Genomic DNA, 288358 nt, shown 5'->3' on the forward strand with positions numbered 1-288358 from the left:
GAGCTGGGTGTTCTCCGAGGCAGCCTCAGGCCTTCTCTCCAAGACCATGCATTTCAAACACCGACCTAATGGTTTTGCTGCTGCCGCTGAGGCCTTGTGGAAATTGCATTTCTATTCCAAGAATCAGTTCCCATTCATCACCGTGAAGCACGATACCTGGGGGAAGCGGTAACTGAGACTTTGTGAGTCTCCAAAGACGGGAATGTGTCTGCACGAGCTGAGTAATTAGAGCGGTTTTCTGCACACATGCCTAATCTTTATTTAAGACATTTCACTTAGGTACACATCTAAGTTATTCAAAAGTCAGTTAGATTTGAGACATGTGTATCATTCAACAATCTCTCTTCTCTATTTTAGAATAGTTGAATACGCACCAATAACCATAATTGCAAATGTTTACTGAGCCTATGTGCTAAGCAACTGCACTCCACGCTTAACTTGGAATAACTCAGTTTTCATAATAACCCTCTGTTCTTTCTTGTACATGATCTTAGAAACTCACAGGACTCTCACTTGTTTCCATATGAAGCAATCTTTAGTAATCTTTAAGGGGAAAGTGGTGAATAAATGGAGAGTATTTTGTCTGTGAGACTAAGAAAATAATGGTAGCTAACATGTATGTGGAGCTTATTATGTGCCAGGCACTGTCCTAACTGCCTCCCATGTATTAAGTCATTAAACCTCTCAATAGCCCTGTGAGAATAGGTACTATTATCCCCATTTTACAGTTGAGGTAACTGAGGTATAGAGAGATTACATGACTCTCTCAACATAATCATAGCCAACAGGTGCTAGAATCAGCACTTGAAACCAAATAGTCAGGCTCTTCACCACTCTACCATACTGTCTCTTGGGGTCTAGCAATCTCGATGTCCTTAACTACTGTAGGGACTGGCATGTGGAAGAGGATGATAGGAAGGCTTTTTACTAACTCCTAGATCAATAGAACCAGGACCAATGATATAAGACACAAAGAGGCAGATTTGGACTCCACCTAAGAAAAAACTTCTCTCAGCTAATGTGGTTTAAAGATCAAAACAGAGTTCCTTGTAGGCAGTCAGCTCCCATCACCAGAACTCCTCAAGAATAGACTGGATGACCTCTCCCAGGGAGCCATGGGTACAATTCCTTCCTTGGGCTTGAGGTTGACTTAGATGGCCTCCGTGATCCTTTGATGTGACAATTTTATGAACACAACAAATATCATGGCATCTGAGTATGGTGAATAGTTTTTAAACTAATATATCCTCTCCCTACTTAAAATTAGGAGCAGATGACCAAGGCACATGAGTGGCTAATATGAAGGCCCAGGGTACCAGAGCTCAGTGGTATCATCAAGTTAAACTTACAGTGAAGGTACTCTGACACATGATAATGATGCAAATAATTGTTGTTACCTGGATGATCAATTAACCTAAGTTCACTTCATTGACTCTAACTAGGGTAATTTTCATTAGTCAAACCTGTATTTTTATGTTTTTCATTTCTAGCTTTATTAATTTACCTGACTTTCACAGCAATGCTGAACTTGGTAGTTTCTTTTGGTGCTCTGTAGGGTTTTTTTCTTCTTGGTGCAGCCACTAGAGGATGAGAAGTTGTTGGAGATGGTGGGGGGGGGGTCACTTGTTCGTTGGGCTGGGAGAGCCAGGCAAGGGCCAAGGACCCGGCTGGTAAGCAGGAGCTGTGGGCAGGGGAGACTGACAGGAACACAGGGCAGACAAGCTTGGGAGTCTCGAGGGAGGAGAGAAGCTGGCAGCAGAAAGTGCAGTGACCCCCACCCCCAAAAAAATAACCCACAACCAGACCCTTTGGGCTGAAGCCCAGGGCAAGGGGAAGGAATTGGTCACAGGCTATGAAACAGGGTAAATGCAGGAGGAACTGTGTGGATGAGATGTGACCCCCACTTCAACTTCTGGGCTTTTGTCTGGGTCCCCTGGTACAGGAGATAGTTCTAGGCAGGAGGGCATAGGTTCTGGATGTAAGGACAAGAAATCGGTGGTAACCGATGAATAAAAATGACCCAGCACAGGAGTCCCAGGAGATCCTGGTAGCAAATCCAGACCAGTGCTTGTACGCAAACCTCCTCCCTGCTCAGCTCTTACTCTCAGGGGGGTGGAGGGCACAGGGCCAGGATGCCAGTCCCAGCGATGCCCTGATTCAACGTGCAGCCTTGCCAACTGCACTTCCTTCTCTGGCCTCAGTTCCTCATCTCTACAGTGGGACAACTGGCCTAGATATTCCCTAAGGACCTCCCAGTTCTAAAGCATGGTGAGGGCTCTCAAACATCTTCTCCTTCAAATGGGCTGTCAGGGAGGTTAAACCAACTTTGAGTCTCTCTTTCTCTCCTCTGCATGAGAATCGAGGATTTCTGTGAGATGGAATTTTTGATTTACAGTCCCAAGAGCAACATGGTACAGGAGGGAATAATAAGCTCTTTAGACTCGGAAGCTCCTGCAAGAAATGATGGATGTCCCCAAGGGAAGGTACATCCAGGAAGATGCCCCCAGCCCCGCAGCAGGAATCAATCTCCCTGTCCCCTGAACGCCGAACACCTCCCTGATAGTGTTTTGTACTTGGTATTTCCAGCAGCTGCTTATGTGTCATATCCCCCAATGACGTCCCAAGCCCCCAACATCAGCAACTGTGCACCTAGTAGGCTCAGGCGAGATCCAAGGTATGGATGCTGTCTGGCTGGATGAGAGGACTTCTCTTATTTTCAACCAAGTGTCTCGCTTCATCTTGTTGGGAAGATCTACTAGGATTTGTGCTGCTTAAATGCACGGAAGCCCTACTACTTTGGAGTTCTTGCAAATAGAAAAAAGGCAATAAGGGTAGGGGTACGGTTCTAGGTGGAAGCTGCCCAGTCTTCTGGAATGCAGACCCTTCGAAGCTTTGTGTCTCCCACCTGTGGCCCTGACTCCACTGACACTTCAGAGCAGATGCTGGGGGGATGGGACCTGGACTGGCCTGCAGGCTTCTAAGAAACCTTCTTGCCACTTTCTTAGTGGTGGAGGCCCAAGAGCTGGGACCTGGTGGGGTCACTCTAAATAGTAAAAATCATCACTGATGGTGAGTTTACATTTTGGCAAAGTCTGTGCCAAGCCTTTACCCACTGAATCTTCATCACAACTCTATGGTGGTAGAACTATTATGACTCTCAAGTCACAGATAAGAAAACTGAGGCCCAAATGCACACAGCTAAGGATGCTTTTCCTCTGGGTCCTCACATGGATCCTCCTTATCCCTGTGGCCTGAGCCTTGAGCATCACTTCCACAGACCAGCCTCTTGACTGCCTTCGGTCAAGAGGCTCTTCTCTCACCCCATCATTCTATATCCATGTCTTCAAACTTGAGCATGGACCAGAGTCACCTGGAAGGCTTTAGACACAGATAGCTGGGCCCCACCCCAGAGGTTCTGAGTCAGTACGGCTGGGATGGAGCCTGAGATTTTGCATTTCTAACAAGTTCCCAGGTAACGCCTATGCTGTTGGTCCAGGAACCAGACTTTAAGGTCTATCAGTCATAAGTCTGTTTATTTACTTTGAAACACTAATCAGAGTCTGTAATTGCTAATTTATTTACCTGCCTAATTGCTTATTGTCTCCTCCACCAAATCATATAGTTCAGGAGAGCAAGGACAAAATCTGTTTGGTTCGCTGTTCTATCACCGGCTCCCAGGACAGTGCCTAGCACATGATAGGTGCTTAATACATATTTGTTGAATGAATGAGAGCGTGCGGAAGTTGAGACTAAACCCAATCCTGTCTGACTCGAATCCATGTTCTAAACACCACTCGGGACCGTGTGCCTTTGAATTCACACCCTCTGGCTGTGCTGGCCTGTTGTTGCTGGGTGAATGGGTACCAAACCTCTCATGTATCCACAGTGACTGTTCCGCACAGTCCAGTCTATACCCTGGAACATACCATGCATACCCTGGAAACTGCCCGAACCTAGAGAGGCCAAGAAGCTGGGCGAGCAGTGTGCGGGGTACTGTAAGAAGCAAGGCCCCCAGTGTCTGACTGTGCCCACACGTGACAGGGCAGCTGAGAGTCCAGGAGGAGCCCACCCCACCCCATCATCGGCCCTCTGGCTCTGCTGGGGTTGTGTGCAGCCAGCCCCGGAAGCCCTGGGACCCAGCCGGGTCTGACCACTGAGGCAGCTGGTGACACTGGCATCCTTGCTGCCGGTTGAAGCCCACAGCCTTGTCGATGCGTCCTCCTGAAGAAGGCAGAGGAAGAAGAAAAAGGAGTGGAAGGACAAAAAGAAGATAATATAAGCAAATTGTTGATGTGCTTCTCTTTGGCAAACTAAGTGCTTAATGAAATTAAGATAAGCTTGACAGACTTTTGTAAGCAGTTTGGGGGCCTATCTGAGAATATCTTGCCTTGAGAGACTTCTATTAGAACTCACCCCATAACTAACAGTGTGGTCTCTGTCACTTAATTCAAAAGTCCCTCCTGGACCCGCACAATGAAGCGTTAAGGAAATAAAATCTTTTTTTTTTTTTTTTAACATATACAGCAAAGTTTGATTTGTTGAGAACATTTCTTCAACTGACAAGTTACAAGCCATGTCTGAGAGGCCCACTGGGAACTTTCAAAATTTGAGCAGCAGTTTCTAATCACTGATGATCATTAGCATTTTAGTGAATAGATTTTTGATAAGAAAAATCTTTGCTCTGTGGGAAGAAAAAAAAAACCCTGACATTTCATAATGCAAATAGAGTAGCAATTTTAATTAGGCCTCCAGTCCTCCTTGGTGTGGCAAACATTGCACAAGATCCAGATGTTTTCCATCTTGCAGGACGTGGACTTAAGTCTGTGTCAAGCCACTGGTGCTGGGTACCATGCCACAGATTGGATCTCCAGGGCAAACAATAATAACCACTGTTTACTGAGCAGTTATTGTGTGCCAGATGCTGTGCTGTTTCACGTGTATCCTCTCAATTAGTCCTCACTCCAATCTGATGAGATAGCTACTATGATTATCAGTCCCACTTTACAGATCAGAAAACTAAAGCCCAGAAAGTTTCACCCACCCAGAGTCACCCAGCTTGTTAGTGGTGGAGACACCAACCCAGGTCTATGTGACCCCAGAGTCTCCACACTTACCCACTGGGTCATCCTGCATCCCAGATGCAACTCATTGGGGACAGACAGAGTGAGCAAGCAAGAACATTGGGCTCTTGCCCTGACTCTGTCATTGTGTTTGACGAGTCATGTGACCTCCCTCAGCCTCAGTCTCTCAGTCTGTGGAATGGGGATGCTATCAGCCGTCTCTCCTTCACTGAACTCTGGGGGGGCTCTGAGGAAAGAGTGGCTGTGCTAGAACATTTTTTTCCTCTTGTAGAACTAGACCCTGACATTCTGTCTTCTTCCCATTGATCTTAGCCTCACCCTTTGGGGCCACTCAGAGCTCTGATCCCCTTTCCCTGTGATCTTTAGGAATTTGTAATCAGCTCTTGGGTTTTCTTAATTTTATGTTCTCCGGACTGAACACCTCTGACTCCTTCATCCAGTCTCCATTTGCCGTGGCACTGAGTTTCAACACTCTCTGTAGCAGAGGCCTGTCATCAGCACAGTGGGGTTAATAATGGTCATTGTGAGGATTGAATGGGCTTATGTATGATGCTGTGAGAACAGGTCTGGCACATCATATGTAAGTCTGCGTGTGTGTGTGCGTGGGCATGCATGCACATGTGTGGTTCCTGCCCAATTTCCATTTTCCCCTTTACTTAGTGACAGAATCTTGATTTTATTTTGAGCATCAGGAGAACAACATTTTCTAGCCTTCCTTGCAGACCGGGGTTGACCCATGAGGTATAATTTGCACACAGTGCAAAGATCTTAAGTGAACCATGCCGTCAGTTTTCACGAATGCACATCAAGACAAAACATTTCTAGGCAATCCCCTCTCTCCCCCGAAAGCAAACACTAATCTGAGTTCTATTAACACAGGCCAGTTTTGCTTATTCTAGAATAAATGGATAAATGGAATCATATATTTTACACTTTCTGTGTTTGGCTCCTGTCCTTCATCGTAGTGTTTTTGAGATTCATCCATGTTCTTGTATGTATACATAGTTTGTTCCTTTGTCTTATTGAGTGGTATTCCACTGTATGACTATACCCCAGCTTACTAATTCATTCTGTTAATAGACATCTAGGTTGTTTCTAGTTTTTAACTATTATTATAAAATTCCTGTGACAATTCTTGACCTAGCCTTTTTGTAGATACATGTTTTAATTTCTCTTGGATGAATACCAAGGAAATTTTGGAGAAATTGCAAAGATAGTTTTCAAAAGTGATTGTACCGTATTACACTCCAAACTGTGGGAGTTACAGTTTTTCTGCATCTCCAACATCTGGTGTTGTCAACCTTTATCATTTTAGCCATTCTAGATAGTGTATAGTAATATCTCATTGTGATTTTGATTTGTATTTTCCTGGTGACTAATGATGTTAAATGACTTTTCAAGTATTCATTAGCCATTTGTATATCTTCTTTTGTGAAGTGTCCACTCAGATCTTGTCTATTTAAAAAAAAAACTGTGCTGCTTGTCTTTATTATTGGGTTGTAGGAGTTTATATCTTCTGGATATAGTCTTTTATCAGATAAATGTGTTGTGAATATCTTCTCTTCATTCTATGGCTTACCTATTTATTTTCTCTTTTTTTTGGCTGCATTGGGTCTTTGTTGCTGTGCGTGGGATTCTTCTAGTTGCGGCGAGCAGCAGCTACTCTTTGTTGCGGTGCACATTCTTCTCAGTGCAGTGGCTTCTCTTGTTGCAGAGCATGGGCTCTAGGCACACGGGCTTCAGTAGTTGTGGCACACGGACTCAGTAGTTATGACACACGGGCTCAGTAGTTGCAGCACACGGGCCCTAGAGCACAGGCTCAGTAGTTGTGGCGCATGGGCTTAGTTGCTCCACAGCATGTGGGATCTTCCTGGACCAGGGATCGAACCCATGTCCCCTGCATTGGCAGGCAGGTTCTTAACCACTGTGCTACCAGGGAAGTCCTTATTTCTTTTCTTGATGGCAGTTGTGGTTTTTTTTTAACATCTTTATTGGAGTATAATTACTTTACATTGGTGTATTAGTTTCCATTTTATAACAAAGTGAATCAGCTATACATATATCCCCATATCTCCTCCCTCTTGTGTCTCCCTCCCACCCTCCCTATCCCACCCCTCTAGGTGGTCACAAAGTACTGAGCTGATCTCCCTGTGCTATGCGGCTACTTCCCACTAGCTATCTATTTTACATTTGGTAGTATATATAAGTCCATGCCACTCTCTCACTTTGTCCCAGCTTACCCTTCCCCCTCCCCGTGTCCTCAAGTCCATTCTCTACGTCTTCATCATTATTCCTGTCCTGCTCCTAGGTTTTTCATAACCATTTTTTTCTTTTTAGATTCCATATATATGTGTTAGCATACGGTATTTGTTTTTCTCTTTCTGACTTACTTCACCCTGTATGACAGACCCTAGGTCCACCACCTCACTACAAATAACTCAATTTCATTTCTTTTATGGCTGAGTAATATTTCATTGTATATATGTGCCACATCTTCTTTATCCATTCATCTGTCGATGGACACTTAGGTTACTTCCATGTCCTGGCTATTGTAAATAGAGCTGCAATGAACATTGTGACACATGACTCTTTTTGAACTATGGTTTTCTCAGGGTATATGCCCAGTGGTGGGATTGTTGGGTCGTATGGTAGTTCTATTTTTAGTTTTTTAAGGAACCTCCATACTGTTCTCCATGGTGGCTGTATCAATTTACATTCCCACCAACAGTTCAGGAGTGTTCCCTTTTCTCCACACCCTCTCCAGCATTTATTGTTTGTAGATTTTCTGATGATGCCCATTCTAACTGGTGTGAGGTGATACCTCATTATAGTTTTGATTTTCATTTCTCTAATGATTAGTGATGTTGAGCATGCTTTCATGTGTTTGTTGGCAATCTGTATACCTTCTTTGGAGAAATGTCTATTTATGTCTTCTGCCCATTTTTGGATTGGGTTGTTTGTTTTTTTGATATTGAGCTGCATGAGCTGCTTGTAAATTTTGGAGATTAATCCTTTGTCAGCTGCTTCGTTTGCAAATATTTTCTCCCATTCTGAGGGCTGTCTTTTCGTCTTGTTTATGGTTTCATTTGCTGTGCCAAAGCTTTTAAGTTTCATTCGGTCCCATTTTTTAAATTGTTTTTTTTTTTTTTTTTTTTTTTTGCGGTATGCGGGCCTCTCACTGTTGTGGCCTCTCCCATCGCGGAGCACAGGCTCCGGACGCGCAGGCCCAGCGGCCATGGCTCACGGGCTCAGTCGCTCCGCGGCACGTGGGATCCTCCCGGACCAGGGCACGAACCCGTGTCTCCTGCATCAGCAGGCGGACTCTCAACCACTGCGCCACCAGGGAAGCCCTTAAATTGTTTTTTAAACAAGTTTATTTTCTTTTTTCTTTTAAAATTTTATTTATTTATTTTTGGCTGTGTTGGCTCTTCGTTTCTGTGCGAGGGCTTTCTCTAGTTGCAGCGAGCGGGGGCCACTCTTTATCGTGGTGCATGGGCCTCTCACTGTTGTGGCCTCTCGTGTTGTGGAGCACAAGCTCCAGATGTGCAGGCTCAGTAGTGTGGCTCACGGGCCTAGTTGCTCTGCGGCACGTGGGACCTTCCCAGACCAGGGCTCGAACCCGTGTCCCCTGCATTGGCAGGCAGATTCTCAACGACTGCGCCACCAGGGAATCCCCCATTTGTTTATTTTTGTTTTTATTTCCATTTCTCTAGGATGGGGGTCAAAAAGGATCTTCCTGTGATTTATGTCATAGAGTGTTCTGCCTATGTTTTCCTCTAAGAGTTTGATAGTGTCTGGCCTTACATTTAGGTCTTTAATCTATTTTGAGTTTATTTTTGTGTATGGTGTTAGGGAGTGTTCTAATTTCATCATTTTACATGTAGCTGTCCAGTTTTCCCAGCACCACTTATTGAAAAGGCTGTGTCTTCTCCATTGTATATTCTTCTTTTTTTTTTTTTTTTTTAGTATGTGGGCCTCTCACTGCCGTGGCCTCTCCCGTTGCGGAGCACAGGCTCTGGACGCACAGGCTCAGCGGCCATGGCTCATAGGCCCAGCCGCTCTGCGGCATGTGGGATCTTCCCAGACTGGGGCATGAACCCATATCCCCTGCATTAGCAGGCAGACTCTCAACCACTGTGCCACCAGGGAAGCTCTCCATTGTATATTCTTGCCTCCTTTTTCAAAAATAAGGTGACCATATGTGTGTGGGTTTTTCTCTGGGTTTTCTATCCTGTTGCATTGATCTGTATTTCTGTTTTTGTGCCAGTACCATACTGTCTTGATCACTGTAGCTTTGTAGTATAGTCTGAAGTCAGGGAGCCTGATTCCTCCAGCTCCGTTTTTCTTTCTCAAGATTGCTTTGGCTATTTGGAGTCTTTTGTGTTTCCATACAAATTGTGAAAATTGATGGCAGTTTTTTAATGAACACGAGTTTTAATTTTGATCAAGTTCATTTTCTTGTTTTTTTAGTCTTAAAATTTTTTTAACTTTTTATTTTATATTGGAGTATAGTTGATTAACAATGTTGTGATCGTTTCAGGTGTACAGCAAAGTGATTCAGTTATACATATACATGTATCTTCCTTTTCAAATTCTTTTCCCATTTAGGTTGTTACATAATATTGAGCACAGTTCCCTGTGCTATACAGTAGGTCCTTATGGTTATCCATTTTAAATATAGCAGTGTGTACATGTTAGTCCCAAACTTGATCAAGTTCATTTTCTCAGTTTTTTAAATGCTTTATGCTTTCTGTGTCCTTTCTAAGAAATCTTTGGTCATAAAGATATTCTTTTACGTTTTTCTGTTTTCACTTTTACTTTGAGTTTTCTAAGCCATTCAGAGTTTATTTTTAGGTATGGTGTGAGATGAGGGAAGGTTCTTTGTTTTTCATATGGATGTCCAGTTGCTCCAGCACCACTGGTCAAAGACATTTTCCTTTCCTCAGGTGACAATGTATGTGTTGACCTATGTCTGGACCCTCTATTCTGTTCCAAAAATTTATTTGTCTATCCTTTTACCAAAATCACGCTGTTTTGATTTTTATAGTTTTACAGTAAGTCTTAAAATCTTGTAGGAGTCTTTTCATTTTGTAACTCATTTTCAAGAGTGTTTGGCTACTGTTAGTCCTTTGCCTTTCCAAATAAAATTCAAAATCATCTTGATTGAGATTACATTGGATCTTTAGATCAACTGAAGAATATTGACATTGTAATAATATTCCTATTAGTATTCTCATCCATGATTTTTCATTCAAGTTTTAATTTACTCAATTTAGATCTTTTTACTTTATTTTAGCATTGTTTTACAGTTTATATAGTTTCAGTGTAGAAGACTTTCACATGTTTTGTTAAATATATCCTTAAGTGTTTGATTTTTTAAATGCTATTGTAAATTATATTCATTTTTAATATCTTTTTTTTTTTTTTTTTTTTTTTTTTTTTTTGCGGTATGCGGGCCTCTCACTGCTGTGGCCTCTCCCGTTGCGGAGCACAGGCTCTGGACGCGCAGGCCCAGCGGCCATGGCTCACGGGCTTAGTTGCTCCGCGGCATGTGGGATCTTCCCGGACCAGGGCACGAACCCGTGTCCCCTGCATCGGCAGGCGCACCCCCAACCACTGCGCCACCAGAGAAGCCCTTAATATCATTTTCTATTTGTTCACTTCTAATGTATAGAAGTACAATTGATTTTTTAATATATTGTGATATCCTAAGTTCTTTTATTAGTTCCAGCAATTTTTTTCTTTGTAGATTCTTTAGGATCACAGTCATGTCATCTGCAGATAGAGACAATTTTAGTTCTTCCTTTGCAATCTGTATGCCTTTTATTTATTTTTCTTGTCTTATTGCACTAGCTAGAGTTTTCCCTTCAATGCATCTTGATTTTGGTAAAAGTCAGTCTTTGCACAGGTCTCAAGTTTTTTTGGTTTTTGTTTGTGTGTGTGTGGGGGGGTTGTTTTTGTTTGTTTTTTGTCTTTCTTCATAACATGCACAAATAATCAGTTGTAAAAATCCCTTCTACCCACAGAGTTGGTATTTTTCCAGACCAAACTAAACAATTTGGCTTAACTCTTTTTTATTCTGGCATGGGATGAAATTTAACTTGCATAGTAGTTATTAGTGCTGTTTGCCATGTACTTTTGGTCCTCCAGCCTTCTGGGCACAAGGTGGCATTGCACTTCCTGGATACCTTATGGTTAGGTGGGGCCATGTGACTGGTTTCAGCCAATAAGTGAGTGATGAAATGATACGTATCACTTCTGTGCCAGGACATTGAACTACTACTGATGCAAGAGTCTCCAGAACTCTCTTTTTCCTCTAGCATTAACCAATTTCCTCATACGTTAACCAGTGATGTTTAAGATGAAAGTTACTCCATCTCCCTGTATCTCTGAATGTCTACAATGAGCAAAGCCCCCACTGCTGACCCACAATGGACATATGGCTTGAGGTAGAAATAAAATTTTGTTGTCTTAAGGCACTGAGGTTTGGGGATCATTTGTTACAGCATTATTTAGCCTATCCTGACTAATTCAACTGCATGAAGTTTTAAGAGAGATGGCTAAGCAAAATGATAGGTGGAGGCAATGTAAGAGAACATATTGCTCTTCTTCTCTAAGCGAGACAAAGGCTATATATCCCCAGAGAAGCCAGCAGTGAGCCAGAGCTCAGAATCTTACTCAAGTCTTGTGTATAACCAGATTCCCAGTGCCCGGCACATAGTAGACATTCAAACAAAGTGTTTGCTTGATTCAATTAAGCCAGAGTTCTCCTTTCAGATTGTGCTTTGTAAAGGGGAAGCACAGCATTTTTTGTCACTTTCCCCCACTACCTTCTCATTGCCTGCGAATGGGAGTGACAGAAACAACCTGTCCTCAAGACTTGTTGGGAGAAATTGTGCTGATTACAAAAAGCTTTGCAAAATGTAAAATCCTATCTAAGTAGCAATTTTCTCCATTGCTGTGCCAATTGTAATAAAAAGCTGACTCCTGGCTTGCTTTCCCTTGGCCATCCCATAAAACACTCCAGCACACTGGGGGTTATTGTCTGCTCTGGATTTGCATGTGTGTGCATGACGCTTGTGTAATGCTGTTTGTTTATCGAGGAGTTGAGTAATCCCATCTTGTAGCAATAAAACTTGAGAACGATGTCATACCCCATTGGAGAGGTGATGGGTCAGAACAACTCACTCAGGACAACTGTACTATATGTTCCCCAAGGGCAGGGGGACTTTTTTCAGTCATTTCTGCAGCCCTAGTGTACCTGGATTAGAGAATGTTCTCTGTGGGTATTAACATTTTTTAATTCTTGGCCCAGCTTATATTGAGAACCTAAGTTCCTGGCTCACGCATAGCTATGGGTAGAGTCCAGGAACTCCCATAAACTATGCATCTGCTGATTGTTAAATTCATGTTCACTGTCCACTGAGTGTTGACCACATGCTAGAAGCTATGAGGGATGCAAAGATTACTGACATACTTCCGGATTCCAGTGAGCTCCCAGTTAGTAGGGGACTAAAGGAGACATTCATCCATTCATTCATTCACCCATTCAGTCCCTGATTCTACTAATACTAATTCCACTAATGTCAATTGTTGTTCTAGGTACCATTCTAGCTACAAAACAAAGTCATGGCTCTCATAGGAGCATATGTTCTAATAGGGGGATACAGGCGTTAATCAAATCATTACAGTGGTAAATATTTTATTATAACTTATGATAAACACAGTTGAAGAAGGTTTTAAAGTTCTGTGAGCACAAAAAACCAAAGGAACAGAGTTTTTCAGCAGGATGCAGCCAAGGAAGTTTTCTCTGAGCAAGTGACCTCTGAGTTTAGGCCTAAAGGGTGAGTTAAGAGTTACTTGGTCTGGAGGTGGTATGGGGAAGGGGAACAAGTCAGGCAGGAAAAACAATATATTTAATGTGAGAAAGACTGTATGAGGTGCCACAAATGAGAGGCAGATAACATGCTAGAGGAGGTCCCAGAACAAGTTTCATTGTTACTAGGGGAATGAGGAAGGCTGCCTATAAGAGGTGGTGCTTGGGGGCTTCCCTGGTGGCTCAGTGGTTAAGAATCTGCCTGCCAATGCAGGGGGCACAGGTTCGAGCCCTGGTCCAGGAAGATCCCACATGCCGCAGAGAAACCAAGCGTGTGTGCCACAACTACTGAGCCTGTGCTCTAGAGCCTGCGAGCCACAATTACTGAAGCCCTTGCACCTAGAGCCCGTGCTCTGCAACAAGAGAAGCCAAGAAGGCAATGAGGAGCCTGTGCACCTCAACAAAGAGTAGCCCCTGCTCGCCGCAACTAGAGAAAGCCCACGAGCAGCAACAAAAACCCAACACAGGCAAAAATAAATTAAAAAAAAAAAAAGAGGTGGTGTCTGGGCTGGACCTAGTAGGGCAGGGAGGACTCGTACAGGTGGATTTTCTAGAGGAAGGAGGAAGAACAGTACAAACAAAGACCCAGAGGTAGAAAAGAGTAGAGGATGAGGAATCTACGGCAGACTGTGAAGAGCCTTGAATATCAGGCTAAGGAGTTTGGACTTCCCCCACTGGTGGTGGAGAGTCACTGAAGGTTTTGGAACAGGAGTGATGTGATGAGAAAACGGGTGAAAGGGGCTCCTTCATCCGCCCCTGGAGACAGCTCTGTATGTAACCCAGAAGGATCTCAGAGCTTCTAGCCTCCTAGAGCTCAGAGAGGGGTTTCAGGGGCTAGTTCTCCTCTGCCTACCAAGGAGAAACCACATATGCAAGAGAGGCAGGGAGTAAGGGACACAGGGTTCTGCAGCTGGCACTTTCTTCTTTAGTGGCAAGGAAATGTGTGTGAGCATTGTACCCAAAGTGGCCCAGAGCAGAGGTCTGTTTGTGTGTGTGCTATTGTATGAAACAGGCCGATATGAGAAAAGACCTTGTATTAGTTTTAGGACCCTTTAAGGTGCGAGGAAAAGAATTCCAACTCAATCTAAAATAAAGACTAAAGAGAATTAATTGAGCTATGAGACTGGGTACCCGTAGGAGATGACACTGACTTTAGGCATGGCTGAGTCCAGGGCTTAAACCAAGTCATCAGGATTCTCTTTCTCTCTCCATCTCTTGGGTTTGCTTCCATCTGTATATTGGACTCATTATCTCCCATTGCAGTTAGGCTTCATCTATGCAGGTGAGGAAAAGAACTGTTGAAAGTTCTAGACTTACACTGCAGCACAAAGAGGGAGTTTCTGTGTGTCAGTATATAAATCCCAGGGAAGCACTCTGATTGGTCCTGATAAGTCACATGTCCATCTCTTGGACCAATCACTGCTGCCAGAGGGAAGAGGTACTATGGTTGGTCAGGCCTGTCTGGAGACTGACTGCCAGCCCTAGCCAAATCACACACAGTGGAGGAGAGCAGAGCCCCAGTGGAAGCAAAGCTGAGTTGAAAAAATAACCCAGAGCCATTATGGTCCTTTTCTCAGGCTGTCCACTGTAAGGCAAGTGACCCATAGGAGTGTGTTTGTATTCATTCTGGCAATCTGGGAGGCTGGGTCATTTAAGGAGAGAAGAATAATAATAATGTTTTTAAATAGAATAATTATTATATATTTTTTAAAATGAGCTTTTTTAATATAGACATTCATTTTTAAATATTCTTTTCCATTATGGTTTATTACAGGATATTGAATATAGTTCCTTGTGCTATACAGTAGGACCTTGTTGTTTATCTGTCCTATACATAATAGTTTACATCTGCTAATCCCACACTCCCAGCCCTTCCCTTCCCCCCTCCCCCTCTGCCTTGGCAACCACAAGTCTGTTCTCTATGTCTGTGAGTCTGTTTCTGTTTTATAGATAGGTTCATTTGTGCGATATTTTATTTTATTTTATTTTTCTGTTTAAGAGAGGAAATTAAGTATTTTTGTGTGTGTGTGTGTGGTTCGCGGGCCTCTCACTGCTGTGGCCTCTCCCATTGCGGAGCACAGGCTCCGGACGCGCAGGCTCAGCGGCCATGGCTCACGGGCCCAGCCGCTCCGCGGCATGTGGGATCCTCCCGGACCGGGGCACGAACCCGCGTCCCCTGCGTTGGCAGGCGGATTCTCAACCACTGCGCCACCCGGGAAGCCCCTGTGTGATATTTTAGATTCCACATATAAGTGATATCATGTGGTATTTGTCTTTCTCTTTCTGATTTACTTCACTTAGTATGATAATCTCTAGTTGCATCTATGTTGTTGCAAATAGCATTTTTTCATTCTTTTTTATGGCTGAGTAGTATTCCATTGTATATATGTACTACATCTTCTTTATCCATTCATCTGTTGATGGACATTTAGGTTGTTTCCATGTTTGGCTATTAAATGAGCCTTTGAAGTCAGGCATGGTCAGTAATTTTGATATGACAAGATTAATTAAAGCTATGGAGTTCTGCTTTCAGTAGAGGTCTAGTTGCTCCTCTAAGGGGTTTTAATGCAGAGGGGTCGGTGGCTCTGTTATTTTGAGGGAAGAGCCTTGGAGGGAGGTCAGGTTGGGCTCTGGCTCTGGGCCTGCCCCCAGCTCACTCTGTAATCTTAGACAAGTCCTTTCCTCTCTCTGGGCCTCAGTATACCCATCTCTACAACGAGAGGGGTGATATCTGCTGTAGATCTCATGGAATTGGGCCCCTCCTGCAAGATCAGTTCTCTCTGAGTTAAATCACATTGCAGGAGACGCCCATTGCTCCCACAAGCACAGGATGCTCCACAGGGAGCATGTGAGTCCTTCCCCCACCAGCTTCTCTCTGAGAACTGGAGTCTGGAGCATGTGGCTAGTGCTGGGGTAAGGGATGAACTAAAGTTTAGTATTGCTGAAACGCCTGGTCCTGGCTCCACTCCCCTGACGGGGCTACAAAGAGGGCATTTGCCAGCTGTGGTTTCTAAGAAGCCAATTCACAGAGTCACAGAGACCTTGGGCTAGAAGGTCCTGAAAGGTCCTTGAGCCAAGAGACCCGTTCTCTGCTGGAGCTCCTCCCTAACAGCCAGGAGAGTGCTCCTGCAGCCTCTGTGCACACCTCCCGTGATGTGGGGCTCACTCTTATCCTTGGACCCCTCAAGAGTACAGTTTGCCTTTGACATGAACCTACAAGTCTCAGTGGTACAAAAGAATATTCTAGTCAGAGATATGGGGAAAGAAAAGGTCAGAATGGCTGGAGCACTGAGCAAGGGGCAGGCGCTGGAGATGAGGGGCAAAGACGTCAGGGCCTTGAAGACTGAAAAGGAGTCTGAATTCTGCCTCAAGGGCAAGGAGACAGGGGCCCTTTCCCCCCTCCTTGGTACTGGAAGTCCAGCCCAGTGGGGGTGAGGGGAGGCTCGGCGGCAGGCAGGGTTGGGAAGGTAGGACCCCCCTGGTGGGTGGCGGGAGCCCTGGACCCTGAGCCTGCTCAGCTCCTGGCTCTGGCCTTAGCCATCGCCTCTGGAAAATGGGGCGAGGCGCCTGCGGGGCGTCCAGCCTGGGGGCTGAGCTGCTGATGGGCATGAGGCAGGGGACGGAAGGAGCCGGCTGGAAGCTGGTAATTAATAAATGAAATGCCCTGGGACTACCGCCGAGCCGACTCAGATGACATATCTGTCGCGGGCTCGGCAAACCATTAAATGACCATTTTCTGACAGAACGACTTCCCCGCTGCCGCCGCAGAGCTGCCTGACTTGCCGGGATGTATTTCCTTCTCACCCTCTTTCCTTCCCGCCCCCCGCCCCTCCCCCACCTGGTACTCTGCCCTCCCTGGGGTGCCGCTGTCCTCGGTTTATCTCCCTTTCTGTCTCTGCATGTGTCTCTCCATCTCTCTGCCTCTCTGTGTGCATGTCTCTGTGTGTCTCTTTCTGCCCTCTTGGTCTCTCGGTGTCTCTATGTCGCTCCATCTCTGTGTGTCTCTGACTCTCTCCTCCCCTCTCACCCTGGCATCTCTTCTCTTTGTGGCCACCTCGCTCTTTCTCGGGTCTGTGGCCCTCTCGCCTCCCGGGCTGCGCGCTCTCTCCCCGACCCCCTTGCCCTCTCTCCCTCTCTCGGTTTCTCCCCGTCTGTATAAGGTTTAACTACCCCCACCAACCTCCCCCCACCCCGCGTCTGGCTCAGCCTCCCCCATCCCCCTCCCCTCCCTCCCCGGCTGCCTGACGGCTCCAGTTCATTTCTGCCTGTTTAATTGGGCCCCGGATGAGTTTGGTCGACAGGGCCATTCATCATGTGGCCGCGGCTGGCGGCGGAGCCCGGGGGAGCGGGGCTGACAGCTCCGCCAGGCTGGGATGCGGCCTGCGTCGGGAAGTTCACATATTTGGGCATTAGTGCAGCTATTAGTTTAACAAGCTTCGTTTATCCTTGTCACTACCACTTCAGCTTCCCATGTAATCATTTGAAATGTAGATTACAGCCAGACAAATGGGACAGCGCAAGATGCTCAGGGTGGAGGGAGTGACATGCTGCCGCTCGTTAGGGCTGCCTTCCCAGCCCCATCCCTTCCCAGGCACAGCTTTGATTAGCTTAATATTCACATGATTTCGGTGGGAAGCGCCAGTCACCTGTGCTGAGCCCCTAGCGCTGGGTGGAGGTGCCCGGGGTGCCCCCAGGTGAGGGTCTAGGTCCTGCCAGGGTAGGGCCCCTCTCATCCAAAGGCCATCCACCCCTAGGCAAGGACAGACGTGGGTGGCCAGGGCCTCAGAGCCTGCCCCCAAAACTCCTCCCAAAGGGATCTTCCCCCCGGGGTGAGGGGGCCTCTAGACCCCCTTCTCCCTCTAGCTCTGATTTCAGCAGCCTGGAGGCTGGGCCACTGTCTCCCTGTGACCTGAGTGAGGTCTGCCCTTCTCTGGGCCTCGCGTCCCCATCTGGACAGGGGGGTTTCGAATTAGACCACGTGGGCCCACTTGTCTCGCCTTGGTTCCTCTGATGGAATTACCCCAGCTTCTAGTCATTTCTGTTCTTCACCCGGTAGACTGAGGGCCCTTTTCAAAATGTGAACCTGGCTGTCAATGCCCTGCTCCAGAGGCCCTCGTGGCCCTCAGAATAAAGGCAGAGCCCCTTGGTAGGGCTTGGGGAGGGGTGGGGAGGGGGAGGTCGTCAGGCTCCACCGCTGCCCCCCTCCAGCTTTACCTGGAGCCCCCTCCTTTGCTGATGTGCAGCAGCTCCCTGCGCCCCTGGCAGTTGTCAAATGCCCGAGCTCTCTCTCACCTCTGGGGTTTTGTGCGTGCTGTTTTCTCTGCCAGGAACACCAGTCTCCCTGTGGCCCCTCCCCTTGCTCCTCTTCTCGGACATCTTTCTCATCCTCCAGATTCTCAGTTTAGAAATTCCTTCCTCCAGCAAAGCCTCCCTCCCCTGGTCCTTCTGCCCAGGGCCTCTCCTCCTGTGTGCGTCTCAGAGCCCTGAACCTCCCTACAGTAGCGCCTGACACACGGGATCAGTCTGTTTGTCTGCATCCCCACTGGACTGTAAGCTCCAGGAGGGCTGGGCCTGGCTAGCAGGGACGCTGCCCAACCCAGGTTTGCTGGAAGAGTAAATGGAGCGCCGTGCCTTCGGAGCCTCGGACCAAGAGTTCTGGCCTCAGTGTCCCTCATGGGACAATTGTGTTGTGTCAAAGCTCCTTTTTCCCGGCTCTTTCTTCCCCGTCCTGCTGACTCTCTCTGGAAGGGTCAGAGTCTGGTTCTCATTGGGGAGGCTCCTCTGAATCAGTCAGGTCCCAGGAGAAAATGCTCAGCCCACTCAGAGTTCAACCCAGAAGAGTTCAGTGATGAGATTGTGCAGAGGAGTGAGCAGGGCTGAGGAGACTGACGTGGATGGCGAGGCCTCGGTGGGGACCGTTATAACCCTGGGCTGGGGGCCAGGGGGAGGGAACATCATTGCCAGAACCTGGAGAAAGAGCAGGAGCTGTAGAAGAGGGGCTGCAGGAGGATGGAACTCTAGAAGGCAGCCACACAGAACTGGGGTGAGGCGAGGAGGGAGTGGGGGCTGAGTTCTCTGATGAATTTCTCTCCCTCCAGCCTCTGGCTGCTGGAGGAGCAGCGTTCTGTGTGATGTGGGCCACAGAGACCAACCTCCTGGGATACAGGGCACGGCAGAGGAAAGAGAAGGCCTGGTGGGGTAGGGGACAAACAGGGAGTATGGAGAACACCCCACATACTGTCCCCTCGCTCCCTTGGGCTGGCCCCTTTGCACGGAGGCCAGGACACCCCAGAAGGGCCACAAGAAAGCACATCTCAGGACCAAGTGGACTCCTCTACAGAGGGCTCCACAGGGTGTGGACACCATCAGCAGCTGCCTTTACCTCGTGCCTTCACTGCCACATCTCCCTGCCCAACCCAGCGGGCTGGGCAGTCCTAGACTCAGTTTCTTTTTCCACCTCTTCCCCTGCCAAGGTGCTTGTCTCCATTTTCTTCCTGACACCTTCTGAATAATGGCACCAGACCTTGAAGCCAACGAATCGTGAGTCAAAGTGGCTTCTCGATATCATAAAAGAGATGTTCTAAACCCCAAACATAAAGATCGTTTTATCTTTATTAATAGTTTAATGCATCTGAGAAAGCTATTTGACATGTCTTACACCTCCAACTCTTTCCTTCATGCATTACTGGTCAGATTACACCAGGGTTCAGCCACTTAAATCCACTTAATAACTGACTAAATTCTACACTGAATTTACATTGAGCTACTGATTCTAGGATACAGATGAATTTTCTAATGGGGGGAAGAAAAACCCCCACACCAACAGATTTCCAAAGTTGTAAATCTGCTTTAACAATGAAAAAGGAATTAGTTAAATTATTGGGATTGATGTCATGTTTAACGGCATTTCCTGATGAAGTCTGCAGCATAAAGTGAAGAAATAGACCTGGATTAATAATTGGGAGCATTTTCTTCACCTATTTAATTGAAGCACCACATTTGCAAACACATATGTGAAATTAATTGAAAACACATGGAATTTGAGACACAGAGAACACAGGGACTCTTTTCAACCTCTGGCAGACCCAGTACACATCAGTGCATGACACTGTAAGGAGAAACGTTTGGTCATTAATGACACTGACTTGGAATAACATCTAATTGGCTAATTGTTTCTATTGTAAATATACACACCCACCACTACCACCACCACCACCATCACAGAAACATATCCAAACACATATGACCACATTTAACATATAAATGCACACACAGTGGAGCCTAGCGCACCACATACCCGCATACATGCACATATTCTCTCAACAAGAGACATACATGTGTGGGTCAATAAATTGTACACACATACTCCCAAGCCAGGCTTAGTAGAGAAGGGGGGAAAACCTGCTCTCTGCCTCGCCCCAGCTTCCCAGAAAGAAAAAAAATGTCAGTGTCAGAAATGTGATAGGACTGTCAAAGACATATGGGAAAAACTCAAACAAACCATAGAAGTTGTGAAACATAAATCTCAGTTCTATTTGTTCTGTGACAGTGTACACACCACACATTTTTCAAACCACACATTTTCAGATAGAAAATTAAAACCCTCACCAGGTTCAGAATTGCTGGGGAGGTTGGATGGAAATTCTAGTATCCTGGCAAAAGAACTGTTGGCTGGCCTAGGACTGAAGGATGCTTCTGGACCACTGTCAGCAAGGCTTAGCTGGCCTCTTTTCCTCCACATTTTAGAGGGGCTGTGACCATGTCTGTGCAACCCAGGGCTGTGATGGGACAAACATTCCATAGATATGTTCTCCACTAAAAAACATTCCTTGGTTAAGCATAGGTTCTACTTCTGGGGAGTCTCCAAGCAGCCCTGATCTCCACATAGCTCCTGGGGCTCTCCTCTACTCCTCTAAATCCATAGCCAGGTCTGTTTCTCCACTGAAACTCACCTGATTCATTTCAAACCTCCAAGTGGTCTTGGAGTTTTTCCAGTGCTTTAGTTCCAAATGTCTTAACTTCTTCCTCTCAAGGAATTCTCCCTAATAACCATCAGATATTGACTAAACCAGTTAATCCCAGTCCCTGGAAAAGTAGATAATGTTACTATATGCCATTCAGAGTAGTGTCTGTTTATGCCCACATCTGGTTTTTCTTTCCCCTAAGCCAGTTTGTTAATCATGAAGAAATGTCCCAAGACTTCTTTAAAAAGCTCCATGTTTTGGGTGAGTTTGTTGTGCAATGTCCCTAAAACATTTGAAGACCAAATAATGACACCTTTTGGTACATTCTCATCCAAACATCATTCTTCCTCAAAAGAAGCTTCCTGGATCAGACAGGCGAGCTTCTCTTTGCGGAAGCCTCACTCCCCCCTCCCCACAGTTTGTCCATTATGGACCCTCACGCCACCATTTTTAATAGTTCTTGCTGGAAACCTTCAACAGACAAGGCAGTCTGTTGCCACTGGCAGCCTGACACTTCTTTGGCTTGCGGTTCATTTCCAATGCCAGGTGGCCAGAGTTCTGCAATTTTATTCTCTACTTTCTTCCTAGCCGTAGGGTGGACACCAGTGTTGACTGAGATCCAGATGGTTGGCTAAGCAGAATCCCGTGCCCAGGGGCTTTCAGAGGGCCCTTTGAGGGATGAAGATCACAACATGGAAGGCCAGATCCAAGGAGCCCTCCATATCTTTGATCTCTCATTTTTGACTCTGAGTCCCCCTGGTCAGCGCTTGGTCTCTTGCCCTTGATTCACTGAGAACTGCAGTCTCACTGAGCATTTGAGAGGGAAGGACTGGAGAACATGTGGTTCAGCTTTATGTCCCCTACCCTGTTGTGCGGACGGAGACACTGAACCCCATGTGAGGACCTTCTGACATGGATGTGAGAGGAATTAGGCAGGAAGATGCCTGTTCTCTCTAAGGGTGGGGTAGGGTTCTCAGATGATCCCTCCTGAGTTTCTGAAACAGGTCTGGGTCCTCTGTCATCCTCACCCAAGTCCACCCTATCTCCTGTCTCCCTTCAACTCAATTCAACAAACATTTTTTCAGTAACAGTCAGCTGAATAAATAATAAAGGAATGAGTCTCTCTGAACCAAGCAGTGTGCTGTAGGCAATAGAGACATGGTGGTATGGCAGAAACTGCTGCTCGTGTTCCAATAGCCACCCTCTCCTTTGCCCATAGTAACAGAAGTTGTAGCTGGACCAATAGGGCCGCTCAGAATAAAGATCACCTTCTCCAGTCTCCTTTGCAGCTAGATGTGGCCTCGTGACTCAGTTCTGGCCAGTGGGATATAAGCAGAAGTGTCAGGTGTCAGCTTCCAGGAGACAGCTGGTTCTCTTTTCTTCGTCTCCTCTGTCCTGCTGCTGCCATGTTGGACCTCAGGGCTGAAGGATGTAGTCCAGGGAGAGCTGAGGATGTCTGAGTCTGGTCCTTGTGGGCCTGCTGCAGCCAAGTTGCCATATCAACCCCAATTACCAACTCCCAAGCTCTTTATGTGAGAGAGAGAGTAAATCTTACATCTTGTATAAGCCACTGTTATTCTGGATTTTTCAGTCATTCATAGCCTATCTATTTTGTTATAGGCAGTAAAATAAGTACTTAACAAGGGTTTGAAAAAAAGATTGTATTCTTCCTAGCTTTGCCAAGAAAACATTGGACTTTTTCAAGGGGAAGTTTTATTAAGAAACTAGATCCTCTTGCTGAAAATATTTTAAATGAAGAGATATGTGTATATACACACATACAACTCACGTTGCCCCAAGCCCCCACCAAGCATGGAGCAGAGATCAAGGAGCATTTACTGGCTGAAGGGAGAAGAAAGCAATGGGCATTTCACTTTATTTTATTTATTTATTTATTTTTTTAAATTTATTTTTATTGGAGTATAATTGTTTTACAATAGTGTGTTAGTTTTCCCTCTACAACAAACTGAATCAGTTATACATACACACATGCTCCCACATCTCCTCCCTCTTGCATCACCCTCTCTCCCACCCTCCCTATCCCACCCCCCCAGGCGGTCACAAAGCACAGAGGTGATCTCCCTGTGCTATGCAGCAGCTTCCCACCAGCTATCTAATTTACATTTGATAGTGTATATATGTCCCTGCCACTCCCCCACTTCGTCACAGCCCACCCCTCCCCCTCTCCATATCCTCAAGTCCATGCTCGAGTAAGTCTGTGTTTTATTCCCGTCCTACCACTAATCTCTTCATGACATTTTTTTCCCTTAGAGTCCATATATATGTGTTAGCATACGGTATTTGTTTTTCTCCTTCTGACTTACTTCACTCTGTATGACAGACTCCAGGTCCATCCACCTCATTATAAATAACTCAGTTTCATTTCTTTTTATGGCTGAGTAATATTCCATTGTATATATGTGCCACATCTTCTTTATCCATTCATCTGTTGATGGACACTTAGGTTGCTTCCATGTCCTGGCTATTGTAAATAGAGCTGCAATGAACATTTTGGTACATGAGTCTTTCTGAATTATGGTTTTCTCAGGGTATATGCCCAGTAGTGGGATTGCTGGGTCGTATGGTAGTTCTATTTGTAGTTTTTTAAGGAACCTCCATACTGTTCTCCATAGCGGCTGTATCAATTTACATTCCCACCAGCAGTGCAAGAGGGTTCCCTTTTCTCCACACCCTCTCCAGCATTTATTGTTTCTAGAGTTTTTGATGATGGCCAATCTGACCGGTGTGAGATGATATCTCATTGTAGTTTTGATTTGCATTTCTCTAATGATTAATGAGGTTGAGCATTCTTTCATGTGTTTGTTAGCAATCTGTATATCTTCTTTGGAGAAATGTCTATTTAGTTCTTCTGCCCATTTTTGGATTGGGTTGTTTGTTTTTTTGTTATTGAGCTGCATGAGTTGCTTATAAATTTTGGAAATTAATCCTTTGTCAGTTGCTTCATTTGCAAATATTTTCTCCCATTCTGAGGGTTGTCTTTTGGTCTTGTTTATGGTATCCTTTGCTGTGCAAAAGCTTTTAAGTTTCATTAGGTCCCATTTGTTTATTTGTGTTTTTATTTCCATTTCTCTAGGAGATGGGTCAAAAAGGATCTTGCTGTGATTTATGTCGTATAGTATTCTGCCTATGTTTTCCTCTAAGAGTTTGATAGTGTCTGGCCTTACATTTAGGTCTTTAACCCATTTTGAGTTTATTTTTGTGTGTGGTGTTAGGGATTGTTCTAATTTCATTCTTTTACATGTAGCTGTCCAGTTTTCCCAGCACCACTTATTGAAGAGGCTGTCTTTTCTCCACTGTATATCCTTCCCTCCTTTATCAAAGATAAGGTGACCATATGTGTGTGGGTTTATCTCTGGGCTCTCTATCCTGTTCCATTGATCTATATTTCTGTTTTTGTGCCAGTACCATATTGTCTTGATTACTGTAGCCTTGTAGTAGAGTCTGAAGTCAGGGAGCCTAATTCCTCCAGCTCCATTTCTCGTTCTCAAGATTGCTTTGGCTATTCGGGGTCTTTTGTGTTTCCATACAAATTGTGAAATTTTTTGTTCTAGTTCTGTAAAAAATGCCAGTGGTAATTTGATAGGGATTGCATTGAATCGGTAGATTGCTTTCGGTAGTATAGTCATTTTCACAATGTTGATTCTTCCAATCCAAGAACATGGTATATTTCTCCACCTATTTGTATCATCTTTAATTTCTTTCATCAGTGTCTTATAGTTTTCTGCATACAAGTCTTTTGTCTCCTTAGGTAGGTTTATTCCTAGATATTTTATTCTTTTTGTTGCAGTGGTAAATGGGAGTGTTTTCTTAATTTCACTCTCAGATTTTTCATCATTAGTGTATAAGAATGCCAGAGATTTCTGTGCATTAATTTTGTATCCTGCAACTTTACCAAATTCATTGATTAGCTCTAGTAGTTTTCTGGTAGCATCCTTAGGATTCTCTATGTATAGTATCATGTCATCTGCAAACAGTGACAGCTTTACTTCTTCTTTTCCTATTTGGATTCCTTTTATTTCTTTTTCTTCTCTGATTGCTGTGGCTAGAACTTCCAAAACTATGTTGAATAAGAGTGGTGAGAGTGGGCAACCTTGTCTTGTTCCTGATCTTAGTGGAAATGGTTTCAGTTTTTCACCATTGAGAACGATGCTAGCTGTCGGTTTGTCATATATGGCCTTTATTATGTTGAGGAAAGTTCCCTGTATGCCTACTTTCTGCAAGGTTTTTATCATAAATGAGTGTTGAATTTTGTCAAAAGCTTTCTCTGCATCTATTGAGATGATCATATGGTTTTTCTCCTTCAGTTTGTTGATATGGTGTATCACGTTGATTGATTTGCGTATATTGAAGAATCCTTGCATTCCTGGGATAAACCCCACTTGATCATGGTGTATGATCCTTTTAATGTGCTGTTGGATTCTGTTTGCTAATATTTTGTTGAGGATGGGCATTTCACTTTAAAATGCAGGTCCTGACAGCAGTTCCTAGTCACCCCAGTTGATTTCATGCTTTTTCCTGGACCAGGAGCATAGATGCTGATGACAAGCCGTGAGACACCGTCAGTTCTTCAGGCCAGGAATATGCTTGTCCTCCAAGCCTGGTGTTAGTTTGAGTTCAACTGAGGGTAGGACAAAGGTGAGGAGCAGGGAGCTGGGCATGGCACAGCTGGGCATGGCTCAGCCATTCTTTTGCTTCAGCCTATCTATCCTTCACTGCCCCAGAGTTGGTAGAAAAGAACTGGGTGAAGCTGAGGTTGAAATTCTCTGGAATTCATGAGTGTCATAAAGATACAGCCTGGCTATCTGTCCCCAGGCCCATTTCCTCTTCATCAGCACCGCTAGACTGCATTTCTCAGCCTCCTTTGCAATTGGGTGTGGCCACAGGATAGGATTCTGGGCAATTGAATGTGAATGGAAAGGAAAACCTCCCAAGGCATGATCCTCCATGCTCTTTCCTTCTTTGCAAGCTTGATGTAGATAAACAGGATAACCTTGGAGGCCATACCTTAAAGATAGCAGAGCCAAAAGGTAAAAGGAACCTGGATCCCTTAGTCACCTTGTGGAAGGCTGCCTGTCTACCAGGAACGCCCACACTTAACCGTTGTGTAAGTGAAAAACAGACTTCTATTTTGTTAAGACACTGAAGTTATGGGTTATGTTTGCTATATCAGCAGGCATCGCCTTAACCAATACGCCAAGTTCACAGAGTAAATGAGGAAACGAGTCTGCACCCACATCCTCCATGCTTTAAGAACCTCTAGGCATTTCAGGAGTTTATCTGCCCTGCTCTATAAAGTATGCACAATGTTTTAATTCCACTTTCTAGAAAGGTTTTCTTTCCAAAACTTCTTCAGGGCCTTCTCTATTAAAAAGGCCCATTTATAGAAACTACTACTTAGCATTTTTGGAACTTGTTATCCTATTCAGCAGAGTCTAAGTCAGGAGGCTTTGAACTTGGACAATTACTGCTCTTGATTAACAACAAGAACTGATGAGTTGGCCTTTCCAGTGTGCTAAGCAAACTCAGCCAAGCAGAAAATATCACTGAAAGGGAAACAACAGGAAGTGAATTTCTTGGTTACATTATGAGCCGTCGCGATATTTACACGTTTGTGGATAATGTGGGAACCTCTGCTGTGCGTGCCCTTCCAGGTGACACCATTGGGCTTGAAACGCCATGTTCCCTACTTGACCTGGGCTGTAAACGTCATCCTGTGACTGCAGGCAGCCAGCCTAGTGGGAAAACCACAGACCTGGGAGTGGGAGTAGGCAGGCCTGGGTGCAAGACCCCCGCTGTGCTCTTTAGAGTCCCTGCTCCTCTGGGTGTCCCCAGAGCCAGCACCCAGGCCTGGCAATCAACAGGCAGCTGTGGCCTCGTACTGTCGGATGGCCCAGAGGCAGCCTGGAGGAGTGTCCATTTCCTTGCACACTCACCCAAACTGGGTATTTTAAAAAGATCTTTGTGAAGTTGAATCATGTTTTTTCTAATCTTGGATTGGACATTTACTAATATTTAGTATTACTTCATTTATGAGTGATCTATGCATGTCCGTTACCCATTCCTCTTTCTTCGAGATAGTAGTATTTTTCATATAATTGCATAGAGCATTTTCATATATTAAGGGCAATGCACCTCTTCACATTTCATAGGTTTATTTTCCCAGGTTATTTGTCTTTTGTTTCTGTTAAAAAAAGTTTTTTGGATATATAAAAAAAGAGAAACAGTCGAATATTTCTATTTTTTTCCCTTAAGACGTTTCTTTATAAGCTTATAAAGTCACATTCCATATGGAGATTTGAGATATATTTATCTATAAATCCCTAGTTTTATTTAAAAAAATTAAAAGTATTTGTTTAACCTACCAGGGATTTATCTGAACGTAAGATGTGAGGTAAGGATCTTCCTGAGGGCTACACTGGGAGTTGAGATCTGGGAAACAGAGCCTCTGGCTTGTGTGGAGGTTTGGACACACAGGGGCAGATGTCCCTGGACAGAGGTGGCACTGGACAGGCCAAGGAGGAGTTGATGTGTGAAGGGCACATCCAGGCTAGGCTTGGGTCTGGGGGGTCTCTTTTTTGTCAGGTGATTCTGTGGACTGAATTGTGTCCCCCCGCTGCACCCTCGAGCCCCCGGCCCCAAATTCATATGTTGAAGCCCTAACCCTAGTGCCTCAGAATGTGACTGTGTTTGGAGATAGGGTCTTTAAAGAGGTAAATAAATTAAAATGATCATTAGGGTGTTCCCTAGTCCAATATGACTATTGTCCTCATAAGAAGAGGTTAGACAAGTACAGAGAGAAGTCCATGTGAAGACCCAGGGAGAAGTCAGCTGTCCAGAAACCAAAGAGAGAGGCCTCAGAAGAGACCAACACTGCTGACACCTTGATCTTGGACTTCCCCACCTCCAGAATTGTGAGACAATACATTTCTACTGTTTAAGCCACCTGTTCTGTGGTACTTTGTTATGGCAGCCTAGCAGACTAATACAGGTCAGCCCTCTGCTAAATGCCCTCAGAGCTGGTCTGAAGTGGGGCTTGCAAAGGCTCCTATTACAGTCTGCTGGTGATACCGAGTCAAGATAGCAACGTGAATTTTTAAAAATTAGCTTTACATTGTATATAATGCATATTCACTAAGAAAAATCAGGATATACAGGTTAGCAAAAGAAATAAGATCACCTGAGGTGCTAATGCCCCCAGTGGTCCAAACTCACACTAGCTCTGTGTCCTGCAGGGGGCCCTCCTCCTGACTTGCTCCAAGTGGTGGCTACCGCCTTCTCCTTGGGCTATGTGGACCACGTATCTCTCCTAGAGACAGCTGTTGCATCGTGTATGGGCGAGGCCACTGCAGTGCTAAGGCTGCCAGAAGAGTCCCTTTACCCCATCACCACACAGCTGGCCAGGAGGTCCAGAGGCTGCTAGATTCTCAGGGCTGGAAGTCCGCCTGCTCCTACCCCCTCTGCAGCCTCCAAGGAGTCTTCACCCTTTGCTTGCACTTGCCACTGCCTCCTCCTCCTTGAGCAATCCTATCTGCTAGGAAATGACCTGAACCCAGTCTAGCCCTTACCTTTGACCCAGTGGCACCCACAGAACCCCTGAAGGCAACGTGGGGGAAAGGCCACAGTGCCTAGTTAACTCAGAGGTAAACTGTGTACTGTCTCTTTCAGACACACCCCTATTCTCACCCTGGGGCTTTGTGCACTGTCCCTGCTGCTTGGAACGCCTTTCTTTCCTACTTTCTCTAAAATTTCTTATTGGAATCCTGCCCACCCTTCACAGCTCTGCTCAAAAACCATCTCTTCCAGGAAGCTTTCCTGATCACCCTTCCCCCAAATGAATGGAATCCCTGCTCTGAGCCTACACCTCACTGTCTGCTCCACCCATAGGTGGCACTGGTCATGTTGCCTGGAATTAAAATATGCACATCACCTGCCCCAGATGGCAGGCTCCTTGTTGGTTCATTTCTGTACTCCACCCTTGTCTTGGCCTGTTGGGGCTGCTATAACAAAAACACTACAGATTGGGTGGCTTAAACCAGGGGTCCCCAACCCCCGGGCCATGGACAGGTACCAGTCTGAGGCCTGTTAGCAGCCGGGCCACACAGCAGGAGGCAAGCGAGCAACGCTTCATCTGCCACTTGCCATCACTCCCCATCGCTTGCATTACCCCCTGAACCGTCCCTCCCCGCCACCCCCCGTCCATCTGTGGAAAAATTGCCTTCTATGAAACCGTTGGTCCCTGGGGCCAAAAAGGTTGGGGACTGCTGGCTTAAACAACAAACATTTATGTCTCACAGTTCTGGAGGTTGAGAAGTTCAAGATCAAGGCCTTGGTAGATACAGTGTCAAGTGAGGATCTGTTTCCTATGTCCTCATATAGTAGAAGGGATAAGGAAGTTCTCTGGGGTCTCTTTTATGAGGGCACTAATGCCATTTATGAGAGCTCCACCCTCATGGCCTAAGCACCTCCCAGAGGTCCCACCTCCATACACCATCACGAAGTGGAGTACGTTTCAATATATGAATTTTAGGGGGGGACACAAACATTCAGTCTATAGCAATCCTCCTCCTGCATCTAGCACTAAGCCTGGCTCAGAGAATCTTCCAACTAGAGTTTGACCTTTGGATGTAAAATTTTGATTTCTTTGTGGCAGAGAAAATAGAAAATCTCACACAGTGCATAACGTGTTCCTCAGAACATGTTCCAAGTAAATGTTATAAGGTTTATACCCGTTGTACAGATGAAGAAACCAAGGTCCCTAGAATTTAAGAGAAGGCTCACATCAGCAAACTGACCATCAAGAACTGGAGCTGAGTCTCCCAGCCCCGGCTCTTAGGAGGCTTTATCCCTCCACCTTTTTCACAGCCCAGGTGTAATCTCATCCTCCCAATGGGTCACCTCTGTCCCGAGCACCCAGCATGGGGCTTGGCTGCAGTGAAAGTTTGAGGAACAAATGGGCCTGAGGCTTAAGCCTCACATGGCAGGCCTCAGGCATCTGCTCTGCCTCTCTTGGTGATGGTCATTGAGGGCAGAGGTGTTGCTGGAGACAGAACATGCCTGGGCTTGTTTAGGGTGGCATTTCCACCCTCCCTACCGGAGGCCTGGCCCAAGACCTCCATCCTGCGTCGTGAGGGGGTGGCACATGCCCTGGTTACTGCAGATACTGGTGCAGAGGGCAGAGGTGTCTCCTCTGTCTCAGGAGAGCCAGGGACAAGGTTCTGCAGCCTCAGGGATGAAAGCACAGCTCTGCCTCACCGGTTCCCCTAGGTCTGGAGCCCAACTTTCAGTTCCCAAATGCTGCTGCTTCGCTTTGAAGTTTGTGCCTCTCAGTCCTGAGCGTGGGGAGGAGAGGAGCTGGACCCGTTCTCTGCGCGGCATCTCTCTCTTTCTCTCTCTCCCTCAGGAATCACCTCCGTCACCATCCATTGCTAAAATGAATGGAGGCCGCTCAGCCGGCTTTATTAAATATGAATGAGTCGCAGCCCACGGCCCCACGCGGTCACTCGCCCACTCCATCTCTGGCAATTACTGCGTCGCACACACTGTGCCAACGGGCGCAGCGGTCCCTGCCTGCCCTTGCAGACTGACACCGCCCAGCAGGGGCAGGGCTCGGGCTGCAGCTGCCCTGCGCCCTGATGGAAAGCCACCCCAGGCTCCCGTGCAGCCAAAGTGCTCAGCTCTGAAGGCATAGGGACAGGGCACCTCCCACAGAAGAATCGTGGATTCTTGGGCTCTGGTCTCCTGGCATGAGTGGCTTCCAAGCGCTGCTGCACGTTAGAGGTGTGGGAAGTGCCCAGACTGCGTAGGTTCCAGGCAACTTAAAGAGTCACCCTAGAGCAAGGTTAAGAGCATATTTGCATGCACGCACCATTACTGAGCATATACTCGTGCATGTTAACCTTCATGAGAACCCCCTCGGAAATAAGCTTCACGTTAGCAGGGTCCTTGTTTGCCAAGTTCTCTACTGTGTCCCTAGTGCTGGGGACAGAATAGATACTCAACCACTCTTTGTTGAATGAATGAATGAGGTGGGTGTTACTGACCATTCTGGAGCTAATGAAATTGAGGTTAGAGAACTCAGCCAAGGATCCCCAGCCAGTGAATCAGAGCCAGAAGTCAACTCCAGCAGGGGGCTCAACCATCACTCCCCACTGCCACGGCTGCTGGCAACTTGCCTGGAACCTCTCAAGGGTGGGGAATCTGCCTCTCCTGCCCCTGCCCGGGCCACAGTCCAAAGCCACAACACACCATTCTAGCTGTGCAGACTTGTTCTGACCCTGATTTTATCAGGAGAGCCAATAAAATTCCCCACAAGCCCAATGGGCTTTGTCAAAGACCATCTCTGAAGTTGTAAAAACAAATGAGATCAAATTCTTTTTCTGAACTTAAAAAATTACTTTTATTTTAGGAACCAATAAAATTATGGCAAATATTTACAAATAATTATCTCACATAAAGGTTACATAAAATCAATTCTTCACAAGTAACAGTCACTCATGAAAAGACACACAGATATTGAAACTACGCCAATCTTATTGCAGGTTTCTCCAACTAACCTAAAATAAATGTGTTGCAGTCAACCATTTAACTTAGAATAAAACCACAAATTCCAGGTTTGACAAGAAAAAAAGTTAAAAATGAAACCAAAATCCCACCCCTCTTTTCTCCCAAGTCCCACCCCCAGCCCCTGCCCTCCTCCCAACAAAAGAAAAATATGTCCAACATCTTTGGCAAATTGGCACTGCTGTAATTACATTCAAATATTATTACACACAAAAGCAACACACATCACTAAGAAAAAAAAAACCACCAATATTTCAAGTCAATTATTTTCTACTAGAAAAAAAGAATACAAAACATACACATTTTTAAGAAGCATTTTTTTTTCAATCTGTTGGAGACAGATCATCTCCTACTTTCAAAGGCAATTCAATTGTGGGGGTTTTTTTTTTGTACTTTTTTTTTTTTTTTTTTTACAAGTAAGCGTCTATGCAGGCATCACAAACTTTGGCGGTAACAGTAGATATGTATTTCTTTGATGCTGGAAGGTCAGTCCCTAAGACAAAGTCAACTGTTTCAAAGAATGAAAAGCAAAATCCACGTGTCTTCCTGGCAAAGAGTTCCATTTGCAATGTAATCTGCATTTCTACAAATACTCCGCGTCCAAGGCCACTAGAGACTGAAAAACCAGGGCAGCATCTTCCAGCAAGAGTCAGGGCAAAACCCGAGTCAGATTTCCACTCGGCCCAAACTTGGAGGCCTGGAAGCTGGGGCCGAGAAGTGTGGCCTCACCGCCCGCTACGCCACACTGTGCTGGCGGCTTGGGACCAGGGCATGGGCCTGCCTCTTCCTGAGCCCCGGGATGGGCTGCTGCCAGGTCTGCTCATCTCCTCTGACCAAAGGTGAGAAGAGTGGGTAAGAAGTGGCATGAGGGAGACTCAGTGCTTTCTCTGAGTTTCAAGTACGTTTGAGGTGTCGGGGTGCGCATGCCTGTGTGTGCGTGTGTACACTCACCTGGGCACGTGTGGAGGGGGAGGCCAGATTTGGAGGCTCTGAGCTTTGCAGGGTGTTTAAAATAGACTCAGGACTTATTTATTTTCTTTTTAGCTTTATAGCAATTAATTGGCTATTGATTGGTTGGACTGTTCAACTCTCCATTTCCTCAAATACAATAAAATAGTTTCATTAAAATGTATTCATGCTTGAAAATAAGGGAGCCATTAAATGGTTTCCTTTCTGTTCCACTCCAAGGGAAATGCACCGTTTGTAAATCAAAAATCCATCATCCAAAATCACTTGTTCTTAACGGTGCTTTTGGAGAAGATGAGGGATGTGGTCATGAGCGTGGTAGTTGTGGGGGTGAGGGGCCCCTCTGGCTGCAGGAGTGGCTGGGCCCAGGTTGGGATGGGTGAGGCTGCAGCTGGGCCTCCTCCAGCCAGGCCTCAGAGTCAGGGAGGGAGGCACATAACTCCCAAGGGGTCCCTCCCCATGCTGTTCCACACACTTCTCTCTCCCTGCCAGGCTCAGAGCTGCCCGAAGCTGAAGGGCAGGATTCCCGCCCTCCCTCTCCCTCCTGCCCAGAGGCCAAATATACCACCTGAGACTGACTCCCTTTTACAATTCATCAAGATTCCCTCAAAAAATAGATAAACTGCTGCATTTTCTCCTCATGTGGCTCAGGGGTCTAAGATGTGGGAATAAGAATAGACTTACTGACTGGTAGTTATGTGTACCCTTAACTTGGAGATGAGCTAAACAGGACCCCTGGGAACATGGGGATAGAAACTCTGGAATGGCAGGGACGTGACCCTGAGGTCCCCTTTGATCCGGGGGGTCCAGGAATGGGACCCCAGTGTTGAGAAATTACAGTGAATGAAAGATAGGCTGGTGCCTGCCTGCTCCTGGCAAGCAGCCCGTGTCAGAGAAGCTGCAGGTCCCTGGTCAGGAGAGCGGGCAGGCAAGGGGCTCGCTCCCAGTCGGCCCCCTGGGACCTGGCAGCCATTCTGGAGGCACAGCCGCGCTGACAGTGGGGAAGGTGGATCGACACCTCGGCTCTGCCATGAATATGCAAGAGGAAATCCTGAGGTATGGGGACCAACAGGGGACAAGGGGCCAAAGGGGCTGCCAGGAGGTGGGGCAGAATGCAGGCTAGGAGTCATGGCCTGACTGTCCAACTTTCCAGTAATGTATTTTGTTACCTTTTAAGAAATGCACTTGCCTTGGACCTCTCCGAGGCCAAAAGAACTAAAGGAATGTATTCTCCAGGAGCACTGGTGTGCGTGCCTGGAAACCGTCAGAGGCGGGCTCCTGAATGGGTGAGAGGCCAAGGCCACAGAGCTGCCTTCTAGCGGGGCCGCCAGGGAGCTGGTCTAGCCCCCCGGTGCTGTGGATCCACCCACTCTGCCCTGGGCCTGGCCTATCCAGGGGCCTGGATTTTTCCTCTACCCTTGTGGCAGTTGTGTCTCAGACATATCTTGTTTCCAGGTATTTGTCAGGAGTGCTTGGCTTGTTTTTTAAGATTGCCTCTCCATGGCTTGGAGCTAAATTCTAACTGAAATGTCATCCAGAAAGGGGTGGCTGGAGTCAGAGGCTGCCAAGGCAGGGCTCTGGGATGTGATTTCTCATAAAGGGATTTCATCCCTCAGCGCCCTGTGGCCACATCTGGGGCTCTTCCCTGGGCATGTGAAAGATGCTGGCAGCACTGACCTCCCCTCGAAGCCAACAGTCCCCTATCCCTACCCACTCCGACGGTCTACCCATCCTGCGTGCAAAGCCCAAACAGCCTGCAAGAGCCCAGCGTGTGGGAGGGAGAGAGTAGATACTGGGGGTGCCTGTTCCTGACACTGACTTGCTGGACAACTTGAACCTCATCTCTTACCTCTCTGAGCTCCCATCTCCCCCGATGTCCTTCATCTGCAATGAAGGACAAGGAGGTGAAGAAGAAAGGAGGCATTGGACAAAGAATGGGGGTCACAAGCTGGTGACCCGTGGGTCAAATTTTACCCACAGATTTTTTTTTTTTTTTTTGGCTGACAGAGCATTTTAAAAGTTTTCACACTTGAATGCCACTGAGTAGGGCAAGCCCCCACTGCCCAGGCTGCCAGTGCCCTGCAGAAGTGCCAAGGTCACCCCACCTGCATGGCCTGGGAAGCAGCTGGTCCAGAGCCCTTGAGATAGTGATCTGTGCTTCCCAGGGCTCTGGGCACCCCTGATGGCCTGAATCTGGAGACTGCTGCATATTGTCACAGCCAGATTTGAAGTCTGTTCCACAGCAAGAAGGACAAAGACAAGAGGAGTGTGGGGACAGCTCATGAGGCTGGAGCCCTGGACCCTGGGAGTCAGAGCTGGGCCCACATCCAGGCCCTGTCAGGGCTTGTGCTGTGGCCTTGGATAAGCTCCAACTCCCTCTGAGTCTCAGGCACAGCAGGGAATGAGTCAGGATGAAACCTCAGAAGAGTTGGTGTGAATCTGGCAAAGACTCTGCAGTTTTCAGTGTTAATGGGAATCAAGTTGGACCAGCAAAGCTACCAACCCCCTGGCCCCTACGTCAGGCCAGCCTCTGAGTCTCTGTTTTTCTTTCCTCATTGCAGGTCTGGGGGTTTCTAGGGGACTGAAGGGTGTTTCTAAGCCACACATGCCCATGACAGGAGCATGAATCTGGAGAGAATGAGGCCTGGAAATCTGAGAATTCTCTTTACCTCTGTTTTGCCATGTGAGCCTTAAATCTCAGTTTTTCCATCTATAAAATGGGCATTGTGATCTTTGTGCCATGGGATGGTCAAGGATTGCAAAGCACCGTACAAGCATCAGTTATGAAAGGGCTAACCCTAACTAAGGCGCCTTGGGAAAGGGACGTTGGGTTTGATACGTCATCAGATTTTTCTTGGTTTCAGATAGACTAATGGTATGAAAAATTTTCGTAAAATCTACAATGTCCTCTTCAAAAAGAGCTGGAATACAGGGCTGTAGGCCCATGGAGGAATGCCCCAGGCCTCCTGCCACAATGCTGGTGAAAGCCCTGGCCTTGTGTTTTCTTTCAGAATTCTCTGGCATCTACTCAACGGCTTGTGTCCTTTGGAACCTTCCTCTCCAAGCTCCCAGGAAGCTCCTCGGGCAGCGTGGGGACCTCAGCTGGTGAAAGCAGGTACATGTGGGGCAACATGCATGTGCGTCCGTGTGCACTTGTGCTTCTGCCTGGCAGCCCAGGAATCAAGTGGTAGTAATCAATATAAGTGCAATCTGAGGACCTGCAGAGCCTCAGGGGAGAGAGGAAAGGCATGGAGGGAGCTCATCACAGGTCAGGAGGAGGAACAGGATGGGGAGAGTGGTGCACTTGGGGCCAGGTGGGCTTTGCCGAGGAAGGACGGTGTGTGCCTTAGGTAGCCGGTTCAGGGAAGGCTGACCTCCTCCCAACAGCCTGAGACCATAGGAGCATCAGGATCCAAGGATGTGGGTGCCAGAGGCCAAGAGGCCGATGCAGCAGACCCCAGACTCCACCACTTTCTCTGGAAGGGAGGGAAGGTGGGAGGGTCCAGGTAACATATCTGCTCCTACCTTGCCCGGCAGGTGGAGGCTGGAGCTGGTTCATCTGGGCTCCTGGAGGTGAGCTCTGGCCCCAGCTGCCTCCTTTCTTGGCACAGCAGGTTCCAGGGCGGTGGGTATGCCTGCAGTGAGCTCACTGGCTCCACTGCTGCCCTGGGTGACTGGGCTTCCTCGGCAGTTCTAGCAGCTCCAGGACACCTCGTCTGAAGTGGTGGCTCAGAACCATCTCCTGCTGCCCTCACTGTCAACTTCCCGCCCCAGGGATGAGAGCATCGCTACATGCCAGGGGTCAGGGGGCCGAGTCCCAGCCTCACCTCCACCAGTCACTGCCTGGGGACTCCACCTTGCTAAGCCTCGGTTTCTTCTTCTATCCCACCACCTTGTAGGGGCATTGTGGGGCGGGGGGATACTTGGTGGTGGCCAGAGGAGGTCCGCTCTGTCTTCCTGCATGGTCCTGGGCTTCCCCGAGCTGGGCCTCAGTTTCCCCTAAGGGGAGCTGACTTAGGTCTTCCTCAAAGCTGAGTTTCACCCCGCTAGGTGCTCTTGTTTTTCACTTGGTCCGAACATTAGCAGGACTCCGGTGCCCCACTATGCCTGCTCGGACGTGGAGGGCTTGCCCAGAGGCCTGTGTCACAGCCTCAGCACCCGGGGAGAAAGGAAGGAGAGAGCTGTCGGGTAATTCTGCAGGGGACCCTGTTCTACCAAGGTAGCTGAGGCTCAGAGAGGTGAACGGTCTTGCCTGAGGATGCACAGCAAGGCAGGCAGAGGTGCGGCCAGGACAAGACCTCTTAGGCCTGATAACCTCAAGTGCGGGCTCTCTCTGCCCCAGCTCTCTGCCAGCTTGGTGACATGCAGACATCAGGCACACTGTCACAGGAGAGGGTAAAGTCCACTGTCATTGTGGTAATTCAGTCCATGTTTGGATGGGGCCTCTACCTGTCTGTTCTGAGTTGGCAAGAGATACTGTGCAAGGAGTTGAGGCCCCAGGCAAAGAGATGGTGGCCCTGATACCTCCACTTCAAAACCATTCCCAGTTCACACACCAATTCCTCACTGCCTGTCCTGTTTCTCTCCAGGAAGCTTTGCTGTGTCCCCCAGATCCTCCCAGGTGGCTTTTTCTGACCACTCCAGCCCACAGTGAGTTATCCCAGCTCCCACTCCAGGCTCCCGAGGCCCTTGGCCATGGCCCTGACCATCACAGCCCCTTGCATCAACAGGTAGATACCCACTATGCAAGTCAGGCACCCGCCCCCACCAGAGCACCTCTGTTCCTAGCTGCATACTAGGCTCCATGAGGCCGGGGAGGGGCTGGTCAGGAAGTTCTGGCTGACTGCTGTAGGTGTTTGTGGTCCTTGGCCCAGGCAAAGTCCTTTTTGTTAGTCATTGTCTATGTGGCAGGGACAGGCTTGCCCAGAATCCACTCACTGGCATCCTGGAGGGTGGGAGAAGTGTCCATGGTAGGTGTCCAATGTGATTTGAGCCTGGGCACACCTCAGAAAACACATCCCAGTTCAGTTCAGTGGTTCCAGGGGCTGGGGGTCTGGAGAGCCTCAGGCCCGCCTTGGACCATCATCTCCTGGGTCCCGTCCAGCCCTAACATTCCAAGTCCACAATGCAATCAGCACCTTGGACGACATCTTACTTTAAAACAGTAGCTGAGGAATCTCCTAGACAGTTCTTTTTGAGTCCTTTGATATGGAAAAGAGCTGCTCTCACTGCACTGGGCCCAGGGAAATGGGGGCAGGAAGCCAGGGAGGGGTCTTGGGGTGGGGGGTGCTTAGAGCAAAGCCAACTCAATGAGACTCTTAGTCCAGATATTAAAGAAGTAGCAGGGAGCTGGGGCCTGGGGGTGGGCATCCTTAGTCTCAATGGCATCTCCAAACACACCTTCAGGGGGCACCCAGAGCAGAGGGGATGCTCTGTGCACGGGTCTAAGTCATCCTGTGACACGGCAGGAGTGCTGGATGCATAATGGCTGGGCAGTCTGCTCAGTTGGACCCTCGGGCCCACAAAAAAGCAGTAAGGTATTTACACTGGTGCTGTTGAAGCAACAAAAGCAAAAACTCCTTTCCAGGCCTGGCGCAGGAAGACGGGTGGGTGGTCAGACAGCTAGGGGGCTGGCAGGCTGGGCTGGGGCTGCAGTTGTCTGCAGAACAGTCTGTTGGTTTGTGGAGACCCAGTCACATCGGGAGAAGCTGATCAACGGACTCTTAGAAATGGACAGATGTCTAGAAGTCCAACAGCCCTACCATGGAAGCCCAGAGTCCCTGGAAGGAAAAGGGGGAGGGAGTTTCAGGCGAGTGGGGGGTTGCTGGGGGACGGTCTCATTGGGCCCCTCTGGCTGTGTTCGGAGGGGGCTGGGAGGCTGTGGCCTTCAGCAATATGTGTCATAAGTGCTTGGCGCCTGCCTGGCTCCTGGGGTCAGTGACGGTCGTAGGCCGTGGCAGCTGCGGGCGGGGCAGCTCCTCGGGCAGCGGCGCTGTAATAGTACGGGGAGCCTGGAAGAGACAGAAGAGGCCACAGAGGTTGGAGGGAGACCTTGTGCCCCCAGCTCCGTACCGGGGGTCCCCTTTCCACCAGTGTCCCCTGCCTCTGTCCCTTCCTCCCCCTCCCCCAGTCCAGGCCACTGTCCTCTCTCACCAAGATCTCAGTCCCTGATCAGGGCTGCTGCCTGGTCGTAGGTTTCAGGGCCTCCTCACCAGCTAGAGCTGGGGTGGGCAGACCGGGGCCAAATCCACCCGCCCCCCTCCCACCCCTGCGCCGCTGCCTGTTTCAGTAATTAATGTTTGACTGGGACCCAACCTTGCCCATTCATTTCTGTATCGTCTGTGACTGCTTTCATGCTGCTACTGCAGAGCTGAGTACTACAATAGCGACCACACAGCCTGCAAAGCCTAAAATATGTACTATTGGGCCCTTTACAGAAAAAGTTTGCCAGTTTCTGAGCAAGATGATGAAAAGTCATCACTTCGTAGTCTAGCCTGTGGAAGCTTTGTGACCTAGCCCTGCCGACCTCTGGATTTCCCTCTAGGACCACCACCCCTCCAGCTCACTCCCAGGCACCCCGCTCCTGCAAAATCACACTCTGCAGCCATCTCAAATATACCAGAGGCCTAATGGCAGGTACCACAGGCTGAGCACTTCCTGCCCCACCCTGCCATGTCCTTTATACACGTTGTCTGATGTAATCCTACGGGACAGGTAGAGCTAGCCCATTTTATCCAACTCTCACGCCTCCGCGCCTTTTCCACGCTCTGCCTCCTGCCTGGAACACGTTGGCTGCACCTTCACCCCCTTTCCTGTCTGCTGAATAGTGCCGCCTCCTTCAAGTCCGAGAGCCCCTGTCTCCTCCTCTGGGATGCCCCCTGACCTGAGCCCACATCGTGCTGCAGGCTGGACCACGGGCTCTGATCATCTCTGTCTGTGCTTCTTCCCCCTCGCCTGCACGGAGAGCCCCACACAGGCAGGGGCTGGGTTCTGCTCTGCTCGGTGTCCGTCGCCAGCCCCCAGCCTGGAGCCCGGCGCGTGGCACGTGCTTGGCTAGGTTTGCTGAGAAAATGAGCAACAGCACTGAGTGAACCAACAATAGTAAAGGCCCTGCCCATTCATTCATTCACTTTCCAACCCTACTGGGTGCAGCACTGGGCAGTAATGAACAAATGCAGGCCAATGTTCAGAGTCAGGAAGGGGATCAGAGCTCTGAGAAAAGAGCTCTGGGAATGCAAGATTATTCTGGCAGGGTCAGGCTTCCTGGAGGAAGCAGGCTGGGTTGAACTTGGAGGACATGAAGATTTGGATATGAGTACGTGGGCGAAGGACAGGGGGCAGCCCTGCTTCCTGTGACCTCCAGACAGAGCCAGTGTGGGGCATTTTGTACCAATGTTGGGTTCTTCCCACTGTCTCGGAGCTGCTCTCTTTAACTGCATGCTTTGGATGAGGCCTGCAGGAGCCCTGCTCTATGTTCAAACTCCTCTCCAGGGACAAAAGGGTCTGGGGGACTAAGGGGACGAGCAGATTCTCAGAACCACAGAAGTTAGAGACACTAGGCCGTCTCTTCCTTTTACAGGTGGGGCTGGGGGTGGTAGAACTGAGGCTCAACAGACCACTCATGTGCCCAAAGCCACAGAGCCTCTCAGGGTCAGAGTCTGGCGTGGAATTCTGGTTGTCGGCTGCTAGTTCAGGACTCTTTCTGCCATGACACAGTTCACAGCCTGTACAGCTATGTCAGAGGGCCGTGTTTATCCAAGTGGATAGCACCTGGGGTCCTGTCAGCCACTGTAGACCACGTGTCTGCTGGGGCAGGAATAGTAAGCTTCTTAATTCCCCAGGGGAGGTGACTCCTACTTATTCTGAAATCTCACCCAAATCCAAACCAATCCTGGCAATTCTCCCAGATGCCATAACTGGGCACCAAGGCCTGAAGATTGCCAGTCAGGCTCTATCACTCCTGGCTGAGTGAACTTGGACAAGTGGCTTCACTCCCCTGAGCCTCAGTTTTCTCATCTCTAAAAGGGGGGGGGGTCACAGTGGGGCTATACGAGGGCACCACGAGGTAAGGATGTGAAGGTGCTCTGGAAATGGACACTTTTCTAAGCCCTTTATATGCTTTAACTCTTAATTTCCACAACAATTCTATCAGGTAGGCACTAGTATTGCCCCCATTTAGCAGATGAGGAAACTGATGCACAGAGAGAATAAGTAGCTTGCCCAGGGTCACGCTGCTAGGAGGTAATCAAGAGGGCAGGATTAGCATGTGCCACCGCCCCTCCAAACCCAGCCCCATGTAGTGGGTATAATTCTCCCTCCCCAGCCCCCAGGAAGGCAGTAATGGCTCAAGCAGCAGTGACAATGGGGGAGCAAGCAGTGCCTTGCTGTGCTGTGCTGTTCCGGAAGGTACGGGCACCAGCGCCATGCTGAAGTATTCCCAGAGATGGAGCAGGAAAACCACAGGGGAGAGGGAAAGGAAATCCTGGCTCGGGCCTCAGAGTTTCCCAGGGGCCAGCTCTCACCCTGGGCTCCGACTCGCTTCCCTCTCAAAGCCTAATCTCTCGGCCAGGCTGTCCAGCGACCCCAGGGCGAGGGCCCCATGGCAAAAATCAAAAACGCTTGCATTTACCGTGAGAAATGAAAACATCACCTCACAAAGCGCTCTGTCTTCCTGGTGCCCATTAGACCTCCATCTAGAATAAACTTGTCCTTTCTTCTGTCATTTTTCCTCTCTAATTCACATTATCATCAATTTACTTCTTGACACAGTCATTCCGGGCTCCTACTTGCTCTCTAATCCCTTTACAGTGGCCACAGGCGCTCCGGTTCTAATCCTAATTGACCGCAGCGGCCTTTCTTCCTGCCGCCAGCCCGCCACCCCGCCTGCCCGGGGCCCCAAAGGGATGCCGGATCCCGGCCACCCTGGCTGGGCCCGGCCTGGGCAGACCGCAGGCAGCTCCTGTGGAGGAGGCTCAGCGGGAAGGGAGGCTCTCCTGCAGCTTCGTTAGGTGGCATTGCTCATCCAGGTGTAGGCAGGGTGTGTGAGGGTCCCACCTGTTTCCACAGCTCCCACTGATCTAGCAGAGCACAGAGGCACCTCAGAGCAGGTTTCCCCACTGGCACCCTCCCCAAGTAGCAGAAATACTCTACTTCTCCAGCCCAGTGGGATTCTTTCAGCTAAAGCCCTGAAGACACTGGGGGAAGGGCTGGCTGGTAGATGGGAGCGGGCCTGGAACTTATTTGCAAGACTGTGGCGGAACAAGCCTGGCATCTCACTCATCTTCAGGAAAGTGGGATCACTGCATTCCGGGCCTCAAGAGAGCATCATGTTCGGCTCCCGCTTGAATGAAGCTGCCAGTGGCCACTATCCTCATTTTACACCTGAGGCAACTGAGGCCCAGATTGGTTGATGACCTGACCGTGATTCCCCAGGTTACAGACTTGGGCAGAGCAGGGGCCATTTCTCATGTTTGTAACAGCCCAACATTGTTTAAACTTTTCTTAACGTTTGCAGAGTTTTCTGTGGTATGAGGCCTGCCTCTTTGAGTTAGAAGTCAGAACTCATTCTCCCAGTTGCCTTTGCTGCTAGGGCACAGGGGCGTCACCTGGGCCCTGCCAATTAGAATCTCTTGAGTTTGACCTCAGTTGGGAGGGGAGCAGCTTGAGGAAGTGGGCTGACATACTCTACCTGCTGGAGGTGGGTACAGAGGCAGGGCAGAGCTCTCAAGCACCCCAGCCCAAGCAGTAGCACAGAGCAGGCTGCTTGCGGGTACCAACAGTGGAGGTGTATATGCTAGGGCAGCCCTGGTGTTGTTCCTGGCTGTGTGTCCCATGCCTGTCTCTTTGGTCCTCCTGGAGATTCTGGGAGCCCCCAATATTCCTTAATAAATTCACTTTCTGCTTAAACCAGCCAGAGTGGAATCTGTTTTTTGCAACTGAAAGCCTGACAGATAAATACAATAACCTGGCATTCAAAAATAGATCAGCGCTGTTCTCATGGCATACGAGGTCTGAGTATTTGGGACTCCCAGGCTTGTTACTATGGAGAGATGAGGCTCTTTTCCTGGCTGTAGTACTGTTCAGACTGAATTGGTCAGGAAGAGTAAGAGTACCACATCACACACTGATTATGAATACAGGCTCTAGAGTCAGGGTGACGGGAGTTTGAGTTCTCATTCTGCTCCCTGTATGCTGTGTGACCTCAGGTAAGTTAATTAACCTTTCTGAGCCTCACTCTCTTCATCTGTAAAGATAATATTGATACCTTGTACCCCCTAGGACTGTTGATAGGATAAAATGAGGTAACCCACATGAAGGGTTTTGCCCAGTGCCTTCACAATTAGCAAGTGCTCATTTAGAGGAACAGAGTTTTGATTCTTTTTCCTCTTCTCCACACTGATTCTTGCCCCCCTCAAGTCACTGAGCACATCCCAGCACAGATACACTTGCCTGAGGCTCTCTCACCCCCAGCCTGTGAGCTCCCTGGGACGCTGGCCACAACTTTTCCACACCAGACACATAGTCCACGCATATAATTGGGGATAGGAACTGAATTTCACTCCAGCTTGAGCAGCAAAGGCCTCAGATGTGGTCTAGTCCCACCCTCCCCTTGACATCCCCTTGGGGTCCTAGCTGCCCATACAATCAGGTGCAGACTTCTCAGTGTGGCATTCAAGGTCCTCCACCTGTGGCCCTACCTCCTACTCCATCCCTTTGCTATGCTTGCCTGAGCAGATCCTTTCTCACTTCTCTGATTCTTGAACTCCCAGGCAAATAAGCCTATCAGATACCTCATAAAAATTAGAAAAAGCAGCCATACTCCTGTGCCAGGGCTTGGGGCTTTGTGCCATGCATTGGCTCGATTTCAGCCCCCACTTGTCCCCTTGGGCAGTACACGGCCATATGTGGAGGCCCTAGGTCAACATGGCCTCCTTGGGGTCATATCCCCATCACAAGGAACCCCTCCTGCAGCCTGGCCCAGGCCTCCTTTGTGCCACATCCCCTGTGGGTCTCACACCAGTGCTGGGACCAGGGCTCTGTATGAGGCCAATTTGCAGGGAGCGGCTCTCAGGCTCAGGCCTCCTGACCCATCGCTCCACCCCAACCCCTGCCAAAAGACTCTGGTTCAGGGTCAGCGTTTGCCTCCTGAAACTGACAACTGGGCCAACTCAGAACCCAGGGCCTCTCAGGGGGGCTGTTTAAGGAAAAGCATTAAGTAAGCAGAGACCTTACCTCATACTTAGAAGTAATTTTTACCAAAACCAAAAAAAGAAGCCTGAGCGATCAGTCCACAGATTCAGCCCCTCCAGGAGGCCACAGATGGCAAGAACCCAGTCTGCTATAAAACGAAATATTCAGACACAGGGCCTAGAGTGCTAGTTGGCATTGTTCCTTATTTCACCTGAAGTTTTGCATGCTACACCAAAATGCTCTGAGTGGCCCAAGGCTCAAACGCATGGAAGGATTGCAGCCAGGAAGGGATGGTGTCTACGTCATTGTCTGTCCTAATCACCAAAGCAGGTTGGGGAAGGGGCCAAGGCTGTGACTTCATGGCCTCCTTCGCAGACCCATGCCTAGCAACTTGAGCTTGAAGACACCAGGTTCTTGCTTTTTTGATAAAGTCTATGTTTCTCAGTCCCGAAATAATTCAGGATCCAGGGAAGTAACAGGTTCTTAATTAAGCAGGCCTTATTAAGCTGTACAGATAAACCTGGATGGTCTCAGAGGCCCTTCCATGCCTGACCTTAGTCGAAATTCCTCAGCTGACTGCTGTGGAGAGATCGGTGTTGCTGCCTACAGGCTGATTCACTGGCTCTGCCCCCAGGGTGTGTGACATCTGTGAGCCCTAAGCCCCTGCTTCATGCTCCAGAATCTTCAGCTCCAGCTGGCACTCACCAGCTGGTCTCATGTAAGTTCATTGCAACAAAACAAAGGGCTCTCCTTGGCCTTTTGAGGGCTGAGTTAGCCCTGCTTGGTCTTTGGGGTGGCCCAAATATCTTTGATGATGTATACAGATCAGGCTGGGCCCAGCCATGGACCATCTGCAGTCTGAGGCCTGGGCAGAGTCTGGGCACCAGCTGAGCTCGGAACGGCATGACTTGGCAGGCCTTCAGCCACAGGGCAACCCATTTCTAATGGAGTTGGCTCTAGGGGTGTCCATGGCAGACATCACTAATCAATATCCATGCCTCAGAGTCCTTACCAAGACAGATAGCCACTACCAATCAATCCAAGTTGGTCTCCTGGCTGCTCTTATTTAGAGATTTCTCATCAAAATATTCAATGATTCTTAAGAAATATGTTACTCTTGGGCAGGCACTTTTCCTACCTTTCTCTTTCTCCCTCAATGGCCTTTTTAAATCTGTTCCCCTTCTGTTCCATTTTCCCTTGTCCACTAAAACATCTGGGGGAGGGCTGAGGGCACAAGCAGGGCTGGAATGGTGTTTACTGTCCTGAAGCCCCATCACAACTCCCACGTTGCAAGCATCTGGGGAGAGCTACCCACCCCACCTCAGTGACTGGACCTGAGGATATTGAGGGACCCAGGCCCAATGAGGGGGCCCAATGGGGTAGCTGATGGCCCAGGGGCCCTGCAGGGCCTCCACCAGTACTCACCGAGCAGCCCCGGGTTGGGGAACCTCCAGGAGTCGTTGTACGAGGGATACTGAGGGTGGCTGTAGGGGCTCCCAGAAAACTCACTCCCTGCATGTGGTGGGTGGGGAGAGAAACAGGAACCAAATGTCAAGTCAGGTTCGGAAAAATGCCAATGGCATTTGTCTCTTTCATGAACCGCGGGTACTTTGTGTAACCAATAGAGGCAAGTCCGGTCCACCCCCCTTATCAAGTGGACAGCTGTCACTGGCATTGTCTACATTTTCCCCTATAACCTTTTTCTTATTAGTGGGATTGAATACCAACCACTCACATGTGTACCATTGGATTACCATGTGCCAGGTGTTCCCTGGGTTTATTGGTCCATTTTACAGATGGGAAGACTGATGCCCAGGGTCTCTCAAAAAACAGCCTGGATTCACCCAACCCAAGTCCAAAGGCCCAGACTGCTTGGTTCTCAGCAGTAGCCTAAAAAGCCACTCAACAGCCAGTTCCCTATACAACTGCTGAGAACCAAGCAGTCTGGGGCTTGGGACTTGGCTCTCAGCGCTGACAGAGGCCACTCCAGGACCCCAGTGTGGATGCAGTGCCACTTCCCATGTGTTTCCCGAGTGGCTCTGGACTGGGAAGCCAAAGATGACCCCAACTCTAGTCTAGACCTCTGTGCTGTGAATCCAGAGGTGACTGCTCCCCAGGCCTCAGTCCACTGGGGAAGATGAGACATAAACTCAGGCCCCCGGCACTTTGCTAAGATGAAGGGACAAGTGAAGGGCTGGGGGAGCACAGAAGAGCGACTGGGTGGGACCTTCTGGGCATGGGGAAAGGACCAAGAGCTGCAAGCTGCGCCAGGTGGAGAGAGCAGTGGGTGTGGGCGGGCAGAGTGGTAACTGAGGATGGTTCACTCTTGCCCAGCTGTTCGTGGAGCCATGATGCTTGCGTCTGGCACTTCCTCGTGCCCTCACTTCCAGCCACAGGAGAGCCTCTTTACCACTAGCCAGTGTCAGGAGAGGAGCTCAGAATCCCTGCCCTCAAACCTTGCTGCCCTGGTTCTGTAGCAGGACAGGCCCCTCCTGTCTCCTCCCTGTGGCTGGAGCTCCTGGGGTGTGGGAGCCCCAGTGCCTGGCAGCAGCTGTATAGGTAGCTGGCTGTTGAGTGGCTTTTTAGGCTACTGGTTACAGAGCATGTGGGCCCCACCCTGGCAGTGGTGACAGGAGTCACACAGCCCCATGAGACCACCCTTGGCACCATCCATGCTTCCATGGATTTTTTTTTTTTTTTTTTTTTTTTTTGTGGTACACGGGCCTCTCACTGTTGTGGCCTCTCCCTTTGCGGAGCGCAGGCTCTGGATGCACAGGCTCAGTGGCCACGGCTCACGGGCCCAGCCGCTCCACAGTATGTGGGATCTTCCCAGACCGGGGCACAAACCCGTGTCCCCTGCATCGGCAGGCGGATTCTCAACCACTGCGCCACCAGGGAAGCCCCATGGATTCTTGTTAGGGATGCCAAAGGGCCGAAGGGTAGGAGCCTCTAGAAGGACAGCCAGCCAGAAGTCAGGACCTGAAGCACTGCTCTTTCTCTGGGGGCCTCGGCCCAAATGTAGGGGCCCCAGGGCTCCACCAGGTGCAGCAGGAACAATAAAGCAGGACCGAGGGCCAGCCGCTCCCACCCCGTGGGCCCAGCCAGCCTCCTCCCCACTTCCACAGGCAACTGCAGGCAGGGCATGCGCGCACGCACACGCACACACACACACACGCACACACACACACACACGCACGCGCGCGCACGCACACATATGTTCCTCCTCTGGCCTCTCTGGGGGCCACTCCCAGCCTGACAGGCTGAGCCTTCCAATTCTCTGTTTTTTATGCCTCAGTGGTCAGGGTGTCAGGTTCCAGCGTGCAAGGGAGAGCATGGTGACAGTGCTGGGCCGCAGCAGCCCAGCATCTGCATTTCCATCAGCGCCTCGGCACCTCCTCCTCCTCCACCTCCTGGGGGTGGGGGATCGGATGGGGGAGCAGAGCCGCAAGCCTCCTGGAGAAGGGGGACCCTCTCCCCAGGGCTCTGGACACCCACGGAGCTGCCCCATCAGAGGCGCTTCCTGACAGCACTGCGCCTGGCCCGGGGCATCTGACTACACCAGCAAAGGCTGTCTCTGCATCTCCATCTAGCAGCATCGCGCCTGCCTGCCAGGCCCAGCTCCAAGGCCACCTCTTCCAGGAAGCCTCCTTGATCTCCAGCCCCCAAAAGTGCAAGTCTCGGGCCTGTTCTGCTGCAGTTAATTAATTAATTGTATCCTTGTTGTCCATCCCGCACCCTCCCCCCAACTCTGTCCCCAGATGGGCAAAGGGCCATAGACAGCGCCAACTCCTCGAGAGGATGTACCTGTCAGTGTTGCCCACCATCCGTGACCCCGTCCCCACCTGCCTGACTTTCTAGGATCCCACTCAGACACCTCTTCCTCTGGGAAGCCCCTCTCCTGCCCCTCCTGGGGCTCACCCTGTCTCCCGCTGTGCCCCACAGCGCCAGATTCGCCCTGACCTGCGCGGGAGTCTCCTGTGACACGGGAGCGTCTGTCTGCAGGTCAGTGTCTGATTCCTCTTAGCACCCACATGCCACCCACCCCCAGTGTAACACCCCGTCCACAGCAGACAGTCGTTGCTCCATGAACCGCTGGTAGCTCGCTGCCTCTACCTGTAACACGACGCTCTTGTCCACATGGCTCTCTCCCTCACCTCCTTCCAGGCTTTGCTCCAATGTCACCTCCGAACCACTGCATTTCCAATGGAAACTCCTTCCACTTTCCCTGCTTAACTTTTCTCCATAGAACTGATCACAATCTAACATATCTAACTTACTGTGCTTATCTTTCTTGTTAATTCTGCTTCCTCCACTAGGATGTAAGCTCCACGGGGGCAGGGAGTTCATGCCTCTATCTCAATGTCTAGCAGGCCCTGAAAACTATTTGTTAAATGAATGAAAGAATGGGAACTCCTCCCATTCTTTCACAGATGACGGCTCTCACTACTTCCATTATTAGTACCGATAGCCAGGGGTGTATTGTGCACCTGCTGTGTGCCAGGATTCAAAGCGGTTTATCCGATCCATTGCCCAGGTTCCATCCATCATGCCATCCTGCTCTTGGTGGAAGAAATGAACCCCCAGGGGACCCACCCTGCCTGGTGTGTTTAGAGCACTGGCATGGTGGTACCTTCGGCGGGGCCCCTGTCCTATGAGATGCCCTGTGAGAGTGTGCCCTCTGGTAAGTTTGATGGTCTCTGGGGCGTGAGGCTGACCTCAGGGCTGGTCCAGCCACATGCTGGGGACTCCGGGATGGTGTCATTATCTGAAGTGCCACACAGGCAGCTGGCTGGGTTTAGGGAGTCCTCACCCATGAGATGCGGGGAGACCAGGTCCTCAATTGCCAAGAAAGCTGCCTGTCTATGGACCCGGACTAGCTCGGCCACAGAGATGTCTGGGAAGCAGCAGACCACCCAGATTCAAGCCCACATGCTGCCACTGAACCCTTCAGAGCAAGGGCTCTGGAGCCAGACTGCCTGGGTCCAAATCCTGCGTCTGCCTCTTCCTAGCTCTGTGACCATCAGCGGGTTACTCAACCTCTCTGCACCTGTTTCCTCCTCAGTAGAGTCAGGACAATGACTAGATCCCACTGCACGTGGTCACTGTAAAGACTGAATGAATGATACACAGTGTCTGGCACGCAGTGACTGCTCAGCAAATGTCAGCCACGATGGCCCAGCACCAAGGACACCATGGGACACTTGCCTCATTCCACCAACTGATCTGTGCTTTGGGCATCTCTCAAAAATGCCAACCCTTTAAACTGGGAAACCTTTTTTTTTTTTTTTTTTTTTGTGGTACGCGGGAGGGCCTCTCACTGTTGTGGCCTCTCCCGTTGCGGAGCACAGGCTCTGGACGCGCAGGCTCAGCGGCCATGGCTCACGGGCCCAGCCGCCCCGCGGCATGTGGGATCCTCCCAGACCGGGGCACGAACCCGTGTCCCCTGCATCAGCAGGCGGATTCTCAACCACTGCGCCACCAGGGAAGCCCGGGAAACCTTTTCTTTATGCGTTAAAAGAAAAGCTTCTGTGAGGCCTGACTGCAGGGCCAGCTCATGCCCAGCAGCTCATGCCCAGTAGGCAGTGAGACCTCCATCTGGGAAGCACACAGCACAGGGACCCTCCTCAGAGACCGTGTCTGGAGGTGCTCCGGCAGAAGCCCCAAGAACTCTCAACAACGAAACATGGGTCATGATCTTCTCCATCTTCAGCCCCCCAGGAGCGAGCAGTCCTGAGAAGAAAGCAAGACTGGACCTTCTGAGACCAGGCCTGGAACTGTCGCCGTGAGCTACGCCCCAACACTATGCTGGGCCGCCAGAAAGTGGGGCGGGGCGGGGGGGAGCCTGCCCCCAGGGTGGGTGTGGGCTTCGCGTGGCAGTGCTGAGAGGGAGCCTGCCCCCATGGTCTGTAGTCAGCCTTCCACTTATTGGCTGTGTGGCCTTGGGAAAGTAATAGAATCTCTCTGAGCAGAGTCTTGTCATCTTGAATATGGGCCTAATAAAACACCTACATCATAGGATTGGTGACAGGTAAATGAGATAATATTATTGGAAGAACAAAACTACCTTCTCCTGTGCCAAGGAGACTGGGGAAGCTGGGGAGTGAGGGAAGACTGAATCAGTCCCTGAAAGGAATTTTACAGCTTTATTTATTTTTATTGCTGAGTTCTTGGATATGCAAAAGGAGGCCCAGAGCTGGGTTCAGGGGTGGGGGTGGTGACAGCTCACGTGCGGTGCGTGGAGGACTGAACGACCTGAACTGAGGGAGGTTCTGCTATCAAGAAGGAGAAAGCGGGAGACAAAAGGAGACGTCCGTGCCCCATGGGGTGGGGGGAAGCGAAGAACGTTCACAAGAAGTGGGTGTCTAATTCCCATCTTAAGTCACCCACATTGGGACGTAAAGCCTGCCACACACTCAAATGCCGATGTGACTGGGCTGGTGTTTTCTCCCCACGTGGAAATCGAAGGAAGCAGCTGCGTGCACGTTTGGGCAGCCAGTGGGGTTGAGGTGAAAGACAGTGGTCCCAGAACAGTGTAGATCACAGGGCCCAAGAATTCCGTGACGTCAGGAAGCCTGAGCCACAGGCGTGAGCGTGCGAAAGTTAACGGTCCCCCCCCAACACCCCGTCTGAGTGCAGTTAGGAAGCATCTAGAGGGCGTGGCACTCCATCTCCATCCAAGACTTTAGAGCAGAGACCTCAGGGGCTCGGGGCCGAGGGACTTGGCTTCTCACTAGGTGTCCGAGGGGCTAGCAATCAGTCCCCTCATTCCTACCCAACTCCAAGCAACTCACTCCTTCCCAGAATTAGTGGGAAGTAAGATAGGCCCGTTCCCACCACCACAAACTTATCTTACATGAAACCTCGCCAACCTCTGCTGGGACTCACAGTCCCAGGTTATTTGGACTGGACAAACTTGAGAGATAAGTTCCTTCAACCTCCCCTCCCCCAAGCCACACACCAGGCAGGGCGAGGGCAGGACCAGAACACCGGCCTATTCCCAAGTCCCCGGGCTTCCACCATCCTAAGGAAGACATCACTGGGCTGGGCCGGGCGGCGGGGAGAGAAAGTGTCCTCCCCTCCCCACCCTCCCCACCTCCGGTACGTCTGAGAATTTTCAAACACACAACAAAGTTGAAAGAATTTTACAGTGAACACTTGTGTACCCACTACCTAATTCCGCCATCCATATTTTCTTATACCTGCTTATCATCTATCTCTCCCTCCAGCCTTTCATTCATCTTATCTTTTATGTATTTCCAAGTAAATTGGAAACATCGATACATTTCCCCCTAAGTATTTCAGCCTGCCTATCATTAACTGAAATTCATTATTTGTTTAAAAGCTTTTTCTTTTGACGTAAAGTGTACACATAATGAAACGCACAGATCTTAAATGTAGTATTGCTGCGTTTTGACAAACGTATACACCTGTGTAGCCGAAACCTCTATGAAGATATAGAACATTATCTTCACCCCAGAAAAGGAAAGTACTCTTCTGCCGGAGAAGGGGGTCTTTTGACCATGACAACCCAGTTATCTGGGGATCTGACCAAGTCATTCCGCATGAACACGGAGCTCTGAGATTAGCACTGACATCGTCCCTTCTGTTAACTAGAAAAGGGCAGTGAGTCCGTTCATCTGCATTGCCTGTTAGAGCAGGGGACAGTTAAGTCCTTTGTGCTTGGCCGACATATCAAGCACATTAAAAGAAGTTATCAAGTGTGATGTCTTGGAGGGTATAACCCCGAACATTGAGGACTGGGTAACTGTGACTAAAACAAAACAAGGCGGGCTGACTAAATCTGTTGATGCCAGCTACATTGTCTTTTATCTCCTCACTAAGCAGCATCCGGAGGCTCAGTGGGCATGGACTAACATTCCAGCCTTTTTCTCCAGCCACCCTCCATACGGAGCACCGCCTAGCTTTGATCGCTCAGTGGAAGGATCTGCAGCCAGAGCCCTGTGGCCCTAGTAACACGGTACCTGTTATTCTTAACAGGACCACTCACAAATACAGCGAGGTTGTGGACTGGCTAGTCGAAAACAGAATAACTTCTGAGAGACAACGGCTGCTGGAAGACAAAGAATCCTTTCGCAGCTTTCAACCGAGCTCAACAGAGCAGCGCTGGAGAACGCGTGAGCCGAAGTGCTCCTGACGAAGTCGGCCGAAGACTGCCTGCTAGGCAAGCTTCCAGTCGGGGACATCACCAAGAACAAGGGGTTCCAACTTTTCCAGGTGAATCGGCACGACCCCGTCTTGGCAGCGAACATCCTAGTTCGCTGGGCCCAGTGGGAGTTCAACAAGTGCAATGCCATCTGGTTCTACAGACCTGCGACCACCAGCAAGACAAGCATCGTGGAGGCTATTGCCCATGCTGTGCCATTTTATGGCTGTGGAAACTGGACTAATGAGAACTTCCCTTTCAATGACTGGGTAGATGGCGATTTGGTGGGAGGAAGGAAAGACGACTAGTAAAATTGTAGAGTCTGCTAAAGGCGTTTTGGGTGGGTCGGCCGTGCGTGGTTGATCAAAAATGTAAAGGTCCTGTTTAAATTGAACCAACGCCTGTACTTATTACCAGTAATATATATATAAGTGTACTGTGGTTGATGGGAACAGCACTACCTTGGAACATAAGGAACCTTTGGAGGAAAGAATGTTCCTTTTTAGGTTCACAGTAAAACTCAGGCATGGTTTGGGGAAATAAGTAAATGGGAGATAAGAGAATTTTTCCAGTGGGGCCATGACAATGCTATACCAGTTGAACAGGTGTTCGAGGTTCCTACAGGCGCTAACAAACCCCATTTACCTGAGACCGCTATGAATAGACCAGTTGTCGTTTCGGGAGCAAGGGGATTTCCGTTGCCTTGGTGAGCAGCTCAGAGTTCCCCATGTCAGCTGGAACACGCCGAAGTTCCCCCAGCTCCTCCCCCGACCCCTGCCGCATCTGCTGAATCAGCAGCTGACACAGGGATATAAGGGCCCCCCAGGAGGCAAGGGAAAACACACAAGAGGAGTCTTTTGACCTGTTCACAGTGTGCGCTCTTGACACCACTGGTCTGACTGAAATAAAGGTGAGGTGTCCGGAGCGCAAGTTTAGCCGTGATAGAGCTGTCCTCGTGTGCGAGGAACGTAAGGGGTTGGCGAAGCTGCTGGCTTTGGATCTGTCTAATAAGCATACGCGGGAATATCACACGTGCGTGGCTCATCACGGTTTTGACTGTTAGGAATGTTATCCTTTCGACCCCACTGAGTTTGATTTGCCTGGTGATGGTGACTTGGAACAATAAATGAGTAAAACATAGATATGGCTGGCTTTCTAGGTGCTTCTGAAGAGTGGTACGAGCGGGCAGCGGCCACTTGGTGCAACTCAAAACCTGGACGCGCTGTTCCTAAACCAAACCAACAGCAGCCGTGGCTTCCAGCTTTTTCTGGATCTGGAGGACGACCTAAACACTCTGCAATGGGTCTTGTCCTCCCTGGCTATAAGTACCTTGGCCCTTTCAACGGCCTTGCTAAGGGCGCTTAGGTCAACAAGGCGGATGCAGCTATGTGAGTCCATGACCTACGACAAAATAATCGAGGAGGGAAAGAACCCTTATCTCACTTTTAATTCAGCAGACCGAGAGCTGATAGACTTTCCCAGGAGATACCTCCTTTGGTGGAAACCTTGCCTGAGGTGTCTTCCAGGCCAAGAAGCACCTGCTGACACCTATGGGCCTCACAGACACGCCCCCCTCCCCCCCAACCCCCTGCAGCCGCTAAATGTCCCAAGGTTGCAGACACCAGTCCTGGAGAGCCCCAGCCTCCCCGCGGGAGGACGAGGAGGAGAACATACCCCGTTGGCCCCCCGCGGATCCTCTGGAGTGGCTACCGCGAGAAGCACAGAAAGCAGTAATTCGGAGATGGCTATGCGAGATGCAGAAGTTTCGGATGCAGGCGGCGGCAACAGAGAGGCATTGGAGAGTCCTCAGGAAATTGGCATGTGATTCTCAATGGCAAGGGAATCTTGTCACCACTTGTTCCACCAGAACTTGGGTGCTCCCCTCCTATGACAACAATCTCTACAAGCAGATTAAAGGCCATGCCTCCGACATGTCCGCCTACTTGGGTTACAGCACCTCTGGGCCTACCTCGACTTCAACAGATTCCAGTGCCACTGGAGTCCCCGAGACTGTCAGTGGCTCATCAACAACTACTGGGGCATCTGACCAAAGGCTTGTAGAATCAAAATTTTCAACATACAAGTTAAGGAGGTCATGGAGGCAGCGGGCACAAAGACAATTGCCAATAACCTAACGTCAACCATCCAGATTTTTGCAGATGACACATACCAGCTGCCATATGTGATTGGAAATGCCACCGAGGGGTGCTCGCCCGCTCTTCCCGGTGATGTTTTTATGCTGCCTCAGTACTGGTGCTGCACTGCGCATGTGAAGAGCAGAGAGAAGGCATCCCCTACTCCCCGCTCAGCTTTTTATTGCTGAGAATACTTTTCCAGTCACATGCTTCGCACCGGCAATGATTTCAGTTTTCAATATGCCTTTGAAGACCTCCCTTTTCACTCTTGCCTTGTGCATAATCAAAGAGTGACTCATCTCTCCAGCCCCCTTGTTGACCAGTACCTATATGGGTTCTACCAAACTTCAGCAGATGGCACAATTCAAACCACAAAAATTAAGAAGAGTAACTATGGGCAAAAATACACCAACTATGAGCCGGGCAACGCATGCAGGGGTTCTCAACCAACAAAGAAAACAATCAACCTAACATTTCTGCAGAGGACCAAGCAGTGGAGAATTGGTTGGCAAATGCAGAGAGCTTTTGAAGGCCCAGACCAAATGGCATGAGCAACTGGAAGGACAATGCCGGGAAGGTGGTGTGGATAACAGCTTGATAATGCAGACCACCAACCAAGCACCTACCCCACTTTTCACCAAAGAAGATGAGACTGAAACAACAAATATCTATGTAGCTACTTCTGGCAGAAAAGTTCCATCGAGTCAAAACACCCCCAGCAATAAACCACATAAGGAAGTGCCCTTATATATGGGTGTACAGCCTGGTCAGGTATGTATGGATAAAGACATCTATCTCCAGGGCCCTATTTGGGCAAAAATCCTGACATTGATGGCAATTTTCAGCCTCATCCTAACATGGGAGGCTTTGGGTGCAAACATCCACTTCCGATGATTCTGCAGAAAAATACTCCAGTCCCTGCAGAACCTCCTGCGGCCTTCACTGAAACGCCTATAAAGTCTTTTATTAGTCAGTATTCCACTGGTCAGGTAACAGTGGAAATTGATTGGGAGCGAAAATCAGAATCCAGCAAACGCTGGAATCCAGAGATCCAATTCACAAATAATTATACCCCAACTGATTGGGCAGAGTTTACTCCTAATGAAAAGGGAGAATACAATTATTTTCCTCGCTTTATTGGGTCAAGATACCTTACTAAGAACCTGTAACCCTGATCCCTCTATAAACCGTGTAATTCCTGAACCAAATGTAAGTGTGTGTGTATTATTTTCGTCTTTTGATGTTTCCCTCTTATCTGGTTCATTCATTCATGGTCACGCCGGTGGCGGGGGGTGGGGGTGGGGGGCGCGGAATGGTAGCTGGTGCAACCGGAAATCAAGATTGCATCAGATGGAAGTGATGCAACTGGCAGCAAACACTAGACCAGAAACACATCATCAGAAGGCAACAGGGCTGGGCAAGGGTTAGGGTTAACCTCACCAATGGGATGTGCCAGGGCCCCCCTGGCTGAAAGGCCCCTGAGTGGCAAATGGAAAGCCCTTCCAAAGCTACTAAACAGAAGCAAGCTGAGGAATAGATGTTCTCTCCTCAAAGGCCCAAAAAGAAAGCAGAGGCTTAAGAGATTTAGGATAAATGGTGGATTTTCCCAAAACAGCACCATCTTTCAAACATAGAAGAGCTGGCTGTAAAAAAAAAAACAATAACTATTGTGAAAAACAATAACTAGGTAACTAGAAAGGAGTGATTGAAATTAAAAGTTTAAAGGGGGCCACAAGAAAAGGCACTGAATGCAGCTGTCCTGGAGATTCCAGGGCCAGGAAAATAGTCAGAATCAGAGATGTTTTCAGTTTCCCCTTTGCTAAAAGCTCAGAGATGGCAAGAAAGTAAAAAATTCTCACTCTCACTAAAATTCTCAGAAGTGACAGGTAAAGGGCTCAGTGTAGCTCTTAATTAACCCCAAACGACACCTGCCAGATGATGGGGATTTGCAGAGCGCGCTGGGGGCCGACCCCATCTGCAGACGGTGGGCTTCCGCCTCTGCTCAAGACCTTGGCCAGCTGTAATTAACATACAGAAAGTCTTTGAAAGTGACTTCGCAGCCAAGTTCTATTTCTGAAGGATTCAAACTGGGCTTTGAGAGAAAATCTCTGCAGAGGAAGAGGAGGAAGAAGGAATGATTTGAAAAGGACCATGAGACTTCTGCAGTCCTTCCCTGTGGTTTTATAGAACTGCATGATGCGCCGTGGCTCAGGGGTCAGCGGGTACCTGGGCATATACAACACTGTCTATGGCCAGAGTGATCCTGACCAGAGCACCCAACACAGGCACAGCCAGCCTTTCAAATGTATTACATATTATTTATATAATCACATTATATAATATACCACATATGTTATTGTAATATACACGTATATATACACTGGATATATACATACACATATACATGTGTACATAGAATATATATAACACACGTATCCACAGATATCCATGTGCACATGCACACACATGCAGGATTCTGGGGCCCTGTCAAGGCTCTCTGAGTGACCTTGATCAAGTCTTTTCTTCTCACCAAGACTCAGTTTTCTCATCTGTAAAGGCGGTGTGTACAGGAGAGATTGAAATAACTGACCTCAAAGGGCTTTCATGGCTCAGATCCCCCCTTTCCTATCTTCCCTGCACCCACCCCCCAATCTGGCCCCCTTGAAGGCCAAGGTTTCTCAACTGTCCTCTCTCCAGGGCAAGACCTTCCTGGGCTTCCAACGGAGAAAGGAAAACCCAAGCAAACTCGGTAAAGGTCAGCCCTGTCAGCCCAGACAGCCCAGCACACAGAGCATCGATCTGTTCCTGGGAAAAAACTCTTCTCCCACCAGCTAGGCCAGCCATGAAGGCCTTCAGAAAAACAGAGAGAGGAGAAAAACCAAGGGAGAGGGTGAGAGTGAGGGGGAGAATGCAGAATATCTCATTTCTGCTTCTCTGGAGAGCCGTGGACTTTGCAGTTAGATGGTGGTGCTGGCGGGGGCACAGCAAGATGGAGCTGAAGACTGGGGTTGAGTCCCGGCTCTTCCACCATGAGGCAGTGGAGTGACCATTCTGAGCCTTGACTTGGTCCCCAGTAGAGAGGAGGCTGTTGTGCCTTCAGCCCACTTCCTGTTGTCTGCAACTACAAAGCCCCGAATGCAGGGACCCTTCAGGGAACTTAGGGGAAACAAGGCCACAGTCACATTACAGTGCCTCCAACACAGACCACAGGACATGCGCAGACCCCACCTGCTGGCCACCCATCAGAGGCAAGATTGGGGCCCCCGAGCCACATGGGGCCAACAGAAACATATTGCTGGTCTGCTCAGTGTTGTTTGGTTTTTGTTTGTTTGTTTATTCCCCACACTGTGCATTTCTTTCCTGGCTGCCTAGTGTTTTAAAGGGGCAAGTGTGTCATCAGCTACAGAACAAGCAATATACAATTGTCTTGTTCCTGATGCTGATATCCCCTCTTTCTGTGACGTGCCTGGCCCCTGTAGGTATTTCAGTGTGAGACCCATGACTATGCTATGACTCACATTGTGCACTTCTGGTTGAATTTTAATCTGTTCTCTTGGTGTGGTATTATTCCAAAATTCTGTCTCAATGCTCTCATTTAAGCAAACAACGCACAAGACAATGTAATGTCTCACTAGGGTGCAAGACAACACCTGATTTGTGAGTATGTGTGCGGAACTGGGGAGTCCCTGGTTTCTAGCATGCCCTTACCTGGGAGTGCCCACAGGCAACACATGTGAGGACCAAGCCTGCAAGGTAATGCCCAGAAGCCTCATAGTGGCATTCAAGGCCCTGCAGGGTCTGTCCCAATGAGCTTCCCAGCCACACCTCCCACTGCCCCATTGCTCTTCATTTGAAATGCCACCTTCCTCTCCCTCCTCATGTCCAATCCCCCACCTTGTCAAAACCCAGCTGAAATACTGCCTCCTCCAGGAGGCCTGCCTGGATTGATCGTTCTCACTTTCCCATGAGCCCCCAACCCTGGGTCAATCCCTGGCTATGGCCCAGAGCACTTCCTGCCCAGACTCAGGGTGGTTGTGACCCTATCTTGCTTCCCCTGTTGGTGAGTCTGTGGCTCCTCCTTGAGGGCAGGAGCCAGGACTGATCATGTGTGACTGACAGATCCCAGTGGCCCCGGCTGCCCCCTGGTGCCTGGCTCCACCCATAGTACAAATGCTGGCTGAGTGAGCACTGCTTGTGTCCAACAGCTGTTCCTTGAGCCAGGTGCTTTCAACGTCAGACAGAAACAGATCGTGAAATTATGCTACAAAGCATTAGTGAAACACTCGTCTTTGCTCTTTGATAGAGGCGTGAAGCATGAGACAGAAAGACAGACAAAGGCAACAAAACACACAGAAAAGAGAGGTGGGCTATGTCTGCTTCAGGGGCCAGGGTGCAGGTCCCACAGGTGGAAACGGACCGTGGGTGGGTGCCATCCTGAAGGGCTAGGACCCCCATCAGGCCTCTCTGGGCCTCCCTGCCACATAATGACAGCACCAAGGTTGGCTCACCCCAAAAGAACAAAGAAGTTTAAAAAAAATGAAAGAGCAAAAACCACTGATAGTTAACAGCTCAGAAACCAGGACCAGATTGCATTCCAATGGGCTGAAGCTGGGTTGGGAAACTGGGCAGGTTTTTTCCTGAGTACTCATTTGGCCATCAGAAGATGCTGGGTCTGGAAACCTGAAGACTTTCTTTGAGTGACCAGGAGGTGGCCAAAAGCCCCCATTCCAAGCCTAAACTTCCAGTCTCCAGGTTCTACAGAATTCTGTGGGAATAACACTGAATTGCATTCCAGAGAAAATCCAGCTCACACATTTGTGATGGATGTCTAATAAATTCACAAGAATTCTGTTTATCCATTCAATTCAGCATACACAGGAGCTCTATTCAGAGCTCTCTGCTAGGCCGCCTTCCCCCCACTCGGAATGGTGCACAGGCCCCGTATTCAGGGCACACCCTGCATCTAAGAGGCCTCCTTAGATCCAGAACTAGGCATTTAGGCACCAGCAAAGGGTGAGGAGGACTTAGAAACAGAGCAGAAGTTATCATTTATTCTGGCTGGGGTATCCAGGAAGGCTTCTTGTAAGAAGTGACTGTGATCTGGGCTTTGAAGGATATTGAAGCAGCATCATTTAGTGGGTTACTGAAATCTGTTCCTATGCACCCCCCACCAGCCCCGGCTGCATTCTGAAGATCAAAGTGCATTGCCACTGTCGCCATGGAAGGGAGCCTGGGGGCGAGGAGGCAGTTCCGCAGGACACAATGTGTCCTGGTGTGGAATGGGCCACAGAGGCCTGACTCTTATCTCTTTCAGCTCCGTCAAGGCAACTGCCAATGGGGCACATTGACCGATAAACCCTGAAACCCTTGGGCAGCTCTGAACCACATCATGGCTTTTGTAAATTATGGTAAAAAGGTCGGCACTGATATTCTGCACAGGTAGTGAGAGCAGCCGTGGCTGCCACTCTGTGTTGATAATGGAGGCGAGATGGGGAAGACCATGGGCTTGGAGCCGGTCCGTCCCTGTCAAAACCCCTCGGCTACTCAGCTGAGTGGCCTTGGAGGAGTCACTTTACTTCTCTGAACCTGAGGTCGTTTGCAATGTGGCACTGCAGCATTCACAGGACTGAACTGTATCAACGCATTTCAAAGTCTTCTGTGAATCAAAAAGTGTTCTACCGACGTGAGGGGCTATTTGATGCTTAACCCGGGTCTTGGCACATAACACACGCTCTGTGTGACAGTTGAAAAAATGGATGCACTAGGACTTGTTTTTAATGAGAATTATATTTCCAGATGATTTTCTCATATTTCAACAAGTGCTCCAAATTCTTGATTGTAGGGGAAGCCTTGAACTAGGAGTCAGGGTCCCAATCTTGTTCTGCCCCTACCACTGTGTGACCTTGGATATATGCCTCGGAGGTTAACTTAGCCTCAGTTTCCCCAAGTGAACCACGCCAGGTGGGAAGCAGACAAGATTGGTTTCCAATCTCTCTGCACTAAGGAACTAAGGAACTAACAATCTCTCTGCACTAAGCCCCTGTTACCAGCTCCCAGACGCAAAAAATGGCCCCAGCCCCCTGCAACTCAGAGGCCCTCTCACCTCCTGGCACGTTCCCGGAGCCTCCCGGGATGCCTTCTCTCAGCTCACAGCCGCCCAAAGCTGAGTTACTTTCCTGTGGCCGAGACCTTGGCCTGTCCCTCAGAGCAGCCAGGGGTCCTCCTCTGAAGAATCGCCTCCCCCCTGGCTGGGCCTGGCTCGGCACGGAGGCCCGAGCGTCCTGCCGCTGACTAATGAGAGGGAGGTGACGGTGTCATACCTTGCTGGGAAGTCGCAGTGCAAGTGCCGACCCGCGCCGCCTGCCATCAAATTTTAATGTTGCTGCTGACAGATTTATGGAATGCCTCACCAAGTGTTTGCGAGGAGACCAGCCGAGATTTACCTCCACAATTACTACCACGATGTGCAGGCTTTGCTGTGTGCCGGGAACTTGCAGCAGAGCGGCCCGGAGTCACAGTGCACCCCAAGGATCGCACTCAATTCCGCACACCTTTCCCGCCCCCAGAGCCAAGGGTCCGGGGCCAGAGGCAGAGATGAATCAGACACGGTCCCTGCCCATCCAGAGAGCTCACGGTCCGCGGGAGGGGGCAGCACACACATCAATTACTCAGGTCCTGGGTGGCTGGGGACCAGCGCACAGATACAGGGAGAGAGGCAAGCTGGGCTGAAGAGGGGAAGGGGGTTATTTCTCTATCAGAGTCAGGGTCAAGGACGGAGCCAAAGATGGGGCGCTGCGGGGCCATCCAGCTGCTTCAGCTCTCCTGGTCCCTCCTCTGCCTGGAAGGGCTCCGGGGCTCTCCATCCCTCCCCACTGCTGGGCTCAGGGTGTCGGCACCCCTCTCCATCAACAGCTGTGCCCGCCATTCAATGCTTGGGGTGCCCTCTCCCGAGGCTGATGGAGTGGATGCAGCCTCCCAGCTCCTCACCCTTCCTCACCGTGTCAACGAATCCCTTGCTCTTTAAGTTGTAGGGCTCTCCCTGAGCAGAGATGCGCCAGAGGGCAGGGGTAATGTACAGTGATCCAGGCCCGGGTTCTCAAACCTTGCTACCTGTTAGAATCATCTGGGGAGCTTTAGGAAATCCAGACGGCCAGGCCACACCCCAAACTAGTTAAATCAGAATCTCTGGGGTGGGGCCAGGTAGGAGTATTGGTCTGAACTTCTGAGGTGATTCCACGTGCAGTGAGTTTGAGAAGTAGTGGACAGACACTTGCTACTCAGAGTGTAGCAGCATCAGTGGGGAGTTGGTTAGAACTGCAGAGACCTGGGCCCCAGTCGAGTTTTACTGAACCAAATCTGCTCTGGAAGATGATCCCTAGGTGGTTTGTGTGCAGTAAAGTTTGAGAAGCACTGACCCACGTTAAAGAGTTTCCCAGCATCCTCAGAGGCACACTGTGCCTAGTCCCCCGGACCCTCTGAATCCAGCCCCCTAAGAAGGCCGGCCTCCAACAGCTGACTGCTAAGAGGGGCCGGCTGGTGTGGGTGGACCGGCAGGTGGTTGGGCACCTGCCACAGGTACTCAGCAAGTTTGATGAGGCACTTGTTCTGCGGAGGGAGCTGAATCAGGACACCCCTCAGGCCAATTCTCACAACTGTCAAGGCTGGACTGGAGGCAGGAGCCCCAGTGAGGTCCCGTCTCTACCACAAACTCACTGGAGCAAGGGTCTTCCCCAGTCCAGGCCTCAGTTTCCCCATAGGTGAGAAAACCAGCCCTGAAGTTTGCTGTGCCAGTGGAGTCCTCTTCTTTCTTAAATTCAACTGACACTTTCATCTTTGTTCTCTGTGACCCACCCACAGACCTGGCTGAGACGAAGCTTTGTGGGGAGGGACCTGGGAGAGGGGAGGGGAGATGTCTTTGGGGGCCAAGGAAGGAAGAGTGAAGAAGCTTCCTAAGGGAATAAACGCAGGGCGAGGTAGGGGAGCCCCCAGGTGTGCCGGGGAGACCTGGTGTGTGTCTACCTTGATGCCAGGCACACAGCAGATGGTAAATGCTTCATCCACCTATTCATTCAGCAGATGGTGTCTGAGTGCCTACTGGATACCAGGCACTGCTCTGGACACTGAGAATACAGCCGTGAACAAAACAAATGTCCCTGTCCTTGGAGAGCTTATATTCTAGTGGTACAAACAGATAATAAACAGGAAAAAATAAACCATAGAGTGTGTGTTAAGGAGAAAACATAAAGAGGTGATAGAGTGGCTGGGGAGGCCTTCACCAAAAAGGTGACCTTCAAATAACGAGGCAAAGGAAGTGAGAGCCACCATGTGAATATCTATGGGAAGAGCACTCTGAGCAGAAGGAACAGCAAGTGCAAAGGCCCTGAGGCAGGAGAGTAGGTGGTGTGTTGGAGGATCAGTGAGGCTGGAGGGGAAAAGTGGGGGAGGGGGCAGTAGAAGATGAGGTCAAGGAAGGAAGTGGGAAGGGGAAGATCAGGTAGGAACTTTGGCCTCTACTCTGAGTGAGCAAAAGAGGGACATGACCCAACTCAGATTGTAACAGGCTCACTCTGGCTGCTATGGTGAGAATGGACTCAAGGGGGCAAGGGTGGCACTGGGGAGAACAGTAAGGAGGATTCTGCATATATTTACTGAAAGACTGACCTACCCACAGAGTGGGCACCTCCGGCCATTTGGAGCTTAATGCTATGGGGCTGGGAAGGGCCAGGCTGTGTGGCCATGCAAGCAGGTGGTCAGCTGGCCAAAGCCAAGGACACTCATAGGGTGAGGCCAGATATGGACTGCTGGGTAGAGGGGAGCACCTTGGATTCCAGCCCTGGCTCAGCATGGCCCTGGGCCAGCCCCCTCCTCTCACTGAGCCTATAACAAAAGTGATAACCAAGGGCACCCATGGGTTTGTGGTGAGGATTCTGTGAGAGTGTGGATGTACCAACTGCAGGTAAACTGAGGGGAGGTGTGGCGGCAGGGAGGTCCTGCTTGTCCTGCCCACACCAGAAACGCCACACGCAGGAGGGTGATGTGTCCCGATTCTCCACTAGGGGGAGCCTGGGCAATTCCTCCTCCAGCAGAAATGAAGTTTGCAAGCATTCATCCTGTCTCACCCCGGGAATTGCGGAAGTGCCCAGGTCCCGGGATGAGAATGTCCTGAGCTGTCCTTCTAGCCTGGGATTCTGTGTCTGGGGGGCTAGTCCTCTCCAAGAAATGTGCTGAACAGCCCAGCAGCAGCTACTGAGAGGTTGCTACCTGGAGACCTAAAGTTCCATCAGGCTCACACCATAGCCCCCAAATAACAAACCAAAGAGTAGGTGGAAAGGAAAAGCCATCCATGGCTGAAGGCATTTGGTCTGAGGTAAGCAGGATGGATGGCTTTTAGTTCACCCCTGCACGTGTTTGTGTGTTCACTTCCTCTCTTGGTCCACACATTATTAGATGTGGCTTCTCAAACCTTCACCGAGTGTCTGCCCTGTGCCAGGCTCTGTGCTGGGTGGTGCTGTGATGCAGCAGACACTCAGGCTCAGGAGCCTCCTTTGCCCCACAGACAGCCAGCAGCCAGCTGGGGTTTTGAGTTTCTCAGGGTCTCTCTCACCTCTCCATTTATCTGACGGCTAAAGAGTTCCAATAAGATTCCCTTAAAACAAAGGGCCAGGACAGCCCTGTAAGGATGAGTAGGTTGTTCACTGCACAAGAGCAACCAGCTAATTGGGCATGTGGGGACTGAAATCCAGCCCCCTCTCCACTTGCCATACCCTGAATCTTGGAGTGGGGCTGCATCCACCCACCGGGAGGAAGGAGCAAGGTCCTGAGAAACAGCCTGGGGAAAACTTCAAGATAAGCTCTGTGGCTTCCCCTCTCTCTCCTGCTATAGCTTCTTCACTCTGCTGTCACAGATCAGGAGGAGAACACAAAGATGAATACAGTGGATCCCAAAGACCGTCAAACCTGGGCCACCTGGGTTCTCTTCATTCAGCCCACATTTATTTAGTACTAAGGATGTGCCAAGCACCGTTAAGAGGCACAGGCTGCCTGCAAGGCGGCGTCATGATGCCTTTCACTGTCGAGGCAGAAGCATGATCTGGCTTTCAGGGTCCTGCCTTTTCTCTTGTTAAAAGGGCTCTGAGCAGTCAAGACTGGACTCTATCCTGGTCCCGCCACTTGGGCAAATTACTCTGTGTGAGCTGAGGCCTCAGCCTCCTCCTCTGGCAGGGAAATGGGATACCATCACCACCAACCTGGTGAGGTTATTGTGAAGGGCAAGCAGGCTGGGAGATGACCAGCCACAGACGTTCTCACTAGATGTCAGCTACTTCTAGAAAGCAGGGCCTTCTCCTCTCTCTCGTGCTCACGACAGCCCTTGGAGGAAGACCATACAGATGTCTCCGCCATAAAGATGCCAAGTGGGAAAGGTGACTGGAGGCAGGACTGAGGCCACGGGTGCCGAGTCCTGGTCTAGGGCGTCCGAGACACCTCACACACCTTCTCAGCCTCCCCCAAATCTCCTTCCCAGCTGGAGGAATTCCGCACATAGATTTGGACAGAGATGTTCCAGGTACTCAAAGGCTGAGAGGGATGTGTTAAGTCAGGCCTGGGAGACAAAGAAGGGAGAGAGAGGCAGGACTCGGACTTGCTCCTTACAGGTATGCAGGTGGGAGAGAGTGCCCCAGGGTCCCCACGGGGCCACTCGCGGAACCTACGCGCTGAGAGGCTCCCTGGGCCCTGGGTCAGGGGGCCCCACTCCACCCATGCGCTGCCCCGCGGCTCCATCCAGTCAAGGCTGGTGGAGCTGAGCACCGGCCGGCCTCCCCCAGCAGCCCGCCCGCTTCCTCGCTTCCTCCGGCTGGCCGGCGTGGTGGCAGGCCCTGCCTGCTCCCCGGGGAGCCTGCCGCCAGGCCTGATGGCGCTGACGGAGGGAGGGAGGCCGCCAAGCTGTCAGTCTGGAGGTGCCCCTCGGAGCCCCTCCTGGCTGGAGTGAGGAGGGCGGCCGGCGCCGGAGCCGGGCTGTCAGGGCCTTCACAGAGACGAGGCCGGAGAGGCGCTGCCTGACAGCTCGCCCACCGAATTAGGACCATTTGCATGCTAATTTCTAGCGCTCTAACGGGCTGGCAGGCTGGCTGGGGTGTGGAGAGTGTGCAGAGAGAGGCGCCACGGCCTCCCTGCCCGCGCTGGAACAATGCTTGACTGATCTAGCTGCGTTAACGAGCAAATTATGGTAATTTTGTTATTACAAATGCATAGAAATTTCCAAAGCGGGCAGCCATTCAGGGCAGCTCCCTGCTCCTCCCCGCTCTTAAATACTGAACCCCTGTTTGTACACATGGGCTTGGCACCCGCTTCAGGGACGGAGGTTCCGAGGGGCCAGGCTTCCATGGGAGCCTCTCGGGGAGTCCCAGGGTGAAACGGCCTTAGGCCACGGGATCCCTTCCTGTCTGCAGTCCAGCCTTGCATCCCCCAAACCCCACCCTCCTGTCCCCCAGGAGTCCCTGCCTAGTCCCTGGGCCTAGCGGTCCCACAAACCTGCCACATTCAAGCTGGTTTCTTTCCATTGTGAGCAGGTAACATGCGTGATTCTCCTCAAAGATGCTCTGAAGTCTTGAGAAATTCAGTGATTTCTGTATCCACTCTGTGAACTGGGCTCAGCACCCATGAAGAGGAGCTCAGGGATTGTCTGATGAATGAATGACTGAATGGGAGAGTAAGTGAAGGAAGCAGGAAGGGAGGAAGGAAAGAGAGGAGGGGATAAGGGAAGGGGGGAAGGTTAGGGAGGGAGGTAGTGAAGGAAGGAGGGAAGGAAGAGGCGGAGGGAGGGAGGAAGGAAGGAAGGAAGGAAGGAAGGAAGGAAGGAAGGAAGGAAGGAATGGAGGAAGGACAGAACTTATCCCACAAATGAGGACAGTTAAGAAAGACTCCCGTCAGCTCACTGGTGATATAATTAATCCAAGGCCTCACCAGAGAAGTTTATTTGCCAACTGGCAACCCCTCCTGGCATTTATAATTATCCACTGCTGGACAATCACAATTTGTCCCAGTTTTTCTGGTGATCTTCTTTTTGATTAAAACTATGTTTTTGGAAGCATGTTCTGGAATGTATCCAGATAGAAGCCTTTTCCAAGAAAGTGAGCTCCCTGCTCCCAGCAGCTCGGAGTGGGTAGCTCCAGCCACAGGGTGGGGCGGGCACAAAGCTGGATGCTGGGACCCTATTAAAAACCAGTGCTCTTGTGGGCGGGGCCCATCGCTTCCCTCCGGGGCCTCTGCCTGTGACCTACTGGCAGTCCTGATTCCATGACAGGGATTTCAGGTTCGGGCTGATGTTATTGAAAGGTCAAGAGGCTGCCTCAAATCCATTTTGGAAGTCACTGGGGAAAATATCATCAGTTAGGGAGGAGCGCAGCACTGAGGAAGGTCTGCTCCAAGTGGCCAAGGAAGCCTGAGCCCGCCCTGCTCTCGGCTCTCCGAGGGGCGTATGGGAGGCAGGGACCTAAACGTGAGCCGAGACTTGAGAACCGCAGCTGGGGTCATGGCCAGATTTTTCTATTTGTCTGATTTTCTAATTGGGTCACACCTTCCAGAGGGAAACTGAACCCAGGAAAGAAAACAGTCATTTCTTTTCGTCCAGCTGCCTGACTCCTTGGGGAAAGCCGAGAGCAGGGGGAGTCGGGGCCTCAGCATGGCCCCAGGCTGAAGCTCTGACCAGCCTGGGGACCGGCACGGCCTGCATCCCAGGAGATGCTCTTGCAGCTGACCAGGTAGGGCCTGGGGAAGATCTGGGCTCAGAAAGAACATGAGAAGGTTGGGGTGGGTGGAGCGGGAGTCGTGCTTTGAGTTGTTCTAGAAGCCAGGGACCATTCCAGGAATTCCAGGCCTGCGTGAAGTCAGGAGACACAGAGCTTCCTTTTTGTTGCTTTGGTGAAGAACTAGAGGGTGTGGTATTTCCCACCAGCCCGGGGTGGGGGTTGGGGGGACGACAAAAGGACGGGCTGCTGCCACAAAAAGAAAGCCAGCCTGGCTCTTCATCTGACTTGCTGTGTGACCTCGAACAAGTCCTTTCCTTGACCTCATGTGCACACTCCCCTGCTGATTTCTAAGGTCAGTCCAGCCCTGACCATCCCTGGCAAAGGGAGAAGTAGCTATAGAGTTTACAAGGGCCATCTCCAGCCCTCTTCAAGGCATGTGTTAGAACAGATCTGCACCCAACACCCCACAGATGCACCCCAACCTAGACCTGTGCTAGCTGCTTGCAGTGCCTTGCCCGCGGGCAGATTCCCCCAACGCCACGGGCAGGGCCTCTGCTGAACCAGTACCTTTGTTGCTGCCCCCAGGTACCTGCTCTACACTCCCCTCCTAGGGTCCTGGGTGGTGGTAGGTGATACACGGCTGCTGTCCAGATTCCAATTCCCCTGCAGCCATTTCTGCAAACGGCTCCTCCTCCTTCCTGGGGAGTTCTCTTTCCAGGAACCCCCCACCCAAAGTACTCTATGAAAGTCTGCATATTCACAAAGTTCTGGGGCTGTGGGGATCTGCTTCAATCCAACACTCCTCAGTGCAGACCAGGACCTCCCCTTATCTTAGAGCTGCCCATGCAGCACCCTTCTCTTGGGTCCCGCCAGAGAAAGCACTGTGTTTCTAAGAGTCAAACTCCAACTTGGCAAAGTCCTTCCCTTGTCATCTGGACCCGACTGCTCGCTAGCTGTGTGACCTTAGCCTCGGTTTTCATCTCTGTGAAATGGGGCTAAAAACTGTGCCCTCCTGATGCTATGGTGGGGACCTGCTGAGATCACACAAGAAAAAGGCTCGTACTTCGTAAAGATCTGTCCGGATGGTGGTTTATGTTCTTCTCATTGCTGTGAACAAGACCTCAAAATGGCCACAACTGTCACTGCATCCTGCTCTGGCAGGACAATGCCCAAGGCATGTGTGACCTGGGATTGAGCTTCAGACAGAAGGACATGATAACACAGCTGTCATCTTAAAATTTCCTTCCCCCCCTCTTTTATGTCTTTCTCTCATTCCCACTCCTTCCCTCTCTTTCTCTCTTTCTTTCAGCCCTGGATCTAAGTCTCCCTGATTCAGGCCCTTTATCTGTGCCGTTGCACATAGACTCCTTATAAAGAAAATTCATTTGTTCAGGGTCACCGCGTGGTTTTTCATTAAAAACAAATTACCCGCATTCAGGGAGGACATCTGGGCTTCTCGGTCCCATTAATGACTATATTTCCAGCCTCCCCGGCCCGGTTGGGCTTCCCTTGCCTGTCACCCTGCGCTCCCGGCCCCGGGAGGACAATGAGAGTGACAGTCAAGTGAAAGAGAAAACATGAGGGATGAGGGCGAGAGGCGAGTCCCCCGAGAGGGGAAGGAGGCAAAAGTGAAAAAAATAAATAACTCAAACAGAGGGTAACAAGGGCCATTGTCTCAGCGTCTTCCAGTGAGGAGCCAGAGCAAATATGGGAAGAGGGAGCCAGGGTGTGTAAGTCGAGCTGAAGCCCCGTTTAATTATACAGTCGGGCCCCAAGCCCCCGACTCTGGACCAGACAAGGTCGGGAGGGCATGTGCCTGATTCAGATACATCCCACCCATATCCATGGAGCGCCTGCTGTGTGCAGGGACTGGGTAGGTGGAGGATTCCAAGAGGGGCAACCAGGAGGTGGGAGAGAACGCTCACTCCAGCTCTGAGCGAGGCAGACCGTGGGCAGTGCCCTGACGGCGCTCAGGGGAGAGATGAGCCCCGGGGCCGGGTCGTAGGCTTCCTGTGAGAGAGAGCACTTGACCGGGGCCTAGGAGGATGGCTGAGGTGCGGACAGGTGAAGATGGGCAGTAGAGGGGGATGTACTGGAACCTGAAGTGTGGTTCCCTAGTGTCCCAGCTGGGAAGGATCTCTGGGTGGGCTTCCCTGGTGGCGCAGTGGTTGAGAGTCCACCTGCCGATGCAGGGGACACGGGTTCGTGCCCCGGTCCGGGAAGATCCCACCTACCGCGGAGCTGCTGGGCCCGTGAGCCACGGCCGCTGAGCCTGCGCGTCCAGAGCCTGTGCTCCGCAGCGGGAGAGGCCACAACAGTGAGAGGCCCGCGTACCACACACACACACAAAAAAAAGATCTCTGGGTCAGGAAGGCCATCCACAGCCCTGAGGGAGCACCAAGGAAACCAAGGTCTTTTCCTGGGCCCACAGCCCATTCCCTCTCACTCTCTATGGGCACCAGGGGCTGGGTGAACTTGGAACCAGAGTTCCAGGCACCAGGCCTAGCTGCTCCCCTGACTGTGCACCCTGGCGAGGCACGGCGCCTCTCTGAACTCAGCTCGCTTGCCTCTGAAATGGGGATAAACATTCCAACCTCAAAGGTGCTTTCAGGACTTCCCTGGTGGCGCAGTGGTTGAGAATCCGCCTGCCTGCCAATGCAAGGGACACGGGTTCGAGCCCTGGTCCGGGAAGATCCCACATGCCGCAGAGCAACTAAGCCCGTGCGCCACAACTACTGGCTTGCGCTCTAGAGCCGGTGAGCCACAACTACTGAAGCCCGTGTACCCTAGAGCCCGTGCTCCACAACAAGAGAAGCCACCGCAATGAGAAGCCCCTCGCCGCAACTAGAGAAAGCCCGCATGCAGCAACGAAGACCCAACACGGCCAAAAATAAATAAATATTTTTTTTTTAAAAAAGATCCTTTCAAATTGCCACTGGGGGTGACAGGCATGCCCCCCTTATAGACTGTAAAGCACCATGTGGGTTGAGGCCAGGCTTGTTGGTGGAATTAACTTACGGACGGAGGCGATTTGGCTTTATTCCAAAGCATTTTCCTTTTGGAGGGCAGGAGCCAAGCCCCACTACTCTCCCTGCCCCCGAAAACTCTGGGGGCTGCCAGAAGTTCTCAGGAGAGAAGCGTCCCAGGTGCAGTGACCCACAGGCTTAGTGGTGGCAGTCCATCCAGCTGCGGGCTGACAGCTGATGAAGTTTTAGAGACAAGGGCTGCAGATTCCAGTGGATCAAAGGTAGGAGAAGAAAGATGACCCCAGTAGATTCGGTTTGGTTTTCGGAAGGACTCCGGTATGTACAGAAGCTAAGCATGCCTCAGAGCCTTTACATTCACTATCCCTGCCCCAGACGGAGGCATTCATTTCCTGCTCCTCACTCCACCCCCCACCAGCTAACATGCTGCTCCATCAACATCAAGCCTGAGAATCACCTCTTCCTAGATTCCTCCCCTGACCCAGGGCAGCACCACTGGGGAGCTTTAGTTCTGCCCCTGGTCTCCCCATTCTGTGATGTGGACAAAGGTGTCCACATTTAGCAAATCTCTATGCAAAAACTGCTTCAGACGTGCCCACCGCCCCCCAGCAAACCCCTCTATAGGGAAATTCTGGAGCCTTCTATGCCTGACATCCCCATTCTAGGCTGGATCCCCCTCTTCTGTGCTCTGTGCTCCCAGAGTCCCTGGGGTTGCCTGTTGCCACCCCTGTCCCCATAGGCCCTACTGACTCGCTTGTGTGCACTACAGACTGAGAACTTTTCGTGTCCGTGTCCCATGGACAAGGGCATGGCTCTCCCCCTCACATCCCTAGGCTGTGCCTGGCACGTGTAGATGGTCAATAAATGTTGGAAGGAAGGAAGGGAGGGAGAGAAGAGGAAAGGAAGGATGGGGTGGGGGTGGATTGGATGGATGGATGGATGGACGGATGGATGAATGGATGGAGGAGACATGGGGAAACTAACAAGAGGGTGGGACCCAGAGTAGCCTAGAGGAGGTGAAGGTGTCCTCAGTGCCCGCTCCGAGCTCCCCCAGTTGTGGCCACTTCCTGGGCAGCCTGTCCTTGCCAGGGGCCTGACGTGTGTGAGAAAAGGCTAAGGTGCCCTGCCTCCCACCTCTGTGCTCCCCAAAGGGACGCTCTGTTTAGATGAGGGAACAAATCATGGTCATCTTTGCTGCCTCTCTTGCCCTGAGGTTCTAGACTCCAAAGTCTGTAAGAACCCATCCCAGGTGGGATGCCCTGAAGGCCGTCCTCGCCTGTCACAGCAGTGTTAGGGGACACAGCTATGGGGTATGGGATTAGCATATTCTGGGGCACCCTTCCTTCAGCTCCACTCCTTGGAAGTGATTACCCAATTACATATGATAACCCAGGGCCATTGCGTTAGCATGTCCCAGCCCCAGAGCTGAATGGAAATTGGAAGGGAAATTGCTGCCCACGTCAAACAGAGGTGGCAAGGCTCGGGAGCCCTCCAGTTCAGCTGAGGGGTGATACCAGCAGGCAGGGGCATCACAGATTTAGAAGCCCTTGTGTGGCAGGACCAGAAAGTTCTCTACGGAGCATCTAATTCAATCTTCTCACCCCCTGCCTCCTGTTTTAAGAGAAAGCAAGGGGCTTCCCTGGTGGCGCAGTGGTTGAGAGTCCGCCTGCCAATGCAGGGGACATGGGTTTGTGCCCCGGTCCGGGAAGATGCCACAACAGTGAGAGGCCCACGTACCGCAACAAAAAAAAAAAAAGAGAGAGAGAGAGAGAAAGCAAGAAGTTCCAAGACCACATCCCAAAGTCACACTGTGAGTGTCTGGCAGCTGGAATCAAAACCCAAGCCTCCTACGTTCCAGTAGGGCCTTCATTCCCCAGCGTGCTTTCCAGCTTTCAGCCTTTGCTTTTGCAGTTCTTTTCTTCCCCAATGCAGCAAAGCACTCATAAAGCCCACATGGAGTTTTTCCCCAGTCCCAGTGTCACTTCAATGCAGGGTTCACACGGGGCTTTAGTCACATGCACTGTCCAGATCAGGCCACTCCAAACCCCTCGCTCTCCATTCTACGAAGGCACAGCAGCCTTGCCTCTGACTCACATCCAGATCTTCCTGGGCCAGGCCTGCCATCTGTCAAGTGCTGCTGTTTGCAGCACTTCATGCCACAGAGGTTTCCAGGGGTTAAGGCTCTGGGTCTTCTTACACATAGTCCCTCACCCAGCAATGCCCCTCCAACTTCTCAGGCTGACAAACCCACCCTTCAATGGGCAGCTCAAATGACCTTCTCGGGGAAGCCTTCCCTGATTTCCCCCACTCTGCCCCATTGCTCCAGCAGACCTAGCAGTCTCTCTCCTTCATTTCCTCAGCACATTCCTAGATTTTAGCTCTAAACACAGCATGCAGGGATGATTTTTTTACATCTGTCTCCCCAGCTGGACTGTGAGCTCCCTGAGGGCAGGGGCTGTGTCTGTAACACCACACCTAGCCCAGAACGGGCACCCAGTGTCTCTCCGGAGCTGTCTGAGAAGGAATGAATGGACAAATGAATGGCCACCTGCCATTTCATCCTAGCTGTGCCTGTCATTCCTTGGGGTCTACGTTCCTGGTGTGGCAGAGTGACTGGAGGCCACTAGAGGGCAGCAAAGAGTCAGGAACGAGCAACAGGTGTACACCCCGAGACCAGGGCAGGCTTGGAAAGGTGTGGAGGGAGCTTAGAAAGTGCCCAGGCCACAGGACCAGCAGGAGCCCTGGTCAGGGGGAAGTAAGACCTAAAAACAAAGGCCATTCATCCCCTAAGCCAACACTCTGATGCTTGGGCCAGGGGAGGCGCTTGGGGACAAAGCACTGATGCAGTCTCCTACCTGATGCTCCAGCCCCTCTGCCAAGTCCTCACTGGATTCTGCTGGCCCCTCCCAAGCCTGTCCATTCGCATACCTTCAGTTCTAATTTTGGAGAAGGGTCTCTATACAAGGCTGAAGAAGGTGTCCTTCTGACTCCCATCCACGGGTCCTGGCCATGCCTATGGAACTATGCAGAGTGTACTGTACCCCTGCTCTACAGGCTGAGCAAGACCCAGAGAGTGGAAATGGCGTGTCAGACCACACCGTGAGGCCCTGGCTGAGCTCGGCCAGAATCCAAGCTTCTGCCTCCCCGCCTGGTGCTGGGCCCCCCACCCCTCAAGCCTGCAGGCCTTTCACAGAGCGAGCAATGCTCAGTCAGGGAGGGGCTTGCTACAGACAGACAAAAGAAGACCTCCTCGCCTCCCCTCCAGACCTCAATACCCTTCCTACCTCACACGGCTGGTGCCTCAGTAACTGCAAACCTTCATTTCAAATGATCCTCAAAAACAGCAGGCAGGGCAGCTCAGAGAGGTCACAGAGCTCATGCACAGTCCCACAGCTAACCAGTGCTGAAGCCACACTCCTTCCATGGTACCCCTACTTCTCTTGGGACAATTCCGCGTCTCTCTCTGGGCAGATTTTGCCCCTGTGCTCCTGATCTGCTTCACCACCTGTCTGCAGAGCACCTCACCGGGATGTCTGCTTGGTCTCCAAAGTTGACGAGCTCAGATCCTAACCTTGATGGCCCCCGGCCTCCTCCTCAACCATCTCCCCTTCCTGTCAACCCCACTTACCCAGCTGGGCTGGCTGGGCCATGCTCCCACCCACGTGAACCCCCTCCAGTCACCGGCGGGACCCACTCTCAGCCCCCTGCCCCACCCTCTTCTTCAGATGGCCAAGGATACTCTGGTTACAGCCCAGCTCGTGGCCCTCTTTACCAGGACACCTTTCTCAAGTGGACCAACCCCAGGGGCCTCTCCATTTTCTCCAGGCCTGGCACTCAGAGTCTGCCCTACTCCTGCTTGGCAATGCTCTTGTTTGTGACTGGATTCTCCTCTAACTGGATCTCCCATTGATCCATGGGTCCCATGGGCTGTGGGCGTGGCTGGAGCGCTCTTGACCTGATGCCGGATTTAGGCCTGCCTGCTAGGCTTCTCCCCTTACCACCGCACTCAGCTCAGACCCCTGAATAAATGACAGCAATCATGAATAATAATAATAATAATTAATACTTACATTGCACTTAATATGTGCCAGGCAAAGTTCTAAGAGTTTTTACATTTATTACAGCCATCCCTCAGTATCTGCCAGGGATTGGTTCCAGGACCCCCTCGGATACCAAAATCCACAGATGCTCAAGTTTGTTCTACAAAATTATGTAACATATGCATATAACCTACACACATCCTCCTGTATACTTTAAATCATCTCTTGATGACTTGTAACACCTAATCCAATACAAGTGCTATGTAGATAGTTGCTGACACTATTCAAGTTTTGCTTTGTGGAACTTTCTGGAATTTTTTTCCAAGTATTTTCTATCCATGGTTGGTTGAACCCATGGATGCAGAACCCACAGATACAGAGAGCCAACTGTACATCATCTACATGTACATCTCATTCTTATTATCATCATCATTCCCATTTTATAGATGAGGAGGAAACTAGGGTCTAGAGAAGTTATGTAACTTGCCCCAAGTCACACAGCTAGTAAAAAGAAGGACGGTGACTCAAAACCAGGCAGTCTGGCTCCAGAGCCCATGCTCTTAACCACTCAGTATTCCTGCTTCACCACGTGGCTGCCAGTGTGGGCCGTCGGGCAGCCCAGCCTCCTTGGCTGCATTGTTCCAGCACTGGGCTGAGCTCTCCCTGGCAGCCCAGCCCTCATCACCACCACCACCCCTCTCCACCACCTTTTGTATCTCATCTACTGTTGCCTGAGTGCTACTATGGGCCAGGCACTCTGCCAGGAACCAGGGACACAGCGGCGAACAAAACAGACAGAACCCTGTGTGCTGTATAACCCTTCTGTACTGTATAGACCTGAGAGGAAACTGGATGAGGAAGGAGTAAACCACTAATTAAATCCCTTCCATTGTGCTTAGTATCACAAATTTAAAGAACAGGATGCTTTGAGAGGGGTGTGATGGGGTTCTGGTTCAGATGGTGTGGTGGGCAGGGTAACACTGCCATCCCCCAGAGATGTCTAAGGCCTAATCCCTGGAACCCAGGACCGTGTCAGGTTATATGGCAAAGGAGGAATTCAGGTTGCTAAGTAGCTGACCTGAAGATATGGAGAGTATCCTGGATTAGGCAGGTGAGGCCAATAAAACAACAAGGGTCTTTCTAACGGGAAGAGGGGGCCAGGAGAGAGCAAACCTGGAATATGGAGGCACGATCAAGACTCAGGCCAACGTGGGGCCCCAAAGCAAGGGATGCAGAGTATCTACAGGCTGGGAAAGGCAAGGAAACAATTCTCGCCTGGGGCCTCCAGAAGGCACACCTGGGCTTCAGTCCAGGGAGACCCATTTTGGATTCCCGACCTCCAGAACCGTAAGATGAGAAATTATCATTGTTTTAAGTCACCAGCTTGTGGTAACTCATCGCAGAAGCGAGGGGAAACTAACACATATTTGGTGATGGGGAAGGTCCCTCTGAGGAGGTGAAACCGCAGGGGTGAGAGGGAGCCAGGCAGGCTGGGCCATGCGGCGGCGGCAGCAGCAGAGGGGGCTGAGCGCGCTAAGCAGAGGAAACTGCCCGTGTGAGGGGAGCAGGTGCCGTCATTCCTCCCGCTGGAATCCGGGGCCCTGTGCCTGCCCGGACGGCCTCACTGGCCTCGGGGGTCTGCTCCACCCTCACCCTCACCTCCCACTTCTTCAAGAAAGCCATCAGTTGATCGAGCAATTTAACTGAATGGCATCTAGAAGTGATGTGCACCAATCCACGGTAAGTAGGGCGCCCAGGGCAGAGGAGCCTGCCAGGCTCCTTCTAGGGCCTCCCATCCAACAGCTGCTTGTCTGCTGCAGTCCAGGGAAGGCAAACACAACAGGATGTCCTGGCACTCTGGCCTGAAGCCCCCAAAGAGGAGTCCAGTAAAGCATACATGGGGGCGCCCAGGTTCGTCTCAAAGACAGTTGGTTACTTTGCTTCTTAGACTCACCGAAGCCAAAGGGCAGTGAACGCCCCTTTCTTTCCCCCAGCCTAGAATTTTTAAGAGTTTCAAATGCCATGTCAATATCCGTTAGGTTGTGCAAATATCTTCAGACGGGAATCAACTACTTATACTGCTCAAGACACTATGGAATCTTTGGTGCAAAACTTTTGGCATTTGATGAAGATAAAACCTGAAAACTGTCTCCACTCTGAGCTGATGTGCTGGACCGCACTTGCTTTAATCGACGAAGCAAAGGGCTACGTGGGGTTGGCAGAGCCACAGGAACTGAATCTACCAACGCTAGAGAAAACCAAGTAGTCCTGTTTTGCGGGTGTGAAAACACCCTGGAATCAGAAAGGGCGGACAACCCCTGATGGCGGAGTCAAATTCGAAATAAACAAGAGTCCAAGCCACCAAGCTGGCAGTATGGAAAAATGTACTATTTTTCCAGGCCCCAAAGTTCAACTGCCCAAGTGTTCCCTGGACATGATCCCTCCTCAACTTGTCCTAAAAGCAGACCTTATCCACGGAAGCCTCCTTTCTAAATGGAAGCGGGGGCAGCCAAATGTTTCCCAAAACCTAGGGTAGGAAAAACAGCTCAGAAGATTTCAGTTTCCCTCGGGATTCACTGCCAGGCGAGGAGGGAAGACTGTTCCATATAGCGAAACAGACCGTCACTGTGTAACAGCCTCAGCGATACAAAAGCAGGATAAACGATTCTCCTAAAACCTTGCTCAGCGCTGCCAACGTGCCCTTGGGGGTCTAGAAATGGTAACGCCTGCGGTCACAATTGAATGAATGCCTCCCAGATCGAGAAGCCCCAGGGGTTATGAATCAGAAATCTGAACAACTACAAAGTTGAAACCCTGAAACAGGTTGTGGTATATCCACATTCTAATCCCTAGAACCAGGGCACATTACGTATATGACCAAAAAAAGTGGGGGGAGGGGTCCTTGTAGATGTGATTAAGTCAAGGATCTTGAAATGGGAAGATAATCCCACATTATCTGGGTGGGCCCTAAATACAGTCACATGTATCCTTACAAGAGAGAGCTTGAGGGAGACTTGATACACACACACACACACACACACACACACACACACACACACACACACACACACACACACACACACACACACACACAAGTGATGTGAAGACGGGGCAGAGAGCTACAGATTGGAATGATGTAGCCACAAGCCAAGGAACACCAGGACCCTCAAGAAGGTAGCAGAGGAAAGGAATGGGTCTTTCCCTGGGGCCTCCAGAGCGAGTACAGCCCTGCCCACACCTTGATTTTGGCCCAGTGATACCGATTTCAGCCTTCTGGGCTCCAGGACTGTGAGAGAAATTTCTCTATTGCTTTAAGCCACCGAGTTTGTGCTGATTTGTTAAAGCAGCCACAGGAAACTCATATGCAGGTCAATGTTAATTTTCCCTCCCTCCCGCCCTCAGCCAACACTCACAAAAAAGTACCTATTCCGTGTTATGGGCTATGAGGGGTGCAGAGGACGACTAAGGCAGAGGCCTGGCCTCAGTGAGCTCACCTCCTGGTGGCAAAGCTAATTGGTCCACGTGGCATAACAAACAAATGTAAAGCATTGTCCCCAGGGCGGGGCTTCACCAGAGGCGTCAGGGGTGGTGATGCTTATGCTCAGCCCTGGAGGGTGAAGCTGGATCCCAACAGGCTGAGGCAGGAGGTGGTCTAAGCCAGAGACAGAGAATAAGGAGGGACGCTGACAGGTCTGAGAGGTCTGCTGGGGACCAGCAAGCGGTCAGGGAGGGGGACGGGCTGGGAGAGTTGGCCAGAAAGGCAAGTTTGAGGCCAGACTATGGTGATGCCTGAGTGACAGGCCCGGGACCTGCTCTGCTGAAAGGTGGGCCGTCTCTGCCGTGGGCCGTCTCTGCCGTGGGCCAATTCTGGACAGTTCCAGCAAAGACCATGCATGCGGGCCAGCACTGCCCCCATGAAGCCTTCCAAGAATGAGTTTGGAAATCATTTTGGAGACAGAGTCCCAGAGATGTGAGGCTGGTTTGGACATTGAGGAACAGGAACTGAGGACCTGCCTGCTGAGCGTGGAGTCCCAGCCCTGACGCCGGGTCTGGCACTGAATGAGTGCTGAGCTGCACGAGAAGAGAAAGCAGAGAGAGAAGGAAAAAGGGGAGGAGGGAGACGTGGGGCTCCCCTGCCAAAATGCTTGTCTTCCTTCCTCACTGTGCGCCCTCCCTCTCTGCAGAGTCCCAGGGGAACACACCACCCGGCTGGCCCCGTGGCTGCCCCTGTCCAGCTGCTGCCGGCAGGTTTGGTTAGACTGTACCCTTGTGCAGGCCTGTGATTCCTGCTGCCACTGTTAATGGGCATCGGTTCCCGCTGGGGGCTCTGCCAGGCCCCCAGCCGTTTGTATCCTGAGCCTGGTAATTAGAGCTGGAAGAATCCCAGGGGCTGGAGGGCAGGCTCTGTCTGGATAATCTTGGGAAAGTTCAGCTGCTCCTCTGAACTCGGCCTCTTTGGGGTTGGCAGCAGGGAGCCAGCAGGGCCAGCCGGGTGGCGTCTGCTTCACCTGCCAATGTGCTCTCGGGACAGGGCCCGGGGCTGCCGCCTCCCCCTCTGCTATCACTGAAAGCGTGCACTGACAGACTGAATGTACACGATGGCAGAGGACAGGAGTGCTGAACTGGAGGGCAGAAGACCCAGATTCAAGATCTCCCACCACCAAGCTCTGCAGCCTTGGGCAGTTCCCTAACTTCTCTGAGTCTCAGTCTCCTTCTGACCCTCGGGACCCCGCCCACCTCACAAGGTTGTAACACCAAAGGGCTCCTGGGCAAGCACTCTGCACTTGACAAAGGGCCCCACAGATGGGAGGGGCCGTTACCGGATAGGCAGGATCCATCTCCTAAGGCTGCCCTAACTTGCTGAGGGCTGAGAGATGAGTGGGGGTGGAGTAGGGGGCAGGAGGGCTTGTGTCCCACCGCCTCCGGTTGCCCTGAGCATGGTGTCTCCCTGTGCTCTGCCACGGCCCATCCTGGCGGCAGGAAAGGCAAAAGCTTTGCAGGTGTGAACCCGGCAGGCCTCCCCAGCGTTGGCAAGGCCCAGGGCAAGAGTACACACGGAGGCCATTTTCCACATGTCTCATATTTAAAAGTCATAAATCAAGCTAACAAGCCGTTAAATGAAATATGCTCTGTCCTCCTACCTTGTTAAATACATCTTCCTAATAACCTGGAAGGCCAGGAGCGAATTCAGAATTCTGGGACTCCTTGGCACCTGTGCTGGGCTCTGGCTGCGTGAGGAAAGCCCACCTGAGCTCTGGTCTGCCTTCCTTTCCCATGTCCAGCCCACTCATTCTCACCCCGGCCTCGAACACAGGTGTGGACACCCAGCCTTCACGTCCAAGCTCTATCCACACTGTCCACGAAGAGTCTGTCCTCAGGCCCTGGGGTGCATGTGTCTGTGACGTGAGCGGGGAGGAGGCTGGAAGAGGCTTAGGGCTGTTTGGGCAGGACCCCTGGGTGGGCTAGAAGGAGGGGTATGGGCACCAGATGGGCACATCCCCTTGGCCTGCACACTCCCCAGTCCACGGGTGGGGGGACACTGCCCCTGCAGTGTGGAGGAGGCTCCAGAGCAGGGGCCCTCCTGCCTGGTCTAAGGGTGGTTCACACTGGGTCATGGCTTCTAGTCGTGGCTCTGCCTCCTGCTTGATGGGTGACTTAGGCACGTCCCAGCCCCTCTCTGACCTTCAGCCAGGTCCCGTCCCACTCCGTGTTCAGGCTCCCTGTGTAGCCTGTGAGGGGTTTTTGAGCGACAGTCAAGGGCCCCCCCCCCTTCTCTGATGTTCTCCCAAGGTGCTGCCGCTGGCTGGCCCAGCCCCACTGCCAACCCAGCTGCAGAGAAAGAGGCCGAGAGTGCAGACCTCTGCCTCATTTATTCAGGTCCACTTCTCGGAAGCAGAGAGGTCATCTGGGCTGTTTGCGGGGATGCCCCTCGGAACCCCGAACGTCGCCTGCTACAGAGACGCAGACAGTGTAAACTCACCAGGCACCATCCCTGTCAGTGTCGGCGCTGAGTAGCTGCCCTGTCCGGCGGGGGGGACATGCGGAGGGTACCCGGGGAGGGTCGTGCTCGCCAAGTCGCGGCCTGAGGAATCAAAGCAACAAATCACAGGGTGAGCATCTCCACGGCCAGCTGCTCATGTCCACAGCTCCCTGGACATCTGCACATTTGTCACGTCTGGATGCTTAACACCAATGTGCCCCCAGTTCACGTGCATGTGCATGCACACATGCACACACGCTTACCCACCCCTCCAGCCGCCCAGGCTCCACTCAGCAGGAAGCAGGGATGGCTCTGCCACATCCCTGGGAAACTGGAGCTCTGAGCAGCTCTCCTTGCCCTCTACTCCCCAAGCAGGGCTTGGACTTCTCCATCCCACACCTTTTCTTCTGCTGTGCTGTCTGCACACGTCCCAACGCCACCCGCCTTCAAAGACCAGCTCAACTGCCTCCCTCCTCCCCTTCCTCGACAGTGGGCGGGGCTCTGCCTGCCTCAGACCCGTATCTGGTCCTCACTGAACTTTTCCTCTTTGGGCCTAGAGCTTGTCATTCATTCAGTGATGGTGCAGGAAGCACCTCCTGACACCAGACACTGCTGTTCTATACTCTGGGACATGGAGGTTACGGCCTCAGCCCTTGGGGGCAGACATCCAGTGGGCACATGTCCACCTCGTTGCAGGCTGTCAGCTCCTGAGGGCAGGGCAACACCTCGTTCAGCACCCAGAACACCTGCCTCCACCACAGGGCTTAGCACCTATAGTAGGTCTTCATGAATAAATGTGTGAATGAATGCAGCAGCCAAGTGGTCTGGGTTCCAGGCCGTGTGGAAGAAAACCCCAAAGTGGTAGAACTCTGTAAGGGAAGTGCCACTGAGGTTTGCCGCTCAGGAAAAGAGCGGGGCTACAGCTCTTCAAACATTGCCAGTTCACATGTATGTACCAAGGGGCTCACGCACAAGACCAACAATCCAGACCCTGGGAGATGGGACTGTTCAGTGATTACCTGCTGAGCTCTGAGGACGAGACCCTACCCTGGTGGGCGGAATTGGCAGTTGCCCCTAAAAGAAAGGTTTGCCCCTGCTGTCAGCCAACCTGGGAAATGGGTGGGACATCACGTGGTCTTGGGATGAGGGAGGGAGAGAGGGCAGAACCTTGACCTCTTCTGGATGTGGACACTGAGGACCGGGAAGGCCAGAAGAGGTCCAGCGGTGTGGGGGACCAGCCCCTGACCCCGCAGAGCCAGGCTGGCGCCCAGGAGCCTCCCCTAGGGCCCAGGGGATGCTGCCAGCAGGACACAGGTAGACGACTTGGAGCTCCAGCACCGCTAGCAGGTGGCCCAAGAGGAGGGACCATCTCTGACCAATGCCCCCCAGAGAATCCAAGGCAGCGTGTGGTGTGAGCCTATAAATGGCCCCCCATATGAAAGAACAGCCCTTCTCGTGCCAGTCACTCAAAGACTGTCCAGCCAGCGCCCAGAGGCTGCCTCATCTCACAGGTTCTGCTTGTCTTCCAGACCCTTACAGAGCACAAGGCAGCTGCTCGACAGCAGGCCCCCTGCCCCCTCCCTCTGCACAGCACTTCCCTGGCTTCGGACTGGGCGTCTGGCTTGTGACAAGCATGGATCATGTCTCTTCACACGTGGCGTTGCTGCAGCGCAGCAGGTGCCCCAAGGTTTACCTACCAGAGTCCTGATCGCCCCCCCAAACTGCACGTGACTCCCCATGAGAGCTGAGATCAGACAGAAGAGTGGGGTTGACAGAACTGACCACACCTACATGGTGATTTCAAGAGGCCTGCCCCCACCCCGCCCCCCCACATCCCCTCCCTCTTCTGACACAGCCACCACAGCCCTCCTCCATGGCAGCTCCTTTCTGCACAGAATCTAAGCTCCAGGATCAAGTCTTTGTACCCCAAGGCTGGAATGGCAGGGGCCTACAAACGTTTAAGTGAATGAAAGGCGTGGCCCTGCTAGAGAAGCAGGAACTCTCTGGAGGCCGTAATACTCCCCTCCCTCTGGGGTCAAGGGCTCGCAGAGCTCTTCTTGACCAACTCCTGTGCCATTTTGCAGATGGAAAAACCGAGACCCACGGCAGGGAGAGGGGAGCAACTGGCCCAGGTACGTCTGTCCATGTTTCCTAACATCAGCCCAGGAGCCACCTCTATCTTAAGCAGCATCCTGTTGGGGGAGCACCCAGGTCCCACACAATCTTCTCCACACTTGCTACAGAGATTTGGTGACCCAAGGGCCACTGAAAAGATGTCTCAGGAAGCAGAGTGAGCACAAGTGTCAGAATACTCGGTGCAAGATCGTGGTGCCAGGGGCCAGACTGTGAAACGTGTAGAGAGGGCGCAGGCTGGGGCTGTTCTAATGGGTCGGCTTCCCTACCAACCCGTGGAGCACCCACTCGGCCCGGGCCCCAGACTCAAGCCACAAACACCCTGATGACAACAACAAACCACAAACGCTTACATAGAAATTGGAAACACCAGGCTCTGTTCTCAGTCTTTTTTTTTTTTCTTTTTTTTGTAGTACGTGGGCCTCTCACTGCTGTGGCCTCTCCCATTGCGGAGCACAGGCTCCGGACGCGCAGGCTCAGTGGCCATGGCTCACGGGCCCAGCCGCTCCGCGGCATGTGGGATCCTCCCGGACCGGGGCACGAACCCGTGTCCCCTGCATCGGCAGGTGGACTCCCAACCACTGCGCCACCAGGGAAGCCCTGTTCTCAGTCTTTTAAATCATTAAGTCATTTAACCCTCAACAACCCTATGAGGTAAGGTACCAGTACTTTCCCCACTTTATAGGATAATGAGATGGAGAAAGGTCAAGTAATTTGTCCAAGGTGCACAGTAAGGGCCAGGGTCTGAACCCAAGCAATCCAGTGGCAAAGACCATGTGTTTAGCCAGTCCACTCCACTGCCTTGCACAGGTACCTGGCTGTGCCTCTGTCCACCTGACTCTCAGCTGGGACAGCAGGCTGAGCCCTGCCTTCAGGCCACAGTGTCACCATGGTTTACTGGCTCCTTCATGCAGAAGGAAATTCAACTACACAGTTTTTGTGATTATATGTGTTGAGGTGGGAGCCAGGACCACATCAGCAGGAAGCCAGATCTGCCTTCTGAAAGATGCAGGCATTATCCTGATAGGAGGCTGCCTGGTGCAGGGGGCTCCTGGGGCCAAGCCCCACAAGGTCCACACCCCACCTGTCTGCCTGAGATGGATAAGAGGCTCCTGAGAAGGGAAGGGACTTGCCCACGACACTCTACTGATTTGAGGTAAGGCTGGGACTGGAATCCAGCTCTCCTGTCTCCTGGGATTTGGTTCTTTCTTCAACAGGGGCTGTTCTTTTGGTCACATCTGAACCTCAACGGTTTCTACCACTGTTACATATGCTTTAAAACCCTGATCCCAAAAGCAGAAATGCAGTGCCTCACCAAAGTACTCAACTCAGGAAGCTAGATAAAAGAGCAATAAAATGAACCTAAGGAAAGGAGGAGGAAGGAATCGATAAAGAAAAGCAGAAAACAATGAATTAGGAACCAGAAAAGCAGACACAATAATAAATATACACAATAATAAATACAACCAAGAGTTGTTTTTTGAAAAGACCAATAAGATAGACAAACCTAGGGCAAGATTCAAAAAAGAAGACACAAATATCAAGATAAGGAATGAGGGGAAGATGCAACCAGAGATATGGAAGAGATGCTATTTTAAAAACATAAGAAAATGCGTGGATGCTCTATGCTATTAAATGTGGAAATCTTGTCAAAAGGCACAACAGTCTAGGAAAACATGAATTAGCAAAACTAACTCAAGAAGAGGTAGAAAATATGAACAGCCCAATCGTCTTAGAAAAAATAGAAAAAATTGTTTAAAATTATTTTTAAAAATAAGGTGCCTCACCCATTTAGCTTCTTGGGCAAGTTTGTATTTGTTTTTGGCAAGTTCTTTTAAACCTTCAAGGAACACATACTTCTATTATTAAGCTGATCCGGGATACATAAAACTAAGAAAATCTTCATTTTGCCAAGCTAGCAAAATGATCCTGATTTAAAAATTGAACAAAGGTGCACAGAAATGAAAATTAATGGCTAGTCTCACAATTTATTAATATACATGCAAAAAACCCCTACTATCTCACTGATGAAGCAACATATAGAGACAATAGTACACCATGACCAAGTAAGGTTTATTCCAGGTATGCCAGGGTGCTTCAATATTAAAGCATTCACTGGGAATTCATATTAATATATCAAAAGAGGAAAACCATAAGATTATATCAAAGCTGTGGAAAAGGCATTGGCTAAAATTAAAGAACACTTACAGCTCGATAATAAAAAGACAAACAACTTAGTGTAAAAATGGGCAAAGGATCTGAATACACATTCATCTAAAGAAGATATACAGGGTTTCCCTGGTGGTGCAGTGGTTGCGAGTCCACCTGACGATGCAGGGGACACGGGTTCGTGCCCTGGTCCGGGAATATCCCACATGCTGCGGAGCGGCTGGGCCCGTGAGCCATGGCCGCTGAGCCTGTGCTCCGCAACAGGAGAGGCCACAACAGTGAGAGGCCCGCGTACCGCAAAAAAAATAAATAAAATTAAAAAAATAAAAAATAAAAAAATAAAGAAGATATACAAAAATGCCAATTCACTATCAGGGAAATGCAAATCAAAACCATAATGAAACACCACTTCATACCCATTAGAATGGCTATAATCAAAAAGACAGATTTTGACAGCATTGGGAAAGATGTGGAAAATTGGAACCCTTATACACTGCTGGTGGGAATATAAAATGGTGCAGCCACTTTAGAAAAGTCTGGAAGTTCCTCAAAAAGTTAAACATAGAGTTACCATGTGACCCAGTAATTCACTCCAAGAGAAACAAAAACATATATCCACACAAAACATTTACATGTATGCTTAAAGCAGCATTATTCATAGTAGGCAAAAAGTGGAAACAATTTGAATATCCATCAACTGATGAATGGATAAAGAAAATATGGTGTATCCATACAATGGAATATTTGGCAGTAAAAAGGAATGGAGTACTGATACATGCTACAACATGGATGAACTTGAAATCATTATGCTAAGTGAAAGAAGCCAGCCACAAAAGACTACATATTATATGATTCTATTAATATAAAATGTCCAGAATAGGCAAATCTATGGAGACAAAAAGTAGATTAGTGGTTGCCTTGGTCTGGGGGTGGAAAATAGGGGGAAGGGAGGAACTGCTAATGGATATGAGGTCTTTTTTTGCGGGGGATGCAATGTTCTAAAATTGGTCATGGTGATGGTTGCATGACTTTGTGAGTGCACTAAAAATCATTGAATTGTACACCTCATATGGGTGCATTGTATGGTATGTGAAGTATATCTCAATAGCACTGTTATTTTTTATTCCTGCTATCTATCATCCCATCATCTTGAAAAAGAAAAAGTCATTTGACACCAAAAATGTAGGAAGGACATAATATTAACTGTTTCTGAAACCAAATAAAATTACCTTTAAGGAAAAAATATACAATAAAAGAAAAGATTGATAAATTGGATTACCTAATAAAACAGACCACAAACCTCTTGCCTGGTAAAAACAAAGTAAGCAAAGTCAAATGATAAATGGCGGACTGGAAGAAATTATTTGCAGCATATACCATAGATAAACGGCTACTATCCCGATATATCAAGAGCACATGGAATCAAAGGGAAAACAACAAAAGTCCTGTAGAAAAATGGGCAAAATTTGTGAACATAAAACTCACTCCCCCCAAAAATATATATATATGTAAAATGACAAACAAATTGAAAAGATGTTCAGTTTACTCATAATACTAGAAATGCAAATTAAATGCAAGATTGTACAACCCCATGTGGAGGGGGATTTGGCAACATCTAACAAAACTGCACAAGCGTTTACCCTTCCAACAAGCAATCTCACTTCTAGGGATTTACCCTGAACATACATACGCCTTCAGCAATACCCAAATGCATACACACGGGTTAGTCACTGCAGCACTATTTGTAACTACAAAGTACTGGAAACAATCTAAAGGCCCAAGCCTAGAGAACCGGGTGAATAAACTGTGGTGTGCACACACACTGGGGTAAGTGCAGCTGTGCAAAAGAACGAGGAGCCGGAGGGCTGCGCCTGGCATGGGTGATGGAAGCCAGGAACTGAACCCTGGTCTCCCCACGCCTTTGCAGCAGGTTGCTGTCCTCCACACAATCCCAGGTCAGAACCCTTAGGGAACTTCAAGTTCAGGTTCCAAATGACTAACTTTGGAAAACCACGGAGGGACGATGGTAGGGAAAGGACAAAAGTAGACTCTTGGCCCTGGAGGTGCGTGAGTTTGGAATGCTCAAAATACAAACGAGTGAAGGGGAGAGGGCGCAGGGCTGGCTTAGCCACAGCTGACACTGGTGGAAGTGGCCTCTGGAGGCCAGACCCATCCCGAGGGAGGAGACGCTCAAGCCAGTGCAGAGGGTGTCAGGCTCCAGGGGGCACGAAGCCACCTGCTCAACTTTCATACAGGCCCCCAGTTGCCTCCAGAGCCAAATCTGGACTCCTGGGACTGGCAGGGGGCGTGGAATTTGGAATCACACAGGTCTGGGTGCACCACCACTTCCCAGCTGTGTGACCTTTGGCAAGTAATACAATCATCTGAGCTTCAGTCTTCCTTTTGTAATCGGAAAAAGAGTGTATTTATTGGGAGCAAAACAATGTGGTGCTTGCTGTGACAGTATTAAAACATGCCCACAAAACATGTCTTCTTTTTTTTTTTTTTTTTTTTTTTTGCGGTACGTGGGCCTCTCACTGTTGTGGCCTCTCCCGTTGCGGAGCACAGGCTCCATGGCCATGGATCACGGGCCCAGCCGCTCCGTGGTATGTGGGATCCTCCCGGACCGGGGCACGAACCTGTGTCCCCTGCATCAGCAGACGGATTCTCAACCACTGCGCCACCAGGGAAGCCCCCAAAACATGTCTTCTTTGCTAACCTTCTCATAGAGGGAAGGGGTCTATGTCCCCTTGCCTTGAATCTGGGCCACTTTGGTGACTAGTCAACCAACAGAGCAACAACTTCCTTAGAGGTTCCTCTGAGCCAGGCCCTGGGCCATTACTTCACATGCCTTATCTCAGTCAACACTCACAACAACCCCAGAACGTGGGTGCTATTATTTTCCCCACTCTACAGATGAGGAAATGAAGGCCTCAAGCAGTTGATGTGCCCAAGGTCGTACAGCTGATAATCCTGATCGCTAACTTTTTTGCAGCACTTACTATATGCCAGGCACTGTTCTAACACTAGGCAGCATTCCAAACACTGTTCACTGTGTTTTGTAGATATTAACCCATTAGATCCTCAGAAACTCTGTAAGGTAAGTCCTACTATTATCCCCATTTTACAGATGTGGAACTAAAACACAGAGAGGTTAGGTACCTGCCCAAGGTCTCACAGCTAGTAAGAAATGGAGCCATATCCAAATTTAGGCATTCTGGCACCAGATTCCTCACACTCCCCCAGTGTACTGGGCACTTGTCCTTTTCCTGCCCGTAAACTGGAGGTCCCCAGACAGCAAGAGCTGCTCACATCCCTCCCTTCCCTGCACTGGCTGGGCACACAGTAGGTGTCCAGAAAACATCTGCCAAGGAGAAATTAATCAAAAGACATTGGTTCTCCCGTCTGAAAGAAACTTTGGTTCCCATCTCATCAACATCTCAGAAAGCCCTTCATCATGAACTCCACAAGATAACTAGGCCTGATTTATCTGTTTTTTTGCTTGGATGCAACTTTTTCTTTTTCATACAGGCCATTTCTAGGTAGGCTCTCTCTATGTACACTAATGGGGGGAAATCTGAATCCAATTAACTTCAAATTTAGCTCATAATGAACTTATCTCATTTTGCTACCAGCTCCATTCTCATCGTGTGGCAGTAATTAACCACTGGGGGTTGTCACTCCCAGACACATGACATGGAGATCCTCCCATCCCCTCACTTCAAACCCTTACAGAATTCATTACCCTGACAGTGTGCAAACCCTTCATTTTGAATACCGCAGGACACCAACCAAACTCCCCCTCTATCTGCCTGACTGTGTGTGTGAGCGAGAGAAAGAAGAAAGCGAGCCACTGAGAAGGCATGAATTATTGTGAACAAGATGGGAGCAGGATGCTGGTGATGGTTCAATGGCCAGAGAGGGTCTGCCAGCCTTGGCAGCCCTGGGTTGGAGGTTCTGCCCAGAGGAGGGAGTCTCCACCCACAAAGCCCAAGCTCTAAGGGAATATGGCGGAGCTCGCTGGGGAAGGCTAAGTCCCTTCCAAACTGGCGATCATATCCACTGGGGACTCTTAATGCCCAGGAAGCCTGCACACCCGAGGCCGGGGCAATGGTGACTTGCTGTGTGACCTCAGGTAAGTTCTACCACCTCTCTGGGCCTTAGTTTTCCCATCAGAACACTCAAGCAGTGGGAACAGATGGCCTCTGAGGGTTTTTTCTGCTCCAACATTCTACAGGTCAGAGGCCTCATTTTACCCCTGTGTTGTTGGAAATGGAGGTAGGGCCAGCTACTATAGAGATGGAAGTTCCTTCCCACCTAGCCTCAGCACTCCTGCCTAAAGCATCATGTACCCTGGGGCCCCTGGATTAAAACCTAGTGAAAGGAGGGTGAGCATCAGTCTTGTTTCTGTCTTCAGGAAAGGAACTTATGGCAGTAGAGGGGGTCTGTCGACCTGCACTTTTCTGCCATGGCCCCCTCACCAAATGTCCACAAGGGCGACCAGGCACCTGGCCCGGAAAAAGCAGCTCCTACTCGGCTGTGGCTAGTTTTCAGAAGAAGCTGGTTTCATTTCATTTGGGAATCGCCTGTCTACGTGAATGTTGACTCAAATCCAGTTTCTAAAATGTACACTGAGGGCCAAAGAAAACTTATCCGAAGCCCATGTTTAGCCCTCAGACGGCCAATTCTCAACCTTTCCTATCCTCAAAGCTCTCAAATCCTGTCTGAACCTCCCCACACCATCACCTCCACCAGCTTCACCAGCTGTCAGGCCTTTTAAGGACATGAGCCCTGCCTGGGTGTCCAGGTAACTACGAAAGAGTAACCACCGTGCAGGGCAGAACAGGCCAGGCGATGGAGGAAAAGCACTGCAGGAGGCGACTGCTGAGAAACTGGGGCACGACCACAGCCAGCTCCCTGGCGCCATCCTAACCTCCTGCCATCTTCCTTGTTTCGGGGTGGGGACGGGGGACAGCCGCAGCCTCCCAGCCACGCCAGCTTCCAAGACACCCGTTCTCCCTCAAGCCCAGTCAGTCCCCAAGCCCCTCCTGACTCTCCATTGCCTCGGTGCCCTCTCCTCCCTGGCCCGACCTGCCAGGTCGGACTGTTCTTCCCTTCACTCTGTTTCCTGGCAACCTCCCCTCAGCCCCCTGCCCTGTCCCTGCCCTACCGTCTGTCTGGATGGCCTGTCAAGGCTGCTCTTCCAGAGCCCCGGCATCCGGCCACCAAACTGCTCGGCTCACCATGAAGGACAGCTTGGAATCGCGCAGGAACTCAGTGAGGGCTCCGAAGCCAACGCTTCTGATTCTATCTTGGTTCAATAATTTAACAAGAACTGCAGACACTTCTACTTCTACGACATTTTCTCAGAAAACACTTCCCCAGAGTCACAGAACCATGAGAAAGCCTTTTGCACGTTAAGAAACATTATGAAAACTTAAAAAGAAAAGGTCATAAAGGTGGGAAGTATAGCCTTTCAATGTCACGGGGCATTATTTAACGGGCACACCCAAGGATCATACTTCTAAGAGAATATACCTGTGTTTGATGGTTCTTTACGGTTTGATTAGAGCCTAGAAACAGGGAAGTTACACATTAATGTGTAGATTTCTATCAAGTAGAAAAGATAACCCCAAAGGTTTGGGTTTATTGCCCTGTAGGGCATTAACCAATTTTGTATCTAATCTAGCAATTTTATTCCAACATTTTAAAAAAATGCCTTTCTCCATGGACAATATAAACCCTGTTCCTCAAATGTTCTTGGAACGACTTTTATCTTTTTATAGGTTCGCTCATTAATACGAGTTGAGTAAAATCTTCATGTGTTCATTCTATATTTATACATGAACTATGTTCTTAATTTTTAAAAAATTATACTTTGACACTAGTTATAGGAAAAAGCCAACAAACCCTGAGTGAGATGAGTTGAAGATTTTCAACCAACACCAAAGCAGGTGACAGTAAACAATTGCCACCATAAGAGAGGGAGAGAGGAACAACCCAACACCCAGGATCTGGGAAGGGGATTAATCCTGCTGCACAAACCCCCGGCGTGTGTGTACACGAAGTGCGTATGCCACCAGGCTCGTTCTTTCCAGCTGGCGTTTGAAATGTGTGACAGTTCGAACAGGGGCTGCTCCGGAGTCTCCCTTTGTTCAGACCTGCCACAAGCAAAGGGTGTGTGAGCTGGGGAGTGCAGGGGGAGTGTTTCACCTAGCGGGGGGGGGGGGCTGGCAACGAGGGAGAAGCCCAATTGCTGCACACAATGGACGTGCTAATTGCAGACGGGCCTATCCAGTCATTAAAGCAGACCTGGCTGGCTCCTAATGACAGGTTTATCAGCCATTAGTTTAGGTGGTGTTATTTACTTAGAAAGAATAACCCTCAATTTCTTTACCCCAAATTACTTAATCCCCACTTTCAACGAATTCTGACTAGCCCTCCTCTAGTTGCCCTGGCTAAAGATCTAATCTGGATTTGTCCAGCAGGGAAGACAATTCTGAGAATTCATTCATCAGGGCTCTGTTTACTTTGCAGCCTCAAGCCTCCCCATTCCTTCATTCCAACCGAACTCATCTACTCCCCTGGAATCACTGGGAAACTTCCCGACTCCAACAACTGTGTTTCAATTTCAAGAAAATGTTTGAATTTCATCTGCCTGGCATTTTAGAGCAGATACTGGGGCTCAGTCAATATTTCTATGTACATTTATGACGTGATCTTCCTCAACTAGCAACTGTTGATCCAACGTAATAAACCAACAAAGGCGGGGTTCTAGTGAGCAAGACTGCCAAGTGGCTCTGCCATGCTCATGGTTCCGGGTATCCCTGCCAGGACAGGTGCTGCTCCAGGGAGAGACAGAAGCCAGTATTTACAGCAAGAGGACAGCAAGGGCCACTGTGGGCTAGCTCAGATCTTCACTCACTCATTCATTCATGCATTATCTGATCCCTACTGAGTTCTAGCACCAGAGGACCTGGAGATGATAGTAAGAGTAATAATAATAATAATAATATCCACAACAATAACAATGATTGTTTATTCAGCTCTTACCATGCGTCAGGCACCATTCGAAGTGCTTGTGTATATGATCTCATTTAAGTGTCACAGCCACCCTGGGAGATATAAACCTTTATAATCCCTAATTTGCAGATAAGATGGTGGCACTTGAAGGCAAACTGAGGCCAACTGATGCCAGAGTCCATACCTTTACCACGCCCCTCCCCTCATTATTCTTCTTCAATAGGTGAATTGCAAAAAACAAAACACACCTCCTTTTGACCTGCAATTCTACTTCTAGGACTTTACCTACTGAAACACACAGAAAAGTACACCAAGATTTACATTTAATGGGAAGGAAGGAGGGACGGTAGGGAGGAAGGGAGACAATCCAAGTGTCTATCATAATGGCTGGATTAAATAAATTATGATACTCCCCTGTGATGGAATATTGCACACTTCTGAAAAACAACGAGGCAGATTTGAGTGTGCGGACTGTGGAAGGAGCTCCAATATACATTATTGGGTGAATAAAGCAAAGTGTAGAAGATCACTGTGCACAGTGTGATTTTATTTGTGCCAGTAAAAAGTGGATAAATCTACCTGCTGATAGATGCATAAAAATGTTACTGAAAGTATACACAAGACACGGTTAACTTTGGGGTGAGGGATGGGAGGGCTGAGACTGGGGAAAGGAGAACTATTTTTCATTTTATATTTTTCTGTATGGTTTAAATATTTAACCACATGCATGTATTACTTCTTATTCAAAATTAACTTTCTGATTTAAAATTAACTTTTTCTTAAGAATCAGACACTGTCTGTGCCCCAAGGGGCTCACTGACAGTCTTGAAGGGGAGGTAATAATGAATCTAGGATGCACAAAGGGCACACTCCCCCACCTCCCCCCTGCTCCCACCTCAGCAGCTCCTGGGCCAGAGCTGTCATGGCGGGAACTCCTTGCTTTCAAGGACAGCATCATGATGCCAGGAGCATCTTGGCCAAGTCACACAGCCACAGTTTATGGTCCCACCAGGCCTCCCCCACGCCAACACCCAGCCCTGCAGGGATAGAAAATGCAGCGATGTCCCGCCCATCTGAAATGTGCCATCAGGGAACCTCAGTCCTGACAATCTGGCTGTGAGTAGCCAAAAGGTGGGGGCACAAAGTCTGTCCCTAGAGCCCCCCTGGGCACCAGCCCTGGCAGGCCAAGTCCTCATCTGTACACAGTTCCAACGAGCTCAGTGGCTTGGTTTCCCAGCTGCCAGCAGATTGAAAACAGCAAAATAAGAAGAGGGAGAGAGACATATAGAGCAAGGCAAACTGATGTTAGGAGAAGTGACAGGTGAGCAGCAAGGATGGAGATGGGAAAACAATATAATCCGACATAAGAAGCGCAAACCTCAGTAGTCTGGGGTGCTAGGCGGAGGGCAAGCTGCCTGCTTACAGACCTCCAGAGCCTTCGCCGCCGCAGCGGTCGAGGTTCAAGGATGCTGGTTCACGGAGATGAACCTGGGTGCTGTCATTGGAGGAGGGTGAACTTCTGTCTCTCCAGCATAATTATGTGCATCTCTTATCTGAGAAACTGATATGACAAACTAATGTTTTGAAAGTTGGCTTGGGACCTATATAATCATAAGTAGCAGATGGAGAAAAGCCCAATTGTCCATCTCAGTCCAGGATGGGTCCTTAGAGAACCCTTGTATGGTGCATGGCAATGGAAAAGACCACCAGGAGATTCGATTGCTGATGGAAACCCTCCTCACCTCCACTCCTGGTTATGGTATGCACCCACCCAAGCTGGCTGGAGGATATTGAAAATGTATTCTTGCCTCCCAATGTCTCGGAACCATGGAGTCCCATGGCTGGACTGAAACTTGGAGGTGTCCCAGTCCCCCCGCTTCCCTGACTCAGGGCTAACAATATTCTCATCATGTTTACCCACCCCAGGCTGCTAATGCAGAACACACTTCCCAAATCTAATGGTTGGGAGTCTCTTCCTTCCCAAGAATTGGTTTATACATAAACTAGATGATTACTAGATGGAAAGTGGAATGAATAAATGAATACACAGAAAGCAACGAGTTCCCCTGAGGTGACCTTCTCCAGATTGGGGGACCTTAAATCTTTGTAAAAGGGCACAGTGTGGCATGGTAATTAGGGACTAAGGCCACAGCCTGGCAGTCTCAATTCAGACCCTGGGTCCACCCTTGTTGGCTGTGTGATCTTGAGCAAGTTGCTTAGCCTCTCTGTGGCCGTTGTCTCATCTATACACGAAGCTCTGCCTCATCATGTTGTTGCGTGGATTAAGTTAACAAATGCATGTAAAGCCCCCAGCACAGGGCCCAGCACAGAGCAAACACTCAATAGTGCCACCATAGCTCCATAGCTCACCCGAGAGCACAGCCAGATCAGTCTTTGAAAGTGTGGCTCTGCTCTCCTCAAGCCATTGTCAGAACCTGCAATGGCTCCCCACTGCCAACCCAGCAAAGACCACACCATTAGCTAAAAACATGAGCCCACCCGGAGCCCAAATCCCAGTCCTGACTCCTACCTGCTGTGTGACCTTGGGCGAGTGATCCAGCCTCCCTTTCCTCACTTGTTTAAGGAAGCAGGAAGGCTCGGCAACAGTTCCTCCCTGGTTGGGTGACTGTGTGTGAGGCGAGTGCCTGGCTCAAGCCCCTCACTGCCCACTCCCTACTGCCCTTTCGGGCCGCCTGTCTTCCTTTGTGCCCCATAAATCATTTGAAGAACGAAATGTGGAAGACAGTAAGTGAAGAAGGAAGCCATACTCTACACGAAGGTGGAAAGTCTCAGAAAGCTCACCCACCCACTGCTGGATGTCCCCACTGTGCAGTTGAATTCACCTATGATGGCTGGAGCTCTGCTGAGCTCTATCTGCCAGGTACTCTTCTACGTGCTTTATGCGCCTTGTCTCATTTAATCATCAAAACAATCCTACAAGGTAGAAGTTATTATTGCTGTTGCTGATACTGAGAGGATGAGCCTAGCGGTTAAGCGCACCAGCTCTGGGAGCATACTACTGGATTCAAATCCCAGCTCTGCTCCTGACGAGTTGTTTTGTAATCTTGGGCAAGATTTCACCTCAGTTTCCTCATCTATAAAATGGGGCTGATAATAACACCACCTCCTTAGAGTGTTTAAAAGGATGAAAGAGGCGCTTCCCTGGTGGTGCAGTGGTTAAGAGTCTGTCTGTCAATGCAGGGGACATGGGTTTGAGCCCTGGTCCAGGAAGATCCCACATGCCACGGAGCAACTAAGCCCGTGCACCACAACTACTGAGCCTGCGCTCTAGAGCCCGTGAGCCACGACTACTGAGCCCGTGAGCCACGACTACTGAGCCCGTGCGCCACAACTACTGAAGCCCTCACACTTAGAGCCCATGCTCCACAACAAGAGAAGCCACCACAATGAGAAGCCTGTGCACCGCAACAAAGAGCAGCCCCTGCACACCGCAACTAGAGAAAGCCCAAGCGCAGCAACGAAGACCCAACGCAGCCAAAAGTAGCAAAAAAAAAGATGAAAGAGTTACTACAGGTGAGGCCCTTAGAAAGATGCCTGGCCCATGTAAGCGCTCCAAGCTATGCTCGTTATTCCCTCCAGTATTTAGAGGAGGCCACTGAAGCTGAGAGAGGTTCAGTAACTTGCCCGAGGTTGCACAGGCAGAATATGGGCCAGGCAGGGCTGTGGGGAAGGATTAGAAACCAGGCAGCCTGTGCTCTTAACCACGAAAAAGCTCCAAATCTAGGGTGGGTTTGAAATGAAGTCAAGCATGGTAGGAAGCACCTACTGGACCTTTCTAGCTAAAGGGTGAGGTCAGGGCTTGAGGACCGAGTGTAAAAGCCCTGGACTGGGAGTCGGAACGCCCTCCACTTCCTACTGGGCCTTCAAGCAGATCCTCCCCTCTCTGAACATTCTCATCTGTGAACCCAGAGTCTCGATCCCAGGCCACCCTCCTGGGAGGAGATCAGACAATGATAGAGACCTGAGGAATGTGTATTATCATGTTCTCAGCCTCCTTCCACGTCGGGCTGACAGCCCATTTATTTTAAGAAATAGTCAACAGGTACATGTCGAAGTCAGAAAAGCCTCAGATAGGCTTCTGATCTCTTGAAAAGGGACCAAGGCCTGTCACAAATCCTAAACCAGTGCCTTGGTCCATCCACTTCTGGTCTAGAGGGTAGCAGCCTGGTGGATGTCACGAGATATGGGCCCAGAACCAACAGAGCCAAACCAGATGACACCCTCTCCCCTCCAATTGTTTCCCCAAACCACACAGCAAGATTGGAAACCACCACCGAGGGGGCCCACACACGATGCAGGCTGGGCAGGTGTGCTGCTTGCCGAGGAAAACCAAGCCCACCCCGCAGAGGCACCTCCCAGGGGGCACAGCAAATTAATGTGCTGCAGAGAACACACATTAAATTGTGCTGCTGGCCTGCGCCGCAGGCTGCTGAAGCACCAGCCCATCCCTCCCCGGCCCTCCCCTCCCAGAGAGGCCAAGTCAGGTGCCGAGGCTTCTGAGAAGCCCAGCGTAGCTTGGGCTCTTCTTTGCAAGCCATTGCTAGTTCTGGGATTGCCCGTGCCCTGCCTCTCTCCTGGGCCATCAGGAGACCCAAATGGGATCACAGAAGTGAGAGTGCTTCCTGCAACACAGAACAGGCCCTACTGAGCAGGGGCATCACGTGGGGACAAGTGCACGGGTCCGTCGAGCCTGGGTTCAATTTGCCAGTTATTCACCATCTCAGTGCCCACCGCTGGGGAAACCGAGGCTCAGAGAGGCTCAGAGTAGCAAAGATCCCACATGCATCACAGAGCAGCCCTGAGATTCAGTTCCTGTAATCGGTCTGCAGGCTTCCTGGAGGCGGCAGGGCTGGAACTGGGTCTCAGTGGGTAAGGTTCCTCCAGGGGCATCGGGAGCAGGGCTCCGGCTCAGTCAGGGCCGGTGGGCAGTACCGGTGGGTCCCATCAGGCCAGTGAATGAGCCTCGAGGGGCAGCGTGCTTGGGACTGGTCTGAGTCTCCTCAGGCACAGGCAGAAGTTGTGGTGAGGTGGGTGGGCATCTGGGGTGTAAGGTAGGAGGCCCAGGTCCCAGAGGTGGGACCGAGAGCAAGGCTGAGACACACACGCTGTGTGAGTAGCCTTCATACTGTCTTGAAAGCCACTTTGGAACTGGAGAGCACCAGAGCCCAAAGGGCACGAAAGGTCGACCAGGCAGGGGTTCCAGCTGTGTCCCCTGGGGCTTCCTGGGGCACCTCGGGGGGCCTCTGGGATGGCTACCCTCTCAGCCACTGAACCTCAATTCTGTTTATATAAAGGCTTCCCAGGAAGATTTCATCTGAACAAAAGTTTTCTTGACAAAAACTAAAACAAAACAAAAGAGAAACAAAAAACTTAATTGTTGGAAAGTCACTAATTGCCTATATACTGCAGGTGAATGAAGAAGCCCCTTTGAGGGCAAGGCCTTGTCCAGAGTACCTCACACAGTAGGCCCAGGCCCTCCGGTTCCCACAGCCCCCGATCCAAACAGGTGTGGGCACTGGTGAACAAGCCAGGCTCCTGCCCATCTGTGTCTAAACCTGCCGTGCGATTTGTGTGTGTGCACGTGTGTGTGTGCATGTGCGTGTGTGTGTGATTTTTGTCACATCTTTGTATTTATTGAAGCTGCCGGACAGGAACAGGTAGGGGAACACACACAAGAACCAGACTTCCCAGAACGTGCTACTGGCTTCTTCCCTCTACTACCAACAAATGACTGCACTTCCGTGAGCCTCGCTTTCCAAATCCACAGAATGGGGATATACCCTTTGCCCTGCCTCCCAGGGGTCCTGGGCTTTGGAAATGGAGGAAGGAGAGATGGAGGAAATGTGAATGACAGGGAGGAAGAAGCCAGAACCTTCTGGTGAAAAAATGGAAACATTCAAACATACAACCCAATGTGGCACCAGCTTGAGTTTTTGTTTTTTGTTTTTTTGCGGTACGCGGGCCTCTCACTGTTGTGGCCTCTCCCGTTGCAGAGCACAGGCTCCGGATGCGCAGGCTCAGCGGCCATGGCTCACGGGCCCAGCCGCTCCGCGGCATGTGGGATCTTCCTGGACCGGGGCACGAACCCGTGTCCCCTGCATCGGCAGGCGGACTCTCAACCACTGCGCCACCAGAGAAGCCCTAGCTTGAGTTTTAAAGCCTGGAGGGCCGGTGTTTGCTAACCCCCCGCAACCAAGCACTATTTATGTGGTCTCGGCAGGTTCCCTAATTTCTGCCACTCAGTTTCCTTGTCTACAAAATGGGATATAATACCCATTTCACAGGGTTATTTGAGGTCTGAACCAGGTCATCGTGGAGCCTGGACTCACAGCCAGCACGCAATCAAAAGGCCTCTCTCATCCCCTCCTGCCCAGGCCCCAGGTCCCCAGCTTCCCCTCCCATCACGAGCTCCTTCTGGCCTGGCCGTCCCACCAAAGTGAAGCTCACCGGGCAGGAGGACTGGGAGAATTAAAACACGCAATCAAACAGCTTCTTGACGGGAAATGCTTTAGAAATTTTCGGCTCCATTTACTTCTCAATCTAATTTTGTCCTCGGATGCACATTAAGAGCGAGATGGGATCTCATGTGGTTTGCAAGCGCTCCACACACCGGCAGGAGGTGGCCCTCGTGTCTCCACTGCCTTGAGTGGCATAATGAGGGCGCCCCTGAGCAAGAAGTCCCATCCTGGACACCCTGGCACCCACGGCCCAGCCTCTCCCACCGGTGCCCCTGGGTGGGTGTTGGGGGAGGTATCACCAAGTCACAGCCCCTGCGCATCCACGGCCAGCTCAGGCCCCAGTGCAGACGCCTGTCACCACCCACCCACCCCTCAACTGTCTCCCTGCCCGGCTCCAGCCTCCTCCAGGACCCCAGCCCCTCTGCAGACGGACCCTGCACTCCTCACTCCCACCACCCCAGCATCAAGTCCAGACTCCTTGCTGCCCTCCGTTCCTGCTGGAGGAGCGAAGCCTCCAGCTCCCCACCGCCACTCCAGTCCCAAATGGCTTGCTTTCCACCAGCCGCCTCCAAACCTCAGCAATGTTGCTGCTCTGCCTTGGCAGCTCTGGGCAAACACCACCCACGTCACCGCCTGTGGAAAACCTTCTCAGACGCCCCGCCCTGCCCTGCCCACCCATTAGTCCTCTCAGAACCCCTGTGCGCGCTTCACGTCACAGCGCTCATCAGGCTGCCCAGGATGGCTGTCCGTAGAAGACACGAGACTGAACCCTTCCAGGACAGGGACTGTGTCCCACTCATTCATCTGTTTTCCCGTGGAGGCAGCGCGGTGCTCAGCTGGGGCCAAAGAAATGCTTACTGGTTCATTCATTCATTCATTCATTCATTCAGAAAACCTTCCCACGCCTTTCTTCTAGGCCAAGCCCTGTGTCAGGTACTGGGAGTCTGTGCCCTTAAGAACAGGAAGCTTTCTCTTTGAGACCAACAGGTGATAACTTTCCATCATCCCCACTGGAGAAAAGCTGCCAGGCAAAGCTCAGTTCTAGCAAAGGGAAGTGCCTCTAGCCACCCCTAGAACTCCCCGGGGCTGGGACTGGGCCACTGGGTCCTTGCCTCTTCCCTCTCCCTTACTCTTTAGTCCAGTTACTCAGCAAGAGTCATCAAATCCTGGAGAAACAGCCCAACCCCACCTCCGGGCTCCAGGGCCCACTGCAGCTTCTCTCTAGCGCTTTCCTGGTGACCACTACAGTCACTTCCCCCACTCTTTGGGTGCTTTCTGACCTGTGTGCAGACGTCCTTGGGTCTGAATTTAATGATGCCTCAAATCCTATGGAAGGGGTTGACTATAGTCGATAAATGACTCAAAGAACAAGACCCTCCTAACTGCCAAAGCCATGGTGCTTCTCAGTCCTGCTAGCTTGGATCTCTTTGCTTGCTCCCTAATTCTTCAAACATCTTTGGCCACCTCACACCATTGAACACCCTTCTTTTGTTTTTTGGGGAGTTTTTTTAATACATTTTATCACAGTCTTTTTTTTTTCCTATTAAATTATTTATTTTATTTATTTATTTTTGACTGCGTTGGGTCTTCATTGCCGTGCACAGGCTTTCTCTAGTTGGGTCAACTGGGGGCTGCTCTTAGTTGCGGTGCGCGTGCTTCTCATCGGGGTGGCTTCTCTTGTTGTGGCGCACAGGCTCTAGGCACGCGGGCTACAGTAGTTGTGGCTCGTGGGCTCTAGAGCACAGGCTCAGTAGCTGTGGCACACGGGATTAGTTGCTCTGTGGCATGTGGGATCTTTCCAGACCAGGGCTCAAATCCGTGTCCCCTGCATTGGCAGGCAGATTCTTAACCACTGTGCCACCAGGGAAGCCCCCTTCTTTTGTCTTGGGAATTTTCCACCTTAAGAGTTTAGGCTCCTCACAACAGAAGTCAGGAGCTTGACCTCCCAGCCTCCCTTGCAGCTGGAGCACAGGCACCATCCTGGCTCCATCAAGTAGACACACGTGTGTGAATCCTTAGTCTAGAGGCAAGTGACGCAGAGAAGTAGGTGCCCGAGGGATAGAGGTTCTACTGGTGATATCTGGTGTCCAGTGACACTGACGTGAGCTGAGGGCTCTGTGTCCACAGGCCAAGGTGTGGCGTTTCCACAAGATCAGTTCTGTGCTGTTTCAGGTGTGGTTCAGGTGTGGTTCCTGTGAGGAACCTGTGGTTCCTGTGAAGCCTTCAAGCCTGGTTCTGTGGGCCTCTTGAGAGTCTTAAGTTCTACTTAAGCAGCCAGAGAGAATTCTGTTGTTCCCACCTCAGAGCTGTGATTGCTCTAGGCTCCCAGGTGGAGAGCATTCATGGTCTGCTTTGTCCTTCACCAATCACCTCTTCCCAGACTTCTCCATGGCTTCTTCTCTCTAGCCATCCTTGTTTTCCAGTTTCTTCCTAGAGCTCCGCTGCTCTCAAGCCTTTCTATCTATGCATCTTCACTAGGTGACCCATCTCCTCCATGCCCATGACTTCCAAACTGGTATCACCAGCCCTAACCCCTCCTCCATCACCCTCTGGACGTTTCCACCTGGGCATCCCTGGGCCACCAGAAAATATCCAAACCAGCTCTTCTTCCTGTCATCTTTGTCTCAGCTGGTGGCTCCATTATCCACCCAGTCCCCCAAACTCCAACCAGGGGAGCCATCCTTGACTTCCATGTCTCACCTATCCCCTACATCTGACTATTGCAAATTCTACCCCTCAAAATTTTTCCTCCATACTCATCTCCACTGCCTGGGTCCAGGTCCTCATCCTTTCTCTCCTGGACTTTTACAACCATCTTCGATGAGTTCAGTCTTCTTGCTGGTCTCATCCACACAGCGTTCACCCTCTGTCAAGTCTCCAGAGAGAGTTCTTGGAAGATGCCACTCCCTACTTAAAACCCCTCAAGGCTCCCCAGAATCCAGAGGTTACGATCCCAGGTCCTTGGGAGCCTCTGTGGTCTGACCTTTTCTCATCTTCAGCTGCACAACTTGCCACTCCTGGGGCTGCTGGGGCTTCCTCACCCACCTGGTGCTGTTTCTGTCTCTCTCACTTGTTCCCGCTGCCTGGTATGTTCTTCCTCCTCCACCCTCCCCAGCCTGGCTAATTCCTACTCATTCCCATCAACTCCAATGTCACCTCCTGCAGGAAGCCTTCCTTGGCCACCTCCCCACACAACCTCAGGAAGGCATAGGTGGTCCTCCTCTGCTGCTGTGACATCTACCACATGCTTCTCTCATGGTAGTTCCATCTTTTAAAAACATTTATTGAGCACTTTTGATGGGGCAGAACCTTGCTAAGACTCTTCCATGCATTATCTCATTGAATCCTCATAACAGGTTTATGAGAAGAGTGTTACTCTCATTTCCAGGTGAGGAAACTGAGGGTTATAAAGTTGAAGTGACCATCCCATGACCAGCAGCTAGACAGTGGAGCCTAGGATTGGAACCCAGGGCTGTCTGACACCATTCCTAACAGTGATGCTCCACTGCTTCATCCAGGGAGTTGCCCTCTGCATCTGCCTGGTGTGGCATAACCTTGGCCAAGTTGCTTCACCTTGCTGAGCCTCAGTTTCCTCTTCTGCAAAATGGGGTTCAAGTCTCTCCCTGCCACCCCCCCACCCCCAAAGGATGGAAGGAAGATCTGAAAAATAACAGCTGTTAAAATCAATCCGTAAACTGTAAAGGGTGGTGCACAGGCAAGAAGTTATTAGCATACTTTTAGGAACTGGTTTCACTGAACAATTTCTTTGCTCACCTTAGAATCAAAGGCCTGCCATTTCCCCTTACTTTAGAGTGGGAAGGCCTCCCACTTTCTCCCCTGGACCAGATTGCCCCTGAGATTTTTTAAGTCACCATCCAGCTGTTCCCATCCCCCCTCCCAAAACACAATTGTGACAGTCAAGCAACGAAAGGCAAGAGGGAAAAAAATCCATAAAGGCTCAGCAAAGCGGCGGCCGGTGGAATTCTCCAGCTCCTGACCACCAGTTAGTGACGTCAGGATTTATAACTGTATTAAATGGTGTGACAGGCAGCCTTGATATATCAGTTCCCCCTTCTTCCCAAATCACAGACAATAAAAGCTTTGGCAGTGAAAGTCATTCATCATCATAAAGACCTGAGACATCCCAGTCATCAATTTCACTCACATCCTTAATACACTGGAGGGAGCGCAGGAGTTGAGCACCTTGAAAAGGGGAAGGAAAAAACACGAAGGAAGATTGAACAGGAATAATTACAAAGGTCAAAGAAGGGATTCCTCTGGGGGTGGGGACATGGGCAGGGCTGGTCCCTGCCGGAGGTGTGCTCAGCCCACAGAGAAGCTGCGCAGTCGCTGGGCAAGCTCCAGGCAGCCCAGAGGCCGGGCCCTTAGACCAGACCCTGGGAGCCTTGGGGTAGGAGCCAGCTGACCCAGGCTGCAGAACCAGAGGAGGAAGGACAGGGAGCCCTACTCTGGGCTCCGTGGCTCCAGGCTGAGCTCTGTGGGAATCTTTTACTCCATCAGCCTCATTATACAAAAGAGATTTAAAGATAATAATAAAACCACAGGTACCTTTGGTAATCTACCCCCATATTGGCACAGATGGCTATTCGTGACAACTAGGGTCTTCCTTTCGGCAACACCTTTTGAATAACTATCCAGGGCTGACACTACTTCTTTTGAAAGACACCGTAACACTGGCAGGCCAGCTGGGAAAGAGACACTGCTCAGAGCCCCTCAGGGCACCCTCTGCCACCCCTGCCCCTCCCCAAACCCAGCCACCTTGACCATGATGCTTCCATCCCGGGAATGCGAGAGGACATACACCCCAAGGCCCCGGGCCAGTTAGGCGAGCCCTCCCACCCCAGCCCGCTCTCAGCGTGAGGACCAGGACAGCCGAGTGGGGCCTGAGCACCCACCCCAGTGTCCTCCCTGCCACCCCGTGGTGGATCCCTGCCGGGCTGCCCAAGCACCTGGACCAAGGCTTCCCACCCCTGACCACCTGGACTGTTGCTTAATGTCTTTTTTTGCTCTCAGGCAGGCAGGGCAACAGAGGATGAGAAAGCAGGAAGCTGTGCTGGGTGTTATGTGAAGAGCTGTTGTGTTAGCTGACTTCTTCCTGAAGAGGACCTGGCTGAACTGGCTTGACCCTCCCCACAGGTGCTTGCCCAGGGGAAGAGGAAGAACGTCTGTTTAAGGAAAGCAGTGACCATTATTTTTCTTTTGCTTTCTTTCCTGAAAACAAAACAACAAAAGAGCAGCTGGGTCTAGGTGGGGAGTTGCTGGAAGTGCCACTGTCATCTGCCCATCCACTCAACAGAACTTCCCTGAGGGCCTACTGTGCTGCTGAGGCTGCTGAGGTCTGCCTGGGTGCAGGCTGACCTACACGGTGCTGGTTATTGGAGGGAGAGTCAGCCTGATGCCCTTCAACCAGATAGTGCCCGGGATCAAGACAAGCCACGTCACACGTGCCCCCCATGCATGGCCCTGATCTACTCAACAGCCTTGTTTGTGGTCTGTTCTCTAAATTGGGCTCTGCCCGACTCGGACCTCCTCTGGCCAGATTGCCTGCCCGCCCCAGACACAGCAGGTTGGTGAGGAGCAGTGTGGCACAATGGTCAGGTGTGTGGCCTCTGGAATCTGATAGTATGCATTTGAAACCTGGCTCCACTACTTAGGAGGTGGGTGACCTTGAGCAAGTTGCCTTGCTCTTCTGTGCCTCAGTTTTGGCATCAGTAAAATGGGTATAATAAAACTAACTTTCTCACAGTATTGTTTTGCAGATTAGACAAGTTAACACATGTAAAGTGCTTAGAACAATGTCTGTTGCCTGGTGAGTGAGAGGCAAGTAGTAGTTACCACTCCTGCTGGTGACTCTTGCCTTACCGGATCTTATTCAGGATTGAGATCGGCTCTGGGGAAAGAGCCCTTATCCGGGAAGATCCCACATACCGCGGAGCAACTAAGCCCATGCACCACAACTACTGAAGCCCGTGTGCCTAAAACCCGTGCTCCACAATGAAGAGAAGCCACCGTAATGAGAAGCCCGTGCACAGCAACAAAGACCCAACTCAGCCAAAAATAAATAAATAAATAAATAAATAAATTTTTTTTTAAAAGCTGAAAAAGGCAAGGAAATGGATTCTCCCCTAGAGCCTTCAGAAGGAATACAACCCTGCCGACAACTTGATTTTAGGACTTCTGACCTCTAGAACTGTAAGATAATAAATCTGTGTTGTTTTAAGCCACGAAGTTCGTCGTAATTTGTTACAGCAGCAACTGGAAACTAATACATGAGGTCAGTGGAACATCCAGAAGAGGGAGCCATCAGGCCTGCTCCACGCTGGATAGATCCCACCCCTGGCAAGCTCCTTCTCCAACCCCTTGCTGTGGAGGACCCCTAAACCTGGCTCTCTGGCTTAGGCTGCTTTCCTGAGCTCCAGATGCTTAAAACAACACTTATTTAGCACTTACCATGTTCCAGGCAGTTTTGAGTGCTTCTGAAATATTAACTCATTTAATCCATGTAACAAGTTTCTATTCCCATTTTATAGGTGGGCAAACTGATGCACATACACACAGTTGCAACTGAGGTCACCCATTCATAAGTGGGATAAGAGTTGAGATCCAAAGATAGGCAGTCTGGCTCCAGAGACTGTACAAGAGATTCTACAGTTTGATCAGCTTCCACAGACCCCAGGGGCCACCAGTCTAACTGTGCTGCAGGTGAATGTGAAAGAGCTCTGCTTGGATACCTCTGATGATGTGGAGCTTATTACCACCAGAGGCAGTACAGTACAGGGGTTAGGAGAAAACCAGCTCTGCTACTTACTGCTGTGTGAACTCAGGCAATTTCTTTTTAACTGTTAGTTGGGACAAAAATAGTACCTAGTTTCATAGAGTAAGGGGTGAAATGAACCAAAGTACATAATACATGCTCAATAAACATTAGCTATCACTGTTATTATCTCCAGAAGCAGCCTATTCCAGCTTCAGAGAGCTCAAACTGTTCAAAAAAATTCTTCTTTGCACTCAGCTACAGCTTGCCTCTCTGTGGCTTCCCCTGATGAGCTCAGAGCAGCTACATCTCCTCCTCCCATACCCCTGAGCACGTGGGAGGCAGCAGCCAGGCCCCCAGTCTGCTGTCTCTAAGCTGACAGTCCTGGGCTGCCCGTGGATGCCAAGATTCCCGTCCTGCTTCCTTTCCTGGACCCTGTCCTTCTCTGTCTGCAGCCCAGGTATCAAATACTGAGACAGATTCACCCCCCTAGCCCTGAGGTAGGAATTCCTTAGCCCATACTGCTAGAGAAGAGTTCATTATGGTTCATCCAGAACATTAGAAAGAATGGAGGTTCTGGACCTACTGACATGCTGGGTGTCCATAAAACATGAAATAAAATTTTTACAAAACTGACCAACAGTATGAAGAGCAAAAACCCCTTTGTAGGAAATGAACTATATGTGTGTAACCTGATATAATTTTTTATGCATAGAAAACGTTCTGGAAGGATATTTACCAAACCATCAACTCTGCTGACAGCAGAACAGGCTAGGAACGGGGTGAAGGGATACAGTCACATGTTTATATATACTTCCGTACCATTCGAATTTATTTTACAATGAGCACGTATTCCTTCCTGATTTAAAAGGGATTAGTAAAGCTGGGGGTATTGCAACAGACTAGACCAAGCTTCAGAGCAGAGAAACCAACAGTTCATGGCCCCCCAGGAGAAGCTTCCATATGGTCTCCCACAGAATGTTCCCAAACCCCACAGTCAAAGAGACGCAATAGTTCCCTCCTCCATGCCTTCAAAAGCACTTGGCTTCTCCCTGGTATTTCTCTTTCTTTTTCTTATTTGTTTTGTTTTGCCCTGTACATGTATCCACATTTACCTCCCTCATCAAATTATGGGTATGTTGAGGGCAGAGACCCTACAGCCACAAGACCCAGCCTAGGCTAAGGTCTGATGTGAAGGAGGAGCTGGGTTTTGATGGAGAGGTGAGTGAGTGAATGAGAGAATTAATGAATGATGAATGGCAACCGCTCTGCTAATTGCCAGGAGCTACAGTTTGGTGTGTTTTCTCCTGCAGATAATGGCAAGGCAGTGGAGATCTCTGACCAGGAGGACGAGCTAATGAAATCACTATTTTAAGAAGATGGATCACAGCAGGGTCAGCTGGGAAGCTGGAGGCCCAGAGACCTGCTCGAAGGCTATTTGGAAAGGTTGGCTTCCAAGCTGCCCGCAAGTGTAAAAATCTATGAGTGCATTACCAGGATGGCCATCCACCTTTGTTTATTTTTATCCTACAAAATACAAGGTCAGAAACAACTGGAGTACTTTCCCCTGAAATTACTTTTTTTAATTGACACTGCTCCTTACACAAACATTAATTCATTTATTCAACAAATAGTTCTTAGGAACACTGTGCTAACCTGAAAGCAAATCATATTTTCCTTTGATGTCCATTTTAATTACAGAGATGCTTGAATTTCATTTGGGTTTTAAAATGATCAGACCTCTGGCTTCTCTGAACCTCTGAGTATCCTTCCAAACATTTAGATGCCAAAATTCTAGGTTTCTCTAGAGTCTATAACTGTGAGTCTATTTAACAAATACTTTAATCCCCAACTGGATTCACCTTGAATCTTTCTGGAATGCAAATAGCCTTGTTTTTCTGGGGAATGTTCCGATCTTGGGTGCTGAGTTTTCTCTCTGGTTTGCGGTCCCCTGAAGCAGGTTCACAACATTTCGTTTGGACAGAGTGTGACATCACTGCACCGGGCTGAAATGCCTAAGTGTCACACATTCTGGAAAACCTTGCACTCGGCACTCCAGGCCCTCCCCACTGGATGGCTTATACACCGAGCTGATATTTGGCGAAAGCCATGCCAGGCAGGCAGAACAGTGTGAGCAAAAGTCTGGAGTCAGGGACAGGCAAGGCCAGTTGGACAGCCTGTGGTCAGCCCTTCCTGGCCTGGGTTTCTGTTGGGCAGGAGGAATAGGTGTCAGAGGAGACAGGAAGGAGGGGCTGGGGCAGGTCGAAGACTCACAGGGAGCAGCAGGCAAGGACGGTGAGTGAAGCTGGCCAGGTGGAGTCTGGGACAAACAGGAGAGTACGGCTGATGTAAAGGGATGGCCCCTTCTCAATGCTCCCCTAGTGTGGCCACGTGGGAATGTGGACCCTGGTGGACAGTCTTCCAATTTTTCAAAACAAGTTAGACACTTTAGCCTTTATGTGAAATCTCCTAGTTTTAAAGGAACTTTTAAATTTAACTTTTTGATAGTGATATATTAATATATATATATATACAACGTTTAAAAAATTTTAAATGTAGATGATATTAGGTTAGAAGTCCTCTTCCTACACCCACTTCATCGTCTATGCCCAAACATGGTTACTGAGTATCCTTCCAGAACTTCTGTATCTTGTGTGAACAAATACGCGTTCCCATGGCCCCTCCCTTCTTTACACAAAAGGTAGCATTCTGTATATATTATTCTTGCTTCTTTTCATGAATAATGTATCTCCAAGATCTTCCCAATCAGGACATAAAGCGCTTCCTCGTTCTTTCCTGCAGCTGCACAGTACTCCATCTTACAGGTGAGCTCTTCTTTATTGAACAGTCCCCTTCTCATGGACATCTGGGTTGTCTTCTTCTGATCTGTAAAATGTGGGCTCTGATTTTTTTTTTTCTTTAGGTTTAAAAAGCACTATTTGGGGGGCTTCCCTGGTGGCGCAGTGGTTGAGAGTCTGCCTGCCGATGCAGGGGACACGGGTTCGTGCCCCGGTCTGGGAAGATCCCATATGCCGCGGGGCGGCTGAGCCCGTGAGCCATGGCCGCTGAGCCTGCGCGTCTGGAGCCTGTGCTCCGCAACGGGAGAGGCCGCAGCAGTGAGAGGCCCGCGTACCGCAAAAAGAAAAAAAAAAAGCACTATTTGGGCTGGACCCTGAGGACCCAGAATGCCAGTGCCTGGGTCTGAGTTCATAGCACGGATGCCAGCCCAGACTTTGCCGACAGCTCAGCTCTGGCTTGCCAGTGGGAAAGGAAATCACTTCAATGGCGAGCAGCTTCAGGTAAGTCCTGTTTGAAGATTCTTTGCCTTTGAGCTAGTGAAATCCCCATCACTAGAGGTAACCAAGTCCTGATATAGAATAGATCCCAGGGTTGGGTGACGGGTCGGGCTACCCAACCTCGAAGTTTCTACTAACTTCCAGAGTCCCTGAGGCCTGATTGTGGGCTGGGTCCAACTGGCAGCAGAGAAAGAACTGAGAAATGGCTCCATCCTCTCAGCACCTCATTCACTCATTCATTTATACAGTTAAAAGGCATTTCCTGAACAGGAATAAAGACACAGATGTAGAGAATGGACTTGAGAATAAGGGGAAGGGGAAGGGCAAGCCGGGACGAAGAGAGAGAGTGGCATGGACATATAGACACTACCAAATGTAAAATAGATAGCTAGTGGGAAGCAGCTGCATAGCACAGGGAGATCAGCTTGGTGCTTTGTGACCACTTAGAGGGTTGGGATAGGGAGGGTGGGAGGGAGACGCAAGAGGGAGGAGATATGGGGATATATGTATATGTATAGCTGATTCACTTTGTTATACAACAGAAACTAACACACCATTGTAAAGCAATTATACTCCAATAAAGATGTTTTTTTAAAAAAAGCTATTTCCTGAGGCTGTATCTTCTGTCCAGATGCCTTTTCCCCAAATCTTCCCAAGGCTTCTCCTGGTTGGGATCTCAGATCAAATGCCACCTTTTCAGAGAGGTTCTACTTCACCCCCGACCCCTCTTGTCACTGCCCCCAACCCCAGTTTCTCTCTACTCTCTCTTCCAGTTTTCTTCAGATCACCTGCCAGTATGAAATTACATTGCACATTTTTTGTGTGTGTTTGCTGAGAATTGTCTGGCTCTCCCCAGCAGGTAAGCTCAGTGAAAGGAGGACTATCCACCAGCGCCACCATCATACTCCCAGCTAAGCCCCGAGTGACAGCCTGATACACAGTAACTATCGATATTATGCTCCCCTTCCAATGCACACAACTTTGACAGCCTAGCATCTTCCATGGGGCTCCTAGGAAAGCTCCACGGCTGAGCGCTTGGTTATGGGGTATCATGCTGTATTGTGTTGTAGCTTTTATTGTCATTTTTCCAGCACCTTTCAGCCTCCTGGATACATGAGGCATTCTTCGTATTTTTGCCTTTATTTTTCATTATTTCACTTTGAGTGAAGAGGTATTTACTTTGGTCTGATTAAGCCTCAAAAAGTCTCATAAAAAACAGGTCAAAGGAGGTGCTCCCCACGGAGAGATAAGCAAACGGTCGTTCAGAAAGGCCTGGAACATACTAATAGCTACCATTCATTAAGTGTTTACCATGTGCCAAGCACCGGGCCAAGACTACGTGGACCATGCATGAAATCCTTGCAGGAAGCCTGTGAAGGAGTGTTATCTTGGGGCCCATTTTACAGATGGGGACCTTGGGCATGGAGGCTAGTAACATGCCCAAGGTCATGCAGCTAGAATACGGAGAAGCTGGGCTTCAAGGCAAGGCAGTCTGGCTTTGCTGCTGACATTCTCAGTCATATGCTAAAAGAAATGCCTTCTGGGAATTTAAACTGGGATTTTTTTTTTTAGTCCATCCAACCACATACTGGCAGCAGGCTGTGGAAGCCAGGGCCCTGGATGAGCCCCAGATCCAGCTCTAACTCACTGGATGTGGCCTTGAGCAGGTCACCTCCCACCTCTGAACCAGGGTCTCTCTGACTGTGAAGTGAGCAGTTGCTCTGCAGGACCCTCCCACCCTGCCTGTCTGTGGTCGGATATTTGACCCAAAGGAGGCTGGGAAGAGCCAACACTGGATCCCAGACCCCCCAGATCTCTTTTCCAGCCCCCCCACCCCCCCGCACACAGATGTCCCCTTAGTGGCTCTCAAACTCTTCCCCGTCACTGTCTCATTATAGCCTCGAAACAGCCAAAGGAGGCAGGCAGGGCAGGAATTGTCATCCTCATTTCACATATAGGAAAACTGAGGCTCAGAGAAGACAAGCTATTTGCTGAATGATAGGACAGTTAGGTGGCAAAGACCAGGCTTAAACCTGTTCCTCTGACTCCTGGGTCTAGTGCTCTTTCCTTCAGCCCTCAGCTATCGCTCAGATGAGAAAGGCGGAAGAGGATGGACTTACTTGCTTTCAGGTACCAAGTTTGGGATACAGAGACTCCAAACATTGAGCCTGGGGGATACCAGCAAATCAGAGCTGGTGGTCTTGGGACGTGGGTGCTCATCCACTGGCCCATGTATGGTCTCTGTTGCTTAGAGGGGACAGTGCCCAGGGGATGCCTCAGACCCCAGGACCTGGGTCATGCACTAGGCAGGTGTTTCCCAAAGTTGTTTAACCAGAAGAAGCCTCCCTCTGTCTCCACCTACCATTCCAACTGGTGGTGCAAAGAGATGGTCCTCAGGGGAAGGGGCCAGAAAGGACACAGCCTGGCCCCGTTACTTTGTTTTCCCAGGCAAAGGGTCAGGTGGGCACAGCCAGGGGCAAGACTGCTGGGTCCTTTGCTGGTGTCCACCTGCTGTCCTCCCTGGCAGGTAGGCACAGTGGCTGCCCCATCAGCAGGCCTGTGGCCCAAGGACACACCTGCAGATAATCAGTCCCAATCAGGAGAGGCCCAAACTGCTGACGATGCAGGAATGGGTGGGTCATGTCACTGCTCTGCAAATGGTGATCAGTTTCTAAACCGTGGCCCTGGCTGGTAGAGCAGGAGTTTAACTTAAAATTTAACATGGCATATAAATGATGGAGAGACACAGACTCGTTCTCTAATGAGATCTCCCTGGGCAGCCGGGAGTGTGAGTGCTAGGGTGGAGCAGTACACAGACCAGCCGCCTTCTAGACCCCAGGCTGGCAGTGTAGCTGAGCACCCTGTGAGGAGGGGAGAAGGAGAGGGTGGGGCTGGAAGACTCAGCCCTTCCCTGAAGAGTTCAGAACTGTGTCAACACATCCACGAGCACAGGAGGAATTAAATTAATGCCACGTGGTGACACGAAGGCCCATCCTAACAGCCCTCAGGGGCATTCCTTCAAGGTGTTCTAACAGCTCTCATTGGGATCATCAACTGCCCCCAGAGGGTGTTTTGAAAATTTCTGGGGGCTTTTATATGATTGACAGGTGTTATTGGCTTGTGGTGGAACAGTCCCACACAACGAAGAATCTGCCTTTATCCTGCACTGTTTTCATGTCCTGCCCAACAGTCACGTAGGTGGTAGGTGAGAAATCTGCTTATAATTCTTTAAATCTAGAATGGAACTTCATTCCCACATTAATGTGAACTTGCAGTTTACATGGACTTAATAAACACTGAATTTTCTAGGAATGCAACTACTGTGTAAACTGAGCAAAGCTTGTACTTTGTTTTATTTGGAACTTTGCCAAGAGTTCCTCACCTATTCGTAAAATCCCACTCACAGTATGTGAAACACAGTAATTCTGTGTTCAGGATTGTTGCATTCGTGGTGATTCTGTGCATGGAGCGAGCCCTGGGCTACTCCATTACGTCTTGCAGTTTAGACAGGCCGAATATTTACTTATCAAAGTACATAGCAGTTAATTATAAACAATTTCACGTTCATTTCTCCTTTATCTTATAGTTAGGGTATTATTTTGATTTTATTTGAAATTACTTGTGAAGATAGGCTATATTTTTTATGAACTTAATTTCAGGAGAGTAAAGGGGCAATGTAAATATTTGTTATTCCCCAGGGGACACTGGGTGGGACTGAGCAGATAACCCCGGTGTCAGCACAGCACTACAGTGTCCCATTAAGCAGGGGAAGAGGCTGGGGATCTTCTCCTACTGAATCCTCATATGCACGCATCTGATCTACACATGTGTGTCCATGCCTCTGTGTGTATGTCCTTTATATTTTTTCATACTAATGGAATCATACTAAACATATTACTCTACAAATTGTTTATTTGCTTAAAAGTATATCTTGAACATTTATTCATGTCAGCACAGATAGCTCTACTTGTTTGTTTGTTTGTTTGTTTTTTTGAGGTGTGTGGTGTGGCCAAAAAAAAGAGTATCTCATGATTATTTTAATTTGTAGTTTTAAAACTATGAGTCAAGTGCATGTCTTTTCCTATGCCATTGGACATCTGTATTTTTTCCTGTTCATTTGCTTTAGCTGTTTTTTCTACTGATTTTTTTTCTTATTTGTTTTTAAAAACCTCTTTATATATTAAGGAAATTAGCTTTTTGTCATCTGTGTTCCACTTTTTTTTTTTTTTTTTTTTTTTTTGCGGTATGCGGGCCTCTCACTGTTGTGGCCTCTCCCGTTGCGGAGCACAGGCTCCGGACACGCAGGCCTAGCGGCCATGGCTCACGAGCTTAGTTGCTCCGCGGCATGTGGGATCTTCCCGGACCAGGGCACGAACCCGTGTCTCCTGCGTCGGCAGGCGGACTCTCAACCACTGCGCCACCAGGGAAGCCCTGTGTTCCACTTTTTAAAAGTTTTTTATTCTTTGTTTTTTTGGGTGTTTTTACATACATATATAAAACATTTCTGTTTTAAGCAGTCATTTATATCATTTTTATTTGCCTTTTGTATTTGGAACAGATTTTTTTTTTTGGTCACATGACACAGCTTGTGGGATCTTAGTTCCCCGACCAGGGATAGAACCCAGGCCCTCAGCAGTGAGAGCTCAAAGTCCTAACCACTGGACTGCCAGGGAATTCCCTGGAACAGATTTATAAATTTATTTATTTATTTTTGGCTGCATTGGGTATTCATTGCTGCACGCAGGCTTTCTCTAGTTGTAGTGAGCAGGGGCTACTCTTTGTTGTGGTACATGGGCTTCTCATTGTAGTAGCTTCTCTTGTTGTGGAGCACTGGCTCTAGGTGCATGGGCTTCAGTAGTTGCAGCATACGGGCTCAGTAGCTGTGGTGCATGGGCTTAGTTGCTCCGCAGCATGTGGGATCTTCCAAGACCAGAGCTCGAACCCGTGTGCCCTGCATTGGCAGGCAGATTCTTAATCACTGTGCCACCAGGGAAGTCCTTCCTGGAACAGATTTTAAAAGGCCTTTCCCATGCGAAGTTTATTAAAAAATTTCCCTTATGTTTTTTTCTTCCTAGTTTTATTATGATTTCATTCTTTAAATTTAAAGTTTTGATCAACCTGGAATTTATTTTGATATAGAGAATGAGGTATGGATCCAACAGGCCTAACTGTCCCTACACCATTAACTGAATGATTTATCTTTTCTCCATTGATTTGCAATGTTGTATCTGTAAACACCCACATATATTTGGATCTATTTCTGGATGCTCCATGCTGTTCCATTTGTCTATTTACTTCATTTCCAGTAACAGTTTTAATTGTTGTAGCTCTATCATAACATTTTAAAATATGCTATGTTTTACTCATTTATTTCAGAATTTTTCTAGCTACCTTGAGTGTTTATTTATCCAGTCTTTGTATCATTTTGACAAGTTTTAAAAAGTTGGCATTCTGATTGAAAATGCTTTGAATTAATATATTACTTGGGGGGGGCTTCCCTGGTGGCGCAGTGGTTGGGAGTCCGCCTGCCGATGCAGGGGACGTGGGTTCGTGCCCCAGTCCGGGAAGATCCCACATGCCGCGGAGCGGCTGGGCCCGTGGGCCATGGCCGCTGAGCCTGCACGTCCAGAGCCTGTGCTCCGCAATGGGAGAGGCCACGACAGTGAGAGGCCCGCGTACCGCAAAAAAAAAAAAAAAAAAAAAAAAAATATATATATATATATATATATATATATATATATATATATTTATATATATAACTTCAGGGGAACTGACATCTTCATGATACTGAGTCTTCCTACCTAAGAACAAGCTATATCTCTCCATTTATTCTTTTATGTTCCTTAGTGGAGTTTTAAAGTTAAGTTTATTCCTCAGCATTCTACCTTTTAAATTTTGATGCTATTGTTAATGATTTCCCCTATTATTTTTATAGCTAGTTATTGTTTACTTACAAGAAAGCTAATGGTTATATTTATAATATTATACTATTACATAAGTATTATATATTTATAATTAGAGTAATTTTAGTATTTCAACAATTAGGCATAATTCTGACTTTGAGATATTTATATTCTTTTTCTGCTCTGTGATGTGACTTTAAAATAGATTGATTATAATACAAACAAGCTTTTGGTCAAAGGTTTACCTGAAAACTCAGCCCACATCCAGACTTACCTTCTGCAGATCCTGGACAGCTAAACCACCCAACTGGCTTTTAGCACCAACTTTCTAAATCAGGAGTATTCAACTCAAATTCCTTTCCAGGTTAGGCTTGTAAGATGAGAAAGCAGGTGGGTGGGGGCCATGTCTCGAGGGGCTGCTGCCACTAAGGCCCCACTTACCACGACCATGTGGGAATACGGCTCTGTCTGGCCAGATCTTCTGATTTTTCAAGGGAAGCCAGAGATCCAGATTGACTCAAATTTATAAAAAGTCCTACATGGGGCCAACTAACCATATCTGTGGGCTAGATTAGCCCTTTGGGCAGCTGGCCACCAGTTTGCCAAGTCAGTAGACAAGAGTCTCAGAAATGCAACTATAACCTCAGCGTTTACTGGATTATTTTCCATCTAAATAGGCTTGTGCAGATGGTAGAATATGTCTTCCTGTGATTTGTCTAAACCCATGAACCCCAACCCTAATAACAAACCCTCCCTCTGCAGAGCAGTCCCCTCGGGGATCTCATGTGATCCTCACAAGGGCCCTGAAAGATCAGAGACACATCCAAAGTCACAGCAAGGAAGTGATGGAGCCAGGATTAGCCCCCAGATTATCTGTGTGGTAGAGTGGCAGACTGTACTGTCCTGCTGTTCAATTTTACCTCTGCTGCTCACTAGCTGCGATCTCTGGCAAGCTACTTAAGTGCCCTGGGCTTCCGTTTCCTTGTTTACAAAGTGGATGTGATATAACAATACCCACCTCCCAGGGCTCCTCCAAGCGTAAAACAAGTTCACCTACCAGAATTTTTGGTACTCCGTAACAACTCAGTAAAGTGACTTATTATTATTATTAACTAGTCCAGGCTTCTTTCTACCCTACCACACCCCCTTACCCAATTATTTGTGCTTCTTTGAAAAGAATAAGGACCCAGGAGACTGAAGAAGACCCTGGCTCCAGCTCTCCCCTTTACCCCTTATATTGGGCAAGTTACTGCCCCTCCCTGAGACTCGGTTTCTGCATCTGTAAAATGGGGATGCTGTCAGAGGTCTTGTCAAGGACTCTCATGACCCCAGGGGAGAGGATTCATGGGACACCTGTGATGTTAGGAAAAGTTCATTCTGACTGAGGTTCCCCTCCCCCATCCCTGCACCGTTACTGACACCCACCCGGCTCAGCAGCCCTCCAGGCTCTTGCCCCATCTCAGGTAGACAGGGGACCAAGTCACTCTTGCCTCTTAACTGATCTCCACGCGGTGCCCAGATCTACAACCAGAGTCCTGGCTGCTCCTGCCTGAGCCCCACAGCCCCAGTCTCAGAGCCGGGCCCTCCCTGCCCTGGGGCCTACATGAGGCTATGAGAGAGCCTGTCTCATCCGGCCCCCACCCCCACCTAAAGTTCTAAACCGAATCCAGCCCTGATGCAACTATAGCCCACTCACATTTCTCAGAACCCCTTGCCTCTGTCACTACTTCCTGTGTCTTGCCTACCAACCTACAGGGACATCTCGCTACCTTAGGCTGGACCTCAAGGCTCTGGCCAAACTGTGATCCCCAGCTCCTCACTGTCTGTTAATGTGAAGTATCCAAGACTGCCTTCTGCCTGCATGGTCGGACAGCCTCCAGGAGCCGGTGGCTGAGCCTGTCCGTCCAGAGTATCCAGGTGCTGCTGGAGCAGGGAGGGGTATCTGCCTGTCCCGCCCTCCTGACCCCGCCCCTTCACAGCAGTGAGCCTGACGTGACCAGCCACCATGAGAGGAGTAATAATCGCAACATGTATTGGGTGCTTGGGTGTGCTAGACCAGAGTCTAAGCACCTCATGTGTTTACAGCATTAATCCTCACAGCAACACTGTGGCCTGGGTGCTATCACCATATTACAGATTTAAAAACCACAGCCCAGAATTCTTATATAACTTACCCAAGAGTACACAGCTAGTCAATGGCAAGTTCAAACCCAGCAGTGTGCCTCCAGGACCCAAACTCTTCATCCTTACACGGACAGCGAAAGCAGCTGGTCCCGAGCCTTCCAGAAAGGAAGCCTAAACCTCCTGCCCTTCTTAACTCCACCTCTGCCTGGAAATCTAAAATTCCTGCCAGGAAATCTACAATCTGCCAGGAATCCCACTCATCCTCCAGGCTGATGCCAAACAGGGCTGCCTTTCTCCTGAGAGGGCTAAATCGCAGCGCTCTGAACGCTCAGCCCCACCTACAGGGGCCCCGAAATCACCCAGCCCCTCTGACACGAGGCTTCCCTGGCCCCCCTCCCAGCCCATCGTCCGTTTGCCATTTGCTCTCCTCTGGCTTTATCAGAGCGTCTACAGCCATGTCTCATCGAAGCCACAACTCCTGGCCCCCGCAGTCCCCTGCCTGCCCTGTTCCAGGACCTCATAACCTCATTAAGACAAAGATGGCCAATCCAGTCCCAAAGCACCAAGAAGCCACTTTCCTCATCACACACACGTCCTTTCTCTCTCTCTCTGCCACTCACCCCCCATGCCCCAGGTGCCCTCACCTGTCACAAGGGGGTAGGACTGCGGCCCCGGCACGCTGCTCCCGATGTCGGCAGGGGTAGGGCTGGTCAGGTTGGCCTTCATGTCGTCCAGCCCTCCAGCCAGCGAGGCCATGGTGGAATAATCGGCGGTCTGAAAGAGGAAACAAGACAGACACCTCAGCACTGAGACTCCAAAACACCCCAGCCAAATGCCGCCACCACCACATTCTGGGCTCAGCCAGCTAACCCATGCCAAGGCCCCCAGGGGGCTCACGGACCCCCGATAATGAGAGGCCAGATTCAGCTCGACAGAACAAGGCAGGTATCCAGAATCAGCAAGTCTCCCCAAGTGAAGAGGTGGACAAGATTCAGTGCAGCTGCACAAGAATTCAAACCTAGTTTCTTTATGGCCTGCAGGTTTCCCTTACCCAGCCCCAGCTAGCCAGAGACAACCATCCTCTTCAATGCAAGGAGGAGGAGAGAGACATCCGTAGCTAAAAGCAAGGCAGAAATAAGAGTCTTGTAGACAAGAGGACGGAAAGAAAGGTTTCTGATTTCTGTGCTCTTAAACCACAGATGCAGAATCACAGAAACAAGGCTTAAAAGGAATTTGGGCCATCACTCAATCCAAATCCTCATTTCACAGATGAGTAAACTGAGGCACAAGGGGAAGAAGGCTTTGTTCAGGGTCAACAGGGGATGGTTCACCATAAACTCTCACCCAAAAGCCAATATATCAAAGCATATGAGTCACAGTTGCCAAGTGTTTTTGAATTCCGGAAGCCTGTAAACACCTGTATGCTGAAAACTGTAGGGTGCTCACATCTGATTTACCAAGTCAACACTAACCATGTGCATTTGGCCCATGAGTCATGCTCCTTTCTTTAAGCCATTTCATGAAATCAGAGCTTGCGATGAGTCATTTCCCTGGCATCCAAACCACTGTCAGAATGGTCTCCAGGCAAGGTTGTGAAGATGCCAACCTGTCTTCCCACTCAAGGACAGACTACGGTATAGGCATGAGTGACAGATCTCTTCCGCCCCCACCCCCACTCCCCTGACCTATCTTCAGTAAAAGAAATATCTGCAAACACCTAAACCAAAGAGTCTAGTTGTGCCAAGCATTGGTGCAGGGAGTTTCCTCTACCATCCTGGCACTGCCAGTGGCGGACACATTCCTGTCTGTCCAGGGTTATGTCCTTGGCAGAGAGGGACAGGGAAGCTAGCAGTCTTCTGAAAGAAGTTTGCAGGCACCCTGGGTAGGATGATGAGGACTGAGCCACTGGGAGGGAAACCAGAGGAGCCACCAGGCAAGTGGCAGGCAGAGGGGTCTCAGGTTCAGGCACGTTCCTGGCACTCTTCTCTGCAAATGAATTAGAAAGTACTGCCAGGGCAGCTCAGATGCCAAGCGGGGTAGATGGCAGCCATGAGTCCAGGAGGTACTGCAGGCCCAGGCACCCTGAGATGGATTCTTGTCCAGAGCTCCCGGGGCTCTCCACCCGTCTCCAGCAGAGGATGATTCTGAAACACGCAGAGACGAACACAGGCCCAAAGCCAGCCCAGGTAGGACAAGATGGGGGACACGTCTCCCCGACATCAGGAATCACTATAAACCTGCAGTAATTAAGAGAGTATGGGACTGGCACAGGCACAGAGAAATAGGCCAATGAAACAGAATCAAGTCCAGAAATGGATCCATGCATATATGGAATCTTGATATATGAGAGAGGTGATGTACAAATCAGCAGGGAAGGATAAGACTCTAATAAAAAAAATGCAGGGTAACCAGTTATCCATTCAGAAACAAGGGGGAGAAAAGAAATTGGATCTTTACACCAGACACAAAAATCAATTCCAGGTGGATTAGAGACCTAAATGTGAAAGGCAAAGGTATCTAACTAACATGGTCAGCTCTAGGTCCAGCCAAAAATCCTTGGGAACAAGTCTGTCCTGCATGGAAAAGGAAACGAGTGGCCCTGGGATGCTCACACAGAGTTCCTGGTTGCTGTGAGGACAGCAGTGGGTCCTGGTCAACCTGCTGCCTTGATTCAATGCCTCCTCCTCCAGAAAGTCCTTCATGACTACCACTCCCGAGGAAGCAGGAGTCCCAAGTGGTACCAGGACAATAAAAACCATAATCTTCACGACCTTGTCAAAGCTCACATTTATCTATCACTCTGTGGCAGGAGCTTTACCTATATTATCCCATTTAATCCTCACAATTACCCCATGTAGTAGGTTCTGTGTTATTCCTATTTTACAGATGAAGAAATTGAGACTTTTATTATAGAGGGAAAGTGCTTGCCTAATATCACACGGCTTTCAGGTGCCAGAGCCAGGATACAAACCTGGGTACATCTGACTCCAAAATATCCACAATTACCCTAATGATTTTCCTACTGTGTTCTAACCCTTTAACAGGTATGAAATAACTTTGCTAGTGCCAACCTTTTAAAACAGAAAATAGAGTAGTCTAGAAGAGAAATTTTCTAAGAGTCTCACACATAGAAAGAGTAAGTCCTGTTTCATTAATCTTTGCTTCCATATAAGTGGATATGTGTGTACTAGGTGGAGATGACAATATATTTCTTGCTATAGGTCACAACCAGAAGAGTCTTCATTCCATAAAGCAGGGAGCTATTGGGAAAAGGTCACTATCTAGACCTTATCCTATTTAGAATGGGACGTGGTCATGACATTAGCCCCCTAATTTGCTTAAAAAATTAGGAAGTAAAGCTCAATGGAAGCTCCTCCTTCAGTGCATTGTCGTATGCAAAGACAGGAGGTCAAGATGCCTCTGTGAGGGTCTCTAGGGTTTCTGGGACCCCGGGGTGAGGACCGCACCTCCCATTTTCCTATGTTCCTGTGTCCTACTGGAGGCCTGAGCATGGTGGATGCTTAGTATTTATTGAGCTTTTCTTATGTGCATGATGGCACGTGAAGACCAGACATGCTCTCTGACCTTTATCCACAAACCTCAAGGGAAAAGACACGTGGCCCTGAAGCTCCATCCAACAGGGACAAGGGCACAGAGCCGTTCATTTACACGGGGCAGCAAGTGGTGAGGAAAGGTTTCTTGGGCAGGCTGTATTTATCCTGGGCCCAAGCAATCTCTGACCCCTCCAGGCTGAGAAGAGCTGAAGGAACGCTTAGAGGTGAGACAGGAGTGATCCGAAAACAAGGCACATGCCAATAGCTGCAGGAGGAAGAGGTGGAGGTGAAAAAGTAGACAGGCTGGGATTCGACTCTGAAGAGCTTGCGCAATGAACACTTGGGTGAGCGAATGAATGAATGACCCCTGATCCTCAGGAGAGCCAGGCAGCATCCTCGCCAAGAGTAGCATCCCTGCAGCTCTCCCCACCCCACTACCAGGACTGGTCCCTTCCTAGACTCCAGGCTAGGCAGCTGGGTCCACAAGGGAAAGGCTCTAATTCCCAAGAAAATATAGCCATCCTGGGTTTAAGAAAATGGGGAGAGGGTGGCCAATCCTGCCTCTTATTTAATGTCCAGATAGAGGGGATTTTTTTGTTATTTGATTTTGTTTTAGTCAATAAATTCAGCATCAAGGTTTGTCCAGTCACTTCAGAAGTTGGCTTTGAATCATCTTTTCAAGACACGAAAATCTTCACCTTGTGTAACACGTGCAGTGGGAGGTCCAAAAACCCAGTTTCCCAACCACCGATGGTTGCCAGAAGGTAAAGTGAACTTTCCTAAAGAGCTGGGGCTCAGGGGACAGCTGGATTCATAAACCAGCGCTCACCGTCCTTTGCCATTTGTGCCTCCCACCACCCCACCTAACAGGGCTGGCCTTGAGCCCAATCTTTCTTTGCTGGGATTCCACAGCTCTTGCTCTGCTCCCGCATGAATGAGGGGATGCTGTCATTTCATTTGCTGTGTAATTATTCCCTAATTTCTCACCACTGTCTGTCCCCCTGAGCTGCCTAGACTTTTAAAGGCAACTGCATTCTCCCCAGTCTCCTGGGATCCCTGGAACCTCGTTCCACTGGCTGCTCCTCGGCCACTCCAGGCACTGTCCTACCTCCGCCTGGGAGGCCCATCTCACTCAGCCACGTAAACTCCTACATTGTCCACGAGACCCAGCTCAAATGTCACCTCCTTGGTGCAGCCATTCCTGGGCCCCACATTCCTACCAATAAATCATGATTTCCTTGTCTATGTTTCCATAATTGGTGTCATTTTGCACAGACCTCTATTTTCATACTTCCCACCACATGTAATGGCTGTTCGTCTGTCTCCCTCCAGGTTGCCTTGAGAGCACAGAGCATGGAACAGCACCAGAGCCCCCTAATTGCTTGTTGAATGAATGAATGCATGGTCCAGCAGCATGACATTTTCCACAACATCCAAAAATTAGCTGGGGAGTGTTCAAACAAGAGCTCCAAATAACATGCTAACCTGTCACCTCTACCCTTCATCAAATCAGGTGATCAGAAAACAGCATCCTTGTCTACCATGAGGTGAAGTCCCTGAGCAAGTGACTTCACTGGCCTGTGACAGAATATCAGGCATTTAACACTGATTAGAGGCAATAAAAGGAAACAGCCATACAAAGAACTTTAAAAAAAAAACCAAACAAACTCTGGAGACGTGCCCATTAGAATATTCAAATTCCATGTGAATCTCTCCTATAATTCATTACCAGAAAAAAGTTTTTTCTCCTGACAAATGGTTAATTTGCCTCTGATTGAACAATAGGAACATTGGAAACCACTACATATCCCTCTTTGTCTTGGATGCCAGGAAGATCAGTCAAATTCAGTGCTCAATCACCACAACTACATCATTGCTGGCGCCTCCTGCAATGATCTTACTCTTTCCTCCGCACAATTTCCGAACTGTTTTCAGCCTTAACTAACTTAGATATATGTAATTGTTTATTTTGCAGGACAAGTCCTTTTTGAAAATGGAGGCTGGGGGAGGTAGAAAGAGTGACAGAAAAAGAAAACGGGAGGGAAGCTCAGGAGAGGGAAAGAGAAGAGAAGAGAATACATTATTGGTGTCTCTTTTCTTGGTAACAATGGTATCTATTTCCATATCTCATAGTTACTTGGGAAGCCAAGGGCTGAACAGTGGGGTTGTGTTGGTGCACCTATGTCCTTGGGAACATGGCCCCCCATCCTCCCTCCATCAGCCCCCAGCCACAGGCAACAGCTGCGTTCCACATTCCTACTTCTCCAAGCTTTTGGAGCGCTTTCTTTGGATGTCATTTTGGGCTTCTGCTCCCTTCCCATCAGGGCTTCCTGGTGCTGTCCTTGACTATGACCCAGGAAGGGAAATGAATGAGGTCAGCAATTCACAGAGCATCCACTCCAATGCAGCCAATTGGGATAAAACTTCACCTACTCACATGAAAAGATGTTCAATGTCGCTAACTATTAGAGAAATGCAAATCAAAACTACAATTAGATACCACCTCACACCAGTCAGAATGGCCATCATCAAAAAATCTACAAACAATAAATGCTGGAGAGGGTGTGGAGAGAAAGGAACCCTCTTGCACTGTTGGTGGGAACGTAAATTGGTACAGTCACTATGGAGAACAGTAGGGAGGTTCCTTAAAAAACTAAAACTAGAACTACCATATGACCCTGCAATTCCACTACTGGGCATATACCCTGAGAAAACCATGGTCCAAAAGGATACATACACCCCAATGTTCACTGCAGCACTGTTTACAATAGCCAGGACATGGAAGAAACCTAAATGTCCATTGACAGATGAATGAATAAAGAAGATGTGGTACATATATACAATGGAATATACTCAGCCATTAAAAAGAATGAAATAATGCCATTTGCAGCAACATGGATGGACCTAGAGATTGTCACACTCAGTATAGTGACTCAGACAGAGAAAGACAAATATCAGTGTATCATGGAATCTAAAAAAAAAAACTACACAAATGAACTTATTTACAAAACAGAAAAAGACTCACAGACTTACAGAATGAATTTATGGTTACCAGGAGAAAAGGGTGGGGGGCAGGGATAGATTGGGAGTTTGGGATTGACATGTACACACTGCTATATTTAATATGGATAACCAACAAGGACCTACTGTATAGCACAGGGAAGTGTGCTCAATATTATGTAACAACCTAAATGGGAAAAGAATTTGAAAAAGAATAGATATATGTATATGAATAACTGAATCACTTTGCTGTACACCCGAAACTAACACAACGTTGTTAATCAACTAGACTCCAATAGAAAACAAAAATTTTTTTTTAAAAAAAAGATAGGTGGGCTTCCCTGGTGGCGCAGGGGTTGGGGGTCCGCCTGCCGATGCAGGGGGCGCGGGTTCGTGCCCCGGTCCAGGAGGGTCCCACATGCCGCGGAGCGGCTGGGCCCGTGAGCCATGGCCGCTGGGCCTGCGCGTCCGGAGCCTGTGCTCCGCGACGGGAGAAGCCACAAACAGTGAGAAGCCCGTGTACCGCAAAAAAAAAAGAAAAAAAAGATAGGCAATCATCCATCAAGCATAGTTTAGATGGGTGGGCTCCACATTTTGTTTGCATCAATTAAAAATAAAAATAAAAACTTCTCTGCCTACTGCCACAAACTCCTGGCAGGCCTCAAGTTCAAGCACTGCCAGGCATGCACACCCTCCTCTCAGACACCATGCTCCAGATAACAAACCGTCTTGCACTCTCAAACATCTGAGCTAGAAGGATGCTCAGCGTCATCTTTCCCAACCTGGAAAAACTGATTCAGGGAGGGGAATGGACTTCCTTAGCTAATTTTTATCTGCATCATTTATAGCGGTTGATCCCGTGGTAGAAAGAACAGTGAACGAGGAGCAATAACACGGGGTTCCTGCCCCAGCTCTGCCTCTTTCTCACCTGTGTGACCTCAGGAAAGCAGGCCCAGCTCTCTGAGCCTCATTTTCCTTATTAATAAAGTGGGATTTAAGTCTAAGCCCTTGCTGCCTGCCTGCCGGGGCGATTGTGAAAATCTGAAAGATAAGGAGAGGGATCACACTTCGGAAACTACACAGCATGAAGGGTCAAGGAATCCTAGCAGGGACTCAAGGAGGCGCGTGCCCCAGGAGAGTGTGTGCTGGGTGTCATTTGGGTCCCTAGGAGATTACCTGGAAAAGGACTGCCTGGGGCTGCACCAAGTATTGTCTCATCAGCACGGGGCACCACTGCCATAGCATGGAGGAGAAAAGAAACACAGACACGTGAGAAGGAGGGCAGCACGAAGCAGGGCAGTGCAGGGGGACAGGCTGCAGGGCTGGCTGCCTCAGCTGGCCAGTTGGGGCCACAAGGCTTCCCCATCACCTGCTGAGCTCCTCCAGGGTCACCGTTGGGCCAGAGGTAGCCCTCGAGAGCTGGGCCAGAGGCCAACCACTCCCATCCTGAGGGACCAGACACCTGCCCACCTACACACCTACCCAGAGGAGGACAGAAGCTGGAGTAGGGGAGGCGTGTCCCCAGGGCCTGGACTGATGACAGGCAGGAGTGTGGTTGAGGAAGCCCATCAACCCTAGGGACAGGAGGATGGGGTTCAAGTCTGACAGCCAAGTTTGTGCTGTGTGGAACCAGGCCAGGCACCTCAGTTCTTGGCTCCTTTTCTCATTTGTAATGTGGGGATATATGACCTACCTCACAGGGTCGTGAGAAGGCACACAGGGAGTAATAAGGAAGTCAAGTCCTGAGGGCAAGCCTTTTTGTTCTCATTTTTTTAGTCCTCAGGGCCAATATACCAGTGAGTTTATCAACACCAATATCCCAGTGTGATTTTACAAGATGTTATCATTGGGGGAAACTAGATAAGGGTATATGGAATCCCTCTGTATTATTGCTTAGCACTGCCTGTGAATCTACATTTATCTCAAAATAAAAAGTTTAATTTAAAAAAAAGAGTTAGAAAACAAAAAACAATTAGGTTTTAGCATTTCATCTCCATTAAACCAAATAAAGATGAATCAAACTTGAAAAAAATGTTTGCTGAAAGGAGGGACTACAAATAACACCTGCAGAAAAGTACCTCATAATCTACAAAGTGCTACTGTCCAGCATTATCTGAGGGGAAGAACTGCCAAGAATTCTGAATGGCCTCCCTCTTCCAGGAAGCCCTCCTGGATTTCCCCTCCTCTGTGTTCATAGAACCCCATAGTGGGCACATCCCTACCACTGCACTTATCACTCTGCATTGTATACTTAATTGCTCAGCGTTCTCATTCCCCAACTACAGTGTGAACTTCCTAAGAATAGGGCTGTGTCTCCCTCATCTTTGTGACAGCAGCTCCTGGCCCAGTGCCCAGCTCTGAACAGATGTGACATAAATGTCTGTGGAACCAAATGAACAGGGACAGGTACTGTGGCCTGGCTCTGCCAACAGCATCATAGGTGCTTCCTAGGGTCACTGAGAGAGTAAGTAATGGCAAAGTGCTTTTATTCATCAGAAAGTACCCTAGGCATGAATGAGACATGCTTGTTATTCATTTGGTTTTCCAGAACTGTGCCCATGCCTGGGTCAACATGGTCTGCAGTGGAATCAAGGGGCTTCCAAGAAGAGATTTGCAAGGTTTAACTGACTCATCTCTCCCTATTCTGTTTACAGCCTGGCAGGCGCCCCTCCAGCCCACCCCCAGACACACTTCCAGGTGGTGTGGGACAGCAGGGGAAGCCCCAGAGAGGAGACTGAAATCAGGTTTTGTGGTTTCTGTCCGGGAGAAACTTTTCCAGAAATGACTAATCCGGAGGTCCCCTTCTCCAGACCTAGCCACTCAGAGAATCTTAGTGAGCCCCAGATCTCAGGGCCCAAAGGAGCTCAGGGGTTATGGAGGCTGATCATTAGCTGATGCTCGAAACTCACTGGTGACAGGAAACTTACTACTTCCTGAGGCAGCCGCTTGGTGCCCACACAGCCCTGGCTACAACAAAGTTCTAAGGCCTCCCCACGTTGGTCTTGAGTGTGCTCTCTGGGGCCCCAGTTCCAAAGAATGTCCTCTGGGGGCCTAAGAAGCCTGCTTCTGCTTTTTTTGTCACCTCATCACCTGGTTAACTCATGCTCTTCTCAGAGTCAATGCAGAGCTCACCACAAGCGCTTTTGAAATGGAAAGTGATTTTGTAGATGAGTTTTTAAAATATTCATTCTCCCCCACCCCTAAGCAGCATGCTAGTTGTAAGCAAATGTTCTGTGCTGGTAACCCCTCCCTGGCTCCTCACTGCCTCCAGGTAATGTTGACCCAAACCATACAGGCTCCAATCCAAATCCCAACCTACTTTTCCAGTTTCAGCTCAGATCTACCTACTTCCCAAACGGCACCCTCTACTCCAGTCACACCACACACACGAACTCCTGAGCGCCCCAGTCCCTCCACTCAATGCCTTTGCTCATGTTGTTTCCATCCTCACCCCAGTCCAAATCTTGTCCTCTAAGGCCCACTTCCAATGCCATCTCCTCCTGGATGCTTTCCGTAAATCTCTTCGGTTGAAACAAATCATTCCCTTCTCTGAATTCCCCTGGCATTTTCCCCGCACCTCATCTAGGACATTTGTCCCCTGCTACTTGATCCCAGTCATTTGGCAGCATGTCTGCTTTCCCTCTGAGATAAGGAGGCTCCTTCGGGCAGCCTGATCTGAACCTGGGTCCCACCAGTAGGCCTGGGCAGGACATATCCTGATGAAGCTGAGAAGGGAGAGAGGGAAGGAGCAAAGGAATCTGGGGCCCACCCTGAACCTCAAGAAATCTGTAAGAAAAGCAGGGAGAGAAGGCTCTGGGCTCGGAGCATTCCGGCTCTTGTCCTCCCCAAATGCAAGAGAAGAAATGACAAAGCTTGGAGCACAGAGTTCCACTTCTGGAGGACAGAGCTGGGACCCAGCAGCCAAGGCCCCCTGAATGATAAGAAGATGGGGGGGGCTCGTGTGGAGGAGGGAGGGGAGGAGCCCCTATTTGGGAAGCCCCAGGGTCTGCTCAGACTCTGCCATCCAGATCCTGATGTAGAGAAGAGGAAGAAGATTTCCAAAAATGAAGCTCCATCTTGGAGCAGCCAAATTCCACCAGCTTCTTCCAGGCAGTTCATGGTGGGGCCTGGCTGTTCTATCCTGCTACAGGGAAGGGAGAAGGGCAGGGAGACCCACTACCCCCAAAGGAATGCAGGCCTCTTGGCTACCTAGGGGCCTGAAAGGGGGCATGCAAAGGGAGGTCCCCCATCCTAAAGTACCTGGTACAGGAGTGGGGGAGATCCCAGGATGCTCATAGCTCATTTTCTTTTGGACTTATTTCCCCACTGTGGGAAGACAGAAAGGCCATCCTGGGGCCATAAAGAAATGAAAAGACTTCCCTCTGTACTGCAAGATCAATAGGATGGGGGCACAGAGGTGAGCCTGGATGCCCCTCCCCACCACCTCTGCCCTGCTACCGCTGAGTGGTGACACGCATGTGTGCACACACACACGTACACACTCACATATACACATTCCTCAGGCCAAAGGCCATCTCCCTGACCCTTCGGCTCCCCATCAGAAAGAACTTTCTAACAAGCAACATTCTGAAAAGGCAAACAGGCAGCCTCGGGAGGGTGTGCGCCCTCTTTGTCACCAAAGTTTGCTAGAGCCAAACAGACACCGTGCAAGAGAAATACCAGAATAAGAAGGCTGAGAGGACCAGGCCTCTCACGGCTATTTCAGACTCCAACTCAGACGTCTCTACAAGTTCTCATCTAAACCCTCAGACACAGAATAAGTCAGGAGTACTTGCATTTCTTGGATGTTTACTACACACCAGCTAGGTGTTCTAGGTGTTAAAACCTATTAATTTATTTAATCTTACAACGACCATATGGGATAAGTATTATTATTCCCGCTTTACAGAGGATGAAAATGAGGCACGAGGGGCCAAAATAATGTGTCTGAATCCCCCCCCGGCAGCGCAACTCCAAGTCTGAGATCCTGAACACCACCAGACACCACCGTCATCAACTCTATTCTGGTACGAATGAGAAAACTGAGAATACGGAGTGGAGTGAGCTGCTCAGCGGGTGTTAAGACTCAGGTCCTGTCTGATGCCAAAGTCTGTGTTCTTCGTCACGACTCCACAGTTCCTCACGTTGGCCCCAGGAGAGGGAGACCGACTGCTAGGCCAGGAGCATCTTCTTAGGCTTCACAACCTCCTCAGGCACCTACCTGCTCCCAACTCTCTACCTGTGACAAGGCCAGTCCTTCTCCCTGAGTGCCCTTTCCTTTCCTCTCCTTCAGTCTTGTCCCTCCACCCCTTCACGTCCCGGTTCTAGAATGACCTCCAGTATGAAATGTTTCCAGGTGGGTTCGGCCAGTGATGGTATGAACCTCATCATTTATTCTCCCCACTTAGTCACAGAGGGCAGCCTAAATGATAAACTCAGAGGACAGCTGTGCTCAGACTGATGTCGGTGTTAGCAAGTAATCTTAATATTAGTGGGAAACAACAGAGAAATAAAGGAAAACGTGACATTGTTAGCACTGTTAAGAGAAAAATCAGGCATCGGACTGTTTGCTTGGTTCAAGCGCTGTGTTCTCTATTGAAGGCAACATTCTGGTTTCAGAAAGATGAGAAACTAAAGTAAGGAGACACTAGGCTTAGGTTTGAGCTATTATGTGTAAGCCCAAATTCTAGCTAATGTAAATAATAGAGACAAAACTAGCACAATAACAATGGTGTTTCTGTCTATATGCCTCTTTATCAAGATTAACTTAAGAGCCTTTGTTTTTAATTACTTAAAATATGTTTGCATTTTGCAGTCGTGTTAATTTCATGAATCTTGCATTTCATACCTGGAAAGAAAGCATATTAACCATTTTTTGTGCTAATACCTATAATTTATTTAAACAAGCAAGCCATTGGCCTTGAGACTGGACATGTAAACAAATACACTTCGGAAGGCTTGGTTCGAGCTTGATTTTTAACAGTTCCTTTCCCTCTCTCTTTCTCTCTCTCTCTCTCTCACACACACACACATTCACACACACACACACACACACACACACACACACACACACACATATTAACTTTAGCCTCCTGCTTTTATTTCCTTCACCTCTCAACCACAAATCAAACCTCAAATAATATAAAACTGCTGGCTAGAAAGAGGTTTCCCACAAATAAACAAAAGCTTTCAAGCCAAAGGCAGAGACATTCACATCTCCCCATCCAACCATCTCCACTTCCTCTGCCTGCTCCAACATAACAGCCTCTCTCTGCCCAACTGCCCAGGAAAACCCTGAAATCTCTCATTTTCATTTCCAGGAGAGGAAGAGGTTTGATCCCTCACATAAAAAGAAAAGTTCAGTAATAACAGTAAGCTGGGAAAACCCAAGCAGACTTTTCCCTGCCACCCATGTCAAGCTCACAAAGAGAAAAAAAATCGCATCATCCGACATGGTTGGGAGACTTTAATCCAAAGCACTGCTAATTAATATCCCCGGCTTTCCAGAAGCCAGTGCCACATACAGCTGCGAGGGCAACAAGGCTGTTCTCCCTTCAATTTTATGGGAAGAACATTTTCATTACAAAGCCTCCTCCCAGACCCTCCTCTCTCACCAGATTAGCCGAGAAGGAAGCGGATGATCCATGTATCAGAACTCCTTCTCTCCCCATTAATTTTATTATTTATAACCCATTTTATAAGTTTATTGGTGCAAACTCACTGTACATCTGGCCAGAGCCCTCTGACAAAAAATGGTATCTTCCTGCATCTTCTACTCAGGGGGAGTTTATGAATTGGTCACCAGAATGTGCCAACTTTTTGAAATTTGCCTTGGAGAGGGAGCTGACTCTAGTGGCATTGCCTGCTACCCCGCACAAACATACCATTTTTAAAGACGAATGTTGAAGGTTCTGAACTCACTCATTTGTGAAATGTATGTGTACTTGATGGCTTAGCATGAGCTCTGGGTGCTCCCCCAAGGACCCCCTAAAACCCTGGGGGAAGTCCTACGTGGTCCCAACCAAACCAAGCATCCCCAGCTGTTCCAGCAGAGTTGACCCATTTTTTAACCCAAACTGCCAGGCCACGGACAGGCCTGGAGAGGTCACGTGTCTTACCATTTTACTCTGAAACCCCACGTGCTCAAAGCTGTCTCTTTCCAGACTCCTAAAGGGACTCCAAATCCAATCTAAATGTCTTGAATTTACCTGTTTGTCTTTTATACATATAAATAGCTGCATTTCCATTCTCTCTTTGTTTCTCATTTTCATTTGGTTCTAATATCTGCATGTAAATGTCGGAAAATAGCATCTGTAATTGGAGATTATGAAGTATGGCCAGCTCCTGACAGGCTGCTAAGGAAGATGGATTATCCTCATTTTTCTGTAAATTTTGTCAATTTTGGAATTCATAAGCTATCAACACTGATCAAAATGGGACTTCACAGCTGTGTCAAAAAAAGAAGAGAGAGAACAAGAGAGAGCGAGCGAGCTCTGGAAGGCAGGCGGGTGTGCTCAGGGGCCAGGCGGCAGGCAGCCGTGGTGTTGGCGCATCAGATTGGATGCCTGGTATCATCGGCAGCCACCCCCTCCCCGTGCCCTCCCCTCCACGGCGGCAGCTCACTGCGCAAGGGCCACCCTGGAAATCGGAGTGGGGCTGCCTGGTCCCCTGGCTAAATCAAATAGCTAAATCACACTACTGGAAGGCCACAAATCCTCCAAGGCACCCACTCAAACCCGAGGCTTAATTTATCGCCCAGCACAGCCTTTCTTATTTATCCGAGGAGTCTGCAGCCTCCCTCAGCACGGGCCTCCGAGATGTTCTACTCCTTCCAGACCATCACGGCCCACTTGAGGCAATTGTGTTGGCCTCTCTCTCTCAATTTTCCCATTACTGGGAGTAAGTACTGTTGGGACTCTGTAATAGCCCGACTGCAGCCCATATCAATAACAGATGAGGTTTAATCGTCCAACACAAAAATTATTTAGGCGCAGTAAGGACATTCAATGTCATTTGCATAATGGCATTTCTATCGCACGCACCTAACCCGTCTTGCATAAACAAGGCCTTGGGACCATAAATAATAATAAATCATGACGTCTGCAAGCCTCTTGCGGTAATAGGAGCCACTCTTTGTGGAAATTATTTCAGCAGGAAATGGGCACTGTAATTTTAAAGACATGTGGCGAGGACAGGTGCAGTAAATCACGCCTGCGCACAAGCCTCAGGAGCAGCCGGGGACCTGCCCCAAGCCCACAGCGACACCCCTGGGCAACTGGAAGAGCGGGCAAGTCTTGAGGGGGAAACATCCGGGAAACAAACATGCCACTGCTCCAGGAAACTGCAAGAAGGCAGGATGCTCGGAGCCCAGCACAGGGAGAATGGGTTTCGGACCTGAAGAAGCACCCAGGCCTCAGGTCAGAAACCGTCTTTGTTCCAGGAGAATGGAAGCTCCGTGAGAGCAGCGATTTTCGATTTTTGTCGGTTCTGTTCCCTGCTGTACCTAGAGTAATGCCTGGCGCCCATCGGGTGCTTGGGAAATACCCTAAAGACATGCAATGAGAGGAGAAGATCCTGGGCTCAGGTAGTGAGTGGATGAGAAGAGCCCTGAAAACAGGTTAAGGTGAGATAGACGGAGGCACAGCCCAGGGGAATTAAGACAGGATGAGGCACAGAAGCACAGGTACTGCTGATTTGTGAATGACAGAGTGAAAATGTCCAATAAACTCTAAGTCGTATTGCAAGGCAGCTGTAGGGTAAGAGAAAGGCACAGATGGGGGATGGCTAGCACAGCGGCAAAGGCTGCAGGTTCAGGAGGCAGACACAGCTGAGTGAGAATCCCAGCTCAACGCATCTCGACTGACTGCCCCTCCCCTCCGCACTCCAGCTTTCTCATCTGTCAAGCGAGCCTAATAACAGTACAGACGGTACTGTACAGTACTCGGTATCTGCGAGTTCTGCATCCGCGGATACAGAGGGCCGACTGCAAGGGGCTTGAGCATCCCAGGATTTGGGTATCTGCAGGCAACCTGGAACCAATCGCCCGAGGATACCGGACGATGACTATACTCAGCTCACAGAATTGTTCTGAGGGTTAAATGAGATAATGTGTGCAAAGTAACCAGCGCTTGATCAAGCTTTGCTGTCATTGTTATTGGTACAACTGCTGTTATCTATCCTTCAGGAAGCAACAGCAGAGAGTTCAAGTACAACTCTGCCTCTTGCTGGCTGTGGGCCTCAGCTACCTCTGGTCTGTCCAAGAAGAGCATATTAAGACAGTCGCTACCTCTCTCCCAGAGCTGCTATGACAGTCAAATGAGGTAGTGCCATGAAGCTCCTTGTTAGTATAACATGCTGTCTGCACGGGAAGGATGAACATTACCATTCCTCATGAGTGCGTGCAAAGAACATGGGGGAGAGTTCCCTACACCTGCCCCCTGTCATCTCCAGCCACCCCTGGCAGCACCCTCAAAAGTTTGTTCTTTCCAGAAAAGTCCTGACAGGTTACACACTAAGGCAACCACAGTGTTGCCTCTGGGAGGGAGAAGAGGGACTGAGATTGGAGCTGTTAGTTTAAGCCTTATCTGTAATGTGTTAATTTTACTGGAAGAGAAGTAGTACTTGTGTCATTGGGATTTTTTAAGCTGATGTAGTTTCATACCTCTATGCCCTGGCACACCCTATTTCCTCTACTGGAATACCAAAAGCAACAAACATGATGATGGAACGGCAAAAAGGCGGCAACCCAATGATTTAACAACAACACCCAAGTTTCTCATGCAAAGGAACTGAGGGAAACAGCATGACATCATTTCTCCATCAAGTCTGGCTTTCCAGCTCAGGAGGCCTAGGCTGTGGGCTGTACTGGCCCACAGAATGATGCAAATCACAGGCACCCACAATCTCTTGGGGGGTAGATGGCTCTGGCACCTGCAATGCCCCCTTCAGCTTACACATTGACCTCACCCTTGCCAAAATGAGAAAACTGCTCAGAGTCAAATAAGGTCTGGAGTTTAGTTATTAGTATTGTACCAGTGTTAGTTTCTTAGCTTTGACAAATGGACTGTGGTTATATGACGTTAACAATAGGGGAAACTGGGTGAGAAGTATGTGAGAACTTTCTGTACTATCTTTGCAACTTTTCTGTAAATTTAAAATTGCTCCAAAATAAAAAGTATATGTAAAAAAAGAAAAAAAAAAAAGCAGCCCGACTTCACTCACAATAAGAGAAAAGCCCAGTAAAACCACAGTTTATCCTTTTTGATCTGTCAGATTAGCAATGATACAAGGGGTTGACCCTACACTGGGTGGGCAGATGGAGAAAACAGGTCTTCTCACTTCAGGGAGGAACCTCATTTTAGAGCAAGGGCTCTATCTTTCTAAATTCACAATGCACACACACTGATCAAGCCATTCCACTTCTGGGAGTTTATCCTGCAGGTATAGTCTCATAGGGACAAGGATGCTCACTGCAGCCTTTTTTTAAAAAATTAATTTATTTATTTATTTTTATTTGGCTGCATCATGAGGCTTGCGGGATCTTAGTTCCCCAACCAGGGATCGAACCTGTTCCCCCTGCAGTGAAAGTGCAAAGTCCTAACCACTGGACCACCAGGGAATTCCCACTGCAGACTTTTTTTGAAAAAGAAAAAGGTTGGAAGCGACCAACAGGAGCCCTGTTAAATAAGTTATGATACTCCCCCCATATAATGGAATACTATGTAGTTGTTAAAAAGAATGAAGCAGCACTCTATCCATGTGGCACAATTGCCAATAAATATTTATGGACTATTATGGAAATATTATGGAAAAGAACAAAAATAGAACAATGGGAGGGGAGTTTTATGTATGTGTGTGTGTGTACATATATATATACACATACACATAAATATACACATATATATGTGTGCATATATATATATACACACATACACATAAATACACACATATACCTTATCCTCACCAAAGTATTGTATGTAGATCTCTAAAGAATACAGAAGAAACTGCTAAGAGTGGTTGCCTCCCAGGAGGGGAACTGGGTAGCAGGGAGAAAAGGAGTCAGGAGGAGACTTACTTTTCACTGCATACATTTGATATTGTCTGAAATTTTTACCATTTGCATGTACTACCTATTAACATTTTTTGAATAAAAAATAAAGAGTGTTGGTCAGGTAACTGGCAATGAGCACAGGCTGCCTGGACTTGACCAGGGCCATGGCTGTGCCCATGGGCCCCTCAGGACCCCATCTGTCTTAAAGGGTGCCCCGCACACCTCTACATCACCCAGCCTGTCTGACACAAGTCTCTGGGCAGTGAACTCAGCAGCTGGTGGCCAGATGCATGAATTCCTGTGCCCACCTGTGTGTCTAGAACCCTGCCCCACTCCTCAGCTCAGGGAAGGACTGAGGCCCTCCTGCAACAGACCCGCAGCTGCAGAAAGTATCTGAGCTGGAAGAGATGTGGGGTATCCCCATTCATCAATTTTCAGATGGAAATTTGAAGCCTGGTGTGGAGAAAAAAAACTTGCTCACTGCAGAGAAGTAAGTTGGTCCAAATCAGAGCTCAGGCTTCAGGAAAAGCAACACTTGCCTTTGGGAGCAGGAAAGAAACAGGAGCCATTTCTCTGGCTCTCAATTGCTTCATTGGCAAGATGGGAATAAGAATGTCTGTCTGCCCTTTGTATCCCAAAAGTGTGAACAGGGATCAAATAAGGTCACCGGTAGGAAAGCAGTCAGGAAACCTCTGAGCACCTTACATGGACAGAATCCCCCGCTGATGTGCTGGGTGGGCCCTGAAGAAGATCTAGGATGAGTACATTTACAAACCCCTGCTAGGTTACAAGTGTTGTGCTTAGATGCTGACACAGCTTTTTTAAAAAAATTATTTATTTAATTTATTTATTTTTATAAATAAAAAATATATTTATATTTTTTATAAATATATAAAATTCGGCTGTGTTGGGTCTTCATTACTGCATGTGGGCTTTCTCTAGTTGCGGCGAGTGGGAGCTACTCTTCGTTGCGGTGCCAGGGCTTCTCACTGCAGTGGCTTCTCTTGTTGTGGAGCACGGGCTCTAAGTGCATGGGCTTTAGTAGTTGTGGCACGTGGGCTCAGTAGTTGTGGTTCGCGGGCTCCAGAACGCAGGCTCAGTAGTTGTGGCGCATGGGCTTAGTTGCTCCACAGGATGTGGGATCTTCCCGGACCAGGGCTCGGACCCGTGTCCCCTGCATTGGCAGGCAGATTCTTAATCACTGCACCACCAGGCAAGCCCGGCACAGCTTTTATGTTGAGCTTTGCTCCAACTCAGTCAGAGACGTACTGTCATTTTTATTCTTCCTTTGTGCAGATGCAGAAACTGAGGCACAGGGAGATGAAGTGAATTTCCCATGATCACACAATTAATAGAACTGTAACCTAGATCATGCAGCCACAAATGCTGATGCTGGAGGCTGAGCTTTTCACAGAGATGCTGCTAGCAGTAGTGCAAACAGGCTTTTTTCCCAAGGTGCATGGGCACCGTAGCACCAGTTACCATGAAAGGCTATGGCCAATGGGCAGGGTCTCATGGCTGGTCAGCTACCTTCAGCACAACCGATTCTACCCCAGAAAGGCTAGAAAATGTGGACCACACACTGACCCTCCTCTCCCAGCCGCCTCCTCTGCACCCAGCCCTCGGTTCCCCCTACCCAGAGCCTCCTCTGTCTTAGCTTACTCTCCCCCGGTGCTTGCCCCATCTCAGCCAAATCCATGTATTTTCCAGCTCAGACCCACCATCCCCATCTCAACTGCTTCACACCCTTGTCTCCCCATTTCCTGTGACATGAACAGGATCATCTTGCCTGGTGGCTCTCTGGTCTGTCTGCAGGACGACTGAATGAATATACCTCCCAGGGACATCACCTGATGTGGGTGCAGTCTGAGGGGGGAGCTGCGGCAGAGAGAGGGGGTCTGAGGTGCCCAGATCCTCCCCAGTCTGCTGGCTGGCTCCTAGCATCCCACAGGCATTAGCTCCAATTCATTTCCCATCCTTTCCTATCTCTCATTTTAAATGGCTATGCCCAGCCTCCAGAACATGAGCCTGGAGTTTTACCACACAACATTTCTTTTGAAAAGCAGAACTTCATGGTGAGATAAAGCTGATCTTACTCGCTTAGTTCAACTCGACTGAAGACAATGCTGAGGATTTGTGAGTTAGTTCGACATTCACACAAGCACACAAGGGCCACATCTTTGCAAGCTATTTAATACCCAGAGAGAAGGCCTAGGGATCTCTGTGTCAGGAATCAGAGTAAAATAATACCGCAAGAGAATTTTCATATTAAAATCTGAAAAGATACATGAAAGACTTTGAGAAGAATAGATGAGAGTCCAAACAAGTGTGCCTATTAGCAATTGTTGTATTAACTTTATTTATTCATCCACTCATTCTTTCATACCTCATCACTTTCCAGAAAAGATTTATGGCAGCTCACAATGGGGCAAAAAAAAAAAAAAAAAATACGAGGAGGTGGGTAAAGGCAGAAAGGAAAGCAAGAGGAGAGCATAGAATGGAACCAACGATAGTCAACTGGAACCACCAGTGAGCACGTAAGACCTGCCCAAATGGGCCCTGCACTGCACAGGGACCCTCGCATAAACCATCACAAAGTCCTAGGAGGCAAGCCCTCATTACCCGCATTTTGTAGATCAAGGAACTGAGGCTCAGCAAGGCCAAGGAACCTGCCTGAGACCACGCAGCTGACAGACGACAGAACTGGGAATGAACCCAGGCAGTGTGGCTCCAGAGCCCACACTCTCAGACACCACACAATCCACACCATCAAAGCCAAGACTGGGGCTGGAGGCTTATGAGCTTGCTACAAGGAGGGACCACATCCAGCCCTCCTTGCTGCCACCTGGAGAAGAGGAACCTGGTGTGTTACTTCACAGAGTCCGTGAGATGCAAACTGTCCATTGCTCACAGGTTCTCACTGCTTTCAGACTAGGAAGGGGTTCTCCCCAGGTCCTCCCTAAAGAGCAGGCTGAGAAATTGTGAATTCCTCCGGACCCAGGGATGATGAACGCAGGTTGTTTCTTAGGGTGTCCCTCATGCAGGTTCAGGCATCACCCTCAACTCAGAAAAAGTAACTCTAAGGGGATCACACAGGTAGTTCAGTTACTCAATTGAATGGCCTGATCTAGGAATCATTTTAGAAGAGATGGAAGACTCATCGATTAAATGTTCTCCAAGCAAATCATCCCTATATATTTTTTCTCTGAACCAAACTGATAATAATGAGAAGTTTTTTATTCTAACAAGTGGCAGGAGGGAAGCTCCTCTGTGCGCACAGTTCAATGCTGACCCAGCTGGCAGCTGACCCCCTCTTAGGAACACCGAGGGGCCTGGTAGGAACCTGGGGCTGAAGTCTCAGAGGTAAGCAGAAAAGCTACCTGCCGCAAGGGCAGGAATCTCCTTAGGAAACTGTTTTGGATCCACTCCAACACAGAGATATCTCGATAATGGAGACCCCAGAGTTCTCCTCCACTTAGCACTGTCACAAGGGTTATGTCCCAGAAGATATTTGGGGCAGGTGTAGCCACTCCCATCTCTGTCATTAAAAAACAAAGGAAATAAAACTCTCTTTGGACAACTAGCTTTGATCAATGCCACTTCTATTACCTTCTAGGATGAAATCGATTCCAAGATAACCAAAGCAAGTAGCTTGTTAAAAGGGATTGCTGGGCTTCCCTGGTGGCGCAGTGGTTGAGAATCTGCCTGCCAATGCAGGGGACATGGGTTCGAGCCCTGGTCTGGGAAGATCCCACATGCCGCGGAGCAACTGGGCCCGCGAGCCACACTTACTGAGCCTGTGCGCCTGGAGCCTGTGCTCCGCAACAAGAGAGGCCAGAATAGTGAGAGGCCCGCGCACCGCGATGAAGAGTGGACCCCACTTGCCACAACTAGAGAAAGCCCTCGCACAGAAACGAAGACCCAACACAGCCATAAATAAAATGAATTTAAAAAAAAAAAAAGGGATTGCTATTTATAAAGCTGTTCAAACATGGGAAACAGGTCCTAAAAACGGTAACTTTCCTTTTAGAATACTTGGCCTACAGCCGTTCTTTCAGGCAAGTTGGATCAGCTGGTCCAATTGTTTGGGCAACTCTTGAAGACGGAAGAGCCTGTTTTCAAATCCCAGTACCACCACCCACCAGCTAGCTGCGTGGCCTTGCGAAAGTTACTTAGTCATTTTGTTCCTCAGTTTCCTCATCTGTAAAATTAAGATAATAGAAGTCCCAGGCTTCCCTGGTGGCACAGTGGTTGAGGGTCTGCCTGCCAATGCAGAGAGCACAGCCGGGTTCGTGCCCCGGTCCGGGAGGATCCCACATGCTGCGGGGCGGCTGGGCCCGTGGGCCATGGCCTCTGGGCCTGCGCGTCCGGAGCCTGTGCTCTCCGCAATGGGAGAGGCCACGGCAGTGAGAGGCCCGAGCGTACCACAAAAAAAAAAAAAAAAAAAGATAGTAGAAGTCCCTACCTCACAGGGCTGCTGAAGGGATTAAATGTGTTAACTGGATAACAGAAGCGGAAACCAGGTGTTGGTGATAGGTCACAGGGTCACCAGGCTCTTTGGGGTTAGAGTACATTTTAGGATATTAGGAAGTCACTGGTGAGCTGTGAGGCATCCCCAGGAGACACTTGAGACAACTTTTTACCAATAGGCAAGTCCCCAACAGAATCTGAAAGCCCCACAGCCCACTTTCTGTTTCTCAGCTCCTAACCTCCCAAACCACAAAGAATAAATGATGTCAGCCATGCCCAGAGCCAAAACAGGAGGGAAATGGTTACCTAAATGTCCCTTCCAAAGAGGATCAGAAGCCCAGAAAAAGATAAGTAGCAAGAGAATCTATAGTGCTGTCCACAGGGCAGAGACAGCCCAGGATTTCTCCAGATTTATTTCATATGCTATAATTTAACAGCCAAATGCTGTTCATAAATGAATTCGTTGAGAACTATCTGTATAAATTAATACACCTACTCCTGGGCTTCCCTGGTGGCGCAGTGGTTGAGAATCCGCCTGCCGATGCAGGAGACACGGGTTCGTGCCCTGGTCCAGGAAGATCCCACATGCCGCGGAGCAACTAAGCCCGTGAGCCATAGCCGCTGAGCCTGCGCGTCCGGAGCCTGTGCTCCGCAACGGGAGAGGCCACAACAGTGAGAGGCCCGCATACCGCAAAAAAAAAATAAATAAATAAATAAAATAAATAAATAAATTAATTAATTAATACACCTACTCCTAAAAGAGTGTCCCACAGGGGAGCAATACTCCCCTTCCCAGCAGCTCCAGACGCAGCCCTATCTGCCCCACTACCAATCCTCACACCACAACATCCGAAAGTGATGAGCGCTTAAGTTGAAAAGACAAAAATCACACTGTGTAAACAAACCTACTGCATGTGTCTTGCCAATCAAATGTAATGTAAAAATTTTAAACCTTGTTGTATATCAAGTAGCATCCCTTCAGTTTCCTTATCTTTTAAATGAGGAAAATAAACACCAAGCTAGAAGGGTTTGTTATGAGAATTAAATGAGATAATACAAAGTATTGAACCATATGCACCATCCAGATATTATAGTAATATTTACATGCCATATTATATTATATTATATTGTACTCTGTGTCTGTGTGTGTGTGTTTTAAAATGGGCTTTTCAAAGTCATCAAATCTAGCCCTCATTTTCTGGCCACCTAAAACTACTGCCCCTTCCCCAGACTATACATGCACAAGACTGTGCTTTCGCTCTTCCTCTTCTCCTTCCAGCACCCTCTTACTCATCCTCCTCCTCACCCGCTTCCTGTGCAGCCCCCTGACTATAAGCTCCGTAGGGGTAGGAGCCTTGTCTGTAACATTCAGGCATTCTCTGAGGATGTAAATAATAAGGATAAAACCTACTGAGTGTTCCCATGTGCCAAGAGCCATCCAAGATGTTGCACACATGAGCCTCCCGTTCTATCCTCACACCAACTCTGGGGCACACTAACATCCCCATCTTCCTCTTGTGGATGGGGAAACTGAGGCTCAGTGAGGTTGGGCAACGTGATCAAGATCACACAGCCAGTAGGTACAGGCGCCAGGTTACAGAACCAGGCGAACTCCAGAGCCCTCACTCTGAACCACCTTGCCTGTGGCCAGCATGGGTGACCAGTGCAGTGCTGCCTGAGTTCCCAGACAAGCTGAGCATGACAGGGAGGGGCAGGCGTCCCCGAGAGCCCGATCACAGGCACTGGCGGTCCCAGCTCCTCCTGCCAGAAGGGACATTCACAAGCTCAGAAGTACCAGAGTCTGGGTTGGAATACCCTGTTCTCCCTTCAAGACAGATCTAGGGGACTGGAGAATTCCTGTCCTCTGTTGTACCAAAAGGGAAATATTAATTTGCTTGTTTGTAGGGGAAGATTCTTATAACACAACCCAGAATTAATCATTTATTACTGAGGTTTCTGAGCTCCTCAGGCAGAAGTTCTAAAAGTGATACAAATTGCTGTTTTGATTACTTTAATAGGATTTCCCCCTCAAAGCCTAAACTCATTTGCCTGTGTAATCTGTAGCCAGGCAAACAGTGAAAACAGGAAAAGTCTGGGGAGGAGAAAGTTCTCAGCAACTCCTGCAAACGTTCTATCACTGCGTCTGGTCCGTCTCTCAACCCTTCCACCCGGCATTCCCGTCTCTCTGCCTGCTCTCAAACTCCCCTCCTGTACATCCAGCCCTGGTCCCTTTCCCACCATGACCCTGTCTCTCTGCCCTGTGGAACCTCAGCTGTGACAAAGGCTCCTTGATGATAATGATAATAAAAACAACAATAATAGAAGTAACATTGACCCAGTGTCTATTATGAGCTGGACCCTCTGCTAAGCCCTTTTGACATTCACCTCATTTAATGTGTACAACCAAAATGATACAAGAACTGTTATTATCCCATGATATGAGAAAACTGAGGTTAAAACAGTGGTAACGCCAAATAGGTTTAAAATAGTAACTTTGCACACAAAGGAAGAAAAGCTAATGTTTGTCTAAGTGATAGAGCCCAGCGTGCTCAAATCCAGGAATAAAGAAAGAATCACACAGATTCTGGAGGTAAACCTGCAATCACTTATTAGCAGATTCTCCCCAGGGTCAAAAAAAAAAAAAAGTAACCTAACAGGTTGTGAAGTCATGAGCAGCTGCTTCAGAAGCCTGTGCTCTTAACCACAACACTGTACCTCCCCCTGTGGTCCCGCAGATGTGGGTCCCTGACTTCCGCCCCAGTGGAAAGCACACCTCCCTCCTCTTGCAGCGACTTCCTAGGAAAGGCAGAGGGGTCTGCACACTCACTGTTCCCCAGCGCCAATCCCAGGCCACTGCTCCCCGACACCGTCCTGCCACACCGTCTCCTCCTCAGAACCCCACCAGTGGGCCCAAGCCAGTCCCTCCACACTGTTAGCAGACTGTCTGCATCCCTCCTGACAGATGCCCCCTTCCTGGGGCCCTCCCACCGTCATCTTCACCTTCCCTTGACCTCACTGAGCACACCTCTTTGACTCCATTGGTCTTGATCTCCAACCCCCTGCCCAGCCCCATGGATGGCCACAGGTAAGACCTTATCCTGTCATCTGGAGGTCCACCTCCAAGTCCTCACCCCCTAAGCTCCTTCCAAGTACAGCCTCTCATCATCTTCCTTTCACACCCTCCTCCTGATGAGCCGGCTCTTGCCAGGAACCCACAGAAATTACAACAGGTGGCTAAAGTTATCTGCCCTTTTGGTGGACTGAAATGGTAATGACCTCACCAATTCCCTTATCTCGACCCTGGAGTGGCCATATCCTCTTAAAAGCACTGACACTGAGTTGGTCGATGTGATGGTCTTCAATAAATTCATTCTGTTGTGCTTAACAGCCAAGACATCAGGAAAAGGTCAATAAATCCATCTTTTCTCCAACACAGAAGAGAGGAAAGACAACCCCATCTGCCACAGAATGCCCAAGGTCCGAGCTGGAGAGGAAACTACTGGTCATCTCTTCCAAGCCCCTGTCCGATGCTTGAAGACTTTCCTCAGCCTCCCTTCCAGGAGGCCACACTGCCCAGGCCAGACGCTCCCAGTGACAGGAAACCCACAGCCAATCCACATGTGTGCAATTCTGCCTGTTTGAAAAGCTTCCTTCGACTGAGTTGAAAGCTGCCTGTCCCTAATTTCCACTAGGTCCTGGGTCTGCCCCCTGGAGCCACAAATAAGTCTGCTCCTCCTCCATGGGAACCCCTCTGAGATAGGATTACACTCTTGTGTATCCAGTGAGTTTTCCCTTCTCCAGGCAAGTTCCACTTCCTCCACAAGTGCCTCACAAGACAGGTTTAAGGGATGGGGAAGCAGGGTGGTGTAAATGGGGGCAGGATAAATGGTGGTTCAAAGCACAGGCCCTGGACTCTGACTGCCTGGCTTCAGGATGTGGCTCCAAATGTTTCTACCTATGGGTCTTTGGACAAGTTGTCCTCTCTCCACTCAGTTTTCTCACCCGTAAAATGGGAATAATTCCACACCACCCACTTCATAAAGCATAGAGTAAGGAGCTACATAAAGAGTTCTGCACAGTTTCCTGGCACATACTAAGTGCTTAGTAAATGTTAGAGGTGTAGTCACTTCCCCAACCTGGTCACCTCCCCTGGTTATCTTCCAATTAGTCAACATAGTTCTTAAGGGGAGGCACTCACCTGGAATCCCATATCACAGGTGTGGCCTGACCAACACAGAAGAGTTCACATTCACTGGCAGCTATGTCTAAGTTCACAGACAGCTAAAACCCTTAGATTTTTCTCACTAGTGCTCTGTTAATCTTCATGTCCACTTGCTGTGGTTTTCTGAAATTTTACTATTATAACTAGGAGGTTATTATTTATGAAACCACTGAACCATTCTTATGCCAAGGTCTATTCACTCTTACTATAGCTAGAACTATTCACCCATACCCATACATACAAGTCTAGAAACTCTTCTATCATTAGTTAATGCTGGCTCCCTGAGACACAGATTAGGCAAGAAGTAGGAAGAAGGTCTTTCACTTCTACTTAGCATGATTCTGTAATGTTCGAATTTTTTTGTAACACATATGTGTTACTTCTGCTTTACCAAATTGGAATTTAATCTGCTGCTCTTTTTCTAACTTCTTGAGTTGAATGCTAACTCATTACTCTTTTATCCTCTATTTTAAATTAATGCATTTAAAGCTATGCATTTCCCTCTAAGTACCACTCTAGCTTTATTGCACACGTTTTTATAGGTAGTGCTGGTTTTTTGTTTTTGTTCTTGGTTGTTCAGTTCTAATATTTTGTAATTTCAATTAGGATTTCTTTTTTGACCTATGGATTTTTTCAGAAAATTGATTTTGTTTTTTAACTTTCAAACATAGAGAAGATTGGAAGCCATAATTTGCTTTAGACTATTAATTTGTAATTTTAATGCACTGCGATCAAGAACATGGTCTATGATGTGGATTTGGTGTATTGCTGAGATTCGCTTTCACAACCAGCACACAGTCCATCTCTGTTAAGTGTTCTTCCATGTATTTGAAAAGCACCTGTACTCTCGAATTGTTGGCTTTTGTTTGTCTATTTGATCAAGCTTGTTAATTTTGTTGTGCAAAACTTACAAATGTCCTTGCCAATTTTTTTGTCAGCTTCATAAATTAGTAAGAGGGGTGTGTTAAAGTCTCCAAAAAATATTATGGGATTTTTTTTTCCCTTTGTTCATTGACAATTTTTGCTTTAAATATTTTGAGATTCTGTTGCTTAGTATATACAGGTTCAAGATTGCTATATCATTTTCTTCTTATCGTTGAATAATGATCCTTTTTGTCTTTGAGGACACATTGGGCCTTAATTTCATCTGAGAGTGTTATTACTCTATCATATTTTATTTAGTTTTCCTGTCTCCTTACTTGCAACCTTTCAGTACCATTTTGTTTTAGGTCAATTCTTATAAACAGCATATTTCTAAGTTTTGGTTACTTTTCATAACCTCTGTATTATCTAACAAATTCAGTCTTACATTTATTGGGACTACTCAAATGTTTTTATTTCTACCATCTACTATCTAATTTTGTAATTTTAACTGACCATGTTTTTTCTTTGCTTCTTTCTTCCTCTCCCCTGTCTTCTCCTGGGCTCACTGAGTACTCTATATATCTCTTTGCCTCTTATGGTCCCGAAGTTATACATTCCACTACTATGCCTTTAATGATGACCCTTCATTTGCTCACCTGCATCCTTGACATACCCAAATTCACAGTTGATAAATATATCTATCCTCCACCTGAGTAAGACAAGGCTCTTAGAATTTTTAACTCAGAGCAGCCCACCCCCAATCTTATATATTATGTCTTTTTTTTAGTTTGCTTTTAAATCCCCCAAACTAGTCATTATGTTTATAGTCAAGTTATTTAAATTATCCTTTGTTTATCAGTTATTTGGTTACCATTGCTTCTTAAATCCCATTCTTTCCTTCTGTATTTCATATCCTTCTCATAGGCAACATACAGTTGGGTCTTGTGATTTTTTTTAATGCACCTTTTAATGGGTACACTTAGACCATTAACATTGAAAGCAATTATTAATATAGTTGGATTAATATCTACAATGTTTGTAAATGTTTTCTATTTATTGAACTTGTTCTTTATTTCTTTTTTCCCTGCTTTTTTTCTTCTTTCTCTGGATTTAATTAAATATGTCATATGATTCCATTTTATCTATTTAGCACTACTGAACCATACACTTAAATATGGTTAACAGGGTAATTTTTACATTATGTGTTTTTTATCACAATATTAAAAAGATTTTTAAGTCAAAAAAAATAGTTTTAGTGGTTGCCCTAGAGTTTTCAGTATACATTTATAACTAATCTAAATTCACCTTCAAATAACATCGTACTTCTTAAATTGTAGTACAGTTACCTTCTAACAGAGTATTCCCAATTCCTCCTTCCTGTCCCTTGTGACATTACTGTCATTCATTTCACTTATCCATATGTAATAACCATATGGATACATTGTTACATTTTTACTTTAAACAGTTTCCTTTTAGATCAATTAAAAATAAGAAAAATCAAAGAATTTTTATCTTCATTTATTCCTTCTCTGACTCTCCTCCTTTTTATTTTTTGTAGATCTGAATTTCTGACCTATATCATTTTCCTTCTCCCTAAAAAAAAATTTTTTTAACATTTCTTGCAAGACAGGTCTGCTGGTCATGAATTCACTCATTGTCTTCATTTTTCCTTCATTTTGGGGGTACAATTTTCCAAGATATAGAGTTCTAGGTTGGTGGGTTTTTCCTTTCAGTGTTTTAAATATTTCACTCCACTCTCTTCCTGTTTACATGCTTTCTGACATGAAATCCACTGTGACTCTAATCCTTGTTCTTCTTTAAGGAAGGTGTTTTTCCCCCTCCGGCTTCCTTCAAGGTTTTTCTGTCTTACCTTTTCTGATGTTTGAATACAATACGTGTAGGTTTAAATATTTTGATATTTACACCTACTGTTTGGCATTTTCTGAATTTCCCACATCTGTGGTTTGATTATCTGACTTAATTTTGGAAAATTCTTGGCCATTACTACTTCAAATATTTCTTCTTCATTCTCTCTTCTCCCTCTGATATTCCAATTATGCACGTTATTCTTCTCAAAATTATCCCATAATTCTTGGATTGTGTTCTGTTCTGGTTTTTGGTTTGTGCCTTTGCTTTTTCTTTTTTTCTTTTTATTGGGGTATAGTTGTTTTACAATGTTGTGTTAGTTTCTACTGTACAGTGAAGTGAATCAGCCATATGTATACATATATCTCCTCTTTTTTGGATTTCCTTCCCATTTAGGTCACCACATAGCACTACATAGAGTTCCCTGTGCTATACAGCAGGTTCTAATTAGTCATCTATTTTATACACATTAGTGTATATGTGTCAATCCCAATCTCCCAATTCATCCCACCCCTGCTTTTGCTTTTTCATTCTTTTCTTTTTTTCTTTTGCATTTCATTTTGGGAAGTTTCTCTTGACATGTCTTCAAGTTTACTGACTCCTTACTTGACTGTGTCCAATCTATGGATGAACCCATCAAAGGCCTTCTTTATTTTTGTCACTGTATTTTTTAAAATTTCTAGCATCTTTTTAATTCTTTCCTAGCATTTCCATCTCTCTGTTTACATTGCCAATCTGTTTTTCCATGCTGTCTACTTTTTCCAGTAGAGCCCTAAACATATCAATCGTAGTTATTTTAAATTCCCTGTCTAATAATTCTCAAATATCTGCCATAGCTGAGTCCAGTTCTGATGCTTACTTTGTCTCTTCAGACTGTGTTTTTTTCTTGTGTAACTTTTTTTGAAAGCTGGACACGATGTACAGACAGGGTACAGAAACTGAGGTAAATAGGCCTTTAGTATGAGGTTTTATGTTAATCTGGCAGATCTCATCTGTAACTCTCTGTATTCTCCTGTCTTTCCAGATTTTCCAGTAGCTGTTTGCCCTGCAACATTAATTCTCTGAAGGGTCGAGAACAGTTGTTCAGTTTGCTCAGCTTTATTTCTTGTTGCAAATATGGGAGTGATGACTCCCAAGCTCTTTATACATCAGAGCCCAAACTGGAAGTCTCTCATATCCTTCTTACTGAAGTACATTGTTTAGCAGCTCAGCAAGAGTGTGTATGTGGTAAACTCTCCTTTGTCTTAAAATGTTTTATTTTCCTTTGTTATTAAATGATCATTTATCTGAGGATATATCAATTGTTATTATCTCTTAACATTTGAAGATATTTTCTATTGTCTTCTGACTTCTACTGATGCTTTAAAAAGTGTCCTGTCAATCTAAAAGTTATACTTTCTCTCTGGTTGCTTTTAATTTTCTCTTTGTCTTTGATGGTCTTCAATTTTACTATAGCTTTGCCTAGATGTGCATTTATTGTTATTCAACTTGTGTGGGATTTAGTATGCTTCTTCAATCTAATGACACGTCTTGCAACAGTTCTGTTCTATAAATTCCTTAGCTGTTATTTTTTCAAATGTTGCCTCATCTCTGTTTTTTCTATTTACTTTTCCAGAGCAACTATTAGATGTATATTGGAGCTTCTCATGAAATAAGAGTGTTTTATCTCTTACCCTCTCTTTCATATTTCCCAACTCTTTAGATTTCTATACTGCATTCCTGACAAATTCCTCAGCTCCATTGCCCAAATCACTAATTTTCTATTCAGCTGTGTCTTACCCTGTTTTTTAACCCATCAATTGAATTTTTAACTTTGATGACTAAATTTTTTATTTTTAGAGAATTTATTTGGTTCTTTTCCTAATCTGCTTATTCTTTTTTCATGTTGTTTTGCTCTTTTTTAATGTTTCTCGTCCTTTTTTCATCTCTTTAGTCATTTTATTGTCTCTTTCAGATTGCCTGGTATTTTAGGTTCTTGGAGTACTAATTTTCCTAGTTATATCTCCTGGCTTGCCCTTCTGTGGTCTGCAATTTTTTAATTGTGAGATCATCTTCAGTAGTTAACATTTACTCTGTAGGCACGTTGTACATAATGGACTGTGAAAGTAGCCAGATGAGAACTTTTCATGTGCTTCTGCTCAGCATCTCAAGAATTTCACTGACATGAGCCCAGTTTTTATATTAATTTCTCTTCTTGGGTTTCTTGTGAGTAATATAAAGTGAGATACAACACCTGTATGTGCCATAGTTGTATTTCAACTTGTCATAGGAAACTTTGGTTCTCCCCTGAGTCCCATACAGAATCAAGTTTCCTAGGCTGCTTCCCTCAGCCTACTGTTCATTTCACAGAAAGTGTGGTCCTTCCAGGTTTCAAGTTTTTAGCAAGAGTTTCAGTTTCAACTCCCATATTACATAGGTCTAAGAGTGTATCTTCTATCTTAACACCAGCAGCAAAACTCCAGCCCCTGTTCACTAGGAACAATATCCAGGACTAGCACCCTGGGCCGCTGGGACATTAGCTCATGCATGTAGAATTCTGGCTCTGAGCTCCTTCTAAATTTCCAGCTCCAGAGGATTTCTCTCTCTTTATTTAAACCTCAGATATATAATATATATACATATATATATTTAGGCATTTAGATATATATTTTTTTCATTGTTATACTTGATCCAGTATTTCTATTGTTTAAGATGGGAGGGAGTCTACAAAAGGTCAGACCTTGTTATCGGAACCAGAAATTCTATGGAGGTGTTTTTGGTTTTTTTGGTTTTTGTAATTCACAAAATAATGTTTGCATTTTTTAAGAGCTTTGTGAATAGCCAAATTCCTTAAGCCAAACTTGTGGTGCACTCTCAAGACAAATAAGCTGGAGGACTGGAATTACCTATTCTGTTAGCTTTTTTGTCTTTCTTTATTGCAAGTATTGGTTAGCATTGTTTAGGGGGAAATATCTCTACCCAAAAGTCAGTTTTCACATAGTAACTTTGGCTACGTCTATTGCTGTTACTTAATGCCACACAGCACAGTGCAGGTGGTCAATGTCACTGACATGGCACATCTGTAAAAGTTTCTTGGGTGAATGAATGAATAAATGAATGAAAGAACAACCCAGCAAGGCGCAGGCAGCTCTTTGACAATTCACTTGTAATCTTTAAACCCCACATACACAGAATTTGCCTGTCATCTAAAAGAGTGAAGCAGACAGGAAGAAAAAAATGTAAACAAGTCAAAATAAAAATAAGAGATGAATTCCCAATTTGTTTTAGCTCTCACAGAATGTTAGAGCTAGAATGGATCTCAAGGATTACCCAGGCTAATCCCCCACCCCAAATGCAGAAACCATGACCCAGAGAGAAGTGACTAGCCCAAGAGCCATTATGAAAGCCCAGTGGTCCATCCCATGCTTTTACACTATGGCAACTTGCTCAGTGTTCCCTCAAACATTCCCCAGTCTTGCAAAACAGGCATGACTTTTCTTGGGCAGAAAATTGGGCATCCTCAGGCAAGATCCTCAGAGCAAAGCTGAGATCCCACATAGTCCATGTAATTTTCTCCCTTGGGTCACTTTGAGATGATGACAGTAGAAGGATAAGGGACAGTATGGCTGGTACAGAGGCATCCAGTACCTCTAGAAATCTAGGAAGCAAGAATTACAGCCTAAGACTTGTCATTATCTCATTTCAAAGGCAAGATGATATCCAAGTTAAATCTCGCTTAAGCATCTCAGTGTTCAGGATTCTAGCCCTTCTCATCCTGGGGAGAACTGGGTAGAGAATTCTTGCCCTTCTCCTGCCACTACCGCTCTCTCCACCCTCCTGTAGTTCCTCTCATAGGTGCTGCCATGGACTGGAGAGAAGGTCAGCCCCAGACAGGGCAGGCAACGATTTCCAGGGATGCAGTGACATTGTCTGCACCTTGGCAATAGCCTACCAACACTCCAAGTCTCCTCACAGCAGCCAGAATAATCTTCTAATTCATATTGGATTAGATCCTGCTAGTCTCTGGATTAAAATCTTGCAGAGGCTTCTCCTTACTTTCATGATAAAACCCAAGCCCCTGGCCCTGGTCCACAAGTCCCCTCACAGCCGTCCCCCACCACCTCCCTGACTGTACCACATACCACATACCATGCTTACCCACGGGACATCTTTTGGTTACTTTCCAGACTCAGGTCTTCATTCAGGCTGTTCCTTCTGCCTGGGACACTGTTCCCACCACCCTTCCCTATCTTGAGCTCAAAGGCATCATCCTCAGAGAGACATTCCTGACCTCCCATCTAAATGAGGTCCCACTCTTTACTCTCAGCACACCCTGATCTGTCTCTTCACAGCACCCATCATGTTCTGTAATTACTGGTAATGATATACTGTTTTTATTGGCACAATTCTTTTGCTAAAATCTGTCTCCAGGACTTCCCTGGTTGCGCAGTGGTTAAGAATCTGCCTGCCAATGCAGGGACACAGGTTTGAGCCCTGGTCCGGGAAGATCCCACATGCCACGGAGCAACTAAGCCCATGCACCACAACTACTGAGCAGGCACTCTAGAGCCCATGAGCCACAACTACTGAGCCCGAGTGCCACAACTACTGAAGCCTGTGTGCCTAGAGCTCATGCTCCGCAACAAGATAAGCCACTGCAATGAGAAGCCCATGCACCGCAAGGAAGAGTAGCCCCCGCTCGCCGCAACTAGAGAAAGCCCACACGCAGCAACGAAGATCCAATGCAGCCAATAAATAAATAAATAAGCTTATTTTTTTTAAAAAAAATCTGTCTCCATTGCTATTGGGTAAATTCTAGGAACCACATCTTTGTTCCTCCTGTGTCCCCAGCACTTAGCACAGTACTTGGCACAGAGTAGGTACTCCAAAAATATTTGCTGAATGAAATCAATCACTCAGATGTCTACACCTGCAGGGGTCAGGGAGCTGACTCCAGAGAACTGTCTACACCCACAAAAGGCAGGAAGCAGGGAATGTGGCAGTCTTACTAGCTACATCATTTGGGGCATGTTACTTTAATCTCTCTCTGCCTCAGTTTCCTCATCTGCCACATGAAGCTTATACTGCATATACCCTACCTCATAAAGTCGCTGGGAGCAAGAGCGCTAGGTGAAAGGTTATCGGGGTTTTTTAATTAGTAATTCCTCTACCTTCAATTATGCCTCACACTCTGCCCGCCCCCCTGTAGGCAGTGGCACCTGCTGGCAGGACACTGTCTGTTTAATCCTCCGCTCCACTCCCTACCCCCGAGGGGTCTGGCTGTGAACTCCTGGGCAGAGGATGCCCGTACTGTGTGTGGGCGGTGAGGCTGGCACCAGCCACTGGTATCCAGACTTCTGGCCCTGGTGTCTTCACCAGAAACCCCAGCCCTGCTCTGTGCACTGGAGGAGCTGGACTCATCATTGGCCTCCCAAGACCTTGCAGCCTCCAGCCTGTCACTGCTCAGAGCCATGGCCCCTGTGACCCAGGCCTCTCTGCCTACCCTAGTGAGGATCCCTGAGGGGAAACTGCCCTTCAGTGTCCCTGCCATGCTGCAGCATAAAAGGTCTTCTCCTTTTGTTGCCTCCCCTACCCCTTCTCCTCTTCCCAGTGGAACTTCTCACTTTCCTTACCTTAGAATCATTCTTTCAGGTTGGAAGGACCTTGACTTTTAGCTAATCAAGCCCTCCGTGGATTCTTTTTTTTTTTTATTGGCATATAGTTGATTTACAATGTTGTTTTAGTTTCATGTGTACAGCAAAGTGATTCAGTTATACATATACTTATACCCACTCTTTTTTTAGATTCTTTCCCATATAGTTCATTACAGAGTATTGAGTAGAGTTCCCTGTGCTATACAGTAGGTCCTTATTAGTTATCTATTTTACATATTGTAGTGTGTATACATCCCTCCCAATCTCCCATCTCGGTGGATTCTTTATGTGTGTGTGTGTGTGGTACGCGGGCCTCTCACTGTTGTGGCCTCTCCCGTTGCAGGGCACAGGCTCCGGACGCACAGGCTCAGCGGCCATGGCTCATGGGCCCAGCCGCTCTGCTGCATGTGGGATCTTCCCGGACCGGGGCACGAACCCATGTCCCCTGCATCCGCAGGCAGACTCTCAACCACTGCGTCACCAGGGAAGCCCCCTCCTAGGTAAGATTTTTAATCACCTCTTCTGAGCAAACTCTTTTGTCTGCAGTGGAGGAGCCTGGCCCTGAGCACAGCCCTACGAGGGGAGGGGCAGAGTGAGAGCAGCACAGCTAGCTCAGAGTGGAAGGGGACAGTCACTGCCCCGACTTCAGTTCATACCTCCAGATACCATGTTGGTTTACGTGCAGACCCAGCACTTCCTAATTCATGCATAGCTCCCAGGGTGAGCAGACTGGACCCTCAGGGTGTATCTCTAGGACACCGCCCACTCGGAAGAATCGGTGGACAGCCTGATTGTGCTGCAACTGGGGGTAACCCAGTGGCTGCCAGCCTGGACTCTGGACCTGGTTTCCGACTTGGCTCCACACTTACTGTGCCCTGTGGCTGAGTCATTGCACTGATCTCACCAAGCCTCAGCCGTCCTGTCTGCACAGTGGGGATAACAGGAGCTCTGTGACTTTGTAATGAGATGGGGCTAGAAGCATTCTCCTCAGAACAGAGCCAGGCCCATGGTAAGAAATGAATACACAGTCGCTACAACAATTACTACAGTAATGATTAGAACCCGGTGCATTTATGAACTCAGACAAGAGGTAAGTCAGTGCAGGCTAAGGGGGTCAATGAAGGCCTCCCAGGGCAGGCAGGACTCCTGCTGGGGCTGGACTGTATAGATTTAGAAACAGACTGAAAGAATGTTCCATTCGGAGAAATTGTGAGCAGGAGTTTGGAGTGAGAACAACAACATCAAGAAAGTAATAATAACTGCAGTCCCTGCCACCCTGCATGCTCAGAGCCGTCCCTGGGGTTCCCGTGCCCGTGCATACACACAGGCACGCACACACACACATGCACATGCCAGCCCATCGTCTGTGGCCCCCTCGGACAGGAGGAGCCCAGCCCATGTGCAGCAGTGAGGGGTCAGGCCCGGCTTCAGCCAGAGCATCTTGTAGACGAGCAGAGGGCTGTGGGAGTGGTGAAGGGTCATGTTGAAGATGCAGAGCTGGGATTGAGGTTTTGAGCGGTGGGAAACCACGATGGGCTAGTATGTGAGGATGAGCTTCAGGAAGAGAAAGCCAACAGTGCAGCAGGGACAGGACAAGAGGCAGGAGCCCCACTGGAGGTTGCTTCCAGGAGAGCAGTCTAGTCCAGGCTACAGACTCGGGGCCCTTCAGGGCACACTGCCCCCAAAGCAAAGCCAAACCTCCTCACCTCCACATTCCAGCCCTCTGGGGTTTAGGGCCCTCCTGCTTCTCCAGCCCCATTGTCTCTGACTTTCTCTCACTCAGTCCATATTCCAACCACCTAGACCGGCCTGCAGGTCCCTGCTGTACTTGCACTCCTCCATGCCTTCATCCGTGCCGTTCCTTCTGCCTAGAATGCCCTTTCCAACCAACCCTACCTTCTCCACAGAGCTGGATTCTGCCCATCCCGCAAGGCACAGCATGAATGACACCTCCTCCAGGAAGCCTTCCCCCATTCTTAGCCTGGCACACCTGTCTCCTCGCTCCCTTCTCTCCCTACCCTCTCTCCTGGAGCTCCCTGAAGAAAGAAAGCATGTCCACCACCTCATCTTTTTCCCCACAGTCCCCAGCCCTTTTTCTGACTCAGGGAGGGTTCAAGCCATCTCTGATGACCAAGCTCAATCATGCTCAGAAACACAAATCAGCCACTTCCCAGGAGGAGGACGCCCACAAGAGTAGGCAATGCTCAGCCCCAGGCCCACCAGCCTGGAGAAATGCCACCGTTCAGAGGGCAAAGCAGCTTATGAGAGCAGGAGGCATTTCTGGTGACTTCTCTGTTAGACAAGGGACAAGACTTCTCCCGGTTTAACCTTCCATGACCTTTGAACTTCCTGGGAGGTCAGCAGCACGTCCCCCTTCCCCAGCTGTCTTTCTGTCTCTGGCCCGATGGGAGGGAGGGCCCTGGGCCTGTTCCATTTTGCGTCCGTATTGATCTGTTGGCAGCAATGGGCTGGATAATTAGCCAGGAATTAGGGTTTCTATTACAGCCAGGAGGCTGCTCCAGCTGATTTATCACCTGAATAATTTACTGTGATTGAAAGGAAATTAAAATGAACTCCATTTGACAACTGTGAGCTTTTATGGGCTTTAGTGAAGGCTCAAAAGCCAGATTAATAGCCTAGTGTTGGTTAATAGTCTGCCGAGAGTAAATACGGCAGGCTGTGCTTGGTGGCGGCCTTCCTGGTGGCCAGAGGAGGGACCAGCTCCTGCCAGGAGCTCAGTACCCACCACCGCGTCAATTCGACTTTTACTGAAACAGATGCCACTGTTCGAAACACACACACGTACCACCCACCGTTGTTTCTTTTTTTTTTTTTTTTTTTTTTTCTCTTCTCCTCCAAGGTGATTCTTACTCACTCCACATGCAGGGAAAACAGAATTGCTTTTTCAATAACCATTTTGAAAAGGAAGTGTTTCATTGCCCCTGGAGTGTGTATATATTAACCCCTTCCACCCAGGGACAAGGGTTTATTAAGTTCCCACATAAAAGGGAGAAGCCTGGGACTTCCCTGGTGGCACAGTGGTTAAGAATCCGCCTGCCAATGCAGGGGACACGGGTTCAAGCCCTGGTCTGGGAAGATCCCACATGCCGCAGAGCAACTAAGCCCGTGCACCACAACTACTGAGCCTGTGCTCTAGAGCCTGCGAGCCACAACTACTGAGCCTGCGTGTCACAGTTACGGAAGCCCATGAGCCTAGAGCCCGTGCTCCGCAACAAGAGAAGCCGCCACAGTGAGAGAAGCCCACACACAGCAACGAAGAGTAGCCCCAGCTCGCCTCAACTAGAAAAAGCCCGAGCACAGCAATGAAGACCCAACATAGCCAATAAATAAATAAATTTATTTTAAAAAGGGAGAAGCCTGGGCCCACCCACAAAGGGCAGATCTTGGCAGGAAAAGCAGCCATGTGAGGGTGGGCTCTGAGCTCGTGGAAGTGACAGGCGGGACTCCAGCCTGGCCCTGAAGAGGAATGTTCTTCGCTTGGGCAGTTAGGATGGGTGATTAAGGAGGACTTGACCACCCAAGCCTATGGCAAGAATCTGAGGGTTCTATGATGACCACCGGATTCTAGCTGCAAAAGGCCAGTTCTGAAAACCAGCTAGTCAGAAAACTGGCCCCTAGAATTGTTTGGGGACATGGAGGCCCACGTAACCATCTTGCACAAGATGGACAAAAGATCTTGAGGTCAGATTCCAGCTCTGCATCCTCAACAAGTCCCCTTTGGGCCTGAAAATGGGGTGAACAGTCTGGAAAAAAAATGTTCCAATCTGTAAAATGGAGCTCACAAATCTTGCTTCACCTGTGTAGCAGGCATTTACATGGAGAGTCCGATGAGAGGATGGATGTGAAAGACCTTAGAAAACTGTAGAGGATCACACATAGGTGAGGAGGATCACTGCCTCTATTGTTAGGCTATTGCTGTGCTGTTGTCACCATCACAATTACTACTGTCCCAGATATGGCAACGGAGGTCCAGAGAAGAAGTGACTTCCCCGCCGGGCAGAAGCCGGTCTCAAGTCAAACTCCCCCACCTCCAAGGCCGGCACACGATCTTTCTTCCCCACAAACTGCCACTAGACCATGGAGACCAGATGTTCACAAGTGGAAAAGGGGTCAGTATCAGCAGACAGAGCTCTGGGCCCCTTCCTGGCACCGCTGCCATGCACTCTGGGCTCACAGGCAAGGCCGCCAGCGGGCACGAGGGGCTCAAGGAACCCGTACCCTTGATGCATCCCTTACCAGCCTGTGGCCCCTTGCTTGGCCGACATTTGTCCAAAGTGACTGGGAGTGGGGAGCAAGGGTATGTCATTCATAGTCCAGTGCCTGCGTGTATGCCCGGCAGCCCCGTGGCCTCACCTCCCATCTCTCCTCATTACGCCCCATTACGGGGAGGTGAAGCAGATTAACCAGAAAGCACCGAGTCAGTCATTATCCTATCGGCAGGCCCTGCCACAGAACCCACACGGTCAGACAGGCCCTCAGCGTGTCCGCCTCATTCTGAAGGACACTGCATGGCCAGACTGCTAGAAACAGAGTTTGTGATTCAGGTCTCCTCCCCTGAGGCCCATCTCTACAAGGGCCTAATGACCTGTCCCCTAATGTCGCTCCTCCATGACTTCCTCCCTGTGCTCCCAGCAGAGGCAACATCTCCATTCATCAGGGTCCACAGCACCTTCTCCCTCACCTTGCAGGTTCTGAATCCATGTGATACTGCCCCTGTGTGGCTGGAGGCTGAGCTGATGCCTGATTGATCCTGCCCTCCCTGCCCTGGGTGCCGGCACTGTGCCAGGCTCACAGTCAGCATGTAAGAAATACGTGGTATAAATGAGCATCTGAGCAAGTGATACCTGGATGGACTCCTGTCACATATGAAGCCCTATAGTCTGCCTAGGCTTCCAGGGCATTCCACGCTGGATGAACTATGATTAGACTCTGAGTTTCCATGAGAATCACATGAAACACAGGGAAACACAATCCCTAACACCTAATGACTGAATTAAGTAAATATGGGCTTAATAGAAATGCCAGAGGTTTTGTGCAGAGGTATGGCCCTCGCTTGCTGGGTGACCTCAGACAAACCCTATCCTTTCTCTGGGCCTCTAGAAAATGAGGGGGGTTGATAGCTTGCTTCTTTAGTCCCTGCTGGCTCTAAAATTCTGTAATATTGTCAAAGGTTTGCAGGTAACTTTTCTCCCAGATTCTGGAGGGAAATGTAGGCCTCATCCAAGGAAGGTTCCGGGTTGAGTTTCTTTTCTTTCTCCTCCTGGGTCAGATGGAATGTGGCTTCGGCCATCTCTCCGAAGGGCTCTGAGTGGGAGAGGCTGCCTGTGATGGAAACAGACTCCCTGAAGCCCAGGAACTAGAGCATGTGAGATCAGCTCTTACCAGCACACATGACTATGTCATTCCCAGAGGAGGTGTCACTCGACTTGCAGGAGAAAGACTGAAATCCTGAGCACAGTCTACAAGACCAGGCCCAGCTCCCCAGAATCTCCTCCCACCCTCCCCAGCCCATTCCCTGAAGCCCAGCCACACTTTCTTTCCATTCCTCACTCCTGCCACACGCCCCCTGACCTCAGAGTCTTTGCACTCGCTATTCCCTCTGCCAGGCACGTTCTCCCCACCACATCCCTTCGGGGCTCAGCATAAGACATTGTGGCCTCCAGGCTGGCTCAGCATCTGCTTTATACCTTTAGAGCACCTCAGACATCCCCTCCTCAGTGCCTAGTGCATCTGTAATCCGTGACCCTTTGTGTAATCCTTCTTTATTGTGATTCTTCTACACATCTGTAGGCTCCCTGAGGGCAGGTCCAAGCCTGTCTTGTTCACTCATGTACCTAGTGACTGGCTCCGTGCCTTGCACATAATAAACACTCATCAGTGTTTGTTAAATGAATACATGACTTGTTGGGTGGCCTTAGACAAGTCTCTTTGCCTCTCTGGGCCTCAGTTTCCCCATCTGAAAACAAAGTAGCTAGATGGTCTGTGAGAGTCCTCATAGGAACTGCACAGAGACAGCCAGACTATCATAGGATGGTGGTCCCTGAGGCCTTGCTCACTCCCTCCCCGTCCAAGGTCCCCTCCAGTACCTATTCTCTCCACAGGAGCCTGTGCTGCAGCCTATACTGTTTTGAGTGGCTCTTTGGGAAAACTTCAGAAGCATCATCTAATTAGCCTGTAGAGGAAGCTCAGCAGGCCAGTCCTCCCCACCCGGACCAGCCAGCAAGTGCTGGGGAAAGTTACTACTCACAGGCCTCTGTGACTCACCCACCAGGTGGGAGCTCTCGGCAGGCAAGAGCCAAGTCCGAGCCGCCCGAGCCTGCGAGGTATACAGCCCAAAGCCTGTCACAGACGGGGCACCAGGAAACAGTCTCCTGAATCGAATCTGGTACTGGGGGGACCTTATCCAGGTCCCAAGAGCCTCTCACTGGGCAGAGCCTTTCTGATGCCATCTCTGCAGCCACAGGCAGTGACGGCTTCTCGGCCCAGGTTAGAGCAGGGAGCTGCTCAGCAAGGGATCATCCTGCTTCCTTCTCTCTCTTGCAAATGACCCAGCTGCGAATTTGTCCAATGAGACACTTCCTTATTTCCAGACTCTTGGATTCAGTTCTAAAAGCATGACAGGACAACGTGACGAAAAGGCTGACAGTAGGGGACACACCAGTGTCATCATAACCTGGTTTATGGCCAGACGGTGCTTACATATTTCCACCTGCACCCTGACTGACAGGATAATGACCCAAGACCACCTCAAGTGGCTTAGAAGATCATTACACCACCCTGTGCAAAGAGCCCTGGGAAAAGACACCACCCCACAGCAATGGCAGAGGAGCCAGACACGGCACAACCCCCCGCCGGCCAGAGAGAGGAGGCACCAGGGCAAACAACTGCAGAAGCCCCAGACACATCCTCCAGACCTCGTGGGATGCTGCCACAGGCCAGGTTTGGCGGAGTACGAGAAGCCCGGCTCTGAGTAGAAGCTGGCACTCTCACCCACTCCCCGCTGAATGCCTTTGGGTGGGTCACCCAGGCCTGCGTGCGGGTGGCAGGTGTGGAGGCGGCGAGTCGGGGGCATACCTGCTCGGGCTTGATGGGCTCTGCGGTGGTGAAGATGTCCGAGTAGTGCTGCCTCTCAAACACGCGGTCCAGCACCTCCAGCTGCTGCTGCGTGAACAGGTCTCCCCGCATCTGCTTCCGGAGGAAATCTCTGCCCGTCAGTGAGTGACCGTTCGGCACAGGAGACTCCTGAATACCTTTGATGAGCATGAGAGAGGAGGGGTGAGTGCAGGTCACGCAAGCTGCTGGGGAAGACATGTCAGACCTTGGATTGGGAAGAGGGCCTGAAAGACCCATGAGCCCAGCTCCTCCCCTGATGACAGAGGAAACAGGGGCTCAGATGGGGGGGATGGTCTTTGGCCAAGGTTGCCCTGCTGGTTAGGCCAGAGCCAGCTTCCCACAGTCACAGGACGGGCCCTGCATGAAGCATGCGTCATCGTATCTAATCCTCACAATGAACCCTATGTAGATGGCATTATTTCCCCCATTTTGCAGACAAGAAAATTAAGGCCTAGAGAGATTAACTGATTTGCCTGAGGACTGGAGCTCAGGTTGACTCACAGGCTTAACCACCAGGTGCCACCACCTCTCCTGCTCTGAAGATTCCCTTGGAGGTATAGTTTTGTCCCAGAGCTGACGCCCTTCCCCGGGACAACTGCCACCATATCATGTGACCAACCAACAAAACACTGTGTAAGGAAACAGATGCTCTCACACAATTCTGATGGGAGTCTACTGGTCACACACCTGTGATGGACAATTTGATAAAATCTATCAAGATCACAAATGCAAGTTCTCTTTGACAGAGCAATTGTACCTCTGGGAAATTGTTTTACAGTTAGACTTACACATATGGGAAGTAATATATATGCAAGGTTCTAGCAGCAAAAGACTGGAAACAACCCAAGAGTTTATTTGTAGGAGCTGGTTAAATAAGTTATAGTATGCTCACACAGTAGAATACTGTATGGCAACAAAAAGGAAAGAGGATTCCATCTGTGGATTGATATGGAAAGATCTTCAAGATTCATCATTAAATGAAAAATAAATAAACAAGATGCAGCACAGCATGTATAATATACAATGTTTTGGGCTTCCCTGGTGGTGCAGTGGTTAAGAATCCGCCTGCCAATGCAGGAGACATGGGTTCGAGTCCTGGTCCCAGAAGATCCCACATGCCGTGGAGCAATTAAGCTCATGTGCCACAACTACTGAACCTGCGTTCTAGAGTCTGCGAGCGACAACTACTGAGCCCGTGTGCTGCAACTACTGAAGCCTGTGCGCCCTAGAGCCTGTGCTCCGCAACAAGAGAAGCCATGGCAATGAGAAGGCCATGCACCGCAACGAAGAGTAGCCCCCGCTCACCGCAACTAGAGAGAGACCGCACGCAGCAATGAAGATCCAACTCAGCCAAAAATAAGTAAATAAAATAAATAAATGTATCAAAAAATATATATACAAAGTTTTGTGTAAAAAAGGAAGAAAATAAGACTTTACACACATTGTGTGTGTATGTATGTGTATACACACACACACATATATGGCTCTGGAAGGCAGCATGAGAAACTAAATTTTAGAGTGGTTACCCATTCAGGGAGGTAGGAGCTAAATGGATGGAAGCAAAGGGGAGGGAGACTTTTCAAAGCATGCTTGTTTTGTTTTGTTTTGTTTTGTTTTGTTTCGTTACAGAACTTTAAATGTATTGCCTATTCAACAAAATGTAAATTACTAAGAAAGCACAGGATTAAGTACTCTATGGGTTCTGTATTGTTAGCTCTTCACCGTGATGATGCCTACATTTCAAAGAAAATACTACGAATTATCAATTAAAAATTAAATGGTTGAAATATCTTTCATGAGCTTTGGGCTTGAACCATTCAAAATGAGAGAAAACAAGGAGGATGAAAGATTCTTGTGAGGAAATGGCCTGCAGAGCCATCATTCCCCAGGGCCCTCTGGGACGAGTTGCTCGTGCGGGGCTGCCCAGAGATACTGCTGGAAGCCAGGCCCGGAGGTGAGGACTGCCTTTGCCATCGGGAAGCCCCCGTGGGAAACCAGCGTGTGTCAGAACTCTCCCGGGCAGGTGCCCTTACCCAAGGCCTTGCCCAATCCCCCTCCCACCCCCCACCCTGCCAGTCCACTGCCGCCCTAGGCTTCATCCATCATGTCAAAACCCCACCCATGAGAGGAAGGAAGCCGAACCAAGGAGCTTGAAGCAGTGGGATATTGTGTCCCTGAGACACTGCCCCAGGTTGGTGTTTCCCCAACTGTCCTACCCAGGGCAACTGCAATACAGGCTCTGACATTTGAACAAAGACACCAGCTTGGGGCTTCCCTGGTGGCGCAGTGGTTGAGAGTCCGCCTGCCGATGCAGGGGACACAGGTTCATGCCCCGGTCCGGGAAGATCCCACATGCCACGGAGCGGCTGAGCCAGTGAGCCATGGCCGCTGAGCCTGCGCGTCCGGAGCCTGTGCTCCGCAACAGGAGAGGCCGCGATGGTGGGAGGCCCGTGTACCGTAAAAATGAAAAAAAAAAAAGACACCAGCTTTGGGTGTTCACATGAGTGCTGGCCTTTCAGAGTCCCCCGTGGTGGCTGACAGCTCAGAGTACCCCAGCATCCTCAACAGGAAGGGTCTTTAGAGGTGGCTTTAGGACACCCCTGAGAAAATGGATCCCAGATCAATTTTGACCCAAGAGGATACCTAAGCTTGGCTGTAGACTGAATGACCAGACACCCCAACATGTGGGCCAAGGAGGGAGCAGGTCTCTCTGATTGATGTCCCCCAGTCTAAAGCCTGAGGCCCTCCTCTGGAAGTCTGTGACACTGGCCTTCCACGAGACAGGTCCCTGCTCCTGCCCACGGGACATCATCCTCAGAGACCCCTCTTTCGTCATGGCCTATGTCCATGGGGATCATTCCCACAAGGGCACCAACACTAGCAGGATGTGGGAGCTCACGGCCCTGCCTGTGTCTGCCCAGCAGTGTTCTCCCATTGGCTGGCATCCACCAAGTAGCCCATGTGTGCACAGGTATACACACACACACACTCATACTCACACACTCACACACGGGAAGGAGGCTCAGCTGGCTCCTCCTCAGCTATTACTTTGGCCAATCATCCTGCCCTAGTCACTCCTGCCAAAGCTTGACCTTGGCCTCGGTCCCCAGTGCTCCCACTGAGTCTCTCCCTGTCAGAGAGACCACGTCCACTTTTAGGAGACTTTTCCCTGTCCACCAACTTCACTTATAGTCCCCAGCCCCCATCGTACCAGCCAGACCCTATTAAAGGCTCCTTCCTATCTGCCAGCTCCTGACATCTCCTGCCAAGGCTTCTTCCTGCTGAGCCCCCTTGGGCAGTGCCCACCTCTTCCCTCCCACTCAGGCTGCCCCCTCAGACACTCCACATCTCTGCCCCTGGAGGAGGCCTCTCCCTGGCAGCCACCCGGTCCTCCCGCTGATGTCCTTTCCCATGGGCTTCACAGGCTGGGCTCTGTGCACAGCTCAGAGCTCTGAAAAGGCAGAGCTGCACCTCCACTGAGGAAGCTCTGAGGAGATGGCTTGGTTAAGGGCTCCTGTGGGCAAGATCACTGTCTGGTCACCAGGGAGACCCTGGCACAGAGTTAAGGCTCAGAGTACATGCTGACTCAAGTGCATGCACTGGGGGTCCTTGGAGGACCAGCGCCCCCCCAGGACACCACACACTCTTCAGCACAGGTGGCCGCGCTGGGGCCTGCTCTGAGTCTCCCAGAAGGAAGGCTCACCGCGTCCCACTCTGGCCTCTGACCGTCAGCTGCAGCACCATGGGCGGAGCGGAGAGTGTCCAGGCTGTCTTGGTGACCCAGAGACTCGGAATGGAGGGCTGTGAGCTGGGAAGAGGCACCTCTTCAGGCATTCGGCCCAATCCTGACCCCTCTGACTGCTCCCGCCTGCCAGCACCTGCACCTGCTTTCTCTCCTCGGGAAGGAGGTGAAGTCTACCTGCCACTTTGCACAGAAAGTCTGTCATTTCCTTAAGAAGGCCTGGGGCACTCCTAAATATACAATCATTTATTCATTCATTTAACAGATATTGATAAAGAGTTTACTCTGCACCAGGTGATGTTTTAAAAAAACAAAACAAAAGCCAGAGGATACACTGATGACCAAGACAGGCCCCTCTTTGCAAAATAGAAAGGGCAGCCCACTTTAGTCAAGTGCTCACACAAACAGATACGATTACAAACTGTGATAAGTGGGAAAAGTGCCTAGAAATATATTCAAATGGCCATGTGTAATGACCTCACGGGGAGGAATCAGAGAAGTCGCCCAAAGCGGAGTCATGCTCGAACTGAGAGCAGAGGACCAGATGTCAGCAGGGCAAAGTGGGGGATGAGATGGAGGGGGTGTGCCAGGCAGGGGAGACGAAAGGGACAGAGGGAGTGGGAGGAAGAGACCCCAGGAGACTCTGGAGAGGCAGGTGGGGGTCCGGTCAGGCAGCCACAGAGGTCACAATAGCCACGGAGGTCATCTGAGCCTCGCTGGGGGGGAGGGGGGGCCACGGAAGGGGGCTGGGGAGGCAATTGCCCTCCACATTTCTCAGTCCCAGGGCCTGTACTGCTAGTTCCTGTAGATCAGGCTGTGCTTTCTAAACCCTGCTCCCAAGGTCTGGAAACACTAAGAACTGGCAACATGAATTTTACATTTGTGCACATTTGAAGGTGATGCCTGGAGTCAGCCTGTCAGCCACAGGTGATCCACAGAGCCCATATGGAAGGTAAATCACTCTTCATTGGCGTGGGCCCTGTTGCCAGGACAAACACTAATCATGCACATGCATGCCGCCTCCTCCAGGGTGTCTTCCTTCATGCCTCAGTCACTGCTCCACCTGACCACTTTCTCCCTCATCTTAGGAGTCAAGCCCCTGGGCCCTTCACTCTCACATAGCACTATTAGCTACCTTGGGGAGAAACACCACAATTAATTCACCTCTGTCTCCTCCACAGAGAACATCTGTGGAATAAACAAACAAATTAGTAATACCACCTTCAGTCTGCAGGTCTGGCCTGTAAATGTCACAGTCCCTCCATTTGACCCATTCATTCATTCGTTTGTTCGTTCTTCTCTCAACCAACCTTAGAGAGCAGGTGCTGGGCTAATGCTGGGCATAGAGTGATGAGCAAAAGCTGGCCCAGCCCTGTCCTCATGGAGTTACATCCAGTGGAAGAGGCAAATGTTAACTGAAAAATAATCAGACCAGTAGAGGTGCAAGTGTCAACCAAGACAAATATTCTGACAAAAAGGCTCATGGTTCTCCAAGGCCAGGGACATGGCTGACCCATCTCTGGGTACCGCAGACAATGCGTGAGCATGAGCCAAACAGATTACATGCAAAGAGACGGCTACAAAAGTGAACACCAGAAAATCACACCCTGCACAAGCACAGGTCTGAACCTCCAGGCCTCCAATGGATGCTTCCATAGCGTTTCTCATCCACAAAGGTGCTGCCTCACTTCAATGGAGAATGTGATCTTGGAGACAGGCTTCAGAAGCACTCGGACCCATTGTATTCCAGGGAGAAAAATCTGAACTCACAATGTGAATGGTATGCTTAAATATATGGACAGACATGGGCGAAGTACAAAGGTATACAGGGGGCATGGTATCTTTAAATCTTTTTTTTCTACTCCAAATCAAATAATATGTAATAGAGCCAGTGCTGGGCTTAGTCAACCATGGCTCGTAGAATTAACATTCTGGAAGCTAGCTTCAGGGGAGCAAGGGGCAGGAAGCTCCATATCGGGGAGCAGAGAAATGCTGGCTTTAAATTTCAGGTTAAACCAATGTTATTCACAACCTGGCTTTGAAGCTAAAAGCTTTACACAATCGGGTCTGGTCACGCAAAGAGGGAGGAGGCAAAATAGCCTCAGATTCCCATCTGTCAAGAGAAAGCTGTCTCCTGTGTGTCTTAAAAGATCATAAACCCATTGCATTTTCTTCAGAGCACAGCAGATTCAGGGGTTTTGAATTTTTCTTGGAGGGTTCTGGTTTGTTTCTTTAAAAATCATCATGTACTTTATGTCTGCAGATGCTCCCTGGGAAGAAAGAAAATAGAAACAAACAGGAATCTCCATAATTCCTTCTGGCATCATGGCCTTTGGGAGGCAGCCCCAGCTGGAGGCTCCAGAGCCCAGGAAAGGAGGTTGGAGCTACTGGGTCAGTCTCTGGCCTTTCTCAGAGTCCCATTTCCCTGCAGAGCCCAGCCCAAGCCAGAGCCCTGACACAGCCTCCTTTATCCTCACAGTTGCTCCTCAGCATGGCAGGGCAGTGGCAGGGCCCAGTGGGAAAAGGGTTGGGAGCCAGCAGACCTGGGTTCTAGCCCCAGCTCTGCCCTTACTTGCTATGTGAGCCCAGACAGGTTCCTCTCCCTCTCTGGGCCTCACATGCCCCATCAATAAACTAAGGAGGCTGAGTCAGTAGTTTCTAACCATTTTCTCCTCCAAAAGCCACCGAGATTTTGTCTACTAAATAGTATTAAATGAGCATTAACCTATTTTTCCACTTTGGTTGTTTGTGCAGTCTTTGTAGGGGACACCCCCCAATATTCATTCTACCCCTAAATGATGGCCAGACCTACCCAGCAGATCCCATTCTCTTTGCTAATACTTACTTTAAGAATGGACATGTGAGGAGAGGGGGCCCTTGGAGGGGGCTTCTAGGAGAAAGTCAGAGACAGGAGAAATCTTTTTTTCTTCACTGGGCTGCATTTACCCTTAATCTTTTTGAAATTGTGAAAATAACTCCCGTGCCCCACCCTTACCCCAGGCTCTGAGGTCTTCTCCGGGTCTGGCTGGCAGTGCTCCAAGGAGGCTGACTTCCAGCCAGTTTGCTGCTTCTGGACTCTGGCACCCACCATGCTCACAGCCCTGCCTCCCCCACTGAAGACAGGGACAGAGCCAGGTCTTGGTGGATCATCTGCCACAGGAGTCTAGAGCCAGGGAGGTTGGGAACATTGAACTCGTGTGACCTGGGGCATTTCCAGCTAGGGTCAGGTGAGTCCAGGGAGCTTGGGGTTGGTCTTCCCAGATGGCTGCCATGGTTAATTCTTAAAGCAATCCATAAAGCAGAGACCAACCAAATTCAGACATGCTAACTTGCAGCTTTAAGAAATTGTTTCTGATGCAATGGAAGCTTGCTGAGGGCAGTAGTGGCTCCAGAATTTTCTCCATAGGAGGTGATAGGCATGACTATGGGTTACAAAAGGGGGGGTGAGGGTAGACAGGGTACTTGTTCTGGGGCTACATCAGCAAAATGCCCTTCATACCACTGAAAGTGAGAGAGCATCATCTGTCCCTAGCTAAGAATACAGGGGTAGTGACAGAGATGATGGGGAACACAGGCTCTCCAAGCCCCACGATCTCTGCTCCATGCCAGGGCTGAGCCAAGTTATTTTCGCATCCTTAAATTTCATTGATCCTCAGAACATCTGGGTGAGGTGTGTATTCTTACCCCATTTTACAGATGAGAAAACTGAGGCTCAGAGCAGATGAGTAACTGAGATCACTCAGGTGGGACTTAGACCTCAGTCTCTTGTCTGCAGATCCAGTGCTCTCTCCACTTCCCTTTACTCCTCAGGTCAGCTACTACGACTAAAGCCCTCTGTTTCCTCATCTGTAAACTGGGAACAATGGTAAGCAGGACCATCTTTAGGGCTTTTATAAGGATTAAATGAGATAATTCCTGTGACACACTTAGCACAAAGTTAGTGTCCAAACACCGTAAGCTATTGTCATCATCATTTACATCAGGAAAACCCTTCCAAGGCTTTCCTATCACAAAGCCCAAGCCTCCCAGGCCTCCATGACCTGCCCCTCCAGTCAAGGTCACCCCTCTTGTCACCCCCCCAACACCATCCCAGTAAGCTACTCCTCATTCCCCAAGTGTCCCTGATGCCACTGTTCATTCCGTTGCCTCTGCTGACTCATCTTTTACCCCTGCCCATCAAAGGCTCAGCCTCTCTGAAGCATAAGGCTCAATTAATCACCTTATCTTCTAGGTCTCCTCAGCAAGTTGCATGGGCCACCACTATTATCCTGGATTTCACTCCTCACAACCCACCCTGTGAGGCCCATCCTCTTGGAATCCCCATTTTATTGCTGAGGAAAATGGAAGAGATAATAAGTAACTTGTTCAAGGTCACAGCAAGGTCACATGGCAGAGCACTTGCACACCTTTTAACACGTCTTTAAGAGTCAAGCTGAGCACCACGATGGATGTGATACAGCATACTAGGGAGGTTCAAATCCTCCCTCTGTCTCTTACAAGCCTAAGATATTTGAGAAACTTCTTTAACCTCTCTAATCCTCAGTTTTCTCATCCATAAAATGGAACAATACATAATGATATGTGGGATCAATGAAAGAATTGAATGAGGATATATGTAAAATGCTTAGTATAGTACCTGGCACGTAGTCAGTACTCAATAAACCTGAGCTGTTTCTAGGATTATCCCAGTCATACCTCGTTTTATTGAGCTTTGCAGATAATTGCTTTTTTTACAAATTGAAGGTTATGGCAACCCTGCATCAACAAGTCTATTGGTGCCATTTTCCAACAGCATTTGTTCGCTTCATGTCTCTGTGTCACATTTTGGTCATCCTTGTGATAGTTCAAACCCTCTACCAGCAAAAAGATTATGACTCACTGAAGGCTTAGATGATGGTGAGCATTTTTAGCAATAAAGTATTTTTTAATTAAGGTACATGCATCATTTTTAGAAATAGTGCTATTGCAGACTTAATAGACTACAGTATAGGGTAAACATAACTTTTATATGCACTGGGAAGCCAAAAAATGTGTATGACTCCATTTATTGTGATAGTTGATTTACTGGGGTGGTATGGAACCAAATCTGAAATTTCTCCAAGGTATGCCTGTATTTCCTCCCTTCCCTGCTAAGAGTATAAGCTCTCTGAGGACAAAGCCCATGTCTGGCTCACCTCAAGCAAGGGAGATGCTAATCAATGTTTGTTGACTGAATGAGTGACCTGGGAAGACTTGAGGGGTTGCAGGTCCGAATGGTTGAGGGGAACTCAGTAATAGGATAGTGTCTGGCATCATCAGAGAACTCCAGAGAAAACCTTTGGAAGTGACCTCCATTATATCAGTGATCCCAGAGGAGAAAGAGTGAAACAACTAAGAGTTTATGTTCTACGTTCTAAGAAAGAGCTGAGGCAATTCACAAAATTTTAAACAAGAGGATGATAAACTACCAAAATTCAGTTGAGCTAAGCTTCCTGGTGACACACACCAAAAGGAAAACACAGCAAGTCTCATAGTGCTCAGAGTCCAACAACAACAACAAAATGCCATTAATTCTTCTACACAAACTAATTCACAGAGCTTCCCTTCTCTGCACGGTGTGTTGAATGATTAGGGTAACTCAGAGATGACTAACAACACAGAGGTGGGCCCTGGAGGAGGAGACATCAGAGCCAGACCTCAGATAAGGGGAAGGGACAAGGTGCTGGGATAAGGGGATAGGATTCCAGGCCCAGACAACTAACTTCAGTCGGCAACATTTCTAGAGCATCTATGTGAGCCAGGCCCTGCGCTGGGGATCAGGGTGGCAGGGCTGGAAAGGTCCCGCGGCAGCCCAGAACCAAACTCGATGTTCCGGGTGATTTTATAAATGCCATCCTAAACCGGGGGAGCACGCTGAGGAAAATCAGAGCGGCATGGAGGAAAATTCCATTGGAACGACCATTATTCAGCCATTAGTTTCACTCAATCTTTCTTCTCGGGAAGGAAAACGCAAAATTGTAAAATTGCCGAATACGTTCAGGTTCGACCAGAGTGAATCTGATTGTGCCGTGTGTTACCCGATGAGTCATAGGCTGTCAGTGAGGGCAAGACCCCAAAGGACTGATGATTCCACACTCAGAAACGGCAAAGGGATTTGTCTGGGGCCAGAAGGCAGCTCCAAGGTGAGCTGAGCCTAGGAACACATGAGGCCCCTGATTCCTGTTCCAAGCCTCATGGATCCATTCATTCCTGAGCAGCATGCACCAAACTCCTGCTGAGTGTTTGGCCCTGCACTTGGCACCTGAGCTAGAGAGGTAAGTTCTAACCCCTGTCTTCAAGTGGGGGACACAGACAAGTGAAAAGTTCCAACACAGTACGGTAAGCTGCCCCGAGAGCCAAAGGCAGAAGCAAGCCTGAGAAGCAGAGGCAGCCGTGGGAACAAAATGGTAGTAGCCACTCCTTATACAGAGCTTGCTCTGTGCCAGGCACTAGTCTAAGCAACTTATCTGTTTAATCCTCACAACAACCCAGTGATGTCAAGTCTGTTATTGCCCCGTCCCATTTTACAGATGAGGAAACTGAGGCACAGGGAGCACAGGGAGCATCTTGCCCAAGGTCACACAGCTAAGAGATGGACGAGCTGGGATCCAAACCCAAGCAGTCTGGCTTCAGAGTCTGCTCCCACCCCTAGACTAAACCACTCCACTTAATCCAGACTGGGAGCAGGGGTGATCCAGAAAAGCCCTCTGGAAAAGATGAAGCCCAAGTCTTAGGGATGAGTAGGAAGGAGTTAGCCAAAGAAAAGGGGCAGGCAAGAAGTGCATTCCAATCAGAGGGCACAGCACATGCAAAGGTCTGGAGGCACAAAAAAGCCTGGTGCACCAGGGAATGGCTATAAGTCCGTAGGTTTAGAGGGCAGGAACGGGGGGAAGGGGAGGGAGTAAAGTGTGCAAGGCTCTTTCCTCCCCATTTAGCGGCCTGGTACTATTTATTATCTATTATCCAGAGCCTAATATATACTCTGATGTACAAACACAGTATTGAAGCTCCCATGGTGTTGGTATGAAGAGATGGAACTTCTTTGTGCTTAAATGAATCAAGATGACCTCAAAGAATAGACAGGAAGGAAGTAATACCTTATGCATTTCCACAGGACAAGTCTGTTCTCTCTAATCCGTACTGTCCAAGTCCATTACCTTGTACAGTAGTACCTAATTACTCCACCTTACAGAGAGATATGCACACTAATTAGGAAGGATGTTAACCACCATAGTGAAAATATTCCAAAGCAAATGAAATATTACTAAGAGCAAAAGGGTGATTTGTTTCTGTGAATTGCGCTCTCAAATGAGATCAAAGAATGCTAAAGGCTTCGTTTTAATTATACCTAGAAGGACTTCTCAGGCATGCATCCCTTTTTCGGCTTTCATGCACACAGCAGTCTGTCCCCATCCCCCACTGTGCAGAAATAAATAAATAAAAGGGCTTAAAATCATATTTACTCTGATATCTTTGCATTACCCCCATTTGAGTTTTTAAATTACTGTCTTTATTTTTTTCCGAGGACAATATAACTAAAAAGAAGGTTCATATTTTGAAGTGTATCTATCTGATCACTGCACAAATGTTTTCGGGAGAAATCACTATATTTCTCCAAGATGGGTATGGGTTTTGTCATAGATCAAAGTGAGAGGGAGGAAAAAAAGATAAATCATCAGAGATCCAAAAATACTTTTCATTTGGAGAAGATATCAGGCCATTTCGATGGGGCTGATGGAGTCCCTGTTCTGTCTCCATTACCCAAGGCAGGCAGCCCCAGCCAGGAGCCAACTACCGAGATTATATTCCCCATAAGATGGTCCCCAATATATATATATATATATATGATCTTCAACCTCTATTGATTGACCAATTTCACAAGCAAAGACTGGTGAAATGAAGCTGAAATGAACATCATGCTTTAACTCATTGAACCTATCAGGCCTGAGTTAATCTCACTGTCCACTGTCTCTGATAGAATTCAATTGATCAATCATGTTTCGGTGATAGTACCATTTCACTGGCTTATTGCTTCTTCATTTCAGAGCTTGACCTGTTAGATATACTCGGACTGGCTTCACTCCTCTTGGATACACAGAGATCAGCCTCTGTCTGCCAATGTGTGTCATCTCCTGTCCCAGCTGAAAAGAACTCAAGAGGCTTTTGTGTAAATCTGTGGTGTGTTTTTCCACCAGACATACACACATGAGTGGTGGATTTATGATGGCATGGAATTGAAAAAGCACAACTTATAAGAGAGGCTCTTTATTCTGCACGGAAGCACCATCATTCCCTTTTATATAGCTAAACTGATGTGCTTGGGCTCTGTACTCAGCGGGGGCATGTTCTTATATTGGCAGCTGTATGCGCCCAGACAGAGTAAGGCACATGTGGAAATGGTAACAATAACAATTGCCACTCCTCAAGTATACATTCACGCTGACCTTTCACATTCATCAGCTTCTCTGATTCTCACCATAACCTCAGGAGATGGGCAAGAGATTATCATTCCCATTTACAGACAGGAAAATGGGCTCAGAGAAGGAGAAGCGGCTTGCCCAAGGTCACATAGCAGAGCTATCAGGCCAGTTGAGCCTGAGAGCCCTGGTATCTCAGGTCCTGAGTGCCTCTTACCCCGCTGAGGCTGACCTCCAGGCAATTTCAGAACTGTGGAGTCATTTTGGGTACACCACTCTGTCCCTGACTACCTGGACGAAGGAAACATCCTCAAAATTCAGTTCAGAGAATTTTAGAGCTTACGATGGATTCTAAGATCAGCTGCAGCATCTTCTATAGCTTAGAAACTGAGACCCAGAGGGTAGTAAACAGTTTTCCAAAGTCACCAAGACACTCAGCATCCCAGTCAGGACTCAAACCTGGATCCCAGGCCCTCAGCCCAGGATTCTTCATGCTTTCTCTCAACACCTCCCCTGATTCACGCCAAGCCAATGAGCTCCTATCAACAGAGAACCTCATTCTCTACTCTCAACATGGCCCAGTGTGCTGCTTTGGTTCCTTCATGGCAGTTAATTTAATTTTCCTAACTGCAAGCTAAGATGTTGTGCTTTGGGAAATCAGGGCACTGGGGCTCCACCCAGCTGTCTGCCTGGGGGAGGAGGTTCTTGGAACCACAAAGCTGAGGCCAGCATGCAGGTCTCTGGAGGAGGCCAGGGCAATGACAGTTTGCAAATAAGCCTTGCATCTGCTTAGAGCTGGCAGAGTCTGCAAACACACTAATGGACTTTCCTCTGCCCACAGGGAGCTGGGGAGAAGCAATAAATAAAGTAGGCGCCTCTGGGGGGAGCCATTGCTGAGGCTAGAGATGGGGCTGAGATGAAGGGCTTGTTGAGGGTGGGGGAAGGGCTTCTGGACTCACACTGCATCATGCTGCGCCCCCTCCCCGTACACCTTCCAGTAGCTCCCCTACCTCCCAGATCCCTCAGTCTGTATTCCAAATAGTCGGGCCCTTGTTTGATTATATCAATACACTTACAATTCAGTCCAGACATAGAACGGTTGTGGGGTAGAGGGGCTCATATGGCTGCTGTGGCCACAGAGTAGAGACCCTCTTGGAGGGGGATAAGACAAGACCCAGAGGCCAGATGGAGGCCCTCACCCAGAAAGAGCACATGGTGGGAATGGCTATCCAGGTTCAGGGGCAGGTCCAGGAGAGGATGAAGAGGGAAAGTCTGCCAGAGTTAGAGACTCACTGGTGGTGGAGGACAGAACGCACCTCTGAACTTCCCCGTTAGACAGTCTGGGCTGCCACCCACTGATGCCCCATCTCACTGAGAGCAAAATCCACAGTGGGTCATGGCTTACAAGACCCTACTGTATCTAGGTCCCCTGGCCTGCAGCCCCACCTTCCTGACCTCCCCTCCTCCCAACCTCCTCCCACTTACTCTGCTCTGGCCACATCAGCCTCCTTGCTGTACCTCAATCATGCCAAGCACACCCCTGCTTCACTCAGACCTTGCCATGTGCTGTTCCCTCTCTCTGGAACATTCCTCCCCCAATATCTGTTTGGCTCCCTCCTCCTTCCCCTAGAGTCTCTGCTCAAATGGCATCTCACCATTATGACCACCCTCCACAAACCAGCATGTACCCCACCAGCGGCCCTGCTTCATTCTCCTTCTCCTTACCCAGCTTTGTTGTCCTCCAGAGCGCTTAACAACACGCTGTTTATTTACTCTCCCTCATTAGAATATCATTCATGAGGGCAGAGCTTTTGTCTGTCTCGTTCATTGCTGTGTCCCCAGCACCAAGAATAATGTCCAGCACATACTAGGCACAAAATAAACACTTTTGGAATAAACAGGTAAAAGTAGGTATTTCATTGAAAGTGAAAACAAAAACAAAAACAGGTACAAAGGAGAAAGCCACAGCCACTCCTTGGCAACCTCCCATTGTGCAGGAGTGCTCACTCCCTCCCCGGGCGCATCTGATGAAGCTCCTTTCCACGCTTGGCCTAGGGCTTGGGAGACAGAACTCCCTCAGGGAAAACAAAGGGGGCCACCAGGCCTTGACCATCACTGAGGCCGCAGTGCCCAGCTCTCAGTCAGAAGCCAGTGAATGGATGAATGACTCCCCAGCGGGGAGGCCCGGCCTTGGAAGAGTTTAAATGACAAAGATGGTAGTGTACCAGGTGCCAGCTCTGGCTCTGCCACTTGCCAGCTGTGTGACCTTACACAGCACATCTCATCTCATCTGTGCAATGGGGTCAATAAATCCTGCCAAGCCTGCAGCACTGGGTCAGAGCAAGCAAGACAGGGGGACCATAAATTGAGACAGTAGCATCTGCACGGCAAACATCTCGGGTCAGCCGATGAGGACAGGGAGTGAGAACAGGAAAAGGGAAGCCATTTGCCTAATTAAAAAGGACAAGGTGTGTTCAGAGAGGAGCACCTGGCTAAGCTGCATCCCATGGTTCAAGCATTCATTTGTCTTTTGCTGGTGCTCTGACCCCAAGCATAGCCCTGTAAGGGGAGCCCATTTCCTAGCAGGGGGAAGAAGCCTAGAGATGGAGTTAGGATTCAAGCATCGGAAAGTACCCTACGAGAGCACCGAAGAGCAGACAGTGGGCGCCAAGAGACAGAGTCTTTCTGGTGTTAGGGGTCAGGTAGAGGGTCAGGAAAGGCTTCCTGGAGGAAAAAGTTGGCATTTGAGCCAGGATTTGGACTTGGAGTCATGAGAGAGGAGGCAGAGGGTATCCTCTGGGGCTCTCACCAACTGTGGTTCCCTGGAAGCTTGGTACCCACGGAGGAGCCCCAGATGCATATCAGGCCACGCTTCTCTGTCTTCCCAGCAGAGGGTCCTCCACACAAAATGCACAATATATGCAGATTTTGCTTTTTCACAGAGTCACAGAACTTCCCAAAGGAAGAGACCCCAAAGAGAAACTCATTTGTTGCAGTGGATCTCAACAAGGGTGATCAAATCAGAGGAGATTTTGGAAATCTGTGACTTACTGTTATTTGGGGAGGAGTTGTGGCATTTAGTGGGCAGAGCCAGCGTGCTCCCCAGTCCAGGCCAGTGAAGGATCGCCCTGCATCCCACACATCTTTGGAATGATTCATCATACAGTCAAGTTGGTGAAAACTCTCTTTATAAATACTTGAGCCATGAATCTAACACTATTTTACTTACATACACAAACTTGGTGTTTTAATTTACACTGAATTCTCCAGGAATACAACCCTCACATAAATTGAGGGAAGATTATGCTTCGCTTTGGTTGCAATTTTATCAAGGCATGTTCACAATTTCAGAAAATCAGTTTGCTTATGGCAACACCACCAGAGGTATTTGTATTGCCAGAAAACACAGCTGTCCACATTTGTAGCTGCCACATTCATGGTGATTCTATGCATAAGTGCAAGCAACTGACTACTTTATTATGTCTTCTGGTGTAATCAGGCCTGAGCATTTACATAATGAAATACATCATTTAATTATGATTTTATTTTTCTTTCCCCTTTTGGTTACAATTGGGGCATTATATTGATTTTTAAATTATGTGTATAGGTAGGTTATATTTTCTCTAAATTTCATTTTAGGATAGCAAAGGAAGCACTACAAAATACTTGTTTTAAAGAGGGGAGGATTTAACAACTTTTAATTTGACAGGACTTAAACTCACTGTATACGATTTCCAAGGCCCCTTTAGCTCTGCCACTTAGGACTATCTCATATTGAGACTATCACCCTAATCTGTCTTTCTGAAAAAGGGTATCTTTGGGGAGAGAAAGAGTTCTCCAGACCCCTTCTGAGGAACAGGAAGACAGGTGCCAAAATTAACTATAAAATACATGTACTTCCTCAGGCATGAATAGTAAGAGCTTGTTCCTAAAAGACAACACTGGATTCCCCCTCTTCTTTTTAGCAACCCAATTCCAGATACAATAATCCAGCTAGGACAGAGCCAAGAAGGGACCCAGGTTCCACAACAGCTTCCCCCTCCTGCCAAGTCTGCTCTCAGCCATCTGCATCAAGGAAAAGAGCAAAAAGCCAGGGGAAGAAAAGACACCTTGACAAATCAGTGCTCCTGCTGCCCCGCAAACATGCAGAACAAGCTCGGAGAGCAAGGGAGGTGGGACTAAGACCGGGTGAGGTGTAAGCGCAGGGGAGGGATTGCAGGGGTGGGGGGGTTAGTGCTACCTCTGCCGTTAGCAGAGTGATTAAGTGCACAGGCTCTGAAACCAGTCTGCTTGGGTCTGAATCCCAGCCCTGCAACTTACTAGCTGCATGACCCCAGACTGATCATTTAACCTCTCATCTTTTCTGTCTGCCAAAGGGAAACAGTAATAGTACCTACATTTCTTAAGGCTGGAGTTGTACACGGTGCCTGTCACACAGTGAGTGCTTCAGTCTCAATGTCAGCTGCGCTGGTCACACTGCAAGACTGGGCTGGGAGCAGAGACCTGGGTCCTGCCTCCATCTCCCCTGTGGACGACTCACACTCGACTGGTCCTCAGAGACCATCAATTCCAATTCCCCCAATTTACAGACAAGGACACTGAGGCCCAGAGAGGGGGAAAAAATGGACAGAGCTCACACAGCAAACTAGTGTTAGATTCCCAATCTAGACTCCTTCCACAACATCGTGCTGCTTCTTTTTTTTGGTATGCGGGCCTTTCACTGTTGTGGCCTCTCCCATTGCGGAGCACAGGCTCTGGACGCACAGGCTCAGCGGCCATGGCTCACGGGCCTAGCCACTCCACGGCATGTGGTATCTTCCCAGACTGGGGCATGAACCCGTGTCCCCTGCATCGGCAGGCGGACTCTCAACCACTGTGCCACTAGGGAAGCCCCCGTGCTGCTTCTTAAACACACTAAACATCAGTTTGTACATTTCTGAATAAGAGTGGTTGTCACAGGGTTGCACCAAGGATCACTGAATGCAATGACGGGAAAAGTCCTCAGAGAGCCCTTATGAAGCCTGTGCCAACTCAAGGAATTCAGGCCGTTACTCAGCACACAGTAGGCGCCTGACACATATTTATCACGCACATTGCACTATCTTCTCTCACTGGTAAGTTCCCCAAAGTCAAGGGCCTTTCATATCAGAGTATCTGACACATGGCTACTACTCAGTAAATATTGGGTGAGTGAATGAATGAATGATAGTGTGCCTGAAAACAGAACTAGAAAGGTGGGTGTGGTGGGGGGAGAAAAAGGAACCCTTTGGTTCTCTAACTAGAGGGAAGGCAAGAGATTGAAAAGAAGAAAGAAATGCATACCCTTATCCACTCCTTCCACATCTGTGCTCTGTGCCAGTCCCCAAGCTGGGTGCTAAGGGAGCAACTAGGCGGAATCGGAGGTGGCCCCTGCCCTTGGAAGTCACCAACCGATGGGGGAGGCAGAAGAAGGCTGCAGGGACTCAGAGGTGGCCATGTGGCTGGCAGCCTTCTCTGTGGGGACAAGGAGGGCTTCCTGTGGGAGGTGCCACGCCACAAAGAATGGGGATACAGACAGGGGACAGAGATGGAAGGAAGGCCCTCTCTCCAGAGCAGAGGGCTCAGAGACAGCATCACCACATGTGATGGGCTGATATGCAGCCCTGAATTTGTCAAGCCATGCCCCGGGGGGCAGGGATGCCTTTGTGTCTTTTTCTACTTTTCCACTGGAGCAAAAGACAAAAAACTGATGTCAGGGCATCACTCAGCAAGACCAGAAGAACCCTTACACTCAGAAGCAGAGGGAAGAAGAGGCCGCAGGAACACCAGGAGGACGGGCCAGTCCAACAAGAGAGCAAGGAATTTATGAACCCCCAGCCCAATTCTGCACTGCGGAACAAGGCGAGAGGGGTGTGCATCATCCACCCCAGTACCTCCGTCCAAGGAGGCCCAGCAATCCGGCCTCTCCTCCGCCGGCTCCGGGGCGCACAGTGTCCCTCGGGCTCCTGACATTCGGTGGGCCGATCCCCCGCCGCCGGCACCCCTCGCCTCGGCGCGCTTCATCTGCTCCGCTGCCCAGCTCCCGGCTGCCGCCGCGCCCGCGCTCCCCGGGGCCCAGAAAGCTGGCATCCGTTGTTACCATAACAAACTCAATTGTTCTCAGCAGGTCCCCGGCAAATAAAGTCATTCATTACGGGCCTATCCCGGCCGCCGTGGGCTGCGCAGCAATCAGCGGGCCGCCCGCCGCCCCCTCGCGGGCCGAGACACGCGCCAACGGCGGTACCTGCCGGGGCCGGGCCCGCGGCGCCACTGCCGCTACGCTGTGCCCGCGGCCCCGCCGCGGCCGTGCCGGTGGGGGGAGCGCCGGCCGCCGATTAGTTTTATCTCGGCACGTCAATTGACTTATACTGATTGGCTTCCTGCCGCCAAATGTCAATTAAATTGCAAATGCTTGGCGGAGGCAGGGCAGGCGGGCCGCCTCCTTGCCGAGGGCGCCGCGCTCTCCCTTTTTTTTGCGCCATGTTCTGACGCGGTTGGATTTCTTTCTCCTGCCACCCCGCGCAGCAAACCCCCATGCCCTCCTGGAAGACAGTTGCCCTCCGTTCCCAGCCGATGGGGCGCCCCGAGAGCGGGGCGGAGGAGCCGGGTCTGGCCTTTGTCCTCTCCCCAGGGCCCTCGGCCTCTTGGAAGGGCTTTCTTTATTCGCTGGGTGGCACGGGCGGAATCCCTGAAAATTCCCCAGAGATCCTAGCAGGGGACTCCTGGTGCGACCTTGAGCATACCCCTTCCGCTCCACCGAGGCCCGGCTTTCTTCGCCGGCCAAGGGGGCTTGAAGGAGATGGCGGCTGGGGGGCCTCTTTCTGGGTGTGCGGAGAGAGCACGGTCAGCAGAATCACAAACATTCACTGGGCGCCGACTCTGTGCCGGGTCATGCGTGGGCACGGGCTAATCTGCTCAACAGCCCTCTGCAGTAGGTCTTATTATCCTTCTTTTACAGGCAAGAGAACTGAGGCACAGGTTAGGGAAGCGGCCGATTGGGTTTCAGAATGGGCAGCCAGGCTTCAGAAGCCCGTGACTTCATTATTGTGCGTGGTGCTCACAGGGGAGGCACCGTGAAGAAATAAGAAAGGGAAAGGGACAGGGCACTAACCTAGACCAGGGCACCTGCCACTGTTACCGATCAGGGTTCTTGGCCTTCCCCAATCAACAGAAATTGACTAGAGGCCAGACAAGAAATTCAGGCAAGGCTTTACTGGGGCCCCTGCTTGCAGCAGTGGGCAGCGAGAACAAACCACAGGTTCCCTTGCTTGTTGGCTCCCCGAGGGGGGGCAAGCTTGTTTCTTACATGAGGTGAGGGTAGGGGTGTGTCCAGGGTTCGGGCCAGAGGGGTGGCTTAGGTGTTTTGCCCACCCCTTAGGTGGTGGTGTGGGCAGGGGGCATCTGCAGGACCCTGCTTTTGCTCCCGACACCCTGTTTTTGCTCCAGGCTCTTCAAAAGTGGCAGGTGGTTTTTTTTTGGTCTCTTTCTATCTTTGGGGTCCAGAATTTGCCCCAACTGGGCATGCATACAGTTATTTTTAGTCAGCTTTAGGCAGTTTCTTTGTATATTGTTGCTCGAGGAGAGGTGTGTCCAGGTGTAAGCACTGCAGCGCTGCAGCAAAGGGTCCCAGGTCCCAGCCTGTCTCACCACTGCCAAGAACAGTTGTTCTTGCCAGTTGTTTTACATCCATATGAAATTCTCACATTAATTGTATGATCTAAGGATTAGAGTCCCCATTTTACAGATGGGTAAATGAACCCTCGGAGAAGTTAGTTCTCCAAGGGTAAATGGACCCTTGGAATTTGTCCAAGGTCACAGAGCAGGCACTTGAAATGAACTACGACACCCAGACCTACATAGAGCTTGACAGTTTATAAAGCACTTTCTCACACATTGCTCCTCCTGAGTTGGCACAAGACTTTGAGGAAGGAATTCTGCTCTCTGCCAGTAAGAAAACCCAGGCCAAGCGTGGCTTGCCCAAGATCACCAGCACTCAAACCCAAGGCCCTGTGATTCCTGTGCTCCTGTGCTCCAAGCCCTACCTCAAAGAGACTTAAGCAAAAATGACTCAGGCACAGGTCCCACTCATCCCCTCTCCCCATTCTGTGGGGAGCTACAGAGGAGTACGCAAGTCATAACTGGAGTCAAGCTGGAAAATGCTTAGGGTCACAGGGAGAGCAGGAAAGGGGGCACCCAGGAAAGATGGCATTTTGGGGAAGGACCATACATTAGGCCCCCAAAGAGATTTGGTGGGGTTTCCTCCACTGTCTGCCATGAACCTCCCCCTTTGCTGCTTCTGTCTGCCTCTTTAAAGCTCTGTCTTGGGAAAGAGGTATGCAGGTTCTTAACTGATGAAATGTGCCAGCGTTTAAAAGATACAAACCTGACCAATCGTTCTTTTCAGAAAAGAGATGTTAGCGGAACAAAAGTCCCATTCAAAAGTGCTGGATGGCGTTTGTGTCTCTCACAGAAAGGAAACGAAGAGAGAGAAGATGGAGGAGGAGGGAGGGGGAACAGCAGGGAGGAGGGAGGGGGCAGAATCTGGGGATGGAAGGGTGATCCGGACTCACTGCATCCAAATCAAAGACCCAGAGGGTAGGGACCTGACTGAGACCACACAGCAAGATAGTGGTGAACTGGAGCCAGGAACCCAGCCTCTCCACCCTGTGACAGGCTCATCCTGCCTCTGCAAGCTGCCCTCAGCTACAACTCGAATCGTTTGTTTCTGAAAAAAAGCGGAGCTAAAATTCTGCCAATGTAAATTCTGGTGCGTACATCTTTTTCTTCTGACCCTAGCCTGAATACTCCTATCATTAGACATAGCAATACAGATAAAATAATCATTTAAAAAAGAGAGAAAGATGGAAATTCCCTGGCGGTCCAGTGGTTAGGACTCGGCACTTTCACTGCCATGGCCCAGGTTCGATCCCTGGTCGGGGAACTAAGATCCTGCAAGAGAAAGAGAAAACAAAAGAGCTGGGAATTTAGAAAGTTCTTAAGAAGGTCTTCTTGAGGAGTTTAGATTCAGGGTAAAAACTCTGCTCTGATGAGTTAAATATTCTTAAAATGTGCCATGTGCTAGAGCTGACCAAAATACTATAGATAACGTTTTTTTAGTTACCAGGAATTGCTGATCAAAATACTATAGATAACGTTTTTTTAGTTACCAGGAATTGCAGGAATTATTATCCCCTTTTGACAGATGAGGAAACTGAAGCTCAGAGAAGTTCAGGCCCTTGTCAAAGCTCGCACAGCTAGTAAGTGGCAGGGCTGGGCTCGAACTCCAGTCCACCCACTGTGCTACCCTGCTGTGGTGTAAAGTCCATATGTGATCAGCCAACTACACTTGAAGGTGACCAACTGGAGGATGTGACAGGGAAGCATGCATAGCAGTGTCAGGGGAAGCCTCAGAAATGGTTGAGCACCTGAGTGAGGAAGCGGGCTCTGCACCAAGGTCGCCCTGAGCTCAGCCTGGCAGGGTGATGGGGATGGTAGAACTGAAATAAGAGGTGGCCTCAAAGCCCCCTTTTGGAGAGAGCTGAGGACATTCCCACTGATGCCATCCTGTGCAACACTCTGTGAGAGGCAGACCAGGGTGGCAGGTAAGGCTACTCTGGAAGCCAGCTGCCCAGGGGCTGGTCCCAGTAGTGCCACTGTGGAGCTGTGTAACCTTGGGCAATTTCCTGGATCTCTCTCTGAAACTCTATAAAATGGGGATGATAAGAGCTTCACCTGGTACAGTGGTGGTATTAAATGCATTAATAGTTTAAAATATATATGGCAAACAGTCAGTAAATGCTAAGCATTAGAGTCACAGTTCCCATTTGAGGCTGTGATCTATATACACCTGGAGCACATGCTTAGGTAAGGCAGGCAGAACAAGGGCCCTAGGCACCAGCATGCAGAGCTGTGCACGTGTGTGTGTGTGTGTGTGTGTGTGTGTGTGTGTGTGTGTGTGTGTGTGTTTAGACCACGGGAGAGCTCCCTCCCCCTCTAGAACGGTTGTCATGAAATCCTTTCTATGGAGCCAGACAGCAGCGCTGGAGGATGGAGACGATGGAGTCAGGCAGGAGTGAAAGGAAGAAGCCTTTGACGTGTAAGGCTCTGGGTTCTACTCAGCAGCCTGCACCTACGGACCAGATGGGCTCCCGGTTTCTGTGACATCCAGTCCCTATTCAGTACATATTTGTTACGAAGAACCAGCCCTGTGCTGGGCACTAGGGCCACAATGGTGACCACTACAGACACTAGTCCCGCCCGCACAGGGCTCCCAGTCTCACAGGGAAGAGAGATGAGTGACAAATGTGATACTTTTGTCAACAGGCAGGCTCTGTGTGCTGCAGGTGGGCCCAGGGGAGCTGACAGTTAGGAGGGACCCTCAGGGAAGCCTTCACTTTTAGGAAGTGACATGAGCTGGATCCTGAAGTTGTACAATGTCAGCTGGGTAAACGGTAGGGTGGAGAAGGGGGGCAGTTTCCAGGGGGTGGGAACACATTACCATAAAAGGCATCCTTTATAGAGCACATATCATGCATCGGGGTCCTCCAGGGCACTGTGCATGCATTACCTCACTCAATCCATGTAATAACCCAATCATAGGCACGATGGGTGTCCTTGTTTTACAAAGAGGGAAACTGAGGTCAAATAACTTGCCCAAAGTCACACGAGTAGACATTGGTGGAGTCAGCACCAGAACCGTGGTTGCCTGACTACAACCCGTGCATATATAACCCTTAGGCTGCCAGCAGGAAAGAACAAGTGGTGCTCAAGGGATGGAATGAGGTTTGGTATGACTGGGGTGAGCATGAAAAGAGGAGGGTGGGGAGGGACGAGGCTCATGAGATGGGCACGGATCTGACCACAGAAGGCCTAGCAGCCTTGTTAAGAAGCTTAGATGATTTCTGAGAACAATGGGCAGATTTGAAGGGTGAAAACCCTTCAGGCGAGTCACTGATCCAAACTGTATTTCGGAAGTGCCCCTGGGGCTGCTATGCGGAAGGTGGACTGTTTGGAGAAGTCAGTGACAATGGAGGTGGGGACCCACTACGAGGCTACAGCAATAATCCAAAGGAGAAGAGAGTGTGCTTGGACCAAGGCAGTAGCAGTGGGGACCAAAATAAAGGAGGAGATTCATGAGATAGTTAGGACAGAGAGGCAGTGACCTTGAGAAAACACCTACCATAGGCTTTGATTTGTGGTCACAGGCAGAGGCACAAACTTTCTGAGCTGTGAGGATGGTAGAAGGCCTGCTTCTGGCTAACTTAAGTTGCCTGGAAAAAAAATAAATAGCAACCCCTCCCTCTCCTACAGCACCAAAAGAGATTTCAAAGCATTTTCCAACCTGCTACTTCATATAACAGACTGTAAGGGAGATGTTACTGCAGTCCCCACAGATGGGAAGTGAGCTGCCCAAGGTCACACAGCCAATGGAGAAAGATCCTGAATTTAACTCCAACTCCAGTGCTCTCTCTGGCACACCACAGAATGTCAGAGCCCAAAAGATCCCTTAAGTCATCTGTTCAAACATCCACATTTGAACACAAGGAAAACAAGACTCAGAGAGAAGTGACTTGCCCAAGGTCACACAGCCAGCAAGTAAAGGCTTAGACTAGAACCGAGGACTTGACTCCCAAAAAGGTTTGTATTAAGACATCTGCATCATGGAGGTGAGGAAGGACGGGACTGATCCCCAACAGCAGTGGCCCAGCCTCCCACTGCTGTGACTAAATGCTGGCAGAGAAGTGAAACTCAGACAAATGGTCAGCCTACCTGGGCACTGCTGCCCCCCACCGAGTTACAAGCATACCAAGCTCTGAAATGGTCAGTACACACTGTCCTGTCACCCCTCTTGTCCCTAACCCTGGACAGCAACTAAGCTGTCTTGGGTCGATGGTGCCACCTGGTGGCTGGTGCTGGGAAGAGTCTGACCCCTTTGTCGCTTTTTCCCGTCCTCTTTTCTAGTCTCTCTAGGGGCCATGCCTTTCTCTCTGTTTCCTCTCGTAGCTCAGTTCATCTCACTACGAGCATATCTCCTCTAGCATCTTTCAAGTCTTCCTAAATGACCTTAGGAAATTCTCTTTTTCTTCCTCTCCTCCATTTTAGTCCATCAGTCCAAGGAAGGACTAATGCAAATGATAAACTTGTACCAATGGAAATGAAAACTGGAAATTTCAAAATGAAATTACACACACACACGTACACACACACACACACACACGTGACTAACCACTGGCATTCTGGAAAAACTCAGAAGCCCCAGTGGAATCAGAACAAAAATCTCCCTTTTTTTCAATTGCCTTTCACACCTGCTTTTCCTCAAAGGCCAGGAGTCAAGATAAACACCAAACCTACTTCTTTATCTCATTTTATTTTGTTTCATTCCAAATCAGCATTATTTGCTGGGGTTTTCCCCACCAAAACTATGCCCTGGGTGGGGGTCTCACGGGCCTGCCGTGAACAGCTGCAGAGCTGAGCTGGGATGGGGAGAGGTGGCTGGGTCCCCCAACGCCCACTCCCTGGGCTCTTAGGGTGCACTAGGAAGCTGTTGTTGGCTCCAAAGGAAGCCTGCTGGACGGAGATCAGACCTCAAACCCTATGATATTCCACTGGAAGTGAAAGGAGCCTCCATAGCTGTGCCTTTCTGTGGAAGTTCAAGCTTGGGAGAGGACCCAGAAGCCGTGAACACCCTAATCTGCTAAAGGACGATTTCCAAAGCCCAGCATGTCTTGTCACTCCCACCCCAGCTCAGAAGCCTGCCATGGTTCCCACTGCCTTCAGGAAAAAAGAACAGCAGAAACTGATGGCACCTTTCTTTTAACGAAAACCACTTAACTGCTCTCCCTCTCTGTACGAGTGATAAGTAAGCTCAGAGTCTGCAGCAGCCTGAAGCAGAGATCCTCAAAGTCTCGTCCAGGGACCCCTTGAGTGATCCCCAAGACCTTTCCAAGGGGTCTGTGAGGTCAAAGCTATTTTCATAATAATACAAAGTTGTTCTTGGCCTTCTTCACTCTGATGCTTTTCCAAGTATACAGTGGCGCTTTCCAGAGGTTCTAAGATGTGTGATATCACAACAGATTGGATACAGAAGCAGATATGAGAACCCAGCTGTCTTCTATTAAGCCAGACACTAAAGAGATTTGCAAAATCATAAAGCAATGTCACTCTAAATGTTTTGGCTTGGAAAATATAGTCCTTTCTTATTTCAAACAACACATTATTTATGTTATTTATTACTGCTATTTTTAATACATTAATAAATATTTTAAAATTTTGTCCACTTTAATTAACCCACATAAATTCAAAAGCTCCTTGGGGTCCTTGATCATTTTTAAGAGCTTAAAAGCGTTGCAAGACTGAAAGTCTGAGAACCACTTGTTTAAAATAATGCCAAGAAGACTTGAGATGGGACCAGGAGAAGCTCAGAATCTTGGTACCAAAGAGAACCTTGATCCCATGTTTTAGATGAGGAAACTGAGGCCCAGAGAGAGAAAGGGATTTCCCCAAGGTCACCAACAAGTCAGCCACAGGCTGAGGACTGGAACCCAGAGCCCCAGGCTCCCTCCTCAGCTCCCTCCCCTGCCTCGTGAGCCTCTAATACTTGGAGTGTTACAAAGTCCTGAACTGCAGATTCTGCAGCCAAGGATTAACCATATTCCAAAGACAGAGAAAGAACCATGGGATTCTCTGCCCCACAGGGCACCAGGGTATGCGGAGTGGGGAAGAAAGCCAAGTCCACTCCACCTTGAGCTCCAGACGGCCCTGGCAGTGGGCCTGCCCGCCATGGGTGAGACAGCACAGCTCTCCTTCTGGTTGACCCCAGAGCCGACTCACACTGTGGCCCCTGCTCTTTACATCCCCCAGGGCTCTCTGGGACACCAGTGCACAGACCCGTGGGAAAAGCTGGTGGGGGAGGGGAGGAGGAAGCCTGGGTGAAGCAGGTGTGCAAACAACAGGGGTGGGGGGAGGGTGTTGGCTCTCACGAGGGCTCTCACTCACTGAATCAAAGTGAAACTCAGGGACCTAGGGGCCAGGAGGAACTGAAACCTGACCTCCCGCCCAAGGGACAGACCCTAGGCACCAGGGAAAGGCCCAAGGAGCCCCTCTGATTGACCACCTGGCCTCAAGTCCCCTGCTTTACCAAGGAAGCCTCGGACACTTGTCTGCCTGGCTGAGGTGCCAATGACTGCAAGGCCGGAAGGACGGGAGAGTGGCCAGGCAGGCTGGGAGATGGGTACTTAGCATCACTGCCACTAAGCACCCCCGTGCCTGGACTACCCATCTGGCAGGTGTGAACTGAATGACCCCCCATCTCTCTGTTCTTCTGGTCTGCCAAGGGGTGGGGCTGCTTGGCCCTGCCTTCCCTCCCTCACCTACCACCAGCCTGAGAGCCTGACTGCCCAGTTCCCTGACCGCATGTACACACCCGCGGGTACACACACACACACACACACACACACACACACACACACACACACACACACCCATCCAGCTCAATCGGGGCCCTGCCTCCCATAGGCTTTAGCTGCCACAGGCTGCACTCAACCTGACTTGTTCTTCAGAGTCCACACTAGGACTCCAGAAGCTCAAAGGCATTCAGGTAGAGAAAAATAGAGCACAAACGCCATGAACAAGGTGAGTACAGAGCAGTCTGAGGATCACAGGCCCAGCAGCCCCAGACAATTGCTGCCATATAGGAAAGCCTGCCCAGTGTCACAAGATCTGATTTTTTTTTTCCAAGAAAGGCTAGACATCCAGATGGGAAATCTCCTTATTTTTAAATGTTGGTAACTAACTCAAAATCATTTTAAATACAGGACAAGCCAAGTAAAGCATGACCAGAAGGCTGGCAATCAGATTCAAAGTGATGCCCTCTGAGGAAGCATGTTGGTCCGGGCCCCTGCCCAGACAAAAAAGAACTCAGGGAAGGGCCCCCTACATGTCCAGCCTGAGGGTACGTTCAGGGGACACCTTGTGGAGGGCACGGAGGGGACCTGACCTGCTGAAGCCCCAGGAGAGACCAAGACAAAGTGGTGGTCATTTCCTTCTCTCTTCAGAGTCTGTCTGGTCTCCAAAGCTCCATGCTGGCCCGGGATGAATCCAAGGGCCCCAGCCAGTTGTGAGGGACCAATGGTCCAACACTGAAAGTCCCCCAGGGAGTGGACTGGCTCTGGAAACCAGGCCAGGTCAACAGACCAGCCTCAAGAACAGCATTCCAGGTGGAGGGCTTTGTCTGGATAATGGCCCAGAGACAGGAGAGCTCAGAGACTGTGCGGGGGCCAGGAGCACACAAGGGATGGGGAGGAGGAACGGGAGGCCAGGGAGGGAAGGTCAGGGCTCATTGTCAAGAGTTGAGGCCCAGGGGTGATAGGCTGATGGGGTCAGGTCAGGGTTGCTCATGGCTTTCAACAGTGGGGGCAGCAGATGTGCCGAGGAGAATGGAGGAAAGGAGGGGAGGTAAGAAACTAAGATTTGGCCTGTCAAATCACAGTAGGATATCAAGGATGTTCTGAGGAGTCCGTCTGTCCCTCTAGGTTTTCTGGGTTTTTACCATGTGAAATGCCATTTTTACTGGTCAGACCCCTTCTTTTCTCCAAGCCTGTTTTCCCATCTGAATAATGACTAGGTGACACATCCCAGATGCTCTCCAAGGCCCTTCCAGCTCCGACAAGGGCTGGTGAAAACCAAGTTGGTGACCCTAAACCCCGAGAGGCCCAGCCCTCCCAGGTCCAAGTATTCTGCCTTCTGTCCTCCGTCCTGGAGGTCTCCACCACCTTGTGCACCCAAGACGTCACTTCATGGAAAACTGAGGTTTAACCCTTTTATTCTTCCATCAAGGGAAGGTCCTGAAGGAAAAGGCAGCAAAGGAAAGCCAGGGGCCCTTCCCTTTGCAGCTGACACCTGGGGGCGCTGTTGTTCAGTCTTGGTGCCCAGAGAGGCTGACTGTTACAAACAGGAAGTCAGGGAGTGGGGCGGGGCGGGGACGGAATCAGCCAGTTTCAGCTGCCAGACAGAATTGCAGCGGGAACCTGCTAGCCCTCAGCCTGGACCGGCCTCACACGCTCAAGCCCCGGTCTCCTTCAGGGGCCATTTATTAAATACTTAGGACCACCAGGCCCTGGAGCTAAACCCTTTGCCAGAACGACTTCGTTTTATCCTCACAATAACGCACAAAACTTGTGCCCCCTCTACTTTCCGATGACAAAATGCAGACTCCGAGAGACTAAGTAACTTGCCAAAGATTTCAAGAGTCCTCGAACCAGTTGGTCCCTGGCCTGTGAGCCTGGGTCCTTGCCTCCACACCTCACATTATTTGGGGGCCTCCAGAGATCACTGATCTCTGGAATGGTGGTGCCAAAAGGGTGCCTACAACTCCCCCCTGACTCAAGCATCCTGAGCTTTTCCACACACCCCAGTCCCTGCTGGGAAATCTGAGAGCAGTCTCTGCATCTCCTGCTCCAGCTGGCTGCCTTTGGTCCTGAGTCCAGGAGCAACAGACAGAGTCTGAGTGTCAGTAAAAGAAGAGGGTCCTAGGAGAGGAAGGCCAGGGCCTGCCCAAGGTCAGAGGGTCCCTGGGGCCCTGCTTCTGAAACCCCTTCCCTCCCCAAGATGACTCCCATGGAGGTCTGCAGTGGGGGGCTGAGCTCAGGCTCCCAGCCTGGGAGAAGGGAGGGGGGAGCTGGTAAGAGAGAGAGCAAGAGCCAATACAAGAAAAGAGAGAGAGTGGGGGAGTACACATGAGAGAGAGAGAAAGAGAAGAGAGTAAATATGAGAAAAAGAGAGTGAGAGCTGGAACAGCAGACAGAAGCAGACACAGAGGAAGTCTCGATAAACAGGACATAAACAGAGGCAGAGGGCGGTGCATGAGATGAACCCCCAAACAAAAGACACAGGGAGAGACACAAAGACAGAGAGGAGACAGGCACCTCCAGAAAGAGGGATGGACATAGTCATGACAGGAGCCCCCACTAAATGCCCCCAAACTTCCCCATGAGGGTCTTGCTGGACTTGGCATCTTTTGAAAAGGACAGGCCCCTTTCTGTGCCCTCCGCAGGCAGAGGGCAGTCCAGTGCCCAGAAATTCCACCTGCAATGTACCCTCCACTGCCTCCAAAGAAGCTTCCACACTGGTGCTGGATTGGCCAGCCTTCTGAGCTAGTGAAAGGCATTCGCACTCGGCTGACCTCGGTGTGTTGAGGGCCTTTCAAACTGGGGGGATGAAGGGAGGGGGAGGTCAAGGGGACCTGAATGGGGGCCCTGGAGACGGCGGAAGGAGGCCCCACCAGAGATCAAAGGCCCAGAAAGGAACAGAGGGTCTGGGGCTGCCCTTTCACCCATGGCCGCTATTCACGGCTCTGCCTGCTCCGCCAAGTCTAGCCCCTTCACAACCTCCTCTGGGCCTTCCGGGGAGGGAGGCACTGCCCCGGCTCTGTCCCCCTAGCCCAGCAGGATTCCTTAGGCCCATGCCACAGCTTTCTCCACGGACCCTCTCAGGACAGCCCAATCAAGAGACGAAGCTGCCTCTTATGCCTGGGCAGCACCCCAGCCTGACTCTCACCATCCACAAGCCTCCTGAGCCCTCTGGGCACCAGGCCCTGTGCCAAGGGTCCAGGCTGGGGGTAGAAACACGGGCAATGCGGCCCCACCCAGTCAAGCCCACGTGATGGCAGACTCAGAGTCAGGCAGCAGGAGGGAAAACAAGTAGGTAGAACCACTTCCAGATGCCAGGCAGTCACAGAAGCACTTGTCTCCCATATTGTAACAGGCCTAAAAAGTCATGGAGTCCAGGGACTTCCCTGGTGGTGCACTGGTTAAGAATCCGCCTGCCTATGCAGGGGACACGGGTTTCAGCCCTGGCCTGGGAAGATCCCACATGCCGCGGAGCAACTAAGCCCGTGCACCACAACTACTGAGCCTGCGCTCTACAGCCCGCGAGCCACAACTACTGAGCCCGTGTGCTGCAACGACTGAAGCCCACGTGCCTAGAGCCTGTGCTCTGCAACAAAAGCCACCGCAGTGAGAAGCCAGCACACCTCAACAAAGAGTACCCCCTGCTCACTGCAACTAGAGAAAGCGCACACGCAGCAACGAAGACCCAACACAGCCAAAATTAAATAAATAAATAAATAAATTTACTTTTTAAAAAAGTCGTGGAGTCTAAACCAAAATGCCTTCTTTGACTCTTCTGCCCCTCACCCCTCCTCATACCTCCAATGACAGGGAGCTCACTACCTTTCTAAGCTAATGCTTCTAACCTTGGCCCAGCCTGGGTGTTGTCTGAAAGCTGTTCCTTGCACTGAGCCATGATCTTCCTCCCTGTAGCTTCCTTTAACCAGCCCCAGCTCTGCCCTCAGAGGCCCCACGGACCTTATCTGCTGCCTCAGCCACAGAACCGTTCATCTGAGATTTGGACAGTGGCCACATCCCCAAGGCTGGTATTGGAGGCACATGTCCCAAGGAGAATCCTAGAATTTCTAGACTAAAAGGGCCCTTGGCAATCCACTGGTCAAACAGTGTTCTAACTTGTTTGTTTTTGCTACAGAACTCTTTACTCAAATAGAGCTTTCCACAGAAGCCAAAAATACCAAGAGAAACAATTCTAGTTGAGGAGACTAGAGATTCTCCCCACCATCACTATCCTCACTAATTGTGAACCCTCTACAGGCACGTGACCGACCCATTCTACGGAGAAGCATTTATTGAGCACCCACTATGTGCCAAGCATTTGTATTCAAGTCATTTTATCCAATACAGTAGCCACTGGGCACATGTGGCTACTGAGCCCTTGAAATGTGGCTAGTGCAACTGAGGAACTAAAATTTTAATTTTATTTGATTTTAATTCATTAAGTTTAAAAACAAGCCGTGTAAAATATTTTTCCCTTTATAAAGTGCCACTTCCTATGAGAGCCCTTACCAGATCCTTTTGGTCAATGTTGGCCCTTCCCTGCCCTGCCCTGCCCTCCCTCCCTGGTATCATCCTGCCCGCACAGCATCACCCCACACACTGCCCATCAGAGGGACTCTGGGCTGCCAATCTTGCCCACCGGCCTGCAAGGTCTAGAGGGCAGGTCCTCTGTGACGGAACTCTCCCACCACCCACCCCTGCCCTGAGCTCATGCCCACAGGGTAAAACCCAAGTCCAAGTCCAAGTGGAAGATGACTGAACCAGAGCTGAGTAAGCAACTCCACCCTGCAGAACCTCAGTCATCTCATCTGAAAAATGGGGATGGGGACCCTCAGCCACCTTCCTCTTGGCCCTCTATTGCCTCTCTTGCCCCACGGCCCTTGCCTCAGGCTGCTGACGGCTCCTGAGGAAAACGGTGCCATGGTCTGCAGCCTCAACGGGCCAGAATCCAGCACACCAGCATTTCCCCTGTGTTTCCCCAGTGGCTGGTTCTTACTTTCTCACCACACTCTTGGCAGCATCCAGCCTGCTGACCACGCCCTTCTGCTTGAAACCCTCCAGGCTCTGCCCAGCCCCAGGCTGCTCCACCTCCAAAGCATCTCTCCGGAGGGGCTAAGGAGCAGCAAGTGGCTGGACAATGCCAGGGAGCTGAGGCCTCAGGGGCCCTCTCCACTCCCTCCCACCCCACCCCACCCCACCACCTGGCCATACCAGCCCTGTGGCTTTGCCAACATCATGGAACTCCCTGGGGCCTTGGTTTCCTCCCCTATAAAAAGGGGGTGGCAATCTCTGCCTCTTCAACTCCTCCTGAAGCCAATGCAAGGATGCAGGGAGCTATAGAGGGAGGATGGGAAAGGGCAGTAGGGAGCACCATACTGTACTGCTCCCAGGCAGTTTGCTGATGTGAGCAAGAGCACTTCTGCCCACGCCTCTGCCCAGCCACATCCACTCTCAGTGATGCAGGGCGGGGGGCAGGCGGGGGCTCTGCTTGTTGCTCGAGCCTCTCAATCTTCCCAATCCTGTAAGCTTTCAGGACCATCAAATCCAGACCACAGATTGGATCACGTCCCAAGTCTTTCTGGGGATCAGGGCTCAATCATAAATTCCAAAACTGAGAGGATCTCAAAGATCATCCAATTCCACATCTGATTCTTGATAGTCTTATAGCAGCCCAACAAATGGCCACCTAGGCTCTACTAACATACCTCTAGTGACAAGGCACTCACTACCTCCTGAGGCAGCCCCCTTTGGCCATAGACCACTCTCATATTTACAAAATTATTTTTTACTCTGAGCTGAAATCTCTTCTGCATCTGCCACGCACTGGCCTTTGAGACCACACAGCAAAGTCTCATTCCTCTTGCCTTCCATGTCAGCCTCCCAAATATTTGAAGGCAACAATCCAGTCCTGCTCATTCTCCTCTTCTTGGTACCAAAACATCCCTAGAGCCTTGAGGTATTCTCCAAATACCTCTCCATCCGGGTTATACCCATCTGGACACATCCCAATTTGTCACTGTCCCTCTTTTTTTTTGTGGTACTCAGGCCTCTCACTGTTGTGGCCTCTCCCATTGCGGAGCACAGGCTCTGGACGCACAGGCTCAGCGGCCATGGCTCACGGGCCCAGCCGCTCCGCGGCATGTGGGATCTTCCCGGACCGGGGCATGAACCCGTGTCCCCTGCATCAGCAGGTGGACTCTCAACCACTGCGCCACCAGGGAAGCCCATGTCACTGTCCCTCTTAAAGGTCAATACCACAAATGAGCCACAGCCCTCAGGAAGGATCTGCCCAGCACAGAGCAGTCTAGATGAACGACACTCACATCCTGACCACTCTTACACCTTCTCAAGCAGCTTGAGAGGCTAAACAGTGACCATTGATCAGAGGCTGAAAGCCAACAAAGCACTCAACACAGCGACACAGTCCCCCCAATTCAGGACCCGTGTGTTTGATGGTAAACATCAAAGTCAATGTTTTTGTCTTCAAAACTCTCTGCCTGTATCCCTCAACCTCTGAGGGAGCCTCACATACCCGCCCCTCCACATGATTAAACACAGCGGGCCCCAGCTTAGGCACATCTGTGAGTCCAGGTGACAAGGGGAGAAAAGATGACACCATCAACCCCATAAACCAACAGAGATGGTAGGCCCACTGCCTCCTGCAGTACCCAGTACAGCAACCCTGAGTTAAAGACTTCCCACATCTGCTCCGAGTTGTTGGGGGGTGAGGGGGCGGAGAGGTGAGGCAGGTTCCAGAAGCCGTGACTCATCCCCCATGTACTCCACAGCTCCAAACAGAGGCCACGGGCCCAGCTCCTGCATGGCCTGGAGCCCACACACCAGAGGCCAATTCACTGCTGGGCCGACTCAATTTTTTAGTTACAGATCTTAAGTACTTAGGCATGTGCTCGTGAGAACATACATCCCTTACAGGGAGCAGAGAAAGGGAATTGTGCTGAGGAACAGAATAATTGAATCAAGATTTCTGTCACCCTGCTCTCAGCCCCTAGACTACAGTCCGTTTTTTTTTTTTTTTTTTTTTTTTTTCCTTTCCTGACAAAGGTTTTACAGACTCCCAGGGGGTCATTTCTCCTCTCAAACCCATTAACGTCAGCCCGCTGGCAGCCTATCCAGGGAAAGGAGACCCAGGTTAAGGTGGGCCCATGTCCGGGACAGAGGCGGCCAGCTCCCGAGGAGGCCCGAGTGGCACACCAGTGTTGAGAAAAAACAAAAGGGAAGATTGTCATCTATTTAATCCCTGGGAGGCCCCCTGCACTCCTTCCTTCCAGGCCCAAGGACAGAGATGAGAAGATTATTCACTTCCTCAAAGGCCCTCATCGCTGCACTGAAGGCCTTCTGAAAGAGGTGTGCTCAGACCCTCAGAGAGCCCACCCGCTGACTCTGCCACCCCATGTGTGCCCCTCTCACTTTGCCCAGCCCCTCCCTCTCCCCTAGCCCTTCCCCCAAAAGGGAACACTGCTGCTGTGCTCATAACCTCCACACCCTGCCCTCTGGGCATCACACCTGCAAATGCAAGGGCTTCTTAGAGGCCGCAAGCACAGGCCCCAAGGACTCTGCCAGGCCTGCCTTTCCCACCAAAGGGGTGAAGATGGGAGGAGGCCAGTGAGAAGTCCAGTCCCAGCCGGGCCCCTCTTCCTCTCCCAGAGGGCTCAGCCCCTTCCCCGTGGTCAGGACGGTCCTGGGCTGGGTCAGACGCCTCCAGCACTCTGCAGGTAAGGGGTGCTCGGTGGGCGTCTGTGCTTCCGCCCCTGACTGAGGGCCTGGAAACAGATCCCACAGATCCGATCAGGCCCATCCCCGACGGGCAGCGCCGGCGTCTCTTACCTTCATCTCTCTTGCGCTTGTTGGTGTCGGCGCTGGGGGATGTGATGCCCAGGATGCCGCTGATGGAGTAGGAGGAGCCGGCTGAGTCCGTGCTCACCGAGGACACCTGCGTCACGGAGCCGGTGGACACTGCGCAAAGGGAGAAGACGGTCAGGGCCCGGCGCGAGGCTGGGGGCGGTGCCGGGGAGGAGAGAGGTCGGCCCCGCCTTCGGGCCAATACAAAGGCACTCCCCCTACCAGGGGGCTGGTGCAGGGCAGGTGTGTGCTGAGGACACTCGCCACAGGGCAGCGGCCAAACCTGGGCGATGAGAGTAGCCCCGAAGAGAACTGACAGTACAGAAGGGAACACGGGCACTAGTTCAAACCCCAGCCTGTCCAAGGATGCAGGAAGCAGGGGGATGGAGCAGAGAAACGGGGGAGCTGGGGCCCACCACCAGCCAGTGCTAGAAAGGACCTACTCTTTAGGCAGGCTCACTCCCTACTTACAAATCCACCCATCCACGCAGACATAAATATCTGCGCACTCATACACAGAGCCAGCAAAGCACCAAATGCAGACTATCTGTTCTTTTTATAGTTCCTTGCTGTCTTTTCTCCTTCCACTTTACCTGGATTTTAATATTTTATATTAATTATATAATATTAATATACTATATGTTATATATATATTGATGTATAATAATGATAATTTTTTCTGAGAACTTACTCTGTGCCAGGCATTCAGGCATCATCTCATTTAATTCTGAGAACAAACTTATAAGCTAGGTCACTGGAAAGGTAAGGGAACCAAGGCTCAGAGAAGGTAAGTGACTTGCCCAAGGTCACACAGCTAATAAGAGGCAGAGTGGTGACTGGAACCCGAGAACTAAAGTCAACCCCTATAGTAATTTGCTCCTCACTAGTGAATAATGAAAAACAATAATATGCTTCACGTTCATAAAGTGCTTTTCATTTGATTCTTGCAATAACCAAGTGTGCTATTATTCATCTGCATTCATCAGGTGAGGAAACTGAGCCTCCACACAGCAAAGTGATTGGCTCAAAGTCATCTAGCTAACAAGCCGTAGCACCAGGGCTTAGCCTTGGTTCTACTCACTTAAAGTCTAGATTTCTTCTGCCCAGAAATGTGAGTTGGTGACTTATTGTGACTGAGACCAGGTATCTAAGTTCCTAAAAATAAGAATGGGGGAGGGGAGGTTTGTGCAAGTTTCACATTAACTCCTGGCCCCAGAATCCAAGGGAGAGACCTATCGGTCATCAGGGTCCTCTCAAGCCATGCAGCTGAATTTCCTTTTCTGGGCTGTGGGAATTCTTTCTTGGTTCATTAAAACCTACAGACCAATCTCAGACACATTTCCTTCGTCTATAACTAGCTGGAGGCAGGTGGAGCTGCTTTTGACTCTAAAGTGTAGGAAATTACTAGAAATGGTGGTGATTGGTTGAGAAGCTGTTTGTTGCTTTCATTGGAGCACATCCAGCTTTTGCTCCTAAAGACCTAAAGGGAGCAGTGCCTTTCTTCTCATATTTGAGTTTGATTTTACATCTTCCTTACGAGACACAGAAGTAGAAATCGTTAACTTCTCTTTTCCTTCACCAGAAGAAGCTCCTCAAAATAGATTTATGCAAATCTCACAACCTTTTCTGTGTTAAGGTGCAAAGAACAGAGGAAGAAAGAATCTCACCAGTCATTCGGTACTTTAAACAACCACCACATATAACCAAGGTTCACCACGTTGCTGACAGAGCCGATGACATGTGTTTCAACATTTTGTAATCACACTCGGCTCAAAAGACTCAGGTTCCAATTCTGGCTCTGCCACTTACTGGCCATGTGACCTTGGGCTAGTTATTTCATCTCTCTAAAGCTTCCATTTCCTTACTCCTCAGTAAGTTAGTAAATTATAAGGGGCTGTACACAAATAAGATATGGATTTTATACAAATTTCTGAGATAAGGCATTCTGCTGACTGTCAAGTATAATTATTCCTCTTACCCAATTGAAAGAATATTATCAGTTACCCTAAGTTTGATATTCCTTGCTATGTGACCTGAAATAGTTAAAGCTGCAAATGAAATCCCAGCCACAAACACTTCCCTAGAAAGCTCTCCTTAACCCTCTTCACTCCAGCTCAACAAAGCTGATCTTTCCCTCCCACAGCACCCTGTACTTTCTTCTTGAGCCTGATCTCAGTGTTTTGCAGACTTCTCTTTGTTATTTTCCCCCATTAGACCGAGAAGCCCTTGAGAACGGGGATTTTGTCCTGCCTTCCTTATAATGTTAGTCTCCACCACCACGGGCTGCATAGCAAGGGTTTAACAAACGCTTTTTGGATGGATTACTAAATGAAGAATTATTTTATGGAAGGGAAGAATTCTGTCTTACCTTATTCAAAGAAGCAACCATGAAGAATCAGAGACCTCAGAGAGCACTGAGTTTGTGCCCCTTGCTCCACAAGTGGGGAAACTGAGGCTCACAGAGGTGAAGGGGCTTACACAGTTCACTGGTTGACTTAATGACAAAGCTGGAACTATAAGCCAGGCCTCTGCCTGTCCCCAATCACCATGGGGAGTTCAAGTTTTCAGTCAAAGGAGCGTCAAAGGGTACACAATCTTTGTGTAATTAAGGTGTGATTAAGTGGAATTGACAGGGCCTGTGGCAGCCAGAACCGTCAGAGGCTTGCTGAATGGTGGCCCGCTTTCTTATAGTAGAATAAGCTTTTCCCCAACTAACCAGAGGTGTTTCCTTTATCCAAAGTGGAGAAATCATACACCTTGTGTAGACACACGTCACTTTCATCTCAGGATCTTTGCAGGGAAGGGAAGGCAAGGGAAACTTCTGAACTCCTGGGTAGTAGGAAATATGACTCTTCTCCTTACGAGTCATGGTCACTCTCAGACTTCACCCATGAGTGTCAGAAACCCCACTGGCAGCCCTTGACAGTTCACGGAGCACATGAGATCGAAGCGAGAGAGAGAGAGAAAGAAAGTTTGGGAAGTTTTGCCACATCTTCACTCAAGACTGCAAGTGCACAAAGAATTGTAGAAGGGCTGGTTGATAGAAGAAAAAAACACATTCAAAACTACTTACTGACTAATGATGCAGAAAATGTTATGAATAAGTATCCCTTTCTTGATTTATTACTTTAATTATCTGACATTCTATAGACCCCCATTAGTGGATTTTTTTTTTTTGGCTTAGATTTCAATTTTCTGTCTCATGGTGAAAGCTATTTATCATAATAATCAGTAAAATTCAAAACCTTTTAGCAGTATTTATAAAATTCATTTACCAGGTTCAGCCCTTGGAGAATGACAAAGAAGGTGCATTAGTACGTGTGCCGAAGTGTTTTATGCAGAATTATCTGTCCATAAGAATGATTAAAAGTTCTTTAGAGTATTTGGAGCCCATTAGATTTTTTAATTTTTTTAAAAAGTTCTTCTTACCTATGCTGTGACTGGAAGCTGGGACCGGCTGGTTGGGTGGCTGCTGTACTTTTGTCCGGATGATCCTGTGAACAGTTGAAAAAAATAAATGGCTATTTACCATCATGGAGGAGAAGAGATCTCAACTAGTGATGCCAGAAACCCATATCCAGCTGGGTCGTGGGTCAAGCTGGGGCATAAGTGGGGGCGGATTATGAACCCAGGTCCCGAGTTGGGGGTTTGGAAGAATTATAGATTAGTTCCAACTCAGCCCCCTACCTCCCTGGGTGTCTTTGGGTAACTTGCACCCCTCTCTGGGCCTCAAGTGCCTCTTCTGTAGGAAGAGATTGATGCGTTAATATTACAAAGAGGCACCCCATTCTTGGAGCAGCTTCAGCTCCATAAGGAACTCACTGAGTGAGTTAGAAAGTTCCATCCCTTTCCTGGACCTCAACCTCCCATCTGTGGAATGAAGGCACTGAACCAGGTGACCTCCCTGTCCCCTGGCAGCTCTCACACTCTGGTTTCTCTGCCTTAGAGAGCCACAGGAAAAATAACATCCCTGCCCATCAGAAATTATCAAGGGGGTATGGGGAGGGATGTGAATGTTGCTACAAAACTAGAAAGGGTTAAAGTGCTGCCAGGAGAGGCCTGGCTTGGCTTTGCTAAGAGGAAGCCTGAATTATACAAAACAGTGGAAGGTTCTACAGGGCTGGGAGCCAGGGCTGTCCTGGACTGTCTTTCCAGAGACCTGCTCCAGTTCTAATATGAACTGGATTGTGACCCTGGGCAAGTCCATTCCATTGACGGCCTTGGTACAATGAGGGAGTTGGAACAGACCAATCTTTGCTTACTTTAAGTAATCGAATCCTTTTGGAAAAAAAAAAAAAGTCTTATGAAAAAGTCCAGTGTATAAAAAGGATAATAGCAGCAGTGCCTTCCCTTTGCTACCTGGCAGCTCTGATATCCTTCTGAAGAAACTTGAGCTCTGAGAAGCTTAGTTTGTAACTTTCCAATTGGGACAACATGTGAGGCCTCCATGAGACCCCAAGCCTGATGCATCGTACAGCAGCTGACAAGGGCCAGGCCAAAAGTCCCTTTTGGGCCTGAAAGAAAGTTCCTTCCCTGGCACTTGGGAGAAGGATAGATGGTAGTAAAATGTGCAACTTCTTTGGAAAAGTTCTATTCCAGTCTTTAACTATGACCTTTTAAAATAACATTTATTAGAGTTTTTCCTAATTATAAAAGTACTTTGTGCTCATTGTAGACTATTTGGACAACAGGTATAAAGAAGACATCTAAAACCACATTTTGGTATATTTCCTTTATGCTAGCATTCCTGTGCATATTTTGAAATATCCATTTCTTCTTAACAAAATCAGGATTAAACCAGGTATACAGTTTTATGTCCTGCTCTTTTCATTCAGCATTATATAAGAAGCTTTTTTACATTTCAGGCCATTCTTTCTGGAAGCTCTTTTCAAGCTGCACTGGTCTCCAGCTTGTGCACGGGGAAAGGGAGAACAGAAGTGTCTCCTGAACTTCATTAGGCTGGGGCCCCTGACCTCTGTGATCTCACAGCTCAGTGCTGGGCACTGAGGGTGCTCAGCATCCGCAGCTGATAGCCTGGAATGGATGTTTCTGTTCACACCACAGCCTAGCCACAGGCCCTCTGGAGCCATGGCCACTTGAGCTCAGCATAGGGCCTTTTGCCATTTTCTGATGAATCAGCATATGTGCTGCCTCAAATATACTGAGCGTTTGTTTGTTTTCTCCAATATTCAAATAATTTATTTTGACTAAGAAAACATGGAGCGTATTAACAGAGACCTGGGATTGAGGCAGTCTTTTTGACTACCTGGAATTAAGCTAGCATCTGACCTAATTTTGGATTTTTGTGTGTGTCACCTTCTCTGTGTACATGTATGTGTGTCTACAGAGATATAGCTAGATGTGTGAATATACGGATATGCCAGATTTAAATATAGTTTATCTATATTATGGTTAATGTATATACAAACATATGGTAAAATATTAATAGATTGTAACTATTTCCTGTTGAAGTCCTGTATAAAGTCCTAACTTTTCAAAACATTGTCTTGCCGTTAACTTTCTACATAAGCAAAGAAAATTATGTTTTCCTTATTTTTCTTTAAAAATATTTATAAATCATTGGTAAAACATTATCAATTTTTATAAATCATTGACAGGCAGCTGCAGTGGCGTGAACAGGCTCCGGATCTGGACTTCTAGAGTTTGAATCCCAGTTTTGCAATTTGCCAGCTGTATAATGTTGGGTGAATTACTTACCCCTCTGTACCTCAATTTCTTCATCTGCAAAATGAAGCTAAGAATCATTCCTGCCTCATAGGGTTACTACAAGGATTAAATTAATTAAGTACGTAGAACAGTGGCTGCTGCATAGTAAATTCTCGATAAATGTTAGCTGTTGTTATTTTCACTGGCATCTTCATAAAGATTAATGACCAGCTTCAACCTTTAAAGGTTCATATTTTCCACAAATGCCTTAAAAACACATGGGATCCCCCTGGGAGCTGGGGAGGGGAAGGTAGCCATCCCCATACCCTATTTTAAGGCTGTAGTGGGGCTTTCCTTTATAGGGAAGACTTGAATCATAGGGAACCCTCCAAACCCATCCCCAGAGATAGAAATTTTGCCCATCTGCTTGTAGCAGCTGCCAAGAAAAGAACAAAGAACATCATTTTCCATTGAGAAGAAATAGGAGTGGGAAGAGCAAGACTATAATTGAATCATAACAATTCTAAAAAAATTAAAAATTAAAAAATTAACATCAGGACTCATCACAATAAGAGCCATGCTCTGGACCTGTTCTAAACCAGAGACATTCAGAGCTAATTGACAGTCAGCGCTAAGAGGTGCAGCCTTCACTTTGCTGAGCATGAACGTGACCTTGGATGCCATATGATCATCCTAGATGGTCCAATGGAGAAGGAAGTTCAGCAATCAAAGAATTCCTATAAATGAGGAAACTAAAGCCCAGAGTGCTCAAACGACCTGCCCAAGGTCCCACAGCAAGTCAGCTCCCATGCCCGAGCACTTTTCTTTGAGCCACATTCAAAGGAAGCAGTCCCTCTATTAAACACTGCCTGTATGAGGCATAAAGCCTATTTGGATTCAAAATCCATCTAAAGTCCGAAGATTCAAAGTCCGAGGAACTTTAGACATTACAGGCGTTTGTAAGGATCCCTTTTCAACATCACCCCCACTGCTTTGAAAGGCTAGGCCTTCTCACCCGCACCCCAGCCACCATCTCCTCTACACCACATACAAAATTCCACTGAATGAGAAAATCGTGGGGCCTTAAAAAAAGAAATGGGGGCTTCCCTGGTGGCGCAGTGGTTGAGAATCCGCCTGCCGATGCAGGAGACACGGGTTCGTGCCCTGGTCCGGGAAGATCCCACATGCCGCGGAGCAACTAAGCCCGTGAGCCATGGCCGCTAGGCCTGCGCGTCCGGAGCCTGTGCTCTGCAACGGGAGAGGCCACAACAGTGAGAGGCCCGCGTACCGCAAAAAAAAAAAAAAAAAAAAAAAAAAGAAATGGGTTTATAAGACTGAAAGAAATACCCACGTCTACCTCACTGATCACACTGCCACCTTGCAGTAAGAATCCTGGGCCATCAGCTGTGTTAAGAATCCAGAAACCAAGAGTCCAACTAGTCCAAGCTGGGAGAGAGTCCACAGGTGACACTCATACCTGCGGCTGATGTGGAGAAGAAAGAGGGAAGGGATGAACGATCCCAGAAGGCTTATTGCCCAAGTCAGGATGAAGAGCAGGGTTTACAAATGGTCATCTCCAGGCCACATCCATCCCTGGACAAGTTTTGTTTGGCCTGCACAGTGTATTTATTTTCATTTGAATTAGTTGCCAGTATTGATAAGTTGGGAGCGTTTACATAAATACGTGGATTTCTAGCTTCTCTTGAAAAATCAGAACACCCAGAATACTGGCCCCGCATCTTCACAGGACAACCACTGGTTGGCACTAAATAGAGCTGCCCCTCTAAGCTGGGAATGTCATTCAGCCCCTGGTTTAGAGCCTCGGGACTGGAACCGACGAAGAAGGAAGACTTCGTTCCACCCGGCATTGGGGTCAGCTCTAAGACAGTCACTTCCAACTGTCTCAGGCTGGATTCCAAGAACCTTCATGCAGGTTGTGCAACACCCCAGCATGTATTTGTCCTTAAGAAGCCACATAAACATGATGCTTGTGTCCCAGGGAATCTCCCACAAGCCTAGCAGAACTGGTTCAGTGTTGCTTCACCCCATGTTAGTCATGGTTTCCCAGGCAGGATCCCCAGAAGGCAGCAGGAAGGCACACACTTCTGGGGGTGAAGGTGGAGACGGCCCTGTAGCCACCAGAGTAGCTACAGATCCAGCCACCCTTCCCTCTGAAGTATTGGAATAGTGAGACGTTGCCTCCCGGGGAAGCAGGGGCTGGGAGAGGGAGCTATGGACCCTCTTACACAACATTTGCAAGACAGTTATTTAGAAGCTGCATCTGTTTGAATGCAGTGGGATCTTTATATGGAAAATAAAACTGTGTGCTGGGATGGCTCAGGCTTTGTGGGTGTGGGGTTGGGGGGGTGGATGCAGCAACACAAGACTGTCCCACATTTAGTTTATTTGCATTGCGCAGTCTGTTGCTAAAGACACCAAAGAGCTCTCACTGAAGAATGTAGTGAGGGGGCTTCCCTGGTGGCGCAGTGGTTGAGAGTCCGCCTGCTGATGCCGGGGACACGGGTTCGAGCCCTGGTCTGGGAAGATCCCACATGCAGTGGAGCAACTGGGACCGTGAGCCACAACTGCTGAGCCTGCGCGTCTGGAGCCTGTGCTCCACAACAGGAGAGGCTGCGATAGTGAGAGGGCCGCGCACCGCGATGAAGAGTGGCCCCCACTTGCCGTAACTAGAGAAAGCCCTCGCACAGAAACGAAGACCCAACACAGCCAAAAATAAATAAATTAATAAATAAATTAAGTAAAAAGAAAAAAGAAGAATGTGGTGAGGAACCAGAGAGTGCTCCCAGGAGAAGCCCCAGAGAGGAGCACAGGAAAGGGCTATAGATCACAGAGGAAGCCTGCAGACAGGCAGCAAAACATACAGGCTGTGAGGCTCAGGAATGGAATGGGAATGCAGTAGGGATGGCTGTTTGCCCTTCCTCGTCTCTCTCCTCACAGATCTTCAGTTCTGTCCTGCCAGACTCCTACTGGAGAGTGGTGGAAAGAAACATCCTTTCTATTACCCTCAGTGAACCTGGGCTCTACTCCCACCTCTAGTTCAAAATCATTGTTCCTGTGCACTCCCCATCTGGGCCTTAGTTTCTATACCTGTCACAGGAGAGAGTTAAACTTTGAGGGCTGTAGGAGACCACAGGTGTGGCAGCACCTTAGAGGTACAGCCGGTGGAGCCACCGGGCCACCGTTATGGACTGGGACACCCAGGAGGCCGCTGAGGCTAGCCATGGCCCCAGCAATTAGCAGTCTGACCCTCCACACAGCACAGCTGTGGGCACAAAGCATCAGTTGAGCTATGATTTCCCTGGACACTCTTTCAAGTACCCCCTTCATAGCCTTCACCACATCTGTAATCACTGTGCTCTACTTGCTTCATACGTTTCTTTCAAATCACTTACTTTTTGACTTAGACTTATTTTATAAAGCAATATTACTTCTTTACCATAAATTAGGGGGATAGTTCATAAAGTTCACACTCACTGGTTTCAAGTGCAGTTATATTTTTCTAAAGTACATTAAAATAACTTCATCACATGGGCTTCCCTGGTGGCGCAGTGGTTGGGAGTCCGCCTGCCGATGCAGGGGACGCGGGTTCGTGCCCCGGTCCGGGAGGATCCCACATGCCGCGGAGCGGCTGGGCCCGTGGGCCATGGCTGCTGGGCCTGCGCGTCCAGAGCCTGTGCTCCGCAACGGGAGAGGCCGCGACAGTGAGAGGCCCGCGTACCACAAAAAACAAAACAAACAAACAAACAAAAATAAATAAATAAAATAAAATAACTTCATCACAAAACAGTTTTCCTCCTTGTATGACAGAAGATAGAAGCTGGGGCCCTGAAAATGATTTATGCTTGTCCCGCAAAGGCATTTTCTCACTGACATTAGTTGCCACTGTTTAAAGATATAGAGATTTCATATACACAAACGTACAAATACATGCACACATAAGTCCTAGTTTCTGGCTCCTCTTTAAGAACAGAAAAAAAAACTGGCTACCACCGGGCCCACATTCCTGGCAGCTTTCAGCTAGAGCCGAGAGGCAACTGCCCCTTCAATAGAGCTTATGTTCCTACTTTGCCACAGACCGACCTTCCCCTGTTGCCTTATGCCTGGGCCACTTCCCTTGTTGCATCATCTGTCTGACCCTATATTGGCATTAAGGTTTGTGACCCCCACAGGCAACCTGAGGTATCTTTCAAACCACATGTATAACCTAGATTGAAAAATCTTGGGGCCTCCAGAGTCTGACCACCAGTTTGCTAGAGGCTCCTCTGCAGAGCAGGCTGACTGCTCCTTCACTGATCTCAGCAGAGCAGGCCTCACTCCATGTTCGGGCTTTTGGAGGCACAGGTAGGTGGAAAAGTCATGCTGCCTTGTGTCATGGAAATCTTTCAAAGAGCTGGCAGTAGGGGACTCAGAAAGCATATGGAGCCACTCATAAGCCAGAAAAGAACAGGAGTGATGCCCCTCAAACCCACCACAATAATTGCTACCTCTCCAGCAATTCTGTACCTATGGCGGGCTGTCCAGACTTCTCAGTGAAGGCCAGAGTCCCTCCCTGGACAAGGAGCCCCTCTAGAACAGAGACTAAGAGACCATATGCCTGATTCCCCTCTCTCTTCGTAGCACCTTGAAGGATGTCAGAGCCAAGGTAAAGGTTTGCTGAGAGAAGAAACAAAAAACAGGCTAATGGTTTATGAAATAGCAGGACTCAAAACACCAACACGGAAAATCACACAGTGATTCTGTGCATTTGAGTCATCACAGAAGGAACAATGTCAGGACCAGAAGGGGATCTGGTCTGATCACCTCAGTTGCTGGGGGTGAGGGATCCCCTATGCCCAGACAGGCGCTGCACTGACAAGAGCAGAGCGTGGCCTTGGAGAAATGGGAACTGTTCAGGTTTTCAGTCTGCTGGCTTCCTTTTTCTTTGTGGGGTTTAGAGAACAATCATTTCTGTCATCTCACAACTTCATCCTTGACTTTATGGGTTTCAATGGAGTTGAGACAGCACCATCTACAGTAGAAAACTTTCCTTCAGGAATTCAGTTTTGAAGCTCTGAGAGCTCTGTTGGATGTACTCTGGACCAGATTGGAAAAAAGAAGGAGCTCCCAAGAAGATCTCCAGCCTGGTACTCATGGTATTTCTCTGGATCTTTCTCCCCACCAGTGAGATTTGGGGCAACTGGGGAGAGGGCAATCCCCTAACTCCACAGCATCTTAGCATTCTGGATGTCACTCTTGGAAATCACAGACCCACATCAGCACCACCAATGTCCTGGCTCTCAGAGAGAGGAAGAGCTTTGTCAAGGTCACACTGAGTTTGTGGCAGAGCTGGCACAGGAGCTAAAATCTCTCAACTGCAAGTCCGGGCTCTGTTCCCCACACTCAATAGCTCAAACTCTGCGCAAACTGGAGGCTGGGATCTTCCTCCTGGGAAGCCCTGAGGTGGGCCAGTGCCAACCTTGATGATGGGCTTGCAAGGAAGTGACATTTGTGAAGGCCTAACAGGACAATTCACTGTGCGGTGCTTCACATGCAGAGGCAAGTGGTGAAGGGAGTGATGGAAAGGACTCTGGGATCAGAAGAATCTGCAGCAGCCAGAGTGTTGGCATAGCCTCCTCTCCCTGGGCTTAGGACGCCTGCCCACTTTGGAGAGAAGAGAGGATGATAGAGCGATCCATTCAGCCCCGTTAGCATTCCTCCTGTCTGATAACCTCTATGGAGACTTGGTGAAAGGAGAGACCAGATCTTCAGGAAAGGCACATGCAGAGCCCCCAGTATCCCCACCCCACCCAGACCCCTAGCCTCCCACAGGCACCAGCCCCTCACCTGTTGATGGAACTGACGCTGGGCACCGTGTCATTGTCACACACCCGTTCCGCCAGCAGCCGGTCCCTGATCTCCCAGGCAAACATGGTGGGATTTTGGCGTTTATACTCAGCGATTTTTTCCACCACTTTGGGTGTGGCAACCTTTGGTTTGGATCCTCCAATTACCCCAGGCTTGATGCTCCCCGTCTCATAATACCTAGGACCCAAGGAGAGAGGAGCTTAGCCATGAGAGACCTGGAAAATGGGTGTCGGTAACAAAATAATGGACTACTCTGTCCAGGAAACGTCCAGACCTGTGCTGTCCAGTACGTATCCACTAGCCATATGTGGCTTTTGAACATTTAAAATGTGCCTTGTTTGAATTGAGATGTGCTATAAGCATCAAATACACACCAGGTTTTCAAAACTTAGTACAAAAAAAAGTAAAAATCTCATTAATGATTTTTCTATTGGTTACATATTGAAATGATCATCTTTTTAATATATTGAGTTAAATAAAATATAGAATTAACATTAATTGTATCTGTTTCTTTTTCCTTTTCTAATGTACTATACTACTAGAAAATTTAAAATGTCATGCATGGCTCACATTACATTTCTATTGGACAGCGCTGGTTGGAATGCTCTGCATTAATTAATTAGTTAATTAATTAATTCTGTCACATTTATCTACCATTGAGAGTTTACAGAAATCTTTCAAGTTGGTTTTCCGCTTTGATCCCCACAATACTTCTAAAGCACATAATTTTGATTTTCTAATTTCTAAAGCACAAAATTCAGTTTTGAATGACTGAATGAATGAACAAATAAACAAATAGGTCTGCATCTACAGATATAAACAGAGATCCATAGAGGTTAAATGGCTTACCCAGGGTCACTCAAGACCCAGTGGCCAAACTAGGACTGTGGCCCAGCCTCCTGAGCTATAATTTCCCCAGAAAGCTGCCCTGTGCCTTTAATTTGCCAGCTCTCCCATCCCCTAGCAGATTCATTCTGTGAAACTGTCCCCCAAAGTGCAACTTCTTTTTCCATAAGAGATAAACAAGAACCCTGGTGTAAAATTAAAAAGTGTTGGATTCCAGAATTAACTAGAACTATGAGTTACATATAAGTCAAAACCCAAGCAATCAGAAAAACAAACAAACAAACAAAAACACCCAACCACAAGTCACCACAGCTCTTCCAGGGACCGCCCCTGAGGTAAATCATTGTTTCCAAGTACATTTCCATGCTATCAGCTCTTCCTTGTTAATGCAAATAGGATGTCAGAGTTTTACAGTAAAGCCGAGACCAGGGAAAAGAGTGCCATGAAAGAATATTTCAGGGGAAAAAATTACTTGATTCCTTTTCTGAATCTGAGCCTTCACTGGACGTCTCTCTCAACATTTACAGAGGAATTCTTGACTTCCTCTTGCAAAGATTATCTTGCAGTTGAAAAAAGTTTTTAATGAAAAAGACATTTTAGAAATTTCTGGAAAATTCTAAACCTAACAAGAGTTTATAACAGATAAGGGAAAGCAGTGGTTCTCCCATGTGATGGGTGGGAAAGGTAACCCAGAACAATGACTGGTTACATTTAAAGAGATGCTTCTCAGCTTGGGTAGGTCTGGTTAGGGCCAAGTTAGTGAACATTCTAGAAACAGATGAAATAATTTGGGACCAGTGGTGTGGATGTGCAAATTCTGCTTTTCACTAAAAAGAGTGAGTCATGTACAAATTTGGACCATAAAGCAAAACTCAGTCTGTGCTCTTTCATTCTCTAATTGCTAAAAATTTGTTATTAGTCACAAATAGGTTTTTAGAAATATCCAAGAAAATACTTTTTTGCCAAAAGTCTAAAAAAAGTATCTAAATCAAAGCACACAGCAATCTCTGCAGATTCGGCAGATCCTTTCAACTTTACAATAGAAAAATATCTGTTACTATCAACACAACTCATTATTTAGTCACAGTGCCTTAAAGTTTACAGAGTCTTCCTTGAATTATCTTCATCCTCACACCAATCCTGAGAGGCCAGTATGGTTTTGTAGAAGGGAAAACCGATGATCAGAAGATCAAGTACCTTGCCCAACTCCCTTCTGGAACTTAGAAGCAGTCCTGGGCTTTCAAACCCGACTCTGAATCCAGTGCTCTTTGCACTAGAACAAGCTGCTGCTTTCGTTGTAAAAATTAAAATAATACTAATAATAAAGATCCCATGCAATTGTAGAGCACTTTACTGTTTACCAGGCATTTCCATATGCATCTTGTCACTCATTCACTCACTTAACAGTCACAGAGGGTCTGTTAGGACAGGCACTATCTTGGGGCGGGGGTGCAGACCCACAGACAACCCTGCGCTCAAATATGTTAGCTGAATGGGACTGCAGTATTCACGCAGAAACTCTGAGAGGGTGGCAGGATGAAACCTCACCCCCCAGCACTTGTCCTGCTTGTATGGCTGTGGATGGCAGTGCCCATGGCTCTCCACCTATCCCACCTGAACACGGCCAACCATAGGAGGCTATGGTCTTGACACAAGAGGTCTCTGTCTTCCTTTTGACTGACACATGGGCCAGGCACTTAGAAGGTAGCCCTGTCACTCCAGAAAACCCCAACTGGCAACTGTGTAAGACTAAATAACCATCCTTTCATCTCAGCAAAACAGCCACACGGCACTTTGGCTTATGCACAACAAGACAAACAATAGCAACTAACACAGTGCAGTTCGGCGCAGAGAACATTAGTTTGAGAGTAAAGAGGTGTAGGTGCCAGTCAGTGGGTCTGATACTAACTCTCTGTGTGACCTTGACCAGCTCAACCTCTCTGGGCCTCAGTTATCCCATTTGTATAATAAGGGGAGGATGTTCGCCCTGCCTACCTTGCAGGGCTGTTGTGAAGACAGAAATGCAGAATGGTTAAGAAAAAGCTTTGTAAAACATAAAGAGCACGTGTTGCGGATTAAAATCCTCTGAGTGTTTACTACTGTGTAACATACCACGCATTTCCAAATGGCCTGAACCTCCCAGCCAGGCTCCAGTGAAAGAAGACAACAGCCCAGCTTTCTGGGTGGATTTAAATGGGTCTCACATGCCACCGGGCTGTGCCCCTCGAGCCCCTCCAGAGCCTTGAGCTCTGTGGACTGAATGCCCATACTCCTGGCAGACCGCCACCTTCCCAAGATGACTCTGCCTGCCCCAGGGACTCTGCCTGCCTTGCCACGCAGCCTCTGAAAACCACAGCCACCACACACCACACGCTCTCGACAATCTGTCACCCTGTGTGTGCCCATCAAATTCTTCGGTGGAAAAAAAAAAAAAAAAAAATCAGTGGATGGAACAACCCCAGTTCAGAAATTCCCAGTCACACTGTTTTAGGGCTGAACTTGTTTCTTAAAAGGCAGTTCTAATTAGAGTGACATTTTGTCCACTGTGGTTCTTAGTTATGAAAATAATGAGCTATGAAATTCCAATTTATTGTTGACAACTTAAACGGCCAGGCACCGGAGCGGCGCGTAACTTCCGAGTGCCACTCTACCTAGTGACAAATCTATTCTGGGCCGCGGGAGGCTGCCGGCTGGGCTTGAGAGGGTCACTGTCTCTCTCCTTCAGTCCCCCAGGGAAGACGTGGAGGGCTCCCGGGCACCAGAACATGAGGACCCGGCATCTGGATGTCCCCTCGGAGAAGGGCTCAGCATCTTGCCCTGAGAAGATTTCAAATAGCACGCAAAATGTCGGCTCAGCAAAGTCATCTCAGCAAAAACAAAGGAAGGGCCTCTTTTTTCTCTCTCTCTCTACCTCCGTACAATAAGAAGGCTTCCCAAGAAGATATCTAAGATTCACTCAGAGATGGTCTAAAATATTTTTCTTTTCTCTCTCTTTCTATCTTGTCTTCATTTCTCTTTCTGTTTCTCTCTCTTTTTAAATCAGTCCATTTCTTTTCTGTTTTGTTTTTTCTTTCTCTTCTCTTTATCTCCCTCTCCACTAGTTTTTTTCTTTTTCCTTCAACTTTCACTCTCATCCTCCTGCCTAAAATCACCATCTAACAAGAACACCACGCTGATGTCCTGACCTTCTCCTTGAACTCGGGCTGGGGCTCGTTTGCTGCTGAGTGCTAAACAGGAGTGGAGCGCACAGCCTCCACGGCTAGAGTGACCTGGGACAGGCAGGGGCATAAGGAATAAACAGGGGGATATGGTCTCTAAAGGGGCTGCCATACCCCTGGCCCTGAAACCTCTTCTCTCGGCCTCCAGCAAGTCTCCTCAAGGTTAAATACTGTTGTTCCCTCCATCTGAGAGGATGTCTTAAATTCCAGCCGATGGAAGGGAAAGCGTAAGCAAAAAATCACGATGGCACTGACATACTTCAAGATATTTATTTTCTATTCAGGCGCTTGTTCTCAAACCATAACGCAAGCTACAGGCCAAAGGTTGTTTTCTGACCTGGCAAGAGAAATCCTGAGAGAGCATTGACAGCTAAACCCGAGAATGTTCCTGGCTGCCAGGGCAGACCTATAACAACTTCACATGCCTGGAAACACACTTGCGGCTTTGGTTTGGGAGTACGGCGAGATGCAGATGGTCTCGGAGTTCTTAAGGCCTCTTCCCAGCCTGAGTGCTGGCTGACTGGCTAGATGGACCTGAGTCAGTCACTTCGCCCTCTAGATTTGTCTCCTCATCTCAAAACAAGCTTCCCTGGACCATCTCACCCGAGAAAATAAACAGGCGCATTAAGAGGCTGCAGGGCCCTCTGGGAGAATTGGCATTGTTAGTATTTTGCTTGCAGCAAATCGCCGGGTCAAGTGTCACCTTTCAAATGTCAGATTTGAGAGTTAGTGTTTGTTTGGGTTTTTTTTTTCCCTTCTCTAATTTCATATATATTTAGGATGCCTGTCACTATGAAGGAAACAAAACATACAGAAGGAAAACACTACAGCCCAAAATAATAAGGTAGATGGTAACCCAAAACTGAAAATGACAGCTGACTTTTAAAAATGGAATGTGCTTTTTGAAAACATTAAAATGAAACATTGAAGTCTGGTTATGTGATTTTATAACTTGTAAATTTTCCACCCAGCACTGCTAAGGCCATGAGCTCACCAAAGATGTGTAGGGGAAATTCCCAAGAACCTCTTACTCGTGGGTTCTTTGGAATAATTCACCACGCTTTCAGAAAACATGTCACCCTCTTATCTGAGTCACCCCATTCCACAACAGGGATTTCCTGGGGCTACTTTGTTGTTGTTGTTGTTGTTTTTCCTGGGGCTACTTTGAATTGAATGGCCTCAAAAGGGCTTTGCAAACTCCAAAGTGCTATGCATGTGAGAGGAGTGCCACCATGATTCTCACTATGACACTGCCACGGTTGGACAGCTTCTGGGTCATGTTTTAGGTCATTATTTGAAAAATCAAGGGAAGCCTGAAGCGCCTGCCGTTACCTGCCAAGGATTTTGCTGACACAACCATGGCTGACTCGAAGCTGCCTGGAGATGTCGCAGGGTCTGACACCTTGATGAGCAAGTTCCACTATCCTTTGGCGGACTACATCCGGGAGTGGCCGTCCATTCACAAAAACCCCCCCAAGCTGATTCACTCCTCCATGTCCTGAAACAGATCAGAAACAAAAGGCAAGGGAAAGGGTGGTTAGAACCAGTCACACAGGAGTAGAAACACAGCTTTGAGCACCCAGAGTCCCTCTGATCAGAAATGGCTGCGGGCTGGCTATCTTGAGCCTGGGCTCTGATCATGCAGGCTACATGGACACCTCAGATTGCTTTTTAAAATTAACCTTAGGCTTTGTCCATCTTCAGCCAGTCAGTTGGGCTATTGATAGCAAGCATCTCCATACTATGTTTCCTTTAGTTACTAGCATTTTCTTTATAATTTTTTTTAACAATGGAATATATGAAGACCTCAAACTATACCAGGGACAGAACTTATTCTAAGATAGAGCCTAGAGAGAAAAACATTTCAAAATGCATAAAATTTAAAAAGATTTTTAAAAATGAAACTCTTTCCTTTTAACAAATATCTTTACAAGTGAAAAAGACTGCTCTAATAAAGCTAGATCTTAAGGGGGGGAAATATTTTTAAAATCAGCAATCTGATTCAAGGGCTAAGGACTTTAAAAAACATTTTTTAATAGCATCTGCAGATTACTGAGACAAAACGCAACCATCGCCATGATAAAAACCCTTTTTTTAAGAAGGTGCAACTCATACCTCAATAAAGATGGGGAAAAAAATAAACAAACAATAGAGGGGAGGCTGACATGCAGACTTGACCACTGTACCCTCTTAGAGCACACGAAAGAAATGGGTCAAAGGATCACATTTCACTCTAGTGTATCAGGATTTGTTATAAAGGAGTTTCCCTGGAATTTTTGGAGTGTTTTGCAATCAACAAGCAGCTTTAAGTTGGTTCGGGGAAATAAAGAAGCCGGAGAAGGCTTCTGAGTCCCGGGTTTTACAAGGGCTCTGGGATGGATTTTAAGTAAAAAGAGCTCGGGAATGTATCTCCTGCACCCAATAAGTTCCCTTCTCTTACATCAAGGTCCATCTGGAGGGAAACAGGGATCTAAGTAAATGAAGATCCAAACCAGTAAACACAGAGTAATCCAGTGTAGCAACATCATTGACCTTGTAGCTGTTAATCAGCCACTAACTGACATCAGTGTGGACCGTCAAAAGCCAGAAGCCAAGTCCAAGCATTCACCAATGCTGCTGGGAGCTCAGAGGTCGAGGAGGGGGAAATCTCCTCCTAAACTGGGACTTGACAGGGACTTGACTGTACCAGGGAAGCCAGGACATCTCAGAGGTCACACACACACACACACACACACACACACACACACACACACACACACACACTCCAACTCTAAAACATAAAATAGCCACCTCATCTCAGCTATTCCCCCCCAGCACTCAACTACTATCCAGGTTCATGAACAGTATCTGAAATAGAGGGGGAAACACTACCCATAACATAACCTATTTCCTAAAAACTGCCAAAGCTATTCACTGAAGTTTACCATGAGAGTCCAAATTGAATATTTCCCCAAATTTTCAAGTTCAGGTTGATTTCAGGGGGGAAAAAACATTTTATAGGTGATGACAGTACTTAATTCTAGTTCTAAGCTGAATTTCTTTTTTTATTTTCAAAATGAGCTTTAAACAGTTTTAATTGTTCTAAAACACTCCAGACATAAGAAAAAGGAAAACCATCTCGAATAGAATTTTACAGTTAAGAACACAACTGCATAGTTCATCTAAAACAAAAAGACTGCAGCCACCCCTAGTCAAGGGGCTTAAGAAAGCTTTGTTCTGGGGGTTGGGAGCACCTAATAAAAAAGAGTTGTATGGATCTTTCAATAATAGGCTGGATTTAAGAGGCAAGTACAAGCTTATCTGAGAGGACAAAAAGGAAGCTAAAAGCACCTAGCACACTTTTGAGATAACCTATTAGTCCAGGCATTGGAGCCATCTGTAATGGCCTGTTCCCTATACTACTGGCAATTTAAATTTTCTGCCCAAAACACAGCGGCAAACTTCAGAGGACTTAAATTCCGAAAGCAGTCCTGCAGGACATTTGTGAGCTTTGGGGACTGTTTGTATCATGGAAAAAAACCTAAGGGTCAGACACCCTAGGTGACAGCAAGTCCCCACACCCTCTAGTCTTGACCTCAAAGGCCAGCCTACCAATGCTCTTGCAGAGTCTGATCCACATATCCACAGCTGACACCAGACCCAGGATGACCTGGGGGTCCCCTATGTCCCTGAACTTCCTGGAAAGGCCCCCAAACCCACTTGGCCCCCTGCCTCTCTCCCAGTCTTATCTATTAGAGCATGTCAAGGGTGGTGGGTTGGTGATTTAAAACTGAAGTCTGAGAAGGCAATGTCTCTCACTTACCCCAAGACTGGAAAGAAGTGAAACCAGAAACCCAAGAGAAGGGAGGCAAGAGGACAGGGAAAGAAATCAGGAAAAGAGATGTGAGGGCAAGTGTACAAAGAGCGGGAACTCAATGAAATGAGACACAGAGCAAGGAGAGCCTGGAAGGGAAGCCTCAGGTTAGAAATGACGAGGAGGAGAAAAAGGAATGGATTGGCCAGAACAGAAGAAGAGAAAGGAAAGAAAGGTAAATGTGTACAGTGGGAGACAAGAAGAGAGAAGAGAAAAACAGAGGAAGCCGAGCATGGGGGCATTTGGAAGACAGGGGACATCTGTGGAGGGGGACCTTTGTTTTCTGGGACCCCAGCTCCAGCCCTGCACTTCTTCAGAGAAGCCAAGTCCCATCCTCTACTTCCTATGGACTCCAGCTGAGTGAGGGTTCATCATGTGGGAGGTGCTGGGGGGAGACATGGACTCAGCTACACTTTTCAGGGCCAAGTGGAATTTACAGAGAGACTGACACAGAGACAGATGCAAACAAATCAAGGCAAAGACCAGGAAACAGACACGCACATGCAAGAGAAACACAACCCCGCCTCCACAGGGCAAACAGAGCAGGGTTTGGAGGAGGGGAGGGCAGGGGAGAAGGGTTGAATTGCAGATGCCCCTGGGGCCTTTGTGGCTGTGGTCTGGAAGGGGCTGGACTCCACAGATGCTCCTCAGGCCCTGATAAGGACATGCTGCCCACCAGGGCCCCCCTGTCCACAGCCCCAAAGACTACATCTGGGCATAGCATCTTGGGGAGAGGGTCTGTGCTGACTCAGTGGTAGATTCAACTCCAGGATCCTCAGGGTCATTGAAATTCCCCCTACTGACATCAGAGAGGGTGAATGAAGGGACACACAAACATGCAAACAGGAACACAGGAAAGGCAGGGATGAAATCTCCTTAATGGACTCTCTGACAGACAGGTGCTGGCACACATGGACAGTGGGGCCATGGATACAGACATAGTTAAACCAGGCAGATAGTGCCTTGCACTTGTGTGCAGCCACCCAGATGTCCACTGCTCACTCTCTGGAACCTGAGTCCCTCTCTCCCCCCTTCCGGGAATACTCAAAAGACTGCCTCCAGCTTTGTCCATGTGAACCTCCTGTCAGTCCTTTTGTCTTTCTGACCTCAAGATCATACTCTGTAAAATGGGTGTAGCTGAAAGTTTAGAAGACACTCAGGGAGGAGACTGGGTATAAAAGTGCTTTATAACTGGTAACTATAGCTGGGGGTGGAGGCAATGGAACTCAGAAGCCCATATCCTGGCGATGCCTGCCCCTCCCCCTACACCACCTCCCCACAGAAGCCACCCTCTAGTGGGGGGAGAGGGGAAAGGATTTGGAGGAAGAAACTGACCAGGGCCAAGAATGAAGATAAGAAGGTGGGACATGGTCTGAGCCCCTACTAACCAGGCAACTTCTCAGGATCTACTGTGCATCCCTCCACCCAATCTCCAACAAATTGGAGCCTACATTGTGCAAGCAAATAGCTTTGGGCGTTAGAACCAAGGGCACTTCCAGAGAAGGCAGCTCTGGAAGCTAGGCAGGCTGGGGCCAAGCCCCCACCATACTGCAGGGGAAATTGAAAACGGAAGGAGGGAGCACTTCTCAAGGAGGGGGCAGATGAGAGCTGGGACAAGGAGGGACAGAGACAGGCATTAGCGGTTGGCTAACCCACACCTGGAAGGAGCTGCCTTCTTCACCCTCAAGCACAGTCATGGGACCACCAGTTCTGATGTGATCTCCCCAGGGGCTGGGGCACAACCTCTGGGCCGCCAGGCTCTGTGCAGAAGGAGGCAGTGAGCGGATCCCTGCAGGCGAGGATAGAAGTGCAAGGGCAGCCCTCCTCATTTTGTCCTCAAATCGCTCCTTGACTAAGCTAAGGGCTTGGTCACCTCTCAGAGTACTGACCCCAACTCCTTTGCTTTCTGGCTCACTCTGAGAGATCAGAGCCTCCCCTGAGCCGAGCTAAGTCTGCACAGGAGACGGCTGCTGGGGGCGCTGGGGTCACCACGTACTGGAAACCGTTCTGGCATAGGCCCCAAACGGTGAGGAATCGTTTGGGCTGGAATCCGAGAAATTGGCTTCTCTCCACTGCTTTGGTGGATGATCTCGGACTCGGGAAACTGACACAAAGAGAAATTGACTTGCCCGCAGCCAGCCCCGCAGCCTAGATCAGCATTTCCCTGCCTACCAGGCCATTCGGCCCTCCGGGGCAGAAACGTACATATTCGCCCGGGAAGCTCGCCTTCTCTCCAGCCGGGTCTCTGCTGCCTTTGTTAAATAGGGGATCCAAGGCTAAGTAAGCAGGATCCTGGGCTGTCTGAAGCCTTGGGGAGGGTTCCCAGCGCAGAAGCAATTCCCTGACCGGAGGCCCGTGGGGGCCCGAGCTGGGCACCCGGCTGGATGCCGCCGAAGCCTGGCGCCTTGCTCCAGCCCAGCTGTGCAGCGCTTAGAAGGAAAATACGATTCGTTCCACTTGGAATTTCCTCGAAATCTCCGAATCTAATCCGGCGTTAACTCACCGTGAGAGGAGCGCTCATCTCACAGGAGGGTGTGCCAATGGTTGAACTGGCAGATCCCGATGGGTCAGGCAGCCGGCCAGTCTCGCCTGCGCCCAAAATGACCCTTCCCGTCTCCTACACACGCGGTGTCTTTCAGAAGGCGAGGGTGTCTGTATGGTGACTAATTGGCTTCTTCTTCTTGATTTTTTTTTTTTTTTTAAGGGGAGAAGCCATCATGAGGCAAGGGTCCTGCAGAGGACTTGATCGTGTCTTTAAGGGTCTCTGTATGAACTGGAGGCTTCTAAGCAGAAGCTCAGCTCAGGGACGGCTACTTCGTTGATTTTTCAAATCCCACTCCTCAACTCCAGGATGCCTTTGGAGCTCTGGACCCGGTGTCCTCGCTTAGCTCTCAACCTCTTCCTCCACACATACAAGCACACAGGCACTTTTGGGGCCCCACTTTCCCTCCAAGCCCCAGTTTTGATCAGCCCCACTGGTGAAAAAGGCGCCATCGGGATCGGGGTGTGGGGCGCTGTCTGAGACTCAGACTGACCTCTCCCTGCAACTTCGTGCCCTCCAACTGGCCCGGCCCAAAACCCTCTCCGGGTCCGAGTCAGGAATCTCCCGGCACGCTGAGATGTTGCTGCCGGAGCCCCGGAAAGACTGCAGCTCGCTGCCTACACTACCGGTTGCTGGAGGCGGGATTCCCGGTGCCAGGTGCTCCGGCCGGGTCGACCAGGCGTTTTGCTCCACATCCCCTGCCCGGAAGCCCTGCACTTTGCAAACTTGACTGCGCGGCCACAAAAGTCCTGGGTCCTCCCGTCCTTAGTACCTGCCCCGCGGTCCGGCACCCCCAACCCCGTCCCGGCGGGAGAGTGAGAGAAGAGAGCTCGCCGCCTACTTACTATGCATGGATGCAAACGGGTCGTGCTTACAGTGTATTTCCATCGGGGCGCTCCAGACTGCAGGCCGGCCCACGCTGCCGCCTCCCGGCGCCAAGGGGCTGCCCAGCGAGGCTACAGAGCCGCGCCGCCAGGCCGGGAACTGTGCGAGCTGGGCTCAGAAAGCACTGCTGGAGCTTCTGTTCCTCTCTCAGAGCCTCTCTGCCGGAGATCGCCGAGAGCTGCGCCTAGAGGCGGGAAACGGCGCTAGTACAGTCCGGCTGGGAGCGGTGCGCCCAACTCCTGGTGGCTTCCCTCCCGGGCTGGATCAGGCGCCGGCTCCGCACCCGGCCCGGGGTAGCTGCGGCCAAGGCGCCCGCAGCTTCGGGGGCATAGTTTAGGGGCCCGCCTCCGGGACGGCCTGGAGCCCCCCCCCCCACCTCCTGTAGGAGCGGCTCTAAGGAGGCCTGTGGGACACACAGCCCTTGGCTTCACTCGGGGGGCAGCGAGGCCCGCGGGCTGCCAGGCTGGTTCTGCGGCCTCGCTGCCTCTGGAGTCTCTCCTCGATCCCTCGGTCTCCACCGGATCCTTTCCCTTTCTGCTTCTTTGAGTCTCTGGGGCTCGGACTTGCCGCTGCAGCTTCTCTCCACCCGGCACTCCGACGTCTCGGACGAAGTTGCAAAGAACTTCCTCTCTGGCGGCGCTGGGGTCCTGGCGGGTTCTGAGACGCTTACGCCACTGAGGTTGGGGCCAAGACTCTGGAGTCCCCGGGAGCCCGCCGCCCTCACACCCTGGGACCCACTGCCTTCAAAGTTCCCGCGGCCCCCGCTGCTCCTTCATCGCCGGGACCAGGAATGGAGACAACAACGACGATCTCCTCCTCGCCTGAGTATCTGTCTCGCACCCACCAACTCTTCGAGCTCCCGCTGCCTTCTCTCGGGGGTCTGGTTCGACTGTCTTTCAGTTGCCTCTTCCGGGACGGCCGCCGCGCCTGCCCCAAGCGTAGAGCGAGGGACAGAGAAGAGAGCGAAAGGTCCCCTAGACCAAGGCCGCCGGGACTGTCGGTGCAGAGATGCAGCCTCTATCTGCTTTGACTCCCAGTGTTGCCGCCGCAGCCGCAGCCGCCGCCGCCGGCGCTAGCCCTCCGCCTGTTCGGCGCGCACAGTGCGCCACCGCGCCGCCCCGGAGCCGCTTTCAGGACCCGCTGCGTGTGGACAGCGCCGCCCGGGGCTCAGCCTCCCTCCGGGCGGGGGCGGGGGCGGGGCGGGGGCTAACCTGCCAATCACGCTTCATCAAGCCAGTCAGAGCGGTGGCAGCCGGCTCTGACCCGAGACACAGTCCCATTGGCTGAGCAACCGGCGGGCTCCGCCTGATTAGCCGATACCTGGGCAATGGGAGAGAATGGGGGGCGGGGCCCAGGCGGCGGCGCCACGTTCATTGACAAACGCGCGGGGCAAAGGCCTAGTGGAGCGCGGACTGGGGGAGGGGGAAGGGGATCAACACAGTGCCTGGAGGGTCCAGCTGGAGGTCCAGCAGGAGCCTGGCCTCTTCTCCGCGGCATTGGGACCCAGAGATGCCCTGAGGGATTAAGGGCAGCCGAGGCGAGGATGGGTGGGGAGTGAGGGTGGGGAAACAGTCTCCAGAAAACGCGCGCGTACACACACACACACACACACACACACACACACACACACAAAACGGATGCTGGAGGAAAACAAGGAGCTCAATAGAGATCAGGCGTAAAATCTAAGCACCATCAGACTCGCGATGAAAACGTAGTGTGTGCACATCTGCTCCGTTCTGACCTCAGTTTCCTCATCTGTAAAATGGACAGACTTGGCTTACCTAGTTTTTAATGAAGGCTCCTTCCAGCGGAAATATTTCATAGTTTTATCAAGCGCCAAGCCAACTAAGCTGACGCTGCCGCCTCCTTGTCCATCGTCCTCCCCTACTTTAAACCAAGGGCCCCCAATTCTGAGCTAACCGTAGGGAGAGACATAGAAGGGGAAACTCTCACAGTCCTTTAAAGTTAGTAACCGGGGTGCTCCTGGGGAAGAGGTCTATCTAAGGCTTTGGACCAGGTTGCCCAAGCACTGAGCCGTGAGCCCCTCTTTCCAGCCTCAGACCAGGAGCTGTCAGACACTTTGGAGGCTAGTGATAAGCGCAGCTGAAGGTTTCTGGCTGCAGGGGTAATTCTGCATCCGGAGCAAGGCCTCTTGGGAACTGAATGAATCCAGTCCCGGCCAGTGCTAATGAGAGTCCCTGAAGCGGGCAGGCACATTCAATCTACAAGGGCCACGCAGAGCTGTGCTAAGGGTGCTACTGTGCTGCAGCTCTGTCGTCGAGAAAAACCGACTTTTCCTCTCCTGGGTAAGTTCTTGTCGCTTTTAAGACAAAATGAGTGGATATCTAGCAGGACTCTTTTGGTCCAGAAGGGCAGGGTTTTTGGCCAGAGACTCAGTTTCTCAGGCGTGTCAGGCTCTGGGACCACAATCAAAGGAACTGGACGACAGCCATTCTACATCCAGGAGGCAATAGTTCTGTGAGCACCTATGTGCGCCTGAGCCCAGCCCTGGAATAGTAACTGAAGACTCCTCTGTCCCAGCAGCTCATGGGAGTTGTCCAAGACCCACCGTTTCGAATTCATAAGTGATGATCTTCTAATATTACACATAAATCCACCAAAGCAAGGGCTATGAGATGCCTGCTGTGGACCTGGGCTTGTAAGGAGGACAGAGCACAGGTTGTCCCTGGGAGGACTCCCAGGTTATTCTCTACTTCAGTCTCCCTTCTCTCTACCTCTGTCCAATTTCTCACACTCCTACATGGGATCAGCCCTCGGACCCATCTTCTGTTCCTGCCCCAGATCCAGCTGCCCCTGAATGGTAGATAAGTTTCCGGCGGTGACACCGTCCCCACCCCCTCAAGGGCACAGCTGCGGAAAACAGACCCAGGAAGTCCTCTGCGGGCCCAGGAGGCTGCGTATGCACTGGGGTGGGGTGGCGGTGGGTGTTATCTCTCCTTTGTCTGGAACCCCGCCTGTCCCGATCTTCGACCACACTCCCCTCGCCTTGGAACAGGAGGATCACAACGTCGCAGAGGGACCAGGATGGTTGGGGTTCCCGCGTTCATTTCAGCCGATGGCGCTCGATGGATCAAAAGTGGACTAAGAATTCAACGTGGTGGCTCTGCGTTCCCACCGGAGAGGCGGGAGTATGGGGACGCTCAGAGGGTCGCAGCCAGTGACACCTCCACCTCCAGCCCCGTTCTAGTTCAGGCCTAGAAACTCAGATTCTAAAGTCTTAGAGCTAAAAGGGGCCCTGAGGCTAGGCCTTCCCCATTTTACAGATATGAAACCTGAGGCCAAGACAGGAGGCTACCTGTCCAAGGTCACATAGCAAGTCCGGGGTAGAGGAAAGGCTGTGAACCGGAAACCTCTTTCTCAGAAGGGTTTCTCCAGAGCCACTCTTGGGATGATGGGGAGGTTTTGGGGGGGTGGTGGAGGGGAAACCCAGCCAGGACATGTCCATACACACCGATTTTCCTTCCGATACCAGTGCGGCTTGGACCGAATCCCCCCAAAGCGCTGCCAGGGTTGAATGGAACCACATATATTACTTGAACTGGAATAGGTCGGCTTCCCATTTCACACAGAAGGCTTTCTCCTTCAGGACGGTGTTGGGCAGCCTAACCTGGGCAGCGAGAGCAGCCCCCTTTCTCACGTTGTGGTGCACAGGGCAGAGGGTGTTTCCCTTTGGATATGGGATTATTCACAGCCGCCTGACTGTGCCGGCCTCCCGGAACTTCTAACTCCAAGAGGCGCCATCAGATATCCTGGCCACCTAACCCAGCCTTATAGGCCAGCAAATGGCGGCCCAGAGAAGTTACTTGACTATCCAGGATAACACAGCGATTCCTTGACCAAGCCGGGCACCGCGCCTCAGTCCTGCCTCCGAAAGCTCACCAGCCCACGAGTCTGCGTCCAGGAGAAAGAGGTTATCAGGGGGTTGGTCTCCACGCCACTGCGCTGAATGCGGTAGGGTGTCGCTGTGCCCAACAGTTGCGTGCTTTCTTTCCTCCACTGCGTGACTTTGGGCCGGGCGTTGTCTTAAACGGTGGAGGCAGAAGACGGGGAAAGGAAACCCCCCGGAAAGAAATTTAATTTGTGTAAATGGAATTGCCTTTGAAAGTTTTGTTATTGAAAGAAAGCCCATTGAGAATAATGTTTGAGAAGCCACTTTCACAGGAATGTCCACCTCCACCTCGGTCTCCATACACAAACCTGGCTTTACTTGGAAAATACCCCGTCCCCGCCTCCCCCTCCCTCCCCCTGGGCCAGCCCCTCCTGCGCCCAGCGGCGTCTGGGGGTTGGGGCTGCTACAGTGTTCCCTGGGCCTGAAATCGACTCCTGAAGCCCAAGTCCAGCTCATCTTCCTTCTGCTGCTTTGGATAAAGCGAGGGCTACAGGGCTCAGATTGGTTGCTCACTTCGAGAAAGTCAGAGAGGCCCTAGCGGTGCTGTCCTAACTTGGTGGGTCCTCTCTCACCCTCATTTTAAAAGCATCAAGAGAGAAAGCAACAGACCCTAAGTTACACAGCTAGTCGGGTCAGTGCCAATTCCTGCATGATTCCTGCACCTGGATCAGTGGTCTGCTCTGCCTGGCCCAAGTTTGTTTGTAGGAATGGTCGAAGTGGGAGAAAAAAGGGGAAATTTTAACCAGATTTTTCAAGAACTGTACGAAATGCCTTTGTCAGGGTTTGTTATCATTACCAGCACACCTCAAAGGCCAGGGACTCTGGGGCTATGTTTATTTCTCCCAAAGGCGGGTCCTGCTTCTCCCAGGGCTCAGCTTCCCCATGAGTCTGAAAAGAATCCCTGAGATGAGACCTCCCAAGCTTCTGAAAGATGAAGATCCGTGGGTAGAGGGTATTATTCCACCAGGCTCATTCCAGAGCTAGGGGAATGGATGCTAACACGCAGGCAGTGTTCAGCCTATCCTGGTCTCCCTGGCCTTGGGACTCCTTAACCCTCACCTCAGCTAATTTGCCTAATTGTAATTTTCCTCCAAGGGAGGCCATAGGGGGAGGGGGGGTGGGGCTCTATCGCCTTTTCCAGCAAGAATGAGAGGTTTAAGGGCAGAAAAATTACCTTTCAGTCCTACTCCCTCCATACTTCCTTCTGTATGATCTCAAATAAGTCCCTGCCCCTCTCTGGACCTGTTTTTCCTTTTTTTGGTACCACAAGGAAGACGCTAGACAAGAATACCCTTAAGTGACTCCTTGCTCAGGTAGAACCTCACCGACCTTGGGCTTACAGCTAGAATGGCATATATGCCTTCCCCATTATACAGATGGGGAAACTGAGATCGAACGAAGGAATGGAATACAGTTCTAAAGGAGGGAAAGGGCCATCGAGCGACCCATACAAGGAATGGAGTTGGGAAAGGGGAGAGGCCCGAGCAAAAACTCCAAAACCAGACCTGGACGCCCCCATACTGGCCAGTTTCTCAGCTCTCTTTTCTTCCCTGGCCCAGGCTGGTGCAGACAGGCGGAAGCGCAGTGTTACCTGAGATACTGCCCTTTCCCAGGCAGGGCCCTCACCCAACCCGTTGGTGAAGAGGGGGCATGGCTCTCCAGATTTTTTAACTCTGGCCAGCCTAGGGGTCCTCAGCCCCACCCAGGCGTGTCTCGCAGAGGAATGAAATGCTTTATTGATTAAACGATTATTCAGGCGATTGAACTAATCAAAGAGCCCATCGACCGCCATGAATTACAGACTTCGTAGACAGCTTGTCTGGAGAGGCAGCCGGGCCAGCCATGCAGACCCTCTAGTGGACCCTCACAGGCCTCTGACCCATTCCCAGCACACACACACACACACACACACACACCCTAGTCCCCAGTGCAGACACCTCTGGAGTCTCACCTACTAAGGGACCCGCTGCGGAGTAGTGGGGAGAGTAGGGATGGAGCAGAAGGGGATTCCAGGTTCCCTTTCCTGTGCCTTTACCCTGGGGAATCCTCTTCAATTCCCTGCCTCTTAGATTTCTGCCCTCACTTACCTTAAGTCATGATTTTGGAAACACATATATGCCTAGGGAGTTGTCCTGAGTTTCAGATACAAGTTCACCGCCCCCCACTTCTCTCTCTGCTTTTTGACCTCTATTTAGGGCTGGGGTGGAGGTGGGTGCTCACAGAACCATATGGATAGGGGAAGGGGAGTTCTGTCAGGGCCAGAAGTGTGTTTGGATGGAGGTTTAGCACATTTGGCCTAATGAGTAAAAGAGGTACCCATACCTGGCTTTTACCTCAGGGCAGACAGAAGCTTCCTGCTGCCTTCCACCTCCTCTCAGCCATAAACACACCCTGCCACCCACTGCCTGGGCCTGTGGGAGGAACACCAGGCTCTGTGCCAGGAAGGGCTCTGTGCATATAGGTTCAGAGCTGGATGCCCCAGTTAGGCACACATGTCCACCTACTTGTGCTCTCCTCCTGGCACCCACAAGATAAAACCTGAGCGCACACACGCATGCACACACACACACACACACACACACACACCAGTGACAGAGGCTTGTCTAAGTAAGAGCTAAGGCAGGCTGGGGGTCCCTAGAAATGTCACAACTAGCCTATAGGTAGGCTGCCTCCTCTCACCTGCCAAGGTTGTGTCTGCAACGTGAGACCCTTTTGTACAAATGGTAGGCTCAACAGTACCCACAGAGGGAAGCAGTGTACACCACACAACGAAGGGCTGCACACCTTCACTCCTGTTCTCTCAGAAGAATGGAACTTGAGCCTGACTGATGGCAGACTTAGTACAACAGATCCCCACAGGTCCCAGACCCATCTTTGTGCCTAGAGGCAGGCACTTTTGTGTACATTGACATGTGCACAGTGAACAGCTGTTGACATCCAAAAATGGAGGGGTCGGTGTAACCATCTTATTCTCACTTCCAGAATCACTTGGGATGTGACGGGGAAGCACAATCCCTTAAAGGAGTAGATGTACACTCAGACACTCATCCAAATTATGTATACGCCACTCATAGACACACATTTTGGATACTCAAAAGAACAGTACCCAGGAACAGCAACTCATAAACACATACTAACAGACTCATGAATATAAAGCTACACATAGACAGGCACATAGATTCTTCAACACACACTCAAAATCTTTGATTATATATATATATATATATATATATATACAGGGACACACAAGCTCATTGTCACTCATGCACACCCTGAGCCCCTATGTAAACACACAGACCCAAACAAACTTTCAGACACCCAGATAAACATCCACATAAACATTCAGAACCAGAGAAAAATACACGCAAACTCGCAAACACTTGGACTGATGCAGAAGTGTGTGAACAGATTGGAGAAAAGAAACGTGCCGCAGACAGACGCGCAGTCAATCCCTGCGAAAATGAGACGCGCCCCCTCCCCCAGGGTCGAAGTGTTTGAGGGCCAGCGCCCGGCTGGGTCTCTGAGTTAGCACGCCTAGAGCCCGTATCGCGGTCCTACCTGTCCTGCCGGTCCGAGGAGTCGGGTAATTTTTCTCTAAATCCATTTTGATTTTTCAGAACTTGATGTAATGGACAGGGAAAAAAAGTTTCCACTTTTTGGTGCTTTTTTTTTTTTTTTTTTTGGGTCTCAGGGGCCGCTCGCAGGTCGGAATAATTCAAGCCTTCCGCTCCCCCGCCGAGCTGGGGTAGCTGATCACTGAGCTGAAACTAAACGTTTTAGGTGGAAAAAAAGCGTCCGAAGGCACCGTGAAATGATTAAGGAACTAAAGAGCTTCTCGCCATGTGAGATCATGTCCTGTTCTCGCCAACATCACAAGATGTCCCCAGACACGCCGCGCCCCCAGCGTGCCTCCCCGCACTGCTGGCCCCGAACTGGGAAAGGGTGTCCGCGCTCTGCGGCCCGGCCTGCTCAGCTGGCCAGACGGGGCGGGCCGGGCCAGGCCGGCAGCAGTGCGGGAGGCCGGGAGAGCAGCAATGCTGCCGCCGCGCCGCCCTGGACTTTTATAAGGGGTTGCGGGGGAGGGACGGAGCTTCAGACGGAGCCGAGCTCTAGGCTGCGTTCTAACGGCAAGGAGCCGACCGCTGGCGAGCCGGGACCCCTGGCATCGCGACCGCACCTTTTACAAATCCCTGAGTCTGGGTGTCGCGGCCCTCTGCTCTGTGCGCGAGGCCGGTGACCCCTTTAGGTGCAAACCCCGCCACGTAAGAGGGTGCAGGCCGCGTTTTTGTTTTTTAAGAAATTAACCACTCTACCAAGCAGGTGCAGTTGAAAGGGGTGTAGAGGCAAGCCGTGTTGCCAGGCATAGAGGGGGGCGTTCCAGTTTCCTCAGATTCACCCCTAGGGCGGCGTCCGCCCTCCAGAGCTCTCAGCCACTCTACCCCACCGCAGTTTGCAGCTCTATTATTACTATTGCTGTGTCCCTGACTCTAGGGCAGTGCCAGAACCCTAGAGCGCCCAGGTACCATTCCTGGCCCCAGAGCCTTTCCACACACCATGTCCCAACCTGGCCCCGAGCACAGAGGTTAAGCTGTGAAATGCTGGAGATAAAATCCCGGCCTCCGCTTTGGAACACCCGGGCTGAGCAGAACCTTCTCAGGAGGTGCTGGAGGTTGGCGTGAGTCCCGGACACCTTACCCCGGCCCATAAGTGGAATCCCCTTGCCCTCCAGCCCCGAGACGTTGCGGCGTCCCCGAGCCCCAAGACTGGACTTCAGAGGGGAAATCAGAGAGACCGCGCAGAAGTTTGGCATGTCCAGCCCGCTCTCTTCGGCCCAGGCTCAAGACTTCCCTCCCCTTTCTCCTCCCAAGTCCCGAGTCCAGCTGCTGGGCTTGGCCACTGGAAGCCCGTGGGGCCCCGCTGCGGGGTGGTCGCAGGGGCAAAAGTTCTCCAGGGCGGGGGAGAGATCCGCAGGAGGGCTCTTGGCCCGCCGGACAGTGGCAGTTTCGAAAAGTGAATCGTCCTCAGCGAGAGTGTTGTTTGTTTTTTGGAGGGGGTGGTCACGAGGATGGGCCGCAACCTAGGGGGAAGAGCCCAGAGCTCGAGAAAAGGGGGCGGGGGGCTCGGGAACCGGACATCGCTTATCCACTGAGCCGATTTCGCCACAATCGGAAACTTGGCTGTGGATTCCCCGGCGGCTCCCTTCCCCCGCCCCCCCCCCCCCACAAGTAGTCTGCGCAGTCCCGCTGCGCCGCCTCTTCCTGCAACCTACGCGTCCGGGTCCCTGCCCCGGCGACTTGATTTTTGGCCATCTCCAAGCACTCGACTCTCCCTCCGCAACCGGGCCCCAGCCCTTGCTTCCCGCCCTCCCGCCTAGCCCGCGCGGGGAGGCTGCGCAGAGGAGGAGCGGCCTGTCCGCGCCTAGAGATCAAAAAGCCCTCCCGGAATTGACATTTCATCCCGGGCTGGGGAAGGGAGTTGTTTGGGGTTTTTGTTTTGTTTTGTTTTTTTCTATTTAGAGGGTTTGTTTTGTTTTTGTTTGTTTTCTTTTCATTATCCATGTGAGTGTTTTGTTCTGGGTGTTTTGCGTGTTGGTTGTTCGTGGATTTCATTTTAGAGGGTTTTGCTCTGTGAGTCTTGGTCTTTTCTGTCTTGTGTTTTGATTTTGTGTGCGTGTTGTACTTTGTCCTTGTAGGCGTTTTGTGTGTCGTTTGGAAGGCTGTTCTTTCTGCGTGGTGTTTCGATGTGTTTTGATTTTGTACTAGTGGGTGTCGTCTGTGTGTTTTGAGTTAGGTGAATTTTGTGTTTGTATGGGTTTTGTTTGCTTCGATTTTGATTTTATGAGCAGTGCATTTGATGGGGGTTTTGTTTTAGATTTTCGTGTGTTGGCTTTAGTTTTTGTGTTTGTGGGATGCTTTGGTGAGTTTTTCGTGTGTGTTTGGCTTTGTGGGGCTTTTGGATTAGGGAGGGCACACCGGCCACTTCTTCATTCTTGTCCGCACCCAGGAAGGGCAGAGGATTAGGCCCAAAGCACCAGGACCCGTGGATTTGCGGTGCTCGGAAATACCTGACCCCCGTGCGGCCGAGTCGTACTCTGGGCGCTCCAGACCAACGCGAAACAAATACGTGTTCCCGAGGGGGCGCCCGCCCTTACTCATAACCCCGCCGGTCGTGTGGCGCCAGTGCCCAGAATTCACAGAGCCCCCCTCGCGGGGTATTCAGGCCCCACCGTCATCCCCTTGCCCACCCTGCCCGCTGTGCGTTGACCTCCCCTTGCGCTTGGCCAGCGTCCTTCGGACCTCCCGGACTCCCGCAGCGTTGGACCGAGGGGCTGCTCCCTGATGCGGAGAAGGTGGCAAACCTCTTCGGGGGACCCGGAATTGATAATGCGACCTTAGAGTTACTGGGCAAGGGGCTATGGACGCGTAGAGTCTAGGCGCAGATCGGCATTGGAACCCCCAAAAAATCCCCCGTCTCACTTGGCCGCAGCCCTAGAATCCTAGAAACCCAACTCTGCTCAGCTTTCGGTTTGGAGAACTTGCCCTAGTTTGCAACCATCGACATACAAATCCACCCTCGAACATAACGCATACACAGCTAGAGAGCGAGAGCGAGCGAGCCGGCGCCTTGGTAGCAGCGGCCTGCGTGGCTGAACCAGCGCTGTCACCACTTCAAGGGGAAGACGAAGTATAGTGACCGGAAATGTCCCAAGGACAGAATAAGGCTTTTTTTTCCCCTGTCCACGTTGCCGGAACTTCTCCAACCTCGATACATGTGGATTTGTTTAATGCTACACCGGGGAGAGAAAGAGAGACAAATTCAGAGAGGCAGAGAGACATGCTGGCTAAAAAGGCGAGGAAGTGCGGGGAGAATCTATAGAGAAAGAAATATGGAGAGGGAGAGAAAAGACTGAGGAAAGGCAGACTGGAGACCCAGGAAAGGGGCTGGTGAGGAGGCTCCTCCAAGGGCCCCGCGCGCTCTGGCCTTCTGTGAAAGGGAGAAAGCAGAAACCGAGAACAGAGAGTGACAGGAAAAGAAAAGAGTCGCAGACGGGGTTGGCCTAGGCACGCTGCGAGCTTCTCTCCAGCTAAGACGCTGCAGTCCAGGATTGGGAAGGCCGACGTCGGGAGGCGAGGAGCCTAGGTCGGGCTCTGCTATTCAGCCAGGAAACACCCGAAGACTCCAGGGTTTGTGGAGCCGAGACTGAGGCTCGATTTCGGCCCGGCGCCACCCCGAGACCCCCAGCCCGGAATCCAGCAAAGATTGGACCACCGCGGTCCGCCACTGGGCCTCCCTCTGTGCGAGCCCTGGGAGAGGCAGCGGGGAACGACTCCGGCCCTGTGGCTCTGGGATGGAGCCTGCTCTGAGGGCGGGTGGGAACCGACGTCCAGGCAAGTAGCTAGGGAGAGGCCCCGCCCTAAAGCTGGGGGCCAAGTTCTGAGAGCGGCTGAGGCCGCAGCTGGACTCGCAGGATTTGGGGTCCGCGCAGCGCACACGTGGCAGCGCACCTTCCGCTGGAGGCGCCGCTAAAGCCCAGCCCCGCCCCGCTGCGTTTGCTGGATCTGGATGGTGTCAGGATTGAGGGTGGACGCCAAGTCCCGGATAGTAGGTTCCTCACGGCCTAAGCTTGGGGCTTGCCGGGGTGGGGGGGGCGCCCGTGTGGATGGGGTCACCTCTCCACTGGCAACTCCCGGGGAGCAGAGCGCAAAACGCGCGCAACGCAGGCCAGCCGCCGCCGCCGCAGGTTTTCAAGCAGCGCCCGCGGTGGAAAGGGGCTGAGGAATGGTTTGGATAGAAGCACCCATTTCTGCTGGCATTAGGGTCCTCTGCACATAAAGGGCTTCGAGCTTCTGGCTGCTGGCTTGCTGGGACACCATGTGCTAGCGGCTCGCCACCCAGCAACACAGGGGTAGTGCTAGAAAACACGATGGGGCTGTGTTCGGGGAATCTGATGCTCATGGTGGGTTATTGCTACTGTTTACTGCCTTCCATGCTTTAATTAAAAGTATTATCGAGAGAAGCCTCAAGCAGCGCAGAGACTGGGGTCATTTGGATGGGTTCATTTCAACTCAAATCCAGTAATTCGATTCAGTTCCACGACTGGTTTCCAGCACACAGGTACACAGAGCAGACGTCAAGTGTCTGCCGTATACAGGGATGCGATTTGAAGGCAACTCGTGGAGAATTTTGAGATAAAATTCACTATCCTGTAGTTACATTCGCAATATATGAATATGGAAAACAGGAAGTCAGTTGTATTTAAAATTGGCCAACATATCCCAGCAATCCACTATTACCTAAGAATCCAAAACGGGGCATTGAAAAGATTTACTGGCACTCTGATTATTTAACATTTAAAACAGTGTAAATCAGTTTATTTCTTCTTCTATTTCCTTTTAAATTTAACAATACCATGATTTGTAAGTAATAAAATCATATTTTGCCAAAGAAGACATAAGCAGGATGTTTTATTTCTACCAATATTTATACGATGAACTGTTAGCTCTCCCCACCCCCTTGCTCTTCTGCTATTTCTCCGTGTAATGTAATGTGAGCTTTAAATATTCATGCGCCAACCCAGACTTGCATTTATTTAATATGTTTTAAACTAATAACATTTTAACGTGATATAATTTGATGCCATGAAGTACTGGAACATAAAGGAGCCCACTTCACAAGCGATTTTGACTGCGTGCACAGGTTAAACGATTCTTATAGTTTTTGGATGCAGATCAGAATGTTAAATGGAAGTGAAGCGCCTGTAAGTGGGCCCTTTACTGTTCTCGCTTACTTCATTCTCCATTTTTCTGTAATAACTTCAGAGCTGTGGCAGAGGATCACAGCAGGATTGGGGTGTTTTTCCGGGAGCCTGTAGTGTGACCTTGCAAATCGCCAAGTGAGTACTTCAGTCTTATGGCAGGTTTTGGACTGATTATTATTACTTCTTTTGAGGGGATGTCTTATGGAAAGAAAAGCAGATTGCAGGATAAAAAGTCTGGACTTGAGAGCATGCCTGAAACAAAACTGTATGCTGTGAAATTCTTTCAGATTTGCTGATTCCGTATTTTTAACAAATTGACCTGCTATTTGCTGGTAGCTTCATCCAGGACTCAGTCCAGAATAAGATGGGGAAAAGGACCTGGGCTTGGGTCCAAAGGGCCTTTGAAGTGAGCCCTGTAACCAGCCCAGTGTCTAGCAATCACCAGAGACACTTCTCAAAGTGCTTATATTCTCTTTACTTCGTATTTGAGTTGGGGGCCAGACCTTCAGACACTGAATGCCAGTCAACTAAAAAAACTGTCAACAATAAGAAAAATTAAAGATGTCCCCTAATTTATTTTCAGACAGATAAAAGCCATTTGGCATACTAAGTTGGTATGAGAAGCTTATGAACATAGAAGTAGAAAGTTGTTTTCCCCCCAATCAAGAAAATATTTCTAATGGGAAATCATGACGCTGTATTCTCCTGTATTCACAAAAGTGTCTGCTCGTCACACAAGGAAACTAACAATCCACTATTACTTAAGAATCCAAAATGGAGCATTGAAAAGATTGGAGGTCTAGGACAAAATATTCATACTAAAAGAATCATACTAAATTATTCAACTAAAATGCTGCTAAAATTTCAATGAAAGCAATTTTAGGGACAAGTGTTGGTAACTTTCTGGAGACATCTTTATAAATTCTCCTAGGAAAAAAACAAGGAATATCTATTCATATTTTGTATTTACAGCATATATGTTTATATATATTATAATTATATATATAATATATGTAATATGTAGTTCTGTGCATAGGCAGGTGGAGAGCTGGAAGATGGGCTTCTTGTTAGGTACAAATTCTGACAAACAAGGTATGAGATGGAAACGGTTTGGTGAACTGAAAGGGGGCAATTTTTTCGTAGTTTGGTATAGCAGTTGGTATCTCATTTCTCATGCAATTTGCACGTAGACTGATGTACCCCATGAAGTGACAAAAGAGAATTAGGCAGGGATGGAAACCTGCCGGTGTCTGCAGGAGGTGTCTCAAAGCACTCCTTTAGACACACGTTCCTGGTGGTGGGGAGTTTGCTGCCTTTAAACCAGGCCTGACCTTTTGTCTTTTGACCTCTGATGCATGAAATTAGGTAGCAAAAGAAAATGTGAAAAAAAGGATACAAAAACATGGAAAAACAGCCCTCCTTGACAATAGTCATTGTATCAGATCATAGTGCAGCTGCCCTGCTCAGCCCGAAGTGCTTGTTTGTAAGGCTTTGGGTCTTCCTGGCCACTGGTGTTCCTGTTCTCCTTTGTGGGTGATCTGCATTTCTTGGGGGAGGGATTAAGCGCTGTTTTTAATTAAGCTTGGAGCTGGGTTTTGTCCTGGCTCCAAGCTAGGGAGTGCTTGGTTCTTCCATTTCCCCTGAGGCCCTCAGTGCAGGCCCAGTGCCCAGGTTGCACCAGCCACCAGGACAGCTTTGGAAACCCAGAGGAGAGCTCTGCCCCTCAAGCCCTTTTGACCACCCTGGCAGAAACTGTTTCCCAGCTAGCACCGGGAAGGAGGAGCGGCATGCTTCCAGGTCCAGAAGGGCCACATACTCCAAGTGGATATCCCTCCACTCTCTCCAGACCCAGGCTGGGGAATCTGATGCCTGAGGTACTGGGGTTCCCTGCCCCCTCAGCCTAAGGGATCGGCACAGTCCCCTCTACTGTCATGAATACCAGAGAGGAGGGCAAGAACGTGTGCAGAAGAGCCTTCAGGGAGTCTCCAGGCAGCAGTCATTTGATCCTCACAGCTACCCGGGAGGAGATGCCCAGCCCTGTGTCAAGAGCCTGGCGTAATGTCACTTGAGCCCCAGGTCCTGTCCAGAGGGGAGACAGACCTATACTTAGACCATAAGAGTGTGAGGATGGGTGTCACCAAAGGAGGCTGAGGGAGAACCAAGCAAGGGGGTCAAGCCAGACTCTGGAAAGGGGGAGGCCTGAGGAGACCTCATTGAGGGAGTGACCTATATGAGTGTTGAAGGGTGAGTAGGACTTTGCTAGATAAATAATGACACAGGGAGCACAATTAATGTCCCCATTTTGCAGGTAAGGCTGCTGCATATCAACGTAAATGTAAAATGCTATGAGAAGAGCTGACTAAAGGCTCAGGGTTGATAGGAATGGCAAATGTTTCTGAGGGGAGGAATTCACAGTGGTTTGGGGAGTGGGGCAAAGGAAGGAGGCTCCATAAGGTGGGCAAGCCCCTGCCACACATCCCTGGAGATTATCAGATTCTCCCATTCCCAGATGGAGTAGCCCCAAGGGTCAAAGGGAGAGATAGGGGAAATGCCCTACGACCAAGGAGAGAAACACAGGAAAGCCTAATTTCTAGCAGTTTTCCACTTTCTGCCCTGGGAAAGTTTGTAGCATTCATGAAAAAAAAATAGCCTGGAAAAAAAGAAAACAAAAAAAATTTTTGTAATGTTCCTCATGCACCTTAGGAAATCCTCCAGCTGTGGGACACCCTCCCGGAGCTACAGGTGGTAGCCACCGCTCACTGCTCAGGCTGCACAGCCCTGAGCTCTCCCTTGTCTATGTCCCTGTGTGTCTGAGATGGAATATTGTGTGCAGTCCTCATGGTCAGGGCTCCACCTCTGGGACCCCAGATCTTTGGGCAGTAAGTCACTCAGTTCCCTGATAACAGTAGCTTCTAAACTTCAGTGTGAAAGGAGTCACATGCATATCCTTGGGCCCCAACTCCAGAGAGCTTGATTTAGTGGTATAGGACAGAGCCTCAGACAAGCTGAGGAAACGGAGTCCCCAAGGAGATATGGTAAGTATTACATTAGAGCAATCTTAAGGTTTACAGGTGGCACCCATGGGAACAGCTGAACTTCCTTCTGATCTTTGCAAGAACCTCTTTCTTGCTGAGCCCTTCTGACTAAGAAGAGGTCACTGCCACCTGCTTCTATGGGCTTTATTTTTTTTAAAGATTTTTTTGATGTGGATCATTTTTAAAGCCTTTATTGAATTTGTTACACTATGGCTTCTGTTTTATGTTTTGGTTTTTTTTTCTTTTTTTTTTTTTTTTGCGGTATGCGGGCCTCTCACTGTTGTGGCCTCTCCCATTGCGGGGCACAGGCTGCGGACGCGCAGGCTCAGCGGCCATGGCTCACGGGCCCAGCCGCTCCGCGGCATGTGGGATCTTCCCGGACCAGGGCACGAACCCGTGTCTCCTGCATAGGCAGGCGGATTCTCAACCACTGCGCCACCAGGGAAGCCCTTATGTTTTGGTTTTTTGGCTGCAAGGCATGTGGAATCTTAGCTCCCCCACCAGGGATCCAACCTGCAGCCCCTGCACTGGAAGGCAAAGTCTTAACCACTGGACTGCCAGGGAAGTGCTTCTACGGGCTTCTGTGTCTGAATCTCAATGGGTCCACACTGCTGCTAATGCCTTTGTCTCACTATTGTAGCAATTTGTCTTCTTGCTTTCTCTCGTGAGAACAGGGACAGTGTCAAATTCTCATTTGTGAGTCTGACGAATGAACAAATGTGGCGAAGGGGAAATCCTCTGTGGACTGGGCCTCTGCAGTCCATGAATCTAGCTCCGCTTTTGCACATCCTAACAGTATGACTTCACCTCCCTGTCCCTCAGATTGCTAACCTGTATAATGGGGAGATTAATTGCCATTCACCCAACCTACCTCTCAGGGCTGTTGTGAGGACCAAATGATATAGTAGCTGGGCACTTGCTTCATGAAGTATTGTTACAATGGGTTTAGATTCCCCAAGGCTGTTCAAAGAAAATGTTTTTTGGTTGACTAGAGATATTTCTCCTTTGGTAGAGGAGCAGATGGCCCAGCATTTGACAGGAGCGATGAGTGAAGGTTTGTATAGGAAGAGGCCGACAGTACTCATGTGTTGAAAAATTGTGTGGTTCTTTTTTAAGTATCCTTTACCAGCACTTCAAGAGAGAAAGCAATGAACAAAAAATTCAACTCAAGCACATCTGAGAACCATAGGTTAACAGCTGTCATGATACTGCTGCTAAATTTCTGAAAAGACAAGGTTGGATCTAGAATTTCTGGGGGAAAAAAACACAGCTGGGTAGAGCTAAACGGGAAAGAAAACCTCAGATCCTAGAGGGAAAATGAAAAGGCATAATTGCAGTCAATAATACATTAACGAGGTGAAATCTACTGTACACTCACACACACACACAAACACACACACAAACCTCCTATACTTTGTAGAAAGAATTTCATACTGTAGGAAAGAAGGCTCAGAAAGATGAGTCAGAAGTCATGCATTCTGTCTGATTCTCCACCAATCCCTAACCCCAGGAGTCCTCCAGTGGGCATTCTCTTCAGAGAGAAGCCAAAATAAGCCAGAGCCTCTAAAGTGGTACAGATAGTGGTTTATCAATTAATGTATTGCTAATTAAGTAATAAATCAGTAAATAGTTCATTAATAGCACAGGGAATTGGGGTAGTGAGCCTCATTAAATTGTATGAGTTGTATCTAGTCTGGCCTCTCTACAGCACCCCAGTAAATAATCATTTAGCCTGAGCTTGAATACCTCCAGGGACAGTGAGCTCACTAGCCCCTTTTGGCATTGGTATTAATGGAACGGCTGCCAGGAAGTCCTTTCCCTCATTGAACATGCACTGGTCTCCATGTAGCATCTGTCCACTGGTCCTAGTTCTGCCCTTTTGTCCATTGGTCCTAGTCATTGTCCTCAGGAAACAAACAAGGTGGCATAGTAAAGTTTCCTGTGAAAATATCTGCTTAGACAGTGCAGGGGGTTGGGGAGGGGGTTTCAACATCTCTTCTATGTGATTGGACAAGTAATCCCAGCTAGAAGGGGTGGTCTTGGAATGTCAACTAGAAGTACATTCAAGAGTAAAGCAGAAACAGGATTATGAGCCTGAGAGTCTAATCTGCAGAACATTTCTGGAATCCCATTCCCATAGCTGTGTCCCCATGGGCTACAGATTCCCACACAAATCTATCTTTAAAAGGACAATGTTACAACCACCACTGTGAAACCATTTTCCCTGAGTTAGCCCTAGAAGGCCATTGACTCCAGCACCTTGCCCCATTTGACAGGTGGAGGCACTAAGGCCCAGAGAAGGAAACAGAATTGCCAAAGGTTCCACACTGAGTTAGTGGAGGGGCAGGACTAATAAGCGTAACTGACATTTCTTTAGTGTTCACTATTTACAGGGCACTGCGTTTCACGTATCACCACGAGTTGAGTCTAGTTTGAACTCTGAGGCTCAGAGACACAGAGACTTGCCCAGGATCACGCAGTTAGGAGATAGCAGAACTGGAATTTGAAAGCCAGTTCTGAATTCACAGTCAAATTTCTTAACTGTTAACACTATACTGCTTCCTTAAAACCCAGTCCTCCTTCCTCCCCCACTCTCACCCTCACCCAGATTCTACCCCTGTTTTCCTCCATTATGCCATACTGACTCCTAAAGAAAAAATATCCACCTGGACACAGTTCTGGAGCATTTGCAAAGCGCTTTGGTGTCTTCCTACACATTATCTCAGGGGATCCTGACAATGGACTTAGGGGGCAGCCTGGGTAGAAATTAACATGATCATTTCACAAGGCAGGACCAGTTGGGGCCCCCGGTCGGTTGAGAAATGCATAAGGTAAGAATGGGGACCCAGGCCCCACCGACAAGACAGGGAAGAACAGACGTCTGAAACTTGGCTAGGGAAACTTATTTTTTTTAAGATGTTGGGGGTAGGAGTTTATTAATTAATTTATTTATTTTTGCTGTGTTGGGTCTTCGTTTCTGTGCGAGGGCTTTCTCTAGTTGAGCTAAAAGGGAGCCACTCTTCAACGCGGTGCGCGGGCCTCTCTCACTATCGCGGCCTCTCTTGTTGCGGAGCACAGGCTCCAGACGCGCAGGCTCAGTAGTTGTAGCTCACGAGCCTAGTTGCTTCGCGGCATGTGGGATCCTCCCAGACCAGGGCTGGAACCCGTGTTCCCTGCATTAGCAGGCAGATTCTCAACCACTGCGCCACCAGGGAAACCCCGGGAAACTTTTAATCCAAGAGAAAAAAAGAGTGCACTTTCTTTCTTTATGTGTTTTAAATAGAATAATGAGATAATCCTGGATTTTAAAATAATTAACTCTGGTGTTTATATTTTAAGTTATTCTTAGAAGGGTAGGAGGGTCTAAAGGAAATGCAATATGTGGGTCTTATTTTATGATTTGCTATGGTAAACCACATTTAATCCCTTTTTTCAGTGAAAGGATTTATGAAGGATACAACAAAATGTACCTATCTGTTGCTTTCACTGTGTTTTTATTCCAGATTTTTATTTAGTTCACAATGTTACAACAATAAAGAAAATTAAAAGGAAAGAAAATTATCCATGATCCTACCGTCCTAACAAGTGAACTGTTCCGTGTTCCTCTTCTGTCCTGACTTACATGCTGGCTAAATTTACATAGGTAATTTACTAGTGTAGTTACAGCTTTGTATTCAGCTTTCTCACTTAACAGTTTATCATTATAATTCCATACTGTCTTCATAATTATCATTTAAAAATAAGTGTTTTAATAATATTTAATAAAATTATTACTTTAATGGCTGCTTACTACCCTTTTGAATGGATATGTCATTCCCTAGTATTGTATATTTAGAAGGACTCAAATTTTCACTATCACAGATAACCCCAAAGTGCATGTCTTCATACCTCTCATTGTCTTTTTTTTTTTTTATCTCCTAAAATCCCCAGATCTAGATTTGCTGGGTCAGACGGTCTTTGCATGGTTCTTGATATCTATGGGAAAATCACTTTGCAAAAGGCTTTTACAAATTTATTTTGCCTCCAGTAATGAATGAGTATAATAATTTCATACTACCCCCTTGCCCTAACCAAGGGAAATCTATTAACGAATGAAAGATAATGTGATAAGGAACATTTTTTACTCATTAAGTAAATGGTTTGACAAACCTGTCATCAGTTCTCTATTATCTGTGTTGCTATCACAAATTAAATGCCTTTACCAAGAATGTGAGGAAAGTAGCAAAGCAATTGCTATACCCACTTTATAGCTGAGGAAACTGAGTCTCAACTTAGGGTTTTGCCCACAGATGCCCAGTGAATAAGTGGAGGTGCTGAGATTTTTGTGATACTATTATTTGTAGTGAACCAAAGATGATTGCATTGGTCTCTTATAACCTCCTGGCATATCCTGGGGTGTTTGTTAATCCCTTTAGTTTCTGGAGAAGCTGGGAAAATACATCCACATCATGTATATCTGTAACTTTTTTTTTTTTTTTTTTTTTTTTTTACTCATTTGGCTGCACTAAGTGGCTTGCAGGAATCTTAGTTCTCTGACCAGGGACTGAACCCAGGGCTATGGCAGTGAAAGCACTGAGTCCTAATCACTTGACCACCAGGGAAGTCCCATATTTGTAACTTCTTTTAACAAGCATCATAGACCTCCTTGCCTCCAATTGCTACTCAAAGCATGGGCTCACTTTGGAGGAGATCTTTGATATATTCTTGCCGGAGAATCTCTGAAGTTCAGAGCTGGAAGGAACGTCAAAGATAATCTCAACCAGCTGGCTTATTTTAGAGATGACAAAGCTGAGGCCCAAAGAAGAGAAAGGACTTGCCCAGGCTTTTTCACAGAGTTGGCAGCCCAATCAGTATCCACCTCCTTTTGCACCCTCTGGTTTAAAATGTTGCCTCAGCTCATTAGAGGGTCATTGTGTTTTATGAGATAGTAATAAAGTGAATATTTTTAGAAAGGATTTCAGGGTCAAAACCATTTGGGAGGGACTTCCCTGGTGGTCCAGTGGTAAAGAATCTGCCTTCCGATGCAGGGGATGCGGGGTTCAGATCCCTGGTCTTCGAACTAAGATCCAATGCAGGGGATGCGGGTTCAGATTCCTGGTCTTGGAACTAAGATCCTACATGCCGTGGGGCAACTAAGCCCACGTGCCACAACTACTGAGCCCGCGTGCCGCAAACTACAGAGCCCAGGCGCTCTGGAGCCTGCACACCTCAACTAGAGAGAAGCCCTTGCAGCATCAAAGGAGCTGCAAGCCACAACGAAAGATCCCGCGTGTCGCAACTAAGATCCGACACAGCCAAAAACAAATAAATAAATTTAAAAAAAAAACATTTGGGAAATGCTGGATATCTTATGTTTCTTTTGGAACTCCCTGGTGAAATAAGTCTGGTAACACCGAGTTAAAATAAAACAGGTTTATTAATTAAAGGACTTCCCAAGTCTTTAGTACTCCAAATGACATTTGTTTTTATTTTTTTTGTGGGTTTTGGGGGGTTGTTTTTTTTTTGAGCAAATATTTTTTTTACTAGATTTTATGTTTAATATTTGCTATATATTTTTTGACTCAGTAGTACATACGTATGGCTCAAGTTCAAAAGGCACAAAAGGAATCTGAGGAAGAGCCTCTTCCTACCTCTCTCCCTCAACCACTCGGGTCCCCTCCCAATCTGGTAATCAGTGTTCCCAGAATACTTCCAGAGGTAGTTCATAGGTGTACACTTAACAATATAACTTGGTGTCACATGCTGGTACATAAAGAGCTTTCCCATTGTTTGTTTCTGTACCATGGTGTTCTGATCAATATTTGAATCTCCAATTGGAATATAGTCTCCACCCTCAAGGAGCACAAAGATCCCTGGAAAAATGAGGTGTCTTTATTATGACCAGTAAAAAAGGTAGAAATTGCTCAGGGAGGAGCATACACAGTGTACACAGTGTGGTGGGTATGTGGAGGAAAGAAAGGATCGCACTCTCAGGTAGGTTTGGTTTTGGGCAGGAGATGGAACCTGGAAAGGTACCTGCAATAGATGAGTCTCAGCTGAGGGATAGCCCCAAGCTATTATTCATCACATTGACCTTTGTTTTAATACAAAGAAGGCCTGAATATGTGTATCTGGCCAATCCCAACATTTAGATGCTCAGCACAAAGGCTTGATATTTATTAGCTCTATTTGTTGCCCACATATTGGAACCAGTCTTAAAGTGGAATCAGACATGTATATCAGATATCATTTGGAGTAATGAGTGTATTTTCCTAATCTTTCCAACACCGACCTTACAATTCATCTCCAATAGCATGCATACTAATTAATTTGTTTTCCATATAGTAATAAGATTAACAACCTCACGTTTACATGGGGTACTGAGTCATGTTCAAATACAACAAGCTCTAATGAGAAAAATTGGATGCGGCAGCAAATCATGTCCCACTTGGCAATCCAGGTTTATGTGTGTTTGTCTGTCTTTGCTACACGTATTTCTATCAGGATCTCACTGTAAATAAGATGATTTCTTTCATGTTGGGTTAATCTGGGTAAATTTGTTTAATGAACAACAAAGTCATTGTAAACATTGCACAAATCTGAGTGCCTTGCAGTGTGGCTAGGAATCTTTTAAGCTGCTGCAAAAAATAAAAAGTGTTAACCATGAAAACAATAGCGGGGAAAAACACTATTAATGTATCAACACTCTTAGACATGCGGTCTGGACCAGTTGTCTCTGGCTAACTGAAGAGTTTGTGGTGAAATGGGATGTGACCTTGTACAGTTACTCTGCCTCCCCTAATATGAGCCTCAGTTTCTCCCTCTGTCAACTGGATGGAGTTTTCTAGGCATGTGAATGTCCCATCAGAATCAACTGGGGGGGTTCTTTAAAAAATACAGATGGCCAACCTGGCCTACTAAATCCCAGTCCTTCTAAACACCAATTTCTGGGGGTCACTGTCCCAGAATCTGTATTTTTCAAAATAAGTTCCTCAGGTGATTTGACGACTAGGCTGGTTTGGGCCCCACTGGATTAGACAGATGACCAAGATCTTTTCCAGCTCTTCTGTTCTTTCTTCCTGATTTCATGACCATAACACCCCACGACTCTAAAAACCCACCTTGAAAAATACTGTTGCTTTCATCTGGGCCAAGAACGAGAACTGTTTAGGGTGGTGGGAACCTGGATTCTATTGGATTGGCCAAAATGTTTGTTTGGGTTTTTCTGTAAGAATACGGAAAACAAGGGCATTGGACCAGGCAATGTTGGAAGGTCCTCTCTCTCTGACATTCCGGAGCCCAATTTCTGACCCCACTGGGATTCATCCATCTGCACATAAACTGCCATCTAGTTGACTTTTGAGACCAGAGGTTGGCATGAAGGCTGGTTGTGGTCATCTGCAGTAATCTACTCATTCTTTCTGAGGCCAGGGGAATCTCTTCTGGCCCCTCCCTCACGGTGGGTCCTGCTCCATCTGGCACTTTTCTGAAAAAGGGCCACGAGGGTGTGTCCTGGCTGATAGCCTGGCACTTCCAAGACCCTCATTGTTTCCCCTCACTTCAGACTCAACTCATTCCAGCTTTTCTTACTCCTCTGGGGCAGGATCTATACCTCCGTGCTAGACCTCCTTCCATTCCTAGCTCAGAGGCCCCTATGTAGTAAGACCCGCAAAGCATCTGAGGAATGAAGGAATAAATGAGTGGATGAAAGTCACCTGAGGTGGATTCCAGCCCTAACATTCAGGGCCTCTTGGTCCTCAGTGGGGTCCGTGCTCAGTGAGGTGGAGGGAGAAGGCTTTTGCCAGATCTACACACTGCATCGGAGTGAGCTAAGAGCGTGGTCACTTCATCCAAACATAGAGCTCTTTGTCAGTTTTCCAACTTTATATGAATGGGATCATACCGGATGTATTCTCTGAGTTTTGCCTCTTATATGCCAACGTTATACTCTGTTTCCTGACTGGAGCGGGGGTTACCAGTATTCACTTTTAATTATTCATTGAACTATACACATGTGCTTTATGTATTTTTCAGCATCTGTACTATATCTCACAATAAAAGGAAAACTGAGGGAGCCTAAGACAATTACTGTTCAATTCTGTCCTCAAGAGACAATCTAGAATGTCTTAGAAAAAGACTCTTTTAGTCTTAGGAAAATGTGACTTGGGACTCAGCAAGAATTTTGTTTGTTTGTTTTTTGGAGTGTTACCCTGACAGTGGAGTCTTGATTTTACCATATCATCAGCTCTTTGGCAGAGGGATGATTCTTTTTTTTTTCAAACATCTTTATTGGAGTATAATTGCTTTACAATGGTGTGTTAGTTTCTGCTTTTCAACAAAGTGAATCAGTTATACATGTACATATGTTCCCATATCTCTTCCCTCTTGTGTCTCCCTCCCACCCTCCCTATCCCACCCCTCTAGGTGGTCACAGAGCACTGAGCTGATCTCCCTGTGCTATGCGGCAGCTTCCCACTAGCTATCTATTTTACATTTGGTAGTGTTTATATGTCCATGCCACTCTCTCACTTTGTCCCAGCTTCCCCTTCCCCCTCCCCGTGTCCTCAAGTCCATTCTCTATGTCTGGGACTCAGCAAGAATTTTTACAAAATGTAAGTGAGCTTGGGGAAATCTTTCCACTTGGCGACATTGCCTCAGAGCTTCCCAGTTACCTTCTCTTTTCCTCCACCCCACAGCGAGCATTTGCTCAACAAACAGCAGCACTGCCCTCCCTTCCTACATCAGACACCAGCCCCTGTGCCTCCCCCAGCAAGTCCCCTAGCTTGTGAGCTTGGTTTCTTCACATGTAAAATGATGGTGTTGCCTGCAGCTGGTGGTGGTGGCGGTGGGTGGCATGTATGCATGTGTAAGAGTTTTCAGGACCCAACTTGCCATACTTCTGATTGGGTCTGAATCTACACGTGTGGCAAAGTAACAGTGTGGAAAATGGGGGTTATAGGCTCTGTGTTGATAAACCTGAGGAAGAGTGGGGGAAAATCATTTTCCATTAGGAGACCCAGTTCAGCAACACTTCGGTATTACCTGCCTGGGCTGCCTTGTGCATTGCTCTGTGGGGAGTCCGGGTTTAATGAAGTAGGATAAACCACACAGGCACATTAGTTAGCTTCAGCACAGGCAGGATTAACTTTACACTCCATTTGCAAGAGCAAAGCTCCTCTCCTAGAGTTTGTTATAAAGGGATTTAGAATCACAGAATGATAGAGCTGGAAGAGAGCCCCTAAGACATCATCATAATCCTCCCCCATCATTTTACAGAGGGTCAAACTGAAGCCCAGAGAGCGGAAGGGTGCCCAAGGTCACCTACTGAATTAGCTGTGGAGCTCAGGTTGGAACCTGCATCTCCTGATCCCCAGGCCTGTGTCCTCAACATTTTCTAATGGATTACTGCCCAGTTGTCTTCTAACAAGGGTGGGTAACGTAGTTTTCTTGATGGCTTTGCTCCACACCCCTTCACGGGTGTGTGAACAAGCCAGGTGATGCTGGGAAGAATCCGTGTTGCACGGGTTGCATTAGGAACATTGTGAGATCTTGGATCTTTCTAGGAACTGTACTCTAGGGGCTGAAGGCAGAGAGCCCTCATAATGCCACGAGCAGCAGCAGCTAACACTTAATATAACATTCACCATGTGCCAGGTTCTTTTCTATATTCTATATAAGAACCTCCTGTATTTACATCCCTTCAATCTTTACAACAATCCTGCAAGATATTTATTATGTACAGAGGAGTATAATTCTCATTTTACAGAGGAGGAAACTGAAGCAGACGTTAAGTAACACACTCAGGGTCACAGATTGTGAATTGCTGAGCTGGGATTCGAAGCAAGCAATCTGGCTCCAGAGTTGGGGCTCTCCTAATCTAGCCCCATCTACCTTTCTTCCTAGTCCATCTATCTTCTGGATGCCACCCTCCAGTACACATATACTCCTCTTCTCTTGTGTATTGTCCTCTGCTCTGGCCACACTGCACTTAAGAGATTATGGTTCCTGAGCTTTTGCTCACATTCCTGCTTTTTTCTGGAAGGCCCTTTTCCTATCTGCACCTGTCAGGGATCTTCAAGGCCCAGTTCAAGTGCTCTAGATAGAACTTCATATCTAGAATCTCTCTCTTTTCTATGTTTGTGATTCTTAACCTTTTTCAAAGTATGCTGAATGTTTTCAAGAGAAATAGATGCTCTTCCAGATCCACTCTCTATCCTTCTTTCCTCTGTTTGGTGCCCTCACAGGCCGACCTCTATAGACTCCATCAACCAGAACTTCTTGCCTTTTTACTTTCTTTTTGGTTCAGCCAATGGGAGGCATCAGATAGAAAGGAGAGGATGGGAGAAGAGAGAATTCAGAATATTTATTCCTCTGATGCTGTAAAAAGGACATAGCTAGGGATGTGGGCTTAAAATGATGAAAAGTAAGATGCTGTTTAAAACTTTTCTATGGTTCTCTGGTCCATCAGAGTAAGGTGCAAATTCCTTAGCATGACATTCAGGGCTCTTTGTGGCCTGGTCCCTTCTCAGCTGTCAGTTCCATCTCTCCACATGGACCTCTCTGTGACATATCATAACAAAGGGGTCTGAGGTCCTGAGAGGAGGAAGGGGAGGGGAACACAAAGGCTGCCTTCAGTACCTGAAGGGCCACTAAGAGTCATCAAATGCCCCTCTTTGACAGGGAGGGTCAGAAAGCTTCCAACTGGTTCCTGTGGCCAGAGGCTTTTGCCAACAGCACACCTTGGAGAGGAGAGACAAGGATGAGTCAGCAACATGTCTGAAGCTTGCCTGTGAGAAGTGTAGTGGAAGCCAGTAGAGACATCCGACACTGGGAGGGAGAAGGAGTTGTAGCAGGGCCTTGGTGGGGAGGGTGGGGGAATGGGGTGGCCTGGATCCATGCTGGAGGTCAGAAGAGCTGCGTAGATGGGAAGAGGCCAAGAATGTTGTGCTCCCCAGAGTTGAGAACCAGGCTAATGATGGAGAGGTTATGGAGAAGCAGAGTTGGGCTTCCTGAAGGGAATATTTTTCTACCAACTAAGTCTGTCTCTGTCAGGCTTATTTTGGGGCTATGAGCCCCAAATCAAGGAAAACAAGGGACAGAAGCCCAAATCAAGGAAACTTAAGGGAAAAAGAGACTATTTTGATTCATGTAAATGGGTAGTAGTTCAGGACAGAGCTTCAGGGACTTTAGGAACTTGAAGGATGACATTGGATGTCTCCCCATTCCTTGCTGGTTCTTTCTTTGTGCTAGCTTCATTCTCTCACTCTGCAGATGGGTGTTGTAGACATAGCTGCAGACTCCAATCCTACCCTACCCAAGCTCAGTGACCCTCATTGAAAAGCGTATATACAGCCTTAGAGTAGGACTTCGATAGGTCCAGCTTGCATCACATGCCCAGAACAGAGCCAATCACTTGGCTGGAAGTAGGCACTATGATTGTCAGGTCTGGTAACAAGTGGAATCATATCAGATGGGATCCAAAAGGAAATATAAACCACTTTGAACAGAGGGAGTTTACTGGTTATACACAAGTGATGGAAGGGCTTCAGGAGCCTTCCTGAGAACAGTGAAGTAACTGTTCTCAGATATTACCAGGCCACTGCTAATCCTAAATTGAAGGGATAAAGGGAGGTAGTGGTGCTGCGGGGATCACCCAGTGGAAGTTGGAATCATGGTGGATCTGTGCAGTGGGCGCTGACTCTAAGACATGGAGGAAACGCAGCTGCAGTATAGGAATCTGACACCATTACCCTCTCTATAAAGGGGGACAGATACCTTGACTTCTCCCCCTCCAATCTCCTGCCAATGCCTCCCATTGGTTGGACCTGCCAAAACCCAGCTGACATGGGAGTCTGGGACTGAGGGCCTATGGGGTCAGCCCCCTCCCCTGTGCAATACAGAGAGGGGCAGGGGAAAGGCAAGGTGGGATGTGAGGGCAAACAGGCCATGGAGCAGCACACCACCCCTGTGTCCTGTCAGAACCACACAGTATGAAGAAGTAGCAGTTCATCTAAGGAAGCTGGTGCTGTTACCGGAAGGGGGAAAGTATGTTAGACAGCATTTGCCAGCTGTCCAAGTATGAAGTGGGTTGCTTTGTGAGGTAGTGAGATGTCCATCAGTGAAGGTGTTAACAGAGACTGGATGCCCATTGTCAGGGATCCTATAGGGGCATTGCTGAATATAAGGGAAGATGGTCAGGACTGTCTCTAAATACCTTCCATTCTTACTTTGTGTATTTCCTATTTTTAGACATGTTGTTTCTTCCACAAGCCTAGACCATTCATTTCTGTGATTAACACAGACTAACAAACTTGTAAACTGCAACACACTGAGGAATCTGGCACCATCAGGTGGGGGCACTGATTGTACTTCCCCTTTCCATCTATCTGGTCCTTCTTGTTACATCTCTGCTCCTGTGCCAGAAGTATCGTTGCCAAAAATGAGACTTAAACGTTTACTTTTACCTTTTGGCAGAATCAATAAGCTGGATTATTAAAGTTTTGTCTTCCCTCTTTGAAACTCCCAAAAGAAAAGAAATCACAAGAACAGATCTTGGCATAGAAAGAAAATGAGACAAAGAATGTAATCATAATACTAGTGAATGGTTTTCAGACTGACATCTGTACATTAAGAATATGTAAAAATACCAATTTCATGCTCTGACAACTTATTCTGCATCAGGGGTGGGGTAATGCCTTGGGAATGCCAAATGTCAAAGCATTACATAATGTCAGCTATTCATGTGCTCCTTTGATGAGCTATCACTGGGAATGGGAATTCCTTAAGGGAGAGATGTCTTAAAAAGAGGGAGGGGAGAGGGGAAGCATAAGGAAAGGAAAGGAAAGAAAAGAAAGGAAGGAAAGAAGAGACAAAAGAAGAAAGAAGCTTTCAAGTCAGAATAAAAGAATGACTGCACCAAGAAAAATTAATATATACATATATATTTAAAACATACATACAAACCCAATCTAAGCTATCATGTGTAGGAGTTACTCATCTCTGTTTTGATTTGCTACAGTTAGAATATCCATGTTTGATTTCTCTTCTTTCATATATGTAACAGTGTTACTTTTCACCTGAATTTTTATAACATTGACAAATATCTAAATTTAAAAATTCAAGTATGATCCTATTGCTCCAACATATCAAATTTGCTTTTTCTATTCCATTCTGGTTCTTGCCCAAATGCATAATTTCATACAGTGGCTATCATATAAGTAAAAATTCACATGCTTTCTAAGTTTTTATCATAGGAATTTCCCCATATTATCATATGGACTTCAAAAGACCAATTAAATTACTTAAGAATATTCCAAAGTATACTTGTGCTAAAATTTACTTATCCAGTCTTGTGTCATTGGACTTTTAGGGTTCCTCCTCATTTTTCCATAGTTATAGACAATGGCAAATGCACATCTTCATATAGTCAATGCTTTCAACAAACTTTTATATGACAGGTACTGTGTTAGGCAATAGGGTTTATCTGGAAGGATTCTGCTTCAGGGTCTGGAGGAAAACAGGCAAATGAACACACAATTCACAATTCTACCCCTCTGCTACCCGAAGTGTAGTTCACTGACCAGCAGCATCAGGTTCACCTGAGAGCTTGTGAGAAATGGAAAATCTCAGGCCCCACCCCAGGCCTACTGAGTCAGAATCTGAATTTTAATAAGATCCCCAGGTGATTCATGGGCACATTAGAGTTTCAGAAACTGCCAATCCCAATCCCCTCCTGTCTACCTTGGTAGGTCACTTGATTGATCATTCTCAAGTCTTTCCTGCCTTTTCAACCTCTTCTCTACTTTCCCACAGCCAAACATGCTCACGTCTCTCTTAAAAACACACTAAAACCCGTGAAACCACGATGTTGCTCCCTTCCTGGTAGAGCCCTCCAAAGACTTGTCACGTGTTTCTCTGTAACCTCACAGTATTGATGACATGCTCTGAGATTTTTTTGTATGGAATCTAATGATTCTTAAATAAATTAGAATCTCAAAAGTCTTGCTACTCAATGTTTGTTATATAGTCACTTAGACCTAAGCCTTGAGGAACACAATTCCAACTAGGAATAATAACGAATGAGAATACAGTCCTTGAAATACTAGCTCCTTAACCCTAGGATTCTATTAGAATGAGAATATTATCATTTATATAGTTTAATTTATGGTGTATATTTTTAAAATTTCATGATTTTATAAGGAAAAGACATCTCTAAGAAAAATTAAAAGCCGTCTATATGAATGTCTAAATTTTCAAGAATGATTTCATGGATGAAAATTGTGTGCTCTCTCCATCACCTTGCAATGTGAAGAACTGCAAAATCATGAATAATAAAAAAGGATGTTAAACTTTTCAACAAATCCAGATGGGTACCAATGTCATTGAGAACTCCCGAGAATCACCTTGATTGCTGCCTCCGACTAGGAGATTGAATTGAATATCGCTTACCAGCTGCAACATATGGGCTTTAAGTGAACAAGTTTCTATAATTACATTTTAAAACTGTACTGACATTAAGTCTGTATTTGTGGCAAATGAAAAACATCCAAACTTTAAAGGGTAACATTCACTTCACTTGCCAGTCTCTATTTCTGCCTCAACCTTTCAGAATTTTGCACAACAGAAAGAATAAGGGACTGTGAACTGGAAGCCAGTGTTAACACTTGCTGGGAACTTGCAAATCCTGCCTTCATTGTGGGTCTTCATTTTCCCTTCTGCAAAATGATGGAGCTGTCCTAGACGTCCCTTTCAGCCACGGTCCTAGAGTTTCTTATTCTATAGTCACTGGACGAAGAGAAATGACACGGCAGCCATAAGAACTCAAGTTATTTTTTGCAGGGCTTGAGGCTAGGCATAAAGAAGGCTTAATCTTCATTTCTGATATTAGGTAGCAGGGAACTGGGTCCATTTGTGGGTTGTGTTGCTCATGATTCCTACTCTCTCCCCTCCTGCTCTCCCCACACCATGCCATGTTCTGAACACTCAGAGCCACTGATTGTTTCTCAGTGCAAGACTCATGCTTGTCAGTTTCCTTTGCTTATCTTGTTCCTTTGCCAGAAGATTCCCTCTGACTTCTCTACCTGGCAAACTCTTATTCTTTTTAGTTTTCCTTTTAATTTTATATTTTGGCATAATTTCAGAGTTAGATATAAATTGCAAAATTAGTACCAAGAACTCTTGAATACCTTTTACCCAGATTCCCAAAATGTTAACTTTTTACTACTTTTGTGTTATCCTTCTCCTTTCTCTCTCCCTTTCCCTTGCCCCCAAAACAATTTTTTTCTGAACCACTTGAGAATCACTTTCAGACATGATGTCCTTTTACTGCAAGTACTTCAGATTATACAGCTTAAAAGAGACAAGGACATTCTCTTACATAACCGTAATACAAATATAAAAATCAGGAGAAAAACAGCTATACAGCACTGTCATTAAATCTAGATTTGGATTTTGCTAATTGTCCCAATAATATCCTTTCTGGCAAAAGAAAATCCCAGATCATGAATTGAATTTATTATGTATCATGTTTCTTTTACTGTCCTTGAGCATGGAACAATTCCTCAGTCATTGTTTTTTATGACTCTGACATTTTTGATGTGTTTTAAGAGTCAGGTATATTGTAGAATGTCCCCTAATTTGTTTTTGTCTCGTAGTTTCCTCATGATTATATTCAGGTTATGTGCTTTGGTAGGAGTACCCCAGAAGTGATGTGTGTTCTTCCCACTGAATTATGTCTCTCTTTTTTTTAAAAGTGAAAGTCTCTATTCCCTTCCACTCCCACTTCCTTCCTCAGAAGTCAGTAACCACTGTTATTGACATCCATCCAGTATTTTCTCTATGCATTATATACACACATACCTATATACAGCCACACAGACTCTTTAAACTATAACAAAAATGAGTACATAATACACCTATTGCTCTGCAATTTGCCTGTTTTTTTCACTTAACTGTATGTCTTGGAGATCTATGTCAATACATACAGATTTATCTCATTCTTTTAAAAGCAGCATACTTTAAAAAAAATAGTATAGCTGTATCCTTGTTTATTTCATTCCCTACTGATGAATATTTGTTGTTTCCTTTTTTTTTCTATCACAATCTTTCTACATACATTTAAGTACATAGCTCACTTACAACTTTGATGGATACTGTCAACTAACTACCCTAAAAGGCTTTTCCAATTTGTATTTCCATCCACAGTGTATGAGGTCATTCATATTTTTCTGATTATTAGTGATGCTGAACACTTCTTATCATAGTTCATGGCCTTTCGGATTTCTTCTGTGAATTGCCTGTTTGTGCTCTTTATGATTAGAATGCTGGACTGTTGTTGTTGTTTTACTAACCACTTACTTGGCCTCCTCCTCTGCACGAGCCTTCTCCACTGCTCCTAAGCAGCCAGCAGCTCCCTCCTTTGCTGTTCCACAACACTGTTCATACAGCACCCGGGCTTTCATTTGGCAAACATTCCATGCTGAATCCACTCATTCCACCAGTGACCTCTGGGAGCCTGAAACATACTGTGCCTTGGGTTAAGTACTAGAGAGACAGAAGCAGGTCATCATAGTCTCCACCCTCAAGGAGTTTAGTTTTGAAAGGAAGTCTGGACATAGAAAAGAGCACAGGTTTTGGATTCAAACAAGACTTGAGTTTGAATACCAGCTCTGTCATTTAGAGCAAGTTACATGACCTCTCCAAGTCACAATTTCCACACTAGTGAAATGGGCTAACACTCCCTTACAATATATCTGGCAGACAATATACCTGAAGTGGCTCACAAGGCGTTATGACATAGTAGGCTGCCAGTGGATGGATAGTAATGGAAAGGCAACTGATAAAAGGTTAAAATGATTAGTTTTTCAGAGGTTCTAGGTACCACTAAACCAGAATAAAATAAGGGAGGTAGCTCCTCCCTCTGCAATGGAAGGGTAAGGGTAAGTCACTTGCCCAGATCCTGCTACACTATATCCCCCACCTGGCCTGCCCTCTGCAGCAGGTTTCTGCTTTCTCCTGGCCCCTCACCCCAGTTCAGCTGCTCACTGTTGATGTTGCACTGCCACTGCCCTGGTGAAAGCAGGTGCTTCCTTTCTCAAATAAATGGACTCCTTAGGACATTCTAAGAGAGGCTCCAGGATATTGGTGCATGCTACCACTTGTGATCTCAAGAGGTATGGGCCAGAGACAGTGTGAGGTGGTTTGGGGAGAGACTCAGAGACCTGGATTACACATACAGTTCTGCCTCTGTCAGGTAACTCTTGGCAAAACTTCAGTTTCCCCATCACAAGAGGAGACTGAATCTCGTGATTTCTAAAAACTGCCTAAATGAGAACTTATCATGTAAAGGCAGGGTGCGTGTATATATACCCTGCTCTTCTTGGTCAGAAGAAGGGGTCCCTGCAGCTCTTTATACCATGTTAGTATCATGGAACACTACACTGCATTCCAGTTATTTAGAGTCATGACATGTTTCCCACTGAACTGATAGCTGGTGGATCCATATCTGGTTCTTAGTTTCCAGAACCTCAGGTAGTTAGAGGTCCTTCATTCCTTTAACACCATAACTGAGTGCTTGCTGTCTGTCAAGCACTGTATTAGCTGGCGAAGATACAAAGATAAAATGTCAAAGCTTCCGCCTTCTGGGAGCCCACAATCCATTTAGGAGACAATTTTAACACAATATAACTGTCTTGATGGAGGTTTGTCCAAAGTGTAGTGGAGCCAGGGAAGGAATGCCTGTTCTGTCTGGTTGAGTTGGAAAATTTCCCTGAAGACCCAGTCTTGAGCACAGTAGGGTGAATGACAGGGAGGACTTTACAGGCAGTAGGAATGTTCTCTGTAAAGGCACAGAGGTGATAGAGCATAGTGTGTTCTGGCAACGGCCCAGTATTCAGCATGGTGGTAAAGAGGTAGGCAGATGTCAGCTCATGAAGTGTTCTTTATGACATCCAAAGAATTCTAGGCTTTATGACATAACCTGTTAGGGGTGCCTAAGCATTTTGAGCATGGGAACATAGCAAATCTTTGTTGAATGCAGGGGTAATAGTGAGAGCACTGGGCATAGTAATTGGGAGCATTTCCTGGCCTTGTGGCCTTGGGTAAGTTACTTAACCTCTGAATCTATTTCCTTTTTTAAAAACTCTCAACCTCAAAGGATTGTTAAAATTTAAGTTTATACATAGTAAATTTATAGGAGTAAGCCTGGAACTTGATAAAAGCTCAGTATATTATTATTATTTTTAAGATAACATTTGTTCTACACAATACACATTACCTAATAAACAATCTAGTAATTTCTATGGCCCATTTCTTAGCCTGTTTCCTCCTCTGCAAAATGGGTCCTCCAATTTTACCTTTTCATTGTATCCTGTCCTCCTTTCTAGCACTTACCATAATGTTAACTAAAATTTCTAATTATTTTTCCTGGCAAACTCTTAGACTATAAACAAACTATCTGTATTCTGCTTTCTCAGGTAGGCTCTAGCTCTATGAGACCAGAGACTTTAAAACATTTACCACTATATTCGCAATTGCTAGCACTGCCTGGCTCTTAAATAGATGTTCGATAAATGTTGGCAAAAATAATCAATGTCACACTTATCTTTCAAGACTGTTGCCAAGGGCCGACGAATTGATAAAGATGTACAGTTGGGTTTAGTATTACTGTTAAAATAAGGTGTGAGACGAGGAACCGAAGCCAGGGGCTCCCAACACAACCTGTAGCCTCCGGAGGCTTCCAAATGACCAGTACTGACTTCAATCTTTCGCAAGAGTTCAGCTCTTCAAGGTTCACAAAGAGTTAAATCTGTTGTCTCGTATTCTAGTGGAAAAAAGGAGACGGAACCGCCCCAGTGTAAACTAAGTTTACCTTCAACTTAGAGATGGGAGGGACCTGCCTAAGGTCACCTAGCTCGAGAGTAGGATCTAGACCAGGCGCTCTCAAAGAGGCTTCTCCCTCGCTGGGATTCCCCGAGTCCACCAGCCAAGCCGCCTGCCGCACCGGTCCTCGTCCGCTTGCTGGGTCTCCACTCCGCTCCCGCGCCACGTGGCACATGGAGGGTGTCCTCCGAGGTCGGGGGAAAGGAGGCGGAGCCTGGGCTAAACCTCGCCCCGTAGCATCATGGCAGATGTAGTTTTTCTCGCCAGCACAGTAAGGCGCTGTCCCCGGTTTTGCTCAGTAAGTAGCATATCTTCTGTGCAAGTCATTCAAACATGGTGTCCCCTGTCACAGATGCAGCTTAAGTATCTCTGAAAGAAGCCGTTGGGTGGAAGGACCAGGGCAAGACAGGCACATCAAGGGGAAGGGAAAGGGTTAATAGTTGTTACGCATGCGTACAGAAGGCCTGGTGGGTGGGTGGGACGGAAGACGACTCCCGGGAGCTGTGTTTTCCCCGGAAGTGCCTTTCCTTTTCCCGGGTCCGCGCGGACGCGGATTTCTTACCTCATTTGTCCTCGCCCCTCCCCGTCCCTCTACGCGTTTTGGTTCCTGGTTGGTGCTTCCTGGTCGCAGCCGCGGCAGTGAGTATGTGTGTGACGGACCCCGAGCCGTCTGCGGCCGGGGGACCCCTGCCCGCCCTCCGCCTCGCGCGCTGGGCTGTGGAACTAGCGCGTGTCCCCTCGTCGGCCTCCGCGTCCCCCCTGTGTCCCTTACTCGTGGCGGGGCTCGGCTCGTGGCCTCTCAGTCGAGCTCTGCTCCACGCGACTCCGCGGACCGGCTGGGCTTCTCCCTGCCCCTCCAAGGCCTGAGGCCGTGGTTCAAAAATGGCTGGGCACCCACGGCCTCGGTGAGGAGTGGCGTTTCTGCCTATTTTACCTCCAACATCCCCCCCACCCAAGGTTCCCCTGTCTTTTAGGAAAGCCGGTCAGTCAGTTAAACGCGAAGAGGGCTCGGCCTTTGAGGACCGAACAGTCCTGGGCCATATCCAGCGTCAGCAGTCAGAAGCAGCAGCTGCAGCTGTGGGGACAGAAAAATTTCGGGAGATGGGCCCCTTCCCCTACGTAAACCAAGGAGACTTGGACTGTGTTCGCTGATTCCCTTTATCCTTCACATCGTAGCCGGCAGTTAACTTCAACTTTAAGAGTTGCAGGTGTAGTGGGAAAACTGGCTGAGTGGAGAGTCAGCAGGCCTGCGTTCTAGCCGGGGCTCCACCACCAATTCGCGCTGGTGACTCCAGAAATCTTCTCTTTAGGCTGTATTTACCTTGATTTCAGATTACGGGGTTGAATTAGGAGATCTTTTATGCGCAATGAATAAATAAGCTTCTCAGAGCCCATTTCTCAATGTATAAAATGAGTGTTCAATTTAATGACTTTCAGGTCCCTTCCAAAGCTCTGTTGTTTTTTGACTTTTTAGGCTGCGTGTATATTTCAGACGGTGTTTTGCTTTGCGGATGATTCACTATCGCTGTTTTCAAGAGAGTCTGAGGGTGGGGAATAAACTGAGGAAGAAGTGGAAGTGAGGATTGTACAATAGCTCCAAGGATAAGATACTGTGTAATAACAGGAAAAAGGGCTGAGGGAAAGGTGAACGAAGTGTTTTGAGATAGGATTAGTTATTTTATAAAGACTTTATGTCAGGAACAGCTGGACTTGTCTGAATAAATTTAGCATTATTTTCTCCCACCAGCATCTTGTATTCTCTCTGAATTTTTTTGTGACCATTGTTTCCCACATTTGAATTCTCTGTCCCAGTTTGATTTACTTCAAATTTAAAGCCCCATTTGAAAAGTGGGCAGAAATTTTAACACTAGAGTCAGTAGTGTTTCAAATCTGTCACTATCAGGACAGCTCACTAAGTCAGAAATTTTAGTTTGAAATTAAACTGTTAATCACGTTCTAAAGAAAACTAGGGTTGATATCAAGCTGTGAATTTGATTTAAATTTCCTGAGATGGATAACTCTCATCAAAAAGAAACATCTAGGCTAAAAGTTCTTTGAAGAGAAATAAGAGCACAAGGACTGAAATGACCAGTTGGTAGACTGTTGGAGTAGAAATGTTGTCTTTTAAGATAGTATAATAAAATCTGAAAGCTTAAATAAGCCTTAAGTTGTCTTAAAAAAAAATCAGTGAATGAATACTGCTCTCACTTTTGAACAGCGAGAGCCTTTGCAATTATTCTCTATAGCTGTTTTATATTTGTTAAGCCATTTAAATTCTTCAGAGAAGTTTTATTCCCAAACTGATATTTTAAGTTCTTATATAAGAGCCATCTTTTTTGGTCATGGCATTGCTGTAGCCTTTGTGTACCAACTTGGGAAGCTCTTGGATGGTAAGCTGACAAATTCAAATGTGTGCTTTTCTTTCCAATTAAAATGCCTCTTTTATAGTTTTTAAACTCCACGGAAATAAAATGGATATTTGTTAGGTAAAATTAGGTGTTAGAACCACTGCAAATTTAGCTTTGAAGGAAGGTGTTTTTTTTCTTTTTATTCGAAATGATGATGATGATTATTATTTATTATTACTATTATTTTTTAATCAGGGAAATGTGAATCAGTTTTAGCTGTGTTCTTAACCAGCTAAATAACTTTGGATAGGCCTCCTTATCTCTTTGGACCTCAGTTTCCTTATATGTAAATTGAGGAGGTTGTTGAGATAATCTGAAAGGTCTCTTCCATATTTAAAATTTTGTGACTCTCATAGGGAATTTATGTTACCTAGTTAAGTATGCTTGAGAATTGTGTACAATGACCAAAAAGCTGAGAAGTCCTTCTGAATCAAGACAGTTATATACATATATATTGTTTTCCATATTCATCCTTGGAGTATGAATTTAAAAATTTAACTAAATGCGTTTGAATGTAATTAAAGTAGTAACATAAACCAAAACAGCCTCAGGCGAACCTTAACTCTGGCATACATAAGCTACATAAATAGAAGAGCCGGTTATGCTGAGCACAATTTTCAGTACAGAAGGGACAAAATCCTCTTAAAGGACATAGGGGCTAAATTGTTAAATTCATTTTTCTACATTTCAGGGAAAGAGATAAACCCTTAGACCCAAGGAAGTCTGTTTTTATTTTACTTCTGTAGTTTATTTTTGGCATACATTCACAGGTGTGCCTATGGCTCTATTCTTAATCCCTTTCCTTTGGGATGGCTCCAAGAGTAGTACAAATTTGTAACTCTGTAATTTAGCTCTTTAATTTTTTTCTGTGCTGCACTGGAATTATGTTTTATCTTAAGTCCACACTGGATCCTCAAGATGGATCCAGTGACGATTTTGAAGGAAGCATAATTCCTTTGACTTCTTTTAGAATTAATTTACCTATTAAATAAAAAGGAAAGGATTCATCTTTTATTTGTATTCCTCTGAGTCTAACATTTCAATATAAACTGATAAATGCTATGAGCATTACTTTTCAGACAGCTACATTCAACTTGTATGACAGTATAGCGACTTGAAGGACAGTGCAAGAAGGGAACAGGTATATTGTACCTTTTAGAAGGAAAAAAAGGCATTAAAAGTTGGATCTCCCCCGCAGTTAATTATTGAGATATAATTGGCAAATAACATTGTTTAATTTTAAGGTGTACAACGTGATGATTTGATATATGTATATATTGTGAAATGATTACCACATTAAGGTTAGTTAACACATCCATCACCTCACATCTTAACCTTTTTTGTGTGTGGTTAGAACATTTAAGTCTCTTAGCAGATTTCAAATATACAATATTGTTAACTCAGAACTTTTAATCATCTTTTTCCCACCAGCTTTATTGAGATATAATTGACATATAACATTGTGTAAGTTTAAGGTGTACAACAAAAGTTGCTTTCTTTATTTCTGTAAAACAAGAAACTCTAGCATGAGTGTAGTACATTTTGGCTCTTGTTCATTTGATTTTTGGAGTCAGCAGGTTGTATCATCAAAAGTACCCTGACATTTTGGGCAGAGAATTGATTAACTAAGAAAACAACTAGTCTTTCTAAATTGTATCTGTATAGCTAAAAGTAGAGTAGAAAGAATAAATTGTCATTTTTAATTGTTCTGTATACTGTTCCTGATTTTTTTTTTTTTAACAAAAATGAGGATTTTTTTCCAGCACTTTCATTTTGATCAGTGTTCCATTAGTACCTAATTGAAACATCTGTGTAGATTTTTGGTTGATGATATGAGAATCTTTGAAATAGTTGGAGACAACTACGAAATTCATCTCATCATTTTCATATTTTAGACACATAATTAGATTTATTAGGGCTTTAGAACAAATACCTGATGATATTATTCATTTATTCATTTGTTAATTCAGCAGACCTTTATAGAGGTCTTGCTAAATGCCAGTTACTCTGCTTGGTTTTGGGGATCCATTGTTTAACAAAGCGCATATAGTTCCTGCCCTCCTGGGGTATGTGCTTTGTGCTTGTGGGAGATTTACATTGCACTAGTATTTAGAAATGTGAATGTTTTGAAATGTAAAGTGCTATGGAAGCCTATAAAGGGTCGACAGTTTAGTCTGGTGGGTCAAGGAAAGCTTCCCGAGGAAGTGATATTTAAACAGAGTTGAAGGATGAGTAGGATTTACTATGCTCACAGTAGGAGAGTAAAGTGCTCCTAAAGCTGAGTTTTACCTCTGTTTTAGGTCTTCAGTTAGTTTGTATTTCATACATATCTTTATAGGTAGCGCAGAAATAAACTAGCTTTATCAGCTATTTTAATGTATTCTTTTGGTCAAAGATCAGAAGGCCTGGAGATTAATTTTTTAATTGAGAAGACAAATACACACCAAAACAGTAAATATGATAATTATGTCCTTTTGTGGATTTTAGTCATAATTGAAGTAATATTCCTGTGTGAGAATGTATACCAGAAAAGATGAGATAAAGAACCAGAACCAGGGAAAAGATGAAGAATGGATGGAATAGTAGTGGGAATGACCTAAAATATTTTTGTGATTTTTAACATTGTGGAGAAAAAGTGATTGGTGTCTGAAACAGTGGACCTCAACCTGTTTTTCCTTTCTAACATAGTTGTGAAATACAACATTTCCATTAATAACTATAACTCAGTTTGTTGGCAGTAATTTTCATTTGGGAGGGGCTGGGCATTATTAGAGTGTGTCATAACAGAATTTAGAAAATCTTGAAAAATGGTACTACTCTAAGAGAAAAAGGTATTTTAATATGTCATTGAGAAAAATGATGGCCTTCACTTAAGTTAGCTCTAAGAGGTGATATCATTATGCACTAAACAGGCATGATCTGAGCTGTTAAAATATTTTCTTTCTATGACTTTCTCTTTTACAGCATCAAGGTTACTGACTTTCCATGATGTTTGGTGGTTATGAGACCATAGAAGCATATGAGGATGACCTTTATCGTGAAGAGTCATCTAGTGAACTGAGTGTTGATAGTGAGGTGGAATTTCAGCTCTACAGCCAAGTTCATTATGCCCAAGATCTTGATAATGTCATCAAAGAGGAAGAACATGAAGAGAAGAACTCTGGGAATTCTCAATCATTCAGTAGTAAACCAAATGAGAAGAACTTAATTATCCTTTCAGATAGTGAGGTCATCCAGCTATCAGATGGGTCAGAGGTCATCACACTGTCTGATGAAGATAGTATTTATAAATGTAAAAGAAAGAATTTTAGAGTCCATGCAGAAGAAAAGACCCAAGGTCCTCCTGCTTTTCTTCATTCTAGTGAGTTGGCAGATAAGAAATGCAAGAGGGATATTGAGAAGACTAAACCTGGAGAGAGATCAGGTACAATCCAAGAGGTCATGATTATAGAGGTCAGTTCAAGTGAAGAGGAAGAGAGCACCATTTCAGAAAGCGATAACGTGGAAAGCTGGATGCTGCTGGGATGTGAAGTTGATGATAAAGATGATGATATCCTTCTCAATCTTGTGGGGTGTGAAAAGTCTGTTAATGAAGGTTAGTATCATATTGGCCATTATGAAAAGTAGTATCATCTTTAATAAGGAAGACTGCTTTTCCTAAACAAAAGACCATTAGGGTCTGCGCCATTTAATTCCTCACCTTTTGGTCTTGTTTTTTGGCTTGTTTTTCATGAGACTCTTTTACCAATGGCCACTTTAATGGTGGTCTGTCTGAACATCAGAAAAGTATGTCAGGATATCAAAGACACTCTGCTTCTGCTATAAGCAAATTCATAACTGCTTCTTCCTGTTTGGCTAGAGCCAGTTCTGGACCTGAAATCTTAGTTCCCCTCTCTCTCTGCTTGGTACCACAGGTGAGTACTCCATCCAACTCTGACATTGGCCCTATGCTCTTATTTGGCCAACTCGTTGGTTCTGCCTCTTCCTAAGTGATTTTCTTACCCAGGAGGTAGCCATATAGCAAGCATGGGGAATGCCTGGTATACAGAAGATATGGAATTAGTATTAAGATTTTTAGGAACTCCATAATTAGTAATGTAGGAAACTATGAAGAGCTGTTAAGTCTGCAGTAGACTGTAGGAGAGAATGCAAATTCTTGAGAGCCACATAATCGAGAATTGAAATTTTGGTGTTAGTTTTGTCTCTGTCACATGTAGTCATCTAGTATTGATGCTTATCCTTTTAAAAAGTCCCTTTCATTTTTCTCCCTTTATGCTTAATGTGTAGTCTCTTGCAGTATTTTCCTAAATGATCTTTTATATCTTCCCTGTATGCTGTTGTTAAATTGGTAGTCTTGAAATGCCCTTTACTCAGTACTTTACTGCTGTTCCAAAACCTTTAATGGCACCCACATGTCCTCAGAAGAAAATGATGATATTGAATATAGATCATGCTTTGGAGCCCCAGAGATTGACAGACTTTTTTTTTTAAAGAGCCAGGTAGGAAATACTTTAGGTTTCCAAGCCATAGGATCGCCCAACTACTTAACTTTGCCCTTGTTGTAGGAAAGCAGCCATGATATCTGAAAAAATGAGATGGCTATTTCAACAGAATCTTATTTACAAAACAGGTGTCTGGCTCAGGCTGTAGTAGACCAGCTCTGAGAATTTGACAGCAAAAGGAAGAAAAGAAGTAGAATAGTAGCTAGAACATAGAGCAGAATCAAGTAAAGTTTTGTCAGAATAAGAGAGAGTTGATAATGTTTTTAGGTGGAAGGGGAAAATCTCTTGAAGGAGAGATTAAACCTGTTTGGTGGATTGGGGTAAGGGAGGAAAATAAGAGATGGGCTCAGGTATATTGTCTGAATTAGCCTTAAAAGGGAAGAGACATTTAATTGCTAAATTACCAAATATTTATAGAGGTGGAGAAGAAAGAATAAGTTCAGATGGATTGAGGTAGATGAGGGAATATATGAGGATGTGTTTGATTTTCTTGGGAAAATGAAAGTGGAAGTGGGTCTGGAATTGGGCAGGGGATACTTAGAGGTTTAGAGTGTGGGAAGGATATTTAGGTGCTATGGGGAATTCTGTTAGGCAGTGGATCCCAGTATGTTGAAGATGACAACTTCTTTAACTTTAAAAAAATTTGTGGACCCCACGTCCTACATAACTATAGTTACATTTTTAGTATTTGTTAATTGAGAAAATGCATATTAGCAAAAAGCTATTCAGTACACTCATACATGACTTTGTATTTTATTAACCACAACATTTTCTACACATTTGAAAAATATTGTATAAGTCCTGTCTGCAACATATATGGCCTTATATAAAGCATGCCTCTGGCTACCCATTGTGATAACTAATTCTCCAGCTCCCAGGACTCTGAAGCTCATAGGCTGGAAATCATTGTGCTAACAAATCAATAATAAGAGAATAAAAGTCTTGCTTAAAAGTAGGATTCAATCAAAATTGAAACAATGTGAACTTGTAATGAACTCACTCTGAAGGATTTCATAACTTTTTCCAGTAATAGCTGGGACAGGGTGACAGAAACTGAAAGATCCAGGGTTAGGCAAAACATTACAGAACGTCAAAACAATCATTTAGCCTATTCCTTCTCTAAATTGCCTTCCTGTAACATGACACCTAGTTTCATCAAATACTAATGTGTTCATGATGATCAGCCACTTTTTTTTGAATTCAAGTTCTCTATGTCCACCATGCCAAATATTTCTATTTGGGTATCTTATTGTTATTTCACATTTACATATTAAAAAAAGCTTGATAAATTGAAAAGAAAGCTTATCTTTCCACAGAAAGAGGAGCAGGTTAACTGGATGGTGGCTCATAATGTGACTAGTGTTTCTCAGGGCAAAATGAAAGGGATTGATGAGCGGTGGTGAGGACGGGGTTAAGGGTAGCTGAGCCATATGGAGATGAGGATTCTAGAGGAAAGGGAATGATGGACTTAGGTATGGCTTTTAGGAATGAAGAAAAGGTTGGTCATCAGGTATATAGAGAAATCTCTGGAAAACAGTTTTAGTATTTTATGTTATAGACAATAAGAAGCATGGCTGTTCTTGAACTGTATTTTAGGGGAATTATTTGTGTTTATGGTATTTGTTTATTTTTTATTGAGGTGAAATTAACACAAAATTAACCACTTTAAAGGTTCAATTTGGACGCATTTAGTACATTCACAATGTTGTAGAACCATTACCTATATCTAGTTTCAAAACATTTTCATCACATCCAAGGGAAACGCCAAAATGTTTTCACCACATGCAAAAGAAACCCTGCACCGATTGAACAGTCACTCCTCATAACCTTCTGCCCCAGTCTCTGACAAGCACAAGTCTGCTTTCTGTCTCTGGATTTACCTATTCTGGATATTTTGTGCAAATAGAATCATCCAGTATGTGACCTTTTGTGTCTGGCTTCTTTCACTTCACATAATGTTTTGGGGGCTTAGGCATATTGTAGCATGTATCAGTACTTCATTCCTCTTTTAAGGCTGAATAATATGAATAGTAGGTAGAACATAGAGCAGAATCAAGTAACGTTTTGTCAGAATAAGAGAGAGTGCTTTTAGGTGGAAGGGGAAAAATCTCTTGAAGGACAGATTAAACCTGTTTGGTGGATTGGGGTAAGGGAGGAAAATAAGAGATGGGCTCAGGTATTGTATACCTGCATTTTGTTTATCCATTTATCTGTTGATGGATCTGTTTCTACCTTTTGGCTGTTGTGAATTGTGCTACTCTGGGCATTCATGTACAAGTATTTACTTGAATACTTGTTTTGGGTATTCTTTTGGGTATAAACTAGGAATAAGATTACTGGCATTTCTCTGTTTCACTTTTTGAGGAACTGCCAAACTTTTCCACAGTGGCTGCACCATTATACATCCCCGTCAGTAATGTATGAGGGTTCCAATTAACTGCAGTGGTTTTTATGATTACTTGTCATGTTGCACATTTCTATTTGATTTACTGGTAGACTCTGTTATTTCTTAGCAACATTGGTAAAAATATTTATTTAAGACTTAAGTAATTCCAAGTAATTCTTGATTCCAAACAGTCAGTGTATGTTCCTACTATCCATATTGAAATTTATCCTTACTCTGTGCTCCTTGATCTACTAATGCCATAATCCTATTTTTTTCCAGTTAATAGGCAATATATTTGAGTGTGTTGTTACTTTCTAATCATTATTATCCCATTCATAAATAGATCTGGGGGTAGATCTGATTCAGTTTGTATAATAGTCTTTAGAGAAAAGATTTTTTCATGTCAGTAAAAGTTTGTGGAAATCCTGGCATATTTTTGAAATGATGATGATTGTTAAACAGCAACAATAATGATTTTGTGTACTGCTCCCCCTCCTCCTCAAACTCCCCAACTGTGGCATATTTGAAATATCAATATAATAGAAGAGATTAGCAACTCCTTGAGGACAGGTCTTTTCCTCAGAAGCCTTCTTAATACTATTTAGAGTAATTCTTTGCCATATATATTACTTTGTTTTTCATTAATTGCTAAATGATCAAATACTTATTGAGCATCTACTCTATGTAGAATACATAGAGGGGATTTAAAGTGGTAAAAGACATAATTTTAGCCTTAAGTGGCTTGGTGTTTCATTGAAGAGAAAAAATATAATAAGCTTAAGTAATCTATGGAAGTCTCTTCTTAACCATTGGAGTTAAGTGTCTCAAAATCCTGGGGATACATGTGGTTGAAAACTTAAAACTTTTAAAAAAATAGGATCAGTGAATTTGAGGTAGTACATGAAGTTCTGAAGGACTATGTAAGTACATCCATATTTTCCATAGTTAAATTTGTAGTAATGAGTGCAGCACCACTCTTGCTCTGTGGAAATGTGAGGCTCTTTCGCACTACTTCAGTTTCAGTGAGATACGTAAACGTTTGTTTTGCTTTAATACACAATTAGAATACACAATCAGGCAGATAATATACAACCAGGAGACATTTTTTTCCTCTTTTTCTTCCTCTAAATGTTTAATACTTTCCTGATTTTATGATCTGAAGCTGTTGATTAGCTTCTCTGGGTTCCATGGAGGCCTTGGTGATGTAGCACTTAGGTAGTGTGCTCAGCCTAACTTTCCTCAGTATATACAGCTTTATGATGAGGGCTCTGCTTATAATAAATCCATGCCAAAACACAGGCCTTCAGTACCTGTTACATATGACTCTCAGCCCTCGCTACTAATGGGTGTAGGAGTTTATTTCTAAAGTCTAGAAACACACTTCATTTGCTTCACTTTCTTTACTCTTTCCTGACGCTTCTTTATGTGAATGATACCTGCTCTGTCATTTGTCTTTCTTTTAAAATTCTCACCCTTTACTTTCTTTAGTTTATTATCCCCAGTAGGAGTGGCTTGCAATTCTCATTTATTACAAAGACAGATTTCTTGGTTGAAGAAAAGATGCACCAAAGGAAATCAGCATGTTTTTTAATTTGTGAGGGGGATCTCTAGTTTGGGAAGGATTATTGATATGACAGCCAAATGATGGGAATAAGTGCTATAGGAGTTATACATGAATAATCACCAACTTATTTTCCTGCAGAGGGAAGGGATATTATTAGCTCTAGGAGTAATTGTTAAATCTTTGTTAATTTTTAACTATGGAAATTTTAAAGTATACAAAACTGGAATGTCGTAATGGTCTCATTGTTCCATAAACCAGCTTCAACAATTATCAACTTATGACCAATCTTTTCTCATATGTAACCCCATGCCCCTGTATTATTTTGAAGCAAATCACAGTCATCATATCATTTCATTCATTTATTTATATACATATACATACATATATACATTTCAATATGTATTTCTAAAAGATAAGTTTTCTTTTTAAGAAACAATCATATTATTATCACACCTAAACAAATTACCAATAATTCTTCTATCATTAAATAACCAGCCTTCAGATTTTAGCCTTCAGATTTCCCTGATGGGCTCTTAATTTTTTTTCCTACAGTTTATTTGAATCAGATCTATTTATTGTAGTTGGGTGGTAACTTATGTCGTTTAATCTTAGGTTCCTCCTTTATCTCTTCTATGTGTTTTTTTTCCTCCTTATAATTTAATTGTTATACTAACTGGATTGTTTATCCTCTAGAATTCCCTGAGTTTGAATTTTGTGGTATTGTTTAACATACTCCACTGTCTCCTGTATCTCCTATGAATTGGTAGTTAGATCTAGAAGCTTAATTAAATTCAGGTTTCTCTCCCTGTGATTGTGCTATGAACTAGACACATAGATAGGTTCATTTGTTTCATTTTGCTTTTCATATGTTAATATTTAGTATTACCTTTTAAAGATTCAGTTTGTTTCATAATTATGTAAAATATTTAGAACGTTCCAAATTCAAATTAATAAGACAAGGTAAAAAATATTCAGAGACGTCTACTTTCTGTCCAGTCTTGATCCTGTTCCCACCCTTCCTCTTAGGGGTAACTATTAAGAGAAAATTGATAGTTTGTCCTTAAATTAAAAAAAATACAAGCAAATATGTATGTGTCTTCATATCCTTCCTCCCCCTTCTTGAAGTAAACAGTAGCATATGATCTACACTTTTCTCTACTTTGTTTTTTTTCTCTTAACAGTATATCCTGGAGATCAGTCCATAGTAGTATCTAAAGATATTTCTCATTTCTACGACTATGGACTATTTTTGTGTCTTCTACACTAATCTGAGCTGGACACATTAGACATGTAACAAATACTTTTTGGAAGTGAATGAATAGTAATTTTAAATAGTTGATGAATAATAAAATTATTACAGTTTTAAAATGTATTTTATTTATTTATTTTAACATCTTTATTGGAGTATAACTGTTTTACAATGGTGTGTTAGTTTCTGCTTTACAACAAAGTGAATCAGTTATACATATGTTACCATATCTCCTCCCTCTTGCGTCACCCTCCCTATAAAATGTATTTTAAATAAATGTATTATAGTCTAAGTCCACTTTCAGAAGCATGCTTTATACCTATACTTATACTCCTGGTCTTACTGTTTCTTTCTCATTTAGTAATTTTGAAACATTTAGATTTAGCAAAAAATTAAATAGGTTCAGATTTTAAAAGGAAAATACCTTTTAAAGAATGAAGAGTTCAGCATTTTTAAAAGTGGAATAAACCTGTTAGTTCCTAGTGTGTGTGACTGTTATGGTGTAGAACTTTACATTAATGTGAAACTCCTTCAGTATGTACAGTTGGGTACATCGTTCTTTTATAATAGTTTGTCAGCATTTGGCACATAGTGGGCACCTAGCAAATCTTGCGTGAATTTAATTGAAGTTCTATCTTTCCGTATAGAATAGTGCTCTTTACATAGTATTACATGACGTTGAAGTGAAATTATGGCTTTAGTAAAGTAAAATCATGAAGTAATTGATTGAAATTGAAGTATAATTATGGCTTTTTTTTTTTTTCTTGTGGTACGAGGGCCTCTCACTGTTGTGGCCTCTCCCATTGTGGAGCACAGGCTCCGGATGCGCAGGCTCCGGATGCGCAGACACAGTGGCCATGGCTCACGGGCCCAGCCGCTCCGCAGCACATGGGATCCTCCTGGACCGTGGCACGAACCCGTGTCCCCTGCATCGGCAGGCGGACTCTCAACCACTGCGCCACCAGGGAAGCCCTAATTATGGCTTTTAACGACTTAGTGCAGTAAGTCTTTTAACTGTTTTTATGTCAAGTCCCTTGTGTCAAGTCCCTTTCACCCCTAAAAAATATGCACATAAAAGTTTTGGATACATTTTCAGAAGTTGAACTCATCTAGAGGCAATTGCTGAATCCCTGGTATTTATAAGGCACTCAACCAAGACTTGATAACTAATTAAAATTTGAGTAGAGTGGGTTACCTATTTGAATTTCAGTTTTTCAAATATGTCATATTTTATTTGATCTGGGTCTTTATATATGCCTGGATCAGTTTCTACCTTGCCTGGCTGATACCTACTCATCCCTCAAGTCTTAGTTTAAAGTTTACTTCTGAAATGAGATAATGGCCATAAGTTCTCAGTGGTGGCTACTAGGTCTTTTACAGCTCCATAGTTGACTACCTGTGACTTTGGGTAACTTAATTCCTTTATTGGGAAAATAATAAATTTTATTTCATTAAGGTTATAAGCTCAAATGAAACAATGGATGGACCAAATTAATAGGAAAATATTTTGACAAAACTCCTAACTATAGAATAAGTTCACTATCACTGTGGCAAGCATGGGCATATAGCTTCCACTTGTTTTTTTTTAAATTAGAAGTTCTCAGATTTTTTGGTGAACCCAAGTTGCTTTTGAACAACATCTCTAGTATGGCACTTTATTTGAATAAATTTTATTTGATTTAGTGACATTTTATGATCTACTAGTTAAAACCTAAATCTGAAGTCTTAAAATCAATCCAACAATTACTTACTGGATGCTTACAATGTACAGGCACTATATCATTAAGGTGTTGGGATTCAAGAAGTGCTATGTAAGTCCCTGCCTTTAGAAACCTTTAAAGTGCATGACAATATGGAAAGTCCACTCTATTACCAGAGTTAAATACATTTCTACAAATACAAGAGATGTCCCAGCACATACATAATCATTTCCAGATGAATGTAATAGACTTTTAAAAAAAGATTATTACAGATAGGCAAAGTACACGAGTGAATTGAAAAATAACCCTTTGAACTCAGTCGTGAAGAATGGATAGGATTTAATGTTCAGGTTAAATGCAGGGAGGAAGAAAAGCTGAAAACCCTAAAACTATATGATACCATTAATGTTTAATTAATGGCTTAATATGTGGCTGGGTATGATTAAACATTTTAATAGCATGTCCTTTCAAAAACCACCTCAGCCTAAATGAGAAAGGGCATTTATGTTCTGCATATGCTGGAAGATTTCTTGGTTATTATTTTATTCCAATATTTTCCACCTATTTCTTGCTCATACGTCTCCTTTTTTTTTCCTTTAAAAAATTGGATATTTCATGCAACTTTACAGCAGATAGAAAAATTTTCTCAGACGGACCAGATGCTATATGTTAGTCAAAGGACATGACCGGCTGCTTAAAATGTGTGTTTTATGCAAGGCTGTTCAAAGTAGAGCATGTCTTGAAATATAACTTTGGCTCGTCATAGCTTGTGTTCTTTACCATCTTTTAACATAGAAAAGGAGCATATTCTGTTAGTTTGGAAATACAGATAAATTAAACTTTCTTTTTAATGCTATTCAAATATTCAAGGTGGTATTTTCCTCCCTTTCTGCATTCATCAGATAACCAGTCAGTCATAGGTTCTTTTTCTTTTTTTAAATAAATTTATTTATTTATATATTTTTGGCTGCGTTGGGTCTTCGTTGCTGCACGCGGTCTTTCTCTAGTTGCGGCGAGCGGGGGCTACTCTGTTGTGGTGCGCAGGCTTCTCCTTGTGGTGGATTCTCTTGTTGCAGAGCATGGGCTCTACGCACGTGGGCTCTAGAGTGCAGGCTCAGTAGTTGTGGCGCATGGGCTTAGTCGCTCCACGGCATGTGGGATCTTCCTGGACCAGGGCGTGAACCCGTATCCCCTGCATTGGTAGGCGGATTCTTAACCACTGCGCCACCAGGGAAGTCCAAGTCATAATTTCTTGAGAGATCTTATGGCCTAGTAGGTCGTAAGAGTGGGTTGCTGTTTGACATACTTCTTATGGATGTATAGTTTAATTTCTGCCTTATAATTGAAAAGTGGCCACATGCTAGAGTTCTGGTAACCGAGATCACCAAAGAGCTCCCTCCCTGATGTTTTCAGCTTTTGTAAGCGTGCACTACACAATTCCTAAAGCTGCTTTTGAACTGTGTCTGTAGTTGTAGCATGTCACCTTACACTTAACTATTGTGAGGGCATCTTTTTATTTAATTTCTAATTAGCATAATGACTTGAGCTGTGTTATTCACTGTTCCATGGTGAAGTTGTCATAGGGAGAGAAGAAATAAAAATGTTCAATTTCAACTTTACTTGTGAATGGAGTGAAGTTTGAAAGCCTTTTATGGCCATTGTTCAGCAGACTGAAAATCTCATTAGAAATCCCAGAAATGCGAAGGCAGCTTTGGGTTGGATTTTAATAACATTTTGGAATGTTGGTATTTTATGTTGCTAATTTTTGTGATTTCATTGTTGATCAGCATCTTAGCTATGCATTCTTGCAAAGTCAACTTATGACTTTTAGCCTAAATTCATTTACAGTAGCTTTTCTTTTCAACAGTAATAAGTACCTAGGGAGAGAATTAAATTTTACTTTTTTTTTTTATGTTTCTCTTAGAAACTGATTTGATTTTTATATAAGATATACTAAATTTGTTGGAAAACGCATGTAAGATAATGGCATGCTATAAGAAAATAGCATGTTTATTGAACTAATGACTTAGTTTTGTTGCCATTAAAATATTAGTCATCTTCAGGTCTACCTTTTTTGTTTGTTTTTGAAATGGAGAAGCATAAAATAAGATGGCAAGATTTTCATTCTTATCTAATTGTCATAGGAAGTTGAATCCTGATGTCTGGGTAAAGAGTGTTTAAATATAAAATTCTTATAGCTGTTTGCTATAAAAATAATCTATTGTATATAGAGATCACTTGTCTAAGAAGATAAGTATAATTTATAGATAGTATGGTCAGAAGGTAGAATTTGATATGAACTATATACAATTAGACTGTCAAACATTTTTCAAAAGAAGTACAGAAATGAGAACATTTACTTTTTTTCCCCTTGTAAGAGTAAAGGCTACTCGGAAAATTATGACTCTTAAGTTGATCCTGTTTTTAAGACTTTGCTAAATTTGTATTTAATTTCAGGGTAACTTACTAATCTCTTGCTAATTTCCTCTTGGTTATTAACACTTAAGTAAAAGTGTTGACTTATTGGAAGTTTTTTAGCCAGAAGTTTTTAATCTCTTAAGCATTGTTTTGTTATAAATTAAAGTTATTGTCATGGTTAAGTTTTTGGCATTTTGAGTTACTTGCCAGATTGTTGTTGATTCTGCTGATAATAAGGAAATGAATATTTTAATTGAGCATCCACCATGTGTAAGGTCACATTTTCTTTTTAAATTATACAGATACACTTAAAATCTACAAGAATAGATACGACTTGTTTTTTAGTTTTTGAATCTTGATCTAACAGCATTAGCTCTGGATAGAGATGTAATTCTGGGGATAAAAATTATTTTTGTAATACATATTTGTATTCAAATATAAAGGCAGTCTAATAATGGGTTATTTAAAAGTGGATCTTGTCTGATGTGTGTACCTTTTATTTCTATGACATTTTTACATTAGAATTTCATAGTTTTGTTATAGTTTTGAAAATTAGTTAACGGTGGACTTGAGAGTATCTGCTCTCCCTATCTTTTGCAAATACATTTTAAAGGAAGACAGCATCATTCTATAATGGGAAAAAAATTTTTACTCTTCCCTTCTGCTTTTGCCTAAATATATAGTCAACTTATAATTACCTCAAGATGAAAGAATGCTGTTTAGAGCTACTCGTTGAGAGAAACTGTTTTGTTGGGAATCCCTTAAAGTGCGTTGGTCACTTCTGATTTTGCTTTGTAACTAGCGCCTGTTACAGAATTATCTACTCTAGGGAGGGAAAGCCCCAATTTCTAGAAGACTTTTCAATACTCTTTCTATATTTTTAGTTAATGAGAAACTCTAAAGATGTAGGAAACAGAGTGGTTATGGCTGATAAATAAGATTGTTAAAGTCAAAAATTAGGCTTTGAAAAGTCAGGTGAGAGGAATTCAGGATATAAATTTGCAAATTTAACTGAAGAAAGGTTTTATTTAAATAAAAGGTGTGCAACCATATCAATCTTGTAACTCCTTGTATTGATTGCACTAGCCGTTTTTTATTGTTAGATGGTCTGATTTAAACAAAAATGAACTTTGTCGATGGTTTTATTTAGAAATAGCATTACTTTCTACTTTTAAGGAGGATTTTAATTGTCAATAAAATTTCATTGTTGAAAAATCACCTCCCATATAATTAGTATTTTGTTCTTCATTCAATACCCTGTATCTAGTTCCACCCCTTTTGGGTTTGCTTTAAAAACTATATAAATTTTGTGGGAGAATAAATATAACTTATGTATTGCTATAAATGTATTCTTATTTTGAATCTAGTATGATTGGTTTTTATGTGTATGAAATACTTCCCTAAAAACATAATATTCAACCTAAATGTTCTAGATAGGTGAGTTACTGGTAAAAAAAATCCATCAGGTCTTAAGTTGTGGAATATTTGTATTGGTACTTAATACCGTGACTGCTTTGGTTGTTGTATAAGTCCCTTTATTCTTCTGTTTGAGATGTTCTAGTTTGGGAAATTTCCTTTATTATCAGATTTAACAGATGAAATGTAATGGTTGTACCACAGATCATCTAATTTTCAACGTTTGGTTAGTTAAACTAACTTCGGTATATAGTTCTTTATGGTTAGTCAAAGAGGAGTTGTGTTCAGCTGTGTGATTTTGCCACCACTTAAGTTAACATCAGCAGCGAAGGGTCTCATCTCTGACTTTTCTTCCTTTAATTAAATTTTTCAATTGCTTTTAGCATTATTTAAGTATAGAAGGAGATAGAGTTGTAAAACAAATGTCTGATTTGCTGATTCTCAATATTTAGCAGTGGGGATCCTTTTTCTTCCTTTAGCTATATCACATACATATGTAAATTTTGATTTAAGGGGAAAAAACTTAATTATCTTTATGTATGATGTGGATACAGTTATTGTTTATTATTTTTTAAAGTTAATAAAACTAATCTCAAAAGATCTTTAGTAGTATACCTGCAACCTCAGCAGTCCCTTTTTATCTATACAGATTTCCCTGCCTATTGTGGCTGTTTGCTCTAATTTAAATTTCCCATGGCTTTGGGTTGCAGACTTGGTTTTCTGCAAGAGTGCCCATGCTTATATGGTCATATATTCTGGGTGACTTTTCCACTTTTTCTTTTTTGTTATTTTGTTGATTGCTAAAGGGAAAGAGGATTTTTTTTTTTTTTACTTGTTTCTTTGTTTTGATCTTTCTTCCCTAGCCTATCTATTTGTGTGTTGTTTTGTTTTGTTTTGCAGATTGGGAAGAATTATTGTGTGGACTTAGATCCATGGGGAGTAGCAGGGAAAAACTAATTTTGTTCTTGGTTTTGTTTTCTTAATAACAGTAGCAATTTAATTTTTGAGCCATTGAGAAGCTCAAAAGATATGTTAGCTTTATGCATGAAATTGATAGAAAATTAGTAATCCCGAAATTTTCTATTCATGGTCGCTCTACTGTTGGAATAAAAATGTTATGTTGTAGTTGAACTAAGTAAATCCTAAAAATACTAATTAGCAGTATATAGTACTGTTAAAAATTCTTAATTTAAATATTATTGTATATTCAAAAGTTATTCCTAGGAAATCAGTTGTAATCTGGTATGTGATTTCTTTTTTCATTCAGTTTATGTTGTCGATGGTGTGTATATATTCAAATAGACCTATGAATATACATTTGATTGGAAACATACATTTTTAACTTGACCAGATTTAAAAGTTTGCTTATTCCTGCAAAACATGCTTATTTTTCAAATATGAAGAATTTTGTTTTATGAAACAACTTTATGCTGCTGGATGTTAAGTCCTTGGAGAAGTGCTGTGGCAATTTAAATATTGGGTAATTCAGTACTAATGTAAGGGAAAAGTAGAGGCCTCTAGTCCAAACATCTCCCTCAAATATTTTTTCATTAATATCTGAAGACTTTAAAATATCAAATTAATGTGGTCAAAGCTCCTTCTGTTTTACATTTGTCAGGGTGCCATCACACAGTAGCATTATTTAACTGGATTTTGTATTTATTAAATTAATAATAAAAAGATCCTTTTTAGCATTTAAGAAATTGTAATAATTTCCCAATATACCATAAAAATGTTGTTATGATATACTGTTAACTAATCGGCTAGGAGAACTTTCTAATTTGATAAAAAGGATGTAAAAAGATTAATTTTGATATGCATAATTTTAGGTTTTTTTGTTTTTTTAATTGATTATATACCATGGCAGTGAAATATCTAAAATTCTCTTTCTGGTTGTCTGTTAAGTACTTTGGGAATTGGGGTAAGGGCAAGTTTTCTTTCTGTGTCTGCTAATTATTTTTTATTGTGAATTTTAGTGCTCCTAGCATATGAAACTGATTTATAAAATTTGCTATTACCGAGAAAAAAAGAACATTATTGAAATTTTGTTTCTTTTAACTATTATTTTCTGGTTACTGTATTTCACATTTTCATTTCTATCAAATGACTCCTCAAGAAGCACTTTCTTTTGAAAAACAGTGAGCATTTCAAACTAAGAAGAAAATATATACTGATAGTCTAATTATTTATTGTTTGTTCATGGCAATTAAGATAATCTTTTGAATTTCTGCTCTTGAACCATAGTTAGAGGCTTCATAAGTTTGTAAAATTATTCTCGCTAGTTCTGATTAGTATTTTAAGAGGTATGTTATAAGTTTGTACTTGATATTCATATGTGATTACTGAGAAAAACAAATAGCTTATAAAATGTATTTGTTTCTAGTATTTCCATCAAATCAGGGTATAATCTGTGAGATGAAAAGTGATCCAATTGTGAAAGTATACAGCTTTTAAAATAACACAAAATTCTTCTGTTAGCACGTTTTACCAGCAAATGTTCATGTAAAATGTTATTAGTTCTTAAAGCTCATGCATAGACTTTCTTGTGTGTGGCTTTTCATAGGAGAGCACTATAGAGCCGAACTTGAAATTTATTAAGGAAAGAACAAACTGGTGAAATGCTTTCATGCTATTAAAAAACTTCACAATTGTCAGACAACTTTTTTTTTTAAAGGTCATGATTGCCTGGTGCCTTTTCCAGTCTTTATTTGAAACTCTTGTTTTGTAGGATTTCTTTTCTGTTCTCCCTCTCCTTTTTCTTTTGGCAGTGGGTGGAAGATTCTTTTAAAACTGAATGGCTAAACATGTATAGTAACTATTAAAGTATAATAGAAATACTTTTATTCTTGATATTTTTTAGGCCAGAAAATGCTGTGAAGGTAAGCCAGTTAGGGTAAAATTACATTGTGCAGTATGGAAACTGTTCAGAGTTTTCTGTTTAGAAAAGTGGGCTCTTGAGTTTGGGCTTAAAATAGGGGTTGTTTGTGAAATATTTTGCAGTTCTCTTATAGGTTGGTGAGTTTGAGGTTGTTTTTAATATTTTAGTGTTCTAGTTGATTGTTGGTATTTCCTGAAAAATAATATTATGTATATGGGAGAAGATAGGGGGTGAGAACAGAATAAGAACTGGGGGGAAAGAAAACCTCCTTCCCAAAATGTTGCCACCTGACAGGTGGAGATTATCTGCCATTATAGATTTTCAAAACAGAGTGCTTAACTCTTTTTCTAAGAGTTCACATAAACTTTGACATATTTCACAAAGTTTGATTGTGATAAGTATTACAATTTTAACTCTGGTCTTTATCCTAAATTTAAGGCTTATAAAATTAATCAAAAATGCCTTGAGGCTAATTGCTAATGTTCAATTAAGTGATTGTGTTCCGTTAAGTAACAGTTCTTTGACTATAGTATTTGTTTGATTTTATTAATATGATAAGCTAAGATTATAAAAGGTCTATAAGAGTACAGAAACTGAACTTTGTGAAATTAATTTTTATATTTTGCCATAGAGACAAAATATGTCTTGGTGTGTAGTAATTTTTTTCTTAGTATTATATGGACATTATTGGCTTTCAGCATATAGGAAATTTAAACCTTTTAATATTAAATATTGGCAGTCATACTTTTTTTTAAATTGCAAAAACTTCAGGCAAATATGTAAAATATACTAGTGGTTGGTTTGTATAGATTTTAAGAGACTAGACTTTGTGAAATAGGAATAAAGCCTGGGATCTTATTTAATCTAAGAAAATATACTTAATTTAAAAGTATTACTATTAGAACTAGAGAAATCTTTTCAAATATAGTAAATCCATATCCATAATTATTTTAAATCACTAGTTAGAGAGGAAGGTATGAGATGATAATATCTTTGTTGGAAGTCATAAACTGTTTTGAAAAGGATGAAAAGGGAAAAAGTAAACTGCTTTCTGGCAGATTCATATCATTTTGACATTGGATGTTATTCGTGGGTTCATGTTACAAAAACCTATAAAACTTAGGTGTATTTTAATTCAGTAGGCTTGCTGAACACAGTTTTGTGATAAAGCTAGAAAATTTATAAATGTTTTTTTCTTGTTTAAAGCTTAGTGATTCATCTTGGTGCTTGTCTCACTTAGTTTAGACATATTGTGATTATTTGTTTTAAAAATTTATTTCCAGTAAAATGTTATTGCTTGGATACATTTTCACTGTTTCTATTACATTTTATCCATCTATGACATCTTATCAGCCAGCTATTACTATTTTATTGTTCTTTTTGTGGTGGTGTTGTAAGGTACAGACTTCACATCTAAAGTAAGAGCTAGTGTATATTACAGTGTATATGACCATTTCTAATTTGACCTGTTACTGTAAAGAAGGCTAACAAGTGTGTATGACTAGCCCTCCCCTTCTGGAGCAGTTGAAAACAGGCCTCAGAAGACTCAAAGGAATTCTTTTAACTCCTAGCAGGGCCACGGGGTCAATGTCAGATTTAGTCATGCTGTTATTTTAGCCCAGTGGTCCAGAGAGATGACTGAAAAGTGAGTCTTTTATTTCTTTTTTTGTGTGGTTATTAACAGGATTAAATGTAAGCCATTGTGTACTTAGTACCAATTAGTTTCTCATCTGAGAGGTTCATTATGATTTTTTGTCAGCCTTCATCTTGTAATATTTGTTTCATTGTTTGATTAGTTAAGGGGCTGAATGGAATAAAGAAAAGTTTTATAGCAGTGCTTTTAAATTCATTGAGCATTTTAATAAGTAGTCAACTTTTCAGATATGTAGACCTTGATTAAAAAATGGACCACGTTGAAAATTGGCATGGAAGATGGTGAAGTTAAGTAAATTGTTAAAAATTTTTCTTTTCCTGTTGTACTTTTCTTCAGTTTTAAAAATAGACTCTCTTTGTTACATCAAATAATACTTTTATATTTTTAGAAGTTTGCTTTGGTTCTTATACATATGTCTAAAAATATGTTCAGCTTGCTGTGAGTATGTAATTGTTTGGGAGGCACACACGCCAAAAAAACCCTTCCAAATTAAAAAACCCTTATAATTTCTAGATTGGAAACATAAATTGAGCTATTAAAAACAGAACATAAGAATTCTAGAATAAAGATAATTGTCAGGTGTAAACAGGCCTTAATTTAAAGGGAAGCAGCCTGGAAGTTGATTCTTTATGCTATTATAAATAAGTAAAAATGCCAAGTTGTGTGTGTTCAGAGAAGAGGAGCATACCTAACTTTTAAAATTGCATTAGTTGGTGGTTTTTAAAAAACCTTTGACTTAAAGAAATTCTATTAAAATGAATTTTTCATTGAGTAACATTCCTCATTTAAAATATTAAGATATTTCAGTAAAATTTTGGATAAAAATTATTCTTATCAATTGGATCGGAGATGCTGATTTCAATTACAAGCAAGGAATATAACCCAGAATTAAAATAGAAGTATTATTTTGTTAGTAGGTAATTATCTGGGACAGTAGGTCTTGTACCCCGTTGTTGAAGTGTATAACACTTTTTCACATGTATTCATCTTTGAATGGAAATGCTTGTAGGCTGGTTCAGTTCTTTTTTTACACATTAAAAATGATCAATATTAATTTAAATAAGAGCAATTACTATTTTAACTTATTCTTTTAGATGAGTAGCTTGATTTTTCTCACATTGTTTGGTATACCATATTTAGTATTATACCCTTGTACTAAGTCCTTTGCTGATTGCCAAAGTTTTTTGGTACCTAAATTACTTTATTATGGAGTTGGTTATTCAAGATTTGATGATCCACATAATTATGAATTATATAGATCCTGACATATAGGGTTTTTTGCTCAAATTGATTTCAGGCATAGTGAATTTACAGCCCTTGCTTTTTTGTATTTGTGTATCCAGTTTTCTCAGAAACGAACACATTTCTATTAAGTCTATATATGGATGTTATTTTTCTTTTCTCTTTAATTGTAATTTGGAAAGGATTTAGATCCTCCCAATGAAAAACCTTATTTCTGACCATATGACTATATGACTGTATTACCAAATTACACCTGCTTTATCATTGTATAGCAGTAAGTCCCTCTTTATTCTCTCTACCCAGTTTTTAAAAGTAAAATTGTGTGGTAACTGTATTAAATTGCCAGAAGATGTTTAATTAACAGGAAGTAAATCACTAGTAATTTCCTCTGATGATTTGTTGTTCATCACACAAGAAAGTAGTTTCTTTTGAGAGAGATGCAGTTTTTGCTACTCAGCATTCCCACAAGATCTTTGGAAAAATTTAGTGTAATGGCCTTGTAATATGAAAAGGGCAGATTTTAGAATAAGTTAATTTCTCCTTTTATTACTTTGTTTTTGACTTCAGAGGAAGCTATTAAGTTGAAAATCTGACTCAGTAGCAAGTGCTCTAATGGTCATATAATTTAGATAATTTAACATTAATGATTACCTATACCGATTGAACTAATATTTTAAAAACATAGCTAATAAAGTCAACTAATTTAACTACTATCTTAACTTAAAGTTGAACTAACCGTAGATACCTGATAGAGTAGGTCCAGAAATTAGCATTCAAATAACTGTAGAAAGTATAAGGTAGACAGGCTATCGTAAAGATAATTTATTAGGACTTCTGTCTCTTTTAGCATCTTTAATGTAATAGTAACTGTTGTAACAGTTGAATTATATATATCAATTTAGTAAATAATCACACCATTAATAACATTTAGCTCCCATTCCTTAATAATTAATTGCTACCCAATCACCTTCAAATTATAGTATTTTAAAAAACAGTTCGATAGAAGTTTGGGAACTGAAAGTAATACTGTTTCATCTTAAAGCCACTACAGAATATCCTTTCTTTATAAATAAAGTTTTAGAGATAACAGACTTTGTAATGTAATTGAAAAATGTTGTGTCCCACAAAAACTACTTTTATTTCATACTTTTTCTCTCTAACTAGGTGAAGCCTAACAAGTATAGCAAACAAACAAAACAAAAAACTTTTTTGACAGTCTAATATTGTGTAATGTAGAGATATAATTGTGTGATCTTATTCCATAAAATTAAAATGCAAAATTAGAAGAAAAGAAAAAACCCAACCTCCCAAATGTCTAAATCCCAAGGAGATAAATGGAAGTTGAGTAAAGAGAATAGAGATATAGTTTTTGAGTCAGCTAGCTAAATTTTCTATCCAGAGCTTTAACCTTTTAGGCTTTTACATTTTCTACAATGCAAATGACTTTCTTTTGTAAAAGGCATGACTGTCATGATAGGATTAAAAGTAATAGCTCATATAATGCTTTTTATTAGCATCTAAGGAACTATCCATATTTGACTATATAGTAACTTAGAATTGATTTTTTAAAATGGATTTTTAATGCAAACCAAACCTTTGTGGCTTTCGAAAGAAAAAGAAGCATTATTTTATTTTAACTTACTGTGTTTTATGAATTTTATTTCATTTTGCACAAAGGGTGCTATAGATCCTTATCCACAAAAATAGTTACGTATATGCTGTGATTTTATTGGTTCCGCCAGGCTCATTGACCACTTAAAAACATTTAGGTTTTAAAATCACTACTATTTGTCAGCTTATTTTTGACACATTTTAGCATATGAGAATTTGATTATAAAGGAATTTCATAAAGATGCTCTGTACAAGTACTGATGGTAATGATGTTTATTTTATATCTGTATCTTTTACTTGGTATCGTAAACTATCAGTAATTGTTTCTTTATATTGAGGAGGAAATACAAAGGCTATACTTACATCTATTGTGACTGTTTTTTTAATCTTATAAGCATGTTGTAGGAATTGAATTGAAAAGTCGGTAAACTTTTGATTATCTCTGATACTGGTTGGGAATAAAGACATAAGTAATCTGAGACAGCAAATAGTAGTCAGAGAGCTATATTTCATATCCATTCATTCAGCCAACAAATAACCAGGGCATTTGTGAGTCTCTGTGTAAGGTGTGCTGATCCATACAGAGATGAACCAGGCACAGACCCTGACCTCAAAGATCCTGTAGTTTAAGAGAGGAGACAAGAGATGAGGGGTTTAAGAGAGCTATTGGGGTACAGAAGATGAAAGACAATGCTTTCGTGAGGGTGGAGGTATGTGGGGGAGACAGAGTATGTCATGATTAGGTGGGCAACAGACTCATTTCTATTTTGAATAGGGCACTGTTTCTCAGGGTGGGTTCCTTATACTCCTAGGGTCCATTTTGAGGGAATGGTCTTTGAGCTCCATAAGGATTGTTAAAATTTGTATTTTTATTTTGATGCTTAAAAAAGGAATTATACAAGTTATAAAGACAACACTTTTTAGTGATAATTCACAATTGAAAGACAGTTGTTATAGAATGAGACTTTAGTCTCTTAAATGAGTGTTTCTCAGTTTGGGATTTGTGGACCAATTTGATGTTCCAGAGAACTTTTCTTTTTTAAAGGGATTCATATATTTTTTAAGTTTGAGAAACAAAGGCTTAGGCTAATATTTTGTACTCTCTGAACCACATGGAAGTGGCTGGCTTGGAAATATGTGAGTAGCAAGGGGAGCCATTTTGGGATTTTTTTTTTTTTTGGAGACAAGGCAATTCAGAAAGGTAGCTGAGAGTTCACTGTAAATCTCCAAATTCTCTGAGCTTTTTCTGAGTCACCACCATTTAGGATTTGAATTGAACTCATCAGCAGTGCTGATGAATGGGCACAGCTTGTGTGATTTTGAACAATAATGAACTGTGAATTTATTAAATAGAGGGTAAAATTCCTAAATATATTCTGCACATAAACTAGTCCTGTTAAAATGGTTTCTGTTATAAGCCTTGTACTCTACTTCTAAATAGCATCCTATACCATAGTTAAAGCTTTTGTGTAATTGATTACTTTTGGAATCAAATTATACTTTCTGCTTATAGTTATATAATAAATTAGTTTAATTTCATTAAAGTTAATTAAACCTAGATTATTTTGTAGACTATGGTATAGAATTTTGTTTCATAAATTGGCGTGAAGTCATAAGGAATAAATAAGTACTTTAACTTATAGTTTGTTGTCACGAGATATTTGGGTTTCAAACTGGGCAAACAGAACATAGTAAATTTAAGAATATCTGTACCAGATATCCCAAACATTGTAGAATTTGGCGGGGAAAACACTGAAGAATATTCCGCTTTATCTTTCCCCTTCTTTCCCTCTTAAATTTTTTAGGGGTTAAAATCTGCTTCCCCTCCCCACAACAAACAAACAAAACTGACCAAAGCAAGAATTAGGTGATAGCATTCATTTCCTTACTTTTTTCTGAAATCAATCCAGGCTTTTAGAATGGGGAATTTCCTAGGAACTACTATTCTTACCTGGGGAAAAGACTATTTTAATAAGGGAGAGGACACTGGGGTGACATTATTTGTTCATATCATACATGGAATAATTTTGGTTCATCTGTAGCTTCTTTATTTCTTATAGTGTTTTGCATACAATGTATGCTACTTGAGGATATTTTATTACTGTTGGAGGTTCTTAATAGTTCATGTGTCAGCTTGCCTTTATGTAAGAATATGTTTAAGTTGCTTTGACAGATATTTTAAATAGAAAATGGGAAACACATAAATTCAGCGTTGCCATGTTCTCTTTTGTTTTGCCATTCTTATTTTTTTTCTTTTAATCCCTGAGCAGTTGTAAGCATTTCTCATAATTTCCTGTGCATAGAAATTCCCTGAAACATTAAGAAGCTGCTAAAAGACTCAAGCTCTAAAAGAAGTCCCAAAGATACATCACTGCTTGGCTGCAAACATTTTTAAGAAGTCACTGATTATAATGAACACAGCCTTTAATGGCAGTTTTTCCGATCCTTTTCATGAGAATGTGACAGAGTGTCATTAAGGTTTTAGAAATGAATGCTCCTGAGGAAAGGAGGATCACTAGGACTACAATGATGCCCAGTATGTGGCCGTGGGATTCTCAGTTGGGCTCTTTTTAGGTTTTTAATCAGGTTGGAGAAGGGGGAATGGAGAGGAGGAAGGGAAGGGGAGTAGACAGGAGCTTGGGGACACCTGTACACCAGAGCATTTTACTTTCTCATTGATCTCTTTAAATGTTGAATTTGTAGGGTCTAATGTGGAAAGGTAAGCTAAATTCTAAATATTTTGAGGGCTAGTAAACAAAATCAGCCCTAACTGTTATATTTTGAAGCACAGAATTCTTTTTTGCATTTAAGTTAAACTGTTTGGATATATTAAATCTGAGATTTCATTTAAATTGTAATTCCACCTCTGCTCTAAGGATATTGTTTTAACCCATTGTTCTTTTGTATGGTGACAGTAATTGCCCTTGATGTATTCTGCAGGTCAGTCAGATGTGTCACAAAAGAGGGTAAATAATAAGTGTGTGTGTGCAACAGCTATGTCTCAGGACTGGAAAAGAAAAGCATATTTTTGCATCAGACATTGGAATAACATCCAGAAGGCATTGCATCACATGTGTGTACAGAGCTTTTTAGTGGAGTGTAGAGTGGAAAGAAGAGTTATTTTTAAGTATACAACCATAATTTCCCCTTTAAATTTCTTAACAGTAAGAAACGCTACAAACCTTATATTTAATGCATCCTAACATTTAACATTTGAGAGTTTGTTTTATGATTCTTTAACATTACAGTGTGTGTACTAGGCTTGAGAAGTTTAGTAAGTCTTAACATAGTGTTTCTGGACAGTTTTTTTTTCTTTCTTGTGAATCAGTGTAGCATTGGAATTTATAGAGACCTGATTATTTATCTATTTCTTTTCAGCTGAAATCAGAAAGAAATTTCTAGAATACCTCAAGTCTGTTTCTCAGAGAGAGTAAGCCTTTTTTTCTAGCTAAAATGATCCTTCTGTACTTCTGTTTACTTGGGATTTTCTGACGTTAAAGCTGACATTGGAAAGGTAGCTTTCATTTTACTTTTTGACATAGGTACTTAGGATTTATGAAAAATTATAAAATGATCTTCATATGTTAAAGCTTAAACAAAATTCTTTTTCCTTTGACTCTAGGGTAATGGTGGGGCTTTTTTGAGTTTTGAATATAAACTTAGCTCCTGTGGGTTGTTTCTTGGTAGGTTTTCTGGTAGCTTAGTGCTATATGAGCAATTCTTTATTTTGGCAGTGTATATGCCCACATAAAATACAAACCCTCATAAACATCCCCCCTCCCTTTTTTAAGTGCAGAATAGAGACCAGTAGTTCTAATCTCTCCGTGGAAATCTAGATTTAAATTAGAGCAAACTGACAGTGATGGTAGCATATACTAGGAAGGTTTTGAGAATTTCTTTCCCTTGAGTTTTAAAGAAAGATTTCCAAGTATCTACAGAAGGTTAAATAACCTGCCTTAAATTATGTAGGAAATATGTAGGAAAATAGTGACACCTGAACTTCCCCCTTTCTCTCTTTTTGTCCTGTTTGCCTTTACTTTTTTTTAAAAAATGAACTTTTGATTTTAGAATGGTTTTAGGTTTATAGAAAAATTGCTAAGATAGTGCAGAAAATTCTCACCCAGTTTCCCCCATTAGTAACACCTTACACTAGTGTGGTACATTTGTCAAAATTAATGAACAAATATTGGTACCTTATTTTTAACTGAAGTCCATACTTTATTCATATTTCTTTAGTTTTTACCTAATGTTCTTTTTTTGTTCTAGGATTCTATCTAGAATACCATATTACATTTAGTTGTCATGTCTCCTTTGCTCCTCTTAGCTGTGACAGTTTCTCAGACTTGTGTTTGATGACCTTGTCAACTTTGAGAAATACTGGTCGGTTATTTTGTAGAATGTCCCAAATTGGGATTTGTCTGATGTTTTTTTAATAGTTAGTCTCAGTTTATGGTGTTTTTGGAGGAAGAGCACAGAGGTAGAAGTACCATTCTCATCACATCTTATCAAGTGTAAAGGCTATCCACATGACTTATCATGATGATGTTAGACTTGATTACCTGTCTGAGGGTAGTGTTTATCTGGTTTCTCCACTGTATAAAGTTACTCTCTTTTCCCCCCCCTCTTTTTTATACTTTACGTTTTGGAAGGAAGTCACTATGCACAGCCTGTACTTAAGGAGTAGAGAGTTAATGCTCTACCTCCTTGAGGGTGGGCTATATACATAAATTATTTGGAATTCTTCTGTGTGGGAGATTTGTCTGTTTTTCCCTACTCATTCATTTATTCATTCATTCATATCAATATGGACTCATGGATATTTATTTTATACTTTGAGTTATAATTCAATATTATTTTTGTGTTTAAATTATTCCAGCTTTGGCTTTTGGGAGCTCTTTCAGTTGGCTTCTGTGTCTCTTTGACTTAATCCCATCATCATCATTCTTTTTTGTGTGTGTTTGTGTGGTACACGGGCCTCTCACTGTTGTGGCCTCTCCCATTGCGGAGCACAGGCTCCGGTGCGCAGGCTCAGCAGCCATGGCTCATGGGCCCAGCCACTCCGCGGCATGTGGGATATTCCCGGACCGGGGCACAAACCCGCGTTCTCTGCATCGGCAGGAGGACTTTCAACCACTGCACCACCAGGGAAACCCCATCATTCATATTTTTAAGCACTTTCTTACTTTCTGGCACTACAAGATGCTACAGGCTCATCTTATATATTTCTTTCCCTAGACCTAGAATCAGCTATTTCTCAAAGGAGCCCTTGTTCCTTTTATTAGAGAACGATATTAGAAACCAAGATTTGAGCAGTTGATGTTTGTCTTTTCTTCTAGCATAGATTTAACATGATGGATTTACTCAAATCAGACATATTTGAATATCTGATCCTTGATAACATTCTATAAAATTTAGCGACTGATTCAGACTGTAGCCATGTCCCCAGTGGTTCATAAGGAAGATTGGGTTTACTTATAGGTTGATTTAGATATTTGTATTGCCAATTTAAGACTCAATTTAAGACTTTTTTGTTTGTTTATTTTGTTGGTTTGTCTTAGTTCTTTATAAAAGTCTTTCAAACTTTTTACATTTGCTTCTAAGGAAACTTATTCTCTAAGTTGATTAAGTCTTTTGTATCTTCGTAAAACTCATATTAACGTTTGACCATAAACCCTTTTTTAAATTCAGTTATCACTTCTCAGAACTTGAGATGTATGTTTTTTCTCCCCCTTTGAGAATTTTCAGACTCAGGATGGTTTTTAATTGGGTAGGTTACCCAAACCGTTGGTATGATACCTCCCTTAAGTATTGTAAGGGTTTTAAGCAATCATAGTATAGGCAATATGCATTGGGTGCTAGGATTATGTGAGAAATATTAATGGATTTTATTTAACTTAGTTTTTTTAGAGAAACCATAAAAAGGAAGGTTACTAGTTAAGCCCTTTTAGGGTATGGTGATGATTTGTCATAGAATCTTTGGAGATCTTGATTACTCTTGAGTGTGGCAGGAGTTGGATGGGGGCAACCCTCTTCTTTCTTTCTTATTAATACTAGTCTCTTTCAGTTTTTCCTTTCTGAGGGTTTTTTTCCTATTTTGTGACTAGATAGGACTTCTCTTTCTCTTCCTCTTCCCTTTCCCTGCCAATCACAATGGCAGAGAAGTTTGGTATACCTTCAGAAGAAGGTGTAAGGTGTAGGTGGTTAAGAGCGTAAACTTTGAAATTGAGACCTACATTTGATTTTTGCCACTTATTACTAGCCGTCTGATTTTGAGCAAATTCCTTAAATTTTCCAAATTCCTTAAATTTTCCAAAGTGCCTACCTTTGGGGTTTGTTGTGAAGATTAAATGCAATAATGCATGTGGAACACTTACCACAGTCCTTGGGACATTGTAAGAGCTAAGTAAATGTTAATAACTGTAGTGACCATATCTCTAATCCACTTTTAGAGATGAGCTGATTGAAATGTCAGGGTGCCAAATAGGCAAGAATATGGTATAAATATAAGGTGTTTAGAATTGTATATCTTGGATTTCCCTGGTGGCGCAGTGGTTGAGAGTACCTGCCGATGCAGGGGACGCGGGGTTCATACCCTGGTCCGGGAAGATCCCACAGACCGTGGAGTGGCTAGGCCCGTGAGCCATGGCCGCTGAGCCTGCGTGTCCGGAGCCTGTGCTTCGCAATGGGAGAGGCCACAGCGGTGAGACGCCCACGTACCGCAATAAATAAATAAATAAAATAGAATTGTATATCTTTAATTTATGGTATGTAACAGTTAACTTGAGATTATTAATGTCTTGTTTAAAAAGTTAAGATGAATGATTATAGCACTTTGTAAAATAATCTTAATAAGTTTTGCGTTTTATTTAACTTATTCAGATTTTATTAAAGTATAGAGAATTTATAATCTAAAAAATTAGTATATTGTTTGGCCTTTGGAAAAAAGTGAAATTTATGTAATTTTAAGATGTAATCAGGATTTTTAATATTCTGTGGATCCACGTTTGTGAGTGTTCTAGCTATACTGGGTATTGGAAGATTATAAAAGATGGCTGTTAAGATGACTGCTATAGTTCACTTAGCAATAACTAAGTCAACCAAATTGATTTTATTAGTATGTAATAGCAATGCTTTTATAGTTTTATTGCTTTTAATAGTAATGTTTTATTATTGAATGTATTCTAGTAAATCGTTTTGAATTCTTTTTTTGGAATTTTATTTATTTTTTTTATACAGCAGGTTCTTATTAGTTATCTGTTTTATACATATTAATGTATATATGTCAATCCCAATCTCCCAATTCATCCCACCACCACCATTGACCCCCCCTTCCCTCCCTTGGTGTCCATATGTTTGTTCTCTATGTCTGTGTCTCTATTTCTGCCCTGCAAACCAGTTCATCTGTACATTTTTGTAGGTTCCACATATATGCGTTAATATATGATATTTGTTTTTCTCTTTCTGACTTACTTCACTGGGTATGACAGTCTCTAGATCCATCCACATCTCTACAAATGACCCAAGTTAGTTCCTTTTTATGGCTGAGTAATACTCCATTGTATATATGTACCACATCTTCTTTATCCAGTCGTCTGTCAGTGGGCATTTAGGTTGCTTCCATGATCTGGCTATTGTAAATAGTGCTGCAGTGAACATTGGGGTGCATGTGTCTTTTTGAATTATTGTTTTCTCTGGGTATATGCCCAGTAGTGGGATTGCTGGGTCATATGGTAGTTCCGTTTTTAGTTTTTTAAGGAATCTCCATACTGTTCTCCATAGTGGCTGTATCAATTTACATTCCCACCAACAGTTCAAGAGGGTTCCCTTTTTGCTACACCCTCTGTAGCATTTGTTGTTTGTAGATTTTCTGATGATGCCCATTCTAACTGGTGTGAGGTGATACCTCATTGTCATTTTGATTAGCATTTCTCTAATAATTAGTGATGTTGAGCAGCTTTTCATGTGCTTCTTGGCCATCTGTATGTCTTCTTTGGAGAAATGTCTATTTAGGTATTCTGCCCATTTTTGGATTGGGTTGTTTGTTTTTTTTAATATTGAGCTGCATGAGCTGTTTATATATTTTAGAGATTAGTCCTTTGTTGATTCATTTGCAAATATTTTCTCACATTCTGAGGGTTGTCTTTTTGTCTTGTTTGTAGTTTACTTTGCAAAAGCTTTTAAGTTTCATTAGGTCCCATTTGTTTATTTTTGTTTTTATTTCCATTACTTTAGGAGGTGGATCAAAAGAGATCTTGCTGTGATTTATGTCAAAGAGTGTTCTTCCTATGTTTTCCTCTAAGAGTTTTATAGTGAATTTGGTAAAGTTCAGGATACAAAATTAATGCACAGAAATCTCTTGCATTCCCATACACTAACAATGAAAGATCAGAAAGAGAAATGAAGGAAATAATCCCATTCACCATTGCAACAAAAAGAATAAAATACCTAGGAGTAAACCTACCTAAGGAGGTAAAAGACCTGTACTCAGAAAACCATAAGACACTGATGAAAGAAATCAAAGATGACACAAGCAGATGGAGAGATATACCATGTTCTTGGATTAGAAGAGTCAATATTGTGAAAATGACTATACTACCCAAAGCAATCTACAGATTAAGTGCAATTCCTATCAAATTACCAGTAGCATTTTTTATAGAACTAGAACAAAAAATCTTAAAATCTGTATGGAGACACAAAAGACCCCGAATAACCAAAGGAGTCTTTTTTTTTTTTTTTTAACATCTTTATTGGAGTATAATTGCTTTACAAGGGTGTATTAGTTTTTGCTTTATAAAAAAGTGAATCAGCTATATGTCCAAAGCAGTTTTGAGGGAAAAAAATGGAGCTGGAGGAATTAGACTCTCTGACTTCAGACTATACTGCAAAGCTACAGTAACCAAGGCGATATGGTACTGGCACAAAAACAGAAATATAGATCAATGGAACAGGATAGAAAGCCCAGAGATAAACCCACACACATATGGTCAACTAATCTATGACAAAGGAGGCAAGGATATACAGTGGAGAAGAGACAGCCACTTCACTAAGTGGTGCTAGGAAAACTGGACAGCTACATGTAAAAGAATGAAATTAGAACACTCCCTAACACCATACAAAAAAATAAACTCAAAATGGATTAGAGACCTAAGTATAAGTCTGGACACTAAATGGTTTTGAATTCTAATTCTCCTTTTAAAATATTTTTTTGTGTGTGAATACTATTATAAATTCAAGTTCAGTGGTTGGATATCTTATGCTATCAATTAAGAACATTCAATTTTTGTAAACTAGCCATTGGTATACTGAAAAGTTGGATATTAAAGAGTCCCTTAATTTTTTAAAGTCCTCATTCTCAGAGAGCAGGCCATTAAATTTAACCAGATTTCAGATTCCTATCTACCTACTTACTTAAAATATACTGTCTTTGTTCTCTTCTTTATGTTCTTCCAAATATTTTATCAACTGGTGCAGTGTAGATGCACCATCAGTTCACAAATATTTATCAGCTGCTTTCTTTGTTAAGCACTAGAGGTGCCTGCAAAGTTGAATAAGACTAGAGTTCTTGACCTGTCAAAAAGTGTCACCATCTGGTCTACCGTCCATCCAAAGTGACCCCAACTTTGCTATAAAGACTCTACTGGCAGTTTGGACATGTTAGTTCGTGTGTATTAGCTATTATTTTGTTTTTGTTTTATTTTGATGGGATATAATGCTAAAATTCTTATGTAGCTAAACACTGGGATCAGGTAGGCTTCATCCTCATATCTCTTGATGGATTTCTTTGCTTTAAGCTATGATTTGCTTTTCTTGTTTCTTTTCCCATTCCATCTTTCCCTCCTTAGTAAAGCTAAATTTTTCTGAATATTTACTTGAATTAAATTTTCTTCTTTTGATTTAAGCTATTTTCATGAATTTTCTCCAAATGCATACATTAACATTAGATTTCTAATTTCTTTTTTTAATAGCTGTGGTGGTTCATTATATTTTGGCTATAAAAAGGCTATTTTAGCTTTTCTTGAACTTCTCTTCTGAGCTGTGTGTTAGTTCCAAAGGGAGAGACCACATTTTTATCCCTTCTTATATACTGTAAAGCATACAGTAGAATGCCTTCTATATGGCAGGTCTTTAGTAAATGTTTGTTGAATGGTTTCTCTAAATGGAGTAAAAATTATTTGAAATTCTTTTTCATGGAATGGCCAAGCCAAATGACCATAAAAGAGGTTAAAAATACCTTGTATGAACATTTTCGACTTTTGCTTAAGCTATTAAATTCCTTATAAAATGGGTCATTGTTAAAAAGATGGCCATAGTTATACTACAAGCCAAGCTTTGTTACTCTGGTAACTGGAAGTTTATGAACTTTTTAATAAATGGATTTCCTGGCCTAAGGAGTTTTAATGGGAATGTTTAAATAGATATGCCTTCATTGCCATTTTTTTTCTCTGCATTTGTTAAAATGGTAATACTATCACTTTCTTCAGCCTCCAAATTAGCTGATATTTATTTACCCATGTTACCAATGTTCTTTCGTTAATACATTTACTCTTCCCTCCCCTTCCACTCCCTCCCTCCCTCTCTCCCTTCCTTCCTTCCTCATCAACAGTCTTATTGTGGCAAGGCATTGTGAAAAGTTAATGGATTTCCTGGCCTAAGAAGTTTGTAATATAGCATAGTGTTTCTCAAAATGTGTATTGTTGGACCCTTGTGGTTCCTGCAAGATTAAAACTATTATTTCCATCATAATAAGATACTATTTTCCTTTTTCATTGTGTTGATATTTGCTCTGATAGTACACAAGCAACAGTGGGTAAAACTGCTGCTGCCTCAGCATGAATCAGAGCTTTGGCACCAAACTGTACCAGTAGTCATTGTATTCTTCACCACCACAAACTCAGTTTAAAAACAAACAAAAAAAAACTGGTTTTGCTTAATGTCCTTGATAAAGCAGAAAAAAATATTAAGTTTTATTAAATCTGTACCCTATCACTTTTCCCCATTATTCCGTGTGATGAAATGAGTACACATAAAGCACTTCTGTTGTATCCTGAAGTGTGATTGCTGACTGAAGGAAAAGCACTTGTTCAGTCTTGTGAGCTGAACTAGCCTCGTTTTGCATGAAACATTTTTACTTCAAAGAACAATCGACAACGTACCACTATTCAGAATTGGGTATTTTACAGACATTTCTTGAAAATGAACCACGTAAGCATGCCACGTAAAGGAAAGTAACTGCCAACATTTGTTGCCAATGATAAAAATTTGAGCTTTCAAGCAAAAATTAGGATTTTGGGAGACATATCTATCACAGTGAGTTTGACAGCTTTCAAGTTCTTAAAGACTTTTCTGATGAGATCAGTTGTGACATTAACAAGTGTGATTTTTTTTTTGATTATTATATAATGAAATGTCAACGTTTGGAAAATCTTCATAACTCAATGAACAGTATTTTCCATGTGACCCATCCATGATGTTACAAAATGGCTTGTGAGGTGAAAGATCCTTTCAAGGTACAGGATAGACCAATGAATTTTAATGTTAACACAGTACGTGAAAGTTCATTGATATAGTTTTATTTTCTACATTGCAACTAAGTTTTGTTAGAGTATCAAAGGATAGTCACAATTATTTGAAGGCTATTAGAATACTCCCTTTTTTAACTACATATCTATCAAACCTGATTTTCTTTGTAATATTTCAACCAGAATAACATACCACAATAGATTGAATGCAGAAGCAGGTATGAGAATCCAGCTACTTTTATTAGGCAAGTCATTAAAGAGTTTTGTAAAACACAGCCACTCTTACTACTAAAATTTTTTTTGGAAAATAAAGTTACTTTTTCATAAGAATGTTATTTATATTAACATATAATGAATTTATTATGTTAAATGAATTAATACTTGTTTTCAAAATTACTCAGCTTTAGTTTCTTACATGGTAAAATACTGATAAATAACCCACATTAAAAAAGGTTTTTAGAGTCCTCAGTAATTTTTTTTTAACATCTTTATTGGAGTATAATTGCTTTACAATGGTGTGTTAGTTTCTGCTTTACAACAAAGTGAATCAGTTATACATATGTTCCCATATTTCTTCCCTCTTGCATCTCCCTCCCTCCCTCTCTCCCTATCCCACCCCTCTAGGTGGTCACAAAGCACCGAGCTGATCTCCCTGTGCCATGCGGCTGCTTCCCACTAGCTATCTATTTTACATTTGGTAGTGTATATAAGTCCATGCCACTCTCTCACTTTGTCACACCTTACCCTTCCCCCTCCCCATATCCTCAAGTCCATTCTCTAGTAGGTCTATGTCTATTCCTGTCTTACCCCTAGGTTCTTCATGACCTTTTTCTTTTTATCCTTAGATTCCATATATATGTGTTAGCATTCAGTATTTGTTTTTCTCTTTCTGACTTACTTCACTCGGTATGACAGACTCTAGGTCCATCCACCTCACTACAAATAACTCAATTTCGTTTCTTTTTATGGCTGAGTAATATTCCATTGTATATATCTGCCACATCTTCTTTATCCATTCATCCGATGATGGACACTTAGGTTGCTTCCATCTCCTGGCTATTGTAAATACAGCTGCAATGAACATTTTGGTACATGACTCTTTTTGAATTATGGTTTTCTCAGGGTATATGCCCAGTAGTGGGATTGCTGGGTCATATGGTAGTTCTGTTTGTAGTTTTTTAAGGAACCTCCATACTGTTCTCCATAGTGGCTGTATCAACTTACATTCCCACCAACAGTGCAAGAGTGTTCCCTTTTCTCCACATCCTCTCCAGCATTTATTGTTTCTAGATTTTTTGATGATGACCATTCTGACCAGTGTGAGATGATATCTCATTGTAGTTTTGATTTGCATTTCTCTAATGATTAATGATGTTGATCATTCTTTCATGTGTTTGTTGTAAATCTGTATATCTTCTTTGGAGAAATGTCTATTTAGGTCTTCTGCCCATTTTTGGATTGGGTTGTTTGTTTTTTTGTTATTGAGCTGCATGAGCTGCTTGTAAATTTTGGAGATTAATCCTTTATCAGTTGCTTCATTTGCAAATATTTTCTCCCATTCTGAGGGTTGTCTTTTGGTCTTGATTATGGTTTCCTTTGTTGTGCAAAAGCTTTTAAGTTTCATTACTTCCCATTTGTTTATTTTTGTTTTTATTTCCATTTCTCTAGGAGATGGGTCAAAAAGGATCTTGCTGTGATTTATGTCATACAGTGTTCTGCCTATGTTTTCCTCTAAGAGTTTGATAGTGTCTGGCCTTAATTTAGGTCTTTAATCCATTTTGAATTTATTTCTGTGTATGGTGTTAGGGAGTGTTCTAATTTCATACTTTTACATGTAGCTGTCCAGTTTTCCCAGCACCACTTATTGAAGAGGCTGTCTTTTCTCCACTGTATATTCTTGCCTCTTTTACCAAAGATAAGGTGACCATATGTGCATGGGTTTATCTCTGGGCTTTCTATCCTGTTCCATTGATCTATATTTCTGTTTTTGTGCCAGTACCATACTGTCTTGATTACTGTAGGCTTGTAGTATAGTCTGAAGTCAGGGAGCCTGATTTCTCCAGCTCCATTTTTCGTTCTCAAGATTGCTTTGGCTCTTCGGGGTCTTTTGTGTTTCCATACAAATAGTGAATTTTTTTGTTCTAGTTCTGTGAAAAATGCCAGTGGTAGTTTGATAGAGATTGCATTGAATCTGTAGATTGCTTTGGGTAGTAGAGTCATTTTCACAATGTTGATTCTTCCAATCTAAGAGCATTGTATATTTCTCCACCTATTTGTATCATCTTTAATTTCTTTCATCAGTGTCTTATAATTTTCTGCATACAGGTCTTTTGTCTCCTTAGGTAGGTTTATTCCTAGATATTTTATTCTTTTTGTTGTAATGGTAAATGGGAGTGTTTTCTTAATTTCATTTTCAGATTTTTCATCATTGGTGTGTAGGAATGCCAGAGATTTCTGTGCATTAATTTTGTATCCTGCAACTTTACCAAATTCATTGATTAGCTCTAGTAGTTTT

At 46.9% G+C, this 288358-nt stretch overlaps 2 protein-coding genes across 4 annotated transcripts in view; one reads left to right on the forward strand and one right to left on the reverse strand.

Annotated features, from left to right (window-relative positions):
• Positions 1-31927: 31927 nt before the first annotated feature.
• Positions 31928-214738, reverse strand: PAX5 (paired box 5). Its single transcript, XM_059073272.2, has 10 exons — positions 214696-214738; positions 208788-208953; positions 203371-203568; positions 195289-195353; positions 191845-191973; positions 157364-157539; positions 116254-116383; positions 79708-79809; positions 45084-45170; positions 31928-38479 (listed from the first exon to the last, which is right to left on the reverse strand). The coding sequence occupies exons 1-10, from the start codon at positions 214736-214738 to the stop codon at positions 38403-38405; spliced, it is 1173 nt and encodes a 390-aa protein (XP_058929255.1). The 3' UTR covers positions 31928-38402.
• Positions 214739-249802: 35064 nt separating this feature from the next.
• Positions 249803-288358, forward strand: part of ZCCHC7 (zinc finger CCHC-type containing 7) — a 249895-nt gene continuing 211339 nt past the window's right edge. The window contains exons 1-2 of one of the 3 annotated variants that reach the window (XM_059073251.2): positions 249803-249935; positions 254669-255299. In XM_059073251.2, the coding sequence (XP_058929234.1) occupies positions 254690-255299 (610 nt within the window). In that variant the 5' untranslated portion in view covers positions 249803-249935; positions 254669-254689. Of the gene's footprint in view, positions 250202-254668; positions 255300-288358 lie in introns of all 3 variants that reach the window. The other 2 variants (XM_059073252.2, XM_059073254.2) reach the window with 2 other exon arrangements.

The sequence above is a fragment of the Kogia breviceps genome, chromosome 8 (assembly GCF_026419965.1).
Source record: "Kogia breviceps isolate mKogBre1 chromosome 8, mKogBre1 haplotype 1, whole genome shotgun sequence".
Lineage (NCBI taxonomy): Eukaryota > Metazoa > Chordata > Mammalia > Artiodactyla > Physeteridae > Kogia > Kogia breviceps.

Bases quoted from the DNA above. Each gene is read 5' to 3' on its own strand.
- PAX5 (XM_059073272.2), bottom strand. From the start codon at position 214,738: ATGGAAATACACTGTAAGCACGACCCGTTTGCATCCATGCATA. The intron at 203,569-208,787 runs GTAACGGCAGGC...CTTGGGTCCTAG, and splicing joins GTCAGCAAAATCCTTGGCAG to GTATTATGAGACGGGGAGCA. The intron at 79,810-116,253 runs GTGAGGGCACCT...TTGATTCCTCAG, and splicing joins GTCCTACCCCCTTGTGACAG to GCCGCGACTTGGCGAGCACG.